The sequence below is a fragment of the Amblyraja radiata genome, chromosome 20, assembly GCF_010909765.2.
Source record: "Amblyraja radiata isolate CabotCenter1 chromosome 20, sAmbRad1.1.pri, whole genome shotgun sequence".
NCBI lineage: Eukaryota > Metazoa > Chordata > Chondrichthyes > Rajiformes > Rajidae > Amblyraja > Amblyraja radiata.
Window position 1 is genome coordinate 10,513,553 of NC_045975.1, and position 288,358 is coordinate 10,801,910.

General features: G+C 46.7%; 3 protein-coding genes and 1 long non-coding RNA gene across 7 annotated transcripts in view; 2 read left to right on the top strand and 2 right to left on the bottom strand.

The window, feature by feature from the left end:
• The first annotated feature begins 5,039 nt into the window (after positions 1–5,039).
• Positions 5,040–135,741, top strand: mpped2 (metallophosphoesterase domain containing 2). 2 transcript variants are annotated; one of them, XM_033038797.1, is made up of 7 exons: positions 5,040–5,475; positions 7,229–7,514; positions 45,968–46,149; positions 75,312–75,537; positions 125,319–125,434; positions 127,715–127,828; positions 135,417–135,741. In XM_033038797.1, the coding sequence occupies exons 2-7, from the start codon at positions 7,363–7,365 to the stop codon at positions 135,533–135,535; spliced, it is 909 nt and encodes a 302-aa protein (XP_032894688.1). In that variant the 5' UTR covers positions 5,040–5,475; positions 7,229–7,362; the 3' UTR covers positions 135,536–135,741. The 2 variants fall into 2 exon arrangements, with proteins under 2 accessions (XP_032894688.1, XP_032894689.1); XM_033038798.1 differs by lacking the exon at positions 5,040–5,475 and adding an exon at positions 6,970–6,988.
• Positions 135,742–188,917: 53,176 nt separating this feature from the next.
• Positions 188,918–202,410, bottom strand: LOC116984389 (ADP ribosylation factor like GTPase 14 effector protein; the record flags this gene model as incomplete). Its single annotated transcript, XM_033038546.1, has 3 exons — positions 188,918–189,644; positions 194,371–194,507; positions 202,120–202,410. Coding segments are annotated over 3 exons (657 nt in total), but the record flags the coding sequence as incomplete, so codon positions are not given.
• A 3,794-nt stretch (positions 202,411–206,204) lies between these two features.
• LOC116984584 lies at positions 206,205–213,213 on the top strand. The gene is made up of 3 exons (XR_004415074.1): positions 206,205–206,427; positions 209,052–209,122; positions 211,915–213,213. It is a non-coding gene; the product is annotated as an uncharacterized LOC116984584 (long non-coding RNA).
• A 1,904-nt stretch (positions 213,214–215,117) lies between these two features.
• Positions 215,118–288,358, bottom strand: part of mapk8ip1 (mitogen-activated protein kinase 8 interacting protein 1) — an 87,376-nt gene continuing 14,135 nt past the window's right edge. The window contains exons 1-12 of one of the 3 annotated variants that reach the window (XM_033038801.1): positions 287,123–287,510; positions 259,091–259,196; positions 246,527–246,754; positions 241,403–241,484; positions 235,570–236,349; positions 226,667–226,742; positions 224,266–224,438; positions 221,523–221,632; positions 220,289–220,408; positions 219,251–219,321; positions 217,334–217,432; positions 215,118–215,684 (exon numbers count right to left, since the gene is read on the bottom strand). In XM_033038801.1, the coding sequence (XP_032894692.1) occupies positions 215,612–215,684; positions 217,334–217,432; positions 219,251–219,321; positions 220,289–220,408; positions 221,523–221,632; positions 224,266–224,438; positions 226,667–226,742; positions 235,570–236,349; positions 241,403–241,484; positions 246,527–246,754; positions 259,091–259,196; positions 287,123–287,151 (1,947 nt within the window). In that variant the 5' untranslated portion in view covers positions 287,152–287,510 and the 3' untranslated portion in view covers positions 215,118–215,611. Of the gene's footprint in view, positions 215,685–217,333; positions 217,433–219,250; positions 219,322–220,288; positions 220,409–221,522; positions 221,633–224,265; positions 224,439–226,666; positions 226,743–235,569; positions 236,350–241,402; positions 241,485–246,526; positions 246,755–259,090; positions 259,197–268,086; positions 268,343–287,122; positions 287,511–288,358 lie in introns of those variants that run through there. The other 2 variants (XM_033038800.1, XM_033038799.1) reach the window with 2 other exon arrangements.

The following is a 288,358-nucleotide window of genomic DNA, read 5'->3' on the forward strand; positions in this document are numbered from 1 at the left end:
AGCAGGAGACTAGGTGGGGAGAAGGGCGGAGAGAGAGGGGAAGCAAGGGCTAGAAACATAGAAACATAGACAATAGGTGCAGGAGTAGGCCATTCGGCCCTTCGAGCCTGCACCGCCATTCAATATGATCATGGCTGATCATCCAACTCAGTATCCTGTACCTGCCTTCTCTCCATACCCCCTGATCCCTTTAGCCACAAGACCCACATCTAACTCCCTCTTAAATATAGCCAATGAACTGGCCTCAACTACCTTCTGTGGCAGAGAATTCCAGAGATTCACCACATGAAGGGTTACATGAAATTAGAGAAATCATCGTTCATACCTCTGGGTTGTAAGATGTCCAAGTGAAATATGAGGTGCTGTTCTTCCAATTTGCATGTGGCTTCACTCTGACAGCGGAGGAGGTCCAGGAAAGAAAGGTCAGTATGGGAAGTCTACCTTGTCTCGTGAGAGTATATATACTTGTTGTATCATCCCCTTTGATAGATTTTTCTGTTGATTTTAGACTGGGAGATAATTCCCAACATGCCTTCTCAGCCCTGTGTCCTGATGTTATTCCCACTGGGGTGAGGAGGTTGGGTGCAGTTGTGGTCCCATCCTTTCATTGTGAACTTGCGATGTAGCAATAGGAAACCCCCCCTCACCACTGCGACACCACTCAACTGGTTCATGAATTATCTGTGCACCTCGGTTTTAAACGACTGACCCCTTTATTTCACAGCTACAATCTCACCACCAGTACATCGGCATTCGGTGATTTATGCACCAGGGCACCCAGAACCCTTTTAGTCAAGTCAAGTCAGATTTATTTATATAGCACATTTAAAAAACAACTCTCGTTGGCCAAAGTGCTTTACATTTGTTATAAGAATAGTATAAACAAACAAACTATATACATATAGCCCTCGCTCAGTGGACATCAGGAAAGGCTTGGGAGTATAGATAAGTTTTTAGTCTTGACTTAAAGGAGTCGATGGAGGGGGCATTTCTGATGGGAAAGGAGATGCTGTTCCACAGTCTAGGAGCTGCAACCGCAAAGGCGCTATCGCCCCTAAGCTTATGCCTAGACCGCGGGATATTCAGCAGTCCCAAGTCGGCCGATCTGAGGGACCTGGGGGTGGAGTGGTGGGTGAGAAGACTTTTAATGTAGGAGGGGGCAAGCCCATTGAGGGCTTTGTAGACATAGTGTTTAACATTAACATTTCCCAATCTCTCACCATTAAAAAAGTAAAAACACTCTGCTTTTCTGTTTTGTACACCAAAGAGCCACAACAAGCCATTGACATGTTGCATTCATTATTATACGCGCCACAAGCCCGTAAAGTTCTGGGAAAATATATTTAGTCTCCTAGACATTGGTATTATTGTCACATGTACCGAAATACAGTGAAAACACTTTATTTTGCCTGCTGTCCAAACAAATCATACAATATGTGAGTACATCAGGGAAACTCATAGAGTGCAGAATGGAGAAACAATGAACTGCAGATTATGGTTGACAAATAAAAGACACAAAGTGCTGGAGTGATTCAGCAGGTTAGGAGGCAGCATCTCTGGAGAACATGGATAGGTGACGAATTGGGTCGGGACCCTTCAGACTGGTTGTGGGGAGAGGGAAGAAAGCTGGAAAAGAGGAACGGCAGGCCAAAGCTTGGTAGGTAATAGGTTGATACAGGTGAGAGGGGTATTGATAGGCAAATGTGTATGAAGGAACTGCAGATGTTGGTTTAAACCTAAGACAGGCACAAAATGCTGGGGTAACTCAGCGGGACAGGCAGCATCTCTGAAGAGAAGGAATGGATGACGTTTTGGGTTGAATCCCTTAATGGTAGGGCAAAGGCCAGAGATGAAAAACAGAAGGTGTGAGATAAAAGGACTGAAAAGTAGCGAATATAATGTTAATGCAGGGAAAGTGAAGATAACGAAAAGTACAAACATAGAAAATAGGTGCAGGAGTAGGAGTAGGCCATTCGGCCCTTCGAGCCTGCACCGCCATTCAATATGATCATGGCTGGTCATCCAACTCAGTATCCTGTACCTGCCTTCTCTCCATACCCCCTGATCCCTTTAGCCATAAGGGCCACATCTAACTCCCTCTTAAATATATCCAATGAACTGGCCTCAACTACCTTCTGTGGCAGAGAATTCCAGAGATTCACCACTCTCTGTGTGAAAAATGTTTTTCTCATCTCGGTCCTAAAAGATTTCCCCCTTATCCTTAAACTGTGACCCCTTGTTCTGGACTTCCCCAACATCGGGAACAATCTTCCAGCATCTAGCCTGTCCAACCCCTTAAGAATTTTGTACGTTTCTATAAGATCCCCCCTCAATCTTCTAAATTCTGGCGAGTACAAGCCGAGTCTTTCTTCATATGAAAGTCCTGACATCCCAGGAATCAGTCTGGTGAACCTTCTCTGTACTCCCTCTATGGCAAGAATGTCTATGACAAAAGCTGCAACAAAGTAGATTGGAAGATTATATTGTGGAAAGGAACTTTTCATCAATAAAGAACTCCAAGAATCCTGCAATTTAAAATCAGAATTTATCTTACACAATCATAAGTTCATGTCAAAAGGGTAGAATTAGGTCTCACCATAACCCTTGACACCCGTATTAATCAAGAATCTGTCAATCTCTGCCGTAAATATTCCCAATGACTTGGCCTCCACAGCCAGGTTACGGGGAGAAGGCAGAAGAATGGGCTTGAGAGGGAAAGATAGATCAGCCAAGATTGAATGGGAGAGTAGACTCGATGGGCAGAATGGCCTAGTTCTGCTCCTGTGATTAATGAACTTTCTGCTTTCGGAATATTCCTCACAAATTCCAAACCACACACATGGCAGAGTGAAGGAGCCTTAGAGAAAAGGAAAATTCACATTAAAATTGAAAGCTGTGGATTCAGTTCCCTTGTCCAGCATATGTGCAATTAATTAACCCTACAAAGTTTGTCTTGCAGTGCTTTGTAAAGAATGCTGAACTCGGCATGAATGAAAGTGACATTTTGCTTTTCAAATTGTTTGTTCCAGTCACTCCGAGAGTCGTTTTCATCCAAAATTCAGGAGACTCTGTGACAGGGATCCCAGCGCCGAGTCTCCCCATCTCTCGGATGCCTCTCTTGTTATCTAACTCCATAATTTCATTAATCCAGAAGTCACAGGAGCTGAATTTGACCATTCGCCCCCATCAAGTCTACTCCGCCATTCAATCATGGCTGATCTATCTTTGCCTTGCAACCCCATTCTCCTGCCTTCTCCCTGGTGCCTTTTGCAGCCTCAGAATCAAAGGATGTACCTTTAGAAAGATATTTTTAAAGAGGAAGTTTGACAGCTTCTTGATTACTAAGGGTGTAACCTTTGACACCCCGACTAATCAAGAACGCGTTAGAAACATAGAAAATAGGTGTAGGAGTAGGCCATTTGGCCCTTCCAGCCAGCACCACCATTCAATATAATCTCCTAATCTCCTCTTTAAAAATACCCAATGGCTTGGCCTCCACAGCCACCTGTGGCAATGAATTCCACAGATTTTCCACCCGCTGACTAGAAATTCCTCCTCAACTCCTTTCTAAAGGAACGTCTTTTTATTCTGAGAAGTCTATCCTCTCTCCAAAACTCCTTGCCATTGTCCCTCACCCTCCATCTCAGTCCTTTTCTCCTCCAATCTGTACCCTCCTAAAACCATCTCATCCTCCTCACCCTCTTCTCTTCAGTCCCATCCCTCCCTCTTTCTATCTCCCCCTCCTTCTTCCCATACCGAGTCTATCCCTCCCCATACCTCTTCCCGTGACAAGAAGGATGTTGAGGCTCTGGAGAGGGTGCAGAAGAGGTTGATCATCATGCTGCCTGGACTAGAGGGCATTAGCTAAAATGAGAGGTTGGACAAACTTGGATTGTTTTCCCTAGAGCATCCGAGGTTGAAGGGAAACCCTGATAGAAATTTAAAACAATGAGAGGCATAGATAGGGTAGACAGTCAGAACCTTTTTCCCCATGGTGGGAATGACCAACACTAGAGGGCATAGGCTATGAGGTGCGAGGGGGGCAAATTTAATGGAGATGTGCAGGACAAGTTTTTTTTAAGTGGAGAGTGCTGGGGACCTGGCGCCTCCTGTGAGTGTGGGGACCCAACACAGACAGTGGAGCACATAATCACCAGTTGCCCCAAACACCGGCCACCGAATGGTGAACGAGGTCTGATTGACCCGGACGATGGCACGTTGGCCTGGCTCGCCTCAACGGAGCTGCAGGTCTAAAAGACTTACGACAGAAGAAGAAGGGACCTGGAGACAGTTACTATAGTGGCGTTTAAGAGGCTTTTACATTAGGCACACGGATATGGAGAGAATGGAGGACATATGGATCACTTTCAGGTAGAGGAGTTTAGTTTAAATTGGCATCTTGTTCAACAGTGACATTATGGGTAGAAAGGTCGGTTCCTGTGAAGCACTATTCTATTTTCCTCAAACTCTCTCTGCACTTTCTCTCTCTTTTGGCGATTTAAGATTCTTCTGATCTGTGGAAGTTTTTTCTAAATCAATCAAAATCCGGCCATTCAAGAGTTTACATTCGCTCCCCTCTCTCTCTCTCTCTCTCTCATACACACATACACACACACACTCGGGCCGAGCCGCCAGCCAGTCAACAAAAAGGCATTGATCAGCGTGGAGTTCCCCCAGTCATGAAATAACAGCGACCGACTTCAAACCCCCTCTTTTCCCGCCCCACACACACACACACACACACTCTCTCGTTATATTTTATTCTACAAAAAAACTGATAAAGTTGTGCTTAAGAGGGAAGTTACTGGTTGCAATGTGATTTTATGTAAAATCTGTCTATATGTCAGACAGGGGCTGCCCCTGCATTGTGTCACTCTCTCCCCTCCTTCGTTTTTTCTCTCTCTCTCCCTACCCCTCTCAATGTATGTGGGTGACCTCAGCTTCTCGTTCACCTCCCCTTCTTCGCTCCTGTTCTGCCCCCCCTCCTGTGTTTTTTTGGGTTGCTCCGTCCCCCTCCCCTCTCCTCTTCTCTCTCTCCCTCCCTCGCTCGCTCCTCCTGCGGGAGCGCTGACCCGAGCGAAGGTCGAAAGCGAGGCTGCGCTGCGATCGGCTCCCGGGTGCCGGCGGGTCGGAGGTTCGTGCCCCGGGGAGGGTAGAAAGGACCAGTCAGCCCGCGGCCCCCGCCACCTCCCTCCCTCCCTCCCCGTGTCCACCTTTTGCCCGCCAGTCATTCCCAGGCAATCTCTCCACCCTCCCTCCCAGCTTCCTCACCCCCCCCCCCCCTCTCCCTACCCTCCTTCCTCTCCCCCCCCCTTTTTTTTCTTTTTTTTCCCATTCTCACCCTCCCTCATTCTTTCCCCCTCTCCGATGAATCGACTCCGGTGAAGACACCCCCCCTCCCTACCCGAAAAGGACAACCTCGGGTTCCCGACTCAACTACACACACTACAACAACAACAACAAAAACACGCAGAGGTAATCTTTTTTTTGTAGAAAAGAAATCACAGGAACCTTTTATATATTTTATTAAAAAGGAGGGAGGAAGCGAGGGGGAAAAGGAGGGAGGGAGAGCAGCGAAGAGAAACGAGAGAGAGGGCATAAAGGCAGCCACAAAAGCCGGGGTCGGCGCCGCGGGGTTAGAGGTGCCCTGTCATTCCAAGGCGGGAGACAACCAGAATGGCTTGAAATTAACCTATTTTCGAACGCCGTGTTGAAATTAAAAGCCCCACAAATGTATCGCTTTCGGAGAAACTGCAACATTTCGGATACTGCCATGTAGCGATTCTCTATTATTCCAACCACTGTATTTCGGTGGGAGTTAATTCCTGCTTATATATATTATTATTTTTACACGCAGAACACAAAAGTCTTCACGGTCGCGATCTCTTAAGCAATTGCGACGAAGGCCGACCTCTTTGATTTTTTTCTCTCTCTCTCTCTCCCTCTCAGACACACACACACACACAGTAACGCGCAGCACAAAAGGCGAGATCAGAATCTAATGCAAAGTGCTGACCTGTTCGGTAACCCGCTCATCCTCCTACCCTCGCTGCCTTCTTTTAAAATTTAATTCAGTAAAATTCCAACAGAGTTAATGCTAATAAATCCTACGGCAAAAAAAACACAACTAATTGAGCTTTAAGTGTGTATTTACATTCTACATGTAAAGGAAATCTAACTATTTTTGCAACAATTTTTGATGCTCACTCTAAGCATAGATAATTGTAAACATTCGCGGCCTAGATGTGACGAAGATTTAAGGAAATAATTTTATTTTTTTTCCTTAAAGCTAAGCGGTAGATTGCAGAGGCCGTGCATGTCATTATTCAAGCATTTTGCAATTTATCAATAAAATCTACAAACAGGAAAAGGAAAAGCAACGCAGTCTCTGTTGATGTAATTTAAATAATGTGCTTAAAGGGACATTGGGTGATACTGTGTCTCGGCTGGTTTTGAATTAGATATTTAAAACAAAAAAAAATCGAGGGGGTGGTGGTGGAGGAAAAAACCTGAATGAGTGACGGCGGCGGGATTAGTTGGAGAAATGAATGACGCTTGGGAGAGGGATTTTAGCAGAGGTGGAGAGGGAGACGGCTCTCTCTTGCCCATTGCTGCCGTGTGGATGTAAGGGAGCAGAGGTCGACACCAGGGGTTCTGAGGACGGGGAGGGGGAGAGAACAGGTTTGTCTGCACATCACCTTTCCATAGTTCATTGCCACAAGCAAAGTGTGGTGTGACCCTCAAAGGCGGAGTGGATGTTCTGAAATAATACCGGCGGTGACAGATTTATTTATTGAGCCGGGGGGGGGGGTGACCAAGTTTCACCGTGTAGAATGATGTATTTGGTCCCAAGTTCGTGAACTTGATTCTGCTCTTTGGCGCGTTCCTTGAGGTTGTGATACAACAAATGTCACATTAACTGACTGGACTGGGCGCTGGGATCTCTCTCTCTCTCTGGTCGCATATCCTGGCCAGAGTTTTACAATTGGTGAATATGTACACCGTGAGAATTTGTTTTCATTTGCTACACAATTTATGGGAAGTGTTTTTGTTCGAGGTGGAGAGACCCGTTCCACATAACGTTGGATTGTTGCAAAGTTGTTCTTTCTGTTGAGAAAGACGAGCAGTTTACTTTTGGAAACACCTGCTTTGATCTGATCGCTCTCTATTTCAATGTTTTTTCTCAAATTGTGTTTTTCTCCACCCCCCCCCCCCCCTCTCTTTCCAGGGCGCAGTTATTCGTGGACTGTCTTGTTCCTGATTTAATTTGGCAAGTAAGTTTGCGGGTTTGAAGGCTGGAATATCACAAGCTCCAAACTGCCCACAATGAGCTGTTTAGCGCTTACCGAAGGAAGGGTGTAAATGGATTTTGTCGAACAAGGGAGGATGGCTCATGGAATTCCTTCGCAAGGGAAAATCGCCGTCACGGTGGACGAGTACAGCTCGAATCCGACCCAAGCCTTCACTCATTACAACATTAACCAGAGTCGCTTCCAGCCGCCACACGTGCATATGTGAGTACCTCAACTCCGCGCTTCTTGTAACTCGGGATTGGAATGTAAAACACACGCGGATTGCAGACCGCCCCGTTCTCATGCCCCCCTCCCGTCACACACTCTCAGACAGACACACACACACAACAACATAAAACACGCGGACAGGTAGACGAGCTCAAACTCCGACAAGCACACACGCATATATATACCAAACAAGTGTCGCACGCATGTACACACACGGAGGGAGAGGCGACAGACAGATTCTCTGAGAGGTAGACGTACTTTCAGTCAGACCACAGACTGGCATATACACATTGAGAGAAAGTCAGACACACGCACACATTCAAACGATAGACAGGCACACTTACACACACACACACACACACACACACACACACACACACACACACACACACACACACACACACACACACACACACACACACACACACACACTCACACATATTGAGGACAGTTAGGCACATGCACAGGCACAGATGACAGACAGGCGCATACACAAACACACAAAGACAGACAGACCACAGAGGCACAAACATATATATATATGTTTGTATATTATATATATATATATATATAAGCACTCAGACTACGGAGACACAGACACAACATATATAAAGGGGCAAGCATAAACGCACACATGCACGCACACACCCATTCACACCTGACAGACATACACACACAGACACACACACACATGTATACACACACACACACACACACACACAGACACACACACATGTATACACACACACGCAGACATACACCGATCTACAGAAACATGCACACAAACGCAGACAGAAGCACAGACACACACAAACTCGGGCAAATACACACACAGACCCTGGATCAAACTTTGGATTGCTGCGAGTTCTGCTTGAAGTGATTTAACAGGAATACATTTGCCAAGGGCTCCGCATCAGGCATTTCTTGTGATTCATAGCAATCTATAAATCTGGCTTGGAACGAACAAGTAAATTGTTACAGCAGGTTAGCAACCTATTTGTCAATTAGATGTCAAAAAGCTGAGGGAATAAGGGAATTCCAAGCCCAAAGAGTTTCAGCATATTTTAAGCTGTCTCTTAATTTTAGCTGACTGGAATAAAACCATAAAACAGAAGGTATTTTCCATTACAGTATTTTGTAAATACTTTATTATTTCTAACGAGGTGCCATTTGCTTTTTGACTGCCCCCAATATATGTGAACGATCGTTTTAAATTGTCTCAAAATTTCAGACAACGGATGTTCTACGCTCATACTAGCCTTTCTGTGCCGTGCCTGTTAAAGTTCGGTTCAGACGAGTTTCAAGGATATACAAGCTAAGATGTTACCCGATTAATTCATATTAAGCCGCTGCTGCTATTTAAAAAAAAAAAGCCTTTGTAAGGTCTCAGACAAGGTGGTTGGAATAAGCAAACTCCATTTCGTGTTAACTGATATCCACAAACAGTAAAAGACTCTGCCTTTCTCCTGTACTTTGGTGTTGATAAGTTGACATGATGAGAAACAACCCTTTCAAGAATTCACTTGCCTTTTTTCGAATAACGTCAAATAACTTTAAGAGTTATCCACGCCGTCCGTGCCTCTTGCGTGATTTGCAGAGTCAACAATGGATTTTGCCGAAGTGAAAAAATGGTATTTAAGAATGAAACAGCATTTCAGTTTACGAGCAATAATTTTGTGGCTGTCTTTTAAATAGAGACCGTGCACGCAGCTTAAGCTATAATATACGTGAGAATGAAAATCAATTCTTAAACCCATGATGGGGGTAGAAAATGTGTACATGCACGGCGTGCTCCATTAATACAATATTTAAGTACAGGATGCACATAGGGAATAGCTTTTTAAAATCCAGACTGCATAATAGGAGTATTTCTTTTGTGGAAAGTCACACACACTAGGGAACCGTCATTGAGTACACAATATATAGTGGAAGCAGCCTGAATGTAATACACGCTGTGGGCATGGTTTGGAAATACAGGGTGCCAAGCAGGAATTGTGACTGTAGTATTGTCCTAGAATTATTGCGGCATTAAATCGTTTCACAGACACAGATTATTTTTTTTCCGGGGTAATTGATCATTTAACAAACTCGGCAAATGGGAGTTTAAGGTGGACAATTTGTAAAAGTGATTTCTTGCGGTTTTTCCAGGGGGTCGGGGAGGCGAGGATAATGCGGTCTAAAGAGGAAGTATTCTGCTATTTTATTGTATCGTGTGAAGGAATTTCGCCCCTCGTTACAAAGCCAGACAGCCAAGTTATATCTGCCAGCCGGGTTAAACTTGAGAATTCAGAATGGGCAGCACCAGAATGCTTGTGTATTACATATATTGTGTACAGATAATTCCCAATGGAGCAAAACTCATTCACAGTCTCTTCTCAGCAGCGTGAGGCAGCAATACACTGTTTTTTGGTGTGCCCCTTGAATCACTGATGTGATAAAAGCCAGTGGCCGGTTGCAAGGGGTAATCTACAAAACTGACCTGCTGAATTAAAAAAAAAACCCACTGATCTTCATGGGCATTTATTTAACAATAATACGCACGATCTGGAGTGATTTTGGGGTCATAGTGCAGTCTTTTAAGAGTTCAGACCGCAGTTATAAGCAGCTTGAACTTTGCTCTCGCAGTTTATGCAGGCTTCTTAACCTCAGTTAAATGTCAACCCGGTAACTCGCTCCGAGCATCTTGTTATCCATTGTAATGACCAGTGCTGCCGTTGTAGTTCATACACTAAGCATTTCTACTTCAGCGTGGTTTGAAAGCAAATTTACTGGCTGTGCGTATACTGGTGTGCAGAGAGTGATGTTGTGCCCCAGTGTTTATGTGGATCGAGGGCATCCCACATTGGAGCATATTAGTCAAGAAAGTGTTTTATTGTCATATGTCCCAGATAGAACAATGAAATTCTTAATTGCAGCAGCACAACCGAATATGTAAACATAGTGCACTGTAAACAATATAATAAACAAGAAGAAAAAGTTCAATCAGTGTGTGTATATACACGCATACTTGTACGCACAGTACTCACTCGCACGCACACTCATACTCGCACACACACATACTCACACACTCACTCACTCGCACACATACTTACTCGCACACTCACTCACTCGCACACTCACTCACTCGAACACGTACACACGCCCACACTCACGCACCAACACACACACACACACACACATACACACACACACACACACATGTGCCAGGATAGACTCGGCTGTAAAGCGCTCTGTCTGAGCCATGAGTACAAAAGAGATATCTGGGGGTGTCTTCTGCCACCCTTGGCCATGTCCCACTCAGAGTCCCTGCTTTGACAGATAGTATTTGTAAGGAATGAATTAAATCTTAACAAAATAATCCTGTCTGCGACGATTTTTTTTTCTGGAAGTGGGAAATTGAGCGGCTTCAAACTGCCTTGCCTCATGATAAATGTAACGGCTTCATAATTTCGCCGCCGACTTGGTTTGAAGGTTTAGCTGTGCGGCCCGATGGTAGTATTTGGAAGTGAATCATTTGTGAAAGGCGGCCAGTGATTTAGCGTGAAAGGGAAATGCATTAAAGCAAGGAACTGATGCAAAAATCTGGCAGACGCAGTTTGAAAAATCCACTTGCTCTTTAAAGTGACGCCGTGTTAAAAATACATATTGTTAATTCTGAATTAGACAATGGCAAATTTGGACCACCTATACAAGCAATACATGTAGACTTCCGCTTGGAGGTTTAATTTCCTCCTGCTGCTCACTATTCAGTGGCTGCATCAAATTCTTTTGTGCTCCATTCTAAAATGTTCTAACAATGGCAATGAAATCATTCAAAGTCTGTGCAAACCAGTACACTGCCAGAGAGGGGGTTCCGGTGAGATTGGGTAGGGAAAGGGAAGTTCAGGATTCCTGTTCTTTCTGCACTGACTGCTGAGGGGAAAAAAGAACACGAGAAAAACCGCGCTGCGTACAAATGAACAAGGGAACCCTTTAAGACTCTGCTAGAGTCCCGAAACTGTAACCAAATGTATCTACTGTAATTACAGCAAAATGGTGGAGGAACTCAGCGGGTCGGGCAGCATCTGTGGAGGAAAATGGTCAGGCGGCATTTCGGGTCAGGGCTCTTCTTCAGACTGGTCGAAGGGCCAGTTCAGGTCAGAGTTCAAGATGATCATTTGCCACCACTCCAGCGTGTGTCAGTGGGATGTGTCGAATAGTGCTGCAGAAACACAGGTTGGGTACATTCCAGAACTGCAGCTCAGTAAAACCAGGCCAAGCTGAACAACTAACGAGCTGGGGGTCTGGAGTTGCATGTAAACCAGTTCAGTTTAGTTTATTGTCATGTGTACCAAGGTACAGTGACAAGCATGTGTTGTGTGAGCACAGGTTAAGGAATGAATGTTTCTCTCCGAGAACTTTAGTAAATAAAATACGTTTTTACAATAATTCAGTACGATAATTTAGTATGGATAGGAAGGGTTTCGAAGGCTATGGGCCAAATGCAGGCAAATAAGACCAGCCAGGAATACCAATGTGGTTAGCATGGACAAAGTGAGCATTAGGGCCAGTCTCCCTGTTATATGGCTCCGTAGCTCTAGTCCGACAGTTAGTAAAACTAGTCTCAGTGATGGTAATCATGAACCCTCCAGATTGACAGACATAAACCCATCTGTCTTTCTTCGCCTTTCGGGCCTTGTATGTCGAGACCCCACCCCACATCTACAAAAACAAATGCTGCAGAGCAGGGAAATGTTGGCCATGCAGGATTGAGTTACATGGGGAGGTTGGATAGGTTGGGACCATTTTTTCCTTTGGACTGTAGGAGGCTTGAAGGTGACCTTATTGAAGTGTTCAAGGTCATGAGAGTTATGGATAAAGTGAATGTTCACAGACTTTTTCCCCAAGGTAGAGAGAGGATTCTGAAATTTGAAGGCTTAGGATGGGAGGGGTGAGATTTAAGATAGACCTCATCAGCAACCTGTTCACACACATGGTGCATAGTTACATGGTACATGCTTAAGGATAAGGGGGAAATCTTTTAGGACTGAGATGAGAAAAACATTTTTCACACAGAGAGTGGTGAATCTCTGGAATTCTCTGCCACAGAAGGTAGTTGAGGCTAGTTCATTGGCTATATTTAAGAGGGAGTTGGATGTGGCCCTTGTGGCTAAACGGATCAGGGGGTATGGAGAGAAGGCAGGTACAGGATACTGAGTTGAATGATCAGCCATGATCATATTGAATGGCGGTGCAGGCTCGAAGGGCCGAATGGCCTACTCCTGCACCTATTTTCTATGTTTCTATGTTTCTATGGTAGTCTGTACCTGGAATCAGCTGCCAACTGAAGCTATGGGATCAGATACTATGACCTACCTCATTGTAGACCCTCGGACTATCTCTGATCGGACTTTACTGACTTTATCTTGCACTAAACCTTATTCACGATGTTCCCTTTATCATGTGTCTGTACACTGCAGAAGGCTTGATTGTAATCACGTATTGTCATTCCGCTGACTGGCTAGCAGACAACAAAAGCTTTCCACTGTACCTCGGTAAACTAAACCAAACTCTTAAAGATATTTAGACAGATATATGGATAGGAAGAGTTTAGAGTGCTGTGGGCTAATTGCAATCAAATGGGATGAGCTCAATATTGGATGGATGGGCAAGGTGGGCTGAAGCCTGTTTCCGTGCTCGACAGATCTACGACTCTATCAATGTAACTACTGGAAGTCGTCAATTATTGGTCAGCTGGAACATAAAGGGGGAGGACATGCTTCCTTCTGAAACTTAAGTGTCTCTGTCTATTTTTCCATCAGCAAAAATGCCTTTTGAAAATCCAGACAAACAACATCAACTAATTGTGTCGGATGGAACTGCAGATGCTGGTTTACACCGATGATGATGAACACAAAATGCTGGAGTAACTCAACGGGTCAGGCAGTATCTTTGGAGAAAAGGAATAGGCGATGTTTCGAGTCAAAACCCTTCTTCAGGCTGAGTCTGAAGAAGGGTCTCGACCCAAAATGTCACCTCTTCCTTCTCTCCAGAGATGTTGCTTGTCCCACTGAGTTACCCCAGCATTTTGTGTCTATCTTCAGCAACTCATTTATTTTTATGCGTATGATAATAAACTCGACTCGACATCAACATGGTCGAATCTTTTTTTATTTTTTTTTAAATATTTTAATTTTATTAGAAGTAAGTACAATCGTATGGCACCAAAGTGCCTAATATATATTTTCATAATACATTTTATGTACAGCTTCTTGTTTAAAAAAAATTATAATAAAGAAGAATAAGAAAAAGAAATTAGATAATAAAGGATAGAAAAACGTGAGAAAAAGAAAAGTGCGTGAAAAAAAAAAAAAAAAGAATGAAAGAAGAAAGTTGAAGAAAAGAAAATAGGAAAAAGAGAGTAAGAAATAAAAAAAAGAAGTAAGGAGATCATTATTTATAGTCTTGACCTTCCCTCGTCCAGTCCTGAAACAGTTAGCTTTTACAATTGTGTTGCACCATATGATTCCAAAAAGACGACAAATAGAGACCAACTCGTTATGAATTGGTCTAATTTATCTATTAGGAGAACACGGTCGAATCTTAATAGCCTCCACCGATTTTATTTTAATTTTGGAGATACAGCATGGAAACAGGCCCTTCAGCCCATCTAGTCCTGCAGAAGGGTCTCGATCTGAAACATCACCCATTCCTTCTCACCAGAGATGCTGCCTGTCCCGCTGAGTTAATTCAGCATTTTGTGTCTTATCTTCAGCCCATCGGTCCTATTGTCCATCGAACATCCGTTCTCACTAGTTCTCTGTAATCCCACTTTCTCATTCCACTCCATACACACTACAGAGAATTTATAGAGGCCAATTGACCAGCAAACCCACACGTCTTTGGGATGTGGGAGGAAATTGGAGCACCCGGAGGAAACCCACGCAGTCACAGGGAGAACCTGCAAACTCCACATAGACAGCAGCCGAGATCAGGATCGAAGCCAGGTGTCTGCATGAGACAGCAGCTCCACAAGCTGCGCCGTCTGACGCCTGATTCAGAAATAATCAGAGATTAAAAAAAGCACAGATGCTGCCATCAATGTTAACATGCTGTGAATAAGAAAAACAGGCGTTCATTGCAGAGTTTGTACGTTCTCCCTGTGACTGAGTGGGTTTTCTCTGGGTGCTCCAATTTCCTCCCACTTCCCAAAACACGTGTGGGTTTGTAGATTAATTGGCCTCTATAAATTCTCCCTAGTGTGTAGGGTGTGGATGAGAAAGTGGGATTACAAGAACTAGTGTGAACGGATGCTCCGGTTTCCTCCAAAGACGTCCAAGTTTGTAGGTTAGTTGGCTTCTATACATTTTCCCCAGTGCGTAAGATAGAACTAGTGTACGGGGATCGCTGGTCGGCGCGGACTCGGTGGGCCAAAGGGCCTGTTTCCGCTCTGTATCACTAAACTAGTGCTCAGTTATACAGAAGAAGGCTATTCGGCCCAGTCTGCCTGTGCTGGCTCTTTGAAAGCGAATGTTCCCGATCCCCAACGTTCCCAGATGCCTGGTAATCCCAGAATTAAACAAAAAACGAGTTAGATATTTGATAATTTAGGGGCTGGATTTCGAGCCGGTCGGAGTGCTCAAGGTGTAGAGGGGCTGATCAACAGCGAGGGTGAAGTGCCGCTTAGAGAAAGAGGAGGAAGGTCTCTGTGCTCGGACTGTACATATGGCAGGTCATCAATCTGCCCCTAGACGGAGCTGCCACATGCTGACACTACAAGTGTAAAAGGTAGATTGTACAAGGCATGCACATGTGCGGCAAGCTCAGCCCTGGAGTGGTGTGTGTGGCCCGCACTGAGTGACATCTATCAACAGGGAACTCTCTACTTTGGCAACACCGCTCACATTCAACCAGGAGTTTCCAAATCGGCTCTCTTCCCTTCCCATCCCATCCCATCCGGACAATACAAATATCGCTGATAATACAAGCAGAAGAAATGCATTTCATACTGAAATAAAGCTGAAGGGCGTCACGGTGGCTCAGCGGCAGAGTTGCTGCTTCACAGCGCCAGAGCTGACCAGGGATGCTGTCTGTGTGGAGTTTGTTCGTTCTCCCCGTGACCGCGTTGATTGACCTGAACTTGACAGTCAACAATTGTTTTCAAAGTTTGATGATGACACGAGACATGAAAATTTTATTAATTTTTTAAAAAGAGGATAGAACTATCCTCTCAAGGAGAGTGACAGATCAGTGTGGTCTCATACAGGATTCAACACTGGGGAGTGTGAAATGATTGATTATGATGGGACAAATGAGTAGAGATGGAATGAATGCAAGTCAAACCGGGGCAGGACCTTCACTGTGAACGACAGGGCCCGAGGGAGTGTTGCAGAGCAGAGGGATCTCGGAGTACAGGGTTCCCTGAAAGTTGTCGCAGATAGAGTCATGCAGCATGGAAACAGGCCCTTCGGCCCAACTTGCCCATGCCGCCCAACATGCCCCATCTACGCTACTCCCACTTGCCTGCATTTGGACTATATTCCTCCAAACCTTTCCTATATATGTACCTGTACAAATGTTTCTTAAGCATTGTGATGGTACCTGCCTCAACTACCTTCTCTTGCCGCTAATTCCTACCACACTTTGCGCAAAAAAAAAAAAAAAAATGTCCTATTAAATCTTTTCCCCTTTACCTTAAACTTATGTCCTCTGGTTCTCGATTCCTCTACTCTGGGGAAAAAGACTATACATTTACCCCATCCTCTCATGATCTCATACACCTCTATAAGAGCACTCCTCATCCCTCCTGATGTCCAAGGAATAAAGTCCTAGCCTGCTCAACCTCTCCCAATAGTTCAGGCCTTCGAATTCTGGCGGCATCCTCGCAAATCTTCTCTGCAGCCTAATGCCCCTGTCCCACTTAGGAAACCTGAACGGAAACCTCTGGAGACTTTGCGCCCCACCCAAGGTTCCCGTGCGGTTCCCGGAGGTTTCAGGTGGTTGCCGGAGGTTGCAGGTAGTGGAAGCAGGTAGGGAGGCTGATGAAAACCTCCGGGAACCGCACGGAAACCTTGGGTGCGGCGCAAAGTCTCCAGAGATTTCCGTTCAGGTTTCCTAAGTGGGACGGGGGCATTACCAGTTTAACAACATCTTTCCTATAACTGGGGGACCTAAACTGAACACAATACTCCAAATGTGGCCTCACCGATGTCCTGTACCAAATGGGTACATCGGGTGGTGGAGAAGGCTTTTGGCACACTGACCATTGACATAAGACATCAATAAGGGTCTTGTCAACACGAGGAAAGGTAGGTAGACCTGGGTCCTTTGGTGGAAAGAGGCTGTGTTGATGGCTCCGTGGATAACCTGGTTAGAAAGCTTTTATATGCAGCAATAGAGGGAAATAAACGCTTGGTATGGCGCAGTGGTAGAGTTGCAGTGGTGCGGGTCCTGACATATCATACTAGCACGGTGTTTGTACGTTCTCCCTGTGACCACATGAGTTTTCTCCGGGTGCTCTGGTTCCCTTCCATACTCGAAAGATGTACAGGCTTGTAGGTTTATTGGCTTTGTTAAAATTGTAAATTGTCCCTAGTATGTAGCATAGCGCTAGTGTACGGGGTGATCGGGGACTCGGTGGGCCGAAATGCCTTTTTTCCACGTTGCATTTCTAAAGTGTAAAGGAAAAGTTTCCAACGCTTTCTTGCAAACAACAGTTAATGCTTTGCCAGCAGTTGATTTTAAATCAGAAATTGCTATTTTATTTTTGCTTGAGTAATGATATTATTGGACTCGGACTCCCGAAGTGAAATGATTGCCATCCTAGTTTGCATGGCACTGCAATACTGCAAATTCCTCACCCGGTATCTGGAGAATTAGCAACTGCTCGTGTAAGATGTCAGTGACTGCATTCCACGGTTTAGCCGTCGAATCTGCAGTGCAATTACTGCATGTCATCTTAACAAGCTGCAGGTGTAACGCAGACTAAACAGTAGTTGATTAGAAAGAATTCTGAAATGCAGGATTGCTTTCGACAAGACTCCCACAGTCCTGTCACATGAAAGGTTTGCAAACCTCAGACACAGGGTCCTTTCTCTCGACGACCTCCACTGCCCCCATTCATGGCTCAGCCTTCACTGCACTAAACCTTCACAACATGATGGGGGTAAAATGTGGATGCGGACAGGATGTTGCCACTAGTGGGGAAGTCTAGGACCAGAGGGCACAGTCTCAGGAAAAAAAGACGTACAGTGGCTTGCAAAAGTATTCATACCCCTTGAACTTTTCCACATTTTGTCATGTTACAACCACAAACGTAAATGTATTTTATTGGGATTTTATGTGATAGACCAACACAAAGTTCTCCATCCAATCTGACGGAGTTTGAGCTATTTTGCAAAGAAGAATGGGCAAAAACTTCAGTCTCTAGATGTGCAAAGCTGGTAGAGACATACCCCAAAAGACTTGCAGCTGTAATTGCAGCGAAAGGTGGTTCTACAAAGTATTGACTCAGGGGGGCTGAATACTTTTGCACGCCACACTTTTCAGTTTTTTATTTGTAAAAAAATTTGAAAACCATGTATCATTTTCCTTCCACTTCACAATTATGCGCCACTTTGTGTTGGTCTATCACATAAAATCCCAATAAAATACATTTACGTTTGTGGTTGTAACGTGACAAAATGTGGAAAAGTTCAAGGGGTATGAATACTTTTGCAAGCCACTGTACCTTTAGAAAGGAGATGAAAGGAATTTATTTAGTCAGAGGGTGGTGAATCTGTGGAATTCATTGCCACAGACGGTTGTGGAGGCCGTCTTTGGGTATTTTTAAGGCGGAGATTGATTGGTAAGGGTGTCAAGGGTTACGGGGAAACGGCAGGAGAAAGTGGTTGAGAGGGAAAGATACTGTAGATCCGCCATTGAATGGCAGAGTAGACTAGAGTAGAGTAGACTTGATGGGCCGACTGGCCTAATTCTGCTCCTGTGACTTGTGAACTTAGGAAGAGTTTAGAGCACTGTGGACTAATTGTAAGCAAATGGGACTAGCACAATATGCCAACTTGGTCCCTGCTAATACATGAAAAAGCTTGTGTTTATATAGGTTGTGTAAATAAATATGCACGGCAGCATTTCTAACATGTTCAGCCTTCATTGCCCTAAACCTTGACATCATAGAAGTAATATGCTCGTGTTTATATAGGTTGTATATATAAATATGCATGACACCATTCATGACCTACTAGGTCACTTGCTTATGGCTGGGTGCAAGGACAGTGGGTGAATCAGGCGCGCTGTTGGGAATCCTTATGCCTATACGCCCTGCAGATGACTTTGGTATTGGTTTATTGGTAGTTTATTATTGTCACATGTACCAAGAAAAACTTTGATTGAGTGCTATCCAGTCAAATCGTACCATACATGAGTACAACTAAACCACCCACAAGTATAACAGATGGTTCAAAGAGAAAACTTACCAGAGTACAGAATATAGTGTTACACTGTTATAGTGTTACTCTTACAGAGAAAGTGCAGGAGACAACAAAAAGTGCAGGGTCTGCAATGAGGTAGGTTGGGGCACCCTAGTTTATGAGAGTAATAAAAAGGAACTGCTGGTGCTGGTTTATACCATTGATACAGACTGCTGGAGTAACTCGACGGTTCAGGCAGCATCTCTGGAGACAATGGGTAGGTGACGTTTCAGGTCTGGACCCTTCCTTATTCTGAAGGAGGGACCTGACCTGAAACATCACCTATCCTTTTTCTGGTGGGAGAGTCTAGGGCCAGATGTCTTAGCCTCAGAATTAAAAGGCGTTATTTTAGAAAGGAGATGAGGAGGAACCTCTTTAGTCAGAGGGTAGTTAATCTGTGGAACTCATTGCCACAGAGGGCTGTGGAGGCCAAGTCAGTGGATATCTTTAAGGCAGAGATAGATAAATTCTTGATTAGAACGGGTGTCAAAGGTTATGGGATGACGGCAGGAAAATGGGATTAGGAGGCAGAGATCAGCCATGATTGAATGGCGGAGTAGACTCGATGGCCTGAATGGCCTAATTTTACTCCTATAACATGTGAACGTGAACTTGTTTACATATCCGTTGTGCTGCTGCAAGTAAGGATTTCATTGTTCCACTTCGGGACGTACAGTATGACGATAAAGCACTTTTGAGTCTTGTTCTCTCTGTTACTGTAGAATGTTTCCTGCCTATTCTTGCCAGTGCTTTCAGCACGGGGCTGCGAACTCTGAAATTCCCTTTCCTAACATTCTGCAGCTGCCCCACATTGCCACTTTAGGCAAATTCCTTAAAACCTCCCACCAGGATTTCTAACTGTGTGTCTTTGACTTGGTCATGAAGATGCGGTATCATGGCAAGTTATTGGTGCTGATGTCAACCCATGAACAATTAATTGCCCTATTCCTGCCGGCACAATAAAAAATAGCTTAGAGTTTAAAAATCCAGATATTCCCTGTCAGGGTGGCTTAGGTTAGTTTAGTTTAGAGATACAGCGCGGAAACACCGAGTCTGCGTCGACCAGTGATTTCCCCCCTCCCCACCCCCCGCACACTAACGCTATCCTACACTCTAGAGACAATTTACAATGATACTAAGCCAAATGAGCCCACAAACCTGTACGTCTTTGGAGTGTGGGAGGAAACCAGAGATCCCGAAGAAAACCCACACAGGTCACGGGGAGGACGTACAAACTCCGTCCAGACAAGCGCACGTAGTCAGGATCGAACCCGGGTCTCTGGCGCTATAAGGCAGTACCTCCACCGCTGCACCACCACTTGTTCGCAATTCCATTCTAATTAGTCCCACGGTTGCTCTTCCATCATCTCCTTGTAGTTTTCACTCCCTCAAGTATTGGTTTAATTGTCGGAAGTCCATTATTGAATCTGTAAACTCCGCTTTGCACCAGGCAGCACATTCCGCATCCCAACCATCTCCCCACATCTGGAAATCAATTGCCCACGGCGGTGTTCACGCAGGCCAAGAACTGAGTCTGGTCCAAATTGGCCAAGCAGTGTTTAATGAGACAGTTTTCCATCCGGTATATCGACAAGGCAATCGTTTCTTTTTGCTGCAGTTAAGGTCTCAGTTTAAATCAAACTAAGCTAAAGCCTCAGTTTAAATGGAACTGTGGACACATATGAAAGTCATGAAAAAGCCCGTGGATGCTGAAAACTGTGGGAATCAGTGGGTCAGGCAGCTTCGGTGGACCCAGAGACAGAGTTAACTTTTAATTCAAAGACTCTTCATTTTTTTAAAAAAGTTTGGTGCTGCTGCCTCACGGTACCAGAAATCTGGTTCGATCCTGACATCGGCCGCTGTCTGTACGGAGTTTGTGCGTTCTCCCTGCGACCTCGCGGGATTTCTCCGGGTGCTCTGGTTTCCTCCCACATCCCTAAGACATGCGGGTTTGTAGATCAATTGGTTTCTCTAAGTTGCCTCTAGTGTGCAGGATGGAACTACACTAGTTCAATTTGTTATTCTTACGTTTACCGAGGTACAGTGAAAATCTTTTTTGTTACGTGCTATCCAGTCAGTGAAAAGACCACACATGATTACAATCAAGCCGTCCACAGTGTACAGTTACAGGAAAAAGAGATTAGTGTTTAGCGCAAGATAAAGTCTGATTAAAGATAGACCGAGTGTCTCCAGTGAGGTAGATGGCAGGACCTCAGGAACGCTCTCCAGTTGGTGATAGGATGGCTTAGTTGCCTGATAACAGCTGGGAAGAAACTGTCCTGAATCTGGAAATTGTGAGTGTGAATCGGGACTAGTGATCGCTGGCCGGCACAGACTTGGTGGGCTGAAGGGCCTGTTTTCACGATGTATTTCTGAACGAAACTAAAGGACTCCTGACAATTCAGTGCTGCCCTTACCACCCACACTCAGACCCCACCCCACACCGAGCTTGTGCCCAGTGCATCGGCAGAGGGCTTCCTTCACTCCTTACCTCTCGGCAGTACCCAGGTGTTTGTGTTCTGTTGACGCAGTAATTAGCCCGGGCCTTTGGGGCCCTGGTGTGTTATTTCAGCATCTGTCACAGTTTTGATTTTAAATATCGGCCAGGCCCCTTGCCCAGCACAGCAAGCCTGTATATCACCACTGTGCTTTGTTTCAGTGTCTGAATACTTTATTATTGCAAAGTGGTGTTCACTGTGGGCAGCAGTGTACACAGCCAGGCCTGTCAGAGGGACGGTGCCTGGCGAGTTACAAGCTCCCCGTAAGAAAAGCCGTCATTGTTTTTTTTATCCCCCGAACTGCCTGAAGTCGTTATTTCAATGATGGATCCTCTGGAAAAAATAAATTTGCGAGATTCCTCTTGGACCGACGTCGGTGGTCGAGGCTGCTCCAGATTTTTGGCCTTAATTAGTTTAACCAGGCACCTGTGCTCAGGGTCAGTCCCAATCAGTAACAGATCACTGTTCTGTGAATTAGTGATCCCCTAACATCATTTGCGCACGTTGGCAGAAGAAGGGATTCCCGTCTGTCGCGGTTTTTTTCATCACCATCCCTCCTGTAGATTAGTTCAGGGATAAGAGTGTGGAAGCAGGCCTTTCGGCCCATCGAGTCAGCGCCAACCAGCGATCACCCATACACTAGTTCTATCCTACACACGAGTGATAATTAAACAGAAATCAATTAACCTACAAACCTGCATGTCCCTGGGGTGCGGGGAGAAACCGGAGCACCAGAGGACATAAGATTAAGGTGGGGGGGGGGGAGGGGAAAGTTTAAATAGGAACCTGAGGGGTAACTTTTTCACACAAAGGCTGGGTGGTGCATGTATGGAACGAGCTGCCAGAGCAGGTAGTTGAGGCAGGTACTATCGCTATGTTTAAGAACCATTTGGACAGGTACATGGATAGGACAGGTTTAGAGTGATATGTGAGCTCTAATTGTAGATGGGACATGTTGGTCGGTGTGGGCAAGTTGGGTCGATGGGCCTGTTTCCACTCTGTAAGTCTCTGACTATGACACAGCGAGATGTCTGTCAGGGAATGAAAGTGGCCACACAAGTAGATAGAGTGGTGGTGTTGTGTATACTTGCCTTCGTCAGTTGGTGTATTGAGTACATGAGTCAGGAAGTCATGTTGCAGCTCTATATTTGGAGTGTAGTGTGATGTTCTGGACCGCCTGGTTACGGGAAGGAATCGGAGGCTTTGGATAGGATGCAGAAGAGGTTTACCGGAACGCTGCCTGGACTAGATGTCTATTAGCTGTAAGGTGAAGATAGACACAAAGTGCTGGAGTAACTCAGCGAGTCAGGCAGCATCTCTGGAGAAAGCAAATGGGTGACGTTACCGGTCGGAACCCTTCTTCGGACTTCTGTAAGGAGAGGTTGGTCAAGCTTGTTTTCGCTGGAGTGTCGGGAGGCTGAGGGAAGACTTGATAGAAACATATATAAAAAATGAGAGGCATAGATAGGGTAGATAGTCAGAACCTTTTTCCCAAGGTGGAAATGTCAAAGCCTAGAGGATGAGAGAACCAAAGTCTAACGAAGTGGAGCAGGGCAGGATTGTTGGAGTGAGTGGGGAGTGTGTGGAATACACTGCCAGGGGTTGGAGGTAGATACGATAGTGGCATTTCAGAGTGCTTTAGATAGGCACGTGGATATGCAGGGAATGGAGGATATGGATCACGTGTAGGCAAAGGAGATAAGTTAAACTTGGCACAGTCATTGTGGGCCAAAGGGCCTGTTCCTTTTCTACGTTCTATTTGTGGATCTATGTTTGCAGTGCACCAGATGTTACGCATCACATGTTGCACTGGTCGAGCAGTGTTATACAACCAGCCTGTGTGAAAGAGAGACGACACGAGGGATTGCAGATGCTGGTTTACAAAGAGACCGACACAAAGTGCTGGTGTAACTCAGCAGGGTCGGGTGACATCTCGCCGGAGGACACGGATAGGTGACGTTTCAGTCCAGGCCCCTTCATCGGAGATATGTTTGCTATCGATAAAATGGAATCCAATAATTCTGTTAAAAGGCTAGAGGCTTGGAGGGTGGGGGGGAGGAGTGTGCTAATTCTAGAACCATCACGATGGGCTGAATGGCCGTCCCCGGCTGACGATTCTACAAAGAAACTGGAGGAAGACGGTTTTTATTCCTGACCCCCCCTGGCCAGACCCTGCAAAGCCTTTCTAATTATTCCAATTCCCTGATAAGCCAGCGACTGTATTGACATAGAGTTGTGTTGACTTAGCAACAATTAGATTCTTTGTCATCCTAAAGGATCACTGGGACTGGGCATTGTGAAGGCTCCACATGCATGTTTCATCCAACTTAAATAAACATTTAACCAGTCCTGAGATACCTGTGGGTGACACGTTTTATTGCCTTGTATTGTCACTGAAGGTCTGTCTTTGACGGCACAAGAGACTGCAAGTGCTGGAATCTTGAGGGGAAAATAACAGGGTGCTGGAGGATGGACACAAAATGTTGGAGTAACATAGAAACATAGAAAATAGTTGCAGGAGGAGGCCATTCGGCCCTTTGAGCCAGCACCGCCATTCATTGTGATCATGGCTGATCGTCCCCTATCAATAACCCGTGCCTGCCTTCTCCCCATATCCCTTGACTCCACTAGCCCCTGGAGCTCTATCTAACTCTCTCTTAAATCCATCCAGTGACTTGGCCTCCACTGCCCTCCATAAATTCACAACTCTCTGGGTGAAAAAGTTTTTTCTCACCTCAGTCTTAAATGACCTCCCCTTTATTCTAAGACTGTGGCCCCTGGTTCTGGACTCGCCCAACATTGGGAACATTTTTCCTGCATCTAGCTTCTAACTCAGCAGGACAGGCAGCATCTCTGGAGAGCAGGAATGAGTGGCGTTTCGGGTTGAGACCCTTCTTCAGACGGAGAGACGGGGGGGAGAGGGTGACACAGAGATAAGGAAGGGTAAGGTGTGAAAACCCTTGATCCGCAACAGCTCCCAGAAAGGAAGGCGGGGAGTGAAATATAGAACGAGAGGGAGGGATGGTGGGTAGAGGGGATTGAGCGCAGTTGGAGAGAAGGGAACCGGAGGTGGTAGGATTGGCACAAGGAGGAGGCAGAGGAGAGGAAAGGAAATGACTGATGGGGCTCAGTGGGAGTGGAAAGACAAGTGCACGAGGGCCCCAGGGTAGATCAGAAGGAAAGAGAAGGGAGAAGGGGGTGACCTGAAATTGGAGAATTCAATGATCATACCGAAGATAAACGCAATGCTAGAGTAACTCAGCGGGTCAGGCAGCATCTCTGGATGTAAGGAATCGGTGACGTTTCCGGTTGGGACCCATCTTCAAACTGAAGGGTTTTGACCCAAAATGTCACCTACACCTTTTCTCCAGAAATGCTGCTTGACCCGATCAATGACTCCAGCATTTTGTGTCTATCTTCGGTGTAAACCAGCATCTGCAGTCCGTCCCTACACTCAAGGTTCATACTGTTGGGTTGTGGCCGGCTGAAGCGTAATTTGAGATGCTGTTCTTCCAGTTTGCATGGGGCCGCACTCTGGCAGTGGAGGAAGCTGAGAACAGGCAGGGCGGTCTGGGAATGGGAATTGGAAAGTGTTAGCAACTGGGACTTCTCGCTGGGCATGGCGGACAGAACGCAAGTGTCCGACGAAGCGGTCTCCCAGTCTACGCTTGGTCTCATCGATGTAGACGAGGCACCATTGAGAGTATCGTTTGGAATTGTTAAGGTTGGAGGAACCACTGTATCACCTGGAAAGGCTGGTGGGGTCCCTGAAATGGAGGTGATGGATGGAGGTGTAGGGACAGGATCCGAAGAGGGCAGGGGGAGGGGGGGAGGGGGGGGGAGGGCACATGGGTGGTACCACGGTAGGAGGAAGAGGGCTCAGAGGAGTGAGGGGTGGTTTTGGACTGGTTTAGTTGAGAGATACAACGTGGAAACAGGCCCTTCAGCCCACCGAGTCTGCGCTGACCAGCAATCCCCGCACATTAACACTTATCCTACACACACTAGGTCCAATTTACACTTATACCGAGCCAATTAACCAACAAACCTGTACGTCTTTGGACTGTGGGAGGTAACCAAAGATCTCGGAGAAAACCCACGCGGTAATGGGGGGAAATGCACAAACTCCGTACAGACAGCACCCGCAGTTGAGATCGAACCCGGGTCTCCGGCGCTGCAAGCGCTGTAAGGCAGCAGTTCTACCGCTGCGCCACTGTGACCGCCCTTATAGGCGGCCAGTTGGAGGTTCTGGCATGGTCATACAACATGGTCATATTGTGGTTTATGTTAAAGGATGAACGTGGCTCTCTGCCACGTGATCGCGTGGCTATGTTATCGTACTGTGATCCTAAATGGCGGAGGGTCAATGTTTTGTGGCAATGTAATGTCGTCACGGACCGCGTGAAACATTCCAATTACGGGGCTAAAGTCTCGAGAAGTTAGTCGTCTCATCGTGCTGCCTTCTGTAAACGAACCGCCATCTCGTTGAATCGGCAGTGTCTTTTGTAAGATGCAAACTGAAAAGGCTGCAAACACTGCATCAGTGGGAAGCGAAACGGAGTGAATGTTTCAGGTCAAAGCCCCTTTGTCTGAAATGAACCGGGTTAAATATTTCCAGCATGTTATTCCCACAAATGTCGTATCCGAAATCTGTTGCTTGGCTCGATTTGCAGAGGCATGTGCTTCTGCCTAAAGGTCTTCGGCATAGAACATAGCATGGTACAGCACAGGAACAGGCCCTTCGGCCCACAATGTTAATACTGAATTTGATGCCAGGTTCCCCTTTGCCTGCATTTGATCCATATCCCTCCATTCCCATCTAAAACAGTATCTTAAATGCCACTATTGGATCTGCCTTCAAACACCCACCTGTGTATAGAAAAAAACTTGCCCCGCACATATCCTTTAAATGGTTTCCCCTCTGACCTCAAGTTGTGCCCTCTAATGCATGGGGGAAATAAATTCTGTCGATCTACCCTATCTATGCCTCTCATAAATTCATAAACTTCCATCAGGATAATTTCCTCACCACATATCTGCTGAGCATTTCCAGCAAATTTAGTTTTTATGTCTGATTTTCAGCCTCTGCTGTTTTTGTTTTACTATCTCTGATCGGCTTTGTGAATTTATCGATGTGGGGGATAGTTTTCTCTCAAGATTGTTGGGTGACATTGATAGTCGTTAGGGAGTTCTACGTGTGATTGTACATCAAAAGTGATGCCGTGCGCTGTTTTGTTGCAATGCTTTTTTTTTTTAAGGGCTGCCTTCGAGAAGTCCTGAGCCACAGGGAGAGGTTGAGCAGGCTAGGACTCGGTTCCTTGAAGCGCAGGAGAATGAGGGGTAATCTTATAGAGGTGGACAAAACCGTGAGAGGAATAGATCAGGGAGACACAGTCTCTTGCCCAGAGTAGGGGAATCGAGGAGCAGAGGACATAGTTTAAGGTGAGGGGGGAAAGATTTAATAGGGACCTGAGGGGTAACTTTTTCACGCAAAGGGTGGTGGGTGTATGAAACAAGCTGCCGGAGGAGGTAGTTGAGGTGGGTACTATCACAACATTTTAGAAACATTTACACAGGTACATGGATAGTTTTATATTTTGTTAATATATTTTTATATATTATATATAACAGCATATAACTGTTATATAATATATCCATTATATATGTTAATACATAATGGTTAGGACAGGTTTAGAAGGATATGGGCCAATTGCAGGCAGGTGATACTAGTGTAGATTTCATAACAAGAGGAGTTGAGTATAGGAGCAAAGAGGACCTTCTGCAGTTGTATAGGGCCCTAGTGAGACCACACCTGGAGTATTGTGTGCAGTTTTGGTCCCCTAATTTGAGGAAGGACATTCTTGCTCATGAGGGAGTGCAGCGTAGGTTCACAAGGTTAATTCTCGGGATGGCGGGACTGTCATGTGCTGAGAGAATGGATCGACTGGGCTTGTATACTCTGCAGTTTAGAAGGATGAGAGGGTATCTTATTGAAACATATAAGATTATTAAGGGTTTAGACACGCTAGAGGCAGGAAACATGTTCCCGATGTTGGGGGAGTCCAGAACCAGGGGCCACAGTTTAAGAATAAGGGGTAAGCCATTTAGAACGGAGACGAGGAAACACTTTTTCACACAGAGAGTTGTGAGTGTGTGGAATTCTCTGCCTCAGAGGGCGGTGGAGGCCGGTTCTCTGGATACTTTCATGAGTGAGCAAGATATGGCTCTTAAAGAGAGCAGAGTCAGGGGATATGGGGAACGGGGTACTGATTGGGGATGATCAGCCATGATCACATTGAATGGCCGTGCTGGCTCGAAGGGCCAAATGGCCTACTCCTGCACATATTGTCTATTGTCTATTGTCTATAGATGGGACATGTTAGCAGGAGGGGGCAAGTTGGGCCGAAGGGCCTGTTACCACACTGTAAGTATGATTCTATGCTGCATCAAGATGTCTCAGGGAATGTTTGTCAACTGGCCTATTCCAGACTGCAGGAGTGCGTGCTGAGGGATGCACTGAAGCTCGGTGCAGCCACAGCTCTGTGGGGGAGGACCACAGTCTAGGGTCTTTCCACTGCTGGACATTGAGGGAAGTGGAAGACCATGAATAAGTCTGAACAGTCAAAGTGTCGGGCAGTAGTGGGGATACTGGGCAGAAGTCAAGAATTGGGAATTTTGACCCATGAAGTGTGAACCTTGCCCTTGGTTTTACCAATTGTTTAGTGGATGATTTATCAGGGATGGATGATTTAACAGGGACATCGGACGAAGGGAAGATCAGTTGCTATGGATCATATACATCCTTGGTTTAGTTTAGAAATACAGCGCGGAAACAAGCCCTTCGGCCCATCGAGTCCATGACGACCTGCGATCTGCATACACTAACACTATCCTACACACACTAGGGCCAATTTACAATTTTTCCAAGCCAATTCCTGTACGTCTTTGGAATGTGGGAAGAAACTGGAGTACCCGGAGAAACCCCACGCAGGTCGCGGGGAGAACGTACAAACTCCGCACAGGCAGCACCCGTAGTCAGGATCGAACCCGGGTCTCCGGCGCTGTAAGACAGCAACTCTACCGCTGCGCCACCGTGCCACCCGCAAATGTCCCCTGGATGAATATGTATCGCATACGTCCTTCCAGAAAGGGTTTGGCAAATGTAACGTGGATCAAGTGCCTGTAATGTTCACCAATTCTGATCTCGATCGGTATCAAATTTCTTTTAAGATCAGAAAAGAGGGCAAAGTGGGGCATTGAGGAAACGGACGATGCTAACAGGGATGCCGTTGCTTGGTTGGTGGCTTCTGAAGCACCCTGCAGTGTGATTGCACCCACGCACAATAGTGCATTGTGCTCCATAAAGTGCCCAGATATGCTTTGGCTCCACGCTGGTCACGTGACGTCTCAACGCACACCCACACTCCTCGGATAAAAAAGGCTACTGAAAAATACCATCTCCCCCACCCCCGGGATCAGCCGTTCCTCTGCCCCATCGGTCTGTGGAGAGGTTCTGTTTGATTTCACCATTCAGTGCATACAAGTCAGTGTTCCCTTTTAAAAAGGGTGTAATGAATTAAAACTTGTAACCTCGGCCCTTGGAGGATTGAGGTTGATTTCTTGTAAATGCACAACAGATTTTGCACAATATTGAATCTGGTTAGTCGGTCTTCGCACAATGCAATAATTATAGCCCTTTAACAGAGCTCGATGCTAATGCCAGCTGTATAGGTTCAATTCCTGACTGATGAAGTGTCGGGACCCTGTTAGTGATATTTTTAAAGTCCTCATTAAATGATTAAATCATGAAATTATTTTGCTGCTTTTTATTTTCCACGAGAGTTGATCTGCTACTGACCTGCGGAGTAGTGTAGCTACAAGAACCATATGCCGAGCCTGCTGTGTTACCCTGTGCAGTGACTCAGTGTGCCGTGTATTGTTAGGCACTTGACAGAGCAGAAGCCATGTTGTTTGTCCAACAAGTGCCGGCTGATCGATGGGACATTGGGCCCATTCTTTCCCGGCCTTCACCGTGCTGCTCACCTTCCGTTGTTTCCTAGTGGAAGTTCCTGTCAAATCCCACAACTCCAGGCGACATGTAACCCGTCAAGAACGTTTAATTGTCACCAGACCAAGGGGGACCCGTTGGGTCCCATCCCCTCAACACGCGTCATATGTACCCGCAATGGAACAATTGGCGAGACCAAGCGTAGACTGGGCGATCGTTTTGCTGAACGCCTTTGCTTAGTCCGCCTGGGTTGCTAAACACTTTAACTCCCCCTCTTATTCACATACTGACATTTCTGTCCTGGGCCTCCTCCATTGTCAGAGTGAGGCCCAGTGCAAATTGGAGGAACAGCACCCCATTTCGCTTGTGCAGCTTACAACCTAGCGGATGAGTGTTGATTTCTCTAACTTCAATTAACCCTTGCTTTCCCTCTCTTTCCGCCCTTCCACCACGCTAGTTCCCCCACTGGTTTCACTGTCCTCCAGATTAATTTTCCTGTTTGTGTGCCTCGTTGCCACCTCCCCCGACAATTAACCATTCTACATTTCCTTGTTCATCATCTGCTTTTGATCTGTCCTTTCCACACCTTACCCTTCCATATCTCTATTCTCCCTCTCCCCTGACTCTCAATAGACAATAGGTGCAGGAGTAGACCATTCGGCCCATCGAGCCAGCACCGCCATTCACTGTGATCATCCACAATCAGTACCCCGTTCCTACCTTCTCCCCACATCCCCTCCACTATCTTTAAAAGCTCTATCTAACTCTCTCTTGAAAGCATCCAGAGAATTGGCCTCCACTGCCTTCTGAGGGAAAGAATTCCACAAATTCACAACTCTCTAGGTGAAAATGTTTTTCCTCATCTCCGTTCTAAATGGCCGACCTCTTACTCTCAAACTGTGTGACCCCTGGTTCTGGACTCCCCCAACATCGGGAACATTGGCTGTCAGTCTCAAGAAGGGGGTCTCGACTTGAAACGCCACCCATTCCTTCTCTCCAGAGATGCTGCATGTCCCGTTGAATTACTCCAGCATTTTGTGTCTATCTTCGGTGTAAACCAGCATCTGCAGTTCCTTCCTATACAATTGACATTCTTATTTGTTGCTGCTTAACAGGTCCGTGAACATAAAAGAACTCTGAAAAATATATAATCATAAATATTATTATTGATATGCTATACATATTATAATTAATATTACAATATAAAATATTATAAAAAATATGTTATAAAAATAATTTTATAAATATATATAATAAATTTATAACCGTAATGCTAAGTAACCATTATAGTGGAAAGCCAAAGTTCCCAGTCCAACCACAGACACGGTCCATAGAAGATCATAGTTGCTGAGGTTAGTGTTGTGCAGTGTTTAAGAGCCTGATGGTTGTTGGGGCTAAGCTTGTTCTTGAACCTCGTGGTCATAGTTTTCAGGCTCCTGTACCACCTTCCCAACGGAATTGCAAGAGAGGGGGTGGCCAGGGTGGTGTGGGTCTTTGGTGATATTGGCTGCTCTTTTTTTGATGCAGTGCATGAACATTTCTGTTTCATCTTGGGCTCATGAAATTGTAAAAAGGTTCAGCAATTATATATGTCATTTCAGTCTTCGATATCTGTGATGCTTATCGACGCTAGTCCCATTTGCTGCACTAGGCTGCGTCCCCTATATGCCTTTCCAAATGCCTTGTAAATAAATATACTAATCGTATCTGCCTCTACCACATCCTCTGGCAGCTCATTTCATGTCACCACTAAAGGGTGATAAACGTACCCTTTATATCTTCTTTAAATGTGTCCGTTCTTACCTTAAACCTCTGTCCTCTAATGCTGGACTTCTCTGTCCAAGGAAAATAGTAAGATTAAACGAGAACTTACCAGTTTGAAGTTTGATCTGTATTTTATGAGGAGTTACGATGAGGGATTACGTGAAGAGCCCGCTCAGCACGCATGCGCGGCATACTTCAAAGCAGCGGTGTGGAATCACAGATAGACACAGTTATTGAAGTAAACATAGTAAAGACAAGGAGACATCAGTTTATCAGTTTGACCCATATTATTGAGGGTGGGAGCGGAGGGCACGTAATCCCTCATCGTAACTCCTCATAAAATACAGATCAAACTTCAAACTGATAAGTTCTCGTTTAATCTTACTATTTTACTTCGGAGTCACGTGAGTGATTCCGTGAAGACTTCAAAGCTCTGTGATTTCAAACCGTGTAACAGTTATTACTTCACGCACTGCCGAAGTCCTTGAGGGAGGAAGTGTGTTATCGTAATCAACCAATGAATCTGTTTGTAGAAAAACACAATGGTATTTTTTAACAATAACAACAAAGAAATTAAATTGCTCCCCTGGGCTTAAATTAAATATTTGCAGTCTGTAAAATCTTTCCTGCAAATAAAACAGGTTTTGCCAACGGCTTATTATAAAATTTTCTGAACGGTCTTCCCCCCCACCATCTTGCTGTAGCCAGGATGTGGTCTATAGGCACGTCCATTCTTTTAGCCGTCGACGTGGATGCTGCCCTGGTGGAATGAAATTTGTACATGTTAGTTTTTATCCCAGCAGCTTTTAGCACCTGCTTGAGCCATCTCGAAATGGTTTGGCTCGTCACCCGACCATAAGGTTTTTTATGACTGACCCACAAGGCTTTTCATCTCCCTCGAATATTTTGGTTGTGTCTATGTAGGATAGTAGGTAGGTCATGGCACATAACCGTGGTTCTGGCGGGTAAGCCCGAAATTCCACGACTGGATTAGGTGTTCCTGGTCTGCTCTGTTTGATCATTCCCTGGATAACGACAGAGATCTGGTCTGGAGCTGTGAGCATGGTGTCCAGTCGCAATAGGTGTAGTGACTGGACCCTCTGTGCAGATACAAGTGCCATCAACATGAGTGTTTTGAGCATAGATTGTTCCAGGTTGAGGGATCTGGCTGGTGGCCATCCCCTGAGGTATGTCAGGACCACACTGACATCCCATGTATGGGTGTACCTTGGTCTAGGGGGTTAGAGTTGTAAATACCCTTGATTAGTTTGACCACCAGCGAGTGGGACCCCATGGCCTGTTGTCCTGGAGCTGGTTTTAAATAGACAGGCAGGGCACTTCCAGCTGTGTTGATGGCTCTGTAGCTGAGTCCTTCATCGTGGTGAAGGTTCGCCAGGAATTCCAGTACGTTGGTAACTGTAGTGGTTGAGTAGGTGGTCCCTGTATCCAAGCAGTACTTCTCCCATTTTTTGATGCTGGACAAGTGCTGTTTTTCAGTGGATGTTCGGAGGGATGCTGACATGGTGTCGACGGTTTGTTATGATAATCCCAGTCCCAGAAGTGGTTTGTGCAGAATCTGCAACCCAGGAGTTAGATTTTTTCATGGCACGGGTGGCTTATGCCCGACACTGGGTGTTAATAACTCTGGGTCACTGGGGATACCATCGGAGTTTCAACAACCATGTCATGGAGTATTGGGAACCATGGCTGCGTAGGCCAGTCGGGTACTATCAAAATACCTGAAGCAGAGTCCATTTGTATTGTGCGTAGTCCCCGACTGATGAGGCAGAAGGGAGGAAATGCATAGAAGAAGAATTTCCCCAATCCAGCGCGAACGCATCTACCGCTGCTGCCTCAGGTCTGGTTCCAAAGCGACATACATAGGTACCTGGTGATTTAGCCTTGATGCAAATAAATCGATATCTGGCGTGCCATATTGCTTGATAACTTTTGCGGAAAATTTTCTTTGGGGGGTTTTAACATCCATTCGATGTTGTCATTAAATTTACGTGGCCTGGTGTCTGCCACTGCATTTAGCTTACCTGGCAGGTAAGTTGCTGATAGCCAAATATGTCTTTCGACACACCATTGCCAAATTGTGTTGACCAACTTGTCGCATGATACCGATTTTATGCCGTCCATATGGTTAATGTAGGCCACCACCGTAGTATTATCTATTTATAACCGTACATGCAAGTGATGCATATTTGTGCATATGCTTTAAACCATAAAAGTCACCCATCTCAAGATAATTAATGCCCAGTGTAAGTGGTAATGATGACTCTGGGTTAGTCCATCTATTACCTGTGCTAGATATAGAGTTAGTTGCTCCCCAGCCTTGAGCACTGGCATCTGCTTGGATAACTAACATAGGGTTAGTGATGATAATAGGGCTGTAAACTATGCCAAACGTTTTTTGCCCACCACTGTAGTTCTGATATTGCTTCAGTGGGTAACTTCATGACACGATCATAATGACCTGTATGTTGTTTTTGGTGCAAAGGTCCGAATTATGTAGCCGGAAAATGCTGCTACCATTTTTCCAATTACTCTGTTACTTGTCGAGTAGTTGGTAGTTTGTTGACCATTGAATTGTTGCATGATTGTGCCAATTCAACTATTTTGTCTCTTGGCAATGTTACAGTCACGTAGACTGAATTAATTGTGAAGCCCAAGTAGTCCATGATTGTGGATGCTTAAACTTAGATTTATCTGGATGTAAGACAATCCCAGGGTTTCGAATAACTGTTTTGTAGCTGACACAGCTAACATAGTCAATTCCATGGTCTTGCCTACCATTTAAGACATCGCTTTAAACTGCTATAGCTTGCCCCATCCAGGTAAATTTCAGGTATCTGCGATGATCCTTGTGAATGGTACTAAATAGTAAACATCTTTAAGATCAATGCTTGCCATGAAGTATCCTTTGGAATGTAGTTGTTTGGCAGTAACAACTGTTTCCATTTTGAAATGTATATACTTAACAAACATATTTATTGAAGTTAAGTCAATGATGATGCGACATCCACCATCTTGTTTGGGTTTAGTGAATATATTGCAAGGGTTCAGGTTTTCCCATGATACCCTTTGTAATTAGTCTCACCAGTTCAGCTTGTCCCTCTCGTTTCTTTAACGGAGAGGGGAAAATACCCTCTGGGGTGAATGTTTACCTGGTGGCAATTTTTCTAGTATGAATTATATTTGTATCCACTAATGCCATTGAGTATATACTGATCACTCGTGATAGACTCCCGTGTGTTAGTATTACTCTATATACTGGTAGGAACCAGACCCACCTACCTCCATGGCTATGGGTATTCTTCTGTTTCCTGCCGGTCCAACGAGTGTTGCACGTCGTCTGACGTGGCGGTGACGTTGGGGGGTGGCACATTTTCCATGGGGTTGGCTCTGGGCCCTGGTCTAAAGAAGACTTTCGGTGATAGAATGCGCATCCCGAGCTTTCATCAGTCCCATATGGTAGACGTCGACTGACGGATGCGATGGGGTGCTGCTGCTTATTGTTTTTGGTTTTGCTCGTCCCGGGGCCTGCCCTCATGAGACCGAAAGCTTGTTAAGGCCTCTCCATATCCTTCATATGCTTTGTGAGGTTTTTGCCAGAGAGCAGTGGGTCTGGCTCAGTGGCTGGGGTTTTGCACAACCTCGCAAATTTAGGATTTTATGGCAGGTCTTATGATTTGTTTACGAAGGTTGTGGTCATCTCCATATTGGTCCACGGAACGAGCAGACGATGTGATGGCTGACGTCAGGAGCCTGAGGACCGCTGCAGTTTTAGCTCCTGGTTCTGAATGTTTGCCCCAACGTGCCCCCACTTTTGGCTGTTTACAGCCGGCACTTTAAGGGACACAGTTCTCTGGAGCTGTATACCTCATTGACCACCTCTCCTGTAGGGCCTTGAACGGCCTCCTGCACGTGGGGTTGCCACGTAGCGGTCCACCACACCTAGCAGCTCTTCCTGTTCCTGCACCCCTTGCATACTCCCGAGATCTTCAGCCATCGTCCCCTCTTCTTGACCAGCCCAGTCCTGGTCACCAAAGCTACCCTCGGGTAAGGAGGAAGCAATGGACAGTCCAGAAGGAACTGTGGAGGGAGTGCCTGAACTCCCCCCTGCGAGAGCGCCCTCACGAAGCGCGTCTCGCTGGAGCTCCTGCTCCAGGAGCCGCTCCAGCGGCTCAGGCGGCTGTCTCTCCCCCGGGTGGGTGGAGAGACGTCCCCGTCCGACAAGTCGGAAGCCACCGGCTGGACGCCTCTTCCGTGGCTTTACTTCCAGCCCGCTGCTCAGGCGCTAGCGGGCTGGGCTCGGACGCGGTGTCGGGGAATAGCGGAGGCCAGGTAAGCGGTCCTACCGCCTTGTTGCTGCCCCCCCCCCCCCCACTCTTCCGTGGCTTGGGGAACAGGTTTGTTCTAGAGCCTTTCTTCTCTGCCTGAAAGCAGAAGGCTCCTCCTGTGAAAGAAAAACCCGACCTCAGAGCTTACCTGACGGTCCGTTTCTTTCACCCCGTAGCGGGAGCGCCTGACTCCCCCGGAGTCCAAGCCCCCCTTGCGTCTGGACTGGCACCGGTGCAGCACCCTGTCTGTGGACCGCAGCGTGTGCGGTCCTGGTGGCGTCTCTCCCCCTTCCGTGAACGTTGCTCCCCCTTCCTTGCCCGGAGTCCAACGGGGGCCGCTTGCGTCTGCTGCTTTGCTCCACCTGGAGCAACAAACAGACGCGAGTCGCTGGTTAAACTGAAGGTAAGTACTTACCTAAAGTTTCCTCTTTCAGGCTTGTAGCGGGAGCGCCTGACTCCCGCCTGCCGCTGTAGCCTGCTGAAACGTAATGCCGCGCATGCGTGCTGAGCGGGCTCTTCACGGAATCACTCACGTGACTCCGAAGTAAAATAGGCTCTGACTACCTATTCTATCCATGGCCCAAATCATTTTATACACCGCTGTAAGGTCACCCCTTAGCCTCATATGTTCCATCGAGAATAAACCAGATTATCCAATCATTCCTTGTAACCACATACCTTCCATTCCAGCCAACATCCTGATGAATCTTTTCTAAACTCTCTCTATGGCTACAACATCTTCCAGTAATGTGGCAGGACCTGTACCCAATACTCCAAATGTGGTTTAACCTATATCGCAACACAATGCCTTTCGTTGTCTCTATACTGTACACTGCACAATGGCAATAAAGTTGAATCTGATCTGATCTGATCTGTCCCAACTATTGTACTCAGTTTGGGGGGTATGGTGGTGCAGGGATAGAGTTACTGCCTTACAGTGCCAAGTTTGATTCTGACCACGGGTGCTGTCTGTGTGGAGTTTGTACGTTCTCCCTGTGACCGCGTGTTTTTTCTCCGGGTTTCATTGGTTTCCTCCCACACTCCAAAGGCGTGCAGGTTTGGAGGTTGATGGGCTTCTCCAAATTGTAAAGCATCCCTCGTGTGTAGGACATTGCTAGTGTACACGGTGATCGCTGGCCGGCGCGGACTTGGTGGACCGAAGGGCCGGTTTCCGTGCTGTATTTCTAAAGTAGTTAGCTAAGTGTTAAAACAATTGGGGAATTGAAGGCTGTGGGGAACTGGCACAGAAACGGAGACGAGGGCTAGACACACCAGCAATCACAGGCAAATGAGATCAGCTGAGGTGGACAACTTGGTAGTCATGGACAAGGTAGGCCTGTTTCCATGCTGAATAACTCTATGGCTCCATGTTTGAATTCCTTGTTCCTGAGAGGAATGTGCTCCTCTTTTCTACCCACTGTGTTCAGGATTTATGATACAAGAGATGGGCAAATAGAATTGAGAATAAGATTGGTCGCAATCTAATTGAATGATGAGGATGGGCCCCGCGGTGAGAGCTAAAAATGAGGTGATTCTCAGAGTGTCGACACGAAACATCCATTTCCCTCCACAGATGCTGCCTGTTCCACCAGCAGCTCGTAGTTTGCTAACTGACTGAAAGAATAGGCTTGAGGGGCCGAATGGTCTGCTCTGAGACCACTAACAAGTCTGAGCAAACTCCTTTGCGCACACAGACAGTTTGCTGGGCCGTGTAATTTGGAGTATGAAACGAGCTTGATATTCCTTTTATCTTTTTCTCCGTAGCTGCAGATTAAATTTCAAACTGGTAAAAAAAAAGTATCAGAGACTCGCAGCCTGCAGATTCCCTTTGATCATTGTAGTACTGAACCTTCTCAAAGAAATTCCATAAGAAAGATCTCCGCGGAATTTCACTAAGCACAACTGCTCAGGACCAATGAGTCGATGTTGCTGTGCAGAGGAGGCAGACGGCAAGGCTCCTACGACTAATAGAGTGCATGGTCAGTGAATTCTAGGAATATCTGGGCTAACAAGGGATCCTCAGATTTGTGTTCAGTATTAGCTCAAGTTTAAGATCACATGCACTAGGACAGTGCGGTACAGGCACAATGAAAAACCTTGCTTGTAGCAGCATCCCGGGCACATAGACGCAGACAACACATATAAACAAATTGTAGATAAATTACACAAAGTTTTAAAAGAAAAAAAGTGTGCGAACCTGTATCTGTGCACCGTGGACTGCTAGATTGTAATCGTCTTTTTCACATAAAAGGTTCTGGGTGTATGGAACGAGCTGCCACAGGAAGGTAGTTGAGGCAGGTTATATTGCAAGAAGCATGTGCATGGCTAGGACAAGGTCTAGATGGATAAGTGCTCAATGCAGAACTGATGTAGACGGGACATGTTGATCGTTGTGGGCAAGTCGGGCCGAAGGGTCTGTTTCCACACTCTATGACTCTATGTAAAGTGTTTCCGCCGACTGGATAGCACAAATCAAAACATCTTTTCACTGTACCTCAGTACACCTGACAACAAACTAATTGAAACTAAAACTAAAAACAAGACATCAGTACAAAACATAATAAAAGGTCATAGTAGTGCAAGAGGTGGTCCATGGTGTTGTGTTGTTGAGGTTACAGTGCCCTCCATAATGTTTGGGACAAAGACCCATCATTTATTTATTTGCCTCTGTACTCCACAATTTGAGATTTGTAATTAAAAAAATAAATTTAAAAAATCACATGTGGTTAAAGTGCACGTTGTCTGATTTTAATAAAGGCCATTTCTATACATTTTGGTTTCACCATGTAGAAATTACAGCTGTAATTACCCCCATTTCAGGGCAGCACAATGTTTGGGACACATGGCTTCACAGGTGTTTGTAATTGCACAGGTGTGTTTAATTGCCTCCTTCATGCAGGTATAAGAGAGCTCTCAGCACCTAGTCTTTCCTCCATATTGAAAATGGAACACCTCAAGGGAGCATAATAAGTCCTTTACTATTTTTAGTAATGATAAATGATGTATATGAAGAAATTGCAAATTAAATGGGAGTTTCACTGTTTGTGGATGATGGGGCAATCTGGAAAAGGGGGAGAAATGTGAAGGTTATTGAGCAGAAACTACAGAGGGCTATAACATATGTACAAGAGTGGTCATATAAAATTGGATTCAAATTTTCTGTGGAAAAAAACAAAGATAATGTTTTTTACTAGGAAGAAAATTGGTAGTGAGGTAAAACTAAAATTATATAACCAGGAATTGGAGAGAGTAAAATAATATAAATTTTTAGGTTTATGGTTTAATGAGAGAATTACATGGATGGTTCATATTCAGAAAGTAGTGGACAAATGTAAGAAGATACTTAATATAATGAGATGTTTAGTTGGATGTGATTGGGGGGCAGATAGAACAGCTTTGAAGGCTATATACACTGGGTTAATTAGATCTGTGTTAGATTATGGTTGTGTGGTGTATGGGTCTGCATCAAGTACTTCTCTTAAGAAAATAGACAACATTCAATATCAGGCATTGAGAATATATATCAAGGACGGTGGTTCTACAGAGTCCAGAGGAAAGTGGGAGAAATGAGATGTGCAGAAAAGAGGAGACAGTAATTTCAAGAATCAGATTTGGACACACTGGTCTGAACAGTACACTTTTTATAATAGGCAAGCATAATACAGGCAGATGTGAATACTGTGGGCAAGAAGAGACAATAGAGCATGTCATTATACATTGTGAGAGGTATAAGGAAGAAAGAAGACAAATGAGTGAACGATTCAGAAAAGAAAAAGTACAATTTGATTTAATAGATATTTTACAAAAGAATTCATATAAGTGCTATCAAATCCTATTGCTTTTTCTCAGGGTAACCAATTTGTTCGGAAAGATATAGGTTATTAGTATATAAGTTATAATGTTATTTGATCCACACTCCATACCAGTTGGTGGCGGTAATGCACTAAAAAGTTGTTTGCCAACCGCCAAAAAAAACTACATAGAAGAAGAAGAAGTAGAAGTCTTTCCTCCAGTCTTTCCATCACCGTTGGAAGCTTTTATTGCTGTTTATCAATATGAGGACCAAAGTTGTGCCAATGAAAGTCAAAGAAGCCATTATGAGACTGAGAAACAAGAATAAAACTGTTAGAGACATCAGCCAAACCTTAGGCTTACCAAAATCAACTGTTTGGGACATCATTAAGAGGAAAGAGAGCACTAGTGAGCTTACTAATTGCAAAGGGACTGGCAGGCCATGGAAGACCTGCACAGTTGATGACAGAAGAATTCTCTCTATAATAAAGAAAAATCCCTAAACACCTGTCGGACAGATCAGAAACTCTTCAGGTGTGGATTTGTCAATGACCACTGTCCGCAGAAGACTTCATGAACTGAAATACAGAGGCTACACTGCAAGATGCAAACGACTGGTTAGCCACAAAAATAGGATGGCCAGGTTACAGTTTGCCAAGAAGTACTTAAAGGAGCAGCCACGGTTATGGAAAAAGGTCTTGTGGACAGATGAGACGAAGATTATCTTGTATCAGAGTGATGGCAAGAGCAAAGTATGGAGGAGAGAAGGAACTGCCCAAAATCCAAAGCATACCACCTCATCTGAGAAACATGGTGGTGGGAGTGTTATGGCCTGGGCATGTATGGCTGCTGAAGGTACTGGCTCACTTATCTTCATTGATGATACAACTGCTGATGGTAGTAGCATAATGAATTCTGAAGTGTATAGACGCATCCTATCTGCTCAAGTTCAAACAAATGCCTCAAAACTCATTGGCCGGACGGTTCATTCCACAGCAAGACAATGATCCCAAACATACTGCTAAAGCAACAAAGGAGTTTTTCAAAGCTTAAAAAATGGTAAATTCTTAAGTGGCCAAGTCAATCACCCGATCTGAACCCAATTGAGCATGCCTTTTATATGCTGAAGGGAAAACTGAAGGGGACTAGCCCCCAAAACAAGCATAAGCTAAAATGGCTGCTATACAGGCCTGGCAGAGCATCACCAGAGAAGACACCCAGAAACTGGTGATGTCCATGAAACGCAGTCATTGCATTTAAAGGATATGCAACAAAATACTAAACATGACTACTTTCATTTACATGATATTGCTGTCTTCCAAACATTATGGTGCCCTGAAATGGGGGGGACTATGTATAAACACTGCTGTAATTTCTACATGGTGAAACCAAAACGTATAATACTGGCCTTTATTAAAATCTGACAATGTGCACTTTAACCACATGTGATTATTTCTATTACAAATCTCAAATTGTGGCATACAGAGGCAAATAAATAAGTGATGGGTCTTTGACCCAAACATTATGGAGGGCACTGTAAGTTAGGGTTATGTAAGATGTTCCAAGAATCTAATCATTGTCAGAAAGTGGCTCTTCCTGAACATGGGACTTAGTGGCTCTTCCTGAACATGGGACTTCAGGCTTCTGTACCTGCTGCCCCATGGTAGCAGCGAGAAGAAGGTATGGCCCAGATGATGGGGGATCCCTGATGATAGTCTGAAGACGGGTTACGACCCAAAACGTCACTCATCCTTTTCCTCCAGAGATGCTGCCTGTCCCGCTGAGTTACTCCAGCACTTTGTGTCTATCCTCGATGCCAGATGCTGCCTTCTTGAGGCAGTGCCTCATGTAAATGCTTTTCATGGCAATTCGGGTATTTGGGTGAAATTAATTAACATCAACTTGTCCAATCCATTGAATCCTCCATTTCAAAGTTTTCATCCTTGATTTCAGATTCCTCCATACCTCTAACCTTATTGAATCCTAGATGTCTATAGGACTTCTGTACTCTCCCAAACCTGGCCACTTGTCTACCTCTCAATCCCACCACCTTTGGAGCCTGTGCCTTTCAGCTAGGCATGTCGGAAAATAGCTGCAGAAAACAGCCTTTTAGCTCTTCGGGTCTCCTCTCATTCAATACGATCATGACTGATCCTCTCTTAGGCCGTCCCTAAGTAATGAACTGGATCCATTTTTACAGACCTTTTACGCAGAGGGTAGCTTGTTTATAAAACGAGCCGCCAGAAAAAGTAGTTGAGGCAGCGGCTATTGCAAAGTTTAAGAAACATTATATGGATATGACGGGTCTGGAGGGATATGGGGCAAATGCAGGCAGGTGGGACTAGTTGAGAAGGGGCATGTTGGTCGGTGTGGACAAATTCCTCACTTTGGCCTTACATTTCATTCTTCTTCTACCTTTTTGTCTCCATTTCATCTCTAATCCTTGTCCACCCCATCTGCCAATCGACCCTCCCCCTTAATCCCTTGTACACACCTATCACTTGCCAAGCTTTGAGCTGCCCTACCTCTCTTTTCCAGCTTTCTCACCCCCCCCCCCCCCCCTCCCCACGCCCCTACTATAATCGGTCTGAAGAAGTACCCATTTCTCCCGCAGTTGCTGCCTGGCATGGCTGAGTTCCTCCAGCACTTTGTGCTTTGTTGAAACGGGGTGTGGCACTGTGAGGCCACCAAAGCCCGTGTGGGTTTGCTGGAAGGAGCCCTCTCACTATTTCATCGGTATTCAAGTTTTGTCAGTGTGTAGAAAGGAACTGCAGATGCTGGTTGATACCGAATACTTTTTCCCCAGAGGTGCTGCCTGACCCGCTGAGTTACTCCAGTACTTTGTGTCTATCTTTTAAAGTTTTGCCAACCTGGTCTGGGTGCCTTGCAGGAATGTACCGGTTACCTGATCCCATGAATGTTGCCCATGTTAGGTTAATAGGTAGCTGGAAGATCAGTTCAATTAGCCCCCAAACTGGACTAAGTCCTGTAACTAATTCCCTTGCTGTAATCTCGGTAGTAAATAATTTCTCAACGTTGAAGTTGGTTAGTGGACAGGCTAACTCCTGTGAGTGAAGATGATATTAGGAATATGTCTCTGCTAAAGGGGGGGAGAGAGAGGGGGGATGTTGGGGTTAGTTGGAATTTGAGAAATCAATATTCATACTGCTGGGTTTCAAGCTACCCAAGTGAAACATGAGGTGCTGTTCCTCCAATTTGCGTGTGGCTTCACTCTGACAGTGGGGGAGGCCCAGGACAGAACGATCAGTGTGGGAATGGGAAGGGCAGTTAAAACCTGGAGATCACGTGGGCCAAGGCAGACTGTGCGTAATTGTTCCGCGAAACGATCACCCAGTCTGCGCTTGGCGTCGCCGATGTGTAGGAACTCACACTGAGAACAACAGATGCAGTAGATGAAGTTGGAGGAGGTGCAAGTGAACCTCTGCTTCACCTGAAAAGGCTGTCGGCGACCCTGGATAGAGTCGAGGGAGGAGGTGTTGCGTGTCCTGGGGCAGGAGTGGTTTGGGGTGGGAATGGGCGGGTGAACCACAAGGTCTTGGTGCTTGTTGGAGAGTACCAGTGAGAAGGGCTAAGGTCAGATAATCTGCATCTCCCCACGAGTTAGCTCTCGGGCTGCAAGCACCATCAATGTCGGTACCGATTAAGTTGAGAATCACAACGCACGGAAGCTCTGCTCTTAAGTTCATCTTAAATTTATAACAAATGGTGTCTGAAACCCCAGGAGCTGTTCGCTTCTTTCATCCAACTTTTGATCATTTTGTATAATCTCGTCATGTTGCATAAACATGTTTTTTTTTGTTCAAATATCATTTTGAATCTCGATATCAACTTGAGAGCAATTTATGTTCCCTCAGTATAAAACCTTGTTTGTTCTGAATGATGAATGAACATGGGGGATATGCAGAGTGTATGACAATCAGCAGAGACCCAGAGCTCAGTTGGACCATTTACCACTGGTTTAACTCCATGTAAACGGTTTCCTTTGGGAATGTGTTCATAAGTTCATAAACAATAGGAGCAGAATTGGGCCATTCAGCCCATCTAGTCTATCCCGCCATTCAATCATGGCTGATCTAACTTTCCCTCTTAGCCCCAATCACCAGTCTTCTCTTCATAACCCCTGACACCTGAACAAATCAAGAATCTATCTATCTCTGCCTTAAAGATATCCATTGACTTGGCCACCACAGCCTTCTGTGGCAATGATTTCCACAGATTCACCACCTTTGACTAAAGAAATTCCTCTTCTTCTCCTTCCTAAAGGAGTGTCTTTAAAATCTGAGGCTTATGGAAGTCAGATTTTATTTAAATTGGAATCACCATCCCCATCACCTGCCCAAAATAACTCGCTGAGAGGGTTAACTGTCTCAGCGGCGTCCGGCCACTTTCTGTAGCGCGCATGGCCTTCTGGAGAAACAATGCTGCCATTGCTGATATGTGGGAGTGCAGTGCCTCGACGGTGGAGTGGGCCCGCTCGCTGCAGGTCCTGCAACAGCCTGGGGCTCGGCTGGACTGGAGGCCAAACGCTTGGACCGGACACGGCCTGTAGCGGCGGTGGACACCATGGCTACGCTTAGCCAGGCCAACGCTGCAAGGAGCATCAGAGTCTGCCATGTGTCCCATTCTGGCGAAAATGGTGCTTCAGTCCAACGATGATATGGTGACTCCAGCTGGCCCAATAAGACACGGATGAATAAAGAGTGACCTTGTCGAGAATGCCCACATCCTGGGAACTTTTTCTTTATAACTCCATCCGTTCTCATGATCAGGGAAAGATTAACTAAGATGAACCAAGTCTGATGAAGGATCTCCACCCAATACGTCATCTATTCCTTTTCTCCAGAGATGCTAGTTGACCACTGAGTTATTCCAGCCTTTGGTGTCCCACTTCTGAGTCAAGTGGCTTTGTCCTTCTCCATATACCTTGCAACGCATCTTATTTCTACTTTGGAAAGAAAGATGCTCCAATATTTCCAACTATTTTGAGTTGTAAACTTTTTCTGTCCTTCTACCCCCTGTGGTATTTAATTGGCGAATAAAATATCTCTTCAATTAATTTTATTGTCACGTGTACCGAGGTACAGTGAAAACCTTTTGTTTTCAAGTCAAGTCAAGTTTATTTGTCACATACACATACGAGATGTGCAGTGAAATGAAAAGTGGCAATACTCGCAGACCATTGTGCTATCCAGTCAGCAAAAAGACAATACGTGATTACAATCGAGCCATTCACAGTGTACAGATACATGATAAGGGAATAATGTTTAGTGCAAAGTCTTCTTCTTGCGTATGGCGTGCACAGCCTAAAGTTGTAAGACAACTTGTTCTGTTTGATCTTCTGTTTGTGCACGCCAGGTTGATTGCATTCGTCGAAACAGGGTGGACCACGTGAAGGTTGCAATCTCCCATCCCTTAGTGCAAAGTAAAGCCAGCAAAGTCCGATCAAGGAGAGTCCGAGGGTCACCAAAGAGGTAGATAGTAGTTCAGCACTGCTGTCTGGTAGTGGTAGGATGATTCAGTTGCCTGATAACAGCTGGGAAGAAACTGTCCCTGAATCTGGAGGTGTGCATTTTCACACTTCTATACCTTTTGCCTGATGGGGGAGGGGAGAAGAGGGAAGGGTCAGGGTGCGCGTTGACCTTGATTATGCTGCTGGTATCGCTGAGGCAGCGTGAGGTATGAATTGAGTCAATAGAAGGGAATAGGAAGGAATACAGATGCTGGTTTAAACCGGATAGACACAAAATGCTGGAGAAACTCAGTGGGAGAGGCAGCACCTCTGGAAAGAGGGAATGGGTGAAGCATCACCTGTTCCGTCTATCCAGAGATGCTGCCTATCCCGCTGAGTTTCTCCAGCATTTTGTGCCAACTACAGAAGGGAGGTTGGTTTGTCTGATGGTCTGGGCTGCGTGCAACAATTCGCTGCAATTTCTTGCGGTCTTGGATGGAGCTGTTCCATCAATCCTTCATCGTTGGCTGATCCACAACATTAAGATGCATGGGGTCCAGGGTGACTTGGTTATTTTGAATTGAGAACTGGCCTGCTCACAGAACATAGTGGCAGACAGGCATTATCAGTTGCCTGATAAGATGAGTTATGAAAGAAATATTGCAATCCCGGAAACTCTGTTTTCTCTTCTTAGTGTGGGGAAAAAAGGAATTGATTTCTCCTTGTCGGAAAAATGTCAAATTAATTGTAGAACACCATTGGGCCCCGTTTCTGAAGCGACTTTAATTAGGGCATAATTTTTAATGAGGTGCTGTAAATCATTTGTAATTGCATTTTAATTAATTTTTTTTAAATGGACATGGTTTCTCACACCGCTCATTTCAATTCCTTGTTCCCGGAGTGACCTGTGTGTGTGTTTGTGTGTGCATGTGCGTGTGTGTGTGTGTGTGCGTGCGAGTTGTTAGCGGGTCGCCTTTTGCGATTTAAAGGTTAATTAATGCTAACTGGCTCTCTGCTTGTGTCTGTTTGAGCCGGCCAGTGATGAGGAAGCACCGGATGAATTGACGCCTTGTTAACTCCCCTTCATTTTTGTCTCTTTATCTCATTGTGCACGCCACCCAGGGTCGACCCCGTCCCGTACGACACTCCGAAGCCATCGGGCCACACGCGATTCGTCTGCGTCTCTGACACACACTCGCGAACGGACGGCATTCAGATGCCGTACGGGGACATTCTGCTACACACGGGCGACTTCACAGAGCTCGGGCTCCCCACGGAGGTTAAGAAGTTCAACGATTGGTTAGGTAAGATACTTTTTTTCTTAACTATTGCTCTCTGTGACCCCCCGCCCCCCCCTCTAATTAACCTCCGCTGTACAAATGCCATTCACAAGTTTGATAATTAAATCAAAGCGCCCGTGACTGCAGGTTGCTGCAATCGAGACGGCGGTTTTTAATTAGCGATATCTTCTACCGTTCCTCTCCGTTTCTCCCCAATCCCAAACAACAAATCCTTCTTAAACACGAGGAACTCGAGGGGCCGATTGATGTGAGAAGCGGACACAATAGAGGTCTTTCTGAGCACCTCAAGTGGATCAGACTGTGGAGCGGTTTAAAAGACAAATTATTGTGCATCTTCACTCTTTCCTAAGTCGGCAATAATGGAGGGATAATGAATGTGGCCTTTGTAGCATTGTCTGGGTTCCATGCTGTCAGATTCAGAAGGGGGGAACGGGCTCCCTTGACAATTATCCTCCTCAGTTTCATCTGTGCTAGTTGTTCCTTCCATGCAAAGGCCCATTTTCCCTCAGGTTCCTCAGAGGTTAAAGCACTTGTAACCGGGATTGAACCCTTCGGCCAGGACAAGTGTAAGGACATTCCTACCGTCCCAAGTGAAAACTGAAAAGCTGCAAATAGTGGAAAGTCTGAAATAAGAACCAGTAAATGCTGGAAACACTCAGTAAATCACGCAGCATCTGTGGGAAGAGAAACGGAGCCAACATCTCAGGTTGAAGTTTGGCGAAAAATGGTACGGCACTGACCAGGAATGGCTGAGTGACATTACTGACAGTGGGTTTTGATTCAAAGATACAGCATGGGTGCAGGCCCTTCGGCCCATCAAGTCAACGCCTACAATCAATCACTTGTTCACACTCGTTCTGTTATCCCATGTTCGGCATCAGCGCCCTGTGTACCATTTGGAGAGGCTAAAGCCCTAAAAACCCGCATGTCTTAGGGATAGAGCCCCTGGAATACCTCTTAAAGGTCACTATCATACATGCCTCCATCACCACCCCAGCACTGCATTCCACACACCCACCACACCCTGTAAAAAAAAAAGTTGCCTCTTTCCCCGTGAAGCCATGTCCTCAAGTCTTTGACGATTCCACCCTGGGGAAAATGGTTCTGACTGACTATCTTATCTGTGCCTCTCGTAATTTTATGTGCTTCTATCAGCTCTCCTCTCAACCTCTGACGTTGCAAAGAAAACAATTCAAATTTGTCTAACCTCTTCTTACACCAAATACCTTCTAATCCAGGCAGCAATCTGGTAAACCTGTTCTGCACCCTCTCCAAAGCTTCCTTCCTTGCTGTAATGGGGCAACCACAACTCCATATAGTACTCCAAATGCAGCTTCACCAAAGTCCTGATCATTTAAAGTCTTTCCCATCAGGGACCCTCATAGTTTGTAAGATTAATATCAATAGGATGGTTGAGAAGACAGAATTGGAAACCAGTCTCAGCTAATCTGTGTCTTGATATGTTTCTGTCGTGCAGTTTTTAACCACAAGGGAGTCAAGTTAGGCAGGCATGTTTGTTTTGACTCATGGGAGAGTTAATTGAAGTGCCTACAACTGAGGCACTAGGTAGGGATAGACTTCGTTTAGCAAAGAGCTCGACAATGGATATAATGCTGAGACTCTGGGGATGCAATGCTGAGGCTCTACAAGGCCGCATTTGGAATATTGCGAGCAATTTTGCGCACCATATCTGAGGAACGATGTGCTGGCTCTGGAGAGGGACCGGAGGAGGTTTACAAGAATGATCCCAGGAATGAGTAGGTTTAGCTACAATGGCCGTTTGTCGGCACTGGGCCGGCTCTCGCTGGAGTTTAGAAGAAGGAGGGGGGACCTCATTGAAACGTACAGAATAGTGAAAGGCTTGGATAGAGTGGATGTGGAGAGGATGTTTCCACGAGTGGGAGAGTCTAGTACAAGAGGTCGCAGCCTCAGAATTAAAGGATGTTCTTTTAAGGAGGAGATGAGGATACATTTCTTTAGTCAGAGGGTGGCGAATCTGTGGAATTATTTGCCACAGAAGGCTGTGGAGGCGAAATCAATGGATATTTTTATGTCAGAGATAGATGGATTCTTGATTAGTACAGGTGGCCGAGGTAATGGGGAGAAGGCAGGAGGATGGGGTTCGGAGGGAGAGGTAGATCAGCCATGATTGAATGGCAGAGTAGACTTGATGGGTCGAAAGGCTTAATTCTACTACTATTCCTTATGACAACCAAGTATCAAATCTTTGGATTTGTGGGCAGCTGAGGAGAATTTAGTTTTTCAAAGTGATGAGGGTCTGAAACTCAAAGATGAACGAGTGGAGGAGACAGAATTTCTCACCTCATTTTCCAGGTATCCAATAAGCATTTATAGAAGTTGATGACGGTGTATCTGGAGCAGGTTTAGTTTAATTTAGAGATCAACGTGGAAACGGGCCCTTCAGCCCACCGGGTCAGCACCAACCAGCGATCCCGCACACTAACGCTATCCTACGCCCACTAGGGACAACTATACCAAGCCAATTAACGTACAAACCTGTACGCATTTGCAGTGTGGGAGATAGACCACAGAAACAGGCCCTTCAACCCACCGAGTCCACACTGACCAGCGATCCCCGCACATTAATAAGGGAGGGAATAACGGCAATAGAGAGGAAGGATATTGCGTTGAAGGATCAAGATAGTGAAACAGCTTGGGTACAGATAGAGAATAATAAGGGGAAAAAAACACTAGTGGGTGTAATTTATAGACCTCCAAATAGCTGTGACGCTGTTAGTCAGAACATAAATCTGCAAATAGTTGACGCATGTAAAAAGGGAACTGCTGTAATCATGGGGGACTTCAATTTTCATATTAATTGGGCAAACCAAACTGGGCAGGGTAGACTAGAGGAAGAGTTTATAGAATGTATTAGAGACGGGTTCCTAGAACAGTATGTCACCGAACCGACAAGGGGGGAGGCAATCTTGGATCTGGTCCTGTGTAATGAAGCAGGATTAATTAAAAATGTCATAGTTAGGGACTCGTTGGGAACAAGTGACCACAATATGGTCGAATTCCATATTCAAATAGAAGGGGAGCAGGTTGAAACTCAGGCTAGGGTGCTTAGTCTAAATAAGGGGGATTATGAAGGTATGAGGACTGAGCTGATCAAAGTTGACTGGGATAGCAGACTCAAGAATAAGACGGTACATGAGCAGTGGTGTACGTTTAAGGGTATACTGTATAACCTTCAAGAAAAATTTATTCCTATGAAGAAAAAAAGGGGTAAGGGTAAGAACAGTCAGCCATGGCTCAGTAAAACTATAAAGGATAGTATTCGGCTGAAGGCAAGGGCATATAAGGTAGCCAGAGATAGTGGGAGGGTAGAGGATTGGGAAGCATTTAAAGGTCAGCAAAAAATAACTAAGAGATTAATTAAGACGGGGAAAATAGACTATGAAAGGAATTTAGCGAACAACATAAAAACTAATAGTAAGAGTTTTTATAGCTATATAAAAAGAAAAAGGGTGGCTAAGGTGAACGTTGGTCCATTGGAGGGTGAGACTGGAGAGTTGTTGGTGGGGAACATGGAAATGGCAAAGGCATTAAACGAGTATTTTGTATCAGTCTTCACCATAGAAGACACAAAAAATATTCCAACGCTGGATAAACAGGGGGCGGTAGGAATGGAGGAGCTAAATACTATTAAGATCACCAAGGAGGTGGTATTAGGGAAATTAATGAGACTGAAGGAGGATAAATCCCCTGGGCCTGATGGATTACATCCAAGGGTCTTGAGGGAGATAGCGGTGGGGATTGTGGATGCATTGGTGATAATTTTCCAAAACTCCCTGGAGGCAGGAACGGTCCCAGTGGATTGGAAAATGGCCAATGTAACACCTATATTTAAAAAAGGAAGTAAACAGAAGGCGGGTAACTATAGACCGGTTAGTCTAACATCGGTGGTGGGTAAAATGTTAGAGACAATTATTAAAGAAACACTAACGGGGCACTTGGATAAACATGACTTCATCGGACAGAACCAGCATGGTTTTGTGAAGGGGAAGTCCTGTTTAACGAATCTGCTCGAATTCTTTGAGGAAGTAACAACCCGGGTGGATAAAGGGGAACCGGTGGATGTGGTATACTTGGACTTCCAAAAGGCTTTTGACAAGGTGCCACATAAGAGACTATTGCTAAAAATAAAAAATTATGGGATTGGGGGTAATATATTAGCATGGGTAGAGGATTGGCTAACAAATAGGAAGCAGAGAGTGGGGATAAATGGTTCATACTCGGGATGGCAACCGGTAACTAGCGGGGTTCCGCAAGGGTCGGTGCTGGGACCCCAGTTGTTCACAATTTATATAAATGATTTGGAGGAGGGAACCAAGTGTAATATATCAAAATTTGCGGACGATACAAAAATGGGAGGAAAAGTAGGGGATGAGGAGGATAGGAAGAGTCTGCAAAAGGATATAGATAAGCTAGGTGAGTGGGCAACAACTTGGCAGATGAAATTTAATACTAATAAATGTGAAGTCATTCACTTTGGGAAAAAAAATGATAGGGCAAGTTATTTTCTAAATGAGGAGGAGCTGCGTTGTAATGCAACGCAAAGGGATCTAGGGGTATTAGTACATGAATCACTAAAAGTTAGTATGCAGGTGCAGCAAGCAATCAGGAAGGCCAATGGAGTTTTGGCCTTTATTGCTAGGGGGATTGAGTATAAAAACACGGAGGTCTTGCTGCAGCTGTACACAGTATTAGTGAGACCACATTTGGAATACTGTGTACAGTTCTGGGGTCCATACTTAAGAAAGGATGTACTAGCCCTGGAGGCAGTGCAGCGAAGGTTTACAAGATTAATGCCTGCAATGAGGGGATTGACATATGAGGAAAGGTTAAGTAGGCTGGAACTCTACTCTTTGGAGTTTAGAAGAATGAGAGGCGATCTCATTGAAACATATAAGATCGTGAGGGGCCTTGATCGGGTGGATGCACCGAGGATGTTCCCAATGATCGGGGAAACTAGAACTAGGGGACATAGTTGCAGAATAAGGGGGGGCTCTTTTAAAACTGAGATGAGGAAGAACTTCTTCACCCAGAGGGTGGTTAATTTATGGAATTCACTGCCCCAGGGAGCAGTGGAAGCAGAAACTTTAAATATATTTAAGACTAAAATAGATGGTTTTTTAGCTGCCAAGGGGATAAGGGGCTACGGGGAGAGGGCAGGGATATGGACCTAGGTATGGTTAGTATAGTAAGACCTGAGTGATCTCCTGGACAAGTGTCGATCGCCTGGATTGGGGTCGGAGAGGAATTTCCCGGATTTTTTTCCCGAATTGGACCTGGGTTTTTATCCGGTTTTTTGCCTCCCCCAGGAGATCGCGAGGTTCTTGGGGTGGAGAGGGGTGATAGCGGTATAAAGGGGAGGGTAGTGTCTTGTGTTCTGTGTCTTGTGTCTACTGTTTGTGGGTAAGTGTGTCTGTTTAGTGTTCAGCCATGAGCGAATGGCGGTGCGGGCTCGATGGACCTGGTGGTCTACTCTCGCACCTACTTTCTATGTTTCTATGTTTCTATTAACACTATCCTAGGGATAATTTACATTTATACCAAGCCAATTAACCTACAAACCCATATTTCTTTGGAGTGAGGGAGGAAACCAAAGATCTCAGAGAAAACCCACGCAGGTCACGGGGAGAACGTACAAACTCCGTGCAGACAGCAGTCAGGATCGAACCCGGGTCTCCGACGCTGTAAGGCAGCAGCTCTACCACTGTGCCGCCTGGCAGTTTTCAGGACAGGTATAAGAAGCCAACAGTTCTCGAGTTGTGAATCTTCAGAGTTTTCCACCCCAAGGATCATTAAGTACTTTTAAGTCAAAGTATGATGGATAAACCTGTATGTCTTAATTCCATTAGCGAGAAAAATGCATCGGATTAACTTTCATCAGCATTTGCAGAGCATTGAGGAAGAATGTCAAATATTCACAACCCTCCCAATCGAGGAAATTCCTCATCAATTCTGGTCTAATCCTGAAATCCATGATTCCCATGTCTGGCCTCCACAACCAGAGGAAACTATTCTATTTATTTATTTATTACATGAGGTAGAGTCACAAACAATGCCGTCATTTATGGTCCATCACTAATTCTCCCGACACTAGGAGCTAGTTCAGAGTCAACCTCATTAGTTGATCGACACAAAACGCTGGAGTAACTCAGCGGGTCAGACAGCATCTCTGGAGAAAAGGAATAGGTGACTTTTCGGGTCGAGACCTTCCATCAGACATCTGAAAAAGGGTCTTGACCCGAAAAACATCGCCTGTTCCTTTTCTCCAGAGATGCTGTCTGACCCGCTGAGTTACTCCAGCTCTTTGTTGTCTATCTTCGGTTTAAACCAGCATCTGCAGTTCCTTCCTATACAAAACTCGTTAGGCTGGAGTTACATATAGGCGCATCAGACAAAGACAGCAGTGAATTAGATGTGTTTTTTTTAACAGCTTTCCATTATTGCTGATGCTAGATTGGTGACCCAGCTGCAAGAACTGCTGCCTTATAGCACCAGAGACCCAGGTTCAATCCTGACCTCTGTTGCTGCCTCCGTGGAGTTTGCATGTTCGCCATATGTGCTATCTCCATGTGGTCCAGTTTCCTCCCACATCCGAAAGATGGGTGGGTTTGTAGGTTAATTGGCTTCCGCAACATAGAACTAGTGCGAACGGGTGATTGATGGTTGGCGTGGACTCAGAGTGCCGAAGGGCCTGTTACCATGCTGTATCTGTAAACTAAACTAAACTAGATTGCTATACCTTATTCCATGATTATTCCCAAGCTGTAAGAGTGGGATTTAATGGAGACACAAGAGACTGCAGATGCTGGGATCTTGAGCAAAAAAAAACAAAGTGCTGGAGGAACTCAGCAGGTCATGCTGCATGTGTGGAGGGAAATAGAGACGGGCGACGTTTCGGGTTGGGATTCTTTAGAGGTACAGCGTGGAAACAGGCCCTTCGGTCCACCGTCCACTCCGACCAGCGATCCTTGTACACTACCACTATCCTACACACGAGGGGCAATTGACAATTTTACCAAAGCATATCAATATTAATACCAATATTCCTGTATCAATCAATATCAATATTCCTGCCACATCAGTAGCTGACAGAGTGGTTCGATTTCCATTGTGGTCGTTGAGCCACTTTGACCCAAATAAATCCGAAGAAGGGTCGCAAACGGAAACATCACCTATCCATGTCCTCCACAGATGCTACCTGACCCGCTCAGTTACTCCAGCACTTTGTGTCTTTTTTCCACCTATCACTTCTCAGGCTTTGCCCCACCCCACCTCTTTTCCTACTCTCTCTCCTCCCCCCCCCACCCCCCCCCCCCCCACTACAATCAGTGTGACGAAGGGTCCCGACCCGAAACGTCACCTCCCCATGTCCTCCAGAGATGCTGCCTGACCCGCTGATTTACTCCAGCACTTTGTGCCTCAGTTTGTGTTCCATGCTTGCTCGGTGGTGCAAGTGACAAAGGTTAAAGTTCAAAGTTCAAGACAAAGGTTAAAGTTCAAGATTATTCCCGATGTTGGTGAAGTCCAGAACAAGGGGTCACAGTTTAAGGATAAGAGGGAAGTCTTTTAGGACCGAGATGAGAAAATCATTTTTTACACAGAGATTGATGAATCTGTGGAATTCTCTGCCACAGAAGGTAGTTGAGGCCAGTTCATTGGCTATATTTAAGAGGGAGTTAGATGTGGCCCTTGTGGCTAAAGGGATCAGGGGGTATGGAGAGATGGCAGGTACGGGATACTGAGTTGGATGATCAGCCATGATCATATCGAATGGCGGTGCAGGCTCGAAGGGCCGAATGGCCTACTCCTGCACCTATTTTCTATGTTTCTAAAAGCAGACGGCATTCAACCCACGGTGGCTGGTGCAAAGTCAGTATCTCACTGCAGATGCCCAAGCAATACGTAAAAGCTTTTTGGGCAGTACACTTAGTCTGCGGTGCGATGTAGCTCTCTGGCAGTGCTTTAGAAGCTGCAATTAAAACATTATTTGATTAAAGTCTGCTGAGCTCAGAAAATAGAATCACATATTGACACATTTAAAAGTAATGTTCGATTCCACTCAAATGAAGTCTGAACAATCTACCTCGAGAGCAGAAAATGTAATTTATTTGAAATAATTCTATTTTGCTGCCGTGCTGCTCGATACATAGTAAGCTGATTTAAACCTTCCATCTCTTTTTGATTAGTGAAAATGTGCCACATAAATTGATCTGCGTTACACTCGGGGGATGTTCCCGGATTTTCAAAAACCCACAATGGCTGGGTTTATTAAATTGTAGCGGATTATGCCACTGCTGCTGTAGTTTCAGGCAACCCCGACACCTCACAAAAAGAAGTTAAGTCTATAACTTGTTTATTAAGGGAACATATTGCAGCTTTTTTTTTTTTTAATGGTGTTTGTCCTCTCGGTGTCTGCTGGTGCAAATATACTGTTTGCCTGCAGATTCATTAACCCCTTCTTGTGTGGGAACAGTAGAAAATACTGGAGAGTCAACACGGGTGGCACAGCAGTGCAGTTGCTGCCTCACAGCGCCAGAGACCCGGGTGCGATCCTGACTACGGATGCTGGCTGTACACAGTCTGTACATTCCCCCTGTGACTGCGTGGGTTTTCTCCGGGTGCTCCAGCTTCCTCCCACCCTCCAAATATGTACAGGATACTATGTTGTATAGGAAGGAACTGCAGATGCTGGTTTACACCGAAGGTAGACACAAAAAGCTGGAGTAACTCAGTGGGTCAGGCAGCAGGGCCTGTTTCCACGCTGTATCTCTAAAGTCAAGTGTGTTTAAATGTCTTATGTACTGACAATGGAACAATGAAATGGAACAACAGCGTAACATGGCTGTAAATGCAATGCACAATTTGCTAGATCTTGAGATTTTGAGTATAGGAGCAGAGAGGTTCTACTGCAGTTGTACAAGGTCTTGGTGAGACCACACCTGGAGTATTGCGTACAGTTTTGGTCTCCAAATCTGAGGAAAGACATTCTTGCCATAGAGGGAGTACAGAGAAGGTTCACCAGACTGATTCCTGGGATGTCAGGACTTTCATATGAAGAAAGACTGGATAGACTCGGTTTGTACTCGCTAGAATTTAGAAGATTGAGGGGGGATCTTATAGAAACTTACAAAATTCTTAAGGGGTTGGACAGGCTAGATGCAGGAAGATTGTTCCCGATGTTGGGGAAGTCCAGAACAAGGAGTCACAGTTTAAGGATAAGGGGGAAACCTTTTAGGACCGAGATGAGAAAAACATTTTTCACACAGTGAATCTGTGGAATTCTCTGCCACAGAAGGTAGTTGAGGCCAGTTCATTGGCTATATTTAAGAGGGAGTTAGATGTGGCCCTTGTGGCTAAAGGGATCAGGGGGTATGGAGAGAAAGCAGGTACAGGATACTAAGTTGGATGATGAGCCATGATCATATTGAATTGTGGTGCAGTCTCGAAGGGCCGAATGGCCTAATCCTGCACCTATTTTCTATGTTTCTATGTCTATGTACAGGATACTATGTTGTATAGGAAGGAACTGCAGATGCTGGTTTACACCGAAGGCCGACACAAAAAGCTGGAGTAACTCAGTGGGTCAGGCAGCAGGGCCTGTTTCCACGCTGTATCTCTAAAGTCAAGTGTGTTTAAATGTCTTATGTACCGACAATGGAACAATGAAATGGAACAACAGCCTAACATGCCTGTAAATGCAATGCACAATTTGCTACATCTACCATCTCCTTAACTGTAAAAACCTCAAAAATCAAGGTTTAACTAAAACAAAGGAACAAGATGAGGCAATTCTGAGCAATTCAGTACGATTCTGCCTTTCACTGAATCGGTTCCATCTACCACGTTGCTTCATAACACTGAATATGTAGGCTTATCAAAATAATGCCCATTTTAAAGCTTTCGATTTACACCCCCCACCCCCACTCCCACCCCCCTGCCCAGTCTTAGAGGGCCATCTCCACTGTCCTTTGTGTGAGAAAACTCTTCTCTTTATTACTGCTGAATAGTTTGCCTTTAACTTCCGAATTCACCTTCTTGCCCTAGATTCCTCTGGCAGAGGCGATGACTGTCTTATTCATCAGAAGAAAGGTCCCGACCCGAATTGTTGCCTGTCCATTTCCTCCACAGATGCTGCCTGGCCCGCTGATTTCCTCCAGCACTTTGTATTTTATTCAAGATTCAAGCATCTGTAGTTCTTCGTGTCTGTTATTCACATTAGCTGAGTATTTAGAGCTTTAGTTTGAGAGATTCAGCGTGGAAATAGGCCAAGCCGACCATCAGTCATCTTTTTGTACTAGTTCTACGTATCACAGCTGCAGAGAAAGTACAGATTTAAAAGTCTAAAGGCTACAATGAGGGTAGGGTGGTGCAAAGCTACACCGGGTGGCATGGTGGTGCAGCGGTAGAGTTGTTGCCTTGCAGCGTTCACAGTGCCAGAGACCCAGGTTCGGTCCCGACAACAAGTGCTGTTTGCGTTCTCCCCATGACAGCGTAGGTTTTCTCCGAGATCTTTGGTTTCCTCCCACACTCCAAAGACGTACGGGTTTTGTAGGTTAATTGACTTGGTATAAATGTAAATTGTCCCTCGGCTAGTGTTAATGTGCGGGGGGTCGTTGGTGGGTGTGGACTCGGTGAGCTGAAAGGCCTGTTTCTGTGCTGTATCTCAAAACTAAACTAAACGAGGTCAAATGGGAGATGTAGAATTGATCCTTCGCTTATGAGAGGTTCTGATAACGTGGGGGGGGGGGGGAGAACTGTTGTTGAATCAGGTGATAAAAGCTTTTAAGCTTTTGTATCTTTTGTCCATCAGAAGAGGGAAGAAGAAGGAATGACCGGGGTGTGAGTAGTCCCATTATATTATTAAGAAATGGTAAAAACCATTAGCTTTCATCTCTGACTTTCATGGCTTTGCAAATTTGCAGTTGAAAGCAGTGTTAGAGTATTCCCCTTCCACCACTTGAATCCCCTTAGACTTTGTAGCCCCTGATATGAGCCGACAACAGAACAAGGAAATGTTTCCTTGCAGCAGCGAAAAAAGCCCTGTAAATGCAATGCACATTTTGCTGGATCTGCCGTCTCCTTAATTGTAAAACTTCAAAAACAAAGCATCAAGAAGAGGAAATTCTGAGCTATTTTGCCATTCTGTAAGATCCTGCCTTCTCTGAAGCAATTCCATCCACCATGCTGTTTCCATGACACTTAATATGCAGGCTTATCAAAAAACCTGTAAGGAAACTTCACCCATCCTTTTTCTCCAGAACAAAAAATAAGTATATCTATATATTTAAAAAACAAACAAACAGATAAACAAATAAACAGACAAATTATGTTCCAATAAGAACATACGAAAAGGGAGAAGGAGTCAACCATTTGACTCTTCAAGCCTGCCCCATCATCATGGCTGATCTTGTACCTCAATGCCATTTTACTCCCCAATCTCCATAATCCCTCAATCTCTTCATTATCTGGAAATCTAGCAAATGAACTCGCTAGAGCATCCAGGGTGGAGATTTCCAAAGATAAGGCATGACAAGGTGCTTACACGATCGGTCCTTCTGCTAATGAGGAAATCGTTCAACTTTTTTTTTAAATTCCAAAGATTCATCCCCCTGCAAAAATGTAGGAATTTCTCCTCAAATCAGTCCCAAATAGTCTGACCACTTGTTCTAGATTTCAGGGAAACTCCCCTTTGGTCTTTAGAAACGCAGTGTGGAAATATACTCTTCAGCGCACCGAGTCCGCACCACCCAGCGATCACCCCGTACATTAGCGCTATCCCACACACTAGGGACAAATTGCAGAAGCCAATTAACCTACAAACTTGGACGTCTTTGGAGGGTGGGAGGAAACTGGAGCAGCAAGAGAAAACCCACGCGGTCACAGAGAGAACGTACAAACTCTCAAGGGCGGTCAAGGGTGACAATGTACAAATGGGGCCACATCGAGGGTAAAACAACATGTGACTGTGGCACACAGACCCAGACAATACAACACCTATTACAATGCCCATTGCTGTATAATAGTAAGATTAAACGAGAACTTACCAGTTTGAAGTTTGATCTGTATTTTATGAGGAGTTACGATGAGGGATTACGTGAAGAACCCGCTCAGTGCGCAGGCGCGGCATACTTCCAAGCAGCGGTGTGGAATCACAGATAGACACAGTTATTTTGAAGTAAACATAGTAAAGATAAGGAGACATCAATTTATTAGTTTGATCCATATAATGAGGGTGGGAGCGGAGGGCACGTAATCCCTCATCGTAACTCCTCATAAAATACAGATCAAACTTCAAACTGGTAAGTTCTCGTTTAATCTTACTATTTTACTTCGGAGTCACGTGAGTGACTACGTGAAGATTTCAAAGCTCTGTGATTTCAAACCGTGTAACAGTTTCATTTCACTCACTGCCGAAGTTCTTGAGGGAGGAAGTGTTATCGTAATGAACCAATGAGTCTATTTGTAGAAAAACACAATGGTATTTTTTAAACAATAACAACAAAGAATTAAGTTGCTCCCCTGGGCTTAAATTAAATATTTGCAGTTCGTAAATCTTTACTGCAAATAAACCAGGTTTTGCCAACGGCTTATTATAAAATTTCTGAACGGTCTTTTCCCTTCCCACCATCCTGCTGTAGCCAGGATGTGGTGTATAGGCATGTCCATTCTTTCGCCGTCGACATGGATGCTGCCCTGGTGGAATAACATTTGTACATGTTAGTGTTTATCCCAGCAGTTTCTAGCACCTGCTTGAGCCATCTCGCAATGGTTTGGCTCGTACCCCACCATAAGGTTTTTGTGACTGACCCACAAGGCTTTTCATCTCCCTCGAATATTCTGGTTGTGTCTATGTAGGATAGTAGGTAGGTCATGGCACATAACCGTGGTTCTGGTGGGTAAGCCACGACTGGATTAGGTGTTCCTGGTCTGCTCTGTTTGACCAGTCGCTGGATAACGACAGATCTGGTCTGGAGCTGTGATCATGTTGTCCAGTCGCAATAGGTGTGACTGGACCCTCTGAGCGGATACAAGTGCCATCAACCTAAGCGTATTTAGTGTAGCTTGCTCGAGGCCGGGGGATCTGGCTGGTGGCCATTCCCTGAGATATGTCAGGACCACACTGATATCCCAAATATGGGTATACCTGGGCTTAGGGCTTGATATTGTAAATGCCCTTCATCAGTTTTACCACCAGTGGATGGGATCCCATCGCCTGTTGTCCTGCCGCTGGTTTGAGATAAGCAGAAAGAGCACTCTGCGCTGTGTTGATGGCACTGTAGCTGATCCCTACATCGTGGCGTAGATGGCCAGGAACTCCAGTATGTTGGTGGCTGTAGCTGTTGCGTATGTTGTCCATGTTTCCTGGCAGTACTTCTCCCTTTTTTGATGCTGGTTAAGTACTGCCTCTTGGTGGATGTTCGAAGGGATGCTGACATGGTGGTGATGGTTTGTTTGGACAATCCCAGTTCCAGGTAAGGTCTGTTCAAACTTGCAACCCTGGCGTTTAATTTTCTCATGGCATGGGTGTTTAGCTTACCTGGTAGGTAAGTAGCTGATAGCCAAATATGTCTTTCGACATACCATTGCCAAATCATGTTGACCAATTTGTCGCATGATAATGATTTTATGCCACCCATATGGTTAATATAAGCCATCACCGTAGTATTTATCAATTTGTAACCGAACATGCAAGTGCTGCATATTAGATACATATGCTTTTAAACCATAAAAGGCGCCCAACATCTCTAGATAGTTAATGCCCAGTGTAAGTAGTAATGATGACTCTAGTTTAGTCCATCTACCATTTGTGCTGGATATGGAGTTAGTCGCTCCCCAGCCTTGAGCACTGGCATCTGTTTGAATAACTAAAGTAGGGTTAGTGATAAAGATAGGGCTGAAACTATGCCAAACGTTTTCTGCCCACCACTGTAGCTCTGATATTGCTTCAGTGGGTAAGTTCATGACACGATCATAGTGACCTGTATGTCGCTTTATTGCCCGTACCTTTGCTCTCTGTAAAATCTTTTGATAGTGCAAAGGTCCAAATTGTGTAGCCGGAAATGCTGCTACCATTTCCCCAATTACTCTTGCTACTTGTCGAATAGTTGGTCGCTCGTTGACCATTAATTTGTTGCATGATTGTGCTAATTCAACCATTTTTGCCTTTGGCAAGGTAACAGTCATATGGACTGAGTTAATTGTGAAGCCCAGGTAGTCCATGATAGTGGATGGCTTCAACTTAGATTTATCTGGATGTAGGACGAACCCCAGAGTTTCGAGGAGCTGTTTTGTAGCTGATACTGCTGCCACAGCCAATTCCATCGTTTTCCCTACTATGAGAATATCCTCCAGATATGCCATGACAATATGTTTTTGTTTTCTTAGTATTGCCATGGCTGGGTTCAATATTTTGGTGAATAATCTTGGGCTGAAGTTCGCCCATAGGGCAATGCTTTGTACCATCCAGATAAATTTTAGGTATCTGCGATGATCCTTGTATATGGGTACTAGATAGTAAGCATCTTTAAGATAAATGCTTGCCATGAAGTGTCCTTTGGAATTCAGTTGTTTGGCAGTAACATATGTCTCCATTTTGAAATGTATATACTTAACAAATTTGTTTAGTGATGTTAAGTCAATGATGATACGACAGACACCATCTTTTTGGGTTTTAGTGAATATATTCGATACAATTTCCAAAGGTTCATGTTTGGTCTTTTCGATGGACCCCCTTTGTGATAAGTCTCACCAGTTCAGCTTGTCCCTCACGTTTCTCTTTGACGGAGGGAGAAATACCCTTTGGGGCCATTGTTGAACTGGCGGCGTTTTTTCTGACATGAATTGTATTTTATATCCTGTAATGTTGTTGAGTATATACTTGTCACTCGTGACCATACCCCATGCTTCTTTAAACAAGTGTAATCTCCCCCCTGTTAATAAAGCACCCTTATTCTCTATATGCTGGTAGGGACCAGACCCACCTACCTCCATGGTTATTGGCGATTCTGTTTCTTCATTTTCCTGAAGATTTTGTTCTGACGTGCTGGCGATGTTGGGGGGAGGCGCATTTTCCAGAGGGTCCGCTGCGGGCCCTGATCTGAAAGATCTTTGGGGATAATGTGCGGACCCCAAGCGTTCACCAGTCCCATATTGCGGACGTCGACTGGTGGATGCCGTGGGGTGCTGCCACTTGGGTATCGGAAGGTCTTGGTTTGCTCGTCCCGGGGCCTGCCCTCATTAGGCCGAAGGTTTTTGATGCTTCCTGCATCTCCTTCAGTTTTTATTGAAATCTTTCCCAAATGGCAGCGCGTCCGTCTCCGCAGCTGGGGCTTTACACAAGCCAGCAAATTTGGGATTGAGGGCAGGTCTTATGTTTCCCTCCGGAGATTGTTGATCTCAAATTGTGTGGTACACATTAATGCCAGCACATCCTGCTGGCAGGTATCCATCTCCGTGGTCTCCACGGAACGAGCAAAGGCTGTGATGGCTGACGTCAGGAGCCTTAGGATCCGCTGTAGCTTGAGTTCTTGGGTCTGGATGTGTGACCCACATGCCCCCAGATTTGGCTGTTGACACTGTTTACTTTGAGGGCCTCACCGTTTTCTGGTGCTGTGTTGTTTCAGCACCTCAGCGAGCACCTTTTCCAGTAATGGTTGATGCTGGCCGCCATTCTTGGTTCCAGCGGTGCTCCAGCCCGTGGGGTTGCTACAAGCGGTCCATCACACCCAACAGCTCTTCATGTTCCTGCACCCCTGGCATACTCCCGAATTCGTATGAAAATTCGTTCATACTCCCGAATTCGTTCCAGACCAGCCCAGCCCTGGTCACCAATGCTAGCCTCCAGTAATGAGGGAGCAGAGGGCAGTGCATGAGGCACTGTGGAGGGGGTGCCTGACCTCCCTCCGCGAGAGCGCTCTTTCTGCGCATCTCGCTGGAGCTGCTCCAATTGCTGTTGGATGCAGCTCAGGCGGCTGTCTCTCCTCCATTTAGGTGGAGACATGTCCCCGTCCGACGAATCGGACGCCACCGGCCGGATGCCTGTTCGGATGGCTAGACATCCAGCCCGCAGTTCAGGCACTAGCGGGACTGGGCTCGGCGCGGTGATGGGGATAGCGGGGCGACCGGTAATTGTTCCTACCGCCTGTTGCTGCCCCCCCTGTAATGGAACGCTCCTCCGCTGGAGTCGAGCGGGGGACAGGTTCTTCTGGAGCTTTTGCCTTGTAGTAGCGAGAGCGCCCCTCAAGCAGCGCGTCTCGCAGGCACTTGCTCCGTGAGCCGCTCCAGCGGCTCAGGCGGCTCTCTCTCCCCCCGTGCGGGTGGAGAGACGTCCCGTCCGACATCGGGAACACCTGCCGGATGCCTCTCGAGTGGCTATGCGTCCAGCCCGCTGCTTCAGGTACTAGCGGGCTGGCCTCGGCACGGTGTCGGGGAATTACGGAGCACCGGGTAACGCTCCTACCGCCTGTTGCTGCCCCCCTCCCCAACGGGAAAACGGGGGACAGTTTTGTTCCAGAGCCTTTTTCTCTGCCTGTAAAAAACACAAGCAGAAAAAGGCTCACCTGTAAAAGAAAACCCGACCTCAGGGTACTCACCTGACGGTCCAGTTCATCCTGTAACGGGACAGCCTAGCTCCCGTTGCAAGCCGCTGTTGCACTGCTGGCGTAATGCCGCGCCTGCGCACTGAGCGGGTTCTTCACGTAGTCACTCACGTGACTCCGAAGTAAAATCCATGTACTACTGCAGACCTTGCACTTAACACTCCAATAACGCAACAATGTGTACAGCAGTGGCGAGCCACTCTATAGCATAAGGACACAAAGGAAGAAGGCAACACCCGTTGTCATGATGGAACCCGGGTGCCTGGTGCTGTAAGGTCACTGCTCTATCGCAGCACCACTGTGCCGCCCCCTTCCTTCATCCACCCTGTTGTGCTCTCAAAGTATTTGAGGCCATTCACGTTGAGGTCATGGACTATATTGTAACTTTAACCTGCCTCTATGTCATTGGCAAGAAACGCCTATCACCTTTGTTGGCCACTGAAGTAGTGATCACCTCTGCAGTTCATATTGAATGGCCCCTCAGTAGTGAGACCGTCAGCTATGGAAAACCCTGTGGTTATTTTTTAATAAGGAGAGTTTAACGATGTGGAGTACTGCAGCACACAATGACTTTTAACTATTGATAAACTCTGATCTTTTACTTTTAAATCATGAGGGGAATAGATGGGGTAAATGCACAGTCTTTTACCTGGAGTAGGGGAATCAAGAACCAGAGGATATAGGTTTAAAGTGTGAGGGGAAAGATTTAATAGGAGCCTGAGGAGCAACCTTTTCACACAAGAGTGTGGTGGGTATTTGGAACAAGCTTGTCAGAGGAGGCAGTTTAGGCAGGTGCAATAACAATTTTTAAAAAAAACACTTGGACAGGTGCATGGTTAGGAAGAGTTCGGAGGAATTTGGGCCAAACACAGACAAATAGGACTAGTTTGTATGGGGCACTTTGGTCAGTATGGACGAGTTGGGCCGAAGGGCCTATTTCTGCCCTGTATGACTCTATACAACCCATGTCAGCAGTCGTACGATCTTTTCACCCAAGCTGAACCTCAGTAGAAAAAAGCACATTGTGCAGAGAGTTAGCTAACCCTTCATGAATATGTTAAGCAACATTGCACATGCCATTGTGGCCTAGCCAAGAATATTTCTTCCCAAAGCAAAATAATGCAGATGCTGAAAGCCTTTAACCTTGCATAATGGGTCAGGCAGGGCATGTAGGGAAAGCAGATGATTTGGGTCCATTGACCATGGCCCGTGCGCTTCTGTTGAAAATTCATTGACTTCAAACATTTATTCTCTTTCTCTCCCCATAGATGCTGCCTGACCTGCTGAGCATTTACTGTTTTTAGTTTCATATTTCCATCATCATCAGTAGTATATGCCTCTTGAATTAAAATATTGGGGGGATGTGGTGGGGGGGGGGGGGGGGGGGGGGGTGTTTAGGACTTCTCCAGAACCAGCTCTTACCAATGTTCCCTGAATGTCCCAAGAGGTTGGGAGGTGAGGTGAGGTCGGGATGAAGATGTGTGTCAGATAGTACACGTCTGAGACTTAGCCCCGTGATGTTCCGACATCACAAAGCCGTCTAAAACCTTTTAACGTGATGTGAATAATTAAGCAAAATTAAACGGTTTTAATTAGAATCATAGATTAATACAATGTGGAAACAGCCCCTTCGACCCAACTTGCCCACACCAACCAACATGTCCCATTTACACTAGTCCCACTTGCCTGCATTCGACCCATATCCCTCTAAACCTGTCCTATCCTCGTAACTGTCTAATTGCTTCTTAAATTAAATGAAGTACATTTATTGACAAGATATTAAATGACTGTAAATAATTAAAAATAATACTTAGCATCCCTGTTCTGCAGATCAAGAATCCCTTCAAATGAATGAGATCACTGATCCGTCGCCTGGTCTGCCCTTGAGCTTATTTCCTTGTGTCAGACATTTCACAATGGATGTCAGTGATTGGGATGAATACACAGAGCATGTTCGCTATGGACCATGCTTGGAAATAAAATTCCTCTTAGTTTAGTTTTAGTTTAGTTTAATTTAGAGATACAGCGTGGAAACAGGACCTTCAGCCCACCAGGTCCGCGCCGACCAGCGATCTCCGCACACTAGCACTGTCCTACACCTGCTAAGGACAATTTATACCATAAATTAACCTACAAACCTGTGGAGTGTGGGAGGAAACCGATGTTCTCAGAGAAAACCCATGCTGGTCACCGGGTTTTCTCCGAGATCTTCGGTTTCCTTCCGCACTCCAAAGACGTGCAGGTATGTAGGTAAATTGGCTTGGTAAATGTAAAAATTGCCCCTAGTGTGTGTAGGATAGTGTTAAAATGCGGGGATTGCTGGTCGGCGCGGGCCGAAGGGCCTGTTTCCGCGCTGTATCTCTAAACTAAACTGTGTAAGCGCAGCATCGTTCTTTCTCATGGCCAGGTCACGCTTCACCTGACCTGTGCAACGTCTTTTAAGTCCAGGGCATGAACTGATCGCAGGGTGAGCCTTTAGGTACCATTTCAATGTTGCCCCGTCTGACAACACTCTTTATTCCGACACTGCTTCAGCTGTACATGCCATCCCACAGAAAATATTTAAAAATTGATAAGGGTTATAAATAATTCTGTGTTTTGTCACTCACTGAACAACAGTGGGATTGCAGCAAAGTGCATCAAGTTAATGTGAAATACCTGTGTAGCAATACAACTCCCTCTTCCTTTATATTGCATTAGTGAGCCAGCTAATATGCTTTAGAATTCCCCCGACCAATAATTCAGAAAGTATCTCGGTTCAAGCTGCCTAACTCCCATTTTCTCCGGCTGGTGATTCATTTATCAGGGTGCTTAAATAATTCAGTGTGAGAAACGGAGAGAAGTGGAGCTGGTGCAAAGCAGAGCAGTCGAGGCACACAGACAGAGTGAAAGGCATTACTATGGCTGCAGAGGGAAGAGGCATGCAGAAACCTCACCTCTGGCTGGATGCATTGTACTCCTCGCTAACCCATCAGCTCAGGAGCACCCCAGGGTGGCACGGCGGCGCAGCGGTAGAGTGGCCGCCTCGCAGCGGCAGCGCCAGATTACGGGTGCTGTCTGTACGGGGTTTGTGCCTTCCCCCTGTGACCACGTGGGTTTGCTCCGGTTTCCTCCCACACTCCAAAGACATACAGGCTTGTAGGTTAATTAGCTTTGGTAAAAATTGTAAATTGGCTCTGGTGTGTAGGATTGTGCTAGTGCGCCGGGATCGCTGGTTGGTGTGGAATCGGTGGGTCCGAGGGCCTGTTTCCATGCTGCATCTATAAAGGCCGTGTGCTCAGCCCCCTGCTCTACTCACTGTGTACCCATGACTGTCGAGTTGGACACGGTTCAGTTTAGTTTATTGTCACGTGTACCGAGGTGCAGTTAAAAGCTTTTGGTTGTACAATAAATCAGCATATGGGAGGAAGATTAATAATCTAATTGAATGGTGGCAGATCAACAATCCTGCTCTCAAGGCCACCAGGACCAAGCAGCTGACAGTTGACTCTAGAAGGGGAAATCCAAGGATCCACGAACCTGTCTCATCGACGGGTTGGCGGTGGAGAGAGTCAGTAACCTCGAGTTTCTGGGTGGCCATATACATCTCTGATGATTTACCCTGGGGCCCGCACATTGATGCAATCACAAAGTTGGTAGGCCTTCGCTAGTTGGGGCATTGAGTATAAGAGTCAGGAAGTCACGATTCACCGCTATAAAACTTTGGCCCGGCTGCATTTGGAGTATTGCATGCAGTTCTGATCGCCCCACTGCAGGCAGGATGTGGAGGCTTTGAAGCGGGTGCGGAGGGGGTTTTCCAACATGCTTGACTGGATTAAAATGTTTTGGCTACAAGGAGAGGGTGGATAAATGTGGATTGTTTTCCCTGGAATGTCTCGGGTTGGGAGGAGACTAGATATGAATGAATGAATGAATGAATGAATACGTTTATTGGCCAAGTATTCACATACAAGGAATTTGCCTTGATGCTCCGCCCACATGTGACAACATGACATACAGTGACAGTTGGGAATGACACATAAAACATTAATAATCAAATAATAATAATGATAGCATATGAAATTATGAAAGGCGGTCAAAAGCAATCTCCCAGGTTGGAAATATCAAAGACTATAGTGTATCGGTTTTAAGGTGTATAATGGGCAAAGTTTAAAGGAGATGTGTGTGGCAATTCTTTTACACAGAGAGTGGTGGGTGCCTGAAACTACATAGGGGGCCCACTTCATCAGGGTCCCACATCGGGCAAGCTGACACCGTGGCCAGTCCGCCACTGCCTGGAACATGCTACAATAGGTGGTGGTCGAGGCAGATACGATAGTGTTTCTGTAAGAGACTTTTAGATTGGTGCATGGAGATGCAGGGGATGGAGGGTTATAGATCACGTAATAATAATAATGGATGGGATTTATATAGCGCCTTTCTAATACTCAAGGCGCTTTACATCGCATTATTCATTCACTCCTCAGTCACACTCGGTGGTGGTAAGCTACTTCTGTAGCCACAGCTGCCCTGGGGCAGACTGACGGAAGCGTGGCTGCCAATCTGCGCCTACGGCCCCTCCGACCACCACCAATCACTCACACACATTCACACACATTCACACACAGGCAAAGGTGGGTGAAGTGTCTTGCCCAAGGACACAACGACAGTATGCACTCCAAGCGGGATTCGAACTGGCTACCTTCCGGTTGCCAGCCGAACACTTAGCCCATTGTGCCATCTGTCGTCCCAGGCAGAGGAGATTCATTTATCTTGGCGTCATGTTTGTCACAGACATCGTGGGCTGAAGGGCCGGTACTTTGCCAGGTTTAATGTTCTATTATTCTCTCCTCCCTCCCTCAGCCATTCTCCGCATCGTTGAAAATATTTCCACCTCTAGCTTCTCCCGCCTCTGCTCAAACATTAGCTCTCTCCACCCACACTCCCGAGCTCATACAGTGTTACAGTCTTTTGAGGTGCGGCAGAGGTTCACTTGTACCTCCTCCAACCTCATCTACTGTATCCGCTGTTTCAGATGTGGACTCCTGTATATCGGCGAGACCAAGCGCAGGCTGGGCGATCGTTTGGCTGAACACCTACCTCCGCTCAATCCGCCTAAACCTACCTGATCTCCCGGTTGCTAAACACTTTAACTCACCCTCCCGTTCCCACACAGACCTTTCTGCCCTGAGCCTCCTCATCTGTCAGAGTGAGGCCAAATGCAAATTGGAGGAACAGCACCTCATATAAGCTTGGGCAGCTTGCATCCCAGCGGTATGAATTTTGATTTCTCTAACTTCAAGTAACCCTTGCTTCCCCTCTCCCTCTGTCCCTTCCCCATCCTAGTTCTCCTACTTCTTTCACTGACCTCCTGATTAATATTACTGTTTGTAAGCCTCGTTGTCACCATGCCCTCACCCAACAATGAACCGTTCTACATTTCCTTGATCTTCGACCACTTTGAGCTGGTCTTTTCGCACCTTACATGTTCTTTGTACCTTTCCATTAGCGCCTTTCTAATACTCAAGGCGCTTTACATCGCATTATTCATTCACTCCTCAGTCACACTCGGTGGTGGTAAGCTACTTCTGTAGCCACAGCTGCCCTGGGGCAGACTGACGGAAGCGTGGCTGCCAATCTGCGCCTACGGCCCCTCCGACCACCACCAATCACTCACACACATTCACACACATTCACACACATCTTGGCTCCCTCTCCCCTGACTCTCAGTCTGAAGAGGCCTCGACCCCAAACCTCACCCATTCCTCTGCTCCAGAGTTGCCGCCTGTCCCGCTGAGTTACTCCAGCTTTTTGTACCTACCTTCCTAAAATCCGCATTGCTTTTTTTTGTGTGTGGGGTTGGGCTTAAATTCAACAGTCCGGTGCTTACTACAGGTGGGATTCGCAAAGACAGGGGGTCATCATTACTTTTTCGCGTATCTTTCATTCATTTGTTCTATATTTCTCGTCATCACCTACCATATCCATCGCTTCCCCCTCCCCTGACTCTCAGTCTGAAGAAGGGTCTCGACCCGAAACGTCAGCTATTTCTCTTCTCCAGAGGCGCAGTCTGACCCACTGAGTTACCCCAGCTTTTTGTGTCTATCTGAGGAATTTTACCTTCTCCATCTGAGCAACGGAGAATTAAATCAGTACCTTACAATCTGGCTGGATATTGCCTGGGAAGGCTGGAGGTCCTGTCGCCCCGACTGAACCATACTTGTGTGTATGAGGCTCCCTCTGAAGTCTGAGTGCTCGTGTCTGCAAAGGGTGATGGTATCAGTGGAAATGTTTTTATTGGCAGGGTTTCAAACTTAATATTGTTTCAGTCTGCCGCGAGCGTTATTTCAGCAGAAGGATTTGCCCTTTGCAACCTTGCAAGTAATTAAACCATTTCTTGGTAGCTTGGCTCGTGTGTGAGCCTGGGCTGTGTTTGGACAATCGCAGCAGGGAAAGATGGTCTGAATTTTCACTAATTAGATTTCCCTTTATACAATAAAGCAACTTTTTAATAGCCCCAGTGTCACTATTCCTCCCATATCGAAAAGCTCCACCCGCTCATTCAGAGAACGTTCCTCTTCCACTCTGACGGGTTCATTTTATGTGTTTTTGGGGAGTATTGAGTGCAAGTGTCAGGAAGGCATGATGCAGCTCCGCAAGACTTTGGTTGGGCCACGTGTGGAGTTTGGCATACTGGTCATCCCATATGGTACGGTGGCGCAGCAGTAGAGTTGCTGCCTTGCAGCGCCAGAGACCCCTGTTCGATCCTGACTAGGGGCACTGTCTGTACGTTGGCCCTGTGGCCACGTGGGTTTTCCCCGGGTGCTCGGGCCCCCCACACTCCAAGGACGTGCAGGTTTGTAGCTTAATTGGCTTGGTAAATTTTAAAATTGTCCCTAGTGTGTGTCGGATAATGTTAGTGAGCAGGGATCGCTGGGCGGCGCAGACACGGTGGGCCGAAGTGCCTGTTTCCCTGTTGTATCTCTCAGCTAAACAAAACTAAAGTAAACTATAACAATCAGGAAGTTGTGATAGATCTCTAAGTTTTTATTTGGGCTGCATTTGGAGTATTGTCTGCAGTTCTGATTTACAAGAAGGATGTGGAAGCTTTGTAGAGAGCGCAGAAGAGGTTTACTAAAATGCCGTCTGGATTAGGGGCGTATTAACTAGGAGGAGTGATTGTTTTCCCTGTAGCATCAAAGGTTACGGGTGACACAATAGGAGTATATAAAATTATGATATGAAATGCCATGATATGATATGAAATGCCAAAGACTAGAGAGCATAAGGCAGCACAATTGGCAGATTCAATCCTGACTACGGGTGCTGTTTGTACAGAATTTGTACGTTCTCCCTGTGACCGTGTGGGTTTACTCCAGGTGCTCAGGTTTCCTCCCACACTCCAAAGACGTACATTTTTGTAGGTTAATTGGCTTTGGTAAAAAAATGTAATTGTCCCGAGTGTAGGATAGGGCAAGTGTACGGGGTGATCTCTGTTCGGCGTGGACTCGGTGAGCCGAAGGGTCTGTTTCACAGAGAGTGGTGAATCTCTGGAACTCTCTGCCACAGAAGATGGTTGAGGCCAGTTCATTGGCTATATTTAAGAGGGAGTTAGATGTGGCCCTTGTGGCTAAAGGGATCAGGGGGTATGGAGAGAAGGCAGGTACAGGATACTGAGTTGGATGATCAGCCATGATCATATTGAATGGCGGTGCAGGTTCGAAGGGCCGAATGGCCTACTCCTGCACCTATTTTCTATGTTTCTATGTTTCCTCACTGTATCTCTAAAATTTAAAGCTTTAAGGTGAGGGGGGCAAGGAGATGCGCAGGGCAAGTTGTTTCTCCACTGAAGTTGGCAGGTGTCTGGAACGCGTAGCCAGGGGTGTTGGTGGAAACGGATATGATTGTAACCTTTAGTTTTAGTTTAGCGCAAGGATACTGCGCAGAAACCGGCCCGAATGCCAACCGAGTCTGCACCGACCAGCGATCCCTGTACACTAACGCCATCCTACACGCTACAGACAATGAACCTACAAAACCTGTGCTGTCTTTGGAATGTGCAAGGAGACCGAAACACCCGGGGAAAAACCCACGCCGTCACAGGGAGAACGTACAAACGGAGCACCCGTAGTCAGAATCGAACCCGGATCTCTGGCGCTGTGAGGCAGCAACTCTACCGCTGTGTCACTCTGCCGCGTTTAAGAGGCACGTGGATATGCGGTGAATGGTAGGTTGTGGGCCACGTGAAGGCAGGTTGGATTAGTGTTCATAAGTTCATAATAGGAGCTGAATTAGGCCATTCTGTCTATTAGGTCTACTCCGCCATTCAATGATCGCTGATCTATCTCTCCCTCCTAACCCCGTGCTCCTGCCTTCTCCCCGTAGCCCCCCGACACCCATACTAATCATGATTCTATCTATTTAAGAAGGAACTGCAGATGCTGGAAAATCAAAGGTACATAAAAATGCTGGAGAAACTCAGCGGGTGCAGTAGCATCTATGGAGCGAAGGAAATAGGCAACGTTTCGTTCCGAAACGTTGCCTATTTCCTTCGCTCCATAGATGCTGCTGCACCCGCTGAGTTTCTCCAGCATTTCTGTGTACCTAAGATTCTATCTATCTCTGCCTGTTACTTGGCATCGTGTTTAGCACAGACACTGTGGGCTAAAAGGCCTGTGTCTGAGCTATTGTTCTATGATCCATCTTCTACAGAAGTGCAATGGGAGCTATCAAGGGAATGGAATCAATGCCTGCAATCAACTACTGGATGGATTGTGTGGATGAGAAAGATCTGAACTTTCTCTAATTTCTTACTTTGCTTGCAACCACCCAGGAGATTAATTTTATACTTGCCCGTGCCAATGTTGTGGTTGTGTTAACAACCAATAACTCAAGAGGCCTCGGCTACGGACCCGGATAACAAATGTTCACAACCTCACCGTTGCCGTTTTCTCTCAGTTTGCATTTTTTAGGAATTAATCTAATCACGGTTCTAATTTATGGGAATAAAATTTGTGACATTAATAACAGGAGCCGCCACACGGCCGTTAGTCACCTAGAAACCAAAGTGACGCAAGATTAATCCAGGGTCACCGCTTTCACTGGGATTAATACGTGGGAGTTAAAAATGGATTTGTGTCTCGCAAAACGCTGCCTTGTGCTCTTGGGGTCATTCCTTTTGCTGTCACCCGATTTAACTCATCACCTGAGTTGAGCAGTTCCAGAAAACCGAAGAAATTGCCCTGGGTTAATTGATCGTGTGTTCTGTGGACTTGCAGGATTTGGGAGGCGAGCTTCGAATGTGCACTTTGTGCGATGCCTTCTCACTAGGATCTGCGGTGGTTGGTGTGGAACAATAGGGGAGGCGCGCAGAGGGGAGGTGGGCAGAGGGGAGGTGGGCAGAGGGGAGGGGCGCAGAGGGGAGGGGCGCAAAAGGGAGGCGGGCAAAGGGGAGGCGGGCAGAGAGGAGGGGCGCAAAGGAGAGGGGAGGCGCACAGAGGGGACTTGGGAGTGCTGGTCCACGATTCCCAAAGAGTCGTTTTGCAAGTCGAATGGCTAGTAAGGAAGGCAAATGCAATGCTGAGGCTTTATAAGGCAGTGGTCAGACCACATTTGGAGTATTGTGAGCAGCTCCAGCCCCCACATCTGAGGAAGGATGTTGGAGAGGGTCCAGAGGAGGTTTACAAGAACGACCCCAGGGAAGGTTAGGTTAACATATGATGAGCGTTTGTCGGCACTGGGCCTATACTCGCTGGAGTTTATAAGGATGAGGGGGTGTCATATTGAAACGTACTGAATAGTGAAAGGCCTGGATAGAGTGGATGTGGACTGGGTTTCCACTAGTGGGAGAGTCTCGGACCAGAGGCCATAGCCTCAGAATAAAAGGATGTACCTTGGGAAAGGAGATGAGAAATTTCTTTAGTCAGAGGGTGGTGAATCTGTGGAATTCATTGCCACAGAAGGCTGTGGGGGCCAAGTCAATGAATATTTTTAAGGTGGAGATTGACAAATGCTTGATTAATATGGGTGTCGGGGGTTATGGGGAGAAGGCAGGAGAATGGGTTTGAGGGAAATAATACAGCCATGATTGAATGGGGGAGTATTTTCGTTGGACCGAATGGCCTGCTTTTGCTCCTATGACATGATATTAAGGCACCATGTTCAGCACAGACATTGTGGGCCAAAAGGCCTGATCCTGTTCTGTTCTATGTTCTGTGTTCTAGTGACCTGGCAATAGCCATTCCTGCCCTTCACTCAGGAGGAAGGGGCGCAAGGTTTTTGGGTCTCGTACTGCTGAAGAAACAGCCTGGTGCTGAATTTCTTTGCAAGAGTATTTGGCATTCCCTTTAAGCCCAGGGCTCCTGTTATTTTTAAAGAGCAATTTTTCTTCATAATGTTCTTCCTTCAAAGAATTATGAGGAAGAAATTGCAATCTCGGCAAAACCCAGTTTGTGCGATGGGACTGCAAAGTTTCACGACTGAAGCTCTGTGCTCCTGTTTCTGAGGAATTATTTTTGATGTGCTGCTTTAATGTAGGTGTAGCCTCGCTCCACGATGTCTTGTATGGGACACGGTGGTGCAGCGGTAGAGTTACTGCCTCACAGCGCCAGAGACCCAGGTTCGATCCTGCCCATTGGTGCTGTCTGAACGGAGTTTGTACGTTCTCCCCGTGATCATGTGATTTTTTTTTTCCTCCGGATGCTCCGGTTTCCTCCAACCCTCCGAAGACATACTGGTTTGTAGGTTAATTGGCTTTAGTAAAGATTGTAGTGTGTAGGATAGTGCTAGTGTACGGGGATCTATGGTCTGTGCGGACTCGGTGGGCCGAAGGGCCTGTTTCCGTACTGTATAGACTAAACTAAAAACTAAAACCATTTCACGTGTTACTTCTGCCCAGATGGACAGTTCTATCCAAATGTTTTGTTAACATTCTTGGAAGCAACATGGATCATCCTTGGGATTAGCCAAAAGATGCTCGGATTCATGTCGAGTTTCAAATGCAATCTTCTCTCAGTAATGCAGGGGAGTTCTCAGTGTTTTGTGCTTAGGTCTCTGAAGTGGATTAGAACATGCAACCGTGGCTCAGGGATGGAAGATCTACCTATTGACGATACAAGAGATGGAATTGGGTTATTGGCTACATGTTGCCATTCGGACCAATGTATCAATCTTGTATGTTCCTGTTGTCAGGTTCATCAAATGTCCCTGACAATTCTTTACTGGTGATAGTGGGTTCTGTGATGGGGATGGGCATTAAGGCCAACCTAGGTAGACAAGAATGCTGGAGAAACTCAGCGGGTGAGGCAGCATCTAGGAATAGGTGACGTTTCGGAATGTTTCAGACTGATGTTGGGGTGGGGGGTGGGGGGGGCGGGGAGAAGGAAGAAGGTCAACCAAGAATTGACGATGGCATTGTTCAATCTTTGGGACTGCATCAGGCCCAGAGATGGCACAACTGGGACTTGCAGTGACATCATTTGGACTTGTGGTGATGTCATTGGGACCTGTGATCCCATAGCTTGGGTTTGCAATGACATCATCCAGACCTGTGGTAATGCCATTGGGAACACAACTGGGGTAGACAGAAATGCTGGAGAAACTCAGCGGGTGAGGCAGCATCTATGGAGCGAAGGAAATAGGCAACTTTTCGGGTCAAAACCCTTCTTCAGACTGATGTGAGGGTGGGGGGTTCTGGAAGAAGAAAGGAAGAGGAGGAGCAAGTGGGCTGAGGGGAGGAGAAAGTAGGGACTATCTGAAATTAGAGAAGTCAATGCTCATACCGCTGGGGTGCAGAAGAAGCGAAGGAATAGGTGACGCATCTGCAGTTCCTTCTTTAACACAACCGGGGATTTGCAGTGATATCATCAAGACTTGCGGTGATGTCATCCAGACCTGTGATGCCATAGATTGGATTTGCAATGACATAGTCTGAAACTTTGGTAATGTCATTAAGACCCTCACTGGGACTTGCAGTGGCATCATCGAAACTTGTGGTGGTGTCACCGTGGCCTGTGATGGCGCTACTGGCATTCGAAGTGGCATCATCAAAACTTGCGGTGCTGTCATCAGGCACAATTGTTGATGGCACGATTGGGAATTGCGGTGACATCAACGAGACTTGTGCTGATGTCACTGGGGTGTGTGGTGACACATGCGAGGCTTGCAGTGGCATCATCACGCCTCACAATTTCACCACCATTTGCGATGTCATCGTCAATTAGAGTGGGATAACAAAAAAAAACTGGGAAAAGCTGAACGGCTCATCAGGATTCTTTGTAGCCCTCTGATCTCACAGAATGTTTCTGCCTGTTAAATACGCAGCTTTATTCAGCTCTATAAAAATCGGGGGAACTGGGGCCCTGCTCTGTTTATTGGATAATTAAGGAAGATTAATGGTGCCTGGTGCAACCTTTGTTGTTATTGCGACAATTGCTCCGGCAGCTTTTTTTCGTTTCTCAAAAACATTCCTTGTCTTGCCCTTTACGCGATCCTTGAGCGTGTTTAACAAGGAAAGAAGGTTGTAATTAAGTGTCTCATTTGCAATTACAGGAACCCTTCCCTATGAATATAAAATAGTCATCGCTGGAAACCATGAACTGACGTTTGATAAGGACTTCATTGCCGAGCTGGTGAAGCAGGATTATTACCGCTTCCCATCCGTCTCCAAGTTGAAGCCCGAGGACTTTGACAATGTCCAGTCTCTTCTCACCAACTGTGTTTACGTGCAAGACTCAGAAGTGACGGTGAAAGGGTTTCAGATATACGGCACTCCATGGTAAGTGTGGGATGTCTGCGGTTTGTCCCGTCAGCAAGGTTGGAGAGAATGTAATAAAAGCAGAAAATGCTCAGTAGGTCAGGCGACATCCGTGGAGAAAGATGCTGAGCTGCTGCTTCAGGATCATTAGGGCACAAGTAATAGGAGCAGAATTAGGCTATTCGGCCCATGAGGTCTACTCCGCCATTCAATCAAGGCTAATCTATCTCTCCCTCCTCACCCCATTCTCCTAACTTCTCCCGGTAACCCTTGTCATCCATTAGAGATGACTCTGTGGACGAAACAAACTTGGATTTCCAGCATCTACATAGCACATAGAACAGGCCCTTCGGCCCACAATGTCCGCTCCAAATGTGATAGTCACACAGTGTATAAACAGGCCCAACCTGCCCATACCAACCAACATTTCCCAGCTACACTAGTCCCACCTGCCTGCATTTGGCCTATATTCCTCTAAACCTGCCCTAAACCTATCCAAATGTTTCTTAAACGTTGCAATTGTCCCTGCCTCAAATAGGCTCAACTACCTCAACAATCTGATGCAAAGTCAAACTAACCTGCACTGATCCATATCCCTCCATTGCCCAGCCCAAAGCCTCTTAAATGCCACTGTCCCATCTGCCTCCACCATCACCCCTGACAACACATTCCAGGCCACCCACCACCCCCCTCCCTGTTATAAAACTTGCCGTGCACATCTCCTTTAGACTTTGCCCCTCTCACCATAATGCTCTGCCCTCATTGCTGTCCTTTCTGTTTCTGACTGTCTACCCTATCTATTCCTCTCATAATTTTCTAAATGTCCATCGGGTCTCCCCTCTGCATCCAACGCTCCAGAGTACACAATCCAAGTTTGTCCAAGGTCCCCTTCAAGTTTATACCCTCTAATTCCGGCAGCATTCTGGTAATCTGCAGCTGTTTTGTTATTCATGGATGTACAATGGGAAACTGTTGGGATAGCCAGACTTGTGGTTGACCAAAGCATGTATGAGGTTTTCTGCAGCAGAATAATTGAATATTGTTACAGAAATGGACAGAGAGAGTTCTGGTGATGGCCAGCATAAGTGGTAGAAACCTCAGCTCAGGATCTAAAGCAGGATCAAGGTTTAAGTCATCCAGTTTTACCTCTGGATGGGTAATTGTTGGGTGTGTGATGGAGGACTGTGTGTTGCCAGTGTTCATGTGGATCTTAATTGAAATACAGTATGGAAACAGGCCATTCAGCCCACCGCGTCTATGCCAACCATCAATCACCTGATCACACTAGTTCTATGTTATCCCACTTTCACATCCACTCCCTGCACATTAGGGGCGATTTACAGAGGCCAATTAACCCGCAAACCTGCACGTCTTTGTGATGTGGGAGAAAGCCGGAGAAAGCCGTTGCACCACTGCGCTGAGCTACACCCCCACCTGGCTTTGTGAAAGTGAGCTGGAGAGTTTAGTTTAGTTTAGTTTAGAGATACAGCGTGGTAAAAGGCCCTTCTGCCCAGCGCGTCCGCGCCGACAATTGATCCCCGCACTATCCTACGCACATTAGGGACAATTTACAATTTTACCAAGCCAATTAACCTACAAAACCTGTACGTTTTTGGAGTGTGGGAAGAAACGGGGGCTCCCGGGGACAAACCACGCAGGTCACGGGGAAAACGTACAAACCACACAGAGTACTCCACACCTGGCTCTGGCGGCAGAAAATGCTCAGCAGATCAGGTGGCAGCAACTCTATCGCTGCTCCACCGTGCCACCCTGAGGTTTGAAGATAAACAATTGTCTCTATCTGAAGCCTGGGATCATATGTACAATAATGTGAATAAAATTAACCTTCCTCCAAAGGATGATAGCCCTTAAGATCCTGTCCCACCAGCATGCGATTGCATGCATCTAGCGCGACCAAACGTGGTCGCTTGAGGCGTACGGCCTCGCGGGGCCAGTCCCACTTCGATCGGCGGAGGGGTATGGAGTTGTGCTGGGCTGGTCCCGACATCACGCGGGGCCCCAAAAATCTTGCACTGTTCGAAAATCTCGCGCGTCAACGGCCTTTCGGCCCGCAGCCGCATTGAGGCCGAGCGCAACGTCTCGACGGGCATACGCAGCATCACGACGCCGTACGCAGCGTCTTGACGTCGTATGCAGCATCTTGACGGCGTACGCCTAGCACGTGGCGTTGCGCAATGACAACACCGCCCGATGCCATGCGACTTCCAAATTCAGTCGGCCTGCCTCCTGCCCAGCTCTTTGGTGAGTTTGACGTAAATTACGTCACGCGCGTACTTACCGTGTGCTTAGCGCGAACTCAGCACGAACTCCGCTTCCGTTTGGTCGCGCTAGACGCATGCAATCGCATGCTGGTGGGACAGGCCCTTTAGAATTCCTTGTAGGCTGGAAATTCTGGTTTGCAGTATTAGTCTACAAATGCATCATATGCTGACATACCACTCCTCCACTAATGCCCGTGTCACATTTACTCTGTCTCCTTCACTAAGCTGGGAGAGGATTGCAAGGTGAGTGTCGGTCTTAGAACTGTGCAAGCAACAGATTAAACATGGCTCCAAAGTAGTAGAAGGAAACTGAAATAATGAGAAAATGAAGTTCCTGAAAAAACAGTGCTGCAGACCATTACATTTATGGTGACGTTCTATATTTAGACAGGAACGCAGGCTTGTAAAATAATATGGGATGGTGCTGGCTTATCCCGCTGTTTCTCTGTCTAGCGGGGGGTCATATCAAAGGGTTCTGTTGCACTGGGAGTCTGGATGTGTAGCCGACAGGATTAAAAAGTAGCTTCTGGCAGGGAGGGACTCGGAGTGCAGATGGATCTCCCTCCCACCCCACCCCTGCTCGGGACTGGGCTTCTGGAAGAGCAGAGACAGCAGACCATGGTGCCCCCAGGCCATTGGCTTTCGAAGCAGGTAGAAGTCAGGAAGGAGGCGAGACGTAGAGAGGCTGCAAAAGCCTCGGAAACTCGATCATAACAGTGAACGCCCAGCAGATGTCTACACATCTGGGGGAGAAGAAAGCAGGGTGAACGTGCCCCACGACAAAGGCATTAAGCTGGAAGTAACTTGTCAGCATCGGTGATTGAGTGCGTAACAAGATTGCTTAATCACTGTGCAAGATGAACCCCAGTCCAATATATCTATTGGAGCAGCACCTCATATTTTGCTTGGATAGTTTATACCCCAGTGAGCATTGACCTCTAACTTCAGATAGCCCTTGTTATCTCTCTCCATCCCCTCCCCTTCCCAGTTTTCCCACCAGTCTTACTGTCCACGACTACATTCTACCTTTGTCCCGCCCCCTCCCCTGACATCAGTCTGAAGAAGGGTCTCTACCCGAAACGTCGCCCATTCCTTCTCTCCAGAGATGCTGCCTGTCCTGCTGAGTTTCTCCAGCATTTTGTGTCCACCTCCAGTATATAACTAATTTTTTTCCTTCATCATTGAGCCGATCGGAACCTCTGCCAGCCCTTGTCTCCCTCACCTTTCACCCTTTTACCTCTGCATCGGGTCCCCCTCGTGTCCCTGTTCCAAAGTCCTCACCTTCCTTTTCAAATAATCTCCTCCATCATCTCTTCACCAATACAGATTCCAAAGTCCAATCTCTCTGGAAGTTGGAAAGGCTTTGGAAACCAAGCCTTCAGTCCCTGGCTATTGTGCAGTGGAGTTGCTACCCCCACTTCCATTAAACCCTCCCTGCTATCTTCACTAAGAAGACCGTTGAAACCTACTTACCTTGTTCCAATGTATTAACCTCAGGTTGACCAGACTCCCCTTACCCCAGCTGTAATAATAACAGTAAGCTGTGGAGGCCAAATCAATGGATAGTTTTAAGGCAGAGATAGATAGATTATTGATTAGTACGGGTGTCAGAGTTTATGGGGAGACGGCAGGAGAATGGGGCTAAGAGGGAAAGATAGATCAGCCATGATTGAATGGCAGAGTAGACATGATGGGCCAAATGGCCTAATTCTGCTCCTATCACATGAATTATCCATTGGGAGCTGATGAATTCCGTAGATGAGGTCCCCCATGGTTGCTGAAACCTCCAAGCTCCTCCAGCTTAGGCCTCGGCTTCTGCTGAACCGTTGGCCATTTCAGCCGCACGGCCTTCTCCTTCTTCATTTAAAGTGCTCAGTGAAAGCTGACCTGAGGTCGACCAGATATGTACCAGAATGCTGCTGGGATAAGGAGGGGGTGCTGGCTACAAGGAGAGGTAGGGCAAACTTGGATTGTTTTCTTAAGGACACCAGAGGTTAAGGAGATACTCCAGAAGTATATCAAATTATGTTTAGAGATGTTTAGGGTGACACGGTAGAGTTGCTGCCTTATAGCATTTGCAACGCAAGGAACCCGGGTTCGATCCTGACTACGGGTGCTGTCTGTACGGAGTTTGTACGTTCTCCCCGTGACCGTGTGGATTTTCTCAGAAATCTTTGGTTTCCTCACACGACAGAGCGTGACAAATTTGTGATCAGCGTGATAGCGTGAGAATTTGGCGAAATGCGTGATTCTCACGCTCAATGCGTGAGAGTTGGCAGCCCTGAGCGATACAATAGTGGTGTTTAATAGGTTTTTAGGTGTCTATCTTCGATTTAAACCAGCATCTGCAGTTCTTTCTTACACATTGTGTCTAAACTCAGTCATTTGCCTTCCCGTTAAAGGGGTGGGGACTGGTGGAGCAGGTTAACGGGCTGCGGAGTGCGGACTACCTCCCATTGTAAAGGAGGAAGGGACTGGGCCTTTCATGGGCTCGGGGTATCTCAAGGCCCTCCACAGCCAGGCCCTTGATGCGCAGTCACCATGTGAAATGTGGGAAGGACAGCAGCCAACTTTCAAACAGCAAGCTCCTACAAGCAGCATGGTGATAATGACCTGATAATGTGTTCTTCATGTTGATCAGGGAAACAGTTTCAGCAAACGCACTCTGGGAAAAAAAACCTTGCCTCTCCCTGGGTGTGTTGGCATCTTTTATGATGGCTGGAGGGGGCAGACTGGGTCTCGTTAAATGTCTGACAGTGCGGCCGTCTGCAGCTAGTTTCTGCCGTACGGTTAAACCAGAGGTGGTATTTACAGGTATTCCAGTTTTCCCATTGATATCTGAATCAGGCCCTGAACAGTGCCGGCTTGCTCATTCTCACAGTAACACACGGAGAAATACCCAGATCAGGGATGATGCTTTAATTGACTTAATACTGCTTTGGTTAAGTTGATTTTCGGCATGAAAGGAGCCCATTCGGCCCATCGTGTCTTTGCTGACCTGCAATGAAGTCCCATTGCTCACCAATTTTTCCTATGACTAGCACTCAGAGTTCTGTGCCACTAATCCAGAGACATGAGTTAGAAATCACATCAAAGCAGCTGGAGGAATTTAAATGCAAGTATATATAAATAATTTTCACATTTAAAACTAAAAGTGATTGTATAAGTGAGGATGACTATGGAATCCCAGGATTGTGGTTTAAAAACTTATCCTACTCGGCCCATCCAATGCCCTTCAAGGAATAAAATCAGTTCAGTTTTAGTTTATGTCACATGTATAATGATAAGTTTCCGTTGCATGCTAACCAGTCAGCAGAAAGACAATACATGATTGCAATTGAGCCACCCATAGTGTAGAGATACATGATAGGGGAATAACATTTAGTGCAAGGTAAAACCAGTAAAGTCCGATCAAAGATAGTCCGAGGGTCCCCATTGAGGTCGGTAGTAGCTCAGGACTGCTCTCTAGTTGTGGTAGGATGGTTCAGTTGCCTGATAACAGCTGGGAAGAATCTGTCCCTGAATCTAGAGGTGTGTGTTTTGCCCACTTCTATACTATTCTCAATCAGTTTAGGCCTTTATGTGAGTCTGGACCTCCCGATGTTGTTTTCACCTACTAGCTCCTTAGCTTGGGGGTAATTAACGGTGGATAATGAATGCTGGTACTGTCCACTTCTCGTGAAGGAGAAAAAGAAGAAGATTGAGTTTCTCGAGCAGAAACCAAAAGAGTTTCAGTCAGGATGAGTGGAACAAAAAGGGACCTCTGATGTTACAAATGTAAATAAATATGAGCCAAACTGGTTATGGCCCTAGCTCCAATTCTGCATGACTGGATCTTACTACAATGCAGCAGAGGTGTTGAATTACATAATTGCAAGGTCTGAAAACCTTTACTAAACCTAATCGCAATTTGCCTGTCTGACTGAATACACTACGAGTTGACATATTGGGGTCACCGGATAGGGCAAGCACTGCCAGAATGTATTTTCAGGCTTGAGATGAACGAGAGGTCTAATCTTCCACAAGATACAAGTTTATCCGGACTTCCTTGCCCAAAGTCATGAATCACTTTGCTTCCTTTTGGGGCGAGATTTTGCTTGACAGCAATCGCCGATGTTTCACACCTCATTTTAATTTGACGAGCCAAAAAATGTCTTCAGACTCAGAGTTAGCAAACAAGTCCTGTCATGGAATTGTTCAACACGTGCATTAAAATGGCGGATGAGCGAGGAGTCGCATGATCACGTCGTACAAATGCCCGCTCGTGGTCATAAGTGATAGGAGCAGAATTAGGCCATTCGGCCCATCCAGTCTATTCCGCAATTTAATCATGGCTGATCTTTCTTCCCCTTTCAATCCCATTCTCCTGCCTTCCCCCATATCTCATGACACCCGCACTAATCACTGCCCAAATACTGTAAGGGTTAGGTTCATTATTCTTTGTACTGAGGCGGAGTGAAAAGCTTTCTTTTGCATGAAATCCATTTAAATGAGATAATACTATACATAAACCAATCTCAAGTGCAATAGGTAGAGAAAAGGGAAAGATACAGAGTGTAGAATATAGTTCCTCAACATTGCAGAGCAGAAACAGGCCCTTCGGCCCACCGAGTCTGCACCGACCAGCGATCCCCGCCACATTAGCACTACCCTACACACACTAGGGACAATTTCCCATTTATAGCAGTCATTTAACCTGCAAACCTGTACGTCTTTGGAGTGTGAGAGGAAACCGAAGATCTCGGAGAAAACCCACGCTGTTCCAATGTCTGAAATCGAACTGTGAGGCACTTAGCTCAGGGGCAGTCATCAGAAGAAGTAAAAAACGAAGCTACATTGGGAGATAATAGGACAGGCGATCAGAGGTTTGGTAAAAAAACATTGGTTGTGAGGAACTCTTTGCAGGAGTAAAGAGAGTTGTGGAGATCATGGGAGGGAAACCAGCTGGTGGGACGGTAGAGTATGTTTAGCCTGGACAGCACACAAAACACAGTTTTTCACTGTATCCTGGAACAGTAGACAATAATAAGCCAGTATGTTGCGTCAAAGTAGCCCCAGGGATTGAACTAGGCAAAAATATTCAATCTTAACTGTAGGCAAAAGTGCAGAGAGGATTTACAAGGATGTTATCAGGACTCGAGTGCCCGAGCTATAGGGAGACGGCTATAGGGAGTTGCATAGGCTGGGACTTTATTCCTCAGTGCAGGAAGCTAAGGGGTGATGTTATGGAGGTGTATACAATCATGAGAGGAATAGATAGGGTGAATGCACGGATTATTTTACCTAGGGTCGAGGAATCAAGAACCAGAGGACAACGTGAGAGGGGGAAAATTTAATGTGAACGTGAGGAGCATCTTTTTGATTCAGAGGACTGTGAGAGTATGGAACGAGCTGCCAGAGGAGGTAGTTGAAGCAGGTACAATAGCCACATTTAAAAGACACTTAGCTGGGTACATGGATAGGAAAGGTGTAGAGGAGTATGGGCCAAATGCAGGCGAATGGGTCGAGGTTAGGTGGGGCATATTGGTTGCCATGGGCAGGTTGGGCTGAAGGGCCTGTCTCTGTCAAAGATAGACACAAAATGCTGGAGTAACTCAGCGGGACAGGCAGCATCTCTGGAGAGAAGGAATGGGTGACGTTTCGGGTGGAGACCCTTCCTCAGACTGTTTCTGTGCTGCATAACTGACTGCTTGGGAAGATGGCGTGCAGAAAGCTAAGCAAGTGGTCAGTGCTACAAATTTACAACTAAAGCACCAAATGAAAGGAAACTTGTCTATTGGAATGGTTGTGAGAGGATTAGCTGTCGTCTCTGTCCCCCTGTAAATATGGCAGGGTGGGGGGCTATTTCCGTGCTGCACCACTCTGTGCCCCTATTAAGCCGCCAGCCTCCGATGGGTCCGTGGTTCGTTAACGCTCTGAGAGAGAGTTTGTTGCTCAGCTCTCCACCTCATCAATTAGACACGGAAATAACACGTGGCTCCTCGACGCTGCCAGCAGTTACACTTAATAACCTTTAAAGTGCATGTTCTTTAAAGAATAAGAATTAGTCAAGTTGGCAAGGGGACAGGCAGACTGCTGTGCAAAGTGATGAACCTGGTCAGACTCTCTGGCACCAGCTGAGTGATCTCTGCACCGATGTTCACGCTGCTAGCAGTGAGCGGTGTTCTTCCTGGGAGTGGCTGCGAGGGAGGTGAGAGAGGGTGTGGGGGGGGGGGGGGTATCAGAGACCCTGGGAATGGGTGAGGGGGTGGTGTGGGTCAGGGATCCTGGGAGCGGCAGAGTGGGAGGTCAGAGAGACACCAGGAAAACCAAACGGAGACCCAAAGGGAAGCATACCCTTCTGCCCACCAAGTGACCTGGCACGGTGGCTCAGCGGTAGAGTTGCTGTCTTACACCGCCAGAGACCCGGGTTCGATCCTGACCACGGGTGTTGTCTGTACGGAGTTTGCACGTTCTCCCCGTGACCGTACGGATTTTTCCCGGGAGCTCCGCTTTCCTCCCACACTCCAAAGACGTACAGCATTGGAGGTTAGTTGGCTTTGATAAAGATTGTAAATTGTCCCGTGTGTGATGGATAGTGTTAGTGTACGGGGATTACTGGTCAGCGCAGACTCGGTGGGCCGAAGGCTGAGGTACAATCTTATAGAGGTATGTAACATCTTGAGGGGAATAGATGGGGTGAATGCACAGTCTTTTACCCAGAGTAGGGGAATCAAGAGCCAGAGGACATAGGTTTAAGGTGCGAGGGGAAAGATTTATTAGGAAGCTGAGCAGCAACTTTTTCACACAGTGGGGTGGTAGATCCTGTATATGGAACGAATTGGCAGAGGAGGTAGTTGAGGCTGGAACTATAACAACATTTAACAGGCATTTGGATGGGTACTTGGATAGCAATGGTTGTGGGCCATACGTGGGCAGGTAGGACTAGCATAGATGGGGCATCTTGGTTGGCATGGACAAGATGGGCCGAAGTTCCTATTTCTGTGTTGTATGACTACAATTCCAAAACTATGCCAACAAGAACCAACTTAGACCAATTCTGCACCAATCCCATTTTATTATTTTATTCTCACTGTAACACCCCCCCCCCCCCCCAAAATTTTACCACTCATTTAAACATTAGGGTCAATTTACCATTTAACCCACCAATCCACATGTCTTTGGGCTTTCGGAGGAAACCAGAACACCCGGAGGAAACCAACGCACCGGGATCACCTGCAAACTCCGCACAGACAGCATTGGAGGTCAGGATTGAACCCATGTCACTGGAGCTGTGAGGTAGTAGCTCTCGCAGCTGTGCTTTACGCTCATCAATCGGCACTGGTCCCAGCTCGACGATGCCTTAAGTTGAGACCTCATCCCCGCAACTAATAGCTCTTCCATCAGCTGCCAAGATCGTTAATTTAATTTAGTTTGGTTTAGAGATACAGCGCGGAAACAACACCGAGTCCGTGCTGGACTTCCCTCCCCTAAGCTCTGCATTCGTTTAGTTTAGAGATGCAGTATGGAAACAGACCATTCGGCCCACTGAGTCCATGCTGTCCACCGTATGCACAAAGTTCTGTTTAACTGCGAGATCACCTGTTCACACTATTTCTATGTTATACCACTTTCTCATCCACTCCCTTCGCACTAAGAGCAATTTAAAGAGGACAATTAGCTACAAACCGGCAAGGGTTTGGAATGTGGGAGGAAACCGGAGCATTCGGAGGAAACCCACGAGGTCACAGGGAAAACGTGCAAACTCCACACGGACAGCAACCGAGGTCAGGATCAAACTGGGATCTATGGCACTGTGAGGCAGCAACTCTTATCAGCTGCACCATAGTGCCACTGCTTTAACATGCTCCTTAAAACTTACCTTACCTCATCGACAAGCTTATTTTGGTCTCCCACCTTGAATCACACTGGCAAAAGTCCCTGGAGACATCTCACCCTGTGGAAGGCACGACACGAAGGTAAGCTGTCATTGTGGAAGGCACACAATGCCTCTTTGCTCCTCGCCTCAATTGACTGCTTGGCTCGACGCCAGCCTCCTGATGTGTGCAAGAAGCTCTGATTACACAAGGCGCTTGGCCTTTTATGAAACGGTGTGTTTGAGCTTTCAATCTTTGTCACAGAGCAGACTATTTTGTTCTTTGCACTGCCTGGCCCTGTTTGTTTGATGTAATGCCTCGTATCAACTGGAAAGGAGGAAGGGCACCTTGATCTATGAAGCAGAGATCACACCTCCCTCTCTCGCACACAGTAGAGTCATTATGCATGAGAATAGGCCCTTCAACCCATTGAATCCACACTAACTACAGAGCAACATTTACACATACATCCATACTGCATAGAGACAGGCCCTTCGGCCCAACTTGCCCATGCTGACCAAGTTGGGTGGTGGTAAGTTGTCTTCTAGACCATATGGTGAAGGTATTCTCACAGTGCTGTTGAAGAGGACTTTCCACTGAAGGTTAGTGGAGGATTCTTCTCGAAAGAGTCATTATAGGTTTTACAGAGTACTCTGTTTACACCTTTGTTCTGCTACTGCAAGAAAGAATTTCATTGTTCCTTAGTGGGACATTTGACAATAAAACACTCTTTTTTTAAATCTTTTTTTACAAATATTTTTATTAGAAGCAAGTACATAATAAGAACATTTCATTTATATCAGTCATACATTGCTAATATCAATTATTTAATGACAATAAAACACTCTTGATTCTTGACCACAAACACACGTGAGCCCCAACAATTGTGGAAGCCGAGTCATTGAATACACTGCAAGCCAAAGAGGATTAACCACAGGGGAGACACAGGTTATAGGAAACCGGCAGGATAATGGATCTCAGGCCAAGATTGCATTACACGCAAATATAATTAAATGGCGGAGCAGGCTAGTGGTCACAATGCATGTCCTTCCCTTCCTTCCTCTCAGTTCCTCCCTCAATCCAATATTTCCCTTTATTACTCCCTCTTCCTTAATTACATCTTCTCCTCTGTTGTCCTTCAGCTTCTTCCATAATCTGCCTACCCATTGACTAAAGGGGTGGGGATTCAGCCATTTTGTCAGTCGTGTATATGGAAGACATTCTCTCAGGGGGCTGTGGAGGCAGAGAACTCTCAGAGATAACATTTAGAAGGTAGTTCCGATATTCCAACCTACCTCATCGAGGACCTTGCAATTTTCTTTGTCTGCACTTTCTCCGTAACCGCAATGCTCTAACACCATAGCACTGCATTCTGCACTCTGGTATTTTTCTTTGTGCACTACCTGTGTTTGGCATGATTGTACTCAACTACAGAGGCTCCCCGACTTACGTTCTGGTTACGTCCCGCAGACCTTTGTGTAAGTCGGACATTAAGCCGGAAATGGAAATCCTACTGCTCAGCGTAAATTGGCTATTCGATGCGGAGGCCACGGGAGAACTCTGGCATGGAGACCATGGGGGGGGTGGGGGAGCTCTGACACTGAGACCACGTGGGAGCTTCAATGCGGTGACCATGTGGGCGCTCCACCACAGAGGCCATGGGGGGAGCTCCAATCAGGAGACCATGTGGGAGCTCCACCACAGAGGCCATGGGGGGAGCTCCGACGCGGAGACCATGTGGAAGCTCCAATCAGGAGACCATGTGGGTGTCAGGAGTCTTAAAGAATTGTTCACATAGGTGCGTGCTCACATAAGTCACCTATTACCTAAAGGGCCCGTCCCACTTGGGCGTCATTTGCCCGTCATTTACGCGACATCATTTAAGCATCACGACGCTCGCATGGCGTGTATTACGCTCGCTTGGTGCGTGGTGACATAGGCAGTGTCACGCGCGGAGCCCCAGGATTTTGGGATTCACAAAATCTTCGCGCGCCACCTGCGTTACGCGCAAATGACGCCCAAATGGGACAGACCCTTAAGTCAGGGAGTGCTTGTATGTTATAATTTGACTGGACATCATGCACGCGATGCTTGTCACTATAACTCAGTATACATGACAATAATAAACCAATATCAACCCCACGTAGATGAGCACTTGAAGCCCCAAGCATAGAAGACTAGGTTTTCTCTGTTGATAAATGGGATTGGTATATAGCCGGCATGGACGTGATGGGCAAAAGGGCCTGTTTCTGTCAAGGGACATTCTGAGCTGAACCGTGCTGAGAAAATACTCCACAGGAATCTTCAGGGAAAACATCGGCTAAATGTAAAGACGCCACATTTAATGTCTTGCGTCTTGAAGGCAATCGAGCTCGCTGGCAGTGAAAGGTTTGAGAGAGGAGAGAATATTGAAACGCGGGAAACATTCACAAGGTCTTTTCGAGAGGCTTATTGAAGGTTGCACTGCAGTCTGGGCAATGTGAAAGATGAAAGCCCACATCCCTTTTCATCAGTCGCCCTGTCTAAGTGGGCCATCCACTGTGTATTTGTTCAAGCATCAATCACAATGAGGAATTCTTGCCTTGCTCCAGAGGTTCGCACTGTGTCGGACCAGCATTGTAATCCTATTTTTATCAGTTCCTTCCTCAAAGGCAGACGCTGAGAAAAAAAAGCAAGTGGCAAACAGGCAAGAATTATTTTGACCCCCTGACTTCTTTCCCTCCCACTTCCCCTTCCCTCTCTCCCCCTTTCCTCTCTTCCCCCTCTCGCACCCTCCTCTCTCCCACCTCCCGCTCTCTCCCCACCTCCTTCTCTCCCCTCCCTCTCTTCCCCCCTCCTCTCGCCCCTCTCTCCCTCTCTCCCCTCCTCCCTTTCTCCCCATCTCTCTCTTCCCCCTCCTCTCGCCCCCTTCCCCCTCTCTCCCCTCCTCCCTCTCTCCCCATCTCTCTCTCTCTCCCCTCCTCCTCGCTCTCTCCCGCCCTCTCTCCTCCACCTTTCTCCCCCTCCCACCTCTCCCCTCTAATCGTCCCCTCTCTCCCCTCCTCCTTCCTCTCTCTCCTCCCTCTCTTCCCCCCCCCCCTGTCTCGCTCCATCCCCCTCCCCCTCTCACTCCCCCCTCCTCCTTACCACCCTCTCCCCTACCACCCCCCAATGATCCCTCTGCCAACACCCATGTCGCTTGTTAAAGGAGGCGAGCCTTGAATGGGAAAATAAAGAAAATAAACTGCAGATGCTCGTTCAAACCGAAGATAGACACAAAATGCTGGAATAACTCAGCGGGACAGGCAGCATCGATCTCTGGAGAGAAGGAATGGGTGACGTTTCGGGTCGAGACAAAATGGGAGCTGCCGCAGAGAGGGAGAGCTGAGATTCCAGTTATGTGTGAGTAGGCAGGGAGAGTGTGACAGCGCACTAAGATGGGTGGGTTTGCTCTAGGTCGCTGGCTGGCCATTGTTTGGTGAGCACATCCCTCCATTCCCTGCATAAGTAAGAAATGTTGCTGTCGGAGTAGAGATTTAAAAGAGTGGAGGGATTGTAATGCGTGAATGCAGATCCAGTTATGTGACCAGCACACAAAGAGTCGCCTGAGTTGGTCGCTATCTTTGACTTAGGCATAGAGTGATACATCACGGAAACGGGCCCTTTGTCCCAACTTGCCCATGCCGACCAAGTGGCCTAATCAAGCTAGTCCTATTTAACTGTAGACAAAAGTGCTGGAGAAACTCAGCGGGTGAGGCAGCATATCTATGGAGCAAAGGAAATAGGCAACGTTTCGGCCCGAAAAGTTGCCTATTCCCTTCGCTCCATAGATGCTGCCTCACCCGCTGAGTTTCTCCAGCATTTTTGTCTACCTTCGATTTTCCAGCATCTGCAGTTCCTTCTTAAACGTATTTAACTGTGCCTGACCCATATACCTCCATCCTTTTCTGTCCATGTACTTGTCCAAGTGTTTTTTTAATTTAATTTTTTGATTTTCCCATTAAAATATCAAACTCGTGCTTCGGGGACAAAAGGTCCAGCATTCAGGCTATTGGTCGCAACAATATAGCCGCTACACTGCCATATCGTTAGCGAGCTGTGTAAAAAATGGTCACCACATCTCCACCATTGAAGCCACACAACGTTTCAAGAGTAGACACACAGTGCCGGGTTCAGGCAGCATCTGTGGAAAACATGGATAGGTGACGCTTTGGGTCGGGACCGTTCTGTCTGACAGAATCTGTCTGAGCTGCTGAGTTACTCCAGCACTTTGTGCCCCTTTTTTTTTGTAAACCAGCATCTGCAGTTCCTTGTTTCAACATTGCATGAGTACTCAATGAGCAGTAAAGCTCATAAACTAAGCCGTAGTTCCGATCTCCCAACCAACCTCATTGCGGTCATAAAATTATAGTCATAGTGTGGAAACAGGCCCTTCAACCCAACTTTCCCACACAGGCCAACATGTCCCAGCTACGCTAGCCAGCATTTGGTCCATATCCCTCCAAACCTGTCTTATCCGTGTACCTGTCAAACTGCTTCTTAAATGTTGGGATAGTGCCTGCCTCCAACTACCTCCTCTGGCACCCTGCTCTATACAGTACATCAACAGACTTTGCGGTCTTTGCAGTTTTTTAATCTCTATTTCCTCTGCTACTATAACGCTCTAACACTATTTTCTTCACTCTGTTGTTTTTCTCTTTGCACAACCTATTGGACTCATGTGTGACTTGATTGTACTCGTCTAGTGCGGTTTGACTGGATAGCGTGCAGAGAAAGTTTTTCATGGTTCATAAGTTCATAGGTTATAGGAGCAGAAATAGGCCATTCGCCCCATCACGTCTACTCCGCCGTTCATTCATGGTTGATCTACCCTGTCCTCTCAACCCCATTCTCCTGCCTTCTACCCATATCCCCTGACACCCGCACTAATCAAGAATCTATCAATCCCCGCCTTAGAAATATCCATCGACTTGGCCTCCGCAGCCTTCTGGATTCCACTGCCCTCTGATTAAAGTAATTCCTCCTCATCTCCTTTCTAAAAGTAGGTCCTTTCATTCTGAGTCGATGATATCTCGGTGCACGTGATAATAAGAAACAAACAGCAGTATCATCACACAAAGCCTTTCCGTCAACAGGGCAAGACAAGGGCAGCGTGAACTCTCTGCTCTGTCCCCAGCGTGGGACTTGAACCCGTAAACATCTGAGTCAGACCGATTAAATTAAGGAGGGAATTATCCAGCCTTAGTTTTGTCACGAAGCATGAACGTTGCTATTCTGCGCTTCAGATTAAATAAGTGTTTCCACCTGGACTAGAGATTCAACAGATTTGGGTGCAGAGAGAATGTGGGGGTTGTTGGGTCGGGGAAAGTTTTTCTGCTGGAGAAATTTAACTTGGGGTCTTTTCGCGATTGCAGGGAAAATAATGCCCCAGCGTAATTGGACCATGGAGGTGTGACAGACCTTGTTAGACGGCACGGTGGCGCAACGGTAGAGTTGCTGCCTTATGCCCCTGTCCCACTTAGGAAACCTGAACGGAAACCTCTGGAGACTTTGCGCCCCACCCAAGGTTTCCGTGCGGTTCCCGGAGGTTTTCGCCAGTCTCCCTACCTGCTTTCACTACCTGCAACCTCCGGGAACCGCACGGAAACCTTGGGTGGGGCGCAAAGTCTCCAGAGGTTTCCGTTCAGGTCTCCAAAGTGGGACAGGGGCATTACAGCGCCAGAGAGCCAGGTTCGATCCTGACTACGGGTGCTGTCTGTATGGAGTTTGTACATTCTCCCCATGCCTGGGTGGGCTTTTCCCCAGGTGCTGCGGTGTCCTCCACATTCCGAAGATGTACAGGTTTGTCGGTTCATTCGGCTTCGATAAAAATTGTCAATTGTCCCCAGAGTGTAAGTATATTGCTAGTGCACGGAGATCGCTGGTCGGTGCCGACTCAGTGGGCCGAAGGGACTGTTTCTCCATCTCTAAACTAAACTAAAAATAGGAGTTTGAGTTAGTGTCAGATAGCACATAAACAGATGGGGTGCCGACCCGAAACGTCACCTATCCATGTTGCCATTGACTTGGGGAACTCAGGTCTCTGACGCTGTGAGGCAGCAACCCTACCACTGTGTCGTTGAGGACTCTATTGAAACATCTCTTCGTGTCTATAAGTGTTCCTGGCTGGTAGTGTGAGATCAGTCTTAACCTGCAGCAGACACATTTTGTTTGCGCTCAAAGGGCACAGATCGTTCTGACAGGTAATAGCATTGAAAGATCAGCCTCTTCACCAGCACGTGGCCACAACATTGATTTCCTGTCGCTGAGAGAGAGCGACTAGCTTTGTATATCATCGAGGTTAAGACTATGAAAACAACGTGACTGCTTGATTAGTTTAATTTAGAAATACAGCGCGGAAACAGGCCCTTCGGCCCACTGAGTCCGTGCTGGCCAGTAGTTCCCTGCACACTGACACTATCCCACACACACTCTATTCAGGGACAATTTACAAATTTACCAAAGCCAATTAACCTACAAAGCTCCACATCTTTGGAGTGTGGGGGAAACTGGGGCACCCGGAGAAAACCCATGTGGTAACAGGGAGAACGTACAAACTCCGTACAGATAGCACCTGAAGTCAGGATCGAACCCGGGTCTCTGGCGCTGTAAGACTGCAACTCTACCGCTACGCACTGTGCCACCGATACGCCGCTGATATGAAGTGATCTGAAATCCTGGAGCCCTCCACCACAGAATCGGAAAGGTTCAGAGATTAAAGAGGAATTTGTTTTAATTTTGAACAAATTCTACCAGCGCCAGAGAACCAGGGTTGTATCCTGATCTGGGGTGCTGTCTGTGTGGAGTTTGCATGTTCTCTCTATGTCCGTGTAGGTTTCCTCCAAGTCTCCTGCGGTCTCCTCTCGTATCCCAAAAGGGTTTGTGTTATTGGCCTCTGGGTAAATTGCCTCTAGTGTGTAGGGAGCAGATGAGAAAGTGGGGTGACATAGAACTGGTGTGAGCGGGTGATTGGTGGTCAGGATGGGCCGAAGGGCCTGTTTCCATGCTGTATCTCTAAACTAAACTGAACTAAATTCAGGAGAATGGACCGGTGGTTGACATCAATACAACATAAATGGAAAATGCTGGAAATCGTTAACAGGTCAGGCAGCATCTGTGGAAAGTGGAAAGTTGATGATCTTTCATCGAGAGTGTGGAAGAACTAGAAATATAACCTGGTGCAACTCTTACCGCTGTGCCACCGTGCCGTCCAGTAACAATTCACTCGGGATCTTTATTCCATCTTGTGGAGGTTGGCTGCCTTATAGGTCCCTTTCTGTGTGGAGCAACTGGCAGCATCAAATACATCTTCCGGCCACTAGTTGTCTTGTAACCAAGCAGACTTAGACATAGACATAGACATAGAAAATAGGTGCAGGAGTAGGCCATTCGGCCCTTCGAGCCTGCACCGCCATTCAATATGATCATGGCTGATCATCCAACTCAGTATCCTGTACCTGCCTTCTCTCCATACCCCCTGATCCCTTTAGCCACAAGGGCCACATATAACTCCCTCTTAAATATAGCCAATGAACAGGCCTCAACTACCTTCTGTGGCAGAGAATTCCACAGATTCACCACTCTCTGTGTGAAAAAAAAGTTCTCATCTCGGTCCTAAAAGACTTCCCCCTTATCCTTAAACTGTGACCCCTTGTTCTGGACTTCCCCAACATCAGGAACAATCTTCCTGCATCTAGCCTGTCCAACCCCTTAAGACTTTTGTACGTTTCTATAAGATCCCCCCTCAATCTTCTAAATTCTAGCGAGTACAAGCCGAGTCTATCCAGTCTTTCCTCATATGAAAGTCCTGCCATCCCAGGAATCAGTCTGGTGAACCTTCTCTGTACTCCCTCTATGGCAAGAATGTCTTTCCTCAGATTCTGTACTCCCTCTATGTCTGCAAACAATCTTGCTGGAGGATCCACATCTTGCAATTGTTTGCAGGTAACTTAAATGCCGGAGAACTGTGAAGATTTAAAGCCGCAGGAGCCTGCGGAGAAAAAAGATGCCTTACTGACCCTGAGCTGTGGTGCGCCCTAACCTTCAGACAGCCAGTGATACACATCCCTGACCTGCCTGTCAGTGGAGGCGTGAACTTGTACATTTATATAACCAGCTTATTGCCCGTGTTGCCTCCAGAATAAAGCGCTGAGTGACACGGTTAATTGCAAGTGGAAGCACAGCAGAGATCTCCACACAGTCCCCTGCTCCAGCCTGCTGCTGAGGGAAGGGCTGCCGTGTCAGAGGTGGACAAGATCTTAAACCTGAGGAAGGGTCTCGACCCGAAATGTCACCCATTCCTTCTCTCCAGAGATGCTGCCTGTCCCGCTGAGTTACTCCAGCATTTTGGTGTAAACCGGCACCTGCAGTTCCTTCCTACACCTTAAACCAGGTCCTCTTTGATGGGTGAGAAAGGTCGGGTGATTCTATTGGGGAAAAATAACAGGGCAATCACTCCGTATACTAGTACTGTCCTACGCACACTGGGGATGATATACAAATTTACCAAAGCAAATTCACCTACAATCCCGCACGTCTTTGGAGTGTGGGAGGAAACCTGAGCACCCGGAGAAAACCCACAGGGAGAACGTGCAAACTCCGTGCAGGCAGCACCTGCAGTCCGGATCGAACCCGGGTCTTTGATGCTGTAAGTTGGCAACTCTACCGCTGCACCACCGTGCCGCCCTCCCACCATGGGAAGAAGGTTCTTATTATCTACCCTACCCATCGCCTTTATTTACCTGACCAGAGAGTCTGTTTCCCCATGACTGAATGCCCCATGCCTGCCTTGCCAAACCCTTCGTAATGTTTAGTGTAGTTTTTCAGTTTAGTTTGTTGTCACGTGTACCGAGGTACAGTGAAAAGCTTTTGTTGCGTGCTAACCAGTCAGCAGAGCGACAATATATGGTTACAATCGAGCCGTTTACAGTGTACAGATACATGATATGGGAATAACGTGAGTAGCTTCCAGTGCACGATTAAGCCAGTAAATCCCAATCACAGATAGTCCGAGGGTCACCAATGAGGCAGAAAGTTGTTCAGGACCGCTCTCTAGTTGTGGTAGGATGATTCAGTCGCCTGATAACAGCTGGGACGAAACTGTCCCCGAATCTGGAGGTGTGCGCTTATCACACTTCTATACCTCTTGCCTGATGGGAGAGGGGAGAAGAGGGAGTGGCCAGGGTGTGACTCGTCCTTGATTATGCTGCTGGCCTTGCCAAGGCAGCGTGAGGTGTAAATGGTGTCAATGGAAGGGAGGTCGGTTTGTGTGATGGTCCACAATTCTCCGTGATTTATTGCGGTCTTGGATGGAACTGTTCCCAAATGAGGAAATGTGAATACAAATTGGAGGATCAGCTCCTCATATTTTGCTTGGGCAGCTTTCAACCCAGCGGTATGAATCTGAAGTCTGAAGAAGGGTTTCGGCCCGACACGCTGCCTATTTCCTTCGCTCCATAGATGCTGCTGCACCCGCTGAGTTTCTCCAGCATTTGTGTGTACCAGCGGTATGAATGTTGATTTCTTTTAACTCCAAGTAACCCTTGCTTGCCTTCTCTCTCAGTCCCTTCCCCACCTTAGTTCTCCGACTAGTTTCACTGTCCTCCTGATTAATTTTACTGATTGGATTCCTGGAAGTTGGTTTGCGTGATGGTCTGGGCTGCGTCCACAATCCACGGCAATTTCCTGTGGGCTTGGATGGAGCCGATCCCAAACCAAGCTGTGATGTTGGTGACCTTCGTGGATTGCCCCTCACTGGCAACATGAACTGCTGCCGCTTCAGTCGCTCCTAATAATTAAACCCCCGTGCTGGCTTCAGCCATCAGCATCTTCTTCCTTTGCACCGTGTTTGCAAGGTTTAAAGAAAGCTCTTTTGAGAGCAAATTAATAGCCATTTTCACATTTGAAGTTTAAAGAATGATATCTTAAGAACAAATTAATTGCCATTTTCACACTTGGTTACTATTCCGCTCTCTTGTTGTTTTTTGTAATTAAGTTTGGGAAATGCAGCCCTGGAATTTGTGAATGTAAGTAAGGATTACGGTTGAGATCCAGAACAAAAAAAAACTAAGTGGCTTTCATTTCTTTCCATTTTTCCATTTTCATTTTCACTTTTAAGGGCCCTGCCCCCGGTGAAGTATTTAGTTTAGTTTAGAGATACAGCGCAGAAACAGGCCCTTCGGCACAACCGAGACCATGCCGACCAGCTAGGGACACTAGGAACAATTTAGAACAGTTAAGGGCCTGTCCCACTTTCACGACCTAATTCACGACCTTTTTTACACGTGGACATTTTTCATCACGCTAAAAAAATGCCCCAACCTACTTGATGCCACGAGTACCTACGACTAGCATCACGGCCTGCTACGACCTACCTACGACCTCCTACAACCTCATGACAACGTGCTACCAAGCAAAGCCCAGCCGGCGGGCCAGCTGAGGAGTTTTTGGCCCGGGCGCCGGACTTTGCACGCGACGTCACGCGCAAAGTCCGTCACCCCATCCAACTCATGAACCGATGATTGGTCATGTGAAGGAGGGGGGGTGGTGTCGGCGGTAAGCGAAGGTCTAAAGGTCGGACAGCTGGTCGGGCTGCCGACTGATGGGGTCACGGGCGAGGCGCTGCTGCTGCACTCCATGGGCTGCACCAGGTCGGGACGGGTGAGGCGGGGCCGGACGCTGCTCTCCAACCCGACTGTCCCCTCGACCCGAGTAGTAGCAGTCAAATACGGGACAAGGGCGGTCCTGTATGGGACAAACCAATTTAGCCCAATATACGGCATGTCCCGGCCAATACGGGACAGTTGACAACCTTAATGTTTACCGAACAATTATGTTTCACCTTTACAGTATCCCAATGGGGCTGCCCTTGGAGAATAGTGTGCATTCTAGTTAGTGCAGTAGAGGAAGAATGTGTTTGTGTTGGGGAGACTACAGAGGAGATTCATCAGGATATTGCCTGGATTATGAGGAGAGACTGGAAAGGCTAGTTTTGTATTCCATGTGGCATAAGAGGCTGAGAGGTGACCTGACAGAGGTACGAACTATCTGACAAGATAGAGAGAGACGTAAATGGGATAAATAGCCAGAACCTTTACATTAGGCTTTAGAGATACAGTGTGGAAACAGGCCCTTCGACCCACCGAGTCCGCGCCGACCAGCGATCACCCCGTACACTAACTAGCCCTGTCCTACACACTCGGGACAATTTACAATTTTACAGGCCAATTAACCTACAAACCTGTAGGTTTTTGAAGTGTGGGAGGAAACCGGAACAACCGGAGAACGTGCAAACTCCGCACAGGCAGCACCCGTGGTCGGGATCGAACCCTGAGCTCTGGCGCTGAAAGGCAGCACCTCTACCGCTGCGCCACCGTGCCGCCCGCCTGACTTACTCGAGCACTTTGTGCCCTTCTGTGTACTAACCAGCATCTGCAGTTCATTATTTCTACATAATAGTTCAAAGTTTATAAAGAGGGTTTGGCAGCCCATTTCTGACTCGAGTCGACAGGGTTTCTACCTGCAGTTCACTTTTAATGAACACTAAAGTGTGCGGGCAACAGTGAACAGGGGAGAGCTATCAGTGGAGCCCGTGACAGATTACTGCTGTGTGGCCTCTTTGCACATACACAGAGGAAACAGCAGATTGACAGATAAGATTGCACGCGCTCGGTAAATAACCCTCAGCCACTCAACGTTCTGCTCTCAGCCTCTCGTCGTTACCTGGAGTATTGAACCTCTGGCTGGAGAAATCATTGGCCACCTATCCATAACTCACCTTGCCTCCCGGGCACCAATTTAATGATATTTGGCACCATCGAGCCCACTCCTGCCTGTCTCCATCACGTCTGTCTATGCAGTCTTTTTACAGTCTCGGTGAGGAGAGGGAGCTGTGCAAGAACGTGGTGGGAAAGGGCAGAAACTAGTTTGATTCTGCCTTGACATTTGTTTCATTGATTAAGGATTGGAGGGGAAGTGGGGGAGGGGTGGCAGGCAGAAATCAATGCCGTATAACCCAGACAATACAACATTCATTAACATCTAACCCAACCTACACTATGTAATTCAACCTATAACACATTGAAGATAGACACAAAAAGCTGGAGTAACTCAGCGGGTCAGGCAGCATCTCTGGAGAAAAGGAATAGGTGACGTTTTGGGTCTATAACATATTGGCACGGTAATGTGGTGGTGACATTGCCAGGCTAATGAGCCAAAGATGAGTTAGTTTAGTTTATTGTCACATGTACCGAGGTACAGCGAAAAGCTTGTTGTTGCGTGCTAACCAGCGGAAAGACAATACATGGTTACAATCAAGCCGTCCACAGTGTACAGATACAGGATAAAGGGAATAACGTTTAGTGCAAGATAAAGCCCAATAAAGTCCGATTAAAGATAGTCTGAGGGTATCCAATAAGATAGATGGTAGCTCAGGAATGCTGTCTAGTTGGTGATAGGATGGTTCAGTTGCCTGATAACAGCTGGGCAGAAACGGACCCTGAATCTGGAGGTGTGCGTTTTCACATTTCTGTACCTCTTGTGTGATGGGAGAGGGGAGAAGAGAGAGTGACCAGGATGCGACTCATCTTTGATCTCATACAAGCTGGGCATCTTAAAGTAAATTAAATAAATTAAATTGGATTGTTGCAGATTCAGATTACTACATTGTCATATACCCCGGGGTACAATGAAATCCCATGCTTGCATGAAGTTCACAGGGTAAACAGTATGATGTTGATAACGATCCAATGATCGATACAACAATGAATTCAAAACCACAGAATAATGCAAGATTTGGAATGTAAGTTCCAGGAGTGCAAATACTAAAGGTACACAAAAATGCTGAAGAAACTCAGCGGGTGCAGCAGCATCTATGGAGCGAAGGAAATAGGCATCGTTTCGGGCCGAAACCCTTCCTCAGAACTAGAGTCTTGTTGAGTTTCATTGTCTGTAACTCACTTTCACCTAGCCCAATGGCCTATTTCCTTTATCGTCGTTACTTTTTTGCACATCTTTAATTCATTCTTTCTATATCTCTCTATATCTTTAATTTCTCTTTCCGCTGACTCTCAGTCTGAAGAAGGCTCAGTCTGAAGAAGGAGTTACTCCGGCTATTTGTGTCTATCTAAAGGAATAACTGAATTAACTAGAGTTAAGAGTACAGAGAGGCAGGAGAGGACGTGAGTGAGGGGGGGGGGGGGGGGGGGGGCAGGGTGAAGAGCAGGGAATGGTATCAAGACGAGGGAGGTGGATTCAGAATCTTGTTTGGGAAGGGAGGCCAGGAGGTAAGGATAGGAGGCTTGGCGGGACAGGAGGGGGGGGGGGGGGGGGGAAGGAGAGGAAGGAGAGGAAGTCTTTAGACTTTGGAGCCACATTGCAGAAACAGGCCCTTTGGCCCAGAGAGTCCAGGCCGACCAGCGATCACCCCATATACTAACACCACGTTCTGTATTGCCTGGGTTATACTGTCACTGGGCGGCACAGACTCGGTGGGCCGAAGGGCCTGTTTCCGCGCTGCAGCTCTAAAACTAAACTAAAATAGACACTGCCTCAAGGACGGTGAAAGGACCAAGGATTTCAGAAGGAATTTGGATCAGCAGTTGAGCGGATAGCGTGGGTCAATGCTATGGACTGGGTCCCTCTGCGGAGGGCTGGTATGGACATGATGGGCTGAATGGCCTCTTCTGCACCATAATGACTCATTAACTTTATCTCCAGTCAAATCGAAGGAGTCTTTTTGCAGGCTGTGTGGTTGTGAGGGAACAGGCATCACAATTTTTAGTGGAGTTTAGTTTAGTTTAGTTCAAAGATACAACGTGGAGACAGCCCCTTCGACCCACTGAGCCCGCACCGACCAGCGATATCCACGCACTAACACTTCTTATCGAGTCCACATCAGAAGATTAGAAATTGTTCAGCCAGAGCTGAACACACTTAACGGCATCGGCATACAATGGTGTCTTGTGCTTCTTGTGCGTGGTGGTGGAAAGATTGGTGGAAACAGGGTCGCGACGTGAACGCTCTTTCCTTGACACCGCACATGTTAGAGACAATTTACATTTATACCGAGCCAATTAACCTACAAACCTGTACGTCTTTGGAGTGTGGGAGGAAACCAAAGATCTCGGAAAAAACCCACGCAGGTCACGGGGAGAACGTACAAACTCCGTACAGACAGCACCCGTAGTCAGGATCGAACCCGGGTCTCCGGCGCTGTAAGGCACTGTCACCGCGCCGCCCTACACCGCGGCAGAAGTGGGAGGGGGATTGCTGCCTTTATTTTGCCGTCAGTTTAGTTGTTGCTGCTTTGTGAGCCTTCCATGTCCTCTGGCAGAGTATGCTGAAGGGTTTCTCGATAAATCATCAGAGAATTGCCTTGACAAGGGCCCTACCCTCTCATTATCGGATCTGACAGTTCATGTGGATCAGCTTTATAAAGGCTAGCAGTTATTTGGGTTTTGTGCAGTAACTTAATCCAAATATTCCTGGACATTCAGGCACCAGCAAGCGAGCTGGATGAATAGTGATGAGAATGTATTCATCAAACCTTCCTTTCATTTCCTGACAAGAGATGGGGCTTTCATCCGCTTGCCAAACTTATATCGGGCAGAATCAAATATCAGCAAAGTTATTGTGTGTGTGTGTGTGTGTGTGTGTGTGTGTGTGTGTGTGTGTGTGTGTGTGTGTGTGTGTGTGTGTGTGTGTGTGTGTGCGCGCGTGCGTGCGTGTGTGTGCGTGTGTTGGTGCATGTGTGTGTGTGTGCGTGTATCTGTGAGTGTGTGTTGCATGTGTGTGCGCGAGTGTGTATGTGTGTGCGTGTGTACGTGTGTGCGTGTGTACGTGTGTGTGTGTGTGCGAGTGTGTGTGAGTGCGAGTGTGTGTGTGTGTGCATGCAGGTGCATGCGTGGTTTTGTGTGTGTGTCCCTGCATATATGTGAGTGCGTGTGTGTATGTGTATTTGCTTGAATGTCAGGAACTAAATTGCCTGGCAGGTTTGATTGGGGACACAAGGAACTGAAGATGCTCAAATCATGAGTAAAAATACAAAGTGCAGGAGGAACTAGGATGAGGTAGTTGAGGCAGGGACTATCACAATGTTTAAGAAGCAATTAGACAGGTTCAGGCAAAGGGCAGGTTTAGAGGGACCAAATGCAGGCATGTGGGGCTAGTGTAGATAGGACATGTTGGTCGGTGTGGGCAAGTTGGGATGAAGGGCCTGTTTCCACACTGTATGACTCTATGACTCAATGAGGTGGGCTGAAAAGGGGGCTGTACGATCCTGTAATTCAAAGAATGGCTCCATTTTGTTGAATAGATTTCCTCTACTCACCAAGTTTCCACCATTCCAGTGAATCCCCTGGGCATCTTCTCCAAGATCCTGGCATCCTAGGAGCAGCACAGTGGCGCAGCGGTAGAGTTGCTGCCTCACAGCGCCAAACACCCGGGTTCGATCCTGACTACGGGCAGTGTCTGTGCTGTGTTTGTACGTACTTCCTGTGGCCATGTAGGTTTTCTCCGGATGCTCTGGTTTCCTCCCACACTCCAAAGACGTGGAGGTTTGTAGGTTAATGGGTTTCTGTAAATTGTCCCTAGTGTGTAGGATATTAAAGTAGAGTAACATAGAACTAGTGTGAACAGGTGATCGATGGTCAGCATGAACCCTGTGGGCCGAAGGGCCTGTTTCCCCACTGTATCTCTAAATTAAACTAAAACTAAAATCCTTTCTAAAGCAAACCCCCTCCTATACGGCTGGGGATGAAGAGCATCGTCGGTTAGTTCATAGGTTCATAAGTAATAGGAGCAGAATTAGGTCATTCGGCCCATCAAGTCTACTCTACCATTCAATCATGGCTGATCTATCTTTCCCTCTTAACCCCCTTCTCCCCATAACCCCTGACACCCGTACTAATCAACCCATACTAGCAAGCAACAAAAGCTTTTCACTGTACCTTGGTACACGTGACAATAAACAAAACTCAAACTCAAACCGTTAGTCGAAACGTACCTGAAGTCTGCTTGTGAAGTTGCCCTTCCTGTGCTGAACTCAGTCACACTCCCCCAGTCGAAACCGGGATCCTGTCGTCCCAGCTGTCGTTGCTTAAATCTCTCCGTCTCATCCACGCCAAGATGTTATTCTGGAAACGCTACTCCCTCTCATTAGAGCGGAGTGTTAGAGTTGCTAATTGAATATTGACTGGAACATTGGCCTTGTGTTACAAGTCTCCCAATTCCTAACGTTGGGGCGACACGGTGGCGCAGCGGTAGAGTTGCTGCCTCACAGCGCCAGAGACCCCGGTTCGATCCTGACCACGGGTGCTGTCTGTGCGGAGTATGCACGTTCTCCCTGTGACCACGTGGGTTTTTGTCCAAGTGCTCCGGTTTCCTCCCACACACCAAAGACGTGCGGGTGGGTTTGCAGGCCAATTGGCTTCGGTAAAAATTGTAAATTGTCCCTCGCTTGTCGGATAGCGCTAGCGTCGGGGCGACCAATGGTCACCGCAGACTGCTCCACGCTGTATCTCTAAAGTAAAGTAGAGCTTACCGAGGGTGAACTATGAAACCAAGTTAGCAAAGAGCTGCCTCATCTCTGTGTAGGAAAGAACTGCAGATGCTGGTGTAAATCGAAGATGGACACAAAATGCTGGAGTAACTCAGCGGGACAGGCAGCATCTCTGGAGAGAAGGAATGGGGGACGCTTCGGGTCGAGCCGAAACGTCACCCATTCCTTCTCTCCAGAGATGCTGCCTGTCCCGCTGAGTTACTCCAGCATTTTGTGTCCATCTGCCTATTATAAAAGGACTGGACAAACTAGATGCAGGAAATAATTTCCCAATGTTGGGCGAGTCCAGAACCAGGGGCCACAGTCTTAGAATAAAGTGGAGGCCATTTAAGACTGAAGTGAGAAAAAAAATTTTCACCCAGAGAGTTGTGAATTTGTGGAATTCCCTGCCACAGAGGGCAGTGGAGGCCAAATCACAGGATGGATTTAAGAGAGAGTTAGATAGAGCTCTATGGGGATGGTGGAATCAAGGGATATAGGGAGAAGGCAGGCACGGGTTATTGATTTGGGGTGATCAGTCATGATCACAATAAATGGCGGTGCTGACTCGAAGGGCTGAATGGCCTCCTCCTGCACCTATTTTCTATGTTTCTATGCCTCATCTCTGTGTCGGCCTCTCAAGAGCGTGCGTCGTCGATGTAGGAGAGGCAGCATTGCGCGGAGGAATGGGGCAGCAATTCATCTGTCTGCTGTTGCCTTTTTCACTGAGCTCCTGTCAGGACTGGCGGTGGAAAAGATGGGAGTGCGATGATTTACAAGGCTCTTGGGCAAAAGCAGAAGCAGAGACTCAAAGAAAAATCCCCCTCCTTAATCAATAAACTGATTTTAACAACCCTGCTAACCGTGAAACAATGTTCAAGGCACTCTGTGCGGTTTGTTCTATAATCCTAAATCCCTGCTTCAAGAGGGCGCAGCCTAAGAGGGTGGTTAGTAATTGTAACACAAGGCCAATGTTCCAGTCAATATTCAATTAGCAACCCCAACACTCTGCTCTAATGAGAGGGATTAGCTTTTCCAGAACAACATCTTGGCGTGGATGAGAGGGTGAGATTTAAGCAATGGCCAAAATTAATTGAAAGATACAGCATGGAAACAAGGCCCTTCAGCCCGCCGAGTCAATGCTGACCACTAATCACTCGTTCTACATTATCCCGCTCATGCATCCACTTCCTGTACGTTGGAACGATTTACAGGGGCCAATTAACCTACAAACTTGTGCATCTGTGGCATGGAGCAGGAAACTGGAGCACCTGGGGGAAACCTGAGAACATGCAAACTCCACACAGACAGCGCTCGAGGTCAGGGCCGAACTCTGGTGCAACGAAGCAGCAGCTCCCTCAGCTGCGCTACTGAGCTGCACGAAGGAAATCAAACAAAAAGCAGATTGAGTCCAAACCGGTTTGGTTTTCCCCGTGATTGCCTTTCCCACACCCCAACTTAAAATAGGTTCACTTAAAAAAACCTGCGTCCCATCACTTCATAAAGATATCAGAAAGTAGTTTATTTTCAGTGGATTTCTTTTGGTATTAGTTCTGCCACCGTGCAAATGTTTATCTTGACAGCCAGGAAGACAACGCGTGCAAGGTAGCTGTTAGCTTCCCCACTCTTATCCCAACTCTGCTCGTATTCAGGCAGTATTTATTTTAGAGGTACAGCGCGGAAACAGGCCCGTCGGCTCACCGCGACCACGTCAACCAACAATCACGCCGTCCCCTAGTTCTACCCTACGCTATCGGGACAATTTACAGAAGTCACTTACAGGAGCACCAGGAGAAAACCCACGGGGTCACAGGGAGAACATACAACATACAGACAGCACCCGTAGTCAGGATCAAACTCGGGTCCCCCTGCGCCACCGTGCCTCCCCAGTCGTAACCACCTCAGAGGGGAGTTAAGGATCACTGACTACATGTAACAATAAACTAAACTAAAGAAATAGGTGAAGTTTCTTTGTACGTCACCTATCCATGTTCACCAGAAATGTTGCCGGACCTGGCTGGGTTACTCCAGCACCTTTGGTGTAAACCAGCATCGGCAGTTCCTTGTTTCAACGATGGTTGACGGGGCGTGCAAAGAAGGCAAGAAGTAAAGAGCCCAGAGATCCCGAAGGATGATAACTCTGGAGGAGTAAGCGGAGATGGGGAAGAGCAAGAACTTGAGGTGGTTTGAGAACAGCACAGGTTTGAGGGCGGCACGGTGGCGTAGCGGTAGAGTTGCTGCGTTACAGCGCCAGAGACCCGGGTTCGATCCTGACTACGGGTGCTTGTCTGTACGGAGGTTGTACATTCTCCCCGTGACCTGTGTGGGTTTTCTCTGAGATCTTCGGTTTCCTCCCACACTCCAAAGGCGTACAAGTTAGTAGGTTAATTGGCTTGGTATAAATGTAAAATTGTCCCTCGTGTGTGTGGGGTAGTGTTAATGTTAAGGAATCTCTGGTCGGTGTGGACTCGGTGAGCCGAAGGGCCCGTTTCCACACACTGTATCTCTAAACTAAACAAGGATGAGTATTTTCAAAGCAAGGCAGGTGTCTCGAGAGTTGGTCAGATCCAATGCCCAGCGCATTTTCATTCAACGCAATGAATTGCTGCGTTTTTCATACAAGTCGTGCAGCTGCAGACCTGGCTGCACGTCCAAGGCTCGTGGCAATGGAGAAGCCAACTCTGCCAGCCGCGTCCCATTCAGGACCAACGCTGGAGCGATTCAGAGAGCCCTGCAATCCCTGGCTCCCGCCCAACGCTGGGAAAACACTGCTCTATTTACAGGAGGACAGACGACAGCTAATCCTCTCACAACCACCCCAATGGGCAAGCTTCCTTCCATTGTCAATTAGTAGCTCAGAGCGGATGCCTAGCTTTCTCCTTGCCATCTTCCCAAGCAGTTATGGAGTTATAAAGCACAGATACAGGCCCTTCAGCCCAACCTGTCCATGCCAACCCAATATGCCCCACCCAACCTAGTCCCATTTGCTGCATTTGGCCCATATCCCTCTAAACCTTTTCTAACCATGTACGGTACCTGCCCTAGTGTCTTTTAAGTGTTGTTATTGTACCTGATTAATCAACCTCCTCCGACAGCTCGTTCCATATACCCACCTCCATCTGAGAGAAAAGGTTGCCCCTCAGGTTCCGAATAAATCTTTCAGCCCTCACCTAAAACTCATGTCGTCTGATTTTTGATTCCCTTACCATGGGTAAAAGACCTGTATATTCACCCTGCCAGCTCACCCCATGATTTTATAAACCACTATATGATCAGTGCTCATCCTCCTGCACTCCGATGAATAAATTCCTAGCTTGCCCCGATATCTTCCTTTTGCTCAGGCGGGACTGTCATATGTTGAAAGAATGGAGCGCTGGGCTTGTATACACTGGAATTTAGAAGGATGAGAGGGTATCTTATTGAAATATATAAGATTATTAAGGGATTGGACACACTCGAGGCAGGAAACATGTTCCCGATGTTGGGGGAGTCCAGAACCAAGAGCCACAGTAAGCCATTTAGAACGGAGATGAGGAAAATCTTTTTCACCCAGAGAGTCGTCGAATCTGTGGAATTCTCTGCCTCAGAAGGCAGTGGAGGCCAATTCTCTGGATGCTTTCAAGAGAGAGTTAGACAGAGCTCTAAAAGATAGCGGAGTCAAGGGATATGGGGAGAAGGCAGGAACGGGGTACTGATTGTGGATGATCAGCCACGATCACAGTGAATGGTGGTGCTGGCTGGTAGGGCCGAATGGCCTACTCCTGCACCTATTGTCTATTGTCTATTGAGTCCAGGCAACATCCTCGCAAATCTTGTCTGCGCTCCTTCCAGCTTAATGAACGCAATACTCCAAATGCGGACTCACCAACGGCGCGTACAACTGCAACATAACGTCCCAACTTCGATACCCGATACCCTGACTGATGAAGGCCAATGTACCAAAAGCCTTCTTTACCACCCTATGTACCTGTGATGCCACTTTCAGGGAACAGATCCCTCTGCTCTACAAATCTCCCCAGGGCCCTGCCACTCACTGCGAAGGACCTGCTCTGGTTTCATTTTCCAAAATGCAACTCCTCGCACTAACCTGCATTAAAATGTATTCGCTTCTCTCCCTCTCCTGCCGAGACCTATTATTTCCAGAAGGCACAGCAACCTCTCCTTTTAATTTAGTGATACAGCTCGGAAACAGGCCCTTCGGCCTACTGATTCTGAGCCGACCAGCGATCCCCGCACCTTAACACTATCAGTGGCGCAGCGTTAAGAGTTGCTGCCTTACAGCGCCAGAGACCTGGGTTCGATCCTGACTACGGGTGCTGTCTGTACGGAGTTTGTACGTTCTCCCTGTGACCTGCGTGGGTTTTACCCGGGATCTCCGGTTTCCTCCCAGACATACAGGTTTGTAGATTAATTGGCTTGGTACAATTGAAAATAGTCCCCCAGTGTGTGTAGGATAGTGTTGGTGTGCGGAGATTGCTGGTCGGCGTGCGATCGGTGGGCCGATGGACCTGTTTTCACGCTAGTATCTCTAAACGATGGTTGAAAGGGTCAAGAGCTTCAAATTCCTGGGCGTGCACATCTCTGAAGATCTTTCCTGGTCCGAGAACACTAATGCAATTATCAAGAAAGCTCATCAGCGCCTCTACTTCCTGAGAAGATTACAGAGAGTCGGTTTGTCAAGGAGGACTCTCTCTAACTTCTACAGGTACACAGTAGAGAGCATGCTGACCGGTTGCATCGTGGCTTGGTTCGGCAATTTGAGCGCCCTGGAGAGGAAAAGACTACAAAAAGTAGTAAACACTGCCCAGTCCTTCATCGGCTCTGACCTCCCTACCATCGAGGGGATTTATCGCAGTCGCTGCCTCAAAAAGGCTGGCAGTATCATCAAAGACCCACACCATTCTGGCCACACGCTCATCTCCCTGCTACCTTCAGGTAGAAGGTACAGGAGCCTGAAGACTGCAACAACCAGGTTCAGGAATAGCTACTTCCCCACAGCCATTAGGCTATTAAACCTGGCTCGGACAAATCTCTGATTATTAATAACCCATTTTCTGTTATTTGCACTTTATCAGTTTATTTATTCATGTGTGTATATATTTATATCATGGTATATGGACACACTGATCTGTTTTGTAGTAAATGCCTACTATGTTCTGTGTGCTGAAGCAAAGCAAGAATTTCATTGTCCTATACAGGGACACATGACAATAAACTAACTTGAACTTGAACTAAAAAAACTAAACTTAACTATCCTACACACACTAAGGACGATTTGCAAATTTTCCTAGCCTATTAACCTATAAACCTGTTCGTCTTTGGAGTGTGGGAGGAAACCGGAGCACCCGGAGAAAATCCACGCAGGTCACGGGGAGAACGTGCAAACTCTGTACAGACAGCGCCCGTTGGTCAGGATCTCTGGCGCTGTAAGACAGCAACTCTACCACTGCGCCACCGTGTCGCCTTGTGCCAGGAATATATATTTGCTGCTCATCATTTAACAGCCAGCGTTAAACGGAGGTCGCAGTTTAGCAGTGAAAGGGTTATCGGTGAGCTGAAATGTCGAGCCTGATGACGTGATGGTGTTCTAAGTGATTGCACTGAGAGATAAGAGGCCAATAAAAGTCATCAATCAGTTTTGATTGAAGTTGCTGTGCAGAGATCCTGGCGACACAGCACTTCCACCTGAACTTTGCAATTACAGGAATCATAAATAATCTCAGGGACGTTTGCCAAACTCTTCCTCCAACTCAGGCGACGAAGCAGAGCAGAGTCGGGTCAAAAACAAGCCACTCGAGATGAAGGGATTCAATAAAGATATTTTACAATCTCAGATCACCCCGAAAATCTGGTCTCCCCATTATCCAGGGAGATGTGTGGAGGCTTTGGAGAGGGTGCAGAAGAGGTTTACCAGAATGCTGTCTGGATTAGACCCAAAATGCTGAAATAACTCAGCGGGTCAGGCAGCATCCCTGGAGAAAAGGAATAGGTGACATTTGGGGTCGAGACCCTTTTTCAGACTGATTGTATTGGGGGAGAGGGCGTGGGGGAGGGAACTAGAAGCTAGAAAAGACCCGGACACACCAGGGCCGGCCACAGCTGACCTCAGGCAGGCAGGGAGGTTCCCAGATGGGCCGATTGTTGGCTTGGGTCATTTGGGATCCCAAGAGGGATACATCACTGTGAACTGTGGAACTGGTTAACTGACTTTTACTGGAGCGAGGGGAGGGGGCGAGGGGAGTATCTGTGGAAGTTACCTAAAATTGGAGAATTCAATAATGAGAATGGTTTGGAGGATGACCTTTGCATCAGAATGGGGTATGGGGGGAGAGGGCGATTACTATGGATGGGATGTCGGTGAGAATGGAGCATGAGATTTGATTGCCTGGGACACAAGGTAACTCAGCGGGTCAGGCAGCATCTCTGGAGAACATGGATTACATGTCGTTTCGGGTCGGAACCCTTCTTCAGGTGGTGAATCTCTGGAATTCTCTGCCACAGAAGGTAGTTGAGGCCAGTTCATTGGCTATATTTAAGAGGGAGTTAGATGTGGCCCTTGTGGCAAAAGGGATCAGGGGGTATGGAGAGAAGGCAGGTACAGGATACTGAGTTGGATGATCGGGTGGATGCACCGAGGATGTTCCCAATGATCGGGGAAACTAGAACTAGGGGACATAGTTGCAGAATAAGGGGGGGCTCTTTTAAAACTGAGATGAGGAAGAACTTCTTCACCCAGAGGGTGGTTAATTTATGGAATTCACTGCCCCAGGGAGCAGTGGAAGCAGAAACGTTAAATATATTTAAGTCTAAAATAGATGTTTTTTTAGCTGCCAAGGGGATAAGGGGCTACGGGGAGAGGGCAGGGATATGGACCTAGGTATGGTTAGTATAGTAAGACCTGAGTGATCTCCTGGACAAGTGTCGATCGCCTGGATTGGGGTCGGAGAGGAATTTCCCGGATTTTTTTTCCCGAATTGGACCTGGGTTTTTATCCGTTTTTTTGCCCCCCCCAGGAGATCACGCGGTTCTTGGGGTGGAGAGGGGTGATAGCGGTATAAAGGGGAGGGTAGTGTCTTGTGTTCTGTGTCTTGTGTCTACTGTTTGTCGGTAAGTGTGTCTGTTTAGTGTTCAGCCATGAGCGAATGGCGGTGCGGGCTCGACGGACCTGGTGGTCTACTCTCGCACCTACTTTCTATGTTTCTATGTTTCTATCACATTGAATGGCGGTGCAGGCTCGAAGGGCCGAATGGCCTACTCCTGCACCTATTTTCTATGTTTCAGACATGGATTGAATCTTGGATTGTGTGGGTTTGATTGGAAATAGCAGTGAATTGGGTAGACTGGATTTGTGCTGAAAATGACATAGTTGAACCTAGTGATAGCCTCAAAAGCCTGGAGTGACTCAGGGGGTCAGGCAGTACCTCTGGAGAAAAGGAATAGGCGACGTTTCAGGTCGAGACCTTTCTTCAGACAGAGAGTCAGGGGAAAGGGGAAAGGGAAACGAGAGATATGGATGGTGATATACAGAGAAATAGAGCAAAAAGTTGTGCAGGATGATCAGCCATGCAGGATGATCAGCCATGATCATATCGAATGGCGGTGCAGGCTCGAAGGGCCGAATGGCCTCTACTCCTGCACCTACTTTCTATGTTTCAATGTAGAAAGGTAACAATGATAAAGGATACGCCATTGTTAGCGGTGGGCTGGGTGAAAACGAGTTACAGACAATGAGACTCAACACGATGACTTTGAATCTAGAACAACGACGGGTGGGGAGTCTTCCACCGGGAGGCGCCACCGCAGTGGTGGCCTTGCCAGCAGCTCGTAGTCCTTTCACCCATTTTGTTATTTTTAGTGTGTCTAAATGTATGTTTTAATGTTTCTTAGTATGTCTTATGTGAGGGGTGGTGGGGGGAGGGAATAGGGGGAAACCGTTTTTCAGTCACTTACCTGGACGGAGATGTGTCTTTTCTCTGTGTCGCATCTTCGCCCCCCCCCGCGGCCTACCAACTGGATTGGCGCGGCCTTTCCTACCGGAGTCGGCCCAGAGCTTCAGCAGTGGGCGCAGCGCTGAATTCCATCGCGGAGCGGGGCGATCCCTTGTCGGGGATCGCCTGTGTTGGAGCTCCGGAGTGTTGGGCCTGCTGACTTTAAAATCGTGGAGCTGTGGTTTGCTGAGCTTCTAACCGCGGGTGATGACTTTAACATCGCGGAGCGGGGCGATCCGTTGCCGGGGATCGCCAGTGTTGGAGCTCCGTCCAGCGGGGCCTGGGGACTTGGAAGCTGCGGCCTCCGGTAGGAAGTGGCCGATTCGGAAACTCCAAGCCACAGGGTGTGTTCCTCCTTTCCAACGCCGGACTTCCGACCATCCCGGCGAGAGGGCCTGTACATCGGGCCGTCCGTAGCGGCCACTGCGGAGGGTTCATAGGCCCCGACCACAGGTGAACAAAGAGGAAGATGACTGAACTTTATTGCCTTCCCTCACAGTGGGAAACATTGATTCCGCTGTGGTGGATGTTTATGTTCAACTCTATTATGCATTGTATTATTTTTATTCGTATGGCTGTACGGTAACTCAAATTTCACTGTACCAATGAGTGCATGTGATAGTAAATGTGAACTTGAACTTGAACTTGAATGTCGGTGATCGGAGACGGGATAGTGGTGGAGGCTTTTATCTTTAGATAACTGTGACCACTGCAGAGATCGATGCTGGGGCCTTTGTTCATTGTGATATAGATTAAAGATTTGTCAATGCAGAAAGTCTGATTAGTAAATTTGCTGATAGGTGGTCTTGTGGATAATTAGGTGGTGTTGTGAATAGATTCCCTTAGAGGCATAGCCTTGAAGTATTAAAGCAGAGGGATTAAACTATTAAAACACTTGTGAGATCACACTTGGTATGACATGTACAGTTCCACCCACCGCAGCAGAGGAGAGAAGTTCTACTATGCGATTATTTTTAGATATACATCGCAGAAATAGTCCCATAGGCCACTGAGTCCGCGCTGACCAGCGATCTGCGTACACTAGCACAATCCTGCACACTAGGGACATTTGACAATATTTACCGGGGCCAACTAACCTACAAACCTGTACGTCTTTTTATTCTGGGAGGGAACCAGAGCCCCCAGAGAAAACCCACGCAGGTCACGGGGAGAGGATAGAAGCCCCGTGCAGTCAGCACCCATAGTCAGGATTGAATCTGGGTCTCTGGCGCTGTGAAGCAGCAACTCTACAGCTGCGCCACCATGCCGACCCGCGGCTCATTGTGAGAGCGCAGGGAAGTTTAGTGATGAGGAAGTAATGCTAAGGCTGGATCTGTACCTGGGGTGGAGGGTATTGCACCGAGTAGTTCCCTGCAACCTGCGGACTGGAAGAATCTGTGTACCATGTGTATATGGAGTGTGTGAGGCTGCAGCCACTGTTTCAATGCCTAAAGTGGCTACTCCTTGCCTTCTGGCTGCATTTTTCACCCACCATCCTCATCTTTGGACACCCTGTGAGTAGGGAAGAGGGTAGGGGTGAAGATGCCCTGGTTGGGTTGCTCCTGGGCCTGGCCAAGCTGGCCATCCGCGAGTCACGGCGCCAGGGGGAAGCCCGAGCCGGCTGCTTGCCCCTTTTCCGGGGTTACATCCGTGCTCGGGTGGGGTTAGAAAGGGACAACACCCTGTCCACGGGCACCCTGGGGGAGTTCCGAGAACGCTGGGCACCGCAGAGGGTTGAATGCATCCTCAATAAGGATTGTAACATAGTTGTATAAATGTTATTTAGGATATTTGTATTGTATTGTATTATGGTGGTGGGTTCTGGTTTGTTTTATTGTTGCGTAAATATTATTTTTTTATAATTGAATACATTTTTTGATAAATTAAAAAAAGGCTGGATTTGTTTCCTTTGGAACAGAGGGAGTTGAGAGGAAACTTAAATGAGCTTTGTAAAACGATGATGGGCCCAAAGAGAACGAACAGGAAGAATCAACGTCCCTTAACAGTGGGGTCAAAAAACAGGGGTCAAAGGTTGACAGTAATTGGTGGATGAATTAAAGGCAACTAAGGAAACATTATTTTCACCCAGAAGGTGGTGGGTGTCTGGAACTCACTGCCTGAAAGGATGATGGAGACAGAATCATTTGTCACATAACCAGGGCTTAGATGTCAAAATCGAGCCTCTTGCATATGGGCTCAATAGACAATAGACAATAGGTGCAGGAGTAGGCCATTTGGCCCTTCGAGCCAGCACCGCCATTCAATGTGAGCATGGCTGATCATCCCCAATCAGTACCCCGTCCCTGCCTTCATAGTTGAGGCCAGTTCATTGGCTATATTTAAGAAGGAGTGAGATGTGGCCCTTGTGGCTAAAGGGATCAGGGGGTATGGAGAGAAGGCAGGTACAGGATACTAAGTTGGATGATCAGCCATGATCATATTGAATGGCGGTGCAGGCTCAAAGGGCCGAATGGCCTACTCCTGCACCTATTTTCTATGTTTCTATGCACAATCATGGTCTTGTTTTCAAATTGTGTTTTGCAATAATATCATGTGGGTCTTTTTCTTTTCACTGCTTTGTAGAACTTAGGTGTAATTAATGTGTAATTTATGGTTTTGCGTGTTGTCTGAGTCGAAGTGTCTGGTGATGCTGCTGCACGCAAATTCTACCTCATGGTACAATGTTCAATCCTTGTACCTACACTTCACTGTACTTGTGCATCTGACAATAAGCTCAACTTGACTGGGCTTGACATAGACAATAGACAATAGGTGCAGGAGTAGACCAATCGGTCCTTCGAGGCAGCACCGCCATTCAATGTGATCATGGTTGATCATCCCCAATCAGTATCCCGTTCCTGCCTTCGCCCCATATCCCCTGACTCTGCTATCTTTAAGAGCCCTATCTAGCTATCTCTTGAAAGTATCCAGAGAACTGGCCTCCACCACCCTCTGAGGCAGAGAATTCCACAGACTCACAACTCTCTGTGTGAAAAAGTGTTTCCTCGTCTCCGTTCTGAATGGCTTACCCCTTATTCTTAAACAGTGACCCCTGGTTCTGGACTCCCCCAACATCGGGAACATATTTCCTGCCTCTAGCGTGTCCAAACCCTTAACAATCTTATATGTTTCAATAAGATCCCTTCTCAACCTTCTAAACTCCAGAGTGTACAAGCTCAGCCGCTCCATTCTCTCAGCAAATGACAGCCATCCCAGGAATTAACCTTGTGAACCTACATTGCACTCCCTCAATAGCAAGAATGTCCTTCCACAAATTAGGGGACCAAAACTGCACACAATACTCCAGGTGTGGTCTCACTAGGGCTCTGTACAACATAGGCAGGATGGGCCAAGTAGCCTAGTTGCCTCTATGACTCTAATAACTGGGCTACAAGTGAAGTGGTTTTAGACTGGATAGCTCTGCAATGGTTGATGAAGATCAATGCTAGTGGTTTTGATTTATTATTGTCATGGGTATCAAGATTCTATGCGTGCTATCCACTCAATTCTTATTATACATGGGTGCAAATCACGCAGGCCCCACAGGTAGTACAGAGAGAAAAGCACCATAGTGGAGAATATAGTGTTACAGCATTATAGCGTCACAGTTGCAGAGAAAATGTCCAAGGTCCACAGCTGGGCAGCTGTTCCTGAATCTGGATGTACGCGCTGTCAAACTTTGTATCTTCTGCCCGATGGGGGAAGGGAGAAGACGGAATGACCGGAGTACAATACAATACAATACAATACAATTTATTGTCATTTGAGCCTCAGTGAGGCTCAAACAAAATTCCGTTTCCACAGCCATACAAACAAAGACAATTCCTAGACATACACACAATTTAATTCACACAAACATCCATCACAGTGGACCCACTGTGATGGAAGGCAAAGTCTTTTCTCTCCCCTGTTCTCCATGTCTCTCCCGATGTTCAAGCCCCAGGCGGGCGATGATAAGTCCCACGGCCATTTTAGGCCGTGCCGGGCGATTTACGGCCCCGCTCCCGGTCTAAAAGTCACAAAGTTGGAACCCCCGGCGGGCACTGGAATGTCCCACGGCCATGAAGCCATGCCGGGCGATGTACGACCCCGCTCCAGGTCGTTCCAACCCCGCGACACGGGCTGGAGAAGTCGCGTTGCGGGAGCTCCGGGAAGCGGTCTCTCTCTCCCCCCGGACCCGCGAGCTCCCGATGGGAGCTCCCGAGTGGGAAAGTTAATGATGCTGGCTGCTTTCCCGAGGCAGCGTGATGTGTTGATGGAGTCAGTGGTGGGGAGGCTAGTTTGTGTGATGCACTGGGCTACATCCATAACTCTCTACATGTGTTGTGTGCTCTTGGGCAGAGCTGGTGCCAAACCAAGCTGTGATGCACCCTCATAGGATGTTTCCTACGGTGCCTCTGTAGATGGTGATACTACTCGTTGGAGACATGCTGACCATTTTCAGTCTTCTGTGGAAATAGAGGCATTAGTGTGCTTTCTTGGCCACAGCTTCAATGGGTTTGGGCCGGGATAAATTGTTGATGAGCATTTGACAGCACTGGGCCTATATTCGCTGCAGTTTCGAAGAATGAGGGCGGACTTCATTGCAACGTACAGAATAGTGAAAGGCTTGGATAGAGTGGATGTGGAGAGGAGGTTTCCACTAGTGGGAAAGTCTAGGACCAGAGGTCATAGCCTCAGCATTAAAGGACGTTCTTTTAGGAAGGAGATGAGGATGAACTTCGTTAGCCAGAGGGTGGTGAATCTGCGGAATTCTTTGTCACGGAGGGCAGTGGAGGCAAAGTCAGTGGATCTACTTAAGGCAGAGGTAGATAGATTCATGATTAGTACGGGTGTCAGAGGTTATGGGGAGAAGGCACGAGAATAGGGCTTCTTCTTCTTCTTTCGTGTCCATCTTCCATGTTTCAAATGTTGACTTCGCTGTCATCGTCCGTCCTGAAAAGGACGCAAGCTTCCGGAGAATGGGGCTAGGAGGAAGCGATAGGGGAAAATAAGTGTTCGGCACGGACTTGTAGGGCCGAGATGGCCTGTTTCCGTGCTGTTATTGTCAAATGGTTATATAGATCAGCCATGATTGAAAGGCAGAGTAGACTTGATGGGCCGATTGACCTAATTCTACTCCTATGACATGAACTTATGAATTTGAATTATGCCTCAGTATTTGAAACACGTAACCTTTTCAGTTTCAGCACCATTGATGCTAACTGGGACAGATGGGTGACGAGAAGAAGCAATTCTTCAACCTGCAAGCAGTGGTTCTCAGGTTCCTGTACCTTCTTCCCGATGGTAGCAGCGAGATGAGAGATTTGACGATATTAGCTACCTTCTCGAGGCAGGGCTTCCTGTGGATCCTTTTGATGGTGGGGAGGTCAGTCACCCCGTTGGAGCGGGCAATGTCCACCACTCTCTCCAGAGCGTTCTTCTTTCTTGAGCGTTCGAGTTCCTGAACCAGGCCGTGATACTTAGAACATAGAAACATAGAAAATAGGTGCAGGAGGAGGCCATTCGGCCCTTCGAGCCAGCACCGCCATTCACTGTGATCATGGCTGATTGTCCCGTATCAATAACCCGATGCGACCAGTCAACATTCTCTCATAGAAACATAGAAACATAGAAAATAGGTGCAGGAGTAGGCCATTCGGCCCTTCGAGCCTGCACCGCCATTCAATATGATCATGACTGATCATCCAACTCAGTATCCTGTACCTGCCTTCTCTCCGCCGTAAACCTGTCGAAGTTTGATGTTTCCCATCCCTAACCAGTCCGAAGAAGGGTCTCAGCCCAAAACGTCGCCCATTCCTTCTCTCCAGAGATGCTGCCTGTCCCGCTGAGTTACTCCAGCTTTTTGTCTTATCTTCGAAGTTCGAGAGAGTGTTCGGCGACATGCCGAATCTCCTCAATCTTCTGAGGAAAAGCTTTCATTGTAACCAAGGTCAAGGTGTGTCAACTTGCACTAGGCTGCCGATAGTGAAGATAGTGGTGAAGATCTGTACGTGTATTTAGACACAGGGCAGGTTCCGTCAGGCTCCCTGCTCTCCTGGGTGAAATAAAATTCCCATTAACATTCTCCTTCTCATTGGCCTTGACAATTTGATCCATGGTGCCTTCTCAACAGACCCGCCCCGCATTGCTATGACAAGGAGACAAACACTGGAAGAATCGCTTCTTTGTGCAAAAGGTCATTCCGGTCGGTCGTCAGATTTTATCAAGTCAGATGAGGGGACAAAAAAATAATGGGAGTTTTTAAAAATCTTTTCACTCCCAGTGGCAGAGTGGATAAATATACTGATTCAACAAAGCTAACATAGAGAACCTAGCAAGCAGTCTCAGTGGTTTCAAATAAGGGAGTGGGATGTCAGGAGGTTTTTAAACAGAGGAGCGAAGAGCGGGCGGCACTGTGGCGCAGCGGTAGAGATGCTGCCTTACAGCGCCAGTGACCTTGGTTCGATCCTGACTACGGGTGCTTGTCGGCATGGAGTTTGTGCGATCTCCCCATAGCCTGCGTAGGTTTGTGGGCTAAATGGCTTTGGTATGATTGTAAATTGTTCCTACTGTGTGTGGGATGGTGTTAGTGTGCGGAGATCTCTGGTCTGCGGAGACCTGGTGGGCCCAAGGGCCTGTTTCCGCGCTGTATCTCTAAACTAAACTAAACTAAGAAAGGGTGAAGATTTTGATTTTAACTTCACATCGCCGCCTTGTTCCAACTATGGATGGGGACGGGGGCAGGATTGTGGAGGGTGGAGCTGAATTTCCTTTGCCTCCAGGGTGTTTGGGATCAGTATCCTTTCCTACAAAGCAGAAACCAGCTGCAAAAGGTGTATAGTTCTGCATTTAAAGTGCCCTTTAAACACAGGGATGCTGTCTCTCCGACACAGGGCTTGGAATAAACACGTCGGCCATCTTGAACTTGAAAGAGCAACATCCTAATTTATTTTTTTCCAATCCCAAAGCATTTCCTGCAGTCGGCCCGAAACATTCAACGTTTGAAAGGTAAAAAGAAAATCTCATCTACTGGATGGAGAGAAGGCTTTTTTTTTAACTTTGATTGCCGTTTGCAATGTGAGAGGATCTTTAATCATTTATAAGTCTGGGTTTAGACTGCAGAGGATCTCACTAGCTTTGTAACTGCGCCCTCCTGACTTGGCTGTGTAGACAGGGTGTGCTGAGCCATCCATTCGAGAGGCGATCACACATGCGGGGCTAATAATTCAGAGAACGAGCGGTTCGAATCCCATCCGAGGAGTTCGAATCTCACACTGCGCCGAAGGTATCTTGATTCAGTGAACTAAATCTGACTGTAATCAAACACAATCTGTTACAATCAGATAAGGAGTTATCATATGAGGAGAACATATACTCACTGGGGCAACTTTTAATGGGAGACTTTAGTTTAGTTTAGGGACCCTTGGTCTCGCCGATATACAGGAGTTGACACCTGGAACAGCGGATTCACTAGATGAGGTTGGAGGAGGTGCAAGTGAACCTCTGCCTCACCTGAAAAGACTTTTGGGGTCCTAGGATGGAATCGAGGGGGGGGGAGGTAAAGGGACAGGTGTTGCACCTCCTGAGGTTGCAGGAGAAAGTACCTGGGGATGGGGTGGTTTGGGTGGGAAGGGACGAGTTGACCAGGGAGTTGTGGAGGGAACGGTCTCTGCGGAAAGCACAAAGGGGTGGAGATGGGAAGATGTGGCCAGTAGTGGGATCCTGTTGGAGGTGGCGAAAATGTTAAAGGATTATATACTGTAGGCGACAGCTGATGGGGTGGAAGGTGAGGACAAGGGGGACTCTGTCCTTGTTACCAATGGGGGGAGGGGGAGTAAGAGCGGAGCTGCGGGATATCTAGGAGACCCGAGTGAGAGCCTCGTCTATAATGGAAGAGGGGAATCCCCGCTTCCTAAGGAATGGGGACATCTCCGATGCCCTGGTATGGAACACCTCATCCTGGGCGCAGATGCAGCGTAGACGGAGGAATTGAGAGTAGGGGATAGAGTCTTTACAGGAAGCAGAGTGGGAAGAAGTGTAGTCTCAATAGCTATGGGCGTCATTGGATTTGTAATTGATGTCAGTATACAGTATTCAATACTTGGATGCTAATGGGTTAGAGGAGAGTTTGGACAAACTTGAATTGTTTCTCTAGGATGTTGAGGTTGAGTGGGGAATTGATTGAAGTATATAAAACTATGAGAGGCATAGATAGGGTAGACAGCCAGAGCCTTTTTTCAAAGGGTGGAAATGTCAAAGACTAGAGGGCACAGCTTTAAAGTAAGATGCACACAGATTAAAGGAGATGTGCGGGCAGGTTTTTTCAGTGCTTGGAATGCAATCAGGGTTGGTGGCATTTAAAGGGCCTGTCCCACTTGGCCGTCATTTGCGCCTCATTTACGCGTCATATGTAAAATAGGTCGACGCGTTGTGACGCGTGGGGTGCCCGTGGGTGACGCGCGCATTGTGCATGGTGAAGCGTGGAATCGCATGCGGTGGTGAGCGGTATTGCGCGGCGCTCCAGGATTACGTAGTGTAACGAAATCCTCGCACGCCGCCTGCGTGACGTATTGGCGTCGCACGCTGGCGTCCTGACGTCTCACGTGTATCGCGTGGTGACGCATGGCTACGTCACCGTGCGTCGACATCCGGAACCATGCGTCGCCGCGCGCCGGAGGATATTCTAATGACGTCACGCGCACCAGACGGCTGTGCTGACGCATGATTTGCGTGCGACATCGCGCATCATGAAACGTCGACCAATTTTACATATGACGCATAAATGAGGCGCAAATGACGGCCAAGTGGGACAGGCCCTTAAGAGACTTTTAGATAGGCATGAGGATATGCAGGGAATGTGGAGATGTGGATCAGGTGCAGAGGAGATTAGTTTATCTTGGCTTCATGTTCGTCACGGATATTGTGGGCCAAAGGGCCTGTATTTGTGCTGTTCTGCTCAATGTTCAATTTTCATTTTCATTAACTGCCCGCATGTTAATTCTGAAGCCCAGCACACTTGCTGTGTGCAAATTGCCTCTCAGGTTTGCCAACTTAGCTTAAGTGACTGTTCCTATGAGTAATTCATAGACTGCGAAGCCCTTGGGGACGCTCTGTGAGCCGGTTACACTACCGTTTAAGTGCAAGTCTCTTCCCATTGCTTAACCTCCAAGTCTGGAGTGAGTAATAATTGGGATCCCAGCCAGTCTGCTAGTTCGAGCCATCCACCAAACAACCTCCTCGCCTGGTCTCCTCCAACACCACCAGAACGGCAGGACAGTCGCTTTTAGTTTAGTTTAGGGAGACAGCGGGGAAGCAGGCCCTTCGGCCCACCGAGTCTGCACCGACCAGCGATCCTCGCACACTAACACTGTCCTACGTACACTAGGGACAATTTACACTTACACCAAGCCAGTGTGGGAGGAAGCCGAAGATCTCGGAGAAAACCCACGTGGTCACGGGGAGAACGTACAAACACCGTACAGACAAGCACCAATAGTTGAGATCGAAACCGGGTCGCCGACGCTGCAAGCGCTGTAAGGCAGCAACTCTACCGCTGTGCCACCCACTTTACTCTGGCTGAGAGAGAGATGGAGTCAAGATGCTACTAAATTGGAGATAGAAAAACATGTGAATGGACAGGATATTGTGTTTAATAGTGAAGTTATATATCAAGGAAAAAATAACAGTCTGGTCAGAATAGTGAGCTTGGCAATGAGTGGAAGTTATTTTTCTTTGAATATAGTTTGATTGCAAGCATGATACATGAGCATCTATTGCTGGAATGTATTGGGCTAATTCATTTGGGATTGTCCGCATTCTCTCTGAAATTTCCCCTTCCAAAACTCTCTCTTTTCTGACAAATAACGTTTTACTGAGCTTTAGATGACCTCTCCTAACAGCTCATTAAGTGTCAGCGTTTATTATTAGTATTATTATTATTATTGTCACGTGCATCGAGGTACAGTGAAAAGCTTTGTTGTTGCGTGCTATCCAGTCAGTGAAAAAACCATATGTGATTACATTCAAGCCATCCACAGTTACAGATAGCAATAAAGTCTGAAGAAGGGTTCCGACTCGAAACGTCACCTATTCTTTTGACCCAGAGATGCTGCCTGACCCGTCTATTTTCGGTATAAACCAGCATCTGCAGTTCCGTCCTACACACAAAGTTCGATGTGTGGCAGACAAATGGAAATGCTCACAGCTGGTGTACACAAAGCAACACCTTGCCTATATGTGTGTTTAAGTAGAAGGAGCAATAAAAATAATGGGGTAGAAATGATTTGTCCTGTAATGTATGATCAGGTCTTTGCCTGGTGGTCTACTTCACTACTTGCTCAAACAGCATTGATAACATGTTTAAGAAGGAACTGCAGATGCTGGAAAATCGAAGGTACACAAAAAGGCTGGAGAAACTCAGCGGGTGCAGCAGCATCTGAAGAAGGGTTTCGGGCCGAAACGTTGCCTATTTCCTTCGCTCCATAGATGCTGCTGCACCCGCTGAGTTTCTCCAGCATTTTTGTGTACCTAGCATTGATAACATGTTCTCCTTTCTCATTAATAGTCTGAATGAGGTAAACTGCAGATCAGGACTGCCCTCTAATCGGTAATCTCTAGTTGGTGATAGGATGCCTAGTAATTCTGCGTTTTGCAAAGAACAGGGACCATTTGGAATTCTGTTTTCCCGAGCGTACGGGCAGGTTTCCGTGCAGTTCTGTCTGCTTCGCTGGCTTGGGACCGTTAACAGGTGAAGCTTGCCGGTTCCACCAGTCGAAGATAGTCCTTTGAGGAATCTAGTGCGTCGCACAGGGTGGGGAAGCTTCTCTGGGGAACTCTGTGACTCCCACAACGTAGTCCTGTTCCCGTCCCTGCAGCAGGGGAGCGCTGCCTATTTCACGGGTCAAGGACTACCTGGGGAATTCTGTGCGCTGAACAGTGTTTAGACTGATCACTGACATGTTCTGCAATGGGGGAACATTCTATCTGGAGTTCTGTGGGGACTGCAGGTTTGGACCTTTCATTCTTACTTGCAGCAGCTTCACAGGCCCCTAAACACAGTACACGCAAGTAAAAAATAATCATTTTAAAATTCCATAAATGAATAACTATAACTCCCAACTTATCCATTCACTGCTAGGTGCTGCTCTGATGAATCTCCCTTTAGATATACAGCACAGAAAGGCCCTTCAGCCCACCGAGTCTGCGCCAACCAACGATCACCCCGTACACTAGGACTATGCCGCGCACTAGGGACAGCGATAATGTTGCTGTAATTGGCTTCGGTAAAATTGTAAATTACCCTTAAAGCCCTTTCCCACTGTATGAGTTCATTCCAAGAGTTCTCCCCGAGTTTGCCCTGATTCGAACTTGGAGATTTACAGTAATGGCCGCTCGTAAGTACTCGGGGCTCTCGTGGACATTTTTCAACATGTTGAAAAATCTTCACGAATCTTACGGACCTTACCTGTCGTTAGCTAGTCTGCCCGAGTACCTGTCGTTAGCGTTACGAGCCACTAAGAGACGTCCCCGAGCTCCGATGTACCCGCTACGTTCATTCTACTTGCTTACCACATCGGGACGACAGATGGCACAATGGGCTAAGTGTTCGGCTGGCAACCGGAAGGTAGCCGGTTCGAATCCCGCTTGGAGTGCATACTGTCGTTGTGTCCTTGGGCAAGACACTTCACCCATCTTTGCCTGTGTGTGAATGTGTGTGAGTGATTGGTGGTGGTCGGAGGGGCCGTAGGCGCAGATTGGCAGCCACGCTTCCGTCAGTCTGCCGCAGGGCAGCTGTGGCTACAGAAGTAGCTTACCACCACCGAGTGTGACTGAGGAGTGAATGAATAATGCGATGTAAAGCGCCTTGAGTATTAGAAAGGCGCTATATAAATCCCATCCATTATTATTATTATTACCACGAGTTTGATTTTTTTTTAAACTCGGGAGAGCACTTGAATGAACGCGTACCGTGGGACAGGGCCATTAGTCTGTAGGATAGTGCAAGGGTTTTTTTTTCTGAAGCGTGGAAGGCTGAAGGTAGACTTGATAAGAGTATAAAATGATGTCACATGAAAGATAGGATGGACAGCCAGAACGATGTTGCCAGGCTGGGGGGGGGGGGGGGGGGGGGGGGCAAAGCTCTATGGTGAGAGGGGCAAAGTTTAAAGGAGAAGTGTGGGGCCGTTTTTTTGCACGGAAGCCAATTGTCCTGCAATCCTGTACGTCTTTGGAGTGTGGGAGGAAACCAGAGCACCTGAGAAACCCCACACGGTCACGGGGGGAACGCGCAAACTCCGTACAGACAGCACCCATGGTCAGGATCAAACCCGTTGTCTCTGGCGCTGTTTGGCAGCAACTCTACTGCTGCGTACCATGACGCCCGAGGATTGTTGCATGAGTTTCAAACGTTGGAACGCCGCAGGCACTTTCTCCAGCCTGCAGATGTAATAAATTACATTGACCCTGAGAACTATTTGTTAATCCCATCAAGCAGGTCAGCGCAAATGAGCCCTGGACAGTTTAAACTTCAGTGTGCGTTTGTTTTACAGTTGTTAGTTTTTGGGTGATTCATGACATGCCTCGACCCGGCAGTGTTCCGTGGTGGCGCAGCAGATTAGTTTAGTTTAGTTTAGTTCAGAGACAGCGCGGAAACAGGCTCCTCGGCCCACCGAGTCCGTGCCGACCAGCGACCCCTGGGCAGACACACCATCCTACACACACTGGGGACAATTTACAATTTTGCCAAGCCAATTAACCTACAAACCTGTATGCTTTTGGAGCGTGGGAGGAAACCGAAGCACCCAGAGAAAACCCACGCGGGTCAGGGGGAGAACGTAGAAACTCTGTACAGACAGCGGCCGTGGTCAGGATCGAACCCGGGTCTCAGGCGCTGTAAGGCACCGTGCCACAGCCAGCTGGCAGCAGCTCTACCAGCTGCACCCCTGCAACGCTCTCATTAACCCCCATGCTTGGATCTGCGCTGTTGGCTGGCATCTTAGCTCAAAAACAGGATGCCAATATAAATGAACTCTGTTCAAAGCAACAGAGTGTGCAAGTAGTGAGAAATATCTGTGTGCCTTCATTTCATCTGGATGATTATTCAATTACCTGCTACCCTCATTAATATGCTATTCAATTATCTAAGTCATTAATCGGGACACCATTGGTCTTTGTCAGTTCCACCCGATGTGATTACGGATGTAAAGAGTTGAATTGATTATGCTGGGGTTACTGAAACATTATGTAGTACCTCTCTCTCTCTCTCTCTCTCTCTCTCTCTCTCTGTAGTCCTTAATATTCACTCAATGTCCTGATTCATAGTGTGGTCTTCTGGTCCATTTTTAGTTTTAGTTTAGTTAGTTTATTTAGAGATACAGCACGGAAACAGGCCCTTCAGCCGACCGTGTCCGCACCGGACTGCGATCCCCGCACATTAACACTCTCCTACACACACTAGGGAGAGCTCACGTCTGCCGTTGCCATGGCGATCCCAGGCCCTCCATCTTGCCCTCCTGGAAGTGACCTCAGCGTTCACTAACTCGGGTGCGGTTGAGGAAACATAGAAAACAGGTGCAGGAGTAGGCCAGTCGACCCTTCGAGCCAGCACCGACCACCATTCAATATGATCATGGCTGATCATCCTAAATCAGTACCCCGTTCCTGCTTTTTCCCCATACCCCTTGATTCCGTTAGCCCTATGAGCTAAATCTACCTCTCTGTTGATAACATCCAATGAATTGGCCTCGACTGCCTTCTGTGGCAGAGAATTCCACAGATTCACAGCTCTTTGGGTGAAAAAGATTTTCCTCATCTCAGTCCTAAATGGCCTTCCCCTTATTCTTAAACTATGACCCCTGGGTCTGGACTCCCCCCAACATCGCAAACATTTCCTGGACCGAGATATCTTGCCCCATCCAAGTTGACTCATCCTAGGCAATAGTAGAGGGCAATGGCGTACTTGGTCTAGTTTAGATATACAGCGTGGAAATAGGCCCTTCGGCCCATTGAGTCATTACCGACCAGCGATCCCCGCACATTAAAACTACCCTACACGCACTAGCGACAATTTTACATTTACACCAAGCCAATTCACCTACAAACCTGTACTTCATTGGAGTGTGGGAGGAAACCGGAGCTCCTGGAGAAAACCCACGCAGGTCATGGGTAGAAAATACACATTACATATAGAGTAGAACCCATAGTCAGGATCCAACCCGGGTCTCTGGCACTGTATGGCAGCAACTCTACTGCTGTGCCACCAGTTTTGTTTTGCCTCTGTTGTTACAAACTTCTGCAACCACATGTGTTTCACTATCCCACTCCCCTTCCTCCCCCCACCCCCATCCCCTTTCACCTCTATCCCTCCCTCGAGCTTTATATTTCACCCCAACCCTTTTCTGACACACTTTTGTCTTCTTTTCTCACATACTCTACCCATCTGCCAACCCCCACCCACCCCCTTCTCCCATCACTTGCCAGGCTTTGTCCCCTCCCCACCTCCTTTCCAGCCTTCTTCCCCCAACCACATACTTTCTGAAGAAGGGTTCCATACTTGTCCATGCCCCCTGCAGATGCTGCCTGACCCAATGAGTACTTTGTGCTCCAGCACTCTGTGTCCTGTTTCTCTCTCCACAGGCTCTGACCTTACTGAGTATTTGCAGGATCATACTTTTATCATTTAACGATCTTCACTAACGGAGGTCCCCAACTTTCCAGAGGCCCATAACAGGGGCGGCTTGGTAGAGTTGCTGCCTTGCAGCGCCAGAGACCCGAGTTCGATCCTGACCAGGGGTGCTGTCTGTACGTAGTTTGTACATTCTCCCCGTGACCTGTGTGGGATTTCCCTGGTAACTCCGGTTTCCTCCCACACTCCAAAGATGTACAGGTTTGTAGGCTAATTGACTTAGTAAAAGTGTGTGCGGGATAGTGTTAATGTGCGGGGACCGCTGGTCGGCGCGGACCCGGTGGGCCGAAGGGCCTGTTTCCGCGCTGTATCTCTAAACTATACTAGACTATACTAACGGGGGAGCCCACCTCCTCCTCCCCCATCGTTGTGTGACATGCCTCCTGAGACTGGGCAAGGCAAGAGGCGGGTGGAGACATTAAGCAGTGCTGGCCTGATCTGTTCTCTCTTTTGCAGGACCCCCTGGTTTAACGGCTGGGGTTTCAACCTGCCCCGAGGGCAATCTCTACTCGACAAATGGAATCTAATTCCAGAGGGTATCGACGTTCTCATGACGCATGGCCCACCACTGGGTAAGTGGGCGAGAGGGCGATCTGTCACCATAACCTGTGCTTACGAACGGGAACTTTCATAAGTTCATAATTTCCTCGGAGCAGGCCATTCAGCCCATCAAGTCTACTCCATTCAAACATGGTTCATCTACCCTTCCGCTCCCAACCCCATTCTCCAGCCTTCTCCCCATAACCCCCGACACCCATACTAATCAAAATTCTGCCAATCCACAGCCATCTGTGGCAATTAATTCCACAGATTCACCACCCTCTGACTAAAGAAATTCCTCCTCATCTCTACAGGTCCGTTCTTTTGTTCTGAGGCTAAGGCCTCTGGTCCTAGACTCTCCCACTAGTGGAAACATCCTCTCCACATTCACTCCATCCAGGCCTTTCACTATTCGGTAAGTCTCAATGAGTTCCCGCCTCGTCCAGCGAGTGCAGGCCCAGAGCCATCAAACGCACATCGTAGGTTAACCCGATCATCCCTGATATTGTTCTTGCGAACCTCCTCTGGATCTTACCCAGTGGCAGCACATCCTTCCTGAGATATGGGGCCCAAAACTGCTCACAAAACTCCATAATGCGGCCTTACCAGCATCTTATAAAGTCTCAGTATTACATCCCTGTTTTTGTATTCTAGTCCTCTCGAAATAAATGCTAACATTGCACTTGCCTTCCTTAGTACCTCACATGTCCCTCAGTCCGTCGGTTGGTGGCATTCCCGTCTCCCAGCCAGAGGTTTGACTCTGATTCCCACCACAGCTGTGTGTATCATCTACAAAATGTACCATAGTTATTCGCTTGGGTTCTTCTAGCTACTAGCATCTATCATCAAGAAAGACACATGAGAACATCGATCCCTGCAGGTTCCCTTCCATCTTGCACACCATCCATGCTTGGAAATACTTTGTCACGGAGTCTCTCTCCTTGACAGCACCGGGACTGAGAGGAGGGGGGATGGGGTTGAGTGGACCAAAATTTCCAAACTAAACTAAATCTAAAGTTCAGGCCTCTTCGACCTGAAACATTCATTTGGTGTCTCTCTCCACAGATGCTGCCGGGCCTTCTGAGTGTTTTCCAGCGTTGTCTCTTTTCCCACTTACTCCGTCCAGCTGCCAAACAAACCTCCCTTCACCTGTATCCACCTATCACTTCCAGTCTGAAGAAGGGTTTCGGCCTGAAACGTTACCTATTTCCTTCGCTCCATAGATGCTGCTGCACCCGCTGAGTTTCTCCAGCATTTTTGTGTACCTTCGATTTTCCAGCATCTGCAGTTCCTTCTTGAACACTCCACCTATCACTTGCCCTGTTTGCCCCAACGACCACCTCTTTTTCAGCTTTCTCCTCCCCTACTGCAATCAGTGTGGAGAAAGGTCCCAATCTGAAACGTTGCCTGTCCATTTCCCTCCACAGATGCTGCCTGACCCGCTGGGTTCTTCCAGCACCTCGTGCTCTGCTCAGGATTCCAGCAACTGCAGTTCCTTTCGTCTCCATTTTCATTTATCTTCATTCTACTGTGGTGATGTCATAGGAAAGCTGCCAGTTTCCTTAGCTTGCCCTAGTGGCCTTAACTAGCCGATGTATACCTCATGTTGCATGTGACATGCATATTGGAGGAGCATCAACCTCATGTTTCACTTGGGCAGCTTACAACCCAGTGGAATGAGTGGAGTTTTCTCTAATTTCAAGTAACCTCTGCATTCCCTCTCCTTCACCCCCCATCCACCACCCTAGTCATCCTACTAGTTCCACTGTTCACATCTCTGTATCCCTCTCCTTATCACCACTTCCCCAGCCAACAATGGGCCATTGTGGGCTCCACCCTTCCTTGGTCATCTGTTGTCGGCCCTGATTTGTTCTGGCCTTTTCCTACCTCCAGTCCCCTCCTCCCCCCCCCCCCACTGCATTCTACTTTCAGCCTGAAGGAGGGTCCCAACCTGAAACGTCACCCGTCCTTCTTCTCCAAAGATGCTGCCTGACCCACTGAGTTATTACAGCATCTGCAGTTCCTTCCTGCACATCATTGCACGTGATGTTGGCATTGCACCACTCCAATACTGACCAGTTGCATTGCCAAAAAAAAAGAGAGTTGGATATAGCTCTTAGAGCTAACGGGATCAAGGGATATGGGGAGAAAGCAGGAATAGGCTAGTGATTTTGGATGATCAGCCATGATCATATTGAATGGCGGTGCTAGCTCGAAGGGCCGAATGGCCTACTCCTGCACCTATTTTCTATGTTTCTAAAGGAAGTCTTCTTGCCTGGCCCTCCTTCCTCTAACTCTGTTTCTGTTTCCAGGTTTTCGAGACTGGGTTCCCAAGGAGCTACAGAGAGTGGGATGCGTCGAGCTCTTGAACACAGTGCAGAGGCGAGTGCGGCCAAAGCTCCACGCCTTTGGAGGAATCCATGAGGGTGCGTGGTCTTCTGGTCTTTACACTGACCGGTTATTTAGTTACTCAATGTCAGGGTGTGGGTAACACTGGCCAGGGGGTCTCCTGTGGCCAACTCTTCAGTTGTGTGGAGGGAATAATCAAGGAGCAAGACTGACCGTCCCTCGAGATGGTTTGCTGGGCCACAGAGGAAGAGGTGACACTTGAGAGTGAACATCAGAGGGGCAAGGATGAGTCGAGGGACAGGATTGATTAATCTCCTGCTCCTAATTCAACTGTCTACCCAATTTATGCCTCCTCCTTTGATAAATGTTAATCAGATCTCTGCCTCTGACACTCTAGAGAAACCTGGATTGGTTTCTCTTTATAACTAACAGAAGGCTGTGGAGGCCAAGTCGGTGGATATTTTTAAGGCCGAGATAGATAGATTCTTGATCAGTGCGGGTGTCAGGGGTTATGGGGAGAAGGCAGGAGAATGGGGTTGAGTGGGAGAGGTGATCAGCCATGATTGAATGGTGGAGTAGGCTCGATGGGCTGAATGGCCTAATTCTGCTACTGTCACTTATCAACTTATGATTAGCATTGCTCGTCCTACATTATTAAAATGCCACTTGAGTTCAAGTCCACACCTTGGCAGATGTGGGTTTTAGTTCAAGTTATTCACGGAATAAGTATCGGAAATGAAGACGGTGAAATTACTGGCATGTTCATAAAAGCCCATCCGTTTATCTCATGTCCTCCGAGGAAGAAGAACTGCTGCCTTTACCAGTGTCAGTGTGCGCAGTTCTGGTCGCCCCAATACAGGAAGGATGAGGAGACTGTAGAGGTTGTGGAAGAGGTTCATGAGGATATTTCCTGGAATTCTCTGCCACAGAAGGCAGTGGAGGCCAATTCACTGGATGTTTTCAAGAGAGGGTTAGATATAGCTCTGAAGGCTAATGGAATTAAGGGACATGGGGAGAAAGCAGGAACGGGGTGCTGATGATCTGGTTGATCAGCCATAATCATATTGAATAGCGGTGCTGGCTCGAAGGGCCGAATGGCCTACTCCTGCACCTATTTTCTATGTTTCTATGATTAGAGGGGTATTCGCAACAAGAAGAGGTTGGACTAACATGGGTTGTTTTCTCTAGACCGTCGGAGGCTATGGGGAGACCTGGTAGAAGTAAATAAAACTGGGAGAGGCATAGATAGGGTAGACAGTCAGAACGTTTTTCCTTTAAAAATGGTGGCAAAGCATGGCGCCTCTTGCACGCGGGATCTGTCGTCTATTTCTGTGCACTTGCTAATCGGGGATGTGCGTGGGTGTGGCGATACTCTACTGGATTGTTTGTAAGAGCAGAACTTCACTGTGCAATTGCACTTCAACACAGGACAATAAAAGCACCATTGAACCAATGAGGGTGAAAATGTCAGAGACTAGAGGGCAGAACTTTAAGGTGAGAGGGCCAAAGTTTAAAGGAGATGTTCAGAGTAGGTTTTTTTACACCGAGGCTGGTGGGTGCCTCTGTTACTTATCACAGACAAGTCAAACACAAAGTAAGGCAAGATCCTTTTATTCGCTTGCGGGAGTCTGGGGCAGGGAAGCGAAGGCATGTAGCTTTCAGTACAGCCTAGAAACAGGCCCTTCAGCCCACATTGCACTCAGGGGTGGTGGTGGAGGCAGATACGAAAGTGGCATTGAAGAGGCTTTTAGACAGGTCCGGATATGCAGGGATTGGAGGGATATGGATCACATGCAGGCAGAAGAGATGAGTTGAAATTGGCATCACGTTCAGCACAGACATTATGGGCTGAAGGGCCTGTTTCTATGCTGTACTGTTCTATGTTCTGTAGTGTGCACCTCGTCTGAAAGGGCCAGCGTGCTAATCTGTGCCCAGAGACAGTGAGAAGTGGGCTTAACGGCCAGCTTTATCAGCAGAGTGTACCTCTTGTGCAGCTCTGAGTTAAAATTAAACAATTTATTCTGCAGAACGAGTGCAGTTTCAACATAACCTTCATGATCCTGTGCTTCTGTTTATAAAACCAGGGATCCCACATGCTTACTGAGTGCTTTGCTCGACATGTCCTGACACTTTCAAGATTTATGCTCTCGTGCACCCATTTATGATAGAATCTTGGCACGGACATCAAAAGCATTCTCTTGGCTATAGGACCTTTAACTCCCACCAGCACCTGAACCGCTGAGAGACAGGGGAGCAGGAATGATGAAAGCATACGGCATGAGTACAGAACTTCACCCGAAACATGAGCCCTCCCTCATAAGATCATCAGTGATAGGAGTAGAATTAGGCCATTCGGCCCATCCAGTCTACTTCGCCATTCAATCATGGCTGATCTATCTCTCCCTCCTAACTCCATTCTCCTGCCTTATCCCCATAACCTCTGATATCCGTACTAATCATGAATCTATCTACAGTATCTCTGCCTTAAATGTATCCTCTGACTTGGCCTCAGCAGCCTTCTGCGGCAAAGAATTCCACAGATTCACCACCCTCTGACTAACGAAATTCCTCCTCATCTCCTTCCTAAAAGAACGTCCTTTAATTCTGAGGCTGTGACCTCTAGTCCTAGACTCTCGCACTCTCTCAGGTCGTCATCTCTTCCTCAGTCCCACAGGTGGGGCAAATGGAGATGAGACGAGTGACGACCTCATCCCTTTTGCGGCAGCCAAGATAGCGGCCCATAGTTTTATTAGCTGATGGGAGGATCTAAGTTCCATTGAACACAGGAAGATGATAGAATGAGTACAAAGAGTCAAAGGGTGTTTAGAAACAAGAAACTGTCAGAATAGGCTGTGGAGGCCAAGTCAATGGATATTTTCAAAGCGGAGATGGACACATTCTTGATCAGTACAAGTGTCAGGGGTTATGGGGAGAAGGCAAGAGAATGGGGTTGAGAGGGTAAGATAGATCAGCCATGATTGAATGGTGCAGTAGACTTGTTGGGCTGAATGGCCTAATTCTGCTCCTAGAACCTATGAACTTATGAGATGCTGGTTTATTTATTTTTTAAAGACATAAAGTGCTGGAGTAACTAAAGAAGGGTCCTGATCCAAAACGTCACTTGCCCATGTTCTTCAGGAAAGCAGCCTGACCCACTGAGTTACCCATCACTTTGTGTCAAGAGTGTTTAATTGTCATATGTACCGACAATGGACCAGGGCAAAGTGGTACAGAAAATGGAGAGGGTATTACTTAACATTGGAGAGTTCAATGTTGGACTAGTTTGGGACTCACCTCCCTTGACCCCATCTATACTTTAGGCTGTCTCTGGAAGGCAGCCAACATAATCAAAGCCCTCTCCCACCCTTTGCTTCTTCTGCCCACTTCCGTCGGGCAGAATATACATGAACGCACACACCACTAGACTCAGGAACAGCTTCTTCCCCTCTATTATCAGGCTCCTGAACGGCCCTTCATTAAGCTTGGGTACAGTCCCATTCTCCGACAATGGAGGAGGACTGACTGTACTTTGTGCCTTCTGCCACAGTGATGAATGCTGTGATGGATGTTTGTGTTAAATTTTTATTGTGTATTGTGTGTTCTTTTTTGATTGTACTGCTGCTGGCAAGTTCATTTCACTGCACTTTATTGTGTATGTGAGGAATAAAACTGATTGATTGGCATTAAGTATCGTATTGGATAATGATTGGATAGCATGCAAAACAAAGCTTTTCACTGTACCTCGGTACATGTGACAATAATAAACTTACATCTAAAACTAATCCTAAACCTGGGCCAAACGTAGGTGAATGGTTCTAGTACAGATTGCCAACCTGGTCAGCATGCACAAGGTGGGCTGAAGGGCCTGTTTCAGTGCCGTACTGCTGTATAACTCCATTATAACTGAAAGAATATCTGTCTAAAATGGACAAGAGGCTGGAATAGGACGTGTTAGTATTTAACCATGCTTAATAGTTAAATTGTGAATCAGTTGTGTGTTTGGATTACTTAACTGTCTTGGGTGAGCTGAATCTTGTTGAAATTTGCTTGCATGTGGCAGAGTAACTATTGAATCTGGGTTAGACACAAAATGCTGGAGTAACTCAGCGGGTCAGGCAGCATCTCTGGAGAAAAGGAAACAGGTGACGTTTCGGGTTGGAACCCTTCGACAGAGGCCAGAATAAAACAGGCCCGGCAATAGATGACCTCAGGAAGGGTGGAGTCCATAATGGCCCATTGTTGACTGGGGAAGATATGCTAGCCAGGGAGATACTAGTAGGATGACTAGAGTAGAGGGGGCGGGTGGAAAAATGCAGGAGCTGCTTGAAATTAGAAAAATCACTGTTCCTACCACTGGGTCGTAAGCTGCTCAAGCGAGATCTGGGTCTTAGTATATCAGACTGCTGCATTGCCCCATCAAATGCAAGCATGCAAGCCTTTTGTGAAAAAAATCTCCCTTTTAAATGGTGCCTTAAGAACGCAATGAATGGTGAGTGAGGTCTCACTGGATTGCAACGTACCAGTCCCAGGCAACGTATTAGCTGATGTCAGCTGTGCCGCCAGCCTCATTTGCATTTCTGTTTCTGCTCACCGCTCTGGGAGCGATTCTGATAACAAATTGCTCCTCAAAATGTCAACTATTTTCATAAAGGGATGTGCGGAAGGATATGATTCCGAGGCAGTTCAGTAGGCAGCCCCTGGGACCTGTCAGTTCCTGTGTGGCCCCTCCGGTGAGTCGTAGAGTCATGCAGTGTGGAAACAGGCCCTTCGGCCCAACTCGTCCATGCTGGCCAAAGTGGCAACTGGTGCTAGTTGCATTTGCCTGTGTTTGGTTCATATCCTTCGAAGCCTTCCCTATCCTTGTACCTGTCCAAATGTTTTTTGTGATCATACCTGACTCTTCAGGCAGCTCGTTCCACACACCCACGACCCTCCCTCAGGTCCCCACCCATCTTAAAGCTACATCATTCACTAATCTCAAAACTGAATAAACTTCTTTTTTAACTTCACTTTCTCTGTACGTTCTCCCTGTGACCGCATGGGGTTTCACCAGGTGCTGCGATTTCATCCCATGCTTCAAAAACTTACAGGTTTGTAGGTTAATTGGCTTTGGTAAAATTGTAAATTGTTCCCATAGTGTAGGATAGTGCGGGTTGGGTTTCTTCAGTCTGAAGAAGGGTCTCGACCCAAAATGTCATCAGTCTGAAGAAGGGTCTTGACCTAAAACGTCACCCATTCCTTCTCCCCAGAGATGCTCCCTGACCTGCTGAGTTACCCCAGCATTTTGTGTCTACGTGGATAGTGCTAGTGTACGGGGATTGCTGGTCGGCATGGACTCAGTGGGCCATGCGGCATGCTTCCATTCTCTATAAAGTCCAAAGTTTACTGAGGGAGTGAGCCTTGCAGAAAAACCTATAGAAAAATAGAAACATAGAAAATAGGTGCAGGAGTAGGCCATTCGGCCCTTCGAGCCTGCACTGCCATTCAATATGATCATGGCTGATCATCCAATTCAGTATCCCATACCTGCCTTCTCTCCATACCCCCTGATCCCTTTAGCCACAAGGGCCACATCTAACTCCCTCTTAAATATAGCCAATGAACTGGCCTCAACTACCTTCTGTGGCAGAGAATTCCACAGATTCACCACTATGTTTTTGGATGCCATAATGTGAAACATCTTTTGGCATGATTCAAACCAGTCTTGTCCTGGTCTCCTGACCTGATGTTTGCCTCAAGAAGCAAGATCATCCGTGTTGCCCCTGGGATTCTGCGGTGCATCTAATTGCTGTTACATTCGTCCACAACTCAATGTGTTAACACCATTAGGGAATCGACAGATTCATAGGCCTCTGGGTGAGGATATTTCTTCCCCCGCTCAGTGCTGAAAGGTCGACTCCTTACCCTGAGACTCTGAACCCCTGCCTCAGGTCACTCCACCCTGAGAACACAACCTCATACCGATCCCTCATCCATCCACCTTCAGAACCCTAAACACGATCATCTCCCATTCCACTCGATTCCAGCGAGTATAGACCCAGTGTATGGCCATATTGGAGTTTGGGCGGCACGGTGGCGCAGTGGTAGAGCTACTGCTTTATAGCCCTAGAGACCCGAGTTCGATCCTCACTAGGGGTGCTGTCTGTAGCGAGTTTGTACGTTCTCCCCGTGACCTGCATGGGTTTTCTCCGAGATCTTCGGTTTCCTCCCACACTCCAAAGACGTACAGGTTTGTAAGTTAATTGACTTGGTAGAATTGTAAAATTGTCCCTAGTGTGTGTAGGGTAGTTAATGTGCTGGAGCGGGGATCGCTGGTCGGTGCGGACTCGGTGGGCCGAATGGCCTGTTTCCGCACTGTATCTCTAAACTAAACTAAACTAACTCTGCAACGCTGTGAATCCACGGGGAATGCAAAACCTCAGCACACACAAACCTGAGGTTAGAATCAGTTAGTTTTTAATCTCGGCCTTCCCTCATGTGATTGGAAACCAGGGGCAATTGCAGAGGACTCGACTAATCAGCCCACCATCACCCTCCTTTGCTTTTTCTCTGGGAGGAACACGGATTAAATTCAAATGATGGAAACGGCTCAGCGGGACCCATGACTTTTTCCATCAGAGTCGGAGACTGGCCAACCAATAATGAAACAGCCTGTTGCAAACATTGCTTAGTTTTCAATCAATCTAAACCACCTTGAAGAATTACCCTGCTTCTCGCAATCCCCGATGTCCCCGATCGATGTGTTGTGAAGTCCATTCCACTGTTGGTCAAACACTGCATCCATTTTGACCTACCAACAGTAAGATAGATAAACACAAAAAGCTGGAGTAACCCTGCAGGTCAGGCAGCATCTCTTGAGAAAAGGAACAGGTGACGATTCGGTTCAAAGACCCTGAAGGGGCTGAAGAAGAGTTTCCGACCCGAAACGTCACCTATTCCTTTTCTCCAGCGATGCCGCCTGACCCGATGAGTTACCCCAGCCTTTAGTGTCTTATCTTCGGTGTAAACCAGCGTCTGTCTGCGATTCCGTCCCAAACAGTAACGTGGATCTCGTGTTCGTTCTCGTTGGATGTGATAGGCCTCACGCTCCAGTTTCCCAGTCCATCCTCTTGGCCTCTTGAGATACTCAGTGGAGCAATGAAGAACTAACCACAACTAACGACATTATTTTGGGACTTGTAGTCACCCATTCCTTCTTTCCAGAGATGCTGCCTGTTGCGCTCAGTTACTCCAGCATTTTGTGTCAATCTGCGGAAACAGTCCCTTCGGCTCACCCAGTCCGCACCAACCAGCGATCCCCGCACGTTTACACTACTCCACACACACTGGGGACAATTTTAACTTTTACACCAAGCCAATTAACCTACAAACCTGTACATCCTTGGAGTGCGGGAGGAAACGCAAAATCTCGGAGAAAACCCACGCGGGTCACGGGGGGGAGAATGTACAAACTCCGTACCGACAGCACCCGTGGTCAGGATCGAACCCGGGGTCTCTGGCGCTGTAAGGCAGCAGCTCTACCACCGTGCCGCCCGGGGTGCTGGGAACTGGTTGAACTGGGGAGTGGCGGAGCCCCAGTAGGTGACAGTCCCGCTGGCCTGAGCGCCAGGGAGCGGGATGCCTGGTGGGTGAACTGACAGTGTGGCGACTCTCTCTCCTCTGCAGGTTACGGCATCATGACAGATGGCTACACCACGTATATAAACGCCTCCACTTGTACAGTCAGTTTCCAGCCAATAAACCCGCCCATTATCTTCGACCTTCCGAATCCTCCTGGATCCTGAGCCAAGGTGGAGCGGCCATGAACTGCCATTTTGTTTTCTTTAATGGAAAGTGTGACTTTAAGAAATAATAATAATTCTGTTAAATGTTTTTACTTGTACAACCTGGTTATATATTTTTTTTTTGTAAAAATGCTGGTACAAATCGTAGAGATTGTGCTCAATACAGATTGGTTCTCTTGAGGTTAATGAAGCTTTGTGACTTGTAAGGACTGAACTATGATATTCTGTTTGCAGCAGCTGGTTAAACTGTTAAGGGAGATCATTGCACTCATTTAAATGTCAGCCATTATTACAATCAAATTCAGAGTTCCGGGTGTTGGGAATGAATGTTCTAAAGAACCTATCTTGGGGGTGATGGTAAATATGAGTTCCTTCTGAAGTTCCTCTCTCTGCCCCACCCCTCTTGCAGCCATAGTTGCCAGCCAGTTTTAAACAGGTGACTTGAAGACTCTTCTGGGGGAAGTGGAGGAAGCAATTTCAGATGGACCAGTTGTCGCTAAGCGTCCCAGTGTTAGAATCATCCCTTGAGTTCATGCTAGCAGATTCCGTCGGTCCTTCTGTTAAACTGGTCCCCTGCACTTCGATTCTAATGGAAAGAAAACCAATAACGTAAAGGCTTTAATGAGTGCAAACATGTCCATTTATTGTACGAGTTTGGCAGACAACTTGTTTCCTTCAGCTTTGAAACGTGTTTAACACTCCAGTCTTATTTCTTTGCTGAGTGAGATACCTCTATTATTGCTAAGTAGCACTTACCAGTTGACTAACTGTAAAGCTCGTTGCAATTTAACAGCTTTGCCCAGTCCCAGGAGGAGGGGGGGGAAGATGCTTTAATGATTAGGCAATGGATTTATCCCTGAACTATCCATTAGGGGTACACAAAAAAGCTGGAGAAACTCAGCGGGTGCAGCAGCATCTATGGAGCGAAGGAAATAGGCAACGTTTCGGGCCGAAACCCTTCTTCATCCATTAGGGGTGTTTGCCTAAGATGGAAGGGAATCCAAGGTCATATTCCACTGCCGAACCAGGGAACAGATGTGAGGATGGGTTGGAGATGGTAAATTGGTCAAACTATTCAAGCCAATGCGCATTAGACCCGTCAACACCGACCAAATTCAAACTTTCTATCCAGCTAGAGATCGCACAGTCTTCTGGGAAACTCACACATTGATTTGATTAACAAACAACCATTTGCAACAGATCGAGTATTAATCCTTAAAAAGATCAGCTATGTCATTTTTTAATTTTTTTCCACATGAGATAAGAGTCAGCCTTGTTAAGCAGACATGAGTGCATTGCCCTTTTAAGAAAGTCAATTCACTTCCACTCTGTGTTATTGCTTGTCCCTGTGGTAGAGTTACCTAACAGAAACAGGATCTTCAGCTTACCTTGTCTAAGCCGACTATGTTGACATGTTTTGATAGACTAATTTGCCTGCATTTGGTCCATATCCCTCCAAAACCTTCCTTTCCATGTATCTGTCCAGATGTCTTTAAAAACATGTTAATCATTTAAAATAGACAATAGGTGCAGGAGTAGGCCATTTGACCCTTCGAGCCAGCACTGCCATTCAATGTGATCATGGCTGATCATCCCTAATCAGTACTCCGTTCCTGCCTTCTCCCCGTATCCCCTGACTCTGCTATCTTTAAGAGCCCTATCTAGCTCTCTCTTGAGAATTCCACAGACTCACAACTCTCTGTGTGAAAAAGTGTTTCCTCATCTCCGTTCTAAATGGCTTACCCCTTATTCTTAAACTGTGGCCCCTGGTTCTGGACTCCCCCAACATCGGGAACATGTTTCCTGCCTCTAACTGCCTTTCCCTTGTCGCTAATTGCAAATACAGGCTATCCACGGCGTGCAAAAGTGGCCCTGAAGTCCATCTTAAATCTCTCTCATCTCACCTTAAGCCTATGCCCTCCAGTTTTAGATTCCACTACACTGGGAAAAAGACAGTGAGCCTTCACTTTATCCACGCCCCTCCATGCACCTATTGTATTCACCCACAGGGACTGGCCACTTGGCACGTTGCTCCCCCTCCACACTGTGTCCCACCCAGTCCATCAATGATACCTTGCCTACCCCAGGCATTGGCTTCCTCCCATGGTGTGAATGTTTGTGTTCCTCCATGCGTTACCTCGTTAATGCATCCACCCCAATCTTCCCCTGATACCAACCACCACATCTGCAATGTGTTTTGAGTGAAGTAGCTTCTGCTGGGATCTCTTGTGGATTTACCAAGGACTACCTGAGTTTAGATTTCACCTGCAGGTGGAAAATCTACCTGCCGCATAAGCTTGGAAGACCTCGATCAGGTCTCTCGCCAGTATTATTTTCTACGATGAGATCCCCACAGCGTGCTTGTCCTTCACCGTCAGATGTAGCCTTGTGTTCTGCTTACATATCTTTCCAGTTGCACCTTCCCAAATGTCCCTACAATTATTTAATAATGTGGAGACTCAAAATGTGCCCAAGCACCGAGAGTGAGGGTCAGACCAAGGTCCACTGCAAACTTAACATTGCCTTACAAATCAATCTCTTAAGAAACTATTTGTCCCACCACCCACACATCAATCCACCTGGCTTTCATCTCCTTTGAGGTCCCCTTCATATACCTTAGTTTAGTTTATTGTCACGTGTACCGAGATGCAGTGAAAAGCTTGCGTGCTAACCAGTCTGCGGACAATACATGATTACAATAGAGCCATCCACAGTGTGCAGACACATGATGGAAGGAATAACGTTTAGTGCAAGATAAAGTCCAGTAAAGCCTGAATAAAGATAGTCCGAGGGTCTCCGATGAGGTAGATAGTAGCTCGGGACCGCTCTCTAGTTGTTGATAGAATGGTTCAGTTGCCTGATAACAGCGTTTCCCTTCCCTCACGGTTCCAATTTGTCACTTTACAGCCTATGTGTCTACCCCCCCCCCCCCCCCCCCCTCTCCTGCCCCTCTCCCTCCCACTTGGCTCCATCAATCCCTCTCCTCGCCAGTTTCCACCCATCACCAACCAACCCCTGCCTCGCCTCTCCCTCTCATCTCTTTATTTTGCCTATCCTCCCTCTTCACCCTCGATCCTGATGCAGGGTTCTTGACGACATTACTTCTTGCCTCCACAGATGCTGCTCCACCCGCAGAGTTCCTCCGGAACAAATTAGTCTCGTGCTCCAGATTCCTGCAGCTGCAGTCTCTTGTGGCTCCTGGTTGTTTCGTTTTTGTGTGGAGGCTTATTTGAACCCACCTCACTACTATTAGTGAACAGTGCACCTGGCCTTGTCAAACCTTGACTGTTCCTCCAGTGCCACACAATGGAGAACCCAGCCCCTTCTTCCTGCTCAGACTTAGTTACATTGAAGTTATTTTCCTATTTACATCCACAGTTCGTCAAAGCTTTGTCTCAGAACTTCTCAGCGGTAACCCCCATCCGCCACCCCATTCCCCAAGTGGATGTCCTTCGGCTAATGCGATTGGCTTTGTGTGCCAGGAGCCAGTGACTACTGTCAAACGCAAAGTCGAAAACAAGCCCAGCTGATGGAAGGGCCTTTTACCTGAGAAGATCTATCTTTTGGCTGAAATACCGAGGTGGAAAAGACCCTCAAACTCTCCAATGTCTCTTCAATTAAGATCTCTTTAAAGGATTATGCTGATCTTATATGTTTAGGTAGGGCTCTTAAAGATAGCGGAGTCAGGGGATATGGGGAGAAGGCAGGAACGGGATACTGATTGGGGATGATCAGCCATGATCACATTGAATGGTGGTGCTGTCTCGAAGACTGAATGGCCTACTCCTGCACCTATTGTCTATTATATTTGAAACCACCCACCATCTATCTTGTTTCATTTCTTCGTTCTCAGGATGTGGGCAGGATTTTGGGAAGGACAGCATTGATTGGTCATGCCCCAACCGCCTACAGAGTAGGCCATTTCATGATGTGTAGGGAGGAACTGCAGATTAATTTAGAGATACAGCACGGAAACAGGCCCTTCGGCCCACCGGGTCCACGCCGACCAACGGTCCCCGCACATTAACACTATCCTACGCGCTATGGGCAATTTACAATTATACCAAGCCAATTAGCCTACAAAACCTGTACGTCTTTGGAGTGTGGGAGGAAACCGAAGATCTCGGAGAGAATCCATGCAGGACACAGGGAGAACGTACAAACTCCGTTCAGACAGCGCCTGTAGTCATGATCAAACCCGGGTCTCTGGCACTGTGGGGCAGTAGTTCTACCGCTGCGCCACTGTGCCCCCGTTTAGACAAAAGACAGACCCCAATATCTAGAGTAACTCAGTGAGTCAGGCAGGCAGCATCTCTGGAGAAACGTTACAGGTGACATTTCAAGATGAGATCCTTCTTCAGACTGGGAAAACACCTGGAATACAGACGGAAAAGATCCTCAAACACTCCAGTATCTTCTGATTTCTAATTCTCCAATTAAGATCCAATTAAAGGGTAATGCTACGTTTAAATGTTTATATTTGATGAGACAGGTAAGAGCCAGTCATACTGGTAGGATAGGGGGCAAGACTGCATCATATTTCCTTCATTGAAAACCATTATTGAACCAGATTATTTGAAAACCAAATATCTGGATATGACAATCCAGTAGCTTCAATGTAGCTTTTTGTTCCCGATTTATTTAATTAATTAATTCCCCCCCCCCCCTCCGCTGTTTTAATGGGATTTTGACTCCTGTTCTGGATTAACAGTCCAGCATTCCAGAAGCCACATTAACCACCATCGGATAACTGGACTATCGGATATCTATACAGAACCAAAAAGTCCAGCGAATGTCTGAGCGACTTTGGGAGGAACCTTTCTCATTAGCAAGGTGCAAAACACTGAGGTTGGGAAAAGGACAGACTGTTCTTCAGACTGCTCCCCCTTTCCTCAATGCTTCTAGAAATCCAGTCAACTTTCCAATTTCTGAGGCAAGAGTGGGATGGTGGCTTTTCTTCTTCATGGTTCAATTCCTGCCGGGAATGAACCTCATCCCACCCGATCCCTGCTCTGATACGAGCTTGTGCCGCAAATACCTGAAGTTTTGGACGTATATTTTTGAAAACGTTTTATTGGCTTGGAATTATATCATCCAAGACTGCTGGTCAAATGGTCCATAACTCGGCCTCCAGAGACAGATGGGATGATGTTGTCATAAGGGTGGCCTGCTTCTCCAATACTGGCAACCCTGGTGCCCCGTAACAATTGAAACACTTTCATGGACGATGTTTGTCCTCTGGGACAAAAGCCAACTTTGAACAGAATGACTAACTCAGATCATCTTCTTACACTTCCTACTGTGGATGAATTACATTACCAGTTGCCAAGGAATCAACCATGCAAAGGTGTTGACTGAACTTCAGACCATGGACATTAGTGACCAAGCTTGAACTAAGTTACCATGAGACGTGCCAGGAAAACTGAGCTCTGTTGCATGGAGCTGGGAGCCAACAATGGGATGCGTGCAGGACGTGGAATTTTATAGTCCATGTTGGGATGGCCTGCTCCCTTTGACTTGGAGAACAAAGGAAGTCTGAAGTAGGGTCTCAACCCGAAATGTCCCCTATTCCGTTTCTCCAGAGATGCCGTCTGACCCGCTGAGTTACTCCAGCGTTTTGTGTCTATATCTTCAGTGTAAACCAGCATCTGCAGTTCTTTCCTACAAAAGGGATAGAGAAAGGCCCGACATTGCAAGAAATGTCCCAGTGAGCCTCCGCCAGGCGGAAGGGAAGACAGACTCCGAGCCGCTGTGGAGGAATTGGAGAAGATGCAAAGATCGAGGGTGTATAAAGTGAGAAGAGAGGATTGGCAAGAACTTTAAGAGCAAGGGAGAGACTTTGTGATTCCCCTTCATTCATAGAATCTGCTTTCGGTAAATGCCTTTCAAGAGACAATAGGTGCAGGATTAGGCCGTTCGGCCCTTCGAGCCAGCACCGCCATTTGATGTGATCATGGCTGATTATCCCCAAACAATACCCCATTCCTGCCTTCTCCCCATATCCCCTGACTCCGCTATCTTTATGAGCCCTATCTAGCTCTCTCTTGAAAGTATCCAGAGAACCGGCCTCCACCGCCCTCTGAGGCAGAAGATGAGCTATGACTCCGTGTGACTGGAGTAATATTGAAAGGCAACCCTACCACACGTTGACCCTCTTTCCCCCATCCAAGGAACAGGGGAAGACAATTCTGTCAGACGGCATTGGATTATTCTCCAATAGTGCCATGCTCCTGTGATGAAAGTAGTTATTTATTTGTCAAGGTACTCTACAACCCAATGGCTTGAGCATTGAATCCATTTAGGTGTCCTCCACCCCCCCCCCCCCCACTCCCCAATCCTCCTCCAGTCTCCAATTTTTGTTCTATTTCCATCAACTCATCCCAAGCCCCATTTCTGTCCTCTTAAGCCACTACCCACACAGGCTTGCCATTCCTCCATGTGGATTGATTCCATCCACTCATCACCTCTCCCGCATTTTCTCCCACTATTACCGTCCTTATTTATCAGACGGCAACACTTGTAGCCTTTGCGTCCCAGCTTATCACCCCTCCCCCCCCCCCATGTCGCCATCTTCACCCTTCCTTGCTCCGCACCTTCATCCCTCACCCCCCCCCCCCCCCAGCTTCACTCTCCCCTCCTCCAACCTTCACTCTCCCCTCTCATCTTCACCATTGTCACTCTCACCCCCACCCACCTGGCTCAATTTCCTCTCTCTTGTCCATGCATCCTCACCCTTCCCTTCCTCCACCTGGTTCCATCGAAAGATCATCCTTCTCCCCTCCTCTTCCCGCCGGTCACCTCTGGCTCCTGCTCAACACCCCCCCCCCCCCCCACCCACTGCCCCTCCACACACCCTCCCCGTCAAATGCTGCTCCACCTGCTGAGTTCCTCCATTGGATTGTCCGTTGCTAGTTATTCGTAACTTTTTTTTAAAAGAGCAAAGTTAACTTGGTTAACTTTAAAAAAATAAATTATTGTGCCGTCCCTGGCTTGAGAGAGACCCCGAGACCCCTTAGAAAGATCTTAACCTCTCAACGTGGCAGTCCGTTCCCTCCTCCGGCCCTGCCTGGCCCGCTGAGTTCCCCCTGCACTTTGTATTTTCACTCAAGATTCCAGCATCTGCGGTGTCTCCATTTTACCTCACAAACTCTTTGCTAAACTCGACAATAAAAGCACACCTTCACTTTCATTAACGCTTATTTATTCATGTGATGGTGGGTTTTTTTTCATTGTTGTTTTTGCACTGTGTAAAAAGGCAAGTATGTACGTGCACACACAGTAAAAAGGTTACTTGCCCAGTTTGTTGTTTAAAGTTGAGCATTATAAATGCTGAAGGTTTTATTTTGTTCCTTCTCTCTTATTTTCCTCTGTTGAACGGAAATTAGCGGATAGAGTTCTTTTGTTTCCATAAAATTATTGTGATATTATATATTTAGCAGCCTTTATATCTAAATAAAACTGCAAGATTTTTACCTAAGAGATGTCTGGTCATCATTCTCAACCTGAATCCAAATAGTTACATTGATTTAACAAATGTTTTGCCTGGGCATCCAATGTCTTAGGAATTTTGCAAAGTTTCTCGAACACCGTCATTGACTGCTACGCAGGAGGTGCCCACTTGCCCACGAATGCCTCTCGCAAGCTGGCCCTACCTGTACAACGTACACTGCAGCCCACCCCTTGCCCTGCCATGGACTTGCATTTTTTTCTCATTTCGTTTAGTTTTAGTTTAGAGATTCAGCACAGAGACAGGACCTTCGGCCCACCGGTTCTGCAGCGAGCGGCAATCCCCGCACATTCATATTATCCTACACACACTGGAGACGATTTACATCTGTTTTTAACCTTTTTCTATGGTTTGTATGGAAACTTATTATCTATTTTATGTAAAGCACTTTGGTGTCAATGCGAGTTGACTTGAAACGTGCTATATAAATAAAACTTACTTACTTACATTTATAGCAAACCAATTACCAAACCTACATCTTCGTCTTTGGAGTGTGGGATCAAACCGGAGATCTCGGGAAAAAAACCCACGCGGTCACAGGGAGAAGGTACAAACTCCATACAGACAAGTACCCGCAGTCAGGATAGAACCTAGGTCGCTGGCGCTGTAAGGCCGCAACTTTACTGCTGCGCCACCGTTATATGATTTTACATATCAATGGTCCCTGGTGCTTTTATAAATTCGTAAGTTATAGGAGCGGAATCCGCTTCAGATCGGAGATCGCATCAGGGATGCCGCAAAGGGAGTTATACAAGAGCATGCACTCAGGGATGTCATTCTCCATACATCACTTGCTTTGCAAGGCATGATCTGGAATGTCATGCATTGGAACACAAAATAGTACATCACAGGAACACATCCTTCAGCCTACAATGTCCGTGCCAAACATGGCGCCCAGTTAAACTAATCTCTGCCTGCACTTAATCCATATCCCTCCATTCCCTGCATCTCCATGGCCCGATCCTAAAGCCTCTTCAATGCCACTATCATATCTGCCCCCAGTATCTGCCCCCAGCGCGTTCCAGCAACCCAGCGCTCTCTAGGTAACAAACATATCCCACGCATCCCCTGTAAACTTTGCCCCTCACTTCAAAGCTATGCCCTCTAATCATTGATATTTCCACCCTGGGAAAAGATTCTGACTCTCTATTCTGTCTCTGCCTCTCATAATTCAGTATAATTGTATCACCTCTTCTCAGCCTCCAGAGTTCTAAAGAACACAACCAAGTCTGTCCAACTTCCTCTCCCTGTAGCCGACACCTCTAAACTAGACATCTGTCTGGTAAACCTCCTCTGCACCCTTTCCAAAGCCTCCACATCCTTCCAGTAATGGGGCAACCAGAACTGCACCTAATCCGAATGCGGCTTTTGCAACATATTAGAGGAATTTCATTTGCCAAGTCAGTCATACAAATAAAAAGCAACGGAACACACAAAACACATTTTAACATAAACATCCACCACAGTGACTCCTCCACATTCCTCACTGTGATGGAAGGCGAAAAAAGTTCAAATCTCTTCCCTTTGCTCACCCGCGGTCGGGGGCCTCGAGCCCTCCGTTAACGGGACGATCTTGACTCTCGTAGCTGGCTGGCGTTTGGGCCCTCCGCAACAGGCAATCAGCTCCTGCATCGGGGGGATGTCAGCTCCCCCACGCCGGCGATTGAATTCCGCGTGGGGGGCTGGTCGAACCCCTGCGTCGTTGACTCCCGACTCTTACACTCTATGCCCTGACCATTAAGGCGAATCATACCATACGTTTTCTTTACCATGCTATCTGCTTGCATTGATCCTTCAAGGAGCAATGGGCTTGGACCCCAAGACCCTTCTGTAATATCAACACTGTTAAGAGTCTTGCCATCAACTGTACATTTTCCCTTTGCATTCGACTTCCTAAAGTGCAACACCTCAGACTTACCCAGATTTAACTCCGCCTGCAATATCTCCACCTAATTCTGTAGCTGACCCACAGCCCATTGTGACCCTTTCACGGTCATTCCCTCCATCTGCAACTCGGCCACTATTGGTGTTGTCCACAAACTTTACAATGATGCAATACCTCTTTATTTATCCCAGAGGGAGATTGGTGTGTCACCAGTCAAAAGATACAGTCACACGGCATTGAAAGTGTTTTGTGCATTATAATAATAATGAAATGTAACCAACCAATCTGTAATTATGTCCAAGTGATTCATATATATCAAAAATCAACAGTGGTCCCAGCACAGATCCGTGTGGAACTCCACAGATCACAAGCATCAAGCCCCAACATCGCTCTGCCACCACAATCCACAAGTCTGAGGAAGGGTCTCGACCCGAAACGTCACCCATTCCTTCTCTCCAGAGATGCTGCCTGTCCTGCTGAGTTACTCCAGCATTTTGTGTCTCCCTTCCACCACAATCCAATGTCTTCTTTGAGTAACCTAGTTCTCAATTCAAAATGCCAAGTCACCTTGGATCCCATGCGTCTTAATGTTGTGGATCAGCCCACAATGAGGGACTTTATCAAATGCCTTACTAACATCCATGTCAACAACAGCCACTGTAATTTCCACAGAAAAGGGCTTCCTGATTGTCCTCTGCAAATAGCCATCCTATCTTCTCACTGGCTGTGGAGGCCAAGTCAATGGATATTTTTAAGGCAGAGATTGATAGATTCTCGATCAGTAAAAGCCCTGTCCCACGGTACGAGTTCATTCCAAGAGCTCTCCCGAGTTTGCCCTGATTCGAACTCGGAGATTTACGGTAATGGCCACTCGTCGGTACTCGGGGCTCTCGTTGACATTTTTCAACATGTTGAACAATCTTCACGAGTCTTCCTGTGCTTACCTGCCGTTGCGAGTCTTCCCGAGTACCTGCCGTTAGCGCTAAGAGACGTCCCCGAGCTCCGACGTACCCGCTACGTTCATTCTCTGTGCTTACCACGAGTTTGATTTTTTTAAAACTCGGGAGAGCTCTTGGAATGAACTCGTACCGTGGGACAGGGCTATTAGGGTGTCAGGGGTTATGGGGAGAAGGCAGGAAAATCGGGTTGAGAGGAAAATATAGATGAGCCATGATTGAATGGCAGAGTAGACTTGATGGGCCGAATGGCCTAATTCTGTTCATGAACATGAACTTATAACGGATTTTGGTGATACTGGATGGAGCTTCCCCACATAAATCAGACACCGCTGTCTCTTTAAGAACATTAGGCAGCTAGTTACACTGCGGGAGGCCGTGGAAATAGACAAGCAATTGAGACTTAGAGTCATAGAGTCATACTGCACGGAACAGGCCCTTCGGCCCAGCTTACCCATGCCCACCTTGGTGCCTCATCTACACAATTCCTACCTGTCTGCGTTTGGCCTATATCCCTTTAAACCTTTCCTATCCATGTACCTATCCAAACGTCTTTTAAATGTTGCTATAGTTTCTGCCTTAACTACACCCTGTGGTTCCTATTAAAACTTTAAACCTATGTCCTCTGGTTCGTGATTCTGGTACGATGATATCCTATTAATCAATATAGCAAGCGATGTAGCTCCTATGACCAATGAACCTATGAAGCAGGCCTGTTAGAGCAGTGATGCTGTGGCTCCACCCACTCTACCACCAATCTATAGGCCGGGACAGAGTGTTGTCAAGCAATCGGGAGTCTGGGAACAAACGCTTGTGACCTCTCGCTATCCCAATCCCCCTCTCTCGTAGTCACCCTGCCCCTGTATGTTTCTCAGTGATCTACGGTGAGACTTCCGGAGAGAAAACAAAATTGTGTTTTTCGCACAAGAAGCAGATTTTTTTTTTTTTTTTCTAAAGTCCAAAGGTCAAGCAAGAGAACAGATCATAAATTCACTGAGGACCAAGTGCAGTGCTTGTTTGTCTGTCAGCTGGGTAACGTGTAGCAGCAGCATATTAAACCAGTGGTTAGTGCTGAGAACTGTTCCAGCTTGAGATTGATGGAAAGACCGTTTGCTTCCAGGCTGGATGCTGCAGGATAGTTTGTATCCTTGAGTGTTTACACAGGGATAATCTCACCGGGCTACTGTGTAGGAAGGAACTGCAGATGCTGGTTTAAACCGAAGATAGACACAAAATGCTGAAGTAACTCAGCAGGACAGGCAGCATCTCTGGTCCCAGGTTCAGATTCAGATTCAATTTTAATTGTCATTGTCAGTGTACAATACAGAGACAACGAAATGCATTTAGCATCTCCCTGGAAGAGCGACATAGCAAATGATTTGAATAAATAATAATAAGTGATAATAAGTGTCCGGGGGGTGGGGGGGTGATTGGCAGTCACCGAGGTACGTTGTTGAGTAGTGTGACAGCCGCCGGGAAGAAGCTGTTCCTGGACCTGCTGGTTCGGCAACGGAGAGACCTGTAGCGCCTCCCGGATGGTAGGAGGGTAAACAGTCCATGGTTGGGGTGAGAGCAGTCCTTGGCGATGCTGAGCGTCCTCCGCAGACAACGCTTGCTTTGGACAGACTCAATGGAGGGGAGCGAGGAACCGGTGATGCGTTGGGCAATTTTCACCACCCTCTGCAATGCCTTCCGGTCGGAGACAGAGCAGTTGCCATACCATACTGTGATGCAGTTGGTAAGGATGCTCTCGATGGTGCAGCGGTAGAAGTTCACCAGGATCTGAGGAGACAGATGGACCTTCTTCAGTCTCCTCCGGAAGAAGAGACGCTGGTGAGCCTGCGATCCTGACTACGGGTGCTGTCTGTATGAAGTTTGTACGTTCTCCCTGTGACTTGCGCGGGTTTTCTTCGGTATCTTCGGTTTCCACCAACACTCCAAAGACGTACCGGTTTGTAGGCTCATTGACTTGGTATAATTGTAAATTGTCCCTAGTGTGTGTAGGATAGTGGTAAGGTGCGGGGATCGCTGGTCGTTGTGGACTCGGTGGGCTGAAGGGCCTATTTTCGCGCTGTATCTCTAAACTAACAAAAAACTAAACTGCAAAAGGCCCATCCTAGGCTGTAGCAGTTTGACAACCAACAGGACCTTTGTGGAAAAAAGGACACAGAGTGCTGGAGTAACTCAGTGGGTCTGGCAAAATCCTTGGAGAACATGGATAGGTGACATTTCGGGTCGGGACCCTTCCCTGACAGGACTTTCGTGGGCTCTCCTCCGTAACAACAGAAAATCAGCAGAGAACTGCAGGAATCTACAGGAAGTACTGGCTCAAGGAGGCCACTCATACCCACACCATCCTGGTCACATTCTCATCTCACTGCTACCATTGGGAAGAAACATAGAAAATAGGTGCAGGAGTAGGCCATTCGGCCCTTCGAGCCTGCACCGCCATTCAATATGATCATGGCTGATCATCCAACTCAGTATCCCATACTTGCCTTCTCTCCATACCCCCTGATCCCTTTAGCCACAAGGGCCACATCTTAAATATAGCCAATGAACAGGCCTCAACTACCTTCTGTGGCAGAGAATTCCAGAGATTCACCACTCTCTGTGTGAAAAATGTTTTTCTCATCTCGGTCCTAAAAGATTTACCCCTTATCCTTAAACTGTGACCCCTTGTTCTGGACTTCCCCAACATCGGGAACAATCTTCCTGCATCTAGCCTGTTCAACCCCTTAAGAATTTTGTAAGTTTCTATAAGAGTTCTGAGTTCTATTCTGAGTTGGATGATCAGCCATGATCATATTAAATGGCGGTGCAGGCTCGAAGGGCCGAATGGCCTACTCCTGCACCTGTTTTCTATGTTTCTATGTTTCTAAGGTCCCCCTTCAATCTTCTAAATTCTAGCGAGTACAAGCCAAGTCTATCCAGTCTTTCTTCATATGAAAGTCCTGACATCCCAGGAATCAGTCTGGTGAACCTTCTCTGTGTTCCCTCTATGGCAAGAATGTCTTTCCTCAGATTAGGAGACCAAAACTGTATGCAATATTCCAGGTGTGGTCTCACCAAGACCCTGTACAACTGCAGTAGAACCTCCCTGCTCCTATACTCAAATCACCTAGTGCTCCAGTTTCCTCCCACGCTCCAAAGACGTGCAGGTTTGTAGGTTAATTGGTTTCGGTCCAAATTGTAGATTGTCCCGAGTGTATAGGGTAGCGCAGGTGTACGGGGATCGCTGGTCAGCGCAGACTCGGTGGGCGAAAGGGCCTGTTTCTTCGCTGTATCTCTAAACTAAACTAAAATGGATGTGCAGGGAATGCAGGGGTAGGGGTCCCACAAAGGCAGAGGAGATTAGTTCAATTTGACATCACGTTCAGCACAGACATTGTGGGCCGAAGGGCCTCTTCCTGTGCTGTTCTGTGTTTTATGCTTAGAATGCAAAATGCGGCTGAGACCAGAACAGGGGGGCGACAGCTGAGTTGGGACTGACGGGGGCAAGGGGAAGGTTTTGTGTTAAGCTGAGGGTAGGAGCAGAGGGCGGCTTATCGACAAGACGGTACATGAGTAAAGATCAACAGCCTGAGGGTGAAGCACGATGCAGGTTGTGCCCATTGATTAATCCGTCACAGTTGGCGGCCTGCTCGAGGTTGCCAAGCCAGAGCAGCTGCTGCTGCCTTGAGATCGGGTTGGAGACTGGATGTTGTTTAGTCTGCTCCCCCTCCCCCCTCTGCCCCCCCCCCCCTCCCCCTCCCCCCGCCCACATCACTTTCCCGTTGCCCTCATGGAAACTCTACCTCATCTGCACACATGCGAGACATCGGCCAGAGTTGGCACACCATCAAACGCATCGAAGCATCTCTGCTATGCTTTTGTGAGGCGACTTTCATCTGGCAGAGGGGAGCAGGCGGCTAACTGGTCTCTGACGTTCCCACACTGCTCCCTTTGCTCCTCTAAATTTCCATGTCAGCGTCCAAATCCCTCAACACGTCGCGTTTGTTTTTTTTGCGGCCTCTTCTTGGGGCAGATGAAAGGACGGAATTTCTGGCTCACGCACGGCTTCGATAGCCCCTGGCTCATCAAAGGCCTTGCCCGCAACATCGGATATCTGGAGCGGGCCCAAAACTCCAGTAGGGATTACACTGATGGCGCTGCGTTGCTGGGCTTGGCAAACCAGGGGGTCAGAACCCAGGGGCCGCCACACGATCAAGGTGAACGCTCGTCACATGGGGTGAATGCTCTCCTCCGCCACACTGCCGTCCATCAGGCTGTCACTGCAACGCTGCGCATTTGGTTTTCTTGCGGCCATTTTACCAGGCTAGCATCCCAGGAAAATATAACTCTTCGGGCTAACAGAATCAAGGGATATGGGGAGAAAGCAGGATATTGTATGTAAAGGTATATAAAGGTACTGATATTGGACGATCAGCCATGATCATATTGGATGGCGGTGCTGGCTCGAATGGCCTACTCCTGCACCTATTTTCTATGTTTCTAAAATCATGGAATCATAAAGTCACAGTTGAAAGGCTTGTTCTAGAGCATGGGGTGATCGCTGGTCGGTGTGGTCTCTGTGGGTCGAAGGGCCTGTTTCCGCACTGTATTTCTAAAGTCAAGATTCAGCAGGTCAGGCAGCATCTGTGGAGGGAATGAACAGATGACGATTCTAGCCAGGAGCCTTCTTCAGGCTGATGGAGTAGGGAGAAGAAAGCTGATAAAAGAGTGGTTGGGGTGGGACAGAGCCTGGCAAGTGATAGGTGGATACAGGTGAGGTGGGGTGGGGGGAGGGGGGGAGGTGGTTGATAGATGGGCAGAGATAGCTTCTACAGTTTATGGTGTCTTAAAATCACTTGCATCTGCGGTAAGATGACCCTGCGGTCTATTGTAAGGTGAACAGGGAAGAAGTAGAAACAAGGAACTGCAGATGCTGGTTTAGACCAAAGAAAGATATAAAGTGTTGGAGTGACTCAACGGGTCAGGCAGTATCTCTGGAGAAAAAGGATGGTCCTGACGCAAAATGTCGCCCATCCTTTTTCTCCAGAGATGCTGCCCGACCCGATGAGTAACCCCAGCACTTTGCATCTATCAGGGAATAAGTCTCAGTATCTCTCTCCCTTTATTCAACATGGATGTACAAGTAATGTGCAGAATGTGTTGATTTTGAACCTCACTTCTCACGTGATGTTGGCTGCATTTGTAGCTGCCTGAAATTGATGTAATGGGTGAAATGAAATTAATTTCCCATGCAGTGATTCACTGAGCAAGCGGGCCTGTGTACTGTTCATTCACTGATTGATTCAGACATCCTGAGCCTTGACTAATGTGGGGCCTAGGTTACAAAAACCCTCTCAAGGGGAAATGATGCTGGGGCAGTATCAACCCCGAACAAAGATACCGAGCATAAACTGTAGCCCTGTGTTAAACAAACTTGCCTCAGTGAGTCATAGCGATTGTAGGTTCAAATCCCCTACCTGGGACCTGTGAACTCTGAATGTTCAGTCCCTGCCCGTGGGCGGCTCGGAGGCGCAGCGGTGGAATCACTGCCTTTTAGCACCAGAGACCCGGGTTCAATCCTGACTATGGGTGCTGCCTGTACAGACTTTGTACGTTCTCCCCATGACCTGCGTGGGTTTTGTCCAGAATCTCTGGTTTCCTCCCACACTCCAAAGACGTACAGGTTTGTCGGCTAATAGTATATTCCCTTTATCATGTATCTGTACATTGTGGATGGCTCAATTGTAATCATGTCTTGTCTTTCCACTGATTGGCAACAAAGGCATTTCACTGCACCTCCATACACCCGACAATAAACTAAACTCAAACTCAAAGTTTCCTGGACTTTATCTTGCACTAAAACGCCATTCCCTTATCATGTATCTATACACTGTAAATGGCTGGATTGTAATCATGTATTGTCTTTCCGCTGACTGGTTAGCAGGCAACAAAAGCTTTTCACTGTACTGGTTCTGGTTGATTACTGCGCAAACACCTCATCAGTGGTTACACGTGACAATAAACGGAAATAAACGTAATTTATAGCCTGGAGATGCAGATGTTGGAGCCTTGAGTAAAAAAATAAACAAGTGTTGGCGGAACTCAGCAGGTGAGACAGCATCCGCATAACCTTCATCACTCTGACCCGAAACATCGGCTGTCTTTTCCCTGCCACAGCTGCTGCCTGACCAGCCAGCAACTTTGTTTCTTGGTCACTCCGAGCCTGTTGTGGCTCGTTAGATCGTTACAGAGGGCAATGGGTTTACACAGTGCAGGTAGGCTTTGCTGACAATCACCTCTGCCCCTGCAACATCCCCCCCCCATATCTCCCCCCCATCTCCCCCCATCCTCATCCTCCCCACCGTCCCCCAAATCCTCCCCCCTAAATCCTCCCCCCAATCCTCATCCCCCCCCATCCCCATATCCCCACCCCCCCTAATCTTCACCCCCCCCATCACCACCCTCCATCCCCCCATCGCCCTCGTCCCCCCCAACCCCCAACCCCCCCATCACCACCCCCCATCCCCCTCCAATCCCCTCCCCCCCCCCCCATCCCCCATCGCCCCTGAAGAAACCAGCGACCCATCACTGTGAACAGTGGCTGCCTGCATGGTGCAGTGACTCTGCTGTCTACATGCAATCGAGCAGCTTGCTCGGCCATTTGAGAGGGCAGTTGCAAGTCAATTATACTGCCGCTGCTGATCTGAATCCAGGTGGTTATTAACCATTAATGATAATGCCAGATTTATTTTAATTAGCTGTATTTAAATTCCCCTGCCGAAATGCTGGGATTTGAACCTGCACTCATCAGTCCCGACATGTGGATAATTAATCCAGTAACATAACCACTGCATCGCTGCAACCCCGCGTACCAAATGCTACTAATGAGGTGGACAACTGGGTCAAGAGATTGCATGAACTCTGCCACCAGCTAATGGGTGGAATTTTGTTGCAATATATTAGCTCGCTCGCCTCAATATGTTCGGCTGCACCAGCCTGGAGGTTTTGAAAGGAACGATCGGGTATGCATTCAAAATAAGACTTTTCTTTTTAACATTTTTTTCAATTAGTTATGACTGGTGATTAATTATGTTTTAAAGTGGGAGGGTATTTAAGGGAAAGGTCTCCAGTTTAACATCATAAATCAGCTGGATGGAGGTTACCGAAACTGTATGTTTCCTGAAATGTGAGACTACGTATTGCTGCCTCTTGTCTGGGGTCGCCCCATACATCAACAGCTCACGTCGACTTCTCGTCTTCCCACTCGGCGAGTTTCTAGACTTGATGCATGCCTCATACATGACACCTCTGCTCCCCCAGCGAAGATCAGTCACTAGCAACAGCTGTGCCTCAATGGGTGGAGCTCATCATACTTCCTTCAACTGTTCAAGTCCCACGTTTCAGAGACTTTTGTGGCATCATTTAGTTTAGTTTAGTTTGGTTTAGAGATACAGCGCGGCCACAGGCCCTTCGGCCCACCGACTCCGTGCCGACCCCGCACGCTAAAGCTATCTTAGAAACATAGAAACATAGAAAATAGGTGCAGGAGTAGGCCATTCGGCCCTTCGAGCCTGCACCGCCATTCAATATGATCATGGCTGATCATCCACATGTGACAATTTACAATTTTATCAAAGCTAATTTCGGGTGTCAGGGGTTACGGGGAGAAGGCAGATGAATGGGGTTAGGAAGGAGAGATAGACCAGCCGTGTTTAATGGGGGAGTAGACTTGATGGGCCGAATGGCCTAATTCTGCTCCTATTACTTATGACATAATTAGCCTATGAACCTTTTAGAGTGTGGGAGGAAACCGGAGCACCCAGAGAAAACTCACGCAGGTCACGGGGAGAATGTACAAACTCCGTACAGACAGCACCGGCGGTCAGGATCGAACCGGGGTCTCTGGCGCTGCAAGGCAGCAACACTACCGCTGCGCCACCTTCTATCACTCGTCTTTCCATACGACCATAAAGCATGGGAACAGGATTAGGCCATTCGGTCCATCAAGTCTACTCCGCCATTCGGTCAAGGCTGATGGGGTGAAATACCACCAGATTCAATAAAACGCAGAAGCCCATGAAAAGTGCATTGGCAGAAGTTCTACCCCTTTGTGAGCACAGTATATCCCATTTACTGCAGCAAGTCAGAGTGTTTGAGAGGCAAGATAATGATACTAGGTCTATAATCATGTCTAGAATGTGATTATTCAGACCAAAGTCATTAAACTAGAGGATGTATTGGTACTGGTATTAGTTTGTTGCAGTCACTTGTGCCAGAACACAGTTAAAAAAATCTTTATTTTGCTTGCTAACCAGGCAAATCATGTCATAAATGAGTACATCAGATGATACAAACGAGAGTGTAGAATATGATATTACAGCTATAAAGTGCAGAAAAGATTCACAAGGAAGTTGCCTGGACTGGAGGGGGGGGGGAGCCTGAAGACTGCAACAACCAGGTTCAGGAATAGCTACTTCCCCACAGCCATCAGGCTATTAAACCTGACTCGGCCAAAACTCTGATTGTTAATAACCCATTTTCTGTTATTTGCACTTTATCAGTTTATTTATTGATGTGTGTATATATTTATATCATGGTATATGGGCACACTGATCTGTTTTGTAGTAAATGCCTACTATGTTCTGTGTGCTGAAGCAAAGCAAGAATTTCATTGTCCTATACAGGGACACATGACAATAAACTCACTTGACTTGAGTTATTAGGAGAGGCTGGATAGTTGGATAGACTATTTATAGACTACTAGATAGACTATTATTCTTGGATCGAATGAGGTTGAGGGGTGTAAACCTTATAGAGGTATATAAAATTATGAGAGGCATGTAGAGGGAAGATAGTCACAGTCGTTTTTTTTACGGGGTAGGGGAGGGTCAAACAAGAAGGCAGATTTTTAAGGGGGAAATTGAATGATATAAAGGGCATGTGAGGGGCAAGATTTCACTCGGGTAGATTGAATGAGCTGCCAAATAATGAATATGAATGAATGAATAAGTTTATTGGCCAAGTATTCACATACAAGGAATTTGCCTTGGTGCTCCGCCCGCAAGTGACAACATGACATACAGTGACAGTTAGGAATGACACATAAACCATTAAACATTAATAATAGAACATTATCGATTAAACATGTGAATTAAAAGCGGTTGAGTTATGTTTTTCAACATTTAAAGACATTCAGACAGTCCATGAATATGAAAGGTTTAAAGCCTCTTTTATCCATGGTAAGGGAGTCTAAAACTTGAAGGAATAGGCTTAGGGTGAATGGGGAAAGATTTAACAACCATGTCCTGCAAATAAATTAAACTATATAATTATTCATTCACGGGGTATGAATGGCATTGGTGGGATCGGTGTTTTATTGCCCATCTCTAGGTGTCCCTGAATTGAGTATTTAACCTCCCAACCATTTCGGGGAAGGTTAAGAGTCGATCATGTATGTGGGTCGAGAGTCAAGATAGGCCAAGTGAGTAAGGCCGACAGACTTCTCTTCTGTCCTAGGAAGGGTCCCGACCCAAAATGTTACCCATCCTTTTTCTCCAGAGATGCTGCCTGACCCGTTGAGTTACCCTACAGCTTTGTGTCTATGTCAAACCTCTCTTCTCTGTGGATTTTAGTTTTAAAAAAATCAGTAACTTGACGATTACCAAACCTCATTCAATGGTATTTTATTGTCGCCTGTACCTGGGTACAGCAAAATTTGCTTACAATTCAGTGAAAATCTTACCATACAATCATAAAGTACAAGATTTGAAGTATAATAGGGCAGTAGATTACAAGAGTTGCCACATTTTCGGCACCATCTTGCGTCTTTGATTTTCAAAGTTCTTTAAAATGTAGGCCTCAACTTGGCCTTAAAGGTGGTGGCGCAGCAGTAGAGTTGCTGCCTTACGATGCCAGAGACTGCGGTTTGATCCTGACTACGGGTGCTGTCTGCACAGAGTTTGTTCCTTTCCCCCATGACCGTGTGGGTTTTCTCCAGGTGCTCCAGTTTCCTCCCACATTCCAAAGACGTACAGGTTTGTAGGTTAATTGGCTACGGTAAAAATTGTACACTGTCCCTAGTGTGTAGGGTTGTGCTAGTGTACAGGATAGTTGTTCGTCGGCACGGACTTCCTGTTTCCGCGCAATATCTCTAAAGTCTAAAAGCCCGCTGTCCTAACGGTGGCACTGGGTCGGAATTACTGGGTCAGCCCAGCTTGGCGATGGCGTTGGTTTCTTCCACCGCCGCTCCAGGCCATGTCCGATCCGCGCGCTCGCCTGACTTATGATGGGCCTCCAGCAACGCCCGCTCCATGGACACATCGACCGGACATGTCCCTACTCTCCCACGGCCACCATCCGCCTCCGACCCCATGCACTAGGTCGTGGGGGGTGAGCCCCCAGCCCAGTCACGTTCACGACTCCTCTTCTCTCTCCCACCATCTTGAAGGCAAAGTCCTTCGCAACGCTAGCCCTTACTTGCGTTTAAACTCCCCAGTTGCTAGAAAGTGGGATTCAAACTCCAGTCACTGGATCAGTGGCCCAGCCCTCTGGATCCTACAGTCATCTAGATGAGGGTGGACCTCATCAAAACTTAGCAAAGAGTGAAGGGCCTGGATAGAGTGGATGTGGAGAGGATATATCCACTCGTGGGAGAGTCTAGGACTAGGGGCCACAGCCTCAGAATAAAGGGACAAACTTTTAGAAAGGAGATGAAGAGGAATTTCTTTAGTCAGAGGGTGGTGAATCTGTGGAATTTATTGCCACAGACGGCCATGGAGGCCAAGTGAATGGATGTTTTTAAGGCGGAGATTGATAGATTCTTGATTACTACGGGTGTCAGGGGTTATGGGGCGAAAGCAGGAGCATGGGGTTGAGGGGGAAAGATAGATCAGCCATGATTGGGTGGCGGAGTGGAGTAGATGGGCCGAATGGCCTAATTCTGCTCCTAGAACATATGAACTTATGACCTAGCATGGTGACCACTGCAATGCTCCTGAAACGTTAACTGATGTTCTTGAGTGCAGGGTCATGCCTTCAATAGTTCAGTCCGTCAATAGCTGGTCTTCCTCATCCTCTGAGGTGGTTTGATTGCTCTAGAAGGTTTAGACTTTGGGGGCTTGCTAATTGATGTGAACATCTGGTATGGTGCCTGGCAAGGAATGCAAATGTGATAGACTGGGGATTAACATCTGACAAGAACTTACATCAAAAGCTCTTGAAGACTCCTCAACTCTCCACCTTAGCGCCTTCATCACGGATCTGTCCAGGGGCTTGCTGTTCTTAAGTTCTAGTTCCTTCAGCTATTCTGGGATAAAGATATGATGGTTTCCTGCAGTTGATGCATTAAACACTTTTATCTCAATGGTTTTCGCCACATTTACTGCTTTAACTCCTTCCAATTAAATTCGAATAAAGGCCTGGATGGAGTGGACGTGGAGAGGATGTTTCCACTAGTGGGAGAGTCTAGGACTAGAGGCCACAGCCTCAGGATAAAAGGATGTACCTTTAGGAAGGAGATGAGGAGGAATTTCTTTCGTCTGAGGGTGGTGAATCTGTGGAATTCATTGCCACGGATGGCTGTGGAGGCCAAGTCAATGAATATTTTTAAGGCAGAAGTTGACAGATTCTTGATTAGTGTGGGTGTCAGGGGCTACGGGGAGAAGGCAGGAGAATGGGGTTGAGAGGGAAAGATAGATCATCCGTGATGAAATGGTGAAGTAGAATTGATGGGCTGAATGGTCTAATTTTGCTCCTATCACTTATGAACATGACCATATAAAGCATTCAACATGCTTACTGAATTAAAGATGTCCTAAACTAGCAATTAATAATAAAAGCAGAAAATGCTGGAAATTCTTTGCAGGTCGGACAGCATCTGCCGAGAGGTATTGATATTAATTTATTATTATCATATGGTACTGATATACAGTGAACAACTTTGTTTTGCGAGTATTCAATCTAATCACACCATAAATGAGAACTTCAGGTAGCACAAAAGAGAAAATAAACAGAGTGCAGAAAATAGTGTTAAGGTTACAGAGAAAGTGCAGGTGAAAAAAAAGTACACACCACAATGAGGTTGGTTGGAAGATTGGGAATTGATTCTTAGCATACGAGAGGTCCGTTCAGGAGTCTGATAACAGCGGAGAAGAAGCTGTTCCTGAATCTGATGGTACGTGCTTTTGTGCTTTTGTATTTTCTGCCCACTGGGCTGAAGGGCCTGTTCCGTGCAGTATGACTCTATGACTCAATTGAAGCAATTGCTTGTCAATTTCCACGGCCTCCCGCAGTGTAACGAGCTGCCTGTGTTCTTAAAGAGACAGTGGTGTCTGATTTCTGTGGGGAAGCTCCATCCACTATAACCAAAATCCTTTATAAGTTCATCTTCATAAGTGATGGGAACAGTTTTAGGTAATTGGACCCATCAAGTCTACATAGATGCTGCCTCACCCGCTGAGTTTCTCCAGCATTTTTGTCTATCTTCGATTTTTCCAGCATCTGCAGTTCCTTCTTAATCATGGCTGATCTATTTTACCCTCTCAACCCCATTCTCCTGCCTTCTCCCCATAACCCCGACACCCGTACTCATCAAGAATCTATCAATTTCTGCCTTAAAAATATCCATTGACGTGGCCTCCACAGCCTTCTGCGGCAATGAATTCCACAGATTCTCCACCATCTGACGAAACAAATTCCTCCTCATCTTCTTCCTGAAGGTACATCCTTTTATAACCATATAACCATATAACCATATAACAATTACAGCACGGAAACAGGCCATCTCGACCCTTCTAGTCCGTGCCGAACACATAATCTCCCCTAATCCCATATACCTGCGCTCAGACCATAACCCTCCATTCCTTTCCCATCCATATAACTATCCAATTTATTTTTAAATGATAAAAACGAACCTGCCTCCACCACCTTCACTGGAAGCTCATTCCACGCAGCTACCACTCTCTGAGTAAAGAAGTTCCCCCTCATGTCACCCCTAAACTTCAGTCCCTTAATTCTCAAGTCATGTCCCCTTGTTTGAATCTTCCCTACTCTCAGTGGGAAAAGCTTTTCCACGTCAACTCTGTCTATCCCTCTCATCATTTTAAAAACCTCTATCAAGTCCCCCCTTAACCTTCTGCGCTCCAAAGAATAAAGCCCTAACTTGTTCAACCTTTCTCTGTAACTTAGTTGCTGAAACCCAGGCAACATTCTAGTAAATCTCCTCTGTACTCTCTCTATTTTGTTGACATCCTTCCTATAATTAGGCGACCAAAATTGTACACCATACTCCAGAATTGGCCTCACCAATGCCTTGTACAATTTTAACATTACATCCCAACTTCTATACTCAATGCTCTGATTTATAAAGGCCAGCACACCAAAAGCTTTCTTTACCACCCTATCTACATGAGATTCCACTTTCAGGGAACTGTGCACAGTTATTCCCAGATCCCTCTGTTCACCTACATTCTTCAATTCCCTACCATTTACCATGTACGTCCTATTTTGATTTGTCCTGCCAAGATGTAGCACCTCACACTTATCAGCATTAAACTCCATCTGCCATCTTTCAGCCCACTCTTCCAACTGGCATAAATCTCTCTGTAGACTTTGAAACTCTACTTCATTACCCGCAACCCCACCTATCTTAGTATCATCTGCATACTTACTAATCCAATTTACCACACCATCGTCCAGATCATTGATGTACATGACAAACAACAGTGGACCCAACACAGATCCCTGTGGCACCCCACTCGTCACTGGCCTCCAACCTGACAAACAACCATCCACCATTACTCTCTGGCATCTCCCATTCAGCCACTGTTGAATCCATCTTGCTACTCCACCATTAATACCCAACCATTGAACCTTCTTAACCAACCTTCCATGAGGAACCTTGTCAAAGGCCTTACTGAAGTCCATATACACAACATCCACTGCTTTACCCTCATCAATTTCCCGAGTAACATCTTCAAAAAATTCAAGAAGATTAGTTAAACATGACCTTCCAGGCACAAATCCATGTTGACTGTTCCTAATCAGACCCTGTTTATCCAGATGCTTATATATATTATCTCTAAGTATTCTTTCCATTAATTTGCCCACCACTGACGTCAAACTAACAGGTCTATAATTGCTAGGTTTACTCTTAGACCCCTTTTTAAACAATGGAACAACATGCGCAGTACGCCAATCCTCCGGCACTATTCCCGTTTCTAATGACATTATTCTGAGGCCTCTGGTCCTGGACTCTCCCACCCGCACAAATCAAGAATCTATCAATCTCCACCTTAAAAATATCCCTTGACTTGGCTCACCACAGCCTTCCATGGCATAAAAAGGTCAATAGACAATAGACAATAGACGATAGGTGCAGGAGTAGGCCATTCGGCCCTTCGAGCCAGCACCGCCATTCAATTATAGGGAGGTGGTCACTCCAAAACCACAGGTCACGCTAAGGAAGGGCAAGGGGCAGAGGCAGGAACGAGTGAGTACTCCAATGTCGGTACACCTTGCAAATAAGTACTCCTGTTTGAGTACGGATGGGGGTGACAGCCTACCCGGGGGTAGCGACAGCGGATGGGCCTCCAGCACAGACACAGGCCCTGTTGCTCCGAAAGGTAGGGAAAAAAAGAAGAGGGCAATAGTAATTGGGGACTCTATTGTTAGGGGGTCGGATAGGCGATTCTGTGGACGCAGTCGGGAGACCAGGATGGTGGTCTGCCTCCCTGGTGCCAAGGTCTCGGACGTGTCTCAACGCATCCAAGATATCCTGAAATCAGAGGGAGAGGAGCCTGAGGTCGTGGTACATATAGGTACCAATGACATAGGTAAAAAAAGGGAAGAGGTCCTAAAGGAGGATTTTAGGGAGTTGGGAGGAGAGTTAAGGAAAAGGACCAAAAAGGTAACAATCTCAGGATTATTGCCTGTACCACGCGACAGTGAGAGTAGGAATGGAGCGAGGTGGAGGATAAATGCGTGGCTGAAAGACTGGTGCAGAGGGCAGGGATTCAAGTTTCTGGATCATTGGGACTTCTTTTGGGGAAGGTGGGACCTGTACAGAAAGGATGGGTTGCACTTGAACCGAGGGGGACCAATATCCTGGCGGGGAAATTTGCAAAGGCCACTGGGGAGACTTTAAACTAGAATGGTTGGGGCGAGGGACTCAAATAGAGAAAGCTAGTAGACAGAATGGGAGGCAGGAAGCAGAAAAGGGAAGCACTCGGACACAAGAGGAGAAAGAAAAAAAAGGAAATAAACAGAGAATAAGAGACAGGGGGTTTCTTAAATGTGCATATTTTAATGCTAGGAGCATTGTAAGAAAGGTGGATGAGCTTAGAGTCTGGATAGACACCTGGAAGTATGATGTTGTGGCGATCAGTGAAACATGGTTGCAGGAGGGCTGTGATTGGAAACTAAATATTCCAGGATTTCGTTGCTTCAGGTGTGATAGAATTGGAGGGGCAAGAAGTGGAGGTGTTGCATTGCTAGTCAGGGAAGATATTACAGCAGTGCTTTGGCAGGATAGATTGGAGGGCTCATCTAGGGAGGCTATTTGGGTGGAACTGAGAAGTGGGAAAGGTGTAGCAACACTTATAGGGGTGTATTATAGACCGCCAAATGGGGAACGAGAATTGGAAGAGCAAATATGTAAGGAGATAGCAGATATTAGTAGTAAGCACAAGGTAGTGATTGAGGGAGATTTCAACTTTCCACACATAGACTGGGAAACACATTCTGTAAATGGGCTGGATGGATTGGAGTTTGTAAAATGTGTGCAGGATAGTTTTTTGCAGCAATACATAGAGGTACCTACTAGAGGAGGGACAGTGCTGGACCTCCTGTTAGGAAATGAGATGGGACAGGTGGCGGAGGTATGCGTTGGGGAGCACTTCGGGTCCAGTGATCACAATACCATTAGTTTCAATATAATTATGGAGAAGGTCAGAACTGGACCTAGGGTTGAGATTTTTGATTGGAGAAAGGCTAACTTTGATGAGATGCGAGATGATTTCAAAGGAGTGAACTGGGACATTTTGTTTTATGGGAAAGATGCAGAAGAGAAATGGTGGACATTTAAAGGGGAAATTTTAAGAGTACAGAATCTTTATGTTCCTGTTCGGTTGAAAGGAAACAGTAAAAATTGGAAAGAGCCCTGGTTTTCAAGGGAAATTGGACATCTTGTTCGGAAAAAGAGGGAGATCCACAATAATTATAGGCAGCATGAAGTAAATGAGGTGCTTGAGGAGTATAAGGAATGTAAAAAGAATCTTAAGAAAGAATTTAGAAAAGCTAAAAGAAGATATGAGGTTGCTTTGGCAAGTAAGGTGAAAGTAAATCCAAAGGGTTTCTACAGCTATATTAATAGCAAAAGGATAACGAGGGATAAAATTGGTCCATTGGAGAGACAGAGTGGACAGCTATCTGCAGAGCCAAAAGAGATGGGGAGATATTGAACAATTTCTTTTTTTCGGTATTCACCAAGGAGAAGGATATTGAATTATGTGAGGTAAGGGCAACTAGTAGAGCAGCTATGGATACTATGAGTTTCAAAGTAAAAGAAGTACTGACACTTTTGAAAAATATAAAAGTGGATAAGTCTCCAGGTCCTGACAGGATATTCCCTAGGACATTGAGGGAAGTTAGTGTAGAAATAGCCGGGGCTATGACAGAAATATTTCAAATGTCATTAGAAACGGGAATAGTCCCCGAGGATTGGCGTACTGCGCATGTTGTTCCATTGTTTAAAAAGGGTTCTAAGAGTAAACCTAGCAATTATAGACCTGTTAGTTTGACTTCAGTGGTGGGCAAATAATGGAAAAGATACTTAGAGATAATATATATAAGCATCTGGATAAACAGGGTCTGATTAGAAACAGTCAACATGGATTTGTGCCTGGAAGGTCATGTTTGACTAATCTTCTTGAATTTTTTGAAGAGGTTACTAGGGAAATTGACGAGGGTAAAGCAGTGGATGTTGTCTATATGGACTTAGTAAGGCCTTTGACAAGGTTCCTCATGGAAGGTTGGTTAAGAAGGTTCAACTGTTGGGTATAAATGCAGGAATAGCAAGATGATTCAACAGTGGCTGAATGGGAGAAGCCAGAGGGTAATGGTGGATGGATGTTTGTCGGGTTGGAGGCAGGTGGACTAGTGGGGTGCCTCAGGGATCTGTGTTGGGTCCACTGTTGTTTGTCATGTACATCAATGATCTGGATGAAGGGGTGGTAAATTGGATTAGTAAGTATGCAGATGATACCAAGATAGGAGGTGTTGTGGATATGAAGAGGATTTCCAAAGTCTACAGAGTAATTTAGGCCATTTGGAAAAATGGGCTGAAAGATGGCAGATGGAGTTTAATGCTGATAAATGTGAGGTGCTACACCTTGGCAGGACAAATCAAAATAGGACGTACATGGTAAATGGTAGCGAATTGAAGAATACAGTTGAACAGAGGGATCTGGGAATAACCGTGCACAGTTCCTTGAAGGTGGAATCTCATATAGATAGGGTGGTAAAGAAAGCTTTTGGTATGCTAGCCTTTATAAATCAGAGCATTGAGTATCGAAGCTGGGATGTAATGTTAAAATTGTACAAGGCATTGGTGAGACCAAATCTGGAGTATGGTGTACAATTTGGTCGCCCAATTATAGGAAGGATGTCAACAAAATAGAGAGAGTACAGAGGAGATTTACTAGAATGTTGCCTGGGTTTCAACAACTAAGTTACAGAGATAGGTTGAATAAGTTAGGTCTTTATTCTCTGGAGCGCAGAAGGTTAAGGGGGGACTTGATAGAGGTCTTTAAAATGATGAGAGGGATAGACAGAGTTGATGTGGACAAGCTTTTCCCTTTGAGAATAGGGAAGATTCAAACAAGAGGACATGACATCAGAATTAAGGGACAGAAGTTTAGGGGTAACATGAGGGGGAACTTCTTTACTCAAGAGAGTGGCAGCGGTGTGGAATGAGCTTCCAGTGGAAGTGGTGGCGGCAGGTTCGTTGGTATCATTTAAAAATAAATTGGATAGGCATATGGATGAGAAGGGAATGGAGGGTTATGGTATGAGTGCAGGCAGGTGGGACTAAGGGAAAAAAGTTGTTCGGCACGGACTTGTAGGGCCGAGATGGCCTGTTTCCGTGCTGTAATTGTTATATGGTTATATGGTTAATGTGATCATGGCTGATCATCCCCAATCAGTACCCCGTTCCTGCCTTCTCCCCATATCCCCTGACTCCGCTATCTTTAAGAGCCCTATCTAGCTCTCTCTTGAAAGTATCTAGAGAACCGGCCTCCACCGCCCTCTGAGGCAGAGAATTCCACGGTCTCACAACTCTCTGTGAGAAAAAAGTGTTTCCTCATCTCCGTTCTAAATGGCTTACCCCTTATTCTTAAACTGTGGCCCCTGGTTCTGGACTCCCCCAACATCGGGAACATGTTTCCTGCCTCTAGCGTGTCCAAGCCCTTAACAATCTTATATGTTTCAATAAGAATCCCTCTCATCCTTCTAAACTCCAGTGTACAAGATCAGCTGCTCCATTCTCTCAGCATATGACAGTCCCGTCATCCCGGGAATTAACCTTGTAAACCTGCGCTGCACTCCCTCAATAGCAAGAATGTCCTTCCTCAAATTAGGGGACCACAACTGCACACAATACTCCAGGTGTGGTCTCACTAGGGCTCTGTACAACTGCAGAAGGTCCATAGTAATGAGGGCAGGACTGTATGGAGAATCCTAGCCTGTGTAATGTTAATCAAGTTTCACAGCCACTGCACTACTTCACCCAGTCATAGCTAGCAGGATTTAAACCGTAGCATTCCGCGCAGATAATGAGGAGATAAGATTAATAGAGGTTACAAAGGCCCCACAGTAATTCTGTGTTAACTGCTCACTGATTATAAATTTACATCTGAGATCCATGTTTGACATTGATAGAAATTGGTATGATTAATTTTTGATTAGGCTGTAGGAGCTGACGAGGGTAACAGCCTGACCACTAATGGATTCCATGCTAAACACTCAGCGTCTGAAATGTTTTTGGAACTAGTGCAACCTTGCCCGTCGAAGTTTGCACAGGTAAACTGCTTTCTTTTCCCGTTCCTCCTGGGTGGACAGGCAACTATCCCGCGAAACTGGTTCAGTTTCTTCTGCGGGGAACCGATTGAAAGCAGCAGGCTCCTTTCTATAGGTGATGGAAGCAGCCCCTGCCGAATTACTGCAGCACCCCCTGAACCTTCCAAAGTGCAATAACATCATCGGAAACAGGGTGCAGAAGAGCGGCAAGGTGGTGCAGCGGTAGAGTTGTTGCCTTACAGTGTTTACGCCACCAGAGACCCGGGTTCGATCCCGACTACGGGTGCTGTCTGCACGGAGTCTGTATACGTTCTCCCCGTGACCTGCGTGGGTTTTCCCCGCGATCTTCGGTTTCTTCCCCCCGCCACGGGTACCATTTAAATCCCGTGCTACCTGTCTCCCCCCCCCCCCCCCCCCTGGTTTGCCAGATGAGGAGGGGGCTGTGGACCCCCAGCAGGACTAAAAACAAGACCTGTCAAAGGGCGGATGAGCTTCGAGCAAGCCAACGGCCATCCACACTTCAGTAGAAGTTGCGATCACTGTCGTACATAGGAATGAATGATGATAAAGCACACGCACCAAAATCCTATATTTCCAGCGGCGGAAGTCCGCAGGAACTGGAGGACAGAGATGTGTGGTGCGTCCGTCACTGTTCCCGTCGGAAACCAGCACCACTGTGTCGCTAATGTTTTCAACGATGATGAATAAATGAATGAATGGATGTTGGCCTGGAAACAGGATTAAAAATCTTGGTCGTGATCTCCACTCATCTCTCCCCCCCCCTCTCCCCCCTCCTAACTCATTTCTCAATCGACCCCCCCCCCCCCCCCTTACCTGGATCCACCTATCACTTTGAGTCATTGAACTCTATAGCATGAAACATGCCCCTCAGCCCATCTTGTCCATGCCAATCAAGTTCATAAGGTCATAAGTTATAGGAGCGGAATTAGACCATTTAGCCCAAGTTGGCATATTGGGCTAGTCCCATTCGGCCTCAATTCATCATTATCCCTCTAAAACAAGGGTTCCCAACCTGGGGTAAATTTCACCTACCCAGGGGGTAAATTTGTTGATTCTGGATTAGTACATATTTTTTCTCATTGACTGACTGTGTTTGGTTCTGGTATACCGGTATCTGTTCATCATTAGTTGTTCATAAATAAGTGAAATAACATTGTTATGTGCTATTAAAGTTGCCTGGGGTAAACGGGACGAAAAAGTTTGGGAACCCCTGCTCTAAAACCTCCCTTTCCATATATCAGTTCAGTTCAGTTCAGTTCAGTTTTAGTTTATTGTCACGTGTACCAAGGTACAGTTAAAAGCTTTTGTTGCGTGCTAGCCAGTCAGCAGAAAGACAAAATATAATTACAATCGAGCCATTTACAGTGTATAGATGCATGATAAGGGTTTAACGTTTAGTGCAAAGTAAAGCCAGCAAAGTCCGATCAAGGATAGTCCGAGGGTCATCAAAGAGGTAGATAGTAGTTCAGCACTGCTCTCTGGTTGTGGTAGGATGATTCAGTTGCCTGATAACAGCTGGGAAGAAACTGTCCCCGAATCTGGTTGTGTGCGTTTTCACACTTCTATACCGTTTGCCTGATGGGATATATTTGTCCAAATGCCTTTTAAAAGTCATAATTGTATTGTTTCTATAGCTTCCTCTGCAAATTCATTCCAGATACGGACTGCCCTCTGAGTGAAATGTTTACCCCCCGAGGTCCCTCTTACCAGCTCTTGCCCCAGCCATTCCACTCCACTCCCCTCCCCCTGTGCTCCATCAGTCTGAAGAAGGGCATCGACCCAATGCTGGCTGTCCACCTCCCTCTGCAGGTGATGCCTCATGCACCCAAGTTCCTCCAGCACTTTGCTTTATGCTCAAGATTCCAGCATTTGTGGTCTCTTGTGGCTTCATAACAAAACGAGGTTAATTCAATGTTGAGGACTTTACCCAGATAAAAACAGATACGGCAGTGATGGTGGCACGGTGGCGCAGCGGTAAAGTTGCTTCCTTATGCCCCTGTCCCACTTAGGAAACCTGAACGGAAACCTATGGAGACTTTGCGCCCCACCCAAGGTTTCCGTGTGGTTCCCGGAGGTTGCAAGTGGTTGCCGGAGGTTTCAGGTAGTGGAAGCAGGTAGGGAGACTGACAAAAACCTCCGGAAACCTCCGGGAACAGCACGGAAACCTTGGGTGGGGCGCAAAGTCTCCAGAGGTTTCCGTTCAGGTTTCCTAAGTGGGACAGGGGCATTACAGAACAAGAGACCTGGGTACGATCCTGACGGGTGCTGTCTGTACGGAGTTTGTATGTTCTCCCTGTGACCGCGTGTGGGTTTTCTCCGGGTGCTCCGGTTTCCTCCCACACTCCAAAGACATACAGGTTTGTAGGTTAATTGTCTTTGGTTAGTAATAACATTTTCCCTAGTAGGTAGGATTGTACTTGGTGATCACTGGTCAGCGTGGATTCAATGGACTGAAGAGCCTGTTTCCGTGCTGTATCTCTAATGTCTAAAAGTTTAAAATCTAATAAACCCACTTTTACTTATATTAATAAAGTTAAACACATCCCTTTATAATAAAAAGTTAAAGTAAAACAAATGATTGTGCCCTTTCACATTGCCCGATTATGCTGGTTCATGGAATATTTCATATTATTAATTGGACAAATGAATGTAAGCAGAACCAGATCTCTAACTGAGGCAGGGTAATTTGCTGACTGTTGCCAAGCAGAAATCCAACTATTTTTCTCCCTTAAACGAGCCATTAATAAGCAGCAATATTTCTTTTGCGTTGTTCAAAGTCTGCACATTCCCTCGCCTGCCAGTATTTTAGCGAACTTGGAATTAATCTGCATCCAAAAAAAAAAAATCACTTAAAATTAAAAATAGTAACCTGCCGTATTTCACTTTGCCAGGCCTCTCGTAAGGTTTATATATATATAACGATTTGAGAACCATAAAATTCTGCAAAGTACTTGATCCTCACAGCCAATTACTCTTGCGAATAAAATTCAAGGGAAATTTATCCTCCTCGGTTTGCCCTTTGTGCTCAGGTCCATGTTGGAGCAGTGATCGTACAGACAGCAGCTGTTTCTGCATCTCCCAACAGTAGCGGGAAAAGGCCGAGTCAAGGTCGGAGCCGGGTCATGCTTCCAACAAGAGCCCTTGATAAAATGAAATCCTGTCCGCCTGACAGTACCACCAGACTATAACAGGATATTTCAGCAACAAAACTCTCGCCGGGCCGACACAATGGAAAGTGGTTTCCGCAGGGTGAGGGTCACGGATCAGAAATAGCGTTAAACTGACACAATAAGAGTGCTGGGGAAGCAGGAGACGGTTTAGTCTCTCGGGCCTGCTTCGATTTCAATAAGACCCAGGTTGATTGTGACCCCACTTCATCATTACCTGCTCCCCACAACCCTTCGTATTTTTTGGGTGGTGTCGAGCTATTATAAAAATAATCACAATTAATCATGCATTTAAAAAAAAAATCACGGCATAAGTCCAACGGCAGTGGTAGAACCACTGCCTCACAGCGCCAGAGACCCAGGTTCGATCCTGGCCTCGGGTGCTGTCTGTGTGGAGTTTGTGCGTTCTCCCTGTTTCCTCCAGGGGCTCCCTCCCACATCCCACAGACGTGCGGATTGTAGGCTAATTGGCACTTTGTAAATTGTCCCGAGTGTGTCGGGAGTGGATGTGAAAGTGGGGCAACCCAGAGCTGGCATGAATGGTCAGCATGGACTCGGTGGGCCGAAGGGCCTGTTTCCCAGCTGTATCTCTGAAGTTAAGTAAACGTAAGCATGACCTGCCATGCTGCATTAAAGGGCAAAAAAGTTGAAAACCTGTGGGGTGATCTTATTAAAATCTATGTGATCCTGAGGGGGTGTGACAGGGTAGAGGAGATCCAGCCAGTGGGAGAAACTCAAACAGGAGGACGCAGTTACATATAAAATTATAAAAGGGCTGGACAAACTAGATGCAGGAAAAATGTTCCCAATGTTGGGCGAGTCCAGAACCAGGGGCCACAGTTTTAGAATAATGGGGAGGCCATTTAATACTGAGGTGAGAAAAAACGTTTTCACCCAGAGAATTGTAAATTTGTGGATATCCCTGCCACAGAGGGCAGTGGAGGCCAAGTCACTGGATGGATTTAAGAGAGAGTTAGATAGAGCTCTAGGGGCTAGTGGAATCAAGGGATATGGCGAAAAGGCAAGCACGGGTTATTGATTGGGGACGATCTGCCATGATCACAATGAATGGCGGTGCTGGCTCGAAGGGCCGAATGGCCTCCTCCTGCACCTATTTTCTATGTTTTCCAAGGTGAAAGAGCAGTCATTAATGAACGGTGTTATTCTGGATGGAGTTCTGTGACCAGTGATGTTCTGCAGGGAATGTGCTGGGACCTCTGTTGTTTGTAATATGTATAATTTACTTGGATGTAAATGTGGCAGATGACCAAAATTTGTGGAGATGGGGACAGTGAGGAAGGCTGTCAAAGTATAAAGCAGGATATAGGTCAGCTCCGGAAATGGGCAGAAAATGGCAGATGGAGTTTAATCCCAGCAAGTCTGAAGTGTAACACTGTTGGAAGTTTAGTTTAGTTTTGAGATACAGCGCCGAAACAGGCTCCTTCGGCCCACCGAGTCAGAATCGACCAGCGATCCCTCATACTAACATTATCCAACACAGGTTAGGGACAATTTACATTTGTACCAAGCCAATTAACCTACAAACATCTTTGGCATGTGGGAGGAAACTGAAGATCTCAGAGAAAACAGAGAAATGCAGTCATTGGGAGAACGTACAAACTGCATACAAATAGCACCCGTAGTCGGGATCGAACCCGGGTCTCTGGCACTGAACGCGCTGCAAGGCACTGAACGCGCTTGCAACGCGGTGCAACGCACCGTGCCACCCTATAGTTAAATTTAGTTTTGTTTAGTTTGGTTTATTGTCATGTGTGCTGGGGTACAGTGAAAAGTTTTATGTTGCGTGCTATCCAGTTGGTGGAATGGATGATGTAATGTATGTGTGATTACAATCAAGCTGTTCACGCTGTGAAGATGTTGGATAAGGGGGTTAACATATAAAGTAAGAAATGCCGCTGTTGGAGTGAGGTTTAAAAGGGTGGAGCGATTGTATTCAGCGATTGCAGATCCACTTCTGGGACCAGCGCACAGCGAATCGCCCGGCTTGGGCACCATCATGATCGCCTATTTGTAGTTTGTTTGTCTTTTTGCACAAAGTCCCCGAGCATTGCCACTTTTCATTTCACTGCACATCTCGTATGTGTATGTGACGAATACACTTGACTTGACTTGACTTGACTATTTTAATGTAAAGGGGAAGCCATGATCATATTGGATGGCGGGCAGGCTTCAAGAACCAAGTAGGCTACTCTGGCTCCTATTATCCAGTGCTATTGTGTAACATGTTCCAGACATTTGCCTTTTTGATGTAATTTCTGTAGCTGATCTGCATTCAGAAAGTATTCAAACCCCTTCACTTCTTCCACATTTTGTTACGTTACAGCCTTATTCTAAAATTGAATAAATTCATTTTTTTATCATCAATCTGCACACAATATCCCATAATAAAAAAGTGAAAACAGGTGTTTAGAAATTTTTGCAAAGTAATTCAAAAGAAATGACTGAAATATCACATTCACATAAGTATTCAGACCCTTTACTGAATACTTTGTTGAGGCTCCTTGAGCTGCGATTACAGCCTTAAGTCTTCTTGGGTATGACGCTTCAAGCTTGGCACACCTGTATTTGGGTAATTTCTCACATTCTTCTCTGCAGATCCTCTCAAGCTCTATCAGGTTGGATGGGGAGCGTCGATGCACAGCTATTTTCAGGTCCCTCCAGAGATGTTCGATCGGGATCAAGTCCAGGCTCTGGCTGGGTCACTCAAGGACATTCACAGACTTGTCATGAAGTTGTCTTAGCTGTGTGCTTAGGGTCGTTGTCCTGTTGGAAGGTGAACCTCCACCCCAGTCTGAGGTCCAGAACGCTCTGGAGCAGGCTTTCATCAAGGATTTCTCTGTACTTTGCTCCGTTCATCTTTCCCTCGATCCTGACTAGTGTCCCAGTTCCTGCCGCTGAAAAACATCCCCACAGCATGATACTGCCACCACCATGCTTCACCATAGGTATGGTATTGGCCAGACGTGACATTTGGCATTCAGGCCAAATAATTCAATCTTGGTTTCATGAGACCAGAGAATCTTGTCTAGGTGTCTTTTGGCAAACTCCAAGCGGGCTGTCATGTGCCTTTTACTGAGGACTCATCTGGCCACTCTATCATAAAGGCCTGATTGGTGGAGTGCTGCAGATATAGTTGTCCTTCTGGAAGGTTCTCCCTTCTCCACAATGGAACTCTGGAGCTCTGTCAGAGTGACCATTGGGTTCTTGGTCACCTCCCTGACCAAGGCCCTTCTCCCCCGATTGCTCAGTTTGGTCGGGTGGCCAGCTCTATGAAGAGTCCTGGTGGTTCCAAAGTTATTTCACTGTGCTCTTTGGGACCTGCAATGCTGCTGAAATTGTTTTATACCCTTCCCCAGATCTGGGTCTCGACACAATCCTGTCTCGGATGTCTGCGGACAATTCCTTCATCTTCATGGCTTGGTTTTTGCTCTGACGTGCACTGTCAACTGTGGGACCTTATATAGGCAGGTGTGTGCCTTTCCAAATCATGTCCAATTAATTTAATTTACCACTGGTGGACTCCAATCAAGTTGTAGAAACATCTCAAGGATAATCAATGGAAACAGGATGCACCTAAGCTCAATTTGAGTGACAATAGACAATAGTCCCTCCTGTGTAGGATAGTTCTAGTGTATGGGGATCGCTGGTCGGCACGGACTCGGTGGGTCGAAGGGGCTGTTTCTGCGCTGTACCTCTAAACTAAACTAAACTATGCATCCCAGGTCACAGATCTCCAACCCGAATAACACCCAGTTCATTAATGACTGCTCTCTCATCGTGAAACTGCGTCCCCTTGTTTCAGATTCACCCACTCTTGTTTAAATCTGCTTTGGGATCATCCGCCCTCATGAATGTAACTCTCCTTCTGGTCAGCACCACTATTTCCCATTCTCAGATCTCTAACGACCGAGCGGGCATCAGTTGCAGCCTGTGGGAGTGTTCCAAACTTCCCCCATCCTCCGCGTGTGTGGAAACCTTTCTGAAAGAAGTCTGGTTCTAATATTCAGACTCTACCCCCCTGGTCCCAGACTCCTAATGACCGGAAACACTTTTTCTCCCTAGATTAGCAGTTCCCCTTTATATATCTTGAAACTTCAACGTTCAATTCCAGGCAACACAACCCAAGGTTCTTGCAACTTACTTCCCCATCTCCTTATCAATGATGATTTTTTTTTTCTCCACTTCTTGTCGCGCATGGAAGGGCTTTTTATTATAATTAATGTCTGTGTTGAGTAATTACATTTGTAATTATCCTCATTAAAAGGAAGGCTACAATGATTAGATCTGCGCCATTATAAACATACGCGAGCCTGCTTTGCTGGTGAAGCGTTTGACTCCGGAAATGGATTACTCCGCACATGGGTAAACTTATTTGATCCCAGTTAGCAGGTTCAGCATCTGGTTGCGTCTCTTCTCTTGTGATCTTTGCTAAAGCAGCTCCCGGGCGGCACGGTGGCGCAGCGCTAGAGTTGTTGCCAAACAGCGACAGTGGCCCAGGTTCGATCCTGACAACGTGTGCACGCTCTGTACAGAGTTTGTACGGTCTCCCTGTGACCACGTGAGTTTCCACCCGGTTCTCCCGTTTCTTTCCACACTCCAAAGATGTACAGGTTTTTAGGTTAATTACCTAACTCGTTCTGCTGGTTCGTCTTTGGCCATTTGTGGCGGCACGGTGGCGCAGCGGTAGAGTTGAGGGCCTGTCCCACTTAGGCTATTTTTAGGTGACTGCCGGCCACTGTCACAGTCGTAGCAGGTCGCCGAAAAACCCCTCCTATGACATAAAATTTGAAATGGAATCATTACTTTGACAACAACAAAAAAACGAAGTCAGCACCTGGCCACAACCTACGTTAACCTGGCGACAACTACGACAGCGCCTACGTCAGGAGAGGTCACCCTACGCTCATTTGGCATCAAACCCACTGTTGCCGACTATCTCCTAAAAATTTCAACATGTTGAAAATCTAGCGGCAACCAGAAAGACGCTACGACTCTTTGGGCAACTGAGGAGACTACTCACGACCATACAGGCCACACCCCGGCGACCATGTGGTTTCAGCCTAGTCGCCTGTAGTCACCTAAAAAATCGCCTAAAGTGGGGACAGGCCCTTTACAGAGCCAGAGACCCGGGTTTGATCCTGACTATGGGTGTCAGACTCAGAGGGAGAGGGTCACCCTCAGGGGCAGAGGTCGGGGGGGGGGGTCACACTCAGGGGGGGGACTGTGTAAAAGCTACCCATTTTGTCACAACTGGCGACACACGACAAACCCAGTACGTCAGATCTCCTGCATGTGACTTCACGCGACTCACGTCGCAGCGCCCTCTGCAGTCCGTCTGTCTTTTTTTATTATTTTCTGTCTCGTTTCAATGTAGTTATTATTTTATTTGTTTTGACGGGGTATGTGTGTGGGGGTGGGGGGGGGGGGGGGTGGGGAAACTTTAAAATCTTTCCCCTGCACGGGAGACCCGACCTTTTCTTTGTCGGGTCTCCGTTGTCGTTGGGGCTGCAACGTGGAGCGGCCTCCAGCAGGAACGACCTGGGGCTCCAGTCGCGGAGCTGCGGACTTACGTACCATCGCGGAGCTGGCCGAGTCCGGAGCGGATGGAGCGGTGGTGGCGCGCTGCTGTGACCCGACCCCGGTGATTCGGAGGCTCCAACCGCAGGTCCGGCAGACAGGAACACCGGGAGCCCGCGGGTCCCTGCTGGGAGACCGCTTTTCGGGGCTTCCGCAATGGCGACTTCTCCCGCCTGAGTTGCGGGGTTGAAGATTACCTGGAGCGGGGCCTTACATCATTGCCCCGCGCGGCTTGGAATGGCTGCGGGACTTTGCTAGCGCCCGCCGGGGGCTCCAACACCAAGACCCGGAGCCTGGCCTTGCATCGCCCTGCGTGGCTTAATGGCCGCGGGACAATTACCATGACTCTGACATCGGGGGGGAGAGGGGAGTGCAGGGGAGAGATAAGTTTTTTGCCTTCCATCACAGCGAGGAGGAGATGCGCTGTGATGGATGTCTGTGTAAATTGTGTTGTGTCTTGGGTCTTTTTCTTTTTGTATGTATGACTGCAGAAACAACATTTCATTTGAACCTCGTTGAACCGCCAACCGTGAGCTCAATAAAATTGTATTGTATTGTATTGTATGATGAGGCCGAAGCCAACTCGTGATCAACAGGTACACAAAAATGCTGGAGAAACTCAGCGGGTGCAGCAGCATCTATGGAGCGAAGAAGGGTTTCGGCACGAAACGTTGCCTATTTCCTTCGCTCCATAGATGCTGCTGCACCCGCTGAGTTTCTCCAGCATTTTTGTGTACCTTCGATTTTCCAGCATCTGCAGTTCCTTCTTAAACACTCGTGATCAACAGTGTTAGTTTAGTTTAGTTCGGTTTAGTTTAGTTTTAGAGATACACTGTGCAAAGAGGCCATTCGGCCCACCAAGTCTGTGCCGGCCAGTGACTCCCCCGCACACTAGCACTATCCTACACACTAGGGACAACAGACAATCTTTACCAAAGCCAATTAACCTACAAACCTGTATGTCTTTGGAGTGTGGGAGGAAACCCACACGGTCACGGGGAGAACGTGCAAACTCCGTACAGACAGCACCCCCATAGTCAGGATGGAACCGGGGCCTCTGGCGCTGTGAGGCAGCAACTCTACTTTCTGTTCCGAGGATATTCGGTGGACATTTGTTATCCGCTGCTCTCGTCAGCCCTGGCTCGGACGCTCACAACTCGTGAATCAATCAACGTGGCCTGGATTCAGGAGCATGTGTCACCATGGTGAGTGAACAAAGCGAGAGCCCCCATTGTCAGCCCTCCGCAACAAATGTCAAAGTATTTCCTTACAATCCCACTGCACCTTTTGACAGTTGTGGGAATGCTTTCATCACAAGTGGCATTCAAGTCTGAGAGTGTCGACACAACACCCTGTTATTTGGGTTAACAGCTATCCGACTCAGCTGTGTAGGAAGGAACTGCAGATGCCCGTTTAATAATAATAATAATAATAATATCTTTTTATTGTCATTGCACAGAGGTGCAACGAGATTAGGTATGCAGCTTCCATCCGATGTCATTATTAATCAACTAAAAATGTAGATACCCAGAGAAACATGATTTATTAAAAAAAAACGAAGATAGACACACAAAATGCTGGAGTAACTCAGCGGGACAGGCAGCATCTCTGGAGAGAAGGAACGGGTGACGTTTTGGGTCGAAATTCCGACTCGGAAATTCTCGCCCCGAAACGTCACCTATTCCTTTTCTCCAGAGATGCTCCTTGGCCCGCTGAGTTACTCCGGCGTTTAGTGTCTATGTGCGGATGAGAGGCGAGGAGGGAGGCAGAAGGTGAGGGCATTAGTGCCTCAGTCCACCTGTTTGAGCCTTCAAGTGAGCATGAGTTAACCAGAGCTGCCAGAGGTGGTGGTGGAGGCAGATACAGCAGTGGTGCTAAAGAGGCTTTTAGATAGATACACGGATAAGCGGGGAAAGGGAGGATATGGAGCAAATGCAGGAAGAGGAGATTAGATTGGTTTGACACCGTGTTTGGCACAGACATGGTGGGCTGTCCCTATGTAAAGTGATCTATGTTCTAGGATTGTGCCACGTGGCTCCAACCAGTGTGCGAGCATTGTGTCCAGGTTTGTCCATCCTCCCCGAATAGCTAATAGCCTTGTAATCCAGGCAGCATTCTAGGAAACCTTTTCTGTACCCTCTTCAAAGCCTGTGCATCCTCCCTGTAGTAGGGTGATCAGAACTGCACATAATGCTCCAATTGCAGCCTCCCCAAAGTCCTATAAAGCTGCAACACAACTGACGATTTTTAGCAAGAACACAAACTCTTCACTCTTCCCCCCCCAGGCAGAAGATTCAAAAGCTTGAACGCACGTACCACCAGGCTCACGACCAGCCTCTTCCCCCCTCCTATCAGAGTCTTGAACTGGTCTCACATACGCTAAGGGTGCATTTCACATCTCCCAGTCTACCTCGTTGTGGCTCTTGCACTTGTTTTTATCTGCACTTTCTCAGTAGCTCTAACATCATATTCTGCATTCAGTTTCTTTACTCTATTTTGCACTGTTGTACTCAAATATGGTTTGATTGAGGTACCAAAACCAGAATGGATCATTTTTGGGATATCGGAAGGTATCCCTGAATTAAACGTGTATCAGAAGAATTTACTCAATTATGGGCTAATAATGGGAAAAAAGCTCATACTTAAATTCTGGAAAAATGCGCCCACACCAACAATAAAAATGTGGACATCAAATATGTTTGAAACATTACATCTGGAAGAGATGAGATTCCTCTTAGCAGATAAAGCAAACCAATTCCAAAAGACGTGGTCTACGTTTATGGACCTATTACAAGCATGAGGTGCAATAGTAATTTTAAAAATAAATAAATAAATAAATGGTATCAGGACCTGGCATTGGGAGATAAAACAACAAAAACAGACTTGGTTGGTAGTCTTTCTGCGGAGTTTAATGTTATAATAGAGCGATTGTCCTTACTTTCTTTTTCTTTCTTTTCTAGGGTCTACTTTCTTACTTTACTTCCTTCTCTAACTTCTTTTCTAAGGGGCTTTCTTTTCCCAACACTCTCCTGCACTTCACAACTCTTGCGCACCTTCTTTACTTTCCTTACTTCTATCTTTTTCTTAAAGCTTTAAAAAAAATAAAAATGAAGCGGTACAAAAAATGTATTAAGATATATGTGTTGTGTGTTATTGTAATTTACCGTACTTCTAATTAAAAAAAAAAAATAAATAAATAATAATAAAAAAAAATAAAAAAAAATATGGTTTGATTGTAATGACATTTTTACCAGGATGATTTACCTGGACAGCAAGCAAAATATATTCACTGCATGTCGGTATGTGTGAAGGTATTAAACCAATACCAAAGAGGCTGAAACCTTCACTGCAGATAAATGTTGCAGATTAATTGATTGAAAGATACAGCCTGGCCCTTCGGCCCATCGAGTCTATGCCGACTATCAACCTCCAGTTTATACTAGTTCTGTTATCCCACATTCACATCCACTCCCTTCACACAAGGGACAAGGGACAATTAACCTACAAACCCAAGCATCTTTGAGATGTGGGAGGAAACTGGAACACCCGGAGGAAACCCAAGGGAGAACATGCAAACTCCACACAGACAGCACCCGAGGTTGGGATTGAACCGGTGTCTTGAGGCAGCAGCTCCCACAGGTTGCGCCTCTGTGCTGCTCTAAATAATCTCTGCGTCCTTGTGCACAGGCGGGATTCGAGCCGGCGACCTTTGGCTTACGAAACAGGCGCCTTACCACATGGCCACCGTGCCTGCGCACATTGGGAGGAGCTTGGTGGTGGTATCAAAAAGTGCCGGAGAGAATGAAAGTCTGAGAGACGACAGGTTTAACTTCCCGAAGGAAAGAGTCGCACCTGGGAATGTGGAATCATTGCTGTACTCAAAGCCAACACATCTGCCAGCTCCGGGGCAGTGCTTTTTGGGAGTTGTGTCGGCTAGTTTCTGACCCCAAATGTTTGCAGCTCAAGTTTCATACATCCTGCAAAAAGAAAGATATACAAGTGTGATGTCAAAACAGTGAATTTACACCCATCAGGTGGGCTTGAGCCAGTTTGGGCTCAACTGTGCATTCATAAGTAATAGGAGCAGAATTTGGCCATTCGGCCCATCGAGTCTACTCCGCCATTCAATCATGGCTGATCTATTTTTCCCTCTCAACCCCATTCTCCTGCCTTCTCCCCATTACCCCTGACAGCCGCACTGATCACAATCACAATCATACTTTATTAGCCAAGTATGATTTGCAACATAGGAGGAATTACATTTGCCAAGTCAGCCATACAAATAAGAAGCAATGGAACACACAAAACACATTTTAACATAAACATCCACCACAGTGACTCCTCCACATTCCTTACTGTGATGGAAGGTGAAAAAAAGTTCAATCTCTTCCCTTCTTTGCTCTCGAGCCTACCATTGACGTGACGATCTTGACTCCCGTAGCGGGTGGCGTTTGGGGCCCTCTGCATCGGGGCGATCAGCTCCTGCATCGGGGGGGATGTCAGCTCCCCCGCGCCAGCGATCGGACCCCGGGTCGGGGCTGGTCGAGCCTCTGCGTCCGTTGGAGCTCCCGACTAGGCCTCAACCGGAGACTGTGAACTCTCGATGGTAAAGTCTGCAGGCTGCGGTTGGAGCGATCCCAGGTAAGGGATCGACTCCGATGTTAGGTCCACGCCCCGCGGTGGGGCCCAAAGTCAGTCCGAGGAGGCCTCCGGCTTCACGATGTTAGGCCGCAGAGCGACCGGAGATACGACCTGAAAAACATCGCATCTCCGGCAAGGTAAGAGACTGAAAAGAAAAAGTTTCCCCCTCCCCCTCCCCCCACCCCCTCTCCCCACATTTAACAAGCCGGAGACCATTTACACAAACTTTTAAAACACACTAAAAATAAAACAAAAAGACGAAAAAACAGACAGAATGTTGGCGGGGCTGCCAGTCGTGTGGCGCCCCCTGGTGGTATGATCAAAAATCTTTCAATCTCTGCCTTAAAATGGAAGGAGGGAAAGACTAAGTGAGGGATGACCTAATTTAGCTCTTGCAGAGCAGGAAAGGGTTGGCAGGATGGCTGTAGAGAAGATATTTCTAATTTGGTGAAGACCAAATCTAGACGCTATCAACTTAAAACAGTCACAAATAAATCCATAAGGAAATTTATGAGGAACTTCTGGCATCGGTTTATTAATGTCACGTGTACAATGAAAACCTTGTTTGTGTGTTATCCAGTCGTCAAATTGTGCCATACATGAGTACAATCGAGCCATACACAAGTGTTGTTTTTTGTCTCCCCGTTACATGAAGTGTGGAGGCAAGGGGAGGTTTGGGTCACTCTTGGATTGTTTTCTTTAGAACGCAGGAGGTTAGGGGGAGATCTTACATAGGCATGTCAATTTATGAGTTTAGTTTAGTTTATTGTCACGTGTACCCGAGGTACTGTGAAAGCCTTTTGTTACGTGCTATCCAGTCAGCGGAAAGGCAACACATGATCACAATCGAGCCTTTTACAGTGCACAGATACATGATAAGGGAATAACGTTTAGGCTAAGGTAAAGCCAGCAATGACTGAACAAGGAGAGGCACAGATAGGGTAGTTGGTCAATAAATCTTGCCCAGGGTGGAGTAATATCTAATGAACTGGACAAGAAAAAGACCATGACAGATCAGGTTATCCAGTTCTCCCCCCACCCCCATCCCCCGACCCCTCCCCACTCATCGCCCCCCCTCACTTTCAGTCTGAAGTAGGATCACAACCCAAAACATCATTCTTTTTCTCCAGAGATGCTGCCTGACCTGTTGAGTTTCTGCAGCACTTTCTGTCTATGTTTTGGTGTTTAAGCTTGCATGTCACAAGAGAGAGAGAGAGTGAGAGAGAGAGGGAGAGAGTGAGAGAGAGAGGGCGAGGGAGGGAGAGAGAGAGGGAGAGAGAGGGAGAGAGAGAGAGAGTGAGAGAGAGTGGGAAGTTGGGGAGAGATAAAGAGGGTGAGGAGAGAGATTGAGAGAGGAGAGAGAGAGAGAGAGAGAGAGGGAGAGAGGAGAGAGAGAGAGAGACGGAGAGAGAGGGGAAGAGGGGGGAGAGAGAGTGAGTGTGAGAGAGGGAGATAAAGAGGTTGAGAGAGAGATTGAGAAAGAGGGAGAGAGAGAGAGAGAGAGAGTGAGGGAGAGAGAGTGTGAGTGAGTGAGGGAGAGAGGTAGAGGGAGAGGGGAAGAGAGAGAGAGGGGAGAGGGAGAGAGAGAGAGACGGAGAGAGGGGGAAGAGGGGGGAGAGAGAGTGAGTGTGAGTGTGAGAGAGGGAGATAAAGAGGTTGAGAGAGAGATTGAGAAAGGGGGAGAGAGAGAGAGAGAGTGAGAGGGAGAGAGAGTGTGAGTGAGTGAGTGAGGGAGAGAGGTATAGGTAGAGGGGAAGAGAGAGAGAGAGGGGAGAGGGGGAGAGAGAGAAGGAGAGAGAGGGAGATAGAGAGTGAGTGAGAGATTGAGAGAGATTGAGAGAGGGGGTGAGAGAGAGGGTGAGAGAAAGATGTCAGTTTAGTTTATTGTCGTGTACCGAGGTACAGTGAAAAGGTTTTGTTGCTTGCTATCCAATCAGCAGAAAGGCAATAACTGATTACAATCGAGCCATTTACAGTGTACAGATTAAGGATGAGAGAGAGAGAGAGAGGGAGCACTGCTTGAGATCATAACCTTGCTGCCGATCTTGTAACCAATTATTGTTTAATTGCATTATACCATCTGAAATAGATCTGTAATTGGAAAGAAACACTCTGACATTCTGCGAAACTCGCAGAGACGTGTACTATTTGCACTTTATTCAAATGTAAATTTTCCCTATTATGCTATCAAAGAAGAAAAATCATGCAAAATTGAAATGTCAATAGCAATTTCTGGCCCGGTGCCTGCCTGCCTGCATGTGCACGGTGCCGGGCTTATCCCAGTCACCGCCCACACGTCAGGCTGCAGAATGAGCGGCTCCCCCTTCACCCTCCCCAGCCGCCGTGTCGCGGGCCCCGGAGAAAGCAGCCACCGGCTGTAATTGTTTGATGAATGGTCTTTTCACTTTGCATTTGGCAAACAGACTGAGGGATGCGAGTGAGGTTGACAGAGTTGTGCAACATTGTGACACACCGTCTACGTGCAGAAGTCCTGCATTATCCACCCGCTTGCAGTAAAGCGGCTGTGGTTCTCAATCCTTCGGGGCAGGGAAACCAAATCGACAGACAGATAGACAGGTGTTTAAGAAGGAACTGCAGATGCTGGAAAATCGAAGGTAGACAAAAATGCTGGAGAAACTCAGCGGGTGCAGCAGCATCTATGGAGCGAAAAGGCCAACGTGCCATTTGCTTTCTTCACTGCCTGCTGTACCTGCATGCTTACTTTTATAGACTGAAGAACAAGGACCCCCAGATCCTGTTGTACTTCCCCTTTTCCCAACTTGACTCAATTTAGTTAATAATCTGCCTTCCTGTTTTTACCACCAAAGTGGATAACCTGACATTTATCCACATTAAACTGCATCTGCCATGCATCTGCCCACTCACCCAACCTGTCCAGGTTTTTGCTACCAAAGTGGAAAGGTTTAGAGTGAGTTTAGACTAGCCCAATAAGCCAACTTGATGGGCCAAATGGCCTAATTCTGGTCTACACTGACGATGTTCTGGCTGGAAAATTGTCATCCTTGTTTTCAAAGCGGCCCATTGCCGTGCTCTCCCACGTACTTCCCTCTCGCCCACCGGGATCATTTTAGTCTCTCCGCATTAGTCGATGTGCCTTCAGCACCAAACTCTGGGAATTAGCATCTCGAAATCTCCCCATTTCTCCACCACTCTCTCTGTCTTCATCATATTTCCTTATACCTGTTCCTTTGGAACAGTACCGCGCAGGAACGAGTCCTTCGACCCACGATTCCTGTGCTGGACATGGTGCCTACTCTAACTAATCTCCCCTGCATGCATGCGATCCATACCCTTCCATTCCCCACGTGGTCCTCTGATCATCAAGATGCTGCCTCACCCGCTGAGTTTCCCCAGCATTTTTGTCTACCTTCGATTTTCCAGCATCTGCAGTTCCTTCTTAAACTCTGTAAGGTAGAGAAGATTAATTGAACGGCATAATTTTCAGCCTGGACATTGTGGGCCGAAGGGCCTGTCCCGATACTGTAGAATGTTCTATGTTTGAGGGGGGATCTTATAGAAACTTACAAAATTCTTAGGGGGTTGGACAGGCTAGATGCAGGTAGATTGTTCCCGATGTTGGGGAAGTCCAGGACAAGGGGTCACAGTTTAAGGATAAAGGGGAAATCCTTTAGGACCGAGATGAGAAAAACATTTTTCACACAGAGAGTGGTGAATCTCTGGAACTCTCTGCCACAGAAGGTAGTTGAGGCCAGTTCATTGGCTATATTTAGGAGTGAGTTAGATGTGGCCCTTGTGGCTAAAGGGATCAGGGGGTATGGAGAGAAGGCAGGTACAGGATACTGAGTTGGATGATCAGTCATGATCATATTGAATGGCGGTGCAGGCTCGAAGGGCCGAATGGCCTACTCCTGCACCTATTTTCTATGTTTCTGTTTTATGAAAGAATTAATGTCTTCCACCTTATTGTGTTCTCGCAGTTACTTGAAAAATCTCCAGATTTTTGTAGGTTCTGCATGATGATTTATCACATATTCGTCGAAATTGTCAGGATTATATTTTAAAATATCAAATCGGCCATTAATGCCAATCAGAGGTAAATTAGTGTAGCAGTCAGTCTGTTCTGCACCCCTGTGGAATAATGCAGTGACTTCGCCCTCCGCTGGGTTTTGCCAGACATTGCGGCTGCCTGTCCAAATCATAGAAACATAGAAGGTAGACAAAAATGCTGGAGAAACTCAGCGGGTGAGGCAGCATCTTTGAAGCGAAGGAAACAGGCAACGTTTCGGGTCGAAACCCTTCTTCAGATTTTCCAGCATCTGCAGTTCCTTCTTAAACATAGAAACATAGAAAATAGGAGTGGGCCCTTCGAGCCAGGACCGGCATTCAATATGATCATGGCTGATCATCCAAAATCAGTAGCCCCGTTCCTGCTTTCTCCCCATGTCCCTTGATTCCGTTAGACCTCAGAGCTATATCTAACTCTGTCTTAGAAACATCCAGTGAGTTAGCCTCCACTGCCTTATGTGGCAGAGAATTCCACAGATTCACATCTATCTGGGTGAAAAAGTGGACGATAGGATTAGATTTTATTAATACATTTTGATAATTGTCAATTCCACCACACACTTACAGATGCACAAAAGAAAAATCAGAATTCACTGGATGAATTTACAAGAGAGCTAGATAGAGCTCTTGGGGCTAGCGGAATCAAGGGGTATGGGGAGAAGGCTGGCACGGGTTATTGATTGTTACCTCCGACATCTATTTTCTATGTTTCTGTTTCTAATGTGTGCACTCCAGTAACGGCGATAATGGATCTCTACATTTTTTTGTGCCTTCAATTCTATTTCATCAGTGCAATGTTAGTAGCAAATAAATACGATGAATTAAAGCAGGTAGGGACTTATTGATTTATGCACATTTGCCTTTTTATATTTGAGAAGTGATTATATAAGCCATGTATCGGTGCACTGACATTGATAAATTGTTTGCCCTCTCACCTCTAATTTTGTACAATTCTGAAAATTTAAATCGATAAAAATGAAAATAAATGCTTAAGTAGAGCATCAATTTTATCTGTCGAAATGAGTGTAAAAAAAGTCAAGTTGCGCCAACCCTTGCATACAAGGATGAGAGAGCTTGCCTTGGGACATTATATGCTACACCCCAGGATGTCTCAAAGCACTCTACTTTTGATGGAATACCTTGGAAGTATTGTTTTTGTTGTAATATTATTCACAACTTGTACATGGAGCAATGATGCTCATCGGAAGATCTGTCTTTATTTAAGCCACGTTGGTCAAGACAGTGGGGTAAACTTGTTGCTCTCTTCAACAAAGTACTGACGCATCATTCACTTCCACTTATTTATTTATCCCAGGAGGGAAATTGATCTGTCGAGTCATAAAACTCAAAATACATGAAACATAATATTAAAGTGATGAGTGGAAAGGATTGGGGATGTGCAAAGATTGGGGAGTGGGGTGGTAAGGGGAGTCAGTCTATCCCAATACAGAAGGAGGACTTGTTGTACAGTATGATAGCCACAGGGAAGAAAGATCTCCTGTGGCGTTCTGTACCTGCATCTTGGTGGAACCAGTCTGTTGCTGAAGGTACTCCTCAGGTTGGCCAGTGTGTCATGGTGTGGGGTGAGCTGTATTGTCCAGGATACAGTTTCCACAGTTTAAGAGGCATCCTCCCCTCCAAGACCACCTCCCATCAAACCAACTCCGCACCCAGGACGGAGCCAGCGTTCCTGATGAGTTTGTGAATCCTATTGGCGACCGCGGCCTTTGCCCTGCTGCCCCAGCACACAACAGCGAAGAAGATGGAATTGGTTACCGATTGGTAGAACACCTGCAGCAACTTGAAGACCAAACATGCAGAACATGTTCCATATCTGAGGAAGGATGTGCTGGATGTGAGAGAGTCCCGAGAAGATCCCGGGGATGATTGGGTTAACGTGCGATGAGCGTTTGACGGGCACTGGGCCTCTACACACTGGAGTTCAGAAGGAGGACGGGACCTTATCGAAGTTTACCGAATAGTGTAAAGCCTAGATAGAGAGGATGTGGAGAGGATGTTTCCACTAGTGGGAGAGTTTCAGACCAGAGGGCACAGCCTCAGAATAAAAGGATGTACCTTTAGAAAGATGATGAAGATGGCGAGTGTGGTGAATCTGTGGAATTCATTGCCACAGGCGGCTGTGGAGACCAAGTCATTGGGTATTTATTTTAAGGCAGAGATTGACAGATTCTTGACTGGTAAAGGTGCCAAGGGTTAAGGGGAGAAGGCAGGAGAATGAGGTTGAGAGGGAAGGGTAGATTTATAAACATATGAACATTGTAATCCTTCCTTAAGTCAAGGGATAGTGGTTCACTAGGGCCTAGAGGGACATGTGCCAAATGTAGGCAGGTAGGATCAAATATCTTAGAGCTCTAAGATCTTTAGGTAGGACTGTGTGGTGGGGCATCTTGGTTGGCATGGGCAGGTTGGGCCGAAGGGCCTGTTTCCATGCTGTATTACTCTATACGTCTTGTGCTAGAAGTGTATTGATAAATCCTATATCCGAAAGAATGTTCCCATGCCAGTACATATGATCATTAAACATTCTTGACTCATTCTTGACTGTTCACAACCAATGAGGGAAACAAAGCAGTGAGGTTCCCATGAGCAGTCATGTTTTGTGTATGATCGCTGCGTATATTTCTGCCTCGGGCATTAAATCAAACTCCACACCAAGGCTGTAGTGTATACCAACCACCAAACAGAACCCTCTTTCCCTTTTCTCTATCATACTTGAGTTTCACTTGACTATAGTTACGTATGGTATATCTGATCTGTTTGACAATAGACAATAGGTGCAGGAGTAGACCATTCGGCCCTTCGAGCCAGCACCGCCATTCAATGTGATCATGGCTGACCAATTAGGCAGGAAAGTGCTGAGAACAGACAATATCTCGTGGAATGGCAGATACCCCCTTTCCTGCCTTCTCCCCATATCCCCCGACTCTGCTATCTTTAAGAGCCCTAACTAGCTCTCTCTTGAAAGTATCCAGAAAACTGGCCTCCACTGAGGCAGAGAATTCCAGACTCACAACTCTTTGGATAGTGTGCAAAATAAAACTTTTCACTGTACAGTACCTGGATTCACTTGCTTAACCTAAATCTAAACCTAATAAGGCAGTAATAAAATGCATCAACTTAATCGCCCCCTTTTGATTTTTCAATGTTACCAGTCCTTCTTTGTCACTGGATCTAAATTTAGAGATTAGTTTAGAGATACAGAACAGAAACAGGTTATTTTGCCTGCCGAGTCCACGCCGACCAGCGATCACCCGTACACTAGTTCAACCCTACACACTAGGGACAATTCACAGAAGCCAATTAATGTACAAACTTGCATGTCTTTGGAATGTGGGAGGAAACCGGTGCACCCGGAGAAAATCCATACGGTCACAGGGAGAATGTGCAGACTCCGTACAGACAGCACCCATAGTCAGGGTTGAACCCGGGTCTTTGGCGCTGTAAGGCAGCAACTCTACCGCTGTGCCACCTTAAATCCTGGAATTCTCAACTGTACAGCAGCGTTTGAGCCCCTATAGCAACAAACATTGAACAGAGCAGTAGTCAAGATGGCAGCTCACGCCAGAACATACTACAGGATGGTCATTGATTGCTGGCCTCGCTGATGATAATCACATCCTATAAATAAATTAAAAAGTGAGTCAGTCATTGAGCATGGTACTTGTTCTCCACCACTGCCTGGTCTTGTCCTTCCAGAGGGTGCAGGTTTGGTTGTGGTACAGGGACGATCATACTTTGCCTCTGTGTTCAAGACAGAATCAAAATGCCAGAGTGACTCAGCGGGTAAGGCAGCATCTCTGGAGAACAAGGATGATTGGCATTTCGGGTCGAGACCCTTCTCCAGACTGTGCTCTCTGGACTAAGGGGGAGAGGTAGTTAGCTTTGAATTGGGTCCTTTGGCAGGGAGAGCAACCTCGTGCTGAAAGATGCATGTTGAGTTGAATAGGATCAACTTCCTTTCAAGCTGTGGAATCTGATTCTAAAATTAGGGCCAGACTTTCTAGGTGAGTGCCTCTTCCTTCAGACAAGTCAAGAGTGTTTTATTGTCATATGTACTGAAACGGAACAATGGAATTCTTACTTGCAGCAGCACAACAGGGTTGTAAACACAGTACTCAATGGGTAATATAATAAACTAATATTTTTTGAAATAAATGTTTTAAAAACTTAATTTGTACTAAAAGCAAAACAAAGCCCCAAATCCCTAGTACAATGGAGTTTGGAGTTTAGTTGGAGATGTTGAACTGAGGACTACATCGCCCTCTCACAGGTTAAAGATCCAAAGGCGCTGTTCCAAAAACAGCAGAGATAACCAATATTCATCCCTCACTCCATGTCAGTTGGAGGAACTAGTTAATCGCATTCTCATTTGATAAGAATTAATGCACAGTGGGGTATTTAGACAGTGAGGTTAGACTTTCTATATCGATGCTATGTGTATCTCCTTAAATTTAAATGCTTTACTGACACCTAGTGAGCACTCATGTAACTACAATGCTGTCACACATCAAGTGGAAATAAGTGCTGGAGTAACAGCAGATCGGGTCAGGCAGCATTTCTGGACAACGTGGATAGGTGACATTTCGGGCTTGGACCCTTCTGTTTCTGTGCTGTATGTCACTAACTCTAACTCTTACTTTTAGGTTAGTTTAGCTTGGTTTAGAGATACAGCGCGGAAACAGGCCCTTCAGCCCACTGAGTGTGTTCTGACCCGAAACGTACATTTTTAGAAGAGACTTGAACGGAAACGTCACCTATCCATGTTCTCCAGAGATGTTGTCTGACCTGCTGAGTTACTCCAGCGAAGAACACTAAGCCAGGTGTTCTTCTACAATTATGTTGCAATGGCTGTGCTGCCTGCCATATTCTGTTTAAAAACTGCATTGGAAATTAATTAAAAGTTATTAAACGAGCACGGGAAATCTTAAATTCTACTTTATATTCTTGTAACCTAACCAGCCCCGTTATACCAATCCCAGCATCAGGAATAAATGAGCCAGAGAATTCCAATGTTCACTTGGTAAGTCTGCCTTCTATCCTTCGTTCCACAGAGTTAATCGAAAACATCAACCCCAATATTTAAATTTACACCAAGTTCTGGTTATCCATCATCAGCGTTTTTTTTTTCGTTTAAGAAAGAACTGCAGACGCTGGAAAAATCGAAGGTAGACAAAAAATGTTGGAGAAACTCAGCGGATGAGGCAGCATCTATGGAGAGAAGGAATAGGCGACGTTTTGGGTCGAGACGCTTCTTCAGACTGAAGAAGGGTCTCGGCCCGAAACATCGCCAATTCCTTCTGTCCGTAGATGCATAGAGTCAGATCCATAGACGCTGCCTCACCCGATGAGCTTCTCCACAATTTTTTGTCTACCTAGCTTTTTTTCCCCATTGTTTACGGGGTACAGTGAAAAGCTTTTGTTGCATGCTAACCAGTCAGCTGTAAGACAATACATGATTACAATCCAGCTGTCCACAGTGTACAGATATAGGATAAAGGGAATAATGTATAGTGCAAGATAAAGTCCAGTAGAGTCTGATTAAAGATAGTCCAAGGGTCTCCATTGAGGTAGATGGTAGCTCACGTCTGCTCTCTAGTTGTTGATAGAATGGTTCAGTTGCCTGATAACAGCTGGGAAGAAACTATCCCTGAATCCAGTGGTGTGCGTTTTTACATCTCTGTGCCTCTGGCTGTTTACTGGCATGGGTCCATGAACACTTTGATTTTACCATTCTCGGCTTTGTTTATGGATTCCCTTTAGTCTCCCCCTTCCTTCTGCAAACTTCTCCAGCCCAAGAACTCAGAGCTCCACCAAATTTAGCCTCTTGTGCATCTCATTTACAGCACAAGACCACTTGGACCAACTGCTTGCATTGAACAGGAACAGACCATTCGGCCCACAATGTCTGTGCCAAACATGATGCCAAGATAGACTAACCTCATCTGCATACACATGATCTACATCCCTTCATATCCATGTGTCTATCTAAAAGCCTCTTAAATGCCAGTATTGTATCTACCTGGTAGCAGGTTCAAGTTGGCAGTTCGAGGGTTTAGCAGCTAATCATCGCTCTCTCAGAGCAAATAGCGTTGGGCTTTAACACAAGTTCCATAATAAAGCTATTAACATGTTCCATGAAAAAACTTTTACTAAACTGAGTGCGTGTGTGTGCGTGTATGTGTATGTGCGTGCGAGTGTTTGTGGGTGTGCGTGCCTATGCGCACACACGTTCCTTTACCTGTGGACAAGGGCAATTTGACATCATTAAGTGCCAACTCACGAGACATGATTAGCTTCCAAGACATACAAGGTTGATTGATAACGTCAAATCTCCCGAGATTTGCACTTTTGAAATCTCCAACTTGCAACATGTTAATGTTCCAAGGAAATAATGTTGCAAGGTGGTAATGTTGCAAGGAAATAGTGCACTTTGGCAGAAACTGGAGAAAAATCAATCATTCTATCCAGAAATCAGACAAATAGCATCCAGCAGCTTTATTATGCACCAGCACACCATGATGGAAGGGAAAAGCTTTATCGACAGCCAAGGTGGATACAACTTAGTCCTGACAATCAAAATACATTTTTTCCCCCGTACTGATTTTGAATTATCCAGTAATTCAAAGTAATTTACTAAAGTTAGAAATTATTGCTTTAAAAAAAATTGAATTCAACAATTCAAATCAGTTGACTGAATGGAAGAGTAAGATAAAGTGTAGAAAATATTTAGCACTTACAGCACACGTAACATTTAACACTGCTGATCATATATTTGAATTGTTAACATTATCATTTTAAATATGCAAGTATATCTTTTAAGCTCTGCAACAGATTTCTTTTTCCTGGAATGTACCTTGGATCACGTGTCAACCAAATGTCAACACTTTTACAAGGTCACATTTCCAATCAGAAAATGGCACATTTTTTAAATTTATAAATAAAAGTCATCATTTGAAAATCCTCAGCATCCTAGTTCACATTCTTATTGCGAATTACTTCACCGCCTTCTACTTCAATTTGCTCGTACAACCACTTTCGATCACAGCGGCATTCAATGCCACATTTCTGGGAGTCACAGCTAGGGCACGGGTAGAAGCAGCCCAAACAATCCTCGTCCAAACAATCACACCGGTCCCGTTTGCTGACGATGAGGACACCTTGACTGTCGTAAACTTTACTTTTCATGGGCATCGTTTGCCTGCAAACACAAACATCATGTTTAGCTTAGAGATGCAGTATGGAAACAGGCTCTTCGGCCTACCGAGTTGACGCCAACCAGCGATCCCCATACACTAGCACAATCTTATAGTAGGGGCAATTCACATTTGTACCAAGCCAATTAATCTACAAACTTGTACGTCTTTGGAGTGTGGGAGGAAACCGAAGATCTTGGAGAACACCCATGCAGGTCACTGGGAGAACGTACAAACTCCGTACAGACAAGCACCCATAGTCAGGATCAAACCCGGGTCTATGGCGCTGTAAGGCAGCAACCCAATCGCTGCGCCACCGTGTCTGAACATCCATGTACACATCAGCATAGTGAGAAATAAAGAGCGGCAAGTAATTGCGGATGCTGGAATCTTGAGCAAAACATAAAGTGCTGGAAGAATTGAATGGGTCAGGTAGTATTTGTGGCGGTGAAGGTATAGACAACGGTTCAGGTCAGATACATTGTAGAAACAAGAAAAGCATCCCACCTTGAGCATTTGTGCAATCAAAGTCTGGCATCTGCCCCACGCCTCAATTTCATTTGACCACATAAACTGTCGTTCAACCTACCATTTTGTATGAAGCAAGATATCGCTCATTCCCAAAACTACTCGAAAGTACTGACAATCTACGGCCTCTAATTTAAGCAGACTGAAACAAAATGAACAACTTCCCCAAGGATGAACATAAAACACAGGAGTATTTTCATATTCAAGTCTGGTCTGCCATTCCACGAGATATTGGCTGTTCTCAGCACTTTCCTGCCTAATCCCCACATCTCTCAGTTCCTCCACATCCAAACATGTGCTTAATTTGGCTTGGGAAATGAGTCTGAAGAAGGGTCTCGACCTGAAACATCCCATGCCTTCTCTCCAGAGATGCTGCCCGTCCCGCTGAGTTACTCCAGGGTTTTGTGTTTATATTAGGAAATACTCAGTCATTCAACAACTCCAGCTCTGGTTTGGAATATTTTGTTACAAAAAATTCTCAGCCCTCTGAGGAAAGAAATTCTTCATCTCAGTAACTGACCATCCTTTTACTAAGACTTTACTCGCTAATTCTAGATTCCCCACAATCATCTGTCCTGTTAAGCTCCCACAGAATCTTTTATATTTCATTAAGATCTCTTTTCATAAATTTCAGAAAAGCCCAGGGATATTTGGACCAATCATCCAAAATTTTCTTCACAAAAATTCCAGAAATCAATCATGTAAACATTTTCATCACTGTCTCCAAGGCAAACATATTCTTTAAACTGAGGTCTGGCTGTGGTCTCACCAAACTAGTAAGACTTCACTGTTCTTGTACTCCATCCCTCATACAATAAACCCCTTCACACCATTCAACTTGCACTCAAGTTGCCAAGCTTTCAACATTGGCCGCCTACATGAGGTCTGAAAAGTTTCTCATGTGAACCCAAGAGTATCCTTCAGTCAGTGTACACCCCTACTCTCCTGCTTCAGCTTCAACTTGTAGTCATTGAGTGCTCTGATCATCCAGGGAACATATAATGTCGTGAAAAAGTCCACCCTTTTATTCCAATTATCCTCAGAGATCAGGATTCACGCACGACTCAGTGAACAGGACTCACACATAGCTTCTTGCTGCTGTCTCCACGTGTATTAACAGTCATCGTCAAATTGGTACTGCTCTTGCCAAAAGAAAACTAAATTTGGCTCCAAGATCCCCTATGGACAACTGAATACAAACAAATAGCGTGACGGGCTTTAATCCATGAGGATGGCACCCAGAGAAAACCCACGTGGTCACAGGGAGAATGTGCAAACTCCATACAGACTGCACTCATAGTCAGGATCGATGCGGGTTTCTGGCACCACAAGGCAGCTACTCTACCTATGCGTAACAGTTCCGCCCTGTCAATAACCATCCTATCAACCCCTCTCAGAATCTTATTTTTCCTCAGTCCATTTTTTAATAAAGTACAGGAGTAATCTTACTCCACTTTTCGTTATAGAACAGCCTCATCAGAAACCTATCCATTGAACACACCTTGCACCTACGATAAGGCAGGTATATATCTTTGACTAGAGATATAAACTGGATTAGTGAACAACACTTTCTGGCTTGGTTGTTATGGGTCAAAATGAAGTGAACATTGTGCAAGTTAGTAGGGAATCTTGAGATGGCCAGGTGCATATGCAGCCCTTGTCCTTCCAAAGGTTGGTATCACAGATAGGAAGTACACTTCAAAGAAGTTATGGACAACTACAATCTTGAGTGGAAAGAAGATTAATTCGAGGCAGGCCAAATGGGCCCATACCAGTGTGCACAATCCTGACACTCCATTTACCCAGATTTTCCCCACTGTCTTGCAGTTTCTGCTCTCTTGGCACAAAGATCCATCAACAAGGTCTCCACAACCTTTCCGATCGCAGATTCCCGACCACAGTCACAGTGTGAAAGAAAGATATCCTCGTGTATCCCGATTCTTCTGCAAATCATCTCCATTCTTATTCACCCCTCAGCCACTAGTAACATGTTTTTATTCACCGCCACAATGCTCCATCAAAATTACTTCTTGGCCTTCAGCTCCCAGTGTCTCCACTCTGTCCGTGCTCCTGAAGTGCTTCATCCACTCTGCTAAATCTTTTCTGCACCCTCTCTCTGCCTTTGCCCACCTAAACATGCAGTGTCCTGCATAAGGGCAGAATTCAGCAAAACGCAAATGAAACTCACACCCTGTAAGGGAAGCTGTTCTGCAGACAATGCCTACATTGTTCTGCACAACAATTGACCCTACAAGCACAAGATGCACTTTTTCTGAAGCTATATTTCTTTCATTCATGTCTTCGTCAAATCCTAACTGAACCTCACGCAGATCTCTTCTTTTGCATCTGCAGCTGGATATCAAGATGGCATTGTGGTGTTGCATAAAATGAATTTTAAACATATTGATTTAATCTCATTGTTAGCCACACAGTGAAGTGATTAACATGATTCCTTGAACCTGCCCTGCCATTCAATAAGTGCATGACTGATCCTACCTCAACTCGGCTTTCTGGTATTTTCACTGTATCTCTTGTTTCCAAAGATATATTGATCTCAATCTTGAATATATTTCTCAACTAAGCCTCCAGGGGCCTCAAGGGAATACATTCCAAAGATACTCAACTCTTTGAAAGACAAAATGTTTCATCTCAATCCCCAGAAGTCAAGCCTTTACCTGAAACTATATTTCCCAGACAGAGGTAGCAGCCTCTACCTCGTGTCCTAAAAGGATGTTACATATTTTAAACAAGATTCTTTCATTCTTCTAAAGAAAAATTCTCTTTGAATAATTTAAATGTTGGAACACATTTGGCTAACTTTATTGCTTAGACACATTGTTTCCTTCTCTATGTTCTAAATCTTAATGCATTAGAATCGCTTAATTATTTGATCTTTCCCCACACACATAGTCCACTTCCCAAGCATCCCACTCCTGTAATTATTGCAGTAATAGATAGCAGTTATAGATAGAGTTCTTCTTCAACAACAACTGACTGTTTAGATGTTTATAAATATCTACATCCTGATAAATATCTATCTCCTTATCACATCATGCCAAAAAGAGGGAGCAAAGGAGTTGCAGGATGGTCAAGAAATTATGCAAAGAGACGTCGAGAAGTAGTAAGGATCAGAAGTGAACAAGAGACGTAACAAGAAAGAACTGAATGTCTCAAAGATCTACGAGAAAGAGTGCAAAACAGAAGGAATGAGCAGCGGGCCAGAGATACAAGACGAAATGCACGGCTTGCAAGGAGAAACCTTTCTGCTGATGTTGGTGAAATGACGAAGGTTTGCCCTCAGTGTGCAACGGGAACCCAACGGGTCGTGTAGTATACCTCTAAAACTTTATGTACCTGTTAAAATATCTAAAATAAACACTAAGTGCTGGAGTAATGCAGCGTGTCAGGCAGCATCTCTGAAGAAAAAGGATTGGTGACAACTTGGGTCGGAACCCTTCTTCAGACGGGTTCGAATATCTAAATATCTGCAAGGAAATTAGATTTTTTTGTATCGTTCTCTACATCTTGCCTTGATAAACATTTTATAAAGCTTTGCTATAAAGCTTCTTATCATGTCTATAAATGACTACATTTCAGGACAAGGGTTCGTACTATTATTTGCAGATGTTCTATTAATAACTTTCCCACATTAAAAGCCACCACTTTAACAACCGTTAATTTACAGAGTGAGATCCAAATGCATTATTTTCTTTCATCACAAGCAGGTCTAGACCAGTTCCATTGTACCTTAGTGCGTTAAAAAAAAATGCACACACACCACAAGTATGTTACCTGTCTGCGGTAGACAAAAGTGCTGGAGAAACTCAGCGGGTGCAGCAGCATCTATGGAGCGAAGGAAATAGGCAATGTTTTGGGCCGAAACCCTTCTTCAGACTGATGTGGGGTGGGGGGGCGGGGAGAAGAAAGGAAGAGGAGGAGCCCGAGGGCCGAGGGAGAGCTGAGAAGGGGAGGAGACAGCAAGGGCTACCGGAAATGGGAGAATTCAATGTTTATGCCGCTAGGGTGCAGACTGCCCAAGCGGAATACGAGGTGCTGCTCCTCCAATTTCTGATGGTGCTCACTCTGGCCATGGAGGAGGCCCAGGACAGAGAGGTCGGATTCGTAATGGGAGGGGGAGTTGAAGTACTGAGCCACCGGGAGATCAGGTTGGTTAAGCGGACCGATGCGGACGGTTAATGTTACCTGTCTGCATTCGACTGACTCGGCTGTTTTGCTTGAAGCTTCCGTTTCTCTCTTCGACTGGTTCCTGGAGTGAACTCTGTTTTCTGACGGGCTGAATTAGCAAACTGTAATGACCTAAGTGCTTTTGTGCTTCGTACCTGAGAGAATTACAAAGAGTCAAAGTTAAGCTGCATTTGAGTGTGGTTATGTGTAATTCTGCTTGCCCCTTTACAGGAAGGATGTGGAAAGCTGCGCCGAGGGTGTAGAAGAGGTTTACCAGCGTGCTGAAGACAGACACAAAAAGCTAGCATAACCCAGCGGGTCAAGCAACATCGCTGGAGAAAAGGAAAAGGTGACATTTCGGGTCGAGATCCCCAGATCCCGTTGTACTTTCCCTTTTCCCAACTTGACGCCATTCAGATAATAATTAGCCTTCCTGTTTATGCCACCAAAGTGGATAACCTCACATTTATCCACTTAAACTGCATCTGCCCACTCACCCAACCTGTCCAAGTCACCCTGCATCCTCATAGCATCCTCTTCACAGTTCACACTGCCACTCTGCTTTGTGTAATCTGCAAATTAGCTAATGTTACTTTTAATCCCTTCATCTAAATCATTAATGTATATTGTAAATAGCTGCGGTCCCAGTACTGAGCCTTGCGGTACCCCACTAGTCACTGCCTGCCATTCTGAAAGGGACCCGTTAATCCCTACGCTTTGTTTCCTGTCTGCCAACCAATTTTCTATTCATGTCAGTACACTACCCCCAATACCATGTGCTCTAATTTTGCCCACTAATCTCCTATGTGGGACCTTATCAATTGCTTTCTGAAAGTCCAGGAACATTACATCTCTCCCATGTTCATTTTCCTAGTTACATCCTCAAAAAATGGCAGAAGATTGGTCAAGCATGATTTCCCCTTCGTAAATCCATGCTGACTCGGACCGATCCTGTTACTGCTATCCTAAAGGTGCCGCTATTTCATCTTCTATAATTGACTCCAGCATCTTCCACACCACTGATGTCAGGCTAACTGGTCTATAATTCCGTTTTCTCTCCCGCCTGTTTTTAAAAAGTGGGATAACATTAGCTACACTCCAATCCACAGGGACTGATCGTGAATATATAGAACATGGGAAAATGATCACCAATGCGTCCGCGATTTCTAGAGCCACTTAAGAATGGGATGCAGACCATCAGGCTCTGGGGATTTATCAACCTTCAGTCCCATCAGTCTACCCAACACCATTTCCTGCCTAATGTGAATTTCCCTCAGTTCCCCTGTCACCCTAGGTCCTCTGGCCACTAGTATATCTGGGAGATTGTTTATGACTTCCTTAGTGAAGACAGATCCAAAGTACCTGTTCAACTCGTCTGCCATTTCCTTGTTCCCCATAACAAATTCACCTGTTTCTGTCTTCAAGGGACCAACATTGGTCTTAACTATTTTTTTCCTCTTCACATACCTAAATAAGCTTTCACTATCCTCCTTTATATTCTTGGCCAGCTTTATAAAAACATATAAAATTCTTAACGGATTAGACAGGTTAGTTGCAGGAAATATGTTCCCGACGTTGGGGAATCCAGAACCAGGGGTCACAGTTTAAGAATAAGGGGTAGTAAGCCATTTAGGACTGAGATGAGGAAAAACCTTTTCATCCAGATTTGTGAATCTGTGGAATTCTCTGCCACAGAAGGCAGTGGTGCCCAAATCACTGGATGTTTTCAAGAGAGAATTAGATTTAAGCTCTTCGGGCTAAAAGAATCAAGGGATTATGGTGAAAAAGCAGGAACTGAGTACTGATTTTAGATGATCAGCCATGATCATATTGAATGGCAGTGCTGGCTCGAAAGGCCGAATGGCCTACTCCTGCACCTATTTTTCTGTTTCTAAGAGTGTTTCATTGTCATATGTACTGGCAATGGAACAATGACATTCTTACTTGCCACAGATGAAAAATATGGAATAACACACAAAGATTAATACTATAATCAATACAATAAATTATTAATCAGTAATATCAGACCGTAAAAGACCGAGCATCCCATGACCTTGTACGCCTCAATAAAGTCACCCCTCCAGAGTTTTCTCTGCGTGCTCCAGTTTCCTCCCACACTCCAAAGACAACAGGTTTGTAGGCTAACTGGCTTTGGTAAAACTTTAAATTTTCCCTAGTGTATAGATAATGCTAGTGTACGGGGATCTCTGTTCAACACGGACTCTTTGGGCTAAATGGCCTGTTTCTACACTGCATTTCTAAAGTCTAAACGCTAATTTTGTTTAATATAATGTGACAGTGGGCTAAAGGGCTTGTTCCTGTGTTACACTGTCTGTTATATTCTATTTTGATTATTCATACAGAGATAGTTTGCACCCAACCCAAGCTTGTACCAGAATAAGAGTGAGTTGTGTAAATGCTGGAAATTCCTTTCTGTCCAACACCACCCCCCATGCCCACTCACTACCCCAGCAGACACACTACCCCAGCAGACTTTTTAAACTTAACAAACAGTGAGGAATCTTGCCAATAGCAATTAGTGTCTCCAATTGTTTGTTTTCTATGAGCGCGATTACTCATTCTTGTTGTACATGGCAGGATGAATAGTAAGAGCCACCTGTGGCATTAAATACAAACCACTGTGCCATTACAAGGGACCACTGATCAATGCGTACTGTAGGCTTAGAAATGTGTCCTTTGTATAATTTGAAACAAAAGCCTCAAAGTTATCCTAGCTCCATCCTTAATTTTAAATGGCCCATGTGCTGTAACACCTTTGCCTCAAAACCGATAGTAAGCATTGAACTGTGGCCCATTGTAATTGTTTCGTGGCAAGAATGTGGTTTGAGTTGATCACAGAATCTGCTGGATGCATCCTCCACCAGTTTGGAACATGAGAGACACAGGATTTCTTGAAAGTGGTGTCACAAGTAGATGGAAAAGAATTGGTCAAAAAGGCTTTCGGTACATTCCCCTTCATCAGTCAGAGTATTGAGCATAGAAGTTGGGAGGTTATGTTGCTGGGGCCACATTTGGAGTATTGTGTTCAGTTCAGGACACCATGTTATAGGAAAGATATTGTCAAGATGGAAAGGGTGCAGAAATTATTTATGAAGATATTGCCAAGACTTGAGTGCCTGAACTATAGGGAGGTTGAGTAGGCTAGGATTCTATTCCTTGGAGCGCAGGAGGATGAGGGGTGATCTTATAGAGGTGTACAAAATCATGCGAGGAATAGATCGGGTAAACGCACAGAGTCTCTTGCTAAAAGAAGGGGAATCAAGAATCAGAAAACATAGGTTATGGTGATGGGGGAAAAGACTTAGTTGGAACCTAAGGGGTAACTTTTTTACAGAAAGGGTGGGTGTCTGGAACGAGCAGCCAGAGGAGGTAGTTGAGGTAGGTGCTATTGCAACTTTCAGGAAACATTTGGATAGGTACATGGATAGGATATGTTTAGAGGAATATGGGCTAAACGCTAGTGTACTGGTGTAGGAACGTGTAGATGGGACATGTTGGTCGTTGTGGGCGAGTTGGACCGAATAGCTGTACGACCCTGTGACATCAATTATTACCTTGAAGAGCGGCATAGGTCAATAGAAAATAGGTGCAAGAGAGCACAACTCCTGGATAAAGTATTGAATACACAATTACACAACTCCTGGATAAAGTATTAATGAAAGATAGAATGCCAGAGTAACTCAGCAGGTAAGGATCCTGACCAGTTGAGTTAATCCACCACTTAAGTGTTTTGCTCAAGATTCCAGCATCTGCATCTCCTCGTGTCTCCACGAATAAATGATGTTCAGTCTTCTCTTCTTCTGTCTTAATGAAACTTCAAAAGCGATTTTGTCATGTTGAGGCAGTAACTATTTCATCAGCTGGGTGGCGTGCAGGATTTACTTTTTCCCAAAATAACAGGAAATATTCTCAAACTTAATCTGCGGAAGTTGAAATCCATTGGGAAAAGCACCACGGGGGCATAGCAAAAAGGTCCAAAGCCAACCTGAGAGGTCTAATGGCTGTAAACTGCTCTTGCTTTGTTCTCGAGGACACAGGTTCTGCAAACTACCAATCTTAGATTTGTGTCCTCCGTCAAATTAACTACTTGTTCACATTAACTCGATCTAATCTTCTCCGATCCTTTTCTATGCTGAGGCCCCGCCAAATTTCACCAACTATTCTTTTCCAAGCCCTCTGAGATATTCATGTCCACTGTTCATTACTGGAAATGTTGAGAACGCCTCTACAATCATTTCCAGGCTCACTATGAAGGCGATAACGGGGTGGTAGAGTAGGGGAGCTGTTTGAGCTGCTATTTTGCAGCTCCAGAGACCCAGGGTTCAGTAGTGTTCGTGTGGGGTTTGCACATTCTCAGTGTTGGTTTCTCCCAGGTGCTCCGGTGTCCTCCCACATTCCAAAGACGTGCAGGTGGCTGGGATATTTGGAAGCTGTATGTTGCCCCTAGTACACAGGTGTGTGGTTATCAAAATGTGTAGGGAGGAACTGCAGATGCTGGTTTAAACCGAAGATAGATACAAAGTGCTGGAGAAACTCAGCGGGACATGCAGCATCTCTGGACATAAGGTATGGGTGACGTTTCGGGTCATGACCCTTCTTGAGACACTGTTCAGACTCTTCAGATGTTCTTCAGAAGTCTTCTACAGATGTGTAGTAGAACCTGGCTGGGATTGAATGGAATGTGAGGAGAATTAAACAAAATGGGATTAGTGTAGGACTGGTACAATGAGTGCTTGGTCAATATGAATGTTGGGCCAAAGGGCATTGTTTCTGTGCTGTATGAATCGATGATCAACGGATCATATGTATTAAGACTTTGAAAAGAGATTGTACCATCATAAAAGTTCCAACAAATCAACGCATACCCTCTGAATTTATAAATGAGCATCCTGCTACTCCAAGTTATGCATTTCAGAGACAGTAGATACAGAGAGTATGTTGTTGAACTGCCTATTAACCCACAGAATTATGTAGTATGATATTCCTAGTTTGTGACACATTCATCAATTTTCAGATTAGTTTTAAATTCACGGTCTGCTTACAACCAATTGCTGTACAGTTGGGCAGTTTTAGAGGCAATGGATGATTGCTGTAATTTAAATAGTTGAAAAAGTTTTAAAGACAATTCCAGGCAGGAGGATGAGGGGTGGTACATAGTTCCTTGAAAGAGGAGTCATAGGTAGATAGGGTCATCAAGAAGGGTTTTGGTACATTGGCCTTCATCAGCAGGGTATTGAGTATTGAACTTGGCCAACAGCTACACCTTTAGGTCTATAAAAAAAAAAGCACTGACCACAAGTTGAAATTAAATACCACCTATCTTCCCTTCTTCACCAGTAGTAAATGGCCACAATATTTTTAGTTTAGTTTAGAGATACAGCACAGAAACAGGCCTTTCGGCTCAACAAGTCTCACTGACCAGCGATCCCTGCACCTTAACACTATCCTACACACTCCAGGAACAATTCACACTTATACCAAGCCAATTAGCCTACAGACCTGTACGTCTTTCGAGTGTGGGAGGAAACCGAAGATTTCTGAAATAACCCACGTGGTCACGAGGAGATCAGTACAAACTCCATAGACAGCTCCTGTAGTCAGAAACTGGCGCTGCAAGCGCTGTAAGGCAGCAACTCTACCTCTGCGCCACTGTGCCGCCCCTGAATTTCTGAATCCATCAGTTGCGTCTGCTTTGGTTTCCACGTCCATCACCAAATAACTGCATTTATTCATCTGAGCAGTCATCTAAAGCCGAGTTGAGCAGGAATTTCTTCTCACGGGGTAGGAAATATATGTTGGTTGAAATTTAGTTTATTGTCATGTGTACCAAGGTTGAGTGAAAAGCTTTTGTTCGAGCCATCCACAGTGTATAAAGGGAATAACATTTATTGCAAGATAAAGTCCAATAAAGTAGCATAGTTAAAGTAAGAAAAGCTGCTGTTGGAGTAAAGGTTTAAAAGAGTGGAGTGATTGTAATGTGTGATTGTAGAACCGCTTCTGGGACGAGCACACAGAAAGTCGCCTGGCTTGGGCACCATCTTGGGTGAGTTGTGAAGGCCAAGATTACGAGAGTTCCTTAGAGAGATAGATAATTTGTTGAAAGATTGAGAATTGAGGGCCATGGGAACTGCTGTACGGGATATGGGGAGATCAGACAGAATCACATTGAATAATGGGGCAGGTTTAAAGGGCCTGGTGTCTAACCCTTATTTTTTCATGTGTTCTCAGAATATAAAAATACAGCACAGGAAGAGGCCCTTCAGACCACAATGTCTGTGTGGAACATGATATCATAGAAATAAAGAAACATAGAAAATAGGTGCAGGAGTAGGCCATTCAATGATCATGGCTGATCATCCAACTCAGTATCCCGTACCTGCCTTCTCTCCATACCCTCTGATCCCTTTAGCCACAAGGGCCACATCTAACTCCCTCTTAAAGATAACTCCTCTATCAAGATAAACTAATCTCAACTGCCTGTATATGATCCACAATATTTTAATCTCCAGTGAAATGTAGTCCATTTTGAAATGCAGATATCCTCTTCCTTGACACAACCAACCTAAAAAAGTGTGACACCTCAACACTCAATCTCCTCTGCTCCCAAGGAACATTTGCAGAACCCATCCAGTCTCTCAGGGTCTCAACCCATAATTATCATCCTTTTGACTCCACAGTTTTTAGTATAGTTTTAGAGATACAGCACGGAAAAGACCCTTTGGCCCACAGAGTCCGCACCAACCAGCAATTTCAGCACATTAACACTATCCTGTACACACTAGGGACAATTTACATTTATACCAAGCCAATTTACCTACACACCTGTGTAGGAAGGAACTGCAGATGCTGGTTTAAACTAAAGATAAAAAGCTGGAGTAACTCAGCGGGACAGGCAGCATCTCTGGAGAGAAGGAATGGGTGACGTTTCAAGTCGAGACCCTGCTTCAGACTAGTTAGGGATAAGTGAAACAAGAGATATAGACGATGATGTAGTGAGACAAATAACAATGAATGAAAAGCATTGAGGGGTGGGCCAGCATTGCGCGGGGGTGAGGTCAGCATGGGGGGTGTGGGGTCAGCATTGCAAGGTGGTGGGACCAGCCTTGCGAGGTGGTGGGACCAACATTTGGTGGGTGGGCCAGCACTGCGAGATGGTGGGAGCAGCATTGCGAGGGGATTGGGGCCAGCATTGCGAGGGGGTGGGGGCCAGCATTGCGAGGGGGTGGGGGCCAGCATTGCGAGGGGGTGGGGGCCAGTATTGGGTGGGTTGTCCAGACATGCGAGGGGGTGGGGGACAGCATTGCGAGGGGGTGGGGGCCAGCATTGCGAGGGGGTGGGGGCCAGCATTGCGAGGGGGTGGGGGCCAGCATTGCGAGGGGGTGGGGGCCAGCATTGCGAGGGGGTGGGGGCCAGCATTGCGAGGGGGTGGGGGCCAGTATTACGAGGGGGTGGGGGCCAGCATTGGGTGGGTGGTCCAGACATGCGAGGGGGTGGGGGCCAGTATTGAGAGGGGATGGGGGTCAGCATTGCGAGGGGGTGGGGGCCAGCATTGGGTGGGTGGTCCAGACATGCGAGGGGGTGGGGGCCAGTATTGAGAGGGGATGGGGGTCAGCATTGGGAGGCGGGGTGGGGACGGCAGAGGCGAGCGGGCTTCCTCCTGCACGGCCCGATTCCCCCTCCCGTCTTCTCTCTCTCTCTCCCCACCCCATCCCACACCACCACTTCCGCGTTCCCTATCCCACTCACCAACCACCACTCTCCGGGCGCGTTTAGCGCTGTGGTGTCGGGAGCCGGGCCGCTGCCGGCACTGCCACAGGCCTCTCGCACGCCCACCCGCTCACCTGCTTCCGCGGCCTCTGCTCCCCCTTCGGTCTCCCCATCGTGGCGGCCGCGGGCGACCGTTGGGCGACGCCGCGCTCGGGCCCCGGTGGGGGCGGGACCTGCGCCCGGCGGCTCCGTCAACGCCCACGAAACCCACCAATGGCCGTGAAGCAGAGCTGGCAGTTGCCAACACCCATTGGCCAAATGAGCCGCCAATCAAGGCATCCTCGGCCTGGCCTCTGCGGTTGATTGACAGTCGGCCCGGCCAATCGCATGAATAGGGAGGGCGGAAAATGTCACTGATAGGCTGATGACGCTAAAGAAGGCGGAATTAGAGTGTGTGACTGACGATACGATGGACCAATGGTATTACAGACCCAGGATGGCTTTCCTCCAATGGGGTGCAAGGGACGACTGGGCAGGAGTTCTCGCTGAGGCTCAGTCTTGTTCATTAGCAAGAGGAGCAGAATTAGGCCAATCGGCCCATCAAGTCTACTCCACCAATTTAAACAAGCATCTAACAATAGACGGTACACAAAAAAAGCTGGAGAAACTCAGCGGGTGCAGCAGCATCTATGGAGCGAAGGAAATAGGCAACGTTTCGGGCCGAAACCCTTCTTCAGACTAACAATAGACAATAGGTGCAGGAATAGGCCATTCGAGCCAGCACCGCCATTTGATGTAATCATACCTGATCATCCCCAATCAGTACCCCGTTCCTGCCTTCTCCCCATATCCCCTGACTCCGCTATTTTTAAGAGCCCTATCTAGCTCTCTCTTTGAAACATCCAGAGAACCTGCCTCCGCCACCCTTTGAGGCAGTGCCCTCTGCAGTTCTCACACATTGTTACATGGCTGATCTATCTTTTCCTCTCAACCCCATTTTCCCCACAACCCCAGGCACTCAAACTAATCCAGAATCAGTCAACCTCTGTCTTCAAAATAACCATTAACGACATCCACAGACTTCTGTAGTATAGAGATACAGCGCGGAAACTGGCCCTTCGGTCCACCGAGTCCGTGCCAACCAGCGATCCCTGTACTCTGGCACTATTCTACACATTAGGGACGATTTACAAATGTTACCAAAGTTAAATTAACTGACAAACCTACACGTCTTTGGAGTGTGAGAGGAAACCCAAGCATCTGGAGAAATGCCACGCGGTCACAGGGAGAATGTATGATCTGTGTACAGACAGTACCCGTTTTCAGGATTGAACCCAGGTCTCTGGCACTGTAAGGCAGCAACTCTACCGCCACGCCTCTGTGCCGTGAAGAACAATGGACAATGGGGGACCCAGCATGTGGGGACAGCTGTAAGGGAGGGGGAAGAACAAGGGACAACCGCGGCGGCATGGGGGACCGCCGGGAGGGAGGGGGGAAGAACAAAGGGAACTGGTGCGAGAGGGGAGGGGGATTTGTAACTTTGTAAGCGCCGGGCCAGTATTTGCAAATCTTGGCAAAGGATGCAAAGAAATTCATTGTCAACAGTTTTACAGGCTTGCGATTATGAATTATTGTACAACACTAAGCTGGATCAGTGGTTTTTCTCTCATTTAAAAGTAGAATGAACCAATTGTGCTATGGAGGTGGTCTATGGTTTTTTACCTGAATAGATGTGGTCCTACCTAATCAATCAATGGTGGTGGGGAATGGCCGTGGGTCTGAGGAGGAGATCCAGAAGTAACCATATGGCCGTGGACTTACATGACTATTCAGCTCCTCTAATCAGTGGTCCCGTTTGCATTTTTTTTTAAATGTACTTGTCTTTCCAGAAACTGTGTTGGAAAGGAAGTGTTTAGATGGCTACGGCCCAATGGCATGCAAATGGGTCCAGCCTAATATGCCAAAGATAAATACAAAATGCTGTAGTAACTCAGTGGGTCAGGCAGCATCTCTGGAGAAAAGGAATAGGTAGTGTTTTGGGTCGAGGCCCTTCTTTTGCCTCATGTGCCAACTTGGTCAGCATGGACAAGGTGGGCCGATAGGATTATTTTTGTGCTGAACAAGTCTATGGCTCTATTTATTGATCATCTCTAATTACCTCTCGAGAAGGTGGTGGTGAGCCACCTTCTTCACTATAAGGATTTCAGTGTTTGAAGGTGCCCCATATAGTGCTTTAATCCCACGATTTAGGCCCCATGAAGATGATATTTCCAAGACAGATATTTCCAGATGTTGCCTGACCTGTTGAGTTTCCCCAGCACTTTGTGTTTTGCTCAGGATTTCAACATCTGCCGCTTCTTGTGTTTCGAAACAGAATTCCACATATACTGTAAAATTGGGTAAAAGCATCGCTACTGAACACAAATCTTTTGTCCACCATCAACATGATATTCCAAAACATCAGGTAGGAGCCATTTATGCTTAAGTTAGTTACTGTTCGTATATTATAGCCATGTCTAGATATTTCTAGTTTTATCTTTTTGGTATGTTTGTTGGCAGGATTATATACGAAGATGGGTGCGTCAACATCGGAGGAGGCTAGCGTTGCCGCAGGGATTGGGAGTCCGTTTAGCCTCGAGTGATGGTTGGGACAAGTTTTTCACCACTCTTACAAGAAGACACTACCACAAGACCACAAGTTTTTTTGGCCTTCCATCACAGCAATGTGATGGATGTTTATGTAAATTATGTTGTGTCTTGGGTCTATTTCTTTGTAATGTATGGCTGCAGAAACGACATTTCGTTTGGACCTCAAGGGGTCCAAATGACAATAAATTGAATTGTATTGTAAAAAAAATTGTATTGTATTGTAAAAAAAAGACGCCACACTCTCACACAACACGGATGAAACAGTTAGTAAGAATGAAAAGTTATATGAATTATATCTTTGTTTTGTATTATTTCAATAAAAGACCAATTAATCAAGAAACAACAACTGGAAGATTCATTTTTGCTATCTGCGAGTGCGTAAACTACTTCTCTAACACATCCCAGAGTAGTAAAGGCAATTAAAAATTGGACATTGGAAAGTTAAGAAATTGCCATTACAATCAATATGTTAAGCTAGGAACTGCAGATGCAACAATCTTGAGCAAAAAACATGCTGGAGAAAATCAGTGGGTCAAGCAGCATCTAGAGAGGGAATTGGACCCTCCTACATTTCCTTCGCTCCATAGATGCTGCTGCACCCGCTGAGTTTCTCCAGCATCTTGTCTACCTTCAATTTTCCAGCATCTGCAGTTCCTTCTTAAACTCCTTCATTTAATGTGTCTTTTCATTATGGAATTAAATAAAACTAAGACTACCCGTGGCACGCTGAGGGCAAACCTTGGTCATTTCACCAACATCAGCAGAAAGGTTTCTCCTTGCGAGTCGTGCATTTCGTCTTGTATACAGGTATCTGGCCCGCAGGTCAGCCATTCTTTCAGTTCTTTCATCTCCCTTCTCTTTATCCCTTTGGATTTGTATTGTTTCACGGTAATAGTTGAGACGTTCAGCTCTTTCTTCTGGAGTCACTTGTTCCCCTTTCCCCTTTGGTGCTTTTCGATGACTCTTTTGGTTAGTCCTTTTAGACCATCCTGCACCTCGTTTGCTAGGTCTTTTTGGCATGGTGTAAAAAAAGGATGTCAGTAGATAGTTATAAACTTCTAAACACAATCTTATCCATTAATGAGCAGGCAAGTATTAGATGGACATGGCGGTTGTTTATTAAATTGTTGCGCTTTCCTGCACAGTTTTGGCGGTATTTCGGGAACTTTCTTTCTTGGAGACGTTCCGTTATTTCAAATTCCGCACGTCCGTTGTGGCTCCGTCGTGACGCCAGTCAAGTACACACGGAAGTATTAGATCAAACTTCCGCCTCCTCCCCCCCCCCACCAAACTGCGCACGCGCGGACACTGCCCCGCCCCCCGCCCACCCTCCCCCCACCAACTGCGCACGCGCGGACACGCTCCCTGGCCACCCTCCCCCATCAACTGCGCACGCGCGGACACTGGGCCCCCCTGCCACCCACCCCACCCCCCAACTGCGCAGGCGCGGCACTGCCACAGGCCCCCAACCCGCGGCCGCGGGCGACCGTTGGGCGACGCCGCGCTCGAGCGCTCCGACCCCGGGGGGGGGGGGGGGAGGAGGCGGGATCTGCGCCGCCGGCGCCGTCAACGGCCCGCGATACCCGCCGTGAACCGCCATTGGCCAGCTGAGCCGCCAATCAAGGCATCCTCCAATCGGCGCAGAGGGCCGACGAACCGATTCCGCGGTTGGCTGACTGTCGGCCCGGCCAATCGCATGTAAAGGGAGGGCGGGTCAATGTCGCTGATAGGCTGACTACGCTGAAGAAGGCGGGATTATGGTGTGACTGACGGTGCGACGGACCAATGGTATTACACAGCGAAGGGCTTTGCTCCAATAGCGTGGAAGGGGCGACTGTTGCTGGGCAGGAAATCTCGCCTAGGCTCAGTCTTGTTCATTTGTGAGAGGAGCTGAATTAGGCCATTCGGCCCATCAAGTCTACTCCACTATTTTAAACCAGCATCTGCAGTTCCTTCTTACACATTGTAACATGGATGATCTACCTTTCTCTCTCAACCCCATTCTCCAATTTCCGCACTTTATCTCTATACAGAAGTCTGTGGATGTCAAGTTAATGAATATTTTGAAGGCAGTGATTGACTGATTCTGGATTAGTTTGAGTGTCAAAGGGAACTGGGGGGGATTTGTAACTTTGTAAGCGCCCATTATGGGCCACTATTTGCACACCTTGGCAAGGGATGCAAGCAAACAATTTCATTGTGACTTGACAAAGTATTCAATGCAACAGTTTTACAGGCTTGCGATGGTTAATTATTGTACGACACTAGGCTGGATCAGTGGCTTTTCTTTCTCATTTAAAAGAAGAATGAACCAATTGTGCTATGGAGGTGGCCTGTGGTTTTTTGCCTGAATAGATGTGGTCCTACCTAAACATCCAATGGTGGTGGGGGAATGGCCATGGGTCTGTGGAGGAGATCCAGAAGTAACCATATGGCCATGGACTTACATGACCATTCAGCTCCACTAATCAGTGGTCCACTTTGCATTTTTTTTAAATGGACTTGTCTTCCCAGAATCTGTGTTGGAAAGGAAGTGTTTAGATGGATACGGGCCAATTGCAGGCAAATGGGTCCAGCCTAATATGCCAAAGATAAATTCAAAATGCTGTAGTAACTCAGTGGGTTAGGCAGCATCTCTGGAGAAAAGGAATAGGTGATGTTTCGGGTCGAGACCCTTCTTCTGCCTCATGTGCCAACTTGGTCAGCATGGACAAGGTGGGCCGATAGGATTATTTTTGTGCTGAACAAGTCTTTGACTATTTATTGATTATCTCTAATTACTTTCCAAGAAGGTGGTGGTGAGCCACCTTCTTCAAGCCTTGAAATCCTTATGGTGAAGGTGCCCCATATAGTGCTTTAATCCCACGATTTAGGCCCCATGAAGATGATGTTATTTCCAAGACAGATATTTCCAGATGTTGCCTGACCTGTTGAGTTACCCCAGCACTTTGTGTTTTGCTCAGGATTTCTACATCTGCAGCTTCTTGTGTCTCTAAACAGAACTCCACATATACTGTAAAATAGGGTTAAAGTGTCGCTAGCGAACACAAATCTTTTGTCCGCCAACAAAATATCTGATATTCCAAAACACCAATATTTTAAGCTAGAGACAAGGAACTGCAGATGCAGCAATCTTGAGAAAAATACATGCTGGAGAAAATCAGTGGGTCATGCAGCATCTCTAGAGGGAATTGGGCCCTCCTTCATTTAATGTGTCTTTTCATGAAAGAATTAAATAAAATCGTAATCAATCCTTTATGAACATAAAGAATGTTCTTGTGTCACAAAGAATGACATCACAAACTGTATATGAAATTCTGTTTTGGCAACACTATCAAATGATTTTCTCTGAAGTTTGATGGTTAGCCCAATGGCTAGGGATTTTTACTTAAATGCACTTGCACTGTACTACTTGTTTTCATGCTTCATTTAGTGGAATAATGAGTTTAATTGGGAAAAAGCACAACCGTTTGAGGAGACTTTATGTCAACAGTCTATTATTTTTGATGGTATTTTTCGATTTGGGTTCAATGCATACTCTTGAACGGTAGGTTATTGGTAACGGTAAGAATCAACCAGTTATGATATTAATTTGCTGAACATTACAAAGATTGAACCATTGTGTTGTGTGCAATTCTGGTCACCCTATTGCAGAAAGGATGTGAACTAAGGCTTTGGAAAAGGTGCAGAGGACGTTTACCAGGATGATGTCTGGATTAGGGGGTATTAGCTCTAGGGAGAGGTTGGACTGACTGGGATTGTTTCCTCTGGAGTGGTGGAGGTTGTGGGGAGACCCGATAGAATTGTATAAAATAATGAGAGGCATAGATGGAGTAGGCAGTCACAACGTTTTTACCAGGCTGGAAAAATCAAATACTTTCATAACCAAAAATTCAAAAAGCCATAGCTTTAAGATGAGAGGGACAAAGTTAAAGGGAGATGTGCGGAGTGGGTGGTGAGTGCCTGGAACGCACTGCCTGGGGTGTTGGTTGAAGCATTAGTGGCATTTAAAAAAACTTTGGATAGGCATATGGATATGCAGGGATTGAAGGCAAATGGGTTATGTGCAGGTAGATAAATGATGGTCTTTGCATCATGTTTGACACAGACATTGTGGGCTAAAGGGGCTGTTCTAGTGCTGTACTGTTGTATATTCTATATAACTTACAAAGCCATGGACTCAGCGATGGAAAGTGGATTGACAGGGTTTGGTGTACTGAACGACTCTGTTCTATATCATGCATGTTACTTGACACTGTTATCAATGTCATGGGGTGTCGAGATTCTTATTGATACTCATCTATTCCCTACTTCCCCATCAGAGTGAAGAGAGAAAGCAATGGGCGTGAGGCCAGCATCAACTTCGCAAGAAATCACTTTGGATATCTGGATGGTGAGGTTAATTTCCAATTCTTCATTCTAAAATCTGCATGAATGTAGCATCTTTCACAATCTTAGGCAATGCCAAAGAGCTCTGTGGCCAGAGAAATGGAGTCGCTGTTGTAATGTGAAGAACTGTGGTAGCCCATTCTGCACATAACACCAATGATGTAATGATGGGGGGGGGGGGGGTCACAAAAGAGTGCAGATACTGGAATCCAGTGAAAAACAAAGTGCTGGAGGAACTCAGCAGGTCAGGCAGCATCTGTGGAGGGAAATGGACAGATGATGTTTCGGATTCCATGACCCTTCTTCAGACTGATGGAGCAGAGGGGAGAGAGCTTGTGGAAATAGGTGAGGGGGTGGGGGCAAGAGCTAGCAAGTGATAAGTGGATTTGGGTTTGGGTTGGTGGCACATGAGTCAGGCAAGTGGGCGAAGAGTGGAAATCATAATCAAGGCTGGAGATAAGTGCTGAAGACAAAAGGCAAACCTGAAATTTATAATCTGATAATCACAACACCCCATCAATTTAAGGAAGGGTTCTGATCTGAGATATCTTCTGTCCATACCCTTCCACAGATGTCCATACCCTACCTGACCCGTTGAGGTCCTCCAGTCCTTTGGGGTTTTTTTTAAACTAATGATGGTGGCTTCTGTATAAGTGAATAGGTATGGAAATAGAGAGAACTCCTGCCCTTAACTTCTACTCAGGCCCGTACCCTATTGGCATTTGTTCTGTTGTGTCTGAACTTGGGAAGAATGAGTAGTGATCTCATAGAAACATGTAGAGTGCTGAATGATTTGACAAGGTACAGTAAGATTCTGATAATCCACCACCAGCCAATGGTTTGGCATCGGCTTATCAGGTGATACTGCCATGTCCACTCCACACAGGAGCATCACAGTTTCTCTGCTCCCTTTGAATTCTCCTGTTTCTTGGCCATACGCCCTTGAAACTTAATGGGTTCACTGACACATTTGAAAGAAGTGAATCAAAAGTGTGCTGGGGTATTTAGAAAATAACACCCGACAGCCTAGAAAAACTGCTAGCTTTGCACCACCATAATCCCCAGCTTTGTTTTGCTGTAGATGCAATGAGCATATTTCCCTTGATTAGGGGGGTGGAGGGAGGAGGGGTGGGGGGGGGGGTGGGGGGGGAGAGAGTGTAGGGGACGTAGAATTTAAAGACCACCATGCATTAGTATAACAGCAAAATATAAAGTGCCTATGAACTCTGGATTTGGCAGCATCTGAGCTGTGATGGGGCAGATGACGTTTCGGGCTGGGACCCTTCTTCAGACTCTTCAGATTCATGAGTACACTAAGCAAAGAACACACACAACAGCCGGCATTCCAGCTCCTCGAGCCTTTTCTTCACGATTGATCTGATCTTGGCTTCTGCTCCACCTGCTGCCTCTCCGCAAGCCCTGACGGGCATGTTGTACAAGGACCAAGCTTAGTTAACTCTGCACATATATCATGATTTTCCACAGTTAGTGAAGAAATGCAGATTCAGTACTCTCTAAGATAAGAAAGTCCTCTACATCTCCATCTTAAATTGCCAAACTTATTCTGAAACAATACCCCCTAGTTCTAGATATCCCACACTGGGAAAATCACCCGCTCAGTATTTACACCTCACAGTCCTTACTGCCCCAATAAGGCCACCTCCCATTCCACAGTAAATGGCCCAAACTGTTCAATCTTTTATGGACCCATGGACAGATACAGAACGATAGAGGCTCTTCGGCCCACAATGTCCATGCTGTCTATCAATCCCATTTACATCACCTACCCAAACACCAGGGGAGATTTTTGATGCCAATTCACTTATTCACTCGCACATCTTTGCGATGGGAGGTAACCGGTGTACACGGAGGAAATCCACGCGGTCACACGGAGAACGTGCAAACTGCAAACAGTCAGCAACTGGTTCGCTGGAGCTGTGTGTCACTGAAGACTACCCAGGAAAGAATCTAGAACTTAATCTGAACTACCTCCTTAATATAAAGTGATATAGTGCTTCAGGTGTGGTCTCACTGCTGCCCACTAGTGGTAGAAAGCCTTCCTCACTTTCATCCTCAATCTGCCTTGCAAGGCTAACGTTTCATATCCCTCCCTAATTACTCAGCGACTATTCAGATCCCTCTACAGCGGCATTCCATGGCCTCTCCATTTAAACAACGTTCTGCTTTTCCATGACTCATGCCAAAGTGAAGTGTCTCGACCCGAATCATCACCTATTATTCCTTTTCTCCAGAGATGCCACCTGACCCACTGAGTTACCCCAGCATTTTGTGTCTTATCTTCTGAATGACTGCACACTTCCCCGTTAGGTGAAGGTGGAATAAGCAGGCCAGGGAGGGAACTCTTCCCTCGTGAGTGCTGAAAGGGAAAGGACATTGTTTCTGTTGGCCGAATCTACTGGGTGTGGATGGAATTAAGAAGGGTAATGCAGTGAATGTAGACGGTGAGGACAAGGGGAATAATCCAATCCTAGTTCTGGATGGGAGCAGGGCTGAATCTGTTGCCCCATACAATGCCCACATCATTGGGTGGTGGTATCCTGGAAATCAATGTCAACATGCCTATACAAAATAAGCACAACATCATAAAATTATGAGCAAAGCACAAAGTGCTGGAGGAACACAGCAGGTCAGGCAGCATTTGTCAAGGGATTGGACAGGTGACATTCTGAGTTAATCCAGCACTTTGTATTTTGTCCAAGATTCCAGCATCTGCAGTTCCTTGTATCTACATAAATTATGAAACAACTGTTCAATTTCTTTTGCTTCACTCTTCAGACTATGGAATCAAACCAATAATTCCCCGGCTCAGCAAGCAAATAAAGAAAGTCCCATCTCCGTTCCTATTGAAAGCGGGTCGAAGCAAGAGAGATGATCCGGAGTTTGATGACTTCTATAATTACCTTGGATAACTATCAGCATCAAATTGTTTTTTTAGACTTTATTTTCCAGCTGTGATTGAAACATGAAATTTGGAAACTGTGCTGACACGAATAGCAATGAAACCAAAGTGCACATTTTGTTTTGGACATGTTATATAGTGTGTTTTATTCCTTCAACTAGAAAGAATGACCATTTTGAATCCTTTTTATTAACTCTTTCTGAGTGTATTGATTTCCAGTGAGAGTTCAGTTCGAATGTGGACAGTATCTTCTAATATCTCACCCAACAAGTCATGCTACCTGTGTGAGAGTGTTATTGAAGAGACTACTGGCAGGATGTGTGACTGACGCTAAGGCATTTTTGGCCCATTTCTGATATTAGCCAAGGTCAAAAAACACCAGCTGATTATCCCAACCAGCATCTGGAGTCCTTGTTTCTACATTTCTCTATCCCTTATCTCACTGTTCACTGCTCCTCAGCAGGCCAGGAACTTGGAACCAACTCTTTTTACTTATCCACAGGTCCCATGTGGGGGCAAAATCTAGCTTTGACAATAACACATTGTACAGATTCCGGGAAAGAGATGGTTAGGACAACTCCCATTTCCTCAAGAAGTTTTACGAGTAAGAAACTGAGTACAAAAAGTATTTCCTTAAAAGGACTTTCCATTGCAAATTGCATCTCTTTGCTCATACATCTGCTACACTTTCAATAGTTTTATTTTGGGTAGTCTAGTTAGGGACTGAATGGTGTGAGACCCCATCCAGCCTCCTTGTTAACTGGGCTGAGGGACCAAGTGGGGAGAAGATCTTGGAGGTCAATAGCTTGAATGCTTGTGATGAACTGCAGCAAGCCAACATGAGTATCATTCATAACAGATTACTGGATTCTCTTGACCATTCATTGATGATGTCACATCTAGCTGCCAATTTACCATTTTCAATATGTGTCCCTGTGTTCCAAGAGTAAATGCACAATCCCAGCCTGGTGATTCCTTGTACATTGAAAGGACCAGCTCTACTGTCTACGATTTAAGCTGAATCCAAGTAGACGCCGCTGTAACTTTGGACTAAGATAGATTGAGTTGTTTAAATCCAGAAAGCAAATTATTGTCTGCTAGGATTAACACGAGGACAGGTTTATCCTTGATTTTATCCGAACACAACAATAAAATTGTTATTAGTTATACTTCTAGCCGTATGTTTTGTGCATTCCTTAACACCTTTGGAAGCTCAACACTCTCCAGGACAAAGCAGCCCCCCGAGATAGCACCATTGTATCCAGCAGTTTCAGTTTTTATTCCTCTCCACTAGCATACAGTGGCTGCCATCTGCAGAACGCACTACAGAACTCACCTCGGCTATACTGGGTGAATGCACACTCTTTCTTACCCCAGTGTTGGGGAATCAAGGGGTAGGGGACATCGGTTTAAGGGGACAAAGGAAAGATTTAATATGTAGTTTAGATACGATTTAGACTTTGGGCTTGGTTATCTTGGTAGAGCGCTTAGCCTGGTGATAAAGCACAAGCACTTCATAGGAACCTGAGGGGCTACTTTTACGACTCAGCAAGAGTGGTGGGTGTAGTGAACATGCTGCCAGAGGAGGTAGTTGGGGCAGGAACAGTAACAATATTTAAAGGACATTTGGGCAGGCACATGGATAGAAAGGATTTAGAGGGACATGTGACAAACAGTGCCATGCGGGCAGCGTAGATGGGCATTTGGGTCAACATGAACGTTTTGGATGAAGGGGCTGTTTCCATGCTCTTATGACCCTGTGTCTAATCCCAAACCTCGACCACCTGGTTCCTCTTCAAATCAGTCACCATACTGACTTGGAATTATAATGGTTTCATTGTCATGGGATCCAAGTCCCTACTGATAGACTTATGAATGTTCCCTCACCAGAAGGATGGCAGAAGTTTACCACCAGCTCAAGTCCATCTTCTCAAGAAGTAACAGCCGATAGGTTTAGTTTAGTTTAGTTTAGAGATACAGCGCCGAAACTGGTCCATCGTCCCACCAAACCTGCTCCGACCAGTGATCACCCCACACACTAACATGCACTAGGAACAGTTTACAATTTTACCAAGCCAATTAGCCTACAAACCTGTACGTCTTTGTACTCGTTAGAATTTAGAAGATTGAGGGGGGATCTTATAGAAACGTACAAAATTCTTAAGGGGTTGGACAGGCTAGATGCAGGAAGATTGTTCCCGATGTTGGGGAAGTCCAGAACAAGGGGTCACAGTTTAAGGATAAGGGGGAAATCTTTTAGGACCGAGATGAGGAAAACTTTTTTCACACAGAGAGTGGTGAATCTCTGGAATTCTCTCCCGCACAAGGTAGTTGAGGCCGGTTCATTGGCTATATTTAAGAAGGAGTTAGATGTGGCCCTTGTGGCTAAAGGGATCAGGGGGTATGGAGAGAAGGCAGGTACAGGATACTGAGTTGGATGATCAGCCATGATCATATTAAATGGCGGTGCAGGCTCGAAGGGCCGAATGGCCTACTCCTGCACCTATTTTCTATGTTTCTATGTCTTCAGAGTGTGGGAGGAAACCGGAGCTCCCGGAGAAAACCCATGTAGGTCACGGGAAAACTTACAAACTCCGCCCAGAGAGCACCCATAGTCAGGATTGAACCTGGGTCTCTGGTACCGTTAGGCAGCAACTCTACCGCTGTGCTGCCTGCTACCGATGTTAACCTTGAGCATGTCTACATCCTGCAAGTGATGACAAGCATCATAGATTCCTGTGCGGTAGATATCTGAGCTACAAGCCAATCACTCTCATTGTAAAGAGAACTGATCCGGAAATGGGAATCCCGAAGAACAAAATGTTTTGCAAGTTTGGCCAATAAACTGACACTTAATCAGTGGAGTTATCACATAACCAGTGTCACTGTGCATTGGTGATGCTAATGCAATACTCCCAATAGAATGGCAGTGATGTGCAGCAGCTGAATAGTTTGCTGCTGCCCAAGGCATCCTGTAACATTCAGTTGCATCTGATCCTCTTTGCAAAGTTGTTAAGGCTTTTGTTTTTAAAAAGAGACTTGTTAAAAGAACTTCAAAGAACCAGAGCAGAGAAGAACATGCTGGCATCAAACCTTTAAATAAACTATGTTGCACACTCCATGAACAACTTTTAAGAACTTTACACACAACACTTTCAATGAATAAAGCGTAACGTTATCGTTACAACGAATCTCGTATCTGCCCGTTGCTTTGGCGTCATCTCCTCCAGCCAGACCTAAGCACTGGCCCATTGCATTCCGAACGTGTACCAAATGCATCACAAGGGTTATGAAGCAAGCAGGAACGGTTGAGCCATGAACCAATGGAACACTAGATGGATGGGTCTGGATTGGCAGCGGAATGGGATAAGTCACAAACTCAGGGCGACGTACATTGTTGATCTTTGAGGCATGGCTGGCTAAAAGTAACAATAGGTAAAACGGGTTCAATCGAGATGCCATATCATTTTGGAACCTGATATCGAGCCACTAGCTCCGAGTGTCCATGCATCACGCTGGGTTTGAGAATGAGATGTGATGAGCCCGGAGCACTTCGGGCACCTACAGAGGCATCTACTCCAGATAGATATCTTCTGTTGGACACGTGTACTCAATGTATTCTTTGTAGAACTGCTGGAAGGCCCTCCTGTATAACAAACAGAAACACAATGCTTTCAACATGAAGATCAAACCATGTTCACAAATATCAAATCATTAAGTACTTTGACGACCGAGAGGCAGAGACCTTTAGACATGGAGCGTCAAAGGTCTTGGGGAAAGGGCAGGGATGTGGAAAAGAGGCCAAGAGCTAGATCAGTCAAGACAAAGACCCGAGGCAAGCTGGAGGAACAGCACCTCATCTTCCAGCAGGGAATGTTGCAACCTTCTGGACCCAATGTTGATTCCAACATCCTGAGGTTAACCTGATTCCTGTTCATATTCTGATCATCATTGCGTGACATTGAATCAGTTTGATTGTTTTGTTCCCAGCTTTTTCTTTCCTCTCTGGGTGTAGAACATGCCCAACCTGACCTACCGGGCTCATCCTCCTGCTCTGCATCTTGCAACTTTTACATCCTTCCATTTTATGTTCCCACTCTGTTATCGCTCCAATTCACTGGATGTTTTCAAGAGAGTTAGATTTAGCTCATGGGGCTAAAGAAATCAAGGGATATGGGGGGAAAAGCAGGAAAGGAGTACTGATTTTAGATGATCATATTGAATGGCGGTGCTGGATCGAAGGGCCGAATGGCCTATTCCTGCACCTGTGTTTCCATGTTTTTCTATGTTTTTCATTCACTTGAACCTAATAACCTATTTTACAGGTGCTGGAGCTTGTCCCCACAATCTACACAGTTTAACCCTATTAGATACATAACCTCTCCCCCACCATCTCTCTAGATTTACGAGCATCTTCTGTACCATTCCCAGCCCTGACAAAGGGTCTTCAACCTAAAACATTGACTCTATCTCTACCCACAAATGTAGCCTGACCTGCCGAGTATTTCCAACAATTCCTGTTTTTATTCAATATTTATTCCTCCTCTGTTTTCAGTTGTCAGTTTTAGTTTGTCACGTGTACTGATGTACAGTAAAAAGTTTTTGTTGCCTGCTAACCAGTCAGCAGAAAGACAATACATGATTACAATCGATCCATTTACAGTGTAAAGATACTTGATAAGGGAATAACGTTTAGTGCAAGGTAAAGCCAGTAAAGTCTGATCAACTGTTTATAACATTCTTAGATATTTGAACTTTTGTTACCAATACCTGAAACATTGAAATTCTATTTTATTATTGATAATGCATGCAAAATATTTGGAGGCTGAGGTGTTTATTTTAGGGATGCAGCACGGAAACAGGCCCTTCGGCGCACCGAGTCCGCGCCGACCAGCGATCCCCGCACATTAACACTATCCTGCACACACTAGGGGACAATTTGCACTTATACTGAGTGTACAAATCCAAGCCAATTAACCGACAAACTTGTACGTCTTTGGAGTGTGGAAGGAAACTGAAGATTTGAGAAAACCCATGCAGTCACGGGGAGAACGTCCAAACTCCGTTCAGACAGCACCATACCCACGTCTCTGGCGCTGCAAGCGCTGTACGGCAGCAAGTCTACCGCTGCGCCACCGTGCTGCCCACCTGGACTGAAAAACTTTGTGACCCAGTCCGAGCCCAGCCCAAAGCAGGCTGAACATACTCTGAGTAACAACAGCACCTGGACAGGTGGATCAGCGAGCAAAACCCTTGGACCATGCAAAGGAGAGTTTTGGACAGAAGACTACGTACCCCACTGATTCCGCAATGGGTTTTGTGGAGTCTTCGGACACAAAAACATGGCAAGCAAATCGGTGATCTGAAGGATGTTTGGTAATAAACCCAAAATATCTGAAAGGAGAAGAAAAGAGCAAAGTAACAAGACTTTTTGCATAAATGGTGGAGGCTATTTGGCCAATCTTGTACATAGAACAGTGCAGCACGGGAACAGGCCCTTCGGCCCACCATATCTCTGTCGAACATGATGCTAAGTTAAACTAAACTCTTCCTGCACATGTTCCATATCCCATCATTTCCTGCATATGCATGTACTTATCTAAAATCATCTTAAACACTATTGTATCTGACTACACCTCCACCATCCCCAGCAGCACATTCCATGCACCCACCGTTCACAGTGTAAAAAAAAATTCCTGCACATTTCCATTAAAATTTGCCCCTCGCACCTAAAAGCCTTCAGCATTCGACATTTCCACCCCATGAGAAAGGTTCTGGCCATCAATGCCTCTCATAATGTAATACACTTAATTTGACAAAATTCAACCCTCAGCCTCTGACACTCCAGAGAGAAAAAAAAAATCCAAGTTTGTCAAATCTTTCCTCGTAGCTAACGCCATCTAATCCAGGTAACACCATGGTAAACATCCTCTGCACCCTTTCCAAAGTATATCCATCCATGTTGTATTGGGGCAACCAGAACCACACGCAATAGCATTGCTGACAGGAAGTCCGATCCACTTGGATCGACTGTCTATTGCTTTGTCTTTAACAACACTGCCCGTCTCTCCTAATCTTTTGATGGGCACCCAGTGACTCTATGCCTTCTGCTCTATCAGGAAGTGCATTTAAGGACGACAACAATGCGATTCTATCAATAAATCAACTGGATTTTTTTTTAAACAATAAATCAAATTCTCCTCGTCACCATCCCTGCAGTTTCTGGAATTAGTTCATTCTTATCGACTTCATCAAAACCTTCCATACTTCCAAATGCCTCGTGGGCACAGCCCTCCCAATCATTGCGGACGTCTACATGAAGCGCTGTTCTCAACAGGCGGCATCTATCATCAAAGACACCCACCATCCGAGCCATGCCTTATTCTCACTGTCAGGCAGGAAGTACAGGAGCCTGAAGTCCTACACCACCAGGTTCAGAGCAGCAACTTCCCTACAACTATCAGCTTCTTGAACTGCCCTGTACAACGTTAATCCCACCTTGACAGCAGAGTACTACGGACCATCTCGTGCCACCATGGACTTGTTTTTTTAATAGTGTTTTCACTAATGTCTTGTTTTTGCAGTCTTTTGATGAAACCCTTTTTTACCCGAATCTGAGAACTATGACCACCAGGTTTAAATGCAGCTTCTTCCCAATCACCATCAGGCTCTTAAACACTACACAACACTAACCTCAACTATGAACTTCTATGGTACACAAAAATGCTGGAGAAACTCAGCGGGTACAGCAGCATCTATGGAGTGAAGGAAATAGGCAACGTTTCGGCCCGAAACGTTGCCTATTTCCTTCGCTCCATAGATGCTGCTGCACCCACTGAGTTTCTCCAACATTTTTGTGTACCTTCGATTTTCCAGCATCTGCAGTTCCTTCTTAAACACAATGAACTTCTATGGACTGTCTTGTGTTGCACTAAGGACATTGTTTTTTTTCCCTGACATTAATTTATTATGTATTATCTGTGTGTTTTGCAGTTTTCAGCTTGTTATGTTGAAAACAAGTAACACAATAGGAATCAAACATTGATCAAGAGCATAAGGAAACATGCAGTAAAACTAAGTCAGTACATACAACAATTTAACACTCTTCACTTGTGCCCGGTAGTGGTGTAGAGATTGCCTTTGCCTCATTGATACCAACAGCAATCTCTGGGCATGGGTGAACAAACATGAAACAACCAGAACAGAACTCACTTGGTGTTCTTTGGATGATATCCACAGAATGAAACATTCTTCAACTGGAAGAAGTGACTACATTTACTGCCCTGTCATAAAGTAACAGAGAGAAGCAGAATTAATGCACATTAAGGGCAGTTCAGTGGTACAACTGATCGAGCAACTTCCTCACGGCACCAGTGACCTGGGATCAAGCCTAACCTCTGGTGCTGTCTTTGTCGAGTTTGCACGTTCTTCCCCTGAGAACTTTGTGTGTTTCCCGTGGGTGCTCCAGTTTCACCAGCCTCCCCAAAGACTTGCGCATTGCTTGGTTGCCTGAACTTGCCCCGTATATGTGGGCAAGTGGTAGTGATTTAAAAACAATCACTATGTTTAAGACACATTTATTCAGCCAATCAAATCAGCAAGAATACGGTCTTAATCCGGGTTTAGGTTTAAGGAGGGAGGGCGGATATTTAAATGGGACCTCAGGAGTAACTTCTTCACTCAGACAATAGTCCACGGCTGGATAAAGCTGCCAGAGGAAGCTATGGAAGTGGATACAATTATGACTTTCCAAAGACAGAGAGGCACGGTGGCGGAGCGGTAGAGTTGCTGCCTTACCGCGTCAGAGACCCAGGTTCGATCCTGATTACGGGTGCTGTTTGTACGGAGTTTGTACATTCTACCCATGAACTGCGTGGGTTATCTCCGGGTGCTCCAGTTTCCCCTCATACTCCAAAGATGTACAGGATTGAAGGCTAATTGGTGTGGTGAAATAGTAAATTGTGCCTAGTGTGTGTAAGATAGTGTTAGTGTGCGGAGATCGTTAGTCGGCGTGGACTCGGTGGGCCGAACTGTGTCTCTAAAACTAAAACTTAAAAACAGATTTACAGATAGGAAGGATCTCGTGGGATATGGACAAAATGCAAACAAATAGGACTAGCCCAGAATGCCAATTTGGTCGGCATGGACAAGGTGGACCGAAGGGCCTGTTTTTGTACTATGTGGCTCTGTGGGTCTATGAGTCTCTGCTTCTGTGGGAAATGTTGCACAAACACTGCGGGCAAGAATTACCTTCTCGTAAGCACCGAGCCCATCGAGCTGCACAGCTATTTTAACGCCCCGCATGCCGATCTCCAGCACACAGCTGGAAGGTGGGTTGAATTGCACCGTCAGTCTTCTCGTTGTTGCGATCTACGAAGAGAAATGCAAGCCACCTGCACTTTACAAGAAGTGGAAACAAGGCACTGCAGATACTGGTTTATTACCAAAGTTAGAGACAAAGTGCTGGAGTAACTCAGCGGTTGAGGCAGCATTTCTGGAGGAAAAGGATGGGTGACGTTTCGGGTCGGGACCCACCTTCAGGCCCAAACTGAAACGTCACCCTTCATTATTCTGCAGAGATACTGCCTGACCCACTGAGTAAGACCCACTTTGTGTCTATCTTTTGCACTTTACAAGAAGTTAAGTCAGAAAACAATTGAATTAAGGGATAGATTGGCACAGCACGAGGACCCAGCTGAAACTTGAACTCAGGAATAGATGAAAAGCTATACTTTATAACCTACGAACCTATCTCCATTGATGTATTACAGGTAACCCATTCCACCTCCCTTGTTTTTCTGTTGTGTTTTTTTTTGCTTTCTTTTTTATTTGTAACTTTCTACCCTTTCTTTTTCCCTCTTTCTATAAAAAATAAAAACACTAGAAGCAGAAGTAATTGATAATGGAAAATTTTAATAATGTATGACTGATGTATATGAAAAGTTTTTTTACTATAATATGTAACTACATTTTATAATATGTCTACTTCTAATAAATAAATAAAAAAAAACAAAAAAAAAAAACAATTGAATTCTACATCACACATTTATTATCCGGTTCACGAAGGCAGACCTGCAACTCTTCACATATTGTATATTAATCTTTTGGATTGGTCTATCATGGGGGACTTTATCAAATGCCTTACACATAAACAACATCCACTGCCCTCCCCGCATTGATCAGCTTTACCAGCTCTTTTAAATAAAAACATGTTCATTTACACATGATTTACAGAGTCATAGAGTCATACAGCATGGATGACATTCGGCCCAAAGGGCCTGTTGCCATGCTGTATCTCTAAACTAAACTGAGATTTTGTCTCGCCCTAGACACAGCGCTTCCAATGGTGTGTTACTGGACTGCTGTGCTCTAGTTTCTGGGGTGGGACTCCAACACACAACTTGCTCACTGACCGGAGACAAGAGTCGTACCCACCAAGCCACATTGCAGTGGACAGGCCGCTGTTGGTCTCGCTTCACTTTACCTTCTGCATTGCCGCACACAAGACGTCATTCCCTTTGTGGTAGGGCACTTGCACTGAACCCAGAAACTTCAGAGGGAAGAGGTCCACCCAGTCACTCCTTTCTGCGTTAGCTGTTGTGAAGGGGAGAAGGAGAGGGGGGGAGGGGGAGGAGAAGGGAGGGGGGGGGAGAGGGGGGGAGGGGGAGAGAGGGGGAGAGAGCCGGAGGGGGAAGGAGAAGGAGGGGGGGAGAGAGAAGGAGGGGGAGAGAAAAGGGAGGAGAGTAAAGGAGGGGATGATAAGGAGAAGGGAGAGAGAAGGAGAGGGGGGTTGAGAAGGAGATAGGGAGGAGAAGGTTAAGATGGGAGGGGAAAAGGAAAGGGGAAAGGACAGGAGGGGGAGCAGGGAGAAAAGGAAAGAGAGAAGAGAAAGGGGGGAGAGAAAGGGGGATAGAGGGTATGTATGGGGGAGAGAAGGGGGAGGGGGGGAAATGGGGGATGGGGAGGAGAGAGAAGAGGGGGGGGGGGGGGGAGAGGGAGCAACATTAAAATGAATGCATTGATAAAATGCTATCTGATTAAAAATAACCCATAGCTCAATACTTGCACTGGATATGTATCATTATACTTAGCCAAAATAATTTCTGGTGCTCTTAATTCAAATACTTATCACAGTTGGATTAAATAACTGGACTATCCTAATACAGACATCATGTTAAAGTCACATGAAGATGATTACGTCACACAAATGTCCAGAACAACATCTGTGATCTCGCAGACTGCTAGGATTCTGATAAGGATTACTTGGGTAGATGTGGAGAATCAGTTTACACTAACTGAATAGTCTAGATGAGGGGGTCAGTGTCTCAGGAACGGAGGTCAGACTATCGGGGCTGAGACAAGGTGACATTTCTCCATGCAGAAGGTTGTACATCTTTGGATTGTTTTGCCCTAAAAAGCAGTGGATGCCGACTCATTCAAGCCCAAAACCAAATGATTGTTAGATGCCAGGCACAGTGGCGCAGCTGGTGGACCTGCTGCCTCATAGGGGCAGGGACCCGGGTTTGATCCTGACCTCGGGTGCTCTCTGTGTGGAGTTTGCACGTTCTCCCTGTGACCACGTGGGTTACCTCCGGGTGCTCGGGTTTCTTCCCACACCCCAGAGACGTGCGGGTTTGTAGGTTAATTGGGCTCTGTAAATTGTCCCTAATTGGATGAGATCAGTGGGATAACGTAGAACCGGTGGGATCGGGTGATCGATGGTCAGCATGGATTTGATGGGCCGAAGGGCCTGTTTCCATATTGCATCTCTAAAATCAGAGACAACATTGGTGCGGGAGTGGTGCAGGAGACTTGAGGCAGCACGTCATTTGAACAGAGGGGCTGATTGAGGGCCATCGTTGCCAACACACCGACCCTTCCCGCCTCGAGTTACAACTTTAAACTACTTTTCACCTCCGACTTCTCCAAGGTCATTGACATGAAAGATAATCTCCATTTCTCAGAATTGACACTCGTGTTTAATGCAGTGTGTTTAATGGGTGTTGATCTGTGAATCCAACATCACTTCCTGACTCTTATCCTCAATGCCTCTCGTCGGTCAGGACATGGAATACCAGTCAGGAAGCCATGGTGCAGCTGTGTGGATTTTTTGCCGGGCTGCATTTGTGGTATTGTGTACAGTTCTGGTCACCCCATTATACGAAGGTTGTGGAGGCTTTGGAGAGGGTGCAGAAGAGGTTTTATCAGAATGCTGTCTTGATTAGCTATGGGCTGTACTGCTCTACGTTCTATGAATCCAGCAAGTTGGGGCAGCACTGTGCCGCAGCGGTTCAGTAGCTGCCTTACAGCGCTGGAGACCCAGGTTCGATTCTGACTACGGGCGCCATCTACAGAGTTTTTCGTGTGACCGCGTGGGTTTTCTCCGGGTGCTCCCGTTTCCTCCCACACTCCAAAGACATGTGAATTTTAGGTTAATTGACTTTGGTAAAAAATAAAAAAATGTCCCTAGTGTGTAGGGTAGTGCAACAGTGTGATTGGTGGTCAGCTCGGACTCAGTGGGCCGAAGGGCCTGTTTCCGGTCAATTTCTCTCTCGTCTAAAGTTCACGACATTTCAAGGACGCAGCTAAACTTGGAGCCAATCCCTCACGACTGAATTTGCTGCTGAATCAGCAGATTGAAAACAATACTTGTGTTGTTGCTGACACAGCAAGATAAGATGCTGCTGTTGGTTTGTGTGTGATCTAAACAGAAGAAATATATAAGCCGGAAACATTATGTTAATAAAAAATTGAATCTCATTCCAAAGAGGGTATCAGAGCTGCTGAACATGACTGGAGTTTTGAGTTTCTGTTGCTACTTTCCTATTCACTCTTGTTATGGGCCGGTGATGACTCTGTTACAAAACCACAGAAGGCTGTGGAGGCCAAGTCAATGGTTCTTTTTAAGGCAGAGATAGATAGATTCTTGATCAGTATGAGTGTCAGGGGTTGTGGGGAAAAGGCAGGATAATGGGGTTAGGGGGGGAGAGATAGATCAGCCACGATTGAATGGTGGAGTAGCTCACAAGTTATAGGAGTAGAATTAGGACATTCGGCCCATCGAGACTACTCATGGGTGATCTGTCTCCTATCCCATTTTCCTGCCTTCTCCCCATAACCCTTGACACCTGTTGTAATCTGTAAGTTTGATGGGCCGAATGGCCTGATTCTGCTCTTATCACCTATGACCATACAACTCGGGGACCCTGGGTGAGCGAGTCAGGTACCTGCAAAGTGCTCTGGTTCCATGGGCACCTCGAAAGCATAGTACGCTGGGAAGATCCCCCTGTCGCCTGTTCTCATGTTGTAGGCTTCGTACCAGTAATCGTCAGCCTGCACCTCCACAAGGAGAGGGTCGTCCACCTCCAGCTCCAGCTCGTCCTCGTGCCGTGGGATGAACCTGCAGAGGACATCATCGGTGGTCACTCCAAACGAGTATGACTGTCCTCTCATGGAGGACGCCTGTGCGTGACTTTGTTTAACGTGGGGAGACTGGTGCACAGACAGCCACCCCACGGTCCTTGACAGATCTGGGTCAGGATCCAGTGGCATGGAGTCCAAGACAACTAGGGACCGTTTTCTGCTGCAGCCTTCATCCGCCTTCCCAGCCGTTGTGACGCTCCACTAAGGTCAGCCATCATCCTCCGCCTGTTCCACCATTGAGGTTTTGGTTGGATTGCTCTTTGTCGGGGACCACCCCCTCGACCTTACCACCCATATATGGCCCTACCAGGAGCATAGCTCCAGACGGCAACGCTCTCAGGATCTCAGGACCACACACTCAACTCGTTATATACACGAGGTAAAGCCCACTCTCTCAATCAGTTTTGCTATGAGACTGCTTAGAGGACAGCACAGGGAAAAAATGAACAGAGGCCTTTTGCCGAGACTGAGATGTTGACCAAGGTATGACAGTGGTGTTAAAGAGGCTTGTAGATAGGCACGTTAATATGCAGGACATGGAGTGATACAGATTATGACCAGGCAGCAGTGGTTAGTCTGACTCCTGCACCTATTGTCTATTGACTTGACATCATATTTGGCACAGCCATAGTGTGCCACAGATCCTGGTCCAGGGCTGCATTGTTCTCGGAAGTAACTGCAAGATGCTGGTTTACACCGAAGATAGACACAAAATGCTGGAGTAACTCCGCAGGCCAGGCAGCATCTCTGGATAGAAGGAATGAGTGACGAAGAAGGGTCTCGACCCGAAACGTCGCCCATTCCTTCCATCCAGAGATGCTGCCTGACCCGTGGAGTTACTCCAGCATTTTGTGTCTATCTGCATTGTTCTATCTTCTATGTTTAACCACTTCCTTGCAATTGGTCCGTGTGATCCTACCCCAGATTTGGCCCGCTATCCTTCACTGCTCCCACACTGGGCAGAATCTCTGCCTGCAGTGATGCTTCCATTCACCTTCAGCTCTTGTGCTTCCTGCTGGTAGACTACTGGATAATGTGGATGAGGACTAAACCACATCCTGCACCATGGGTGAGCCCCCCTCTGACTAAACTCACCGCTGCCTCTCAGGGAGCTATTCCTTGTCACCCAACATGATATTGCTTGGTTAAGAAGACAAATATCAAGCATCTAATGGACAATAGACAAAAGGTGCAGGAGTAGGCCATTCGGCCCCTCGAGCCAGCACCGCCATTCAATGTGATCAAAGCTGATCATCCACAATCAGTACCCTGTTCCTGCCTTCTCCCCATATCCCCTGACTCCGCTATCTTTAAGAGCTCTGTCTAGCTCTCTCTTGAAAGCATCCAGAGAACCGACCTCTGACACAGAGAATTCCACAGACTCACAACTCTCTGTGTGAAAAGGTTTTTCCTCATCTCCATTCTAAATGGCTTACCCCTTATTCTTAAACTGTGTCCCCTGGTTCTGGACTCCCCCAACATCGGGGACATGTTTCCTGCCTCTAGCTTGTCCAAACCCTTAATAATCTTATATGTTTCAATAAGATATCCTCTCATCCTTTTAAATTCCAGAGTATACAAGCCCAGCCGCTCCATTCTCTCAACATATGACAGTCCCGGGAATTAACCTGGTGAACCTGCGCTGCACTCCCTCAATAGCAAGAATGTCCTTCCTCAAATTGGGAGACCTAAACTGCACACAATACTCCAGGTGTGGTCTCACTAGGGCCCTGTACAACTGCAGAAGGACCTCTTTGCTCCTATACTCAACTCCTCTTGTTATGAAGGCCAACATGCCATTTGATTTCTTCACTGCCTGCTGTACCAGCATGCTTACTTTCACTGACTGATGAACAAGGACCGGTTTCGGCCCGAAACGTCGCCTATTTCCTTCGCTCCATAGATGCTGCTGCACCCGCTGAGTTTCCCCAGCAATTTTGTGTACCCCCAGATCCTGTTGTACTTCCCCTTTTCCCAACTTGAGTCCATTTAGTTAATAATCTGCCTTCCTGTTTTTACCACCAAAGTGGATAACCTGACATTTATCCACATTAAACTGCATCTGCCATGCATCTGCCCACTCACCCAACTTGTCCAATGATCAATGATCGGCGACTTTAGCAACTTTAAAGAGAAATTGGGTGGTCAGCTGGATGTGAAGCTGGTTCTGACTGCATGCAATGAATAAGTTGGCGATATCCTTACCTGAAGACTGCCCTGTGTGTTTGATCTCTTTCCTCTCCATTTATTCTGCAGGAAAACAAACCGAAGGATTCTGCACCTGCATGGCGGGAGCAAACACACGGACGTTTACTTGGCTTCAGTGGGAAAGGAGGGGATCCATGCAAAACCTGTTCACTGTGTCAATATCCCAGCTTGCTCAAGTTAACATCCAACCTGCTTACTGTCTGAAGGACTAAACTGTTCCTCCAGTAACTCGTGAACGGGAGCAGATCAGCAACATTCACAGAGGAGATGGGCCAATATCCTGGAGGGTCACCTTTCACCCCAAACTTAACCAGACCAGCCACATAGACACTGTTGGAGCTGCGAGAGCAGGTCAGAGGCTGGGTATTAAATAGTAAGTGGCTCTCCTCATATCCAAGGTTTTTCTGCCATCTATGAGCCACCGGTTGGGAGTGTTCGGTTCGAATTCTCTCCCGTTACCTGGATGAATGCTGTTCCAACAACTCCAGAAGTTTGGCAGCATCCAAGGGGAAAACAGCCATTGACCAGCGATGCTTCAATGCGTCATGCCGTGAAACAGAGAGGATGAGACAAAGTTTCTTCCCACGGGCCATCAGAACTGTAAACTCAGGATTCATTTAATTTACTGTACTCATTTACTGTTGTGTTGTGTCTTTTTAAAATTGTTGGGGGGTTTTCTAACATGTAAATACTGATTCTGTTCTATTCTGTTCTGCAGTTTTTGCACAATCTGCAGGCATTACAACTTTCATTTCGCTGCACATCTTGTATGTGTATGTGACAAATAAACTTGACTTGACTTGACCAAACGTTCCTTCCTCCAGCAGTGGCGCATCACAGCTTGGTTTGGGATAGCTCTGCCCAAGGCCACAAGAAATTGTAAAGTGGTGGGTGTTCCCCAGTCCATCACACAGACTGGACTCCCCAACATCGACCGCATCTATACCTCTCGCTGCCCCAGGAAACACAGCCAACAAAGGCAAGGACCATTTTCAACCCAGTCATTCCATCGTCGCTCCCTCTCCCAATGGGCAGGAGATCCAAAAGCTTGAAAGCATGTACTGCCAGACTCAGGAGCAGCTTCTTCCTCTCTGTTATCTTCCAACCTACCTCTTTGCGGATATTGGACTTTTTCCCTGCAACTTTGACGCTCCAATGCTATAAAACTATAGTCTGCAATCTGATATATCTCTCTCGGCACCACTTGTTGTACAACCTTCTGCAGTTGTACAGGGCCCTAGTGAGACCACATCTGGAGTATTGGGTGCAGTTTTGGTCCCCTGATTTAAGGAAGGACATTCTTGCTATTGAGGGAGTGCAGCGTAGGTTTACAAGGTTAATTCCCGGGATGGCGGGACTGTCATATGCTGAGAGAATGCACACTCTGGAGTTTAGAAGAATGAGAGGGGATCTTGTTGAAACATATAATATTGTTAAGGGTTTGGGCATGCTAGAGGCAGGAAACATGTTCCCGATGTTGGGGGAGTCCAGAACCAGGGGCCACAGTTTAAGAATAAGGGGTAAGCCATTTTGAACGGAGACGAGGAAACACTTTTTCTCACAGAGAGTTGTGAGTCTGTGGAATTCTTTGCCTCAGAGGACAGTGGAGGCCGGTTCTCTGGATACTTTCAAGAGAGAGCTAGATAGGGCTCTTAAAGATAGCGGAGTCAGGGGATATGGGGAGAAGGCAGGAACGGGGTACTGATTGGGGATGATCAGCCATGATCATATTGAATGGCGGTGCTGGCTCGAAGGGCCGAATGGCCTACTCCTGCACCTATTGTCTATTGTGTACGGCTTGATTGTACTCATGCATCGTAGGACATGATTGGCTTGGATCGCACAGAAAAGCTTTTCACTATAAACCAATCCAGGGACTGCATCGTATCCCATCTACAAATCGCACTGCACCATTACTTGCCCAGAATACTATGACAGTATTTCCTAAACCAAACACCTCTTCCACTGATGGCACAGAGACACATCACCACCCACATGTTCCACTCCAAGTTATGGCCATCCCGAGTTGGACTTATGTCACAATTCCTTTTTCTTTGCCCAATCTACATCTTGGAACACCTGCCCCAACAGTACTATGGGACCCCCTCCACCATTCCAAGGAATGGCACACAATCACCAGCTCAAGGGCAATAAATGTCAGTTCAAGAGTAAAGGGCCTGTCCCACTTAGGCGGTTTATTGGGCGACTACAGGCGATTGCCGCAAACGTTTCAACATCTTGAACATTTTTCAGTGACAGCAGCAACGATTATTGCTGTCGTAGGTTGTCATAGGTTGACGTAGGTGTTGTCACCAGGTGTCGCAGGTGAATTCGATTAGAATTAGTCCCTGGCAGTCACCTAAAGAGTCACCTAAGTGGGACAGGGACTCCTTTAGAGTGCTTATTTAACATATACACCAGAAATGAACCAGAGCAATGAAATTCTTAGAGGCACAAGGAACTACAGATTCTGGTTTACCAAATATAAGACAAAGTGCTGGAGTAACTCAGCGAGTCAGGCAGCATCGCGAGAGAACATGGCTAAGTAATGTTTCAGGTTGGGGCAGCACAGTGGCAGAGCGGGTGGAGTTGCTACCTTACAGCGCCAGAGACCTGGGTTCAAACCTGACTGTGGGGTGATGTCTGTATGGAGTTTGTACATTCTCCCTGTGACCATGTGGGATTTCTCCGGGTGCTCCGGTTTCCTCCCACACTCCAAAGACGTACAAGTTTGTAGATTCAAAGTTGTAAATTGTCCCGAGTGCGTAGGATAGTGCTGGTGTACAGGGTGTTCGCTGGGCGGCGTGGACTCAGTGGGCCGAAGGGCCGGTTTCTACGCTGCATCTCCAAAGTCTAAAGACCCTTCTTCAATCACCTATCCATGGTCTCCAGAGGCGCCTGGCCCGCTTTTAATGGAATTTTAACTTGCTGCAGTTTTACAGGCACACTAGATGCAAGGACAACAATAAATATACAATTAATTATCAGTTATTCTCAGTAAACTGGATCCCGATTGTGTAAAAACCAAAGTATGTCGAGCAACACGAGTAGTGCAAAGTCTGTTGCGGTTCGGTGCTGAGGTAGCGTTGTACACGTTGGTTCATGACCTCGATGGTTGAATCCCAAACCCCATAAAAGAATCAATAAAATCTAAGGAAGGGTCCTGACCTGAAACATCGCCTATCCATGTCCTGCAGAGATGCTGCCTGACCCGCTGAGTTACTCCAGCACTTTGTCTTGTAAGCAAAAAAAGGCAAGATTTGCACATCGTGGGAGAATGAGAAGGATCTTGGATTGACTGGACGCGATGAAGAAGGGTCCAGACGCGATGAAGAAGGGTCTCGACCCGAAACGTCACCCTTTCCTTCCCTCCAGAGATGCTGCCTGTCTCGCTGAGTTACTCCATCCAGCATTTTGTGTCTGTCTGAGGCTCAATGGCCACAGGGTTCTACGATTCTTTATGCTGTTACAAGGTCACAAGAAATAAACTTGTGATGGAATACTGCCCCTGAATTGAGCAGAGGAAAGATCAGACCAGAGACAAGAACTGTGACTGGTGTTTGTGTGGCAGTCTTAACACTAAACCATCTCTGGAAGAAATGTCCACATCAATGTATCAGGACTGGAGGCACGTGGTGACCGAGATAGTAGTAAGGGGCATCCGAATGTGTGGCTGAGCAGTTGGTGCAGAGGGCAGGGATTTAGATTTCTAGATCACTGGGATCTCTTCTGGGGCAAGGGTGACCTGTACAAAAAGGACGGGTTGCACCTTAATTGGAGGGGGGGCCGACATTCTGGACATTCTTTAAACCTACACGGGTGGGTTTAAACTAAACAGTGGGGGGATGGGGGGGGGGAGTCAACAATGTGGAAGCGTATGCGTGCAGTTAGCAGGAAAGAGAGTGGAGGAAACTAACAGGGCAGGGGGGTGGGACCCAATGCAAGGAGATAGAGGGGCATGAAAGGAGGGCAGAAGCAAAGGGTAGAAGGGAGATAAGAAAAACAAACCTGAAAGCTTTGTGCCTTAATGCGAGGAGCATTCGTAATAAGGTGGATGAATTGAATGTGCAGTTAGTACTTAAGGAAGATACAAGATACATTTATTTGTCACATGTACCAATTGTTACAGTGAAATGTGTGGTCGCCATACAGCCATAGAAATAATAAAGAGCACAGGACACGTTATTTTTTAACACAGACATCCCCACATAGCGGGATCAAATTCCCACTGTGAGGGAAGGCTCCAAAAAAATCAGTCGTCCTCCTCTGTATTCCTCCCGTGGTCGGGTGGGGGGGCACCCGAACCCCCCCCCGCTGTCGCCGCTCCGGATGGCCGATGTTCAGGTCCGCTCGCCAGGGTGACGTCGGGACTGGAGGACCTCCTCAGCTGCTTGGACATCCGAGTCGGGCACCTCCTACCGGAGTCCGCGGCTCCCAAAGTCCGCAGGCCGTGCTTGGCGGAGCTGCAACGCTGGCGGCCCTCGGCAAAGGGCCCCAGGACTCCGCGGTGTTGTTCAGCCGCGCTGGAAGCCCTTCAAACCACAGCTCCGCGATGGAATATGATACAGTTGGAATTACGGAGACAAGGCTCCAGGGTGACCAAGGCTGGGAGGTAAACATACAGGGGTATTCGATATTCGGAAGGATAGACAGAAAGGAAGATGAGGTGGGGTGGCATTGCTGGTTAAAGAGATTAATGCAATAGCAAGGAGAGACATTAGCTTGGATGCTGTACAGTCGGTATGGGTAGAACTGCGAAATAGCCAAGGGCAGAAAACACTTGGAGTTGTATACAGACCACCAAGCAGCAGTAGGGAGGTTGGGGAAAGCATCAAGCAGGAATTTAGGGATGCATATAGCAAAGGTACAGCAGTTATCATGGGTGACTTTAATCTACATATAGATTGGGCCAACCAAATGGGTAGCAGCGCTGAGGAGGAGGATTTCCTGGAATGTATAGTGACAGGATCGGTCAAAGTTATTTATGATGGGGAAATCATGCTTGACTAATCTTCTGGAATTTTTTGAGGATGTAACAAATGAAATGGACATGGGAGAGCCCGTGGATATGGTGTATCTGGACTTTCAAAAAGCCTTTGATAAGGTTCCACACAAGAGATTAGAGTGCAAAATTAGAGCACATGGTATTGGGGGTAGGGTATTGACATGGATAGAGAACTGGTTGGCAAACAGGAAGTAAAGGGTCCTTTTCCAAATGGCAGGCAGTGACTGGTGGGGTGCCGCAAAGCTCGGTGCTGGGACCCCAGTTATTTAAAATAGACAAGGGAATTAAATGTGACATCTCCAAGTTTGTGGATGACAGAAAGCTGGGTGGCAGTGTGAGCTGCGATGAGGATGCTATGAGGCTGCAGGATGACTTGAATAGGTTGGATGAGTGGGAAGATGCATGGCAGATGCAGTATAATGTGGATAAATGTGAGGTTATCTACTTTGGTGGCATAAACAGGAATATTATCTGAATTGTGTCAGATTAGGAAAAGGGGAGGTGCAACGAGACCTGGGTGTGCTTGTACATCAGTCATTGAAAGTAAGCATGCAGGTACAGCAGGCAGTGCAGAAAGCTAATGGTATGTTGGCCTTCATTGCAAGAGGATTTGAGTTTAGGAGCAAGGAGGTCCTACTGCAGTTGTACAGGGCCTGGTGAGACCGCACCTGGAGCATTGTGTACAGTTTTTTTCTCCTAATTTGAGGAAGGACATTATTGCTATTGAGGGAGTGCAGCGTAGCTTCACCAGGTTAATTCCCGGGATGGCGGGACTGACATATGATGAAAGAATGGCTCGACTGGGCTTGTATTCAATGGAATTTAGAAGGATGAGAGGGTATCTTATAGAAACATATAAATTCTTAAAAGATTGGACAGGCTAGATGCAGGAAAAAATGTTCGTGATGTTGGGGGAGTCCAGAACCAGGGGTCACGGTTTAAGAATAAGGGGTTGGCCATTTAGGACTGAGATGAGGAAAAACTTCTTCACTCAGAGAATTGTGAATCTGTGGAATTCTCTGCCACAGGAGGCAGTGGAGGCCAATTCACTGGATGTTTTCAAGGGAGAGTTAGATTTAGCTCTGAGGGCTAAAGGAATCAAGGGATATGGGGAAAAAGCAGGAACAGGGTACTGATTTTAGATGATCAGCCATGATGGCTCGAAAGGCAGAATGGCCTATTCCTGCACCTATTTTTCTATGTTTTCTATGTTTCTCTGTTTCCCTTTCCCCTGAGTCTCAGTCTGAAGAAGGATCTCCACCTGAAACCTCACCTATTCCTTTTCCCCAGAGATGCCGTTTGACCCGATGAGTTACTCCAGCTTTTTGTGTTTATCTTCAACCTAAACCTACTGTAAATGCTGCTTTAGTGGATAGTTTTGCATGAATGCACTGTATGACAGCAGGGGTTTCTGCACTACAGGAGACAGATGATTTATTGTACAGATTAATGCAACTCTGCCCTGTTTTGATTTAGAAGGATGTTTCAAAAATCTTTCACAGGATGTGGCCTCACATTACTTCCCCCTAATTGCCCTTGCACGGAATGGTTTGGCAGGACATTTCCGCATCCAATATAGTGCAAAGCACAAGACGACGTGATTTACAACCAATTCACAGCCTCCTGGAAGTTGTGAGTCAGAAAAAAAATGACAGACCTAGACTAAAAATAGAATTAATCTATTCTGTTCTCCTGTTTCATTGAGAGAGATTGGCTGTGTTGAAACGTTCCTGATTGAATTCCTCAATCCTGGTGCAGGATTTTCTGTTGGTGGCAAGGAATTGTGTCCATAGTACCAACATGTCCTCAGTACCAACACTCCTGTGCTCACAAGTTGCTTTGGGAACAGCTCTGCTCAAGACTGCAAAAAATGACAGTGTTATGGACCCACACCTCTCTGGCCACGCACTCATCTCGCTGCTACCATCGGGAAGATGGTACAGGAGTCAGTGAACTGTTACTTCCGTATTCAAGATCACCTTTAGGCTTTAGAGGTACAGCACGGAAATAGGCTCCTCAGCCCACCGAGAACGCGCTGACCAGCGATCATCCCGTACACATTAGGAACAATTATGGGACAGAGTGAATTCAGTATTAAAGGAGGTATCAGGATATATAGTCTCCAAGAAGTGTTCCATTTTATACCTGGGTAATATAACTACAGTGATGCTGAAGGAAGATCATTACTTGGTTAAAATCCTACTCACAGCTGGAAGAAAGACCATTACAAGAAACTGGCTTGCAGTGGACACACCCAGACTTAGACAATGGTTAGACATAGTACAGGAAATATTTGTGATGGAGAAAATGACATATTCTCTAAGAGTGAAAGAAGATGTGTTTAACAGAAAATGGGAAAAATGGATTAGGTACAGAAATGAAGACATCAACTGTATAATTTTATTGACAATAATGTAAGTTATTAGAAAATGTTTTAATAAGAAAATAGTTCTGAATACTGCATCATTAATTGTAAACTGAACGCCCCGCTGCACTGTTGTACGTTTCACTGTATTGTTGGATGTTTCGTTGTTATATTTGTGTGTGCATAAAAGCAATAAAGACTAAAGTGGAAAAAAAAGGACCAATTTACAATATTACTGAAGCCAATTAACCTGGAAGTTTCAGTCTAGCAATAACAATGTTATTTTTCCTGTAGGAATTTCAAAAAATAAATGACTTTAATAGTTAGAAGTTCAATTTTGTTAATGCATGCTAAAATATTAACTGTTTAATATTAAAAAAAATATATATATTAAAGTTTAAATATTTTAACTTATTTTATAGGGAATTGTTACACGTCAATAAAAGTGATTGCTTGTCAATGTCAATGACCCCCTCCACCCATCCTGTGGTTGAACTAACAGCTGTTAGTTTAAGAGATAATGGTGATTACTGCAAGGTGGTTACATAGAAACAGTTTTCTCCCCCAGAGACAGTTTTTTTTCCCAAACAGATTTTTTTCTGCATGTCAATTTCCAAAGTAACTTTCAAGTGGTTCCCAGTCAAAATCGAATTGTAATCATTTTAGCCCACTTATCACAAGGGTGGCACGGTGACGTATCAGTAGAGCTACTGCCTTACGGCGCCTGAGACAGAGTCTATATGGAGTTTGTACGCTCTCCTAGTGACCTGCGTGGGTTTTCGCCGGGTGCTCTGGTTTCCTACCACATTCCAAAGACATACAGGTTTGTAGGTTACTTGGCTTGGTATGAAATGTAAATTGTCCCAAGTGTGTGTCGGATAGTGTTAGTGTGTGGGGATCGCTGGTTGGTGCAGACTCGGTGAGCCGAAGGGCTTTCTTCCATTCTGTACCTCTAAACTAAACTAAATGGTGTTCTCAAATTCATCATTATATCCAATTCACACTATGGAAACATGTTGTGCCGCAGAAATACCTGGACATGTTTGATCACAGTTTACCACCTGCCCTGGTGTTAAAGGTGTGCACTACCTACATTTTTCTTCTCCACAGCGAAGGCCAATTGGCCAATCTAGTCTACACTGGCTCTCTGAGTCTTCCCACCAACCCTGTCCCATGCAGTGTATTCTCTCTCTCATCCCATCAACCTCACAATTCTCCAACCCCCTCACCTGCACAGGAGGCAATTTAGAGCAGACCACTGACCTACCAACCTGCACATCTTTGGGATGTGGAAGGAAATTGGAGCACCTGGAGGAAACTCACGTTGTCACAGGGAGAACATGCAAACTCCACACAGACAGCATCCGAGGTCAGGATCGAACCTGGGACTCTGGAGCATTGAGGCAACAGTACCTACTTATATTTATGAGATATTGAGCCCCAAATTGAATTGCTGTCACTCCCCGCATCCCCCACACACACACACACGTCCCCAGGGTATGGGGAAGGAACGGGCCCAAAGCTACTCACTCGAAGTCCGTGACCGTCCGCTCATGAAGACGTTGAGGAACTTCTTGGAGAACGGGATGTCCTCCTCGGACGTGGAGTCTTCCGACAGGCAGACTAAGTCCCTCTTCATCGCCCCCTCCTCGTACTCCTCACCGATGGCCGACTCGTAGGGCGAGGAGACGCAGTTGTCGTAGACGGTGGCAGAGTCGCTATCATCGCTGTAGGCGGAGTAGCAGTGCTTGAGGCTGACCAGCTCCAGCTGCACGTCCTCATCCACCACCAGCGTGTACTTGACCGAGTCGTAGGACAGCACGCTGTCTGAGCTCGCCGACGCCCGCTGGCAGCGCTCGCCGGTCGCCAGGGCGGTCCATGCCAGCGAGGGGGCCCAGGCGCCGTACGCCTCCTCCTCCTCACCGATGGAAGACCTGGACCTGTCGGGCAACGCCAGGCACTGGGCCATGTCGGCGTCCGAGCTGGTGGACATCCTGTTCTTGTTGGAGCGGGAGAGGAAGGGCTTCTCGCTCTCCGAAGAGTCCGAGTTCCTCTGCACCGGCGTGAGGTAGATCTCCTCAGTCGCCTCGATCTCCACCTGCGTCTGGTAGCGGATGCGCTCCTCGTGTTGTCCGCCCCGCGCCCGCGGTGTACATCCTGCCGCGGCCGGAGCTATGGTCTCGCCTTGCCCCGCCGGCGCCCTCCTGCAAGCGTTGGCCTGGCTGGTGGTGGTCCCCTTGTCCACCGTGCTGCCCGTCGCCTTGCTCTCATCTCCCAGGCATACGTGGTCACGGACCGGACTCCCTTCCCCTGCAAGACATGACCTTTGTTCAGCCCCTGCCAGTCCCACCAGACAATAAACACACCAACATTCCCAGGGAAATCAAAGGCGATTGGTCCCACCTCACCCTCACCAACTGAGTCATTCAATTGCGTTTTGGAACGGAAATCAAAGACCCTTCCCAAACCCGAGAGGAGATGAGGGGGGGGGGGCTGAAGGATGTAACAAATGTAACCAATAAACGTGGATAGATACAATAAGCTGGAGTAACTCAGCGGGTCAGGCAGAGTCTCTGGAGCCTGAGACAGAGTCAGGGGAAAGGGAAACGAGAGATATAGATGGTGACGTGGAGAGAGATAGAACAAATGAACGAATGATATGTAAAAAAATAATGATGATAAAGGAAACGCCATTGTTAGCTGAGGGCTCAGTGAAAACAAGTTACAATCACGGCAGGTTTGGATTTCCAGAGGACTTTCAAGAGGTAACTGCACAGGATGTGATCACAACAAGATTGACAATGATAATATAGTGTCTTCGAGGTGCCTGTGCTATAGGAAGTGGTTTGACAAGCAAGGATTTTATTCCTCAGAGCTCAGGAGGATGAGGGTTGATCCTATAGAGGTGTACAAGATCATGAGGGGGTTATAGATTCAGTGAATGCACAGTCTTTTGCCCAGGATAGGGGAATCAAGAACCAAAGAACATGGGTTTAAGGTGAGAGGGGCAAGGTATGAAAGCCAGGGGCAAATGTTTCACAAAGGCTGATGGATCTATGGAACGAGCTGCCAGTCAGTGTAAGTTGTTGAGGTAGGCAACAACATTTAAAATCATGAGACAGGTACAGTGGCTTGCAAAAGTATTCATACCCCTTGAACTTTTCCACATTTTGTCACGTTACAACCACAAACGTAAATGTATTTTATTGGGATTTTATGTGATAGACCAACACAAAGTGGCGCATAATTGTGAAGTGGAAGGAAAATGATACATGGTTTTCAAATTTTTTTACAAATAAAAAACTGAAAATTGTGGCGTGCAAAAGTATTCAGCCCCCTTTACTCTGATACCCCTAAATAAAATCCAGTGCAACCAATTGCCTTCAGAAATCACCTAATTAGTAAATAGAGTCCACTTGTGTGTAATCTAATCTCAGTATAAATACAGCTGTTCTGTGAAGGCCTCAGAGGTTTGTTATAGAACATTAGTGACAAACAGCATCATGAAGCCCAAGGAACACACCAGACAGGTCAGGGATAAAGTTGTGGAGAAGTTTAAAGCAGTGTTAGGTTATAAAAAAATATCCCAAGCTTTGAACATCTCACGGAGCACTGTTCAATCCATCATCCGAAAATGGAAAGAGTATGGCACAACTGCAAACCTACCAAGACATGACCGTCCACCTAAACTGACAGGCTGGGCAAGGAGAGCATTGATCAGAGAAGCAGCCATGGTAACTCTGGAGGAGCTGCAGAGATCCACAGCTCAGGTGGAAGAATCTGTCCACAGGACAACTATTAGTCGTGCACTCCACAAATCGGGACTTTATGGAAGAGTGGCAATAAGAAAGCCATTGTTGAAAAAAAGCCATAAGAAGTCCCGTTTGCAGTTTGCCACAAGCCATGTGGGGGACACAGCAAACATGTGGAGGAAGGTGCTCTGGTCAGATGAGACCAAAATTGAAGTTTTTGGCCTAAATGCAAAACGCTATGTGTGGTGGAAAACGAACACTGCACATCACCCTGAACACACCATCCCCACTGTGAAACATGGTGGTGGCAGCATCATGCTGTGAGGATGCTTTTCTTCAGCAGGGACAGGGAAGCTGGTCAGAGTTGATGGGAAGATGGATGGAGCCAAATACAGGGCAATCTTGGAAGAAAACCTGTTAGAGTCTGCAAAAGACTTGAGACTGGGGCGGAGGTTCACCTTCCAGCAGGACAACGACCCTAAACATACAGCCAGAGCTACAATGGAATGGTTTAGATCAAAGCATATTCATGTGATAGAATGGCCCAGTCAAAGTCCAGACCTAAATCCAATTGAGAATCTCTGGCAAGACTTGAAAATTGCTGTTCACAGATGCTCTCCATCCAATCTGACTGAGCTTGAGCTATTTTGCAAAGAAGAATGGGCAAAAATTTCAGTCTCTAGATGTGCAAAGCTGGTAGAGACATACCACTAAAGACTTGCAGCTGTAATTGCAGCGAAAGGTGGTTCTACAAAGTATTGACTCAGGGGGGCTGAATACTTTTGCACGCCACACTTTTCAGTTTTTTATTTGTAAAAAAATTTGAAAACCATGTATCATTTTCCTTCCACTTCACAATTATGCACCACTTTGTGTTGGTCTATCACATAAAATCCCAATAAAATACATTTACGTTTGTGGTTGTAACGTGACAAAATGTGGAAAAGTTCAAGGGGTATGGAAACTTTTGCAAGCCACTGTACATGGATAAGAAAGGATTAGTGGGATATGGGCCAAATGCAAGCAAATGGGACTGACTTAGAACGAGATGCTGATTTGTAGCACTTTAGATTTTAGAGCTACAGAGCAGAAGCAGACCCTTCAGTCCACCGAGACCACGCCGATCAGCGATCACCCTGTACACTAGACTATACTAAACACTAATTTTTACTGACACCTATTAACCTATAAATCTGAGATACACACATAAAGCTGGAGTAACTCAGTGGCTCAGACAGCATCTCTGAATAGCAGGAATGGGTTATGTTTGGGGGGGGGGGGAGAGACCATTCTTCAGACTGAAGAAGGGCCTCGACCCGAAAAATCACTCATTCCTTGTCTCCAGAGATGCTGCCCGTCTCGTTGAGTTATGCCAGCTTTTTGTGTCTATCCTCGGTTTAATCCAGCATCTGCAGTTCCTTCCTACACAACCTATAAACCTGTATGTCTTTGGAGTGTGGGGAGGAAACTGGAGCACCCAGAGAAAGCCCACGTGGTCACAGGGGATACGGGGTACGTACAAACTCCGTACAGAGAGCACCCGTAGTCAGGATCGAACCTGGGTCTGTGGCGCTGTAAGGCAGCAACTCTACCGCTGCACCACAGTGCAGCCCGTTGTGCTGGAGTTACTTTAGAGGTATAATTCTAAAGGCGCAACCATATTTGAAACCTCTCGGGTCATCTCGCTGAATATTCGGTTTTAAGAGACCCTCTTCGGACTGAAGAAAGATCTCGACCCGGAATGTAACCTATTCATTTTCTCCAGAGATGCTGCCTGTCCCACTGAGTTACTCCAGCATTTTGTGTCTATCTTCGGTTTAAGCCGGCATCTGTGCTTCCTTCCTACACATTACGCCCTGTCTGACCCCAGCCCTTTGCAACCACTCCTCCCTGTCCCCTTCTCTAAACTCCTCCTCCCTCCTCTCAACTCACCCCATCACCCCCCCCCCCCCCCCCCACCCCCACACTCCCCTCCTCCTACCCCCGCTGGTACCACCAGATTACACTCTGTCCCGCCATTTCCAGCCAACCTTGTCACACTCACCGAGCAAGCCAGACTCCACTCCTGAAACACCTCAGTGCTACAATCCCCAACTTCATCTTCAAAACCCTTCTCCTCACCCCCCCATCTCTGTGGCCTTTCCCGGACCCTACCCGCAATCCTTCAGGGTCTCTTTTCTTAAAGTTTAGTTTAGAGATACAGCGTGGAAACAGGCCCTTCGGCCCACCGAGTCCACGCCGACCAGCAATCACCCGTACACTCGTTCAATCCTGTACACCAGGAACAATTTACAGGAGCCAACGAACATCCCAATTAACCCGCACGTCTTTGGGATGTGGGGGGAAACTGCAGTGTCCAGTGAAAACCCACGCGGTCACAGGGAGAACGTGCAAACTCCGTACAGACAGCACCCGTAGTCAGGATCGAACCTGGATCTCTGGTGCTGTAAAAGAGCGACTCTACCACTGTGCCACCTCTGCCAGACTCTCCTGTTCTGCACATCACCTTCACCCTTCGGTCATCCCAACACCCGGGAACGGAATTCCCCTCCGGAATCTCTCCTTCCGCTCTAAGCTTCTTAACCCACCTGGCTTCTTGGCCCAGCTTCACCCACCCCCGGCCCCTGAGAACATAGAAACATAGAAAATAGGTGCAGGAGTAGGCCATTCGGCCCTTCGAGCCTGCACCGCCATTCAATATGGTCATGGCTGATCATCCAACTCAGTATCCCATGCCTGCTTTCTCTCCATACCCCATGATCCCTTTAGCCACAAGGGCCACATCTAACTCCCTCTTAAATATAGCCAATGAACTAGCCTCAACTACCTTCTGTGGCAGAGAATTCCAGAGATTCGCCACTCTGTGTGAAACAGGTCGGTCTGCTGGTCTGCTTTACGCCATCCAGGGCAATAGTTTATCAGGCAACTGAACCACCCTATCAACAACTAGAGAGCAGTCCTGAGCTACCATCTACCTCATTGGAGACCCTCGGGCTATCTTTAATCAGACTTTACTGGACTAAATGTTACTCCCTTTATCAATTATCTGTATGCTGTAGATGGCTCGGTTGCAATCATTGTATAGTCTTTCCGCTGACCACAGGTCTTTTTTGTTTTTGTTCTAGTAGCAGAATTAGGCCATTCGGCCCATCAAGTCTACCCCGTCATGGCTGTTCTATCTTTCCCTCTCAACCCTGTTCTCCTGCCTTCTCCCCATAACCCCCAAAACACCTGTATTTCAACCTGAACAATGGCAATATGAATTAGGAATACACCTGCGCCGTTTTTCACTTAAAATATTTAATGTATCGTTTCAAAATTTCTATTGTAGAATCTGTCAATCTCCACTTTAGACATATCCTGGTTTTTAACTGGTTGGCACGCAACTAAAGCTTTTCACTGTAACTCGGCACACATGACAATAAACTAAACTCAACCAAACAAACCAAACTTGTTGTCCCTCCCAACGATCAATACATTGTCTTTAAAACCAGCCCTTCAATTAAACTCGTACACCAGGATTTTACCGGGTGAGTGGCCTGGCGCAACATATTCGGCCTCGAGGGTTCGGCTCCGATACCTCATGGAGCGGGCAGTGCGGAAACACGTACCTGTCTTCAGCGGGGAGGAAGATCGAGAGACTTTTTCCTGCCAGCTGTACTTTTTGCCAAATGAGTTGTTGTTCAGCGTGTCCTGTGGTGGGAGAACAAAGGAGGTCACGTGGGGCTGGGACGGGAGAGGCTGCTGACACAACTGTGCCACGCGACATCTTTTCAACAGGTTGCCGGGGCAACGTCGGACAATGGCGATCATGTCCACACAGGGATTAAAAAAAAAACTTATTCAGAGAGGCCGAGGCCTGCAGTGATGGCTGCGACCGTTTTTAGTTTTAGTTTCAAGAGTTACAGCGTGAAAACAGGGCACTCAGCCCCACCGAGCCCAGGCCAACCAACAATCACCCCGTACACTAGCTCTATCCTACACACTGCGGGGCAATTTACAGAAGCCAATTAACCTACAAACCTGCACGTCTTTGGAATGTGGGAGGAAACCGCAGCACCTGGAGAAAACCCACGCGGTCACAGGGAGAACGTACAAACTCTGTACAGACTGCACCTGCAGTCAGGATCGAACCCGGGTCTCTGGCGCTGTGAGGCAGCAACTCTACCGCTGTGCCACCTGGTAATTGACCACAACTTTGGGCAGTGGGGTAAAGATAGTGTGAAACAGAGTCATTAATATCCCCTCATAGGACACTCTGTACTTCATCTGGGATTGTGTTTATGTACAGTGATCATTTACTGAACTGTACCTCGGTCCATGTGAGAATAAAGAACCATTGAACCAAAGTGCTGGAGTTAAGGGCCTGTCCCACGGGCATGCGACCTGCATGCGGCAAGCGCGACCTAAAGGGCCGGTCCCACCAACATGCGCCTGCATGCGGCAAGCGCGACCTAACGTGGTCGCTTGAGCCGTATGGCATGCGGCAAGCGCGACCAAACCAGAAGCAGCAGGGGCCACGCGGAGGTCGAGTGAGTGACACGGCGTCGAGGTGGCTGCGGGCCGGCAGGCCATTGCCGCGCGGAATTTTTAAACACGGTCAGTTTTTCGGAGTACCGCGCGATGTCGGGACCAGCTCCGCACAACTCCATACGGCTCCGGTGATCGAAGTGGGACCGGCCCCGCGAGGCCGTACGGCTCAAGCAACCACGTTAGGTCGCGCTTGCCGCATGCAGGCACATACTGGTGGGACCGGCCCTTTAGGTCGCGCTTGCCACATGCAGGTCGCATGCCCGTGGGACAAGCCCTTAATTCAGCGGGTCAGGCAGCATCTCTGGAGGACGTGGACAGATGACATATCAGGTCAGTACCTTTCTTCACACTGCCTATCCCCTGTACATGGCCTTCGCTAGCTATCTGGCACCTCCTCATACCTACCCTCTGAACATGACCTTGCCACCATGCTCTCCCATTAATGTCCCTCCCTTGACATTGCCAACAAGAGGCATTTCAATAGAGACAAAAGGAACTGCAGATGCCGGGATCTTGAGCAAAACACAAAGTGCTGGAGAATAGACACAAAATGCTGGAGTAACTCAGCGGGACGGGCAACATCTCTGGAGAGAAGGAATGGGTGACGTTTCGGATCGAGACCCTTTGTCCCGACCGGAAACATCACCTATTCCTTCCATCCAGAGATGCTGCCCGTCCCGCTGAGTTACTCCAGCATTTTGTGCCTATCTTTGGTGTAAACCAGCAGCTGCAGTTCCTTCCTACACAAGTGCTGGAGGTGTTCCACGGGTCACTCCGAGGGAGGGTCCCGGCCTGAGATGTCGTCTGTCCATTTCCCTCCACAGATGCTGCCTGACCCGCTGAGTTCCTCCAGCACTTTGTGTTTTGCTGCTTATAGGCAGTGTTGGACTTTATCCTGAGTATTAAGGTTTCACAGCAGTTGATGTACTTATCCTGACTGATCTATTTTGGTTGATTCTTGTGGATTTGAACACATCATGCATCTGCCCAGCCAGTAACTCCTTGCACCATAGCAGCGAATATATTTCGATAAATCCCTCAAATACTGAGATGCTTCCAACATTCCTGGGGTTGTGCCGGGCTCCGAGCAAGCTTACTTCTTTCAGGAAAGAATGGTTTGTAGGGAAGGGCAGTGCAGTAGCACAGCGATAGAGTTGTTGCCTTACAGCGCCAGGGACCCGGGTTCGATCCTGGCTGTCTGTGTGGAGTTTGTACGTTCTCCCCATGACCTGCGTGGGCTTTCCCCACACTCCAAAGACGTACAGGTTTGAATTGAATTGAATTTAATTTATTTGTCATTCAAAAAGAATTTGATCGAAATGTCATTGCCATACAGTCCTAACAATAAAAAACAAACAAAACACACGATTACATCAATTTTACACAAACATCCATCACAGGGACTCTCCTCCAGGCACCTCCTCACTGTGATGGAAGGTAAAAAAAGTCTTATCTCTTCCTCGCTTCATCCAGCAGTCAAACTGGTGCGTCGAGGCGATCGAGGCTCCTGATATTGAAGCCCCCGCCGGGCGAGTGAAGATCCCGCAGCCGGGCCGCGCCGGACGATGAAAAGTTCGATTCAAGCCATGCATTAACCTACCACACCCCTAACAACTGGCTTTGGTAAAAACATTTAATTGTCCCCATTGTGTAGTGTGTGCTAATGTAATGGGGATCGCTGGTTTTGGACGGATTCGGTGGGCCGAAGGGCCTGTTTCCACAAACTATAAACTATTTGCTCCGTGCCCTTTGCAATCTCAGAATGCTCCAAAGTGCTTGAGAGCTTACAAAATGAAGTTGTACAGGAAAAAACAGCAGCCATTTTAGTTTTAATGTTAGAGATACAGTATGAAAACAGGCCCTTCAGCCCACAGAATTCATGCTGATCACTGATCGCCCATTCATATCAAATCTGCATTATCTCAATGTCCGCCACTCTCTACATTCTACAAACCCGGATGTCTTTGGAGTGTGGGGGGATTTGGAGGTTAATTCCCAGAGTAAGACCCGGAGCAACAGCTCCTCACATTCAACATGGTAGCTTACATCCCAACATTGTGTACATTGAATTTTTCAATATTAAGTCATGGCCCCCACTGCCTCTCTCCTCCCTGTACTCGTCTACCTTGGTGCTTTCCCATTTCTCTGGCCTCCCCCACTCCCCTATATCCCTCTCTCTGGCTTTACATCTTCTCTCTTTATCTGATGCCCTTTCGGCTCCTTTTCACCTCTAGTCTTTGTCACTATCCCCTCTCACCTGTATCCACCTATCACTTGCCAGGCTTTGTAGCACTCCCCCCTTACTACAATCAGTCTGAAGAAGGGTCCCAACCCGGAATGTGGCCTATCCATGCCCACCACAGATGCTGACTGACCCGCTGAGTTACTGCAGCACTTCCAGTTTTGCTCAGGATTCCAGCATGGGCAGCTCTTGGTGTCGACACTTCAGCGCAACTTTGATCTGTGCCTTAATCACCTAACAGGGATGGTGAGAGGTGCTATAAAAATCCAAGTTCTTACACAGATTTCACCCGGCAGTGTCAGGCATTAATTTATTAGCAGCTAAGTACATTGCTGCTACTTTATGTGGGCCATTAAGACAATCTAATTATATCAGCAATGGATTTCGGTGTTGTCATATCTCCCACAGTCACAATTTGTAGGAAGCCAATAGCCAATACATTACTGATGGCTGCAAGGCTGACATTATGTGTAGTGGGTAGGAAGGAACTGCAGATGCTGGTTTAAACCGAAGATAGACACAAAATGCTGGAGTAACTCAGCGGGACAGGCAGCATCTCTGGAGAGAAGGAATGGGTGACGTTTGGGGTGGAGTCCCTTCTTCAGAATGTGTAGCGGAGCTGGTAATCACATCAACGGACAGCAGTCTACTGCGAAAGTAGTCGGTCTGTGACTCAGAGATTGAGTGAAGCCACAGATATCTCCTTCAACCTGAGCTTCGGATTAATAACCTGGTGGGGCCTGTCTAGTATCGGGTGTGTTAGTGGTCATGTACCTGGTAAACATAGAAAATAGGTGCTGGTGTAGGCCATTCGGCCCTTCGAGCCGGCACCGCCATTCAATGTGATACAAAATCAATACCCCGTTCCTGCTTTCTCTCCATATCCCTTGATTCCTTTAGCCCTAAGAGTTAAATCTAACTCTTTCTTTAGCGGCCCGGTGCGTGGCTGAGACGCTCCCGTGTGGGCGGCCCGGTGCGGGGCGGAGACGGTGCTCCGGTGGCTGAGGCGGCGTTCTGGCGGCGGTGACCTGAATCCGGGGCTCGGTCGCGGGCCAGTGGATGACATCGTCGGGAGCTCGCGGGTCACAGGTTGATGCCTGTTTTCCGGAGCTCCCGTGGCAACAACTGCTGGAGGGCGGCAGCTTCGACCACCCCCGGGCCGCGGAGCTTGAACCGCGGGACTGACTTACCATCGCCCCGTGGGGTATCGCCTCGGCGCAGAGGGAGAAGAGGAGGGAAGAGACAGTAACTCTAGGACTTTTGCCTCCATCACAGTGAGGAGGTGTTTGGTGAACTCACTGTGGTGGATATTAATTTGTGTTTATTGTGTGTTGTTTATTAGTACATGTATGGCTGCAGGCAACGACATTTCGTTCAGACCGAAAGGTCTGAATGACAAATAAAGGATTCAATTCAATTCAATTCAATTCAATAGTACATCCGGTGAATTGGCCTCCACTGCCTTCTGTGGCAGAGAATTCCACAGATTCACAACTCTCTGGGTGACAAAGTTTTTCCTCACTTCAGTGCTAAATGGCCTACACCTTATTCTTAAACTGTTACCACCGGTTCTGGACTCCCCCAACATTGGGAATTGTTTTCCTTGCATCTAGCCTGCCCAATCCCTTAAGAATTTTATATGTTTCTATAAGCTGCCCTCTCATCCTTCAAAATTCCGGTGAACACAAGCCCAGTCGACCCATTCTTTCATCATATGCCAGTCCCGCCATTCTGGGAATTAACCTGATGAACCTTCGCTGCACTCCCTCGAGAATGTCCTTCCTCAAATTAGGAGACCAAAACTGCACACAAAAGTCCAAGACGTCTCATTTTTTACAGGATAGCGCCTCGTCGCGTACCGGCAAAGTAAGCGGTGTTAAAGGGTGAGGGGGTGGGGATAATCGGCAGCGGGGATCGTTCGAAGGAAGCGGTGAAGTGTGGCTGGTCCCTGCCGCCTTACCTGCGAGCGTGGAACCTGGGGGAAGAGGTTCAGGGTCGTCGGCCTCTTGGGTCTGTAGGCCGCCATGCCGACGGGCTTGGTCTCCCTCCGCCGGCCGTTGTCCTCTTCCTCCTGATCCGTCTCGTCTGCGGCGTCTATCAGGTCCAGCTGCAGCATCTCCGCCTGAATGGTACGCCTGTCCTTTCCACTGGTGGTGGCAGTGTTGTTGGCCTCCAGGGTCACCCGGGACTGACAAAGAGGGGGGGGGGGGGACACACACACAAAGAGTGGACAGTGAGGGGGTTGGGGTTCGTCCGCGGAGAGCCGCGTTTTAAAGTTGTAAATCAGTGCCCGGGGGGAAGGGTTAAAATGATGCAATTGCCTTGGCTAATCCGACAGGAAATCTCCCTGCTCGTTAAAGAGAGATATCAACAGCATTGAATCAGAAACAAACACAGGCTCGACAGAAGCGACGAATGATGGCACACGGGACATTGAATGGCCACACAGGCCACTCTGTGCATCGTATCACTGCTGGATCACTGTTAGCCCCACTCTTCATTCCATCTCCCACAGCCTTGCTGAACCTGTAGCCGGTAGGGCAGTACTCTGCATATCACCAACATATCGCAGCATTTCCCCCCCCCCAGCCCATGCTGCAGAGATTCATCCACTTTACCTCAGGCTTGGCCGCAACCCCATTAAATGCTCGTTCATGGTAGACTGATTAGCAGCTCGAATGGACAATCCGGAAGAAAGCCCGCGACCCGCTGTCGAAAATCCCAATACCGTTCCCAGAATCATTTGTGACAAGAGTAGAATTCGACTTGCAACAAAAGCTGCAACTGGAATGTATTTAGCTCCTTCTGCACAGTGGGAAGCATTTGTGAGGTGCTTTGCGGGAGTGTTAGTGAATGAACTTTGACACCAAGCCATACAAGGTGACGGCAGCAAGCTGCTATAATAAGGGAGCTACTAAAGAGGGTTACGAAGAGGGGAAGGGTGGTCGAGAGGCAGCAAGGTTTAGGCTGCGGACTCCAGGGCAGCGAGGTGGGAAGCCAAGGGCACTGCTATAAGTGGTGTGTGGATTCAACTCGGTGTTGGGAAAATGGCTCAAAATGGAGCAGCGTCCAGGTTTTGGAGGGCTGGAGCAGGAGAGAGAGAAGGGGGAAGTGCGAGAATGTGGAATGGTTTGAGGCAAGTCTTTTATTAACACAGTCAGTGGAGGATGCCTGGAATATGCTGCCAGTGTTGGTGGTGGGGGCAGATACATTAGTGATGTTTAAGGGGCTTTTAGATAGACACATGCAGGGAGTGGAGGGATATGGATTTTGCACATTGGCATTCTTGACGTCGTGCTCTAGTAGAGAATCATTCCTAATCAAGGACAAGTTGTACCCTGGTCGCTCCCTCTTCTCCCCTCTCCCATCAGGCAAAGGGAATAGAAGTGTGAAAACACACACCTCCAGATTCAGGGACAGTTTCTTCCCACTGTTATCTGGCAACTGAACCATCCTACCACAACCAGACAGCAGTCCTGAACTACTATCTACCTCCTTGGAGACCCTCAGACTATCTTTGATTGGACTCTACTGGCTTTACCTTGCACTAATCACATATCTGTACACTGCGAGTGGCTCGATTTTAATCCTGGCTGGTTAGCATGCAACAAAAGATTTTCACTGTACCTCGGTACACATGACAATAAACTATATTGAACTGAACTGATCCGACCAACAACAGTCCTAAGCCACCATGTACCTCATTGGAGACTTTCAGACGGGGTGGAAGATTGCAACCTTCACTGGTCCGCCCTGTTTCGACTAATGCAATCAACTCGACGTGCCCAAACGGAAGATCAAATAGAACAAGTTGTCCAACAACTTTAGGCTGTGCATGCCACACGAAAGAAGAAGAGACTTTCAGACCATGTATGATCGGACTTTACTGGACTTTATCTTGCACTAAACATTATTCACATGATTCCCTTTGTCATGTATCTGTACACTGTGAATGGCTCGATTGTAATCATGTATTGTCTTTCTGCTAGCTGGTTAGCTCGCAACAAAAGATTTTCCCGGTACCTCGGTACACGTGACAATAAACTAAACTAAACTACTGGAGGGAATCTTTCACAAAATCAGTTGGGAGTTATTGTTTGAATGTGGGTGAAGCTGCTGAATGTGATTTAAGGTGTTTAAGAAGGAACTGCAGATGCTGGAAAATCGAAGGTAGACAAAAGTGCTGGAGAAACTCAGCGGGTGCAGCAGCAGAGATGCTGCTGTACCTGCTGTGTTTCTCCAGCACTTTTGTCTACCTTGAATGTGATAGGTGCCTGGGACGCACTGCCTGGGAGGAAGTGGGAGCAGATACAGCAGCAATGTTTAAGAGGCAGTTAAACAGGCACAAGGACAGGCAGGTGATGGAGGGAGGGAGACCAAGTGTCACAGGTGGAGTGAGCTTAACTTAACATGGCGGCACGGTGGCGCAGAGATAAAGCACTTCCAGAGACCGGGATCGATCCTGACTGTGGGCGCTTGTCTGTACGGAGTTTGAAAATTCTCCCCGTGACCTGCGTGGGTTTTCTCCAAGATCTTTGGTTTCCTCCTGCCCGCCAAAGACGTACAGGTTTGTAGCTTAATTGGCTTGGTATTAAAAAAAAAGTAAGATTATCCCTCGTGAGTGGAGGGTAGTGTTAATGTTCGGGGATCATTGGTCGGTGCCGACTCGGTGGGCTGAAGGGCCTGTTTCTGTGCTGTCTCTGTAAACTAACTATCATGGCCAGCACAAACTTTGTGGGCCGAAGAGCCTGTTCTAGCACTGTACTCTTCTACGTTCCACGCTTTGTGGAGATCCCAAGTAGCCGCAAGCTTCAGTAATGTCCTGAGGAATCGCTGCATAGTTGGAGAGAAGCAGTAGGCTGTCTTCTCAGGCAGATTTTATGGAGCTTTTCCATGAGAGGTCAAGAAATTCCCCTCCAGCCTCTCTCACCCTCCTTGTCCCATCAATCGACATCACTACATGAAGGAGACACAAGAGACTGCAGATGCTGGAATCATGATCCAAAAAAAAGTGATAGAGCAACGCAGTGCGTCAGGCAGCATCTGAGGTGGGAAATGGATAGATGATGTTTCAGATCAGGACCCTTCCTTGGACTGGAGATTCACATCCCTCTTGTTATCACACCTTCCCCAACCAACAATGTGCCATTGTGGGCTCCACCATTCCTGGCGTCATCTGTTGCCGGCCCCGATATGTTTTGCCCTTTTCTCACCTCCAGTTTATTTCCCCCACAGCGTTGAGCTCAGAGGGGCAAAGTTTCTTTTTTTTAAATAGAGAATGGATGTTGCCTGGAACAGGCTGCCAGGGGTGATGGTGGAGGCAGACATGGTGGCGCAGCGGTAGAGTCGCTGCCTTAAGGGGCTGTCCCACTTGGGCGACTTAATTGGCGAGTTTAGAAGAGTTTGAAAAAAAGGTCATGTTGAAGACCTCCTTCGACTATGTTGAAGACTAGCTACAACTAGCTACGACCAACTTCGGGAAAATTGGACACCGAATAGTGGAGAGTGAAGACGACCTCATTCGATCTCCCTTCGACTATGATGAAGACTATCTACGACTACCTTCGACTACCCTCGATAACCTACGCCTAACATGCCGACCTATTACTACCTACTATGACTCGACTACCTACGAGTAAAAAAAGTATCGATTTTTTCCATGGCGACCTTTTTTTACTCGCGGGCATTTTTCAATGTTGAAAAAAACGCCGCGGCCTAGCTGAGGCCTCGAGTACGCGGAGACCACTCTCGAGCATGAAGGAGAGTTACGAAGACCTCCTATGACCTCGTGTCGACCATGCTGCGAGTATGAGTCGAGGGCAAACTCGCCAGAACTCGCGGATTAGGTCGCCCAAGTGGCACATCCCTTTACGGCACCAGAGACCCGGGTTCAATCCTGACCTCAGCTTCTGCCTGTACGGAGTTTGTACGTTCTCCCTGTGACCACGTGGGTTTTCTACAGGTGCTCCAGTTTCCTCCCACACTCCAAAGACGTACAGGTTTGGAGGTTAATTGGCTTCGGTAAAATTGTCCCTAGTGTGTAGAATAGTATTGGTATACGGGGATCGTTGGTCGGCGCGGGCTCGATGGGCTGAAGGGCCTGCTTCCATGCTGTACCTATATAGTCTAAATTCTTTTGAATTTTTAATATTACAAAAAACTACTAATGCTTAAAAAAATAAAAATAAAATAAATTAATTAAATTAGGCAGCTTCGCAGCTTAAAGGGCAATGGACCGCTGCAGACACCGACAATACGGAACAATATGCATAGTGGTGCCTTTCTGTCTACACAAACAGCGCTGTCCTTATTTAACACACAAAATTAACCCCCTGATGCTGTCGTGTCTGCCTCCCACCGAGCAAACAAATTTGTTATAAAACTCCAGAGCTAATTAGTGGCACAGTGATTGTTTAATTGTAGGGATTTTATTTCCTCCTCCAGTCTCCGTCTTGGCCCACTACACCACCCATTCTATACCGCCGATCATAGTGTCGCACAGTATGGAAACAGGCCCTTCAGCCCAACCTGCCCACACCGACCAACATGTCCCAGCTACACTAGTCCCACTTGCCTGACATACGGCCCATATCCCACTAAACCCGTCCTATCCATGCACCCGTTTAATTGCTTCTGTCCAATCCTTCTGCTTAGTTTAGTTGTGAGATACTGCATGGAGACAGGCCCTTCGGCCCACCGAGTCCGTGCCTGCCATCGATCGTCCATTCACACACTAGTTTCACGTTATCCTACATTCGCATCCACTCCCTACACACCAGGGGCAGTTTGCAACGGCCAAATAACCTACAAACCCGCATGTCCTTGTGATGTGGAAGGAAACCGGAACACCCGGATGAAACCCACGCCGCCACAGGGAGAACGTGCAAACTCCACACAGACAGTGCCCAATGTCTGGATCGAACTCGGGACCCCTGGTGCTGTGAGGCAGCAGTTCTACCAGCTGCGCCATGGTGGCTTTGCCTTGCCTTGCCTTCCGGGCAGAGGTCCTTCTATGAAGAAGGGTCCCAACCCGAAACAGCATCTATCCATTTCACTACACAGATGCTGCCTGACCCACTGAATTCCTTTGTTTCTTGTTCAAGATTCCAGCATCTGCAGTCTCTTGTGTCGATGCTCTTTTGCTTTCTCCATGTCTCTGCTGATCCCTGCCTCCATACTCGATTGGAAACTTCCTAACAATGTTCCAGTTCTGGTAAAAAGTAATCGTCCTTACAGAATTAACTCTGTCTCTGTCCCTCCATGGCAGCTGCAGTCCTGAACGTTATGCTTTATGTCAACTTTCAGCATCTGCCACATTTTGCGTCGTGTTTAACAAATTGCAGCCTGCCTGTGGAGTTGTATTGATATCCCTCTGTTACGTGGCACCACAGAGTCATAGAGAGTAGAAGCAGGCCCTTCGGCCCAACTCGTCCATGTTGACTAAGTGTGTAAGAAGGAACTGCAGATGCTGGTTGAAGATAAACAAAAAAAGCTGGAGTAACTCAGCAGGTCAGAGAAAAGGAATAGGTGACGTTTCGGATTGAGACAAGAAGTCTGAAGAAGGGACACAAAAATGCTGGAGAAACTCAGCAGGTGCAGCAGCATCTATGGAGCGAAGGAAATAGGCAACGTTTTGGGCCGAAACCCTTCTTCTGAAGGGTCTTGTCCCAAAACGTCACCTATTCCTATTCTCCAGTGCTGCTGCCTGATGTGCTGAGTTACTCCAGCATTTTGTGTGTATCTTCCATGTTGACCAAGTGCGCATCTAGGGTGCTCCATTTGTCCGCATTTGACTGGTATCCCTCTAATCCTTTCCTATCCATGAACCTGTCCAAATGTTCTTTAAGATGGTCGGCATGGAAGAGCTGGGCCGAAGGGCCTGTTTCTGAGCTCTACAACTCTGACGAAGCAACACACACTCAGGACTGCACCGAAGGACCAACCCAGGTTGCGGGCTGGGGTCCTGGCAGTGGGAATCCAACCCATGCCTTCTAACTCTGACCTGGAGTGGCATGTCTGACATTGCAAGGGTATAACTTAGTTTCATCCCCGAATGACTTGTGGTCGGATGCTGAAAGCAGGAAACTGCACAGATCAGTTGCAATCAACTAAGTGGCCAGACAAATGCTTGAGTTTCAAGTTCATTCCTTCTCAATCTAGCGTGTGATAAGGACCACATCTTCCTTGCAGCATTGCTAACATCCCAAAGGGCTTCGTCGAACTCAAAACTCTGAAAATCCACACCGTGCGCTTACAGAGAGCAGATGTTGGTGATATCTGAGCTGTTACCGTTCACATCTCCTCACGATCCACTTTTGCACTTGCCCCATTGCAACCTGCTTTTGCCTTGTGGCTCTATTCCCCATCTCCCGCTTTCGTTAAACTGATACGACAGATATAAACATAGAATATAGAACAATAAAGCACAGAAACAGGCCCTTCAGCCCTTAATGTCTATGCCACCCCTAACACCACGATAAACTAACCTCCTCTGTTTACACATGATCCGTATCTCTCCATTCTCTGCATGCCCTTATGCCTATCTAAAAGCCTCTTGAATGTCACGATAGCATCTGCCTCTATCAACACCCCTGGAGGCATGTTCCAGGCATCTACCACTCTCTGCGTGTAGAAAAAACCTCCCCCCCTCTCTTCCTTCCCCCCCCCCCCCGTGTGTGTGGGGGGTGGTTAGAGTGGGTGTGTGAAGCCGCAGGCCCCACCCCCATCCGCGCGTTGAGGGGACGGAACCCAACGGGTCCCCCTTGGTCAAGTCTCCTTTCAAATTTACCCCTCTCACCTTAAAGCTATGCCCTCTAGTCTTTGACATTTCCACCCTGGAGGAAAAAAAGATTCTGAGTGTCTACCCTCTCAATCCCTCTCATAGTTTCATATACTTCTATCAGGTCTCCCCTGGGGCTCATGTTGTCGACCTTCCAGTGGTGAGCCCCGTCAACTGACCTCGGCCAGGCGAACGACAACAGACAGAGACAGCGGCAGCGCCACAGCTCGGCGCCAGCCCGGAGCGTGCGCCCTTTTTAGAGCACGCACTGATGTCGAACCGGATGGCATCACCCTGCTGCGGACTTCTGCTGCCTCAAACGCAAGAAGAAGAAGAAGAAGAAGAAGAAGAAGGTCTCCCCTCAACCTCTGGCGATGCAGATAAAGAATCCAGGTTTGTCCAGCCTCTCCTCATAGCTAATACCCCCTAATCTTCTTCTGCAACCTTTGCTAAGTCATCCTTCCTGCAATGGGGTGGCCACACATCAACCGGCCGAGTTACTCCAGCACTCTGTGTCCATTCATCTATCACTTGCCTGGCTGTGATCCACCTCCACCTCTCTTGTCCAGCTTTCTCCCACCTACTCCAATCTGTCCAAAGAATGTTCCAGATTTGGAACGTTGTCTTTCCCTCCGCAGTTGCTGCCTGACCTGCTGCGTTCCCCGAGCACTTTGTGTTTGGCCTTCTGCAAGGACTCCGTTCCATTCTCCCACCTTTCACAAATCTCCATTCCAATTGTTCCAACCAACTTCCACACCAGTGCTACCTTTATCCTGAACTATATATAGCTTCCTCTCCACTGTACCTGTTCTCACCCCCTCTCCTCCCACTCAGAATGGAAGCAGGCTTCCATGGTCCACAATGGCACAAGTCACCATTTTCAACCAGTCATCCTCCATAACCTTCAACACCATGCTACTACCTCACATCTTCCTCCTCTCCTCCCCTTACTGTAAGGACCATTCCCTTTGCAACATCTTGGCGCACTCTTCCCCCTTCGCCCACCCCTAAACCCTTTAGCTTTTCCCTGGGCTGAGACTTGATCCCACGACCTTCTAGTTCAGAAGCAGGAATGCTATCCGCTTGGCCACAGCTGGTGCCAGGCAGCAAGAGGTGTCCAAGAGACACTTTTAAATGTCGAGGCCTTCCACTGATGGGAGGCCATCTGCACAATCAGTTACCCGGGAGAGGAAGTTGGTGCATCAAAAATTCATATCCTTGTGGCAATTATTGGCTCTCAGGCTTCCTATTGCGACTTGTGGCCTTCATTGCGAGAGGATTTGACGATAGGAGCAAGGAGGTCCTACTGTTGTTGTATAGGGCCCTGGTGAGACCGCACCTGGAGAATTGTGTGCAGTTTTGGTCTCCTAATTTGAGGAGGGACATCCTTACTATTGAGGGAGTCAGCATAGGTTCACCAGGTTAATTCCTGAGATTAGGATCGCTCTTCGGGCTAACGGAATCAAGGGATATGGGGAGAAAGCTGGAACGGGGTACTGATGTTGGATGATCAGCCATGATCATATTGAATGGCCTACTCCTGCATCTATTTTCTATGTTTATGTTTCTATGTGAGAATTTTGGTGAAGGGATGGGTAGGTTTCACAGGTCTGGTGGTTCCCAGTGCAATTAAACTTGAGCGGGGGAAATCAAAAACCCGAAGGCGTAGGTTTAAGACGAGAGGAGCAAGATTTGATGGGAATCGGAGGGGTAGGTTTTCAACACAGAGAGTGGTGGGTCTATGGAACGAGCTGCTAGGGGAGGTAATTGAGGCAGGTGGTACATCAGCATTTAAAAGATGTTTGGACAGGTACATGGATAGGCAAGGTTTAGAGAGATATGCGTGAAAAATGTGTAAATGGGACCATTGTAGATGGGGAATCCTGGTTAACGTGGGTGAGTTGGGCTGACGGGCCTGTTTTAGTGACTCGAAAAAAAACACTGAAGAACCCTGTAAATGCCCCATCTTACATTGCATATTTTTTTGAGGTTGGTTGGTTTGCTTTTGTTTAGCTTAGAGATACAGCATGTGAAACAGGCCCTTCAGCCCACCGAGTCCATGCCGACCATTGATCACCCATTCACACTAGTTCTATGTCATACACACACAAGGGCAACTAACAGAAGCCTATCATCCTACAAACCTGCGCATCTTTTGGAATGCAGGATGAAGCTGGAGTACCCAGAGAAACGGCAGGCGGTCACTGGGAGAACGTGCAAACTCCACGCAGACAGCACCCGTGGTCAGGATTAAACCCGGGTGTCTGGCACCGCGCGGCAGCAGCTCTATCGCTGTGCCACTGTGCCGCAATTAAATAATTTAGTTTAGAGATACAGCGTGGAAACGGGCCCTTTGGCCCACCGGGTCCGCACTAACTAGCGATCACCTGTACACTAGTTCTATCCTACAGACGAGGAACTGTGTGGGAGGAAACCGGAGCATCCGGGGAAAACCCACGCGGTCCAGAGAGAACGTATAAACTCCACACAGACAGCACTCGTAATCAGGATCGAACCTGGGTGTTTGGTGCTGTGAGGCAGCAACTCTACCACTGTGCCACCTCTGAGAATCGCCCAGAGTGCTGGTAATTAATGCAATCTTTGATGGGTACAACAGGAGAATAAAACAGGGTCGTGGGCAGATTAGTCTAGATGAATGTTTGAAGTATGCCACGGACTCGATGGGCTGAAGGGCCTGTATCTCTCTGCATCTTTCTGGGTTGTTGCAATCAGGATTTCTCCGTGGTAACCAATGCAGGCAAATCACAGTGAGATTTCTGCTGGGGATCATTTCTAAAGCACCTGTATCTGCCCTTGAGGAGGAACTAAATCAGGACGCACGTCGGGTTTTTTTTCTGACCCTGGATTCGAGTGTCTCGTCCCCGGAGCGCGGCCTCCAAGGACTGGGTCTGCAGGCGCGAGGATGGGAGGCAGTCTGTGGATAATTGCTCTGTGGACGGAGACCTTGTGGAGGTCACCTCTCCACCAGCAGCTCGTCAGAGTATTCACAGGCTGCATTATAGAACAGAGCATGGCACAGTGCAGGAACAGGCCCTTCGGCCCACAATATCTATGCTAGGCATGATGCTGTTAAAGTAATCTGCACCTGATCCACCTTACCTCACACTCCCCCCCCTTTTCTCCCCCTACGGTATCATTCACTCCCTCCCTCTCTTCTCCCCCACTGCACCACTCACTCCCTCTCGTCCTCAAACTGTGATGCTCAATCATTCCCCTCTCCCACTGTGACACTCACTCCCTCTCTCCCCCCCACTACGACACTCCCTCTCTCTCCCCCCTACTATGACACTCCCTCTCTCTCCCCCCCACTACGACACTCCCTCTCTCCCCTCCACTGTACAATTCACTCCTTCTAATGTGACATTCGCCCGACTTCTCATTCCCCTTACTGCAACATTACCTCTCCATTTCTCTCCCCACATTGTGGCACCCATTTCCCCCCTCTCTCTCCCCACCCTCTCATTCCCCCCTCTCTCTCCACCCTCTAATTCCCTCCTCTCTCTCCACCCTCTCATTCCCCCCCCACCCCACCCCCCCACATCTCTCTCTCCCTCCCACCATGACATCGGACAGTTTGCGGAAGTTACACACAGCTGGAGGGCAATGATATATTAAATTACCAGCTCTTAACAAAGACGGCTGAGGAGAAAATCGCCTTGACCCATGGTTGCCCTGGATTATATCAGATGTGCAGCAAAGACGATCTTATTTCCTTCATCAGAGCAATCATGGCACTTCAAAGGCAGTGCAATGTCCTGGGATGCCTGGATAGTGTGAAGGGTGGTGTAGCAATATTAATATCGTTCCATCTACCCAAATCCTGCATCTGCAAAACTCTTTATTCAATGTTATGCAAAACTTTCCAAGTGTTATCATGGTTCCACTTTAACTGCTTATCAGGTTTTCTTGAAAAGAAAGACTCCAATAATCTGGTTCAGTGTTTGTCCCACCAGATGATTCTCAGACGCACTGCCCTTCAACTCACCAAGGACTTGCTTCCTGTTCATCCTGAATGCTGGCTGGTATCCTGGTTACTCGACACCATGGGGCCCCAGTTCCCCTACTCGAGGGCCCAGGTTCCCCCCACTCTCTGGGGCCCCAGTTCCCCCACTCTGGGCCCCAGTTCTTCTACTCTAGGTCCCAGGCTCCCCCACTCTCCTGGGCTCCAGTTCCCCCGACTCCCTCCCTAAATGCCGCACCGATGCGGGCTACCGACAGGAGGAGCTGAAGATCAGCACCATGGACAGCAGCTGGCTGCTGGAAACCAGTGGTACGCTGGACTGAGTTGAGGTCACGCCAGGAGACCAACTGTTGCATCCAATTAGCCCGGATTGGACTGGCCCACCTGCACTTCAGCAACCCTATTCCTTAGATCCAAGGACAGTTGCTGCCAACCCTGAAGAGGAAGCAGGAGAGAGGCAGGGTGTCGCTCCGCTAGCTGTGCTTCCCCTTGCGGAGTTGGGGCAAGACTGAGCTGTCGGGACAAGCTCGACACCATCAAAACCATTTTTTTGGAGGAAGACTGAACCGCTGGGACACACGCCGGAGACTGCAAGTGCCTCCTCACCTGTGGACCGATGTCAAGGGACTGCTTCCCACTTGAAACCTCGACCTTCTCCCCACCATCCTCCTTCACTGTAAATAAACCTCTCTATGTGAGTTCAGCCAACCCAGTCGGTGTAGTAATTGTCCACACCAACGGCATTCCCAAGCCACAAAGGCTATCGTGAAACAGTCACACAGCAGCAGGACAGGGCATTCGGCCATCCGTGTCCAAGCTGACCAGTCAGCAGCTATGTCTATTCATTCCCCCCTCTGCCACTTGGCCTGCAGCCGTCTCTGCCTGGACGATGCAGTGCCTGCTCGGCACCTCCCAACCCCATGCAACCCTGCTTTCGCCACTCTCACCAGCTTCGTGTTTCGGATGAGAAAGCTCCTCCATTCCCTGCCCCTATCTAAAAGCCTCTTAAACACCACTATCGTATCTGCCTCCATCTCAGTGATTTTCTTTTCAGATAAAAAGCTCCACCTTGAACCTCCCTTCCCTTTGCCCAACTTAAGCTTAGTTCAGTTTTGTTTATTGTCAGCACGGTGGCGCAGCGGTAGAGTTGCTGCTTACAGCACCAGAGACCTGGGTTCGATCCCGACTATGGGCGCGGTCTGTACGGAGGTTGTACGTTCTCCCCGTGACCTGCGTGGGTTTTCTCTGAGATCTTCGGTTTCCTCCCACACTCCAAAGACAGACAGGTTTGTAGGTTAATTGGCTTTGTTTAAATGTAAATTGTCCCTAGTGTGTGTAGGATAGCGTTAATGTGTGGAGATTGCTGGTTGGCACGGACCCGGAGGGCCGAAAGGCCTGTTACCGCGCTGCATCTCTAAACTAAACAAAAATTGTCACGTGTACCGAGGTACAGTGAAAAGATTTTGTTGCGTGCTATCCAGTCAACGGAAAGACAATACGTGACTACAATCAAGGCATTTACAGTGTACAGATACAGGATAAGGGAATAACGTTTAGTGCACGGTGAAGCCAGCAAAGTGTGATCAAGGATAGTCCGAGGGTCACCAATGAGGTAGATAGCAGTTCATTATTTGAGCAGTGATAGCTGATCTCTGCTCCCCTCTGTCACACCTCCTCTCCTTGTTGCTCCTCTGGCTGCCCTCTTCCCCCAGCCCACACTAGCGTGCTGATCTCCGGCGTGGTAACTAATCACGAGCCCTTACCCGAGTTGCCAGACCATCCTTGCAGTGGAGGCTGATCCCACATTCGTCCGTGATTTCCGACAAGTCTTCATCTTCAAACTCCTCCAGACTTATGTCGTGGGTTAACCTGCGGAGTGACACAGAGCGGTAGACCGGGTCAGCACGGGTCCAAGTACAAGGGCGACATTCTGCAGCCTAATGCCCCTGTCCCACTTAGGAAACCTGAACGGAAACCTCTGGAGACTTTGCGCCCCACCCAAGGTTTCCGTGCGGTTCCCGCAGGTTTTTGTCAGTCTCCCTACCTGCTTCCACTACCTGCAACCTCCGGCAACCACCTGCAACCTCCGGGAACCGCACGGAAACCTTGGGTGGGGCGCAAAGTCTCCAGAGGTTCCCGTTCAGATTTCCTAAGTGGGACAGGGGTATTACTCCACACACAGCTGGCTTATGGTGGCCAGGTGCGCAGGGAGGAACTGCAGATGCTGGTTCACACCGAAAATCGACACAAAGTGCTAGAGTAACTCAGCGGGGGCAGGCAGCGTCTCTGGAGAAAAAGGATGGGTGACGTTTCGGGTCGGGACCCTTGCTCAGACTGAATACAGATGGTGGGAAAGGTGGGGGACTGGAAGCAAGAAGAAACAGGGGCTGTTCTTGTGCTGCACTGTTCTCTTCTATGCTCTATGTATGAAACTTTATAACCCGGTCGATAAGTTAAAGCAGCAATAGATAACATTTCTATGTCCTTACACTGTATTAGTATTTATGCAGATTAATGTAGTAGTGAAGAATGGTGCATTAACATGGGTCATCCATTGAGAACTTTGTCACACCAGAGAGTTAAGAACTTTTCCATTCATCATTTCAACTAGAGGCCTACAACAGATTTCCGTTAAATGCACGCACACTCACGCACACACCCGCTATGTAAATTCAACACATAATGCTTGTGGTATAAACTTCTCACAATGACTTTTCACTATTCATGGAAAAATAATATTTTTTCCATGAAAAATCCCAATAGGGCTAGCACCAACATAATGGGCCAAATAGAAGCAGAGCACGACCTAAGCCATTCGGCCCCTCGGGCCTGTCCTGTATCTCGTTCCGATCTTGGCTGTCTCTCCCCATATCCCTTGATGCCTTTGTTGTTTGGAAATTCACCTACCTCCTCCTTCACCGCATTCAGTAACTTGGCTCCGCAGCCCTTATGGGGTCGAGAATTCTGCAACTTCTCCACCATCTGAGCAAAACGACATTTCCTCATCACAATCCCAAGTGTCTTACCCTAGACCCTAGCGGTGCCGGCAGGGGCCGAGCGCTGGTCATCGGCGGGGATGCACACGGGGAGCTGCGGTGGCTCGGCGGGTCAGGCAACATCTCTGGAGAAGGGTCTCGACCCGAAACGTCACCCATTCCTTTTCTCCGGGGATGCTGCCTGTCCCAGCTGAGTTGCTGCAGCGCTTTGTACCTGTTCCTTTGGGGGGCATGAGTTGATCATTTATGGGAGTCTCTCTGGAATCCAGAATGTCATTGCTCATTCGTATTCATAGATGAGGCTGAAGAATTCCACTGCCTTGAAATGAGCAGAATAGTGAAATTTGACATAAACTATTATAAACTTGTTCCAGTCTGGAATACATTAATTTTCCTGCAATGTGACCACACGGCACCCCCTGTCCCTCAGATTAAAGATATTTTTACACATAAATTATGAATAAAGATAAGAATTTATACACAGTTTCTTCAGCCAGCGCTTCGTTCGATTTTTCTTTATGGCGAATGACCTTTGACAAATCCCATGATTCCTTGCGTTTTGCGGAATACCGAACTTGCTTATTGAGGTTAGTGTTCAAGAGCCTGATGGTTATTGGCGAGAAGCTGTTCTTGAACCTGGTGGTCACAGTTCGCAGGCTCCTGTACCTTCTTCCCTATGATAGTAGTGAAATGAGAGTGTGGCCAAGGTGGTTCATAATGACCGTGTCCCACTTAGGAAACCTGAACGGAAACCTCTGGAGACTTTGCGCCCCACCCAAGGTTTCCGTGCGGTTCCCGGAGGTTTTTGTCAGTCTCCCTACGTGCTTCCACTACCTGCAACCTCCGGCAACCACCTGCAACCTCCGGGAACCGCACGGAAACCTTGGGTGGGGCGCAAAGTCTCCAGAGGTTTCCGTTCAGGTTTCCTTGTTATAACTTGTTATAAGTTATAGGAGCAGAATTAGGTTATTCAATCCATTAGGTCTATGCCATTCAATCATGGCTGATCTATCTCCCCTTCCTAACCTCATTCTCCTGCCTTCTCCCCATAATCCCTGACAAGAATCAGTCAATCTCCACCTTAAAAATGTTCATTGACTTGGCCTCCACTGCCTTCTGTGGCAATGAATTCCACAGATTCACCATCCTGGTAGTGTGGGTCTTACTAGCTGCCATCTAGAGGCAGCGACTCCGATATATCTCAGGTAGATCAGTACCTGTGACGGACTGGGCAGTGCCTACCACCCTCTCTCATCTCTTTCGCTCCTTGTTCCGTTCCAGAAAAATAAAAGCATGGTGCCCCTGAGCCAGCAGCCAGTGTGGCAACTGACCGGAGGGGTGGACTGAAGGGTGGACGTGTACGGTGCAGAATACTTGAGCACGACTCACGTAATGCTTTGGCTACACTTTCCATTAAAAAAAATCTGAGACATTTTGCATTAGATCTTCACTCGAAATGGAATGACGCAATGTCTGCACAAGATTGAAGATTATGCATCGTCTGATCGCTGACGAGAATGACCTAGGAAGGCCTTTTTTTAGAGTGGAGCTTACGAGACAATTGATTAATGTTCCCCCGGCGGCCAGTGTTAATCCCATTACTCGAGCGCCATTCTGCTGCATTCGGTCACTCAGTAAAGCTGATTCCACGCCACCGGACTTCCGCAGTGACGGGCGCAATCACACTGGTGTGGAGTACACTTTGGTGGAGTGCACTGGCTCAGCTCCAGATCTGATCCCTCTCCGATTTTACGGGTGTATTTAAGAAAGTGTCCCGACTGGTTGCATCGCGGGCTGGCACGTCAATTGCAATGCACAGAAATACAAGAGTGTGGTGGACTCAGCCCAGTCAATCATGGGCACAGTCAGCCCTTCCATCAAAAGCATCCACACGAGGCACTTCCTCAAGAGGCTGGTATATTGTACGTTCTCCTCCTCCCACAAACCAAAGAAGTACAGGTTTGCAGGTCAATTGGCTTGGTATAAATGGAAAATTGTCCCTAATGTGTGTAGCATTGTGTTAACAAGTAACAACATGACATACAGTGACAATTACGAATGACTCAGAAAACACTAAACATTAATAATAATAAAACATTAATGATAAAACACCATTGATCAAGCATGTGAACCAACAAAATACCAGATCAAAGGGAGGCTACAGATTTTTGGCTGTTGAGTAGAGCAACTTCTCGTGGATAAAAACTGTTTTTATGTCTGGCTGCGGCAGCTTTGACAGTCCGGAGTCGCCTTCCAGAGGGAAGTGATTCAAAGAGTTTGTCGCCAGGGTGAGAGGGGTCAGAGATGATCTTGCCCTGGGGAATGTGCGGGGATCGCTGGTCGGTGCGGACTCAGTGGGCCGAAGGGCCTGTTTCCATGCTGTATCTCTAAACTAAACTATCATCGAGGCAGTCCATCATCCAGGCCATGCCCTAGTCTTGCTGCTACCATCGGGCAGGAGGTACAGAGGCCTGAAGACCCACACCACCAGGTTCAGGAACAGCTATTTTCCTACAACTATTAGGTTCTTGAACTGACCTAAATAACCCTAATCCTACCTCAACAACAGATCAGTTATCAGTCACCCTTCAATGGTCTGAAGAAGGGTCTTGACCCGAAACGTCGCCTATTACTTCTCTCCATAGATGCAGCCTCACCCCCTGAGTTTCTCCAGCATTTTAGTCTACCTTCGATTTTTCCAGCATCTGCAGTTCCTTCTTAAACAGATAACGATGGATCATTTCTTCCACTACCATGGACTTGTTTTTTAAATTGTGTTTTGTGCCCATGTCTTTTTTTGGTGCGGTTTTCTTTCTTTTGGAAACTTGTGCAATCTTGGTATAGTTTATAATTTTGTGTGTTGTCTGAGTCTGAGTGCGTGCAATGCTATTTTTAACAGGATTTTCATTGTTTAGTATTTTAGTTTAGTTTAGAGATACAGTGTGGAAACAGGGCCTTCAGCCCACCGAGTCCACGCTGACCAATGATCACCAAATCACACTAGTTCTATGCTGCACACTAGGGACAATTTACAGAAGCCAATTAACCAACAAACCTGCATGTATTTGGAATGTGGGAGGAAACCAGAGCACCCAGTGAAAAGCTACATGGTCACAGGGAGAACATACAAACTCCACACAGACAGTACCTGTAGTCAGGATCAACCCCGGGTCTCTGGCGCTGTAAGGCAGCAGCTCTACCACTGTGCTGCCCCAAACCATAGGGGCAACATTTTCACACAGAGGGTATCTGGAACAAGTTGCCAGGGGAGGTGGTTGAGGCAGGTATTTTGTAACAATATTGAACGTAAATTTGGACAGGTACATGGATAGGAAAAGTCTTGTTTTCAAGAGAGAGTTAGATTTAGCTCGTAGTGCTAACGGAATCAAAGAATATGGGGGAAAAAACGGGGTATTGATTTTGGATGATTTGCCATGACCATATTAAATGGTGGTGCTGGCTCGAAGGGCCGAATGGCCTACTCCTGCACATATATGGCTAAATGGGCAGTTGGGACTAGTGCAGACACCATGGGCAAGTAGGGCCGAAGGGCCTTTTTCTGTGCTTGTATGACTATATGACTCTCAATGTGATGAGGGTCAAGGGTCACCGAGAGGCATAAGGCAAGAAATGGTTGCCACATTATAGGAGGGATGTGGGGGCTTTGGAGCGGGTGCCGAGGAGGTTTCCCAGATGCTGCCTAGATTGGAGGGTACTAGCTATAAGGAGAGGTTGGTTGGCCTTCCATCATATTCACTGGAGCGTCGGAGGTTGAGGGGAGACAGTAGAATGTATAATGTATAACACTGCGAGAGACACAGATAGGATATACGGTGAAATCTCCTTCCCAAGGTGGAAATGTCAAAGAATAGAGGGCACAGCTTTAGCATGCGAGGGGCAGAGTTTAAAGTGGAAGTGTGGGGCGTGTTATTTTTACAGAAGGTGCCAGAATCATCTGCCAGTGCTGGTGGTGGAAGCAGATATGATGGGGGCGTTTGAAGTGACTTTGAAATACAGGAATGGAGGAAAATGGATCACATCCAGGCAGAGGCAGAGGAGATTAGTTTGTTGGCATTGTGTTCAGCAACTTCACCGCTGGGCCATTGTGCTGCCCTTGTGGTTTAATCTTCTCCCTCGAGTCTAAACCATGGTGCATAGAAATGACCATCAGGAGCAGAGTTTGCTTCTACAGTGCGGCACATTTAATGTGAATGGTAAGAACAGCTCCATCCAAGTCCGCAAGAAATTGCAGCGAATTGTGGACGCAGCCCAGAGCATCACGCAAGCCAACCTCCCTTCCATTTATACCACCCTGCCAAGGCAAGGCCAGCAACATAATCAAGGACGAGTCACACCCTGGCCACTCCCTCTTCTCCCCTCGCCCATCGGGCAAGAGGTATAGAAGTGTGAAAACGCACACCTTCAGATTCAGGGACAGTTTCTTCCCAGCTGTTATCAAGCAGCTGAATCATCCTATCACAACTAGACAGCAGTCCTGAACTACTATCTGCCTCGTTGGTGACCCTCGGACTATTTTTGATCGGACGTTGCTGGCTTTAGCTTGCACTAAACGTTATTCCTTTATCACGTCTCTATAGACTGTAAATGGCGTAACAAAATCAACTGTTTGGAACATCATTAAGAAGAAAGAGAGCACTGGTGAGCTTACTAATCGCAAAGGGACTGGCAGGCCAAGGAAGACCTCCACAGCTGTTGATAGAAGAATTCTCTCTAAAATAAAGAAAAATTCCCAAACACCTGTCCGACAGATCAGAAACACTCTTCAGGAATCAGGTGCGGATTTGTCAATGACCACTGTCCACAGAAGACTTCATGAACAGAAATACAGAGGCTACACTGCAAGATGCAAACCACTGGTTAGCCACAAAAATAGGATGGCCAGGTTACAGTTTGCCAAGAGGTACTTAAAGGAGCAACCACAGTTCTGGAAAAAGGTCTTGTGGCCAGATGAGATGAAGATTAACTTATATCAGAGTGATGGCAAGAACAAAGTATGGAGGAGAGAAGGAACTGCCCAAGATCGAAAGCATACCACAACATCTGTTAAACACGGTGGTGGGGGTGTTATGGCCTCGGCATGTATGGCTGCAGAAGGTATTGGCTCATTTATCTTCATTGATGATACAACTGCTGATGGTAGTAGCATAATGAATTCTGAAATGCATAGACACATCCTATCTGCTCAAGTTCAAACAAATGCCTCAAAACTCATTGGCTGGCGGTTCATTCTACAGCAAGACAATAATCCCAAGCGTACTGCTAAAGCAACAAAGGAGTTTTTCAAAGCTAAAAAATTGTCAATTCTTGAGCGGCCAAGTCAATCACCCGATCTGAACCGAATTGAGCATGCCTTTTATATGCTGAAGATAAAACTGAAGGGGACTAGCCCCCAAAACAAGCATAAGCTAAAGATGGCTGCTATACAGGCCTGGCAGAGCATCGCCAGAAAAGACACCCAGCAACTGGTGATGTCCATGAATCGCAAGCAGTCATTGCATGCAAAGGATACGCAACAAAATACTAAACATTACTACTTTCAATTACAAGACATTGCTGTGCCCCAAACATTATGGTGCCCTGAAATGGGGGGGACTATGTATAAACTGCTGTAATTTCTGCATGGTGAAACCAAAATGTATAAAAATGGCCTTTATTAAAATCTGACAATGTGCACTTTAACCACATGTGATTTTTTTCTATTACAAATCTCAAATTGTGGAGTACAGAGGCAAATAAATAAATGATGGGTCTTTGTCCTAAACATTATGGAGGGCACTATGAACTAAAGGGTGAAAATGTATAGGGCTGTGGGATACTTTGGCCGAGGGGAGAACTGATAGACGTATATAATATTTATGAGAGGCATAGAAAGGCTAGACAGTCTGGACCTCTTTCTCAGGGTGGAAATATTAAAATCTAGAGGGCATAGGTATAAGGTCAGAGGGGGGAAATGTTTAAAGGGGATGCGTGGGGCAGGTTATTTTTACAGAGAGAGAAGTGTGTGCCAGGAACACACTGCCAGAAATGGTGGTGTAAGCAGAAGCGATAATGGCTTTTAAATAGGCTTTTGGATAGGCACATGGATCTGCAGGGAATGGAGGGATACGGATCATTCATAGGTAGAGAGGATTAGTTTAACTTGGCAACATGTTCGACACCGTCATTGTGGGCCGAAGGGCCTGTTTCTGTGCTGTACTGTTCTATGTTCTAAACATGGTGGAATGGAAAGTCGTTGCTGAGCAGGAAGGAAAATATGAATGGGAATGATCCACTGGACATCACTTCATGCACAAGTTCACCCGATGGGAGTAGAATTAGGCCATTCGGCCCATCAAGTCTACTCTGTTATTCAATCATGGCTGATCTACCTCTCTCTCCTTACCCCATTCTCCAGCCTTCTCCCCATAATCCTGCCACCCGTACTAATCAAGAATCTATCCATCTCTGCCTTAAATATATCCATCGACCTGGCCGCCACTGTTTGCTGTGGCAATGAATTCCACAGATTGACCACCCTGAGGGCTGATTGAAGCAGTTGTTTCACCCCCCCCCCCCCCCCCGTTTAACAGCCGTCAGTCTCCTCACCGCTCAGCTCTGCCCCAGTCCCTGACTGCTCAACCCTCGTCTCCCAACACGCAGAGGGAAGCTTAACCTTGAAAGCCTTCAGTTGTGGTGCAGAACCGGCACCACTGATCGATAACTTGACGCCAACTCTGCCTGCGCAATGCTGACTTCTTCCAGCGAGGTCTACCTCGCTGTGTTCAGGACCCTGGTCTACAACAGCGCTGTTTATGTGGCCCTCCCCAAATGTACATTGCACATTGCAGCAAACAGAATAGCCCAATGAGACAGAATGCACACTAACAGTAACAGCCCTTGCAAGCAAAGAGTTTACCTTTAACCGTTAACCTTTAAGAAGCAAATTAATATAAAGCATCAGAACACAGTGTGGTCAAAGAGCAAATTCAGGGTCATTTCAGGATCAGAATGAGGCAAAACACCACTATTTTCTGTGTAGGAAGGAACTGCAGATGCTGGTCTACAGCGTAGACATAAAAAGCTGGAGTAACTCAGCGGGACAGGCAGCATCTCTGGAGAGAAGGAATAGAAGAACGAGCCCCTTCTTCAGACTGTGAGAGTCAGGCGAGATGGAAACGAGAGATATAGGTACATACGTATGTACATTCCATATCCCTCGTCTCTCTCTCTCTCTCTCTCCCCCGACTCTCAGTCTGAGGAAGGGTCTCGACCTGAAACGTCACCTGGTCCTTTTCTCCAGAGATGCTGCCCGACCTGCTGAGTTACTCCAGCATTTTGTGTCTAACGACTATTTCCTTTGTCTCTACCCACAAATAAACATTCTTATACAATGAATCAAGCCATCTGCTTTGCCACACAGTGAGCAGATTGCATCCAGCAACACACAAAAATCAAGCAAACACATTATTTTAAGGAAGGTCACTATTTTTTTCCCCAGTGAAATTAAAGAGGAAAAAAGAGATCACTTTGATACAAGTTGCCGTTTCGCCATTCCTGGAAAACCCGGACTTCTAATACTTAATCTATTGCCGGGAGCCAGGATATTTTAACAAGGAGTGTCCGAGACTGGTTTGTACAGAGGAATAAGCCTCTGGTTCTTTCTGTCGGAGAGTTCCATGCACAAGCTAAATCTCTGCGGGTCCACCAACTTGTAAACCGGTGCACAGACAGAACGTAACGCTGGACTTGGGCCCTTTGCCTACCAGTCCTCCCAATGGTCTTCAATCCACTTCTCCTCCTCAGAATCCATGTTGGAGGGAGGTGACACTTATGCACCAGCCTGGTACACCATTCCTCTCACATCCCAGCTGAAAACATCTTCAGGAGAGAGCCACCGAGATTGCACTCCGTGGCATCGAGAGTCTCCTAATCCATAGCTCGGCCCCAGAGAACAAAGTCTTTACTGCACATGAAAGAGAGCAGTGGTGATCCTAGCCTCTCTATAACCCAGCACGGAAAAGACTGGCTAAACCTTCTGCCTCAGTTCATCCTCATATATTATTTACAGCTTAAATCAATAAGTTTCACTTTCCAAGCCCTGCTTTATTTCCACACCCCCCCTCTTTTCTGTCTCTCTCTCCTCCTCTGCATCCCGGGAGATCCTGTTACACAAATCAATCAAATGTAGCTACGGAAATCTGCAGCCCTGGGTAGAGCCCACAGCGACCAACAGATGACTTCAGGGTAAAGGCGCTGGGAGAGAGGCGCACCATTCAGCCACACACAGACAACTAGGGCTCTATTCCTTGGAGCGCAGTTGACGAGGGGTGATCTTATAGAGGTGTACAAAATCATGAGAGGAATTGATCGGGTGGACACTCAGTACCTCTTGTCCAGAGAAGGGGAATTGAGAACCAAAGGACATAGGTTTAAGGTGATGGGGGTGGGTGGGAGATTTAATAGGATCCTGAGGGGCTTCTGTTCCACACAAAGTGAGGTGGGTGTATGGGACGAACTGCCAGAGGAGGTAGTTAAGGCAGGGACTACTGCAACCCTTGAGAAACATTTAGATGGGTACATAGACAGGACAGGTTTGGAGGGATACGGGGCCAAATGTAGGCAGGTGGGACGAGTGTAGATGGGACATGTTGGTCGGTGTGGGCAAGTTGGGCTGAAGGGCCTGTTTCCACGCTGTAAGACTCTATGACTCCATGACGAACATGGGTCCACATCACCGCCCGGTACATATGACAATGAAACATGCTTGATTAGTTGGGGCGTCAGTGGTCCTGGGGAGGAGACATGAGAATGGGGTTGAGAGGGAGAGATAGATCAGCCATGATTGAATGGAGGAGTAGACTTGATGGGCCGAATGGCCTAATTCTACCTCTATAATTGATGAACTTATGACTTCTTCTCGACTCCTCATAGTTCTTTGGAGTCGTGGGAGGCAATTTACTTTGGCGATGCGTTTGACGGATGGGCTTAGCTTTAAGCTATCAAGTTCCTCTACATTCTGGACCATTGAATGGACAATCCATGTCACCACTGTGCTCCACAATGTGCCTTCCTCCTGCACCATTTCGCCTCATCGCATCACCTCTTGTGTGTCTGCACCTTCCCGGGGCCAGAGGTTGCTCAGAGGGTGGGATGCACAGCTCCAGGTCAGACCCTAGGCTGTGTCGTTCGTCACTGCTCCCTCCCTCCCTGTATGCAGAGGCCGGGTCCACAGCAGAGCTGTGATTGAGAGGGGATCTTATAGAAACTTACAACATTCTTAAGGGGTTGGACAGGCTAGATGCAGGAAGATTGTTCCCGATGTTGGGGAAGTCCAGAACAAGGGGTCACAGTTTACGGGTAAGGGACCGAGATGAGAAAAACATTTTTCACACAGAGAGTGGTGAATCTGTGGAATTCTCTGCCACAGAAGGTAGTTGAGGCCAGTTCATTGGCTACATTTAAGAGGGAGTTAGATGTGGCCCTTGTGGCTAAAGGGATCAGGGGGTATGGAGAGAAGGCAGGTACAGGATACTGAGTTGGATGATCAGCCATGATCATATTGAATGGCGGCGCAGGCTCGAAGGGCCGAATGGCCTACTCCTGCACCTATTGTCTATGTTTCTATGTTTATGTGCTTCCCAGAAAACACAGGCGTAAGTCACGGACTTCATCTACACTTGAATATCAAAATTTCAATGAACTGGGTACCTTCCTTTGGCCAACACTTATCCCCAATCCCACTGCTCTCAATCACCCAAAACTATTTTATCTACCTGTTAATTCTGTCATAGAGACATACAGCACGGAAACAAGCCCTTCAGCGCAACTCGTCCACGTTGACCAAGATGCCCCATCTAAACTCGACCCACTTAGTTTAGTTTCATTTTGAGATACAGCACAGAAACAGGCCCTTTGGCCCACGAGGGACAATTTACAATTTTATCCAAGTCAATTAACCTACAAACCTTTACATCTTTAGAATGTGGGAGGAAACTGGAGCTCCCAGAGAAAAAACCCATGCAGGTCACGGGGAGAACGTACAAACTCCGTGCGGGCAGCACCCGTAGCTGGGATCGAACCCAGATCTCTGGCGCTGTAAAGCAGCAACTCTACTGCTGCGCCACCATGCCGCCCACGTTTCACCAAATATCCTTCAAAACCTCTCGGTCCATATCTCTAAATCTTTTCTATCCATATACCTGTCCAAGGGTCTTCTATATGTTGTTGTCGTACCTGCCTCACCCCCTTCCTCTGGCAGCTTATGCCATACCACCACCCTCCGTGTGGAAAGGGTAATACGCCCTCTAGCTTTAGACCCCATACACAGGGAATAGACTGAGCCCATCCACCTTATCTGCCCCTTGTGACTTTATAAAGCTCCAGTCATGGAGATCACAATGATGGTGAACACTACTATCTTCACGGTGTTAGATCACGGAACAAGCTGCCATGGGAGGTAGTTGAGGCTGTGACTATCCCACCGTTTAAGAAGCAGTTAGACAGGTACATGGATAGGACAGGTTTGGAGGGTTATGGACCAAGTGCAGGCATGTTGGACTAGTGTAGCTGGGACATGTTGGCCGGTGTGGACAAGCTGGTCCGAAGGGCCTGTTTCCACGCTGTATCACTCTATGACCCTATGATGGAATCTGTTTGGGTGAAGTGGATGCGAGGTCCAACATGTGCAAGGATGAGGCGCAGTTTTATATCGGTAGGTGGGAGAGCTGAATGACAGAGACTGCAGTCACGCAACCTGCAAACACTGCGACGCAATGATTGAGGCTTGTGACTTGGTTCAAATTACAGTGCACTCACCGACCTTCACCACTCATATAGGGGGGTTGCACGAAAGGTCACTGGGTCATAGGGCTCGACGCACGGAGCCGCTAAATCCAACTGGAAGACATCCGTCACTTCCGGTATATGTTATTAATGCTAGAAACGGGTACTTTCCTACCTGTTAAAAACCGCCAAAATGTTGAATTTGTGCGCTGAAAAAAATTGTGGGAGTCGGGGTAAGTGTGAGAGACATGTACCCAACTTTAGAATTCCAAACGTGAAGCGAAATGAAGGTATAGAGAAGCGAGAACTGAAGGGACAACAGCAGCTAAAGTGCTTGGTAAACATTGAAAATATTGGGAATTATCGCGTTTGATCACTGCATTTCATCAAGTAAGGCATTATTTGTGTTTTTTCTTGATTCCTTTGGTATCTAAAAATCTCAGAAGTGATAAATCTGGCTGTACATTTTTATTCAGATGCATTTTCATTTTGTTTGTAAAAACCCACGAGAACCATGGCGATTTAAAAAAATTACATCCAGATTTATCACTTCTGAAACTTTTTAGATGCCAAAGGAATCAAGAAACACAAATAATGCCTTAATGTTGATGAAATGCAGTGAGCAAACGGCCAATGTTCCCCAAGCACTCTGGCTGTTGTTGTCCCTTCAGCTCTCGTTTTTATCTACCGTCATTTCTCCTCACTTTTGGAATTCTGAAGTAGGCTAAATGTCTCACACGCTTATCCCGATTAACATAATTATTTACAGCGCAAAAATTGACAATTTCAGTGGGTTTTAACGGGCCCACTACTCTGGAAACAATGGTAAGTGCCTAACTGCAGTTCATCGCGTGTAATCCATTTGGAGTAGCGTAGCAACAGTACGGGTCATGGGTCGTGACCCGACTGCCGTGAAACCTCCCTATAATGTCATTGAACTTGTTAGAACACAAGAAATCTTCAGGTAGTTTAGGGGCTGCACAGTGGCAGAGTTGCTGCCTTACAACGCCAGAGACCCTGGTTCGATCCTGACTATGGTAGCTGTCTGTACGGAGTCTGTTCGTTCTCCCTATGACCGCGTGGGGTTTCTACTGGGGCTCCGGGTTTCTCCCACACTCTAAAGACTCACAGGTTTGTAGGTTAATTGGCTTCTGGAAAATTGTAAACTGTCCCTAATGTGTAGGATAGTGCTAGTATGTGGGGATCACTGGTCGGCATGGAATTGGTGGCCTGGACCTTCAAAACATTTATCAACCTCCATTTAAAATATCACAGTGCATAACTCTCTAGGGTGGAGTGTTTAAGAAGGAACTGCAGATGCTGGAAAATCGAAGGTACACAAAAATGCTGGAGAAACTCAGCGGGTGCAGCAGCATCTATAGAGCGAAGGAAATAGGCAACGTTTCGGGCCGAAACCCTTCTTCAGACTGAGGTGGAGGCCCTGTTTCCCCGCTGTATGTCTAAAGTCTATGTGCTCTAGTCTTTGACATTTCCATCCTGTGGAACAAAAGGTATATCCATGCCTCTCTTAATTATATATATATATTTATCCCCCCCCCCATTATCAGTCTGAAAAAGATCCTGACTCAAAACTCCGGCCTATCCACTCCCTCCACAGGTGCAGCCTGGCCCGCTGAGTTCTTCCAGCATTTAGCATATAACACTTCAGTCTATTTTCCTGCTTTGGTGTAGCTGTGTCTGATCCAAAACACAATGTAAATGGCTTTAAATTTGGGGCACTAATTTAAGATAAAGTGAATTTGATGTTCTACCTTCCTGTTATCACTCATTCCTACAGGATCTGTAACAAATGAGATCATTAATTAATCTTGTATCATTACACAATAGCAGATCTAAAATAACCTGCTCACACATCAGTCCCTCAACGTTTTGCTCCAAGTGATTCACCCACAAGGCCGCTCTTGCCCATTTGATTTGTTCAACGTATTGAGCCATACAGGCCCTTCGGCCCAACTCATCCACGCCACTAAATTGCCCATTTAGGCCAGTGCCATTTGCCCGAGTTTGTCCCATATCCCTCTAAACCTTTCCTATTCACGTACCTGTCCAAAGATCTTTTCAATTTCTTTTAGAGACACAGCGCAGAAACGGGCCCTTCGGCCCACCGAGTCCGCGCCGACCTGTGACCCCCACACACCAATACTATCCGACACACTCGGGACTATTTACCATTTTACCGAAGCCTATTAGCCTACAAACCTGTACGTCTTTGGAGCGTGGGAGGAAACCGGACCACCCGGAGAAAACTCACCTGGTCACGGGGAGAACGTACAAACTCCGTACAGACAGCACCCGTCATCAAGATCGAGCTTGGGCCTCTGGTGCTGAAAGGCGGCAACTCTACTGCTGCGCCACCGTGCCGCCCCTGGTTGTTATTGTACCTGCCTCAATCACTTCCTCGATCATCTCTTTCCATAGATGTACCACCCATTGGGTATCCCAGTATGTATATGGAACAAGCTGCCAAAGGAAATGATTGAGTCAAGTATAATAACAATATTTAAAAGGCATTTGGAAATGCCTGCTGCTCCTTGTCCATGGATGGGAACCCTTGTCCTTCCAGATAGTTGAGGCAATGACTGTCATAGAAGTTATAGCAATCTTAAGCCCCTGTCCCACTTTCATGACCTAATTGGCCGCCTCCGCCGAGTTTGCCCTTGACTCATACTCGCAGCATGGTCGCCACGAGGTCATAGGAGGTCGTAGGAGGTCTTTGTAACATGCTCATGAGTGGTCTCCGCGTACTCGTGGCCTCAAGTATGTCGCGACGTTTTTTCCAGTCTGATAAAAAATGTCCATGAGTGAAAAAAAAAGTCGGCAAGGAAACAAATGGATACTTTTTACTCGTAGGTAGTTCGTAGTAGATCGTGATGGTAGTCGTAGGTCGGCAAATGGCCCGAGAGAAAAAAAAATGCAAACGTGACATAATTTTATCATGTGTAAATTTTCCACTCGTAGCTCCTCGTAGTGGAAGACTGAGGTCGAGGGGGGTCGTAGGAAGTCGTAGACATAGTCGTAGGAGGTCTTTTACTTCAGCGAGTCAACACAACCTTGACAGTTTTTCAACTCGTCTAGGGTCTTCTAAACTCGTGGATTAGGTCGTCCAAGTGGGACATGCCCTTAAGAACCCTCAGACGCCAGGGTTTAGAAGGCCATGGAGTAAGTGCCTTAAATGGAATTAGCACAGCAAAGGCTGGAATCATTCAGTGGGTTCTAGAGAGCATGGACAGGTGACTTTTCTGGTCAGGAACCTTCTTCAGATTGAATAGTTCCTCAGACAGTTATTCCAGCTTCTTGTGTCTTTCCTTGGTGTACCAGCATCTGCAGTTCCTTGTTTCTACATCTGGAATTAGTACAGGTGGGTGCATGATGGTCAGCATTGTCACAGAGGGCCGAAGGGCCTGTTACTCTGCTCTAATGACTCTGCGTTGAAGCTGCCGCCAATCTCCGGCACCACATCACCAACCATGTATTCCATCTCAGAGACCCACACTGCCCTGGCCACACACTCATTTCAACCCAGCCATCAGGAAGAAGGTACAGGAGCCCAAAAACTGCAACTTCCAGGTTCAGGAACAGCTTTGTCCCCACAATCATCAGGCTACTAAACACTACAACCTCCAATTAGCTCTGAACCATAGAGACCATTATTGTTATTATTGCACTATTATTGTTTGTTTTTTATGTGTATGTATGTGCGCGCATATATATACACACACTCACATATATATATACACGCACACACACACACATATATATACACGCACACACACACACACACACACATATATATATATATGTACACACACACACATATGTGTACACATATATATACACATATACACACATATATACACACACATATACACACACATATTATATATACACACACATATATATGTATATACACACACACATACGTATATATGTACATATATATATATACACATATATATATATACACATATATATATACACATATATATATACACATATACACATATATATATATATATATATATATATATATATATATATATATATATATATACACACATATATACACATATATATATATACACATATATATATATACACATATATATATACACATATATATATACACATATATATATATACACATATATATATACACATATATATATATACACATATATATATACACATATATATATATACACATATATATATATACACCTATATATATATACACATATACATAAATATATACACACACACACACACACACGTGCAGGAAGGAACTGCAGGCTTGTCCTGCTGAGTTACTCCAGCTTTTTGTGTCTATATAAATATATATGTGTATATGCGAGTATGGACCCAGCATGGGGGGATCACCGTAGGGGGGGGGGGGGGGGGGAAGGAGATTGAAGGGGGAGGTGGCGTGGATACTCTGTAACTTCGTCAGTTTTTATGGGATGAAGGATTCATTCATTCATTCATACGTGTATACACACACACACACACACACACACACACACACACACACACACACACACACACACACACACACACACACACACACACACACACACACACACACACACACACACACACACACACACACACTGAACTTTGTTCATCCTTGATTATATTGTTCACAGTGTTCCATGTTTACATTTTCTGTGGTGCTGCCGCAAGTAAAAATGTCATTGTTCTAACTGGGACATCTGACAATAAAACACTTGCCTGCAGCTCACGGACAGCAAATCGAGCCGGCTGTGAGCTGGGGAGCACCGCACCCTGCGGTCTTGTCACCGGCTTCAGAGGCGATCGCGTTAAGCCCCTGTGACCACAGGAGATGTATCCGTTTACAAAAAAAAGGTCAGATAATGTATCGTAAAATGAATAATCGGAAAGAGCAGATGTTGGAGGCAGCTGCGATAGAAACTTCACCACTGCACCTTAATAACCTCTATCAAGCTCACATTACTATCTTTTCCCCCCTTTCCAGCATAGAAGGCCTGCCGGCAGATGCACTGGAGGATTCGATCGGGAAGGCCTCTCATCGAAGCCTTGGGATAAGGATGAGTTTGACACAATGACAATGCCTCTATCGGACTCTGTACACACCGTCGTCAGTCACATCCTCGAGAAGGGGCTTCACAAGTAGATAGGTTGGTTAAGAAAGCTTTTAGCACATTGGTCTTCAACAGTCAGAGTAATCAGTCCTCCAACCTCATCTACTCCATGCTCTGTTCCAGGTGTGGACTCCTGTATATCGGCGAGACCAAGCACAGGCTCAGCGATCGTTTCGCTGAACACCTACCTGCACTCAGTCCGCCTGATCTCCCGGTTGCTAAAGAATTTAACGCCCCCTCCCATTCCCACACTGACCTTTCTGTCCTCTGTCTCCTCCATTGACAGAGTGAGGCCCAGCACAAATTGGAGGAACAGCACCTCATATTTCGTTTGGGCAACTTACACCCCAGCAATATGAATATTGACTTCCCTAACTTCAAGTGACCCTTGCTTTCCCTCTTTCTCCATCCCCTCCCAGTTCTTTGTCCAGTCTGACTGTCCCCAACTACATTTTATCTGTTTGCTTTGTTGTTACCTTCTAACAATGATCTATTCTACATTTTCCTTGAACTGCATCTCCTTTGATGTCACTTTTTCACACCTTACACTTCCTTATCTCTGTCTCTCCCTCTTCACACACTCAGTCTGAAGGGTCTCAACCCGAAACGTCACCCATTCCTTCTACGCTGCTTCTGAGTTACGCTGAGTTACTCCAGTATTTTGTGTCTATCTTTGGTTTAAACTAGCATCTGCAGTTCCTTCCTACCTATTGAGTATAGAAGTTGGGAAGTCATGTTACAGTTGTATAAGACATTGGTGAGGCCGCATTTAGAGTATTGTGTTCAGTTTTGGTCACAGCGTGATAGGGACAATGTTGTTAAGCGGGAAAGGGTGCAGAGAAGATTTAGGTTTAAGTTTGTCTACCCTTCATTGGAGCTAATACCCTCAAATCCAGGCAGCATTCTGATCTTCTGCACCTTCTCCAAAAATCCACTTCCTTCCTGGAATTGGGCGACCAGACCCGCACAAAATACTCCATAAGCGGCCTAACTAAAGTTTTATATAACGCTGCAATAAGACGTTCTGACTCCTATACTCGAAGCCTTGGCCGATGAAGGCAAGCATACCAACAAACCATCTTTACCACTCCATCGACTTGAGTTGCCACTCTCAGGGGCAGTGGGCAGCACTGTCAAGTGAGTGGTCAGAAACCAGTGAGTTCAAGTCATGGTCCAAAGATGAATACACAAAATTCTTCTGAATAAACTGACCACCATCTACTATAATCATGACTGACCTTCCAATCTCTCCGCTACCTTCACAACCAGTTCCCATATCCTTCAATCCTCTTAGTGATCAAACATCAATGCTCTCAGAATTGGGTCTATAGGGTGATTTCACGAAAGGTCACTGGAGCGTAAATCCCCACTCACGTGACCGAAAATTTTAACTGGGGGACAAGCGTCACTTCCGGTACATGTTAGTGAATGGGAAAACACGCACTTTCACACCCGTTAAAAACATCGAAAACGGCCAGTTTTTGAGCTGCAATTTACTGTGCCAGTCGGGGTGATCGTGAGGCACAGCTACCTAAATTTACAGTCCAAAAAAAAGATAGAAACTAAGGTAAATACAAGAAGGAGCTGAAGGGGCCGAAAAGGCGGAAGTTGATAGCGGACATTTTTCGTGGAGATTTAAAGATCGAAAATATCGGGAATTATCGCGTTTGCTCGCTGCATTTCATCAAAAGTGGCATTATTGACTTTTTATCTTTATTCATTTGTTAGATGAAAAGTATTAAAAGTTAGAAATCCTTCAGTAAAATTGCAAAATCGCCCATGGTTCTCAGGTGGGTTTTAACATGCAAAATGAACACGCTTCTGAAGCTCCATTCACCATTTAAATAATCGTAAACTATCAATGCGTTTGGAAATCAATTTTATTCAGATGTTAAATGAGTAAAATTGATTTCCAAACGCATTGATAGTTTACGATTATTTAAATGGTAAATGTAGCTTCAGAAGCGTGTTCATTTTGCATGTTAAAACCCACCCGAGAACCATGGGCGATTTTGCAATTTTACTGACGTATTTCTAACTTTTAATACTTTTCATCTAACAAATGAATAAAGATAACCAAGTCAATAATGCCACTTTTGATGAAATGCAGCGAGCAAACGCGATAATTCCCGATATTTTGGATCTTTAAATCTCCACGAAAAATGTCCGCTATCAACTTCCGCCTTTTTGGCCCCTTCAGCTCCCTCTTGTATTTACCTTAGTTTCTATCTTTTTTTTGGACTGTAAATTTAGGTAGCTGTTCCTCACGGTCACCCCGACTGGCACAGTTAATTGCAGCTCAAAAACTGGCCGTTTTTGATGTTTTTAACGGGTGTGAAAGTGCGTGTTTTCCCATCCACTAACATGTACCGGAAGTGACGCTTGTCCCCCAGTTAAAATTTTCGGTCACGTGAGTGGGGATTTACGCTCCAGTGACCTTTCGTGAAATCACCCTATACAATGGCTTGGACACTCTGGGGATTACAAATTCTGAAGATTTCCCACACGGCTCCCATGCTTCCCAACTCAATCCAAAATAGCCAATCTGTAAAACTCATTTAGTTTGGTGTAGAGATACAGAGCAAAAACAGGCCCTTCGGCCCACCGAGTCCACGCCGACCTGCGATCCCCGCACACTAGCACTATCCTACACACCAGGGACGATTCACAATTTTTACCGAAGCCAAATTAACCTACGTCTGCGAAGTGTGGGAGGAAACCGGAGCACGTGGGAAAAATCCCATGCGATCACGGGGAGAAGGTACAAACTCGGTGCAGACAGCACCTATAGTCAGAATCAAACCCAGGTCTCGGGCGCCGTAAGGCAGCAACTCTACCGCTGCGCCACCATGACGCCTGTTCCAATTTCTGGTCCGTTTCCACTCACCTTCCATTCACATTCTAGGAACAAGGAACTGCAGATGCTGGTTTACCAAGGGATTTGACCAAATGCTGGAGCAACTCGGCAGGGCACTCAGCGTTCCGAGTCGCTCCGGCATTTCGGGTCTTCCCATTCATATTTGATCTCCACTGCACACAAATGTTTGATTCTCCTTGCCAAAATCGTTTAGATCCACACGTTTCAGAACAGGATCTTTGGCTGAATTCCAATTCCATCCCTTTTGCCAAATCGGAAGTGATTAAGTTTATTGAAGCATAGCTAAATGGTGCGGTACATCACTCAGCTAGTTTTGACACCAACCACTATTAATGCATATCGCAACTCATTTTCCAACTCCTGTGACATTAAAGAAGGGAAGGAAAGTGGGTGCAGGTTAGTGGGATAGGGGAGAGAGCAGAGCAGGCGAGGGCAACAGATCTCAAAGGCTTTCCGCATCAAAGCCGACGAGTTTAAGGGCCTGTCCCACTTTCACGACCTCTGCCGAGTTTGCCCTTGACTCATACTCGCAGCATGGTCGTCACGAGGTCGTAGGAGGGTCGTGATGCTAGTCGTAGGTACTCGTGGCATCAAGTAGGTCGGGGCGTTTTTCTAGCCTGATGTTGTCCACGGGTAAAAAAGGTTGTGAATTAGGTCCTGAAAGTAGGACAGGCCCTTAACGGTGCTCCACTCTGTGTGTGGACATCAGCCGACATGTCAAGGACAACATTCGGATTTCAGTGCCTGAGTTCAGGGGTTCAGATTCCAACAGACACAAAGTGCTGGACTAATTCAGCAGGTCAGGCAGCATCTCCGGAGAAAAAGGGTGACTTTCAGGTCTGGGATCTTCTTCAGACCAGTGATCCCACGGCCCCTCTCTCTGCAGACATTGCAGAAGGTGGATGCACTTTACTTCACTATCCTGACTACGCATGCTGTCTGCATGGAGTTTGTACGTTCTCCCTGTTCCTCCCACCACCGTATGTTCCTCCCACATTCAAAGATCGTACAGGTTTGTAGGTCCTGTAAATGTGTACTTCTGTAAATTGTCCCTAGTGTGTAGGATAATGCTAGTGTACGGGGTGATCGCAGGTCAGCGCAGACTTGGTGGGCCGAAGGGCCTGTTTTCCATGCTATATCTCTAAAGCAAAGTCTAAGGTGAAAGCAAAACCACTGTATTGGTGCTTAAACCCTTCTTGTTCACAAATGTCCGTTGAGGAAGAGACTCTGTTGTACAGGTACTAACCCAGTGTGATTTGAATGCAAACTGGAAAAAAGATATAGGAGTCTAAAAGCAGTGAAGTCTAGATTAAGGAACAGCTTCTTCCCGACAATCGTGGAGACCCGGTGGCACAGCGGTAGAGTTGCTGCCTTACAGCACCAGAACCGGGTTTGATCCTGACTACGGGTGCTGTCTGTACGGAGTTTGTACGCTCTCCCCGTAACCTGCGTGGGCTTTCTCCGGGTGCTCCGGTTTCCTCCCACACTCCAAAGAAGTACAGGTTTGTAGGCTTCGGTAAAATGGTAAATAGTCTCGAGTGTGTAGGATAGTGCTAGTGTACGGAGTGATCACTGGTCGGCGCGAACTCGGTGGGCCGAAGGGCCTGTTTCCGTGCTGTATCTCTGAACTAAAACTAAACCTTCAGGCTACTGAACACTACGAACTCCAAATAATCTCCGAACTATGATTTCTCTTCGTTATATTAGGGATTTTGGGCTTTGTTTTGTTATGCTCTGTATTGGATTTTTTTATTTATTGAATTTTCCTTTCATTGCTTGTGAATTGTGTTATTCACTGAGTACTGGATATCCAAACCCCTGTTGTGCCGCTGCATGTAAGAATTTCATTGTTCCGTTTCGGTACAATCTTCTTCTTCTTGCGTATGGCGTGCACGGCCTAAAGTTGTAGGACAACTTGTTCTATTTGATCTTATTTGATTGTGCACGCCGGGTTGATTGCATTTGTCGAAACAGGGCGGACCACGTGAAGGTTGCAATCTCCCACCCCACGGTACATTCGACAATTAAACACTCTTGACTCATAACTCGAGACATATTAAAGGGCTTGACTTTTACCAACAGTTTCAACAACAGGAGCGCTATCAGCACATAGACAGCATCTGAACAAGGAGCAACTTCATGCCACCTTTGAGGGCAATTAAATGCTGGTCTTGCCAACCATGGCCATCTGTGGCCAAGTTAATGGAAAATACAGAGTTTGTCGGGCGGCACGGTGGTGCAGCGGTAGAGTTGCTGCCTTACAGCGCCAGAGACCCAGGTTCGATCCTGACTACAGGTGCTGTCTGTACGGAGTTTGTACGTTCTCCCTGTGACTGCGTGGGTTTTCTCAGAGATCTTCGGTTTCCTCCCACATTCCAACGGCGTACGGGTTTGTAGGTTAATTGGCTTGGTATAAATGGAAATTGGCCCTGGCGTGCGTAGGATAGTGTTAATGTGCGGGGATCACCGGTCGGTGTGGACTCGGTGGGCCGAAGGGCCTGTTTCCGTGCTGTATCTCTAAACTAAACTAAACTAAAGAAAGAGAGTTGGTGGGAGGTAGACTGGGAGGTGTCAGACACAAACAGACATGGGTTTCTTTCGTTAGTGTTTTTCCCCGGTGAGATCACTGGAGATTCATGTTACTGAAAGCTACAGTGACAAGAGATCGCATTCGTTCTATGTCAAGACCAATCCGAGTGAACAAAGCCCTTTTTAATCCCCAAACAAACATGGCCTTTGTTGATGTTTTCTTTTCCGAAGTGGCTGACGACTGTCACACAACTCTGGGCCGGACTTATCTCACTGCCTGACAATGGCGTGCAAGCAGGTCAACACACAATCTCTCCCTTTGTCCACAGACGCCCTCGAAATGTCACCCAAAACGCCTCCAGAAGCAGCTAACATTCGCCGCTGCACAAAACCCATTGTAGGACCCAGGGGACAAGGCACTGCTGATGATGGAACAGAATATATGTCACAGGTCTCATTTTGGGGCGCGCCTGGAATAGGCAACTCTCATGACAACAGTTGCACAGCGACAGAGTTGCTGCCTCACAGCACAAGAGTCCCAGGTTCAATCCTGACTATGGGTGCTGTCTGTACGGAGTTTGTACGTTCTCCCTGTGGGACCTGCGTGGGTTTTATCCGGGTGCTCCGGCTTCCACCCACATTCCAAAGACGTACAAGTTTGTAGGTTAATTGGCCTCTGTAAATTGTCCCTGGTGTGTAGGATAGAACTAGTGTACGGGGTGATTGTTGGTCAGTGCGGACTCAGTGGGCCAAAGGGCCTGTTCCTATACTGTATCTCTGAACTAAAATACACTACCTGTGCCTTGTCTACATCTATCCATGCCAGTTCATGGAACTGCCTCTTAGATACCGTATCAATAGACAATAGGTGCAGGAGTAGGCCATTCGGCCCCTCGAGCCAGCACCGCCATTCACTGTGATCGTGGCTGATCATCCACAATCAGTACCCCGTTCCTGCCTTCTCACCATATCCCTTGACTCCGCTATCTTTAAGAGCTCTATCTAACTCTCTTTTGAAAGCATCCAGAGAATTGGCCTCCACTGCCTTCTGGGGCAGAAAATTCCACAGATTCACAACTCTCAGGGTGAAAAAAAATTTCCAGGCTGCATCTCAAAAAACTAAACAAATAGTCAAGGGTTACCCTTTGTTTCTGTAGCTCAAGCTCACATCCCTGCAGCAAAACAAGGTAAAGATCAGTAAAAGAGAGCAGGTATATTTTCAGGAGCTTGTACAGGTACATACATTAGTGGTGCCATATACAAATGGTCCTTAGGAGGCAGTGCCTGTTTAATTGGGGCAAAATCCATGTGGCCACTGAATGACAGCAGTACTATTAATGGCACAGCTGGTAGTGCTACAGCTCCACAGCACCAGAGTCCCAGGTTCGATCACAACCTCGTGGGTTCCCTTCACGTACTCTGGTTTCCTCCAACATCCCAAAGACATGTGTTTATAGGTCAATTGGCCTCTGTAGAATTTGCCCCAAACGTGTAGATAGTGGATGTGAATGCGCAATAACATTGAACTAGTGTGAATGGGTGATGGGCGGTAAGGAATTGGAGGGCTGAAGGGCCTGTTTCCATAAGCAATCTCCAATCTGAACTAAATATTAACGGACTTGGCCAAATGTGCTAACACTGGGAATAATGTGGGAAGTACACTGGAATTGCTGGCAATCCTGACATATTTCACATCCTTTGTAACTACAGAAAGAACTCTTGTAAATTTCAAAGGAGCATTTCTCTACATCTCCTTAATCAAACACCCACAGGGCTGAGAAGACTGAGATCCATCCACAAACAGCATGACCTTAATCTTTAGTCATACAGCATGGAAATAGAACCTTCTGCCTACCTTGACCACACCGACAAACATGTCCCATCTACACTAATCCCACCTGCCTGTGTTTGACCCATATCCCTCTAAACCTGTTGTATGTACCTGTCCAAATGTTCCTTAAACCTTGCGATAGTACCTGCCTTAACTGAACCTCTTCCAGCAGCTTGTTCCATACATCCAAAGAGTTACCCCTCAGGTTCCAATTAAATCATTACCCCCACACCGTAAACCTATGTCCTCTAGTTCTTGATTCCTCTACTCTGGGCAAGAGACTCTGTGCGTTTACCTGATCTATTCCTCGTATGATTTTATACACCTCTATAAGATTGCCCCTCATCTGCGCTCCAAGGAATAGAGTCCCAGGCTCCTCAACCTCTCCCTATAGCTCAGGCCCTCTAGACCTGGCAACATCCTCGTAAAGGGGCAGTTATGGATCAAGGGATGTCCTGAAGAAGAACGATATCGCTGGCCAGCCAATGATATTGAGGAAACCACCTTCAAGGAAACAGGGAAAGACACAAAGGCCTGGAGTAACACAGCAGGTCAGGCAGCATCTCTGGAGAACATGGATAGGTGACATTTTGGGTCGGGACCCTTCTTCAGAAACCGCAGTTGGGAAATTTAAACAATAGCAATTAAATGAAATCTGCGATTTTAGAATACAAAGCTAATATCAGAAAGTGACATCAGATTGTTGTACAACCTCTTAAGCATAGCAGATATGAGGAGGAATGAGCAATTGGATGGTTCTAGCCTGCTCTGCTATTCATGACTAATCCTCATGGAGTCACACTGAGGTGGAACACTGAAACAGGCCCTTCGGCCCAGTAAGTCCATGCTGACCATTTACACTAATTCTCCACGAATCCCATTCTCATCGATTCCCCCCAGATTCCACCGCTCACCTACACACGCACACAGCCTTGGAACATGGGAGGAAGCCTACGCAGACATGGGGAAAACAAGCAAACTCCACACGGACAGCGCTGGAGGTCATTAGTGAATCCGAGTTTATGGCACTGTAAGGCAGCGGATCTACCAGCGGCACCCCTGTACCACCTGTAATATTGCTAAGTTACACTGCAGTTCACTCTCTGTGCACCTTAATGTTTTGTGCAGCTAAAAATCTATCTTCGTCTTAAATACATTTAGTGACGACTGTCACACAACTCTGGGCCGGACTTATCTCAGACCACCAATCCACCACCCTCTGAGTGAAGAAACATTCCCTTGTCCCAATCCTCAATCTCTTACAGTGCCAGACACTCGGGTTCGATCCCGACTACGGGTGCTGTCTGTACGGAGTTTGTAGGTTCTCCCCGTGACCACGTGGGTTTTCTCCGGGTGCTCCGGTTTCCTCCCACACTCCAAAGACGCACAGGTTTGTAGGTTAATTGGCTTCTGGGAATTGTACATTGCCCCTAGTGTGTAGGATAGTGAGGTGTATGGAGTGACCGATGGCCAGCACGGACTCGGTGGGCCAAAGGGCCTGTTTCCACGCTGTATCTCTGAAGTCTAAAGTAAAGTCTTGCCCTTGTAATGTGAGATTGTGACCCTTTGTTGCAGACCAGGGGAGATACTGTACATCCACACACCCAGTCCCTGGAGACTTGTCAGGAAATTATTAACCTCGATGACATTCCCCCGATTGAAAGGAAACCTGCCGACCTCTCACGGTTTGGTCCACGTGGTGAAGGGGGAGAGATTTAATAAGAACCTGAGAGGTACATTTTTCACGCTAAGGGTGGTAGGTGTATGGAACAAGCTGCCAGAGGACGTAGTTGGGGCAGGGACTGTTGCAACGTTTAGGAAACATTAGGACAGGTACATGGATAGGACTTGTTTGGAGGGATATGGGCCAAACACAGACAACTGGTCCAGAACGCAGCCGCCCGACTCATCACCCACACCAAATCCTGGCATCACATCACTCCAGTCCTCAAACAACTTCACTGGCTTCCCATCTCCCACCGGATCACCTACAAAATCCGGATCCTCACCTACAAAGCCCTCCACCATCTGGCCCCCCCATATCTCACTGACCTCCTCTCCCCCTAACAACCCTCACGGTCCCTCAGATCCACATCAGCCAGTCTCCTCTCCATCCACAAGTCCAACCTCCGCAGTTTTGGGGACAGAGCCTTCTCCAGGGCAGCTCCCAGGCTCTGGAACTCCCTCCCCCAACTGATCTGCAATTCCGTGTCCCTCACCATCTTCCAGTCCCGCCTCAAGACCCATCTCTTCACCTCTGCCTATCCTTAGCCCCACGTCCCCCTCCCTTTTCATCTGTGCATTAATTGCCTCATATTGTGTTTTGAATTGTATTCTGTCTTTACTTTGTGTACTAGTCATGTCTCTACTATTTATTTCATTCCCCTTACATGTTTTTCCTCTACCTGCTAATTTTTTGTAAGGTGTCCTTGAGACTCTTGAAAGGCGCCCATAAATAAAATGTATTATTATTATTATTATTAGATGAGACTAGTGTACGTTGCCTACTTCCTTCCCTCCATAGATGCTGCTGCACCCGCTGAGTTTCTCCAGCATTTTTGTCTACCTGGGATTAGTGTAGATGGGACATGTGTAGGAAGGAACTGCAGATGCTGGTTTAAACCGAAGAATAGTACAGAGGGTACATGTTGGTCAGTGTGGGCAAGGTGGGCTGAAGGGCCTGTTTTCATGCTCTATGACACATGACTCTAAACCCTTCAAATGTGGTCAACACTTGAAGTTGATGGTCCCAGCCTCAACTACATCCTCTGGCAGCTTGTTCCATACACCCACCACCTTTAGTGTGAACAAGTTACCCCTCAGATTCCTATTCAATCTTTTCCCCTTCACCTTAAACCTATGTCCTCTGGTCCTCGATTCACCTACTCTGGGCAAGAGACTCTATGCATCTTTAGAGACACAGCGTGGAAACAGACCCATCAGCCCATTGAGTCCATGCCCACCCGCATTCACCCCGTACATGAGCACTATCCTACACACTAGGAATCATTTACAACTTAGAGGCCAATTAACCTTCAAACCTGCACGTCTTTGGAGTGTGGGAGGAAACCCGAGCACCTGGAGAAAACCCACGCGGTCACAAGGAGAATGTACAAACTCTGTACAGACAGCACCCGTTGTCAGGATCGAACAAGGGTCTCTGGCATTGTAAGGTAGCAACTCAAATCTGTGGTCGACGCAAAATGCTGGAGTAACTCAGCGGGTGAGGCCGCATCTCTGGAGAGAAGGAATGGGCGACGTTTCGGGTCGAGATCCTTGTTCAGACTGAAGAAGGGTCTCGACCCGAAATGTCGCCCATTCCTTCTCTCCAGAGATGCTGCCTCACCCGCCAAGTTACTCCAGCATTTTGTGTCTACCACAGATTTAAACCAGCAACTGCAGTTCTTTGTTACAAACTCAAAACCGTAAATGGTTCGATTGTAATCATGTCTAGTCTCTCCGCTGACTGGTCGGTACGCAACTAAATCTTTTCAATGTACCTCGGTGACTAGAAATCAACGAATATAAACTAAATAAATAAACTGCCTGTTGTCCACGGCGCTGTTCCCCTTTTCTCACCCTCCCCCCCACCACCCTCCCCCCCACCACCCTCCCCACATCCCCCTCCTCCCACATACCCGAGGATCACACTTGTTGGCGCAGGCATGACCGATCTTCACGGCTCTTGATGTTGTGGAGATCTGACGATCACCAGACCCGAGACCCAAGGCGTCTGTCCAGGAGGACTCCTTGTTGAGGTTAGAGTCTGGTCGCTCCCCAGATGACTTAGGACGGGCAGTCCCCTCTGCAACTGGACTCCTGTGCCCCTCGCCAGCCCTTTACCCTTCCATCAGACATCCGGCCAATTCAGTCGCTGGATTGAGTCTTCCTCCCTCTCTGTATCGCAGTCTCTCTCCCCAGCAAACCCCCCGCCACTCAGTCAGGGTGGGGTGGGGTGGGGTGGGGGGGCTATGCGATGCCACTCCTTTGCCACAAGAAGTCGGAGAGCTTCAGCCACAAAGAGCCACACAGCTCCTTCTCAATGCCAGCAACACAAGTCACTCTGGTGAACGCATCTGCACTCAGCACCCGCCTCTACCGCTGCTTTGGCCTCCGATTCGTCACGAGACCGGGTGACACGCAGGGCTGGGCGAGCCCACGGAAGAGGAGAAAGACAAAGGCCATTGTCCGCCACCATTTTCAAAATTCATGGTTTAGAAATCCTTCTCTGGACTCAACCTCCCCTGTTTCAGCATCTGGACAGTCCCTACCCCGAACGAGGCAGCAGCCCCAATCACTCGACCTTCCTCAATGCTAACTTGGCAGTCTCTTTATAAAAATCTGCCTGAAGATTTTTAAATCTCTAACCTGTACCACTATTGTCCTCACGTTAATATTTTTCGTGTTGCACCAATTGTTGTACATGTTGTACATGTATGGCTTGATTGTACTCGTCTACAATATGATTTGACTGGATAGCCCGCAAACAAAGCTTTTCACTGTATCTTGGTACGAGCTGCAATAATAAACGACTGAGCAGCTTACAATCCAACCGTATGAAGAGTGATTTCTCTAACTTCAAGTAACCCCAGCGTTCCTTCTCACCCAGTCCCTCCCCCACCCTAGTCGTCCTGCTAGTTCTACTGCTCGCATCCATACATCCCTCTTCCACGGCCAACAATGGACCATTGTGGGCTCCACCTTTCCTTGGTCATCAGTGATTTGTTCTGAACCTTTTCACACCTCTAGTTTCCCTCTCCCCCGACTCTCAGTCTGAGGAAGGGCCTCGACCCGAAGCGTCACCCATCTATTTTCTCCAGAGATGCTGCCCGACCCGCTGAGTTACGCCGGCACTTTGCGTCTATCTTCGGTGT

Coding starts and splice junctions, on each gene's coding strand:
- mpped2 (XM_033038797.1), top strand. CDS start 7,363: ATGGATTTTGTCGAACAAGGGAGGATGGCTCATGGAATTCCTTCGCAA. Junction 75,538..125,318: donor CAGATATACGGCACTCCATG/GTAAGTGTGGGA, acceptor TCTCTTTTGCAG/GACCCCCTGGTTTAACGGCT. Junction 125,435..127,714: donor GACGCATGGCCCACCACTGG/GTAAGTGGGCGA, acceptor TTCTGTTTCCAG/GTTTTCGAGACTGGGTTCCC.